Genomic DNA, 281,083 nt, shown 5'->3' with positions numbered 1-281,083 from the left:
AAAGGTGTAAAAGAACGACAACATGAGCTTTTTGAAATTTCTAGGACTGAACTACCAGCTGCTATATTCTTGTTCAGTACCAAATTCCGCTCTCATCTGTGTAGAAGAACCATGCCCGCCTCTATGCTCGTGAACGATGTACAATTAGGATTTGCACTAATTCGTGCCTACTCTCGAGGGTCAGTCACAACATCGCAGCGAGATCTATTACGAACTCTTTCACACATTTTGCCAAACGCTGAATTTAGAATGAGCTTATAAATTTCCTTCACCACCTTTGAATTTGCCTTAGAGCGTTTATCGACACAGGTGTCGATAAACGTTTTCAAGTAGGGTCGCTGATTGAACTGCAGGAACCTGTGTATTTTAGTTATCTTTAAACCGTTGCTCACCATCCACTGCAAAAGCATAAGGTGAAGAACGAGAGTCTCCTGAGGGTCAAAATCAGCAATCAGTTTATTAGGAGAGAGCGCCCAATACATCTACATATTCTCACCCAATGAACAAGTGTTGGAGTTCAGCGATCCCCAGATCCCTGGTAGATTGATACAGGGAAAAACAATATCTTTGACTGAGTCGTGAAGCGCTAGCGGAATGTGACCGTCAACTTCAAAGAACCATACTTGTGGCCGATTCTCCTCGACGATGGTAATGTCGGGGAATTCACAAGGATTCTCAAGCCATTGATAGTTCCCACACGGCAAAGAGTAGTGTGACATTGCCGAGGGATACAACGAGTTCATGTGCAAGAACACTGCATTTGACTTTGCACCGGTGCTTTATCCGCTCGGATCGGTTGATAAGACGCGGTCCCCATGAAAAACATACCCTCCCCTCATTGAACGCTCTACAAAATGGTGCTGATCTATGTCGGTGATTAGGCCTATTTCCTCCCTGCTAATTTTTAAAATTAAATCCATTACTAAATGGGGTGTAGAAAATAGTAGCCTATATCTAACCCGAACTCTGAATAGATCTGGTCTGTGTTCTTACAGACTATATCTAACAGAGTTAGAACGTCACTGGCCAAGTACAGTCTACAATAATCCCACCCATTTTTACAATCCCCCTTGGACCACACCTTCTTGGCAAACTCGAACTCCTCGGCTGTGCATTCACTGTTGGTCAGTGAATTGTAAAAAGCTTCAATTGGAGGTAGTTTCTCCTCACTTAAGCGTGCACCAGAACAGTAATAGTTGTATGCGTATATACCTTTGCAGGTCAACAGATCAAACATTTCACTGTCTGGAAAGTGCTGTTTAAGCAAGGGAAAGCTATCAAAATTGTCGCTTTTTTGCACTTGAATCAATTGACTCAATGCCTTGGGAACAAAACTAAAGGAATCTAAAAACCTGATTTTATTCCAGCACGTATGCCCATTATACAATACCTGCCATTTAAGCTCGATAAGCAATAACGTCTCAGTTGACTTGGGAATAATCTTGTAGGTAAATGACCTATATACCCATGGACCATATACTTCCCCTCCATCCCTGTGCCTACGTTCCCGTGCTGTTCCAATAAATTTTAAATAATAATTTGAATTATGAATAAAACAGTGATAAGAAACTGCTGGCTAACAGTTAAATGACACGATTGATGAGCAACCCCTCTAAAATTAATACCCCCCGAGGATATTTCCTGCCACAAATGGTCATGATCTCTGACTGTCCCCCGCCCCCCTCGTTTCCCGTTAGTCCCCTTATCCATCTCTGCAAACTCCCCCTGCCAAACCCCACATATTTTTTGATTTTTAATCGCGAGACGATCCTCTGCAGACAACACCATTGGATAATGCGTATTTCTCAAACGAGAAATAGCACCATTAGCCGTGCCAATCAGTTTAGTCAATGCCTTGTCCAGGCACTCCCCCTCATCCAATGTTTCAACTATTTCTAACAACCGCATGGTGTTAGAACTATCTCTTTGCGCGTGGGCGTAGGACACTGCAATAGCCTGGTGTTCTTTGACTCGGTTTGGAAATTGGGGGTCATTCCCCTCCACCAGCTGAGCCTCACAGTCCAAAGATATTTTGTTGCACTGGAGAAGGGTATTTTGAAAATTTTTAAAACGTAGAATGGCCCTATCCCCTGAAACCGTTTCCACTGTCTGGTAGCCGTGGTGGCTGCCATGCCTCATATGATTTCGCAGCTTTAATTCAGTCCAAAATCTAGAGAGGCGAGTGGGACAGTAGAAACGAATATCCTTTGGCAGACTCTCCCCAAGAACTCTGCTAATGTCAGTGATTGGGTTAAAATGTCCGAGTGTATTCGGTTGACTAGGCGGCGTGTCTTATACCCAAACACTAAGTCTAACCACATCAATTGACGGACCCCTTACTGGGAAGACCACCCCCTTCTTTTTAGAACGAACCCCATCTTCAAATTCTGTTTCATATTGTACCACAGTAACGCCAATATTTAAGTGGGCATTAGCCCTTTCAAACATGTCAATAGATCGAAGCGTTACTGGGTATTTCCCCTCTAAACAAGAAAAATCTACAACTGGGAAAACGGACCCTTCCTTTCCATGTACAGCCCAGTGATCTAAATTCGTCTTAGTAGCGTCATCTGCTAGAGGCTGAAAGGCTGATATGAGGAAAGCATATCTGAAACACTTTTGATCTGTTTCAAAACAAATCTTCTGGACACCACGACAACCTACTAGATCTGGATTATATTTTAAAACTATGCCCTTATCCCTATGCCCCCCTCTTAAAATAAAATCTTTCTTAAATTTACATATATTAACGCTTAAATTTTCAACAAAAAGAACTAGAGAGCCACTACTGTTTTCATTAAAGTTCTTGAGATGCGTTATAATTTGATCCACCCAATCTATGAAAGCTCCCTCAAAATTTTCTAAATTTGAATAAACCAAACGCATCTTGGAATGTATAAAATGATAGTAAACTTCACTTTTCCCCTCATTCAAATAAAAAACCTTTAAAACAATGGAAACCTTAAGTGAATACCTACCTACCCACAACTGAATTTGATTCTCAATAAGTGCACGAATTTTGTCTACATAGTTGTGTACAATTTCTATAGGATCATAAACAAAATTACCACACAAAAGCGAATTAAAAGGGTCACCGAACATTGCAGTGAAAACAACTATATTATTTAAAATTCTGTTGGACAGCTGAAAGTCTGGGAATGGCGTACCCCCCTCCCCCTCTTGTATATTACCCCCTCCCCCAAGCTGTTCAACAATATCTGGCGAATGCTCCACTTCAGTTGTTTGAAGTGGAGTCGTTAGGGTCTAGGAGGTTGGAGGGTTACCTGTAAAATTAACTAAAAATTTTAAATTAGTCGGACTCAATTATACCAGTGCAACAGTGCGACGATATACTTAAAAAAAATAATCAAAAAACTAATAAATATTAAAAGGTACTTCAATGCTATCGTCCCATGTTAAATTGTTGGTGGGCTCCACGTGTGCCTCTTCTTCGTCCCCTTCTTCCCTAGACAGCGAATATGGGACCAATGATCATCCGATCTATAAATGAGAAAATAGCTTATTTTCAAAGTGTTCAAATCACCCCCTACTGCTTTTAAAATTTGGATTATTTTTGAAAGTCAAAGTCAGCGCTTAGTAGTAGTAGTAGTAGTAGCAGTATGCACATAGTAGCATTTTGTTAATTCAACTGAAAGAAAATCCAACTTAATATATGATATTTACAATCTAAAATGCCGCTTTACATGGAAGGCTGCAATTTGATTTTGTTAAAAAAAAAATAGCTTATTTTCAAAGTGTTAAATTTTTTTTTTTTTTTCGGCGCGCCCCCCCGCGCCCCCCCCTAACCATGCCCCACATCGCTTCCCGGACCACCCGTGGCGCTTTTCGGTGCCACAGCGCATCCCTGTGGCGCTTCTCGGGCCCCCGCATCGCTTCCCGCGATGCTTCTCGGGCCCGTGGCGCATCCCTGTGGCGCTTCCCTGGCCCGTGGCACTTCCCCCAACGCTTCCCTGACTCGTGGCGCACCCCTGTGGCACTTCCCTGACCCGTGGCACTTCCCCCAACGCTTCCCTGACTCGTGGCGCATCCCTGATCCGTGGCGCTTTTCGGAGCCACAGCGCATCCCTGTGGCGCTTCTTGGACCCGCAGTGATTCCCACAACGCTTCCCCGGCTCACCGGCTCCACGGGTCCCGGGCATTTACATAATGTCTCAAACAAGTTGAAATATTTCTAAGTCTGTTCTACAGGTCCGGTGAACACAAGTGTTGTAAATTATGAAGGTTAGATGAACGAGTTTGAACTTCAACATTTTGAGAATTGTTAATTCACTTTCCCCATACACTTCTTAGGCATTAAACCGCTATGTTTTGACATAAAGCACCCTGTGCGAGGTTATAAATAATTTTGGCATCTCCTTTTCCTGTTTTACATTAGCGGTTTTTAGTCAATCATGGTTTCAATGTCCTTTGCTTAATTCTGTGTTTTCTGAAATAGCGGAGAACAAATTGTCTGCAGAATTAATATTTTAGGACATTGGAGTTCTTTTATTCTATGTAAGATCGAAACAAGGCACAATAGAAATATTCAGTGTAAATTAGAACGACAATATGTGTCAGATGGGATAATCTCTCTCAAAATTATATGAAAAAGAGCATTCACGGAGTATCAAAGGTCCCTAAAAATATATGTGATAGCAATAGAGAAAACAGTAAAGATTAGAAAAAATCGCATTTTGAGTTTCAAAGGCAGTGATTAATAATAGAAATTACCTAAAAATATTCACTTATGAGATATCTAAGCGATAGCAAAGATTAGAAAAAGAGCGGTTTCTCATCATAAAAAATTACATTTAGATATGTCCAAGGTGTTAATATCTCATAGAGATATGTTTATATTGGGATTGAAAAGGAAAAAATAGTGGAAGAAATAGACAGGTAGGAAAAAATGCTCACATTTGCATAATCCCTCTGAGCTTGGGTGCCGGATGGTCCAGGTAACGTGTGTTGGAGGGTGGACGGGGTGGCGTCGCTATTTTATTTCGCGACGGGGCCGGGTCAAGGTAACGTGTGTTGTAGGGTGGACGGGGTGGCGTCGCTAATTTCTTGCGCGACTGGGCCGGCTATTTAACGATCGTTCATAGCTTCGGCAGGGTTCACCATATTATAAGAAGCCGTCCACTCTCTCTTTAACTTAAACCCAGGCTGCATTGGGGCTGGCACTGATGGGGCTGTCTTGTCATCTCTGGTTTTCTTAGCGGGCGGCGGTGCCATACATTCTTCATAATTGGCCTTAAAAAGAAGGGAAAAAGTTAGTATTGAAATAATTTGCCCCTTTTTTACAGAAAGAAAGCTATTAACTATAATTTTGTCTAGAAAAGGCATTTATCACTAAGAAAGCACATCGTAAAAAATTTCGTGAAACATACTAATTGCATCCTTTTTTGAATCTGAGAATTACGACTCATTGAGCCATTCAAAAGCCGGCCTAGTTTGTATATTTATCACACCCCCAGAAAAAAAAAACAGTCCACGGAAAATAACCCCCACGGAAAATAACCCCTGAGAACAGACATGGAAAAGTACCACATCCCCCCATCGAAAGATATCGCGTCCTTTTGAATCTGAGAATTACGACTCACTGAGCCGTTCAAAAAGCCGGCCTAGTTTGTATATTTATCACACCTCCAGAAAAAAAACACCCCGAGGAAAATAACCCTCACGGAAAATATCCCTGAGAAAAGACATGGAAAAATATCCCCCCTCCACCGCAAGAGATTGTAAAAATGCTATTCAATTTTTTCATCATAAAGCAATGCATCTTTTTCTTAAACTCACCCCCCTCACTTTTCACGCGAAAAATCAGTTTGTTTTCACCCCACATTGTTTGAGATGGACTTGAAGCATGGTCCCCTCCCCCTTTCGCCAATGTCCTAAATATATTGTTAGATCTTAATTTGAAAATAACGAGATTTCATCGGTGCGAACAAAAAGAGATTGTATATGCCTGCGCTTAATAAATTGCAATTGTCTGCATGAGACCGTTTTAATTTGACAGGAGAAACAGTTCCTTTTGACTTTGGCTGCTGCGTTCGTAAACACACCGGAAAGGGGTGACAGCTAATTATAGGCCTCGCACCAGAGAGCCTTGTGTCAAATCAGAGCGAGCTAATAACAACAGAGCGATGGATGTCTCAGAGAAATGATTACAATTGAGAAAATTGCATAAATTTAACGAAGGAATAATTATTTCTTTTTGCGAGAGTTTGGTTGTAAAACGGTGAGGGGGGGGGTTAGGTTTGGAGGGGAAACGAAAATATTTTATGTATTTAATTTTGACGGAGAAATAGTTCCGTTGACCGCGTTTGTAAGCCGGAAAGGGTGATAGCTAATTTTAACCACGCACTGGAGTCTTGTGTCAAATCAGAACGGCATTTACATTAAAAATTGACAGAAGTCAGTAGACACTAAATCACAATAGAGAAAAGTCAAACTTTAACGAAAAGAAAATTATTTCTTTTTGCGAGAATTTTGGTTGTAAAACAAAGGGGGATGGGGTTAGGTTTTGAGGGTAAAAGAATATATTTTATGTTTTCCATTGATTATAATGATGTTTGTATGGTTTGGGGGGGGATTTGGGGTAAAGGAATATATTTACGTTTTAGCTGAATATACTGGAGGATGTCCAAGGAAAATTCGTTTGAAAATAAAAAATGTACTTCCATGGTAAATTGAAGTTGCCACGGCTTCTAATTCATCAATATTATTCATTGTTGTTTACACAGCGTCAAAATACTTTCTGATAATTTAATCACATTGCATGCCCGTTATATACGAAATCTCAAGGGCGAATTGTTATGTAACGGGGAAATCATATGTAAGCAGGCCTCTGATTGGCTGAGAAGGGGAATGTAACCGGCTCACTGATTGGCTGAGAAGGAAACTTGTGAACCAAATGTTTCCGGGACAGTCATAACATTTGGCTCGATAGCACCAACAACAAATACTATTTCTAGACACCATGACATTCGCCTCGAGCATTTACATGACAAAAACAACAAAAAATACTATTTCTGGATCATAACATTCGCTGAGAGTGTGCACTTACAACAACAACAAATTCTATTTCTGGACACCATGACATTCGCGATCGATTACGCAAATCAAGTTCTCGGAAATTCACTTCCCCCTCGAGTCCTAGATCAATAATATTGTTCCCGTTAGAATTCAATGCGCAGGTGCAACCTTCGCCCCGGAGTTATTACACATAGAAACAACAAATAAATCGACCTTGGAAAAAAGAGGTCATTGACCCCATTAACCACATGTTCTCCCTAGGGAGGCTATACCCTTATATGGACTCCCCGTGGGACCTTTACCCCCTCCTCTACTAGAGTTGAGGCATTTTAATCACATGATTTCACAGGCATTTAATCATCATTTTAATCACACTGTTTACCATGTTCAGGCACGTGATTCGTGTTTTCCAGCACGAATGTTTGCCGAAAGCTATAAGCTATACTCAGCTACTATGTAGAATAATTTTATAGCAAGGATACAAGGTACTGCTGAGGCAAGGTGTCTTCACTCTGCAAGCAGTGCAGTAATTCAAGTTCTGTCTCTTGATTTCCAAGATCTGTACCAAGAACAAGGTGCCGACACCAGGCCCTCTCAAGGGTTGTCACCACTTTTAGTGTATTTAGTTGAGAACCATCATCGGTTTTGTATAACAAAGTAGGGTTCTTTTTAGAAGAGGCTTTATGCACTGCGCAAAAAAACTATCCACACAGCTGAAATTTGTCAAGTTATAAAGAAAAACGGCTGAAACTAGAAGCATACCAGAGTTATTGCTACCACGTAGAGACACACTATTAAAACACAATCCCTTTAAGGCCTGCTTATTAATCTTTTAAAAGAGGCTTCAACTGCTTACCATCTTACGTCGATTAGAACTCGGATTTGCTAGAGCTTAGTAGATCATTGAATAAAAAACATAGATTTTTTCAAAAGAAAGTACGGAGCAACATTACAACTCAAAACGAACAGAAATTTTACATGTATGAGGGGGATCGCTTTCTCGTCAATACATCGTTCTTTACTCTTAAGTTCAAATTTTGTCCCAGCTATTTAAGAATGACTCCTGAATCACAAAGGCCGTTTAATTAGAATAAATAACTCTTTTTTAAAAGTGGTAAAGGAAAACTTTACCTTAAATAGCGAGGTATTGACGAGGGGAGACCCCCATCATATAAGTAATAATCACTGTTTGTTTTAAGTTTTAATGTTGCTCCTTACTTTCATTTGAAAATTTTTTTTTTATTTCTGATCTTTTTAAATAATGCTAAGAAATCCGGCTCCCCCTCCACGGAAAATTTTCTTCCCCCATTCCCACGTACGCCCTAATTCCCCCGACCTCTCCCTCCCACCAGAATAATCTCCCTGAAAACGTCTGTATACTTCCAAATAACCAGTACCATATGTAAACAATGGGCAAAGTTCAGAACTTGCAGCCTTTCCTCCGGGGACAGTGGGGGCTTAAGTCATTCTCAAAGACATAGTTATTAGATTTTTAGACTATGCTGAACAAAATGGCTATATCAAAATTTTGATTTGGTGATTAGTGGAAAAAATGAGCGTGGGAGAGGGTCTAGCTGACCTCCAATATATTTGGTCGTATTAAAAAGGCACTGTAGCTTTTCATTTCCGATCAATTGAGCCCTCTCCTGATCTTCTACGATCACTGGTTCGATATAACCACCCCAGGGAAAAAAGGAACAAAAAACAACTACAAATAAACACGCATCCGTGATCCTTCTTCTGGCAAAAATGCAAAATTCACTTAATTTTTTTGGGGAGTTTCTCCTTTTTCCACTAAACTTTTTCCACTACCACTAAATTCGATGAACTTAAATATTTTGTATAAGCATCAGAATTCGATTCTTTTGATGTATTTATTGTTATCAAGACTCTGTTTCTTAGAGTTTCGGTTACTACTGAGCCGCATCGATCCTTACTGACAATTCGTTACCACGAACTGTTTGAAAAAAGTACTTATTAATCGTCAAAGTCATCCGGTATTAATATTAATTTCTAGATTTAAGTTGAGAAAATTGCCAAAAATTCAATCTAGAACTACAAAGGTTTCTTAAGACTTTATGACCTAAGTTGGGTCAAAAGTTGTCAGTGTTGAATAAAAGTCACCAAAGATGCCGATGACCGACCACCGAAAGAAAGAAAATGGCACGTCGTGTCAGATCATATGTCATTTGATTGACAAATTTGTTGGCAGTATTCCGTCGGCGAAAAGTCCCACAACTTAGAACCCGCCGTTCGTCTCTAATACTGGCGGTGAAATATGTCATTGATAATCACTGAAGTGAACCGCCAGGAAATAAGATGCATTTGTTTTGTCAGCCGCAGTGTAGGAATTCTACCCGTCACCTTTCGCGAAGATACATTGACTTTTTCTTGCATTCGAGGTATTTTATGCCTAAAATTTGATAAAAATTTCTAATTTTCAAGGGCAATGAGCGAGTTTCCATTGAAGTTAGTTTTTCAATGTCTTACCGCCAAATCACTTTTGTAAGCACTGTGTTGTCGAACAAAAAGCTATTTTTTTGAGTCCACTTTGTCTTGGCTCAAAGACTAAAGCTGTTTCTTCATTAGTCCGTCTTAGGCAAAGCTTAACAAGGGCCTCAGGGCAAATGATAAATTAATAAACACTCTGATAAGGTGCAGCCAAGGCCGCTCTAATCGGGCTCCATTTGATTGTCTACCCTTTTTGACATAACAATGCATACTTCTGGTTTAAATGGGCCCAGAAAAAGGACAGAGACAGGGAAGAATAGAATGGACTAAAGAAAGTTGTCTGCATTGAAGCATATAAATTTACTGAAAAACCTCTTGGACATTTCCTGCTTAATTATTGGTACACCTTCTTTTTATTTTTTCCACTTGCACCCTATAAGTCGTTAAGAAACGTAAAAAGTCTATAATACTAATTGCCAGGGATCAGAGATGTATTCATTATTTTAGTTCAGGGGGGGATTACAAAAAATATTCCCGTGGACTTGGTCTGAGGGTCAGCTTTGGAGACCGTCAATCCACCCCTTGCAAACGAGGACTGGTCCACTAGGCATACTGTTCTATCTTTAAGGGATATTTTTTTCTTTACAGTATCTTATTAGCAAACCAAGTATTTAAATATTTATATAAATAATATATTTATAGAGGCGACCAAGAGTTTTAGTCAAGTAAACTAAGTGCCAACAATACGAAATCTAAACGACGATTTTTCTTCCCTAAAAAAACGCCTATGACGTTTTCGTGGCAGACATCAAGTTCTCTATGCATGACGAGCAAGGATAAACCACCCCGTCTTTGTGGTCCTGTTGATTTTCTTAGCAAGGTCTTTAGCCTTCTAAGTTTAGAGAAAGGCAGTACTGGCAGGCAGTGTTGCAAGGCTAGCCAAGGGAAGAGAAATATTTGGAAAAAGGGTGGAGTCGCATTTGTGAAGAGACTATACAGCACGAGGAGGTCTTTTTGTGATGAACACTTTTTCCCATTTGCTGCGTCCAATCTCAATCTCTTGCTTCAAGCAGTGTGGCTCGGGAAGGGTATCGCCATATGACTTAAGTGAAGAATCCAACTTCATGGTTTTTATATCAACAGATGCAATATTCGAAGGGACAAGATGCTGAAATGAGACAACAGATTCTGGTGGAGTTCAAATACTGTTTCAGCTCCAAAGTGATATTGTCTAGAAAATGAATAAGCAGAGTGGTTCTATAGTGAGTAAGAAGATCAGGATCGTAAAGATGAGAATTCCTTCCACCCCTTGTTCTTGGGCGAGTCATTAAAAGCCCTAAACTAGTTGCAAAAGACTGAGCTTTGTCGACAACAGGATCAAAGGTAGCGGCAACATCTTGTCGCACTGTCATTGTTCTAGAAAGAAAGAAAGTGTCTACAAGCGGCAGCCAAGTCACAGTCAACTGACTGAAGAGTCTTGCACAAAGGCAACGTCAGGCAGAAAAGTGCCTTAAGACATTGAGACATACAACGAACTGTCGCTGGTTCATAATGTCGAGCATTCTTGAAGCTTTCGCAGACGTTTTTGCGTTGTTGCTGCCCTGAGGAGCTTTGAGAGGATGCAAAACTGGCTGATAGAGCTCAAGAAAACGCAAGAATTAATCATGGTGCCCAACCCATCTTATTTCGATCAGTTCGGTCAGGTTCTGTTTTTGCGAGTCCGGCAAGAGTTCGTTGATCTTTTCTTTCAGATTTTGGGTTCTGCGCGGCGAAGCATCGTAGAAATTTGCAGATTTTCGATATGGCTCCGAAGAAATGCTTAAAATCTGGAATAGATCCGACAGACGAAATGACAAGGTTGAGACTACATGCACTAAAATGGACGTAGTGCCTTTGGATTTTGTTGACGTATAACACCCTGAACATCCCACTCATCGCTGCCAGGACATCGTTGCCCTGGCCAACCATCTTGTTTAGGTTAAGCCTAAGGCTTTCCAAAATTTCAGAATTACCGAAGCGAGACCTTGTCCAGATAGATTTGTAACTGGGTAAAAACCAAGAAAATTCCCATGAAGATTTCCAGCAGAGGTGTGCGCAAACTCATAGCTGCTTTATATTGGAAACGTCCGCCGTTTCACCAGAAAGCACCGACAAGTGAAGAATTGCGTTAAATTTTTCGACGAAGGACTGTTGAACAATTTCTACTGAACCTGCGCTGGTCTTTCAATGCCTATCGGGTTGATGATATTGACCTGCCTTTTCTTCGCAACAGAAATGAAGTTGTCTGCGGTTAAACTATACTTTATTTTTTTTATAAAACTGTGTATGTTGGCGACTTTTAAAGCATACAACTGTATCCTTTTAATTCCTGAAGGGTTTGCTGACAAGGTTACCTAAGTGCTGGGGGCTGCTTTTGCCAGCTGTTTCTGACGAAAAAAGAAGACAGAATCGACAAAAAGCACCGTCGTCATATGGTGAATAGGACAACCAGCTAAAGCAAATCAGCCAACTCAGCTGAAACATCATTTTTTTTTTACAGATATTAGAAAATTGTATGCGATATCTGGAGTCCAAGCGCTCTTTAGGAGGTTTGAACGCTGTGTTGAGTGATGATGATTTGTGGATAAACCGTACGATGTTGTTTGGAACAAAAAAGATTGGGTAATAGTGTATTGTAAAGTGACTGCATAGAGTGGACTGAAACATGAGTCAAGTTTAGCGTTCCTCAAGTTCAACCTGAGCATCAGCAACCGCTTCCGTGTTATTTAAGCCCGCAGGGGGAGATAAACAATCAGAACCATTATGAATATGCACCATCTGCACCATTAGAAATAACTAACATTGTTCCCTTGGGTGAAAAAAAACAACGTTATATAACATTTGCTTTTCATTTGTCAAAGTACTCTTAACTTAATAAAGTCGGAAACTGAACTATCTAAACAAACAGTCTTGTAACCCCTTTATGTTTCCTGTTCCCTGTTCCACAATCACAAGCTCCGCAACGCATGACCCATTGACTGCACTTGATTAACGATTATAAGGGTTTCTGTGGGCAAAATTTATTTACTTGCATTTTGTTTCTTTTCTACAAGTTGGACAAAAATTTCGTGGGAGGGGGGGGGGGCTCGAACGGAGTATCCTGTGCGTGGAAGGAATTTGCTTCCCACGAAAAGAATTCTCTATCGCAGGGCTTCAACTTGAAGTTGTATTTTCCGCACATCAAGAAAATGTTTTACAATGAATTCAGTCACTTAACCTTTGGAGCTCAATAAATAAATAAATCGTCGGATCTTCAATAAACAAGCTGTTTTAAGCCGTTTATTGTCTTGAACCGTGGTCAAAGAGTGAATCGCGGCCTTAGAAACCAAAATTCTAAAATAAAACGAAAGTCTGATACTAATGAATAAATAAAAAAAAATTAAGACTGGTAGTAAATATGTACAATTCGTTAATTTTTAATTTGTCCCTTGTGAGTTATAAGTAAAAGGACACTTGCATAATTCTGGAAAAAGTTGGAAGGATCCTCCCCATGTCAGGCGTAATCTTGATTAAAATTACATAGTCAAATCCCAAACTTCTGAGAGCCCTTGAGCAGGAGTTTAAAACACTAACTTCTGAGAGCCCTTAAGCAGGAGTTTAAAACCCCTTTCTGTAAGAATATAAAACTTCATATTCTTCAATGAGCTGGTGGTACGAACTGTGAGTCAGAAGTGACTGACGTTAATCAGAAGAACTGGCTGTCCCTGGTGACTCAAATGTATAAAATTCATTCATTTCGAAGTAAAGGACAAAATCTGTTTAAATAAAAAAATCAATTCAACTTAGGAAAATATGGAAGATACCGTCAAGATGGGACATTCTTAGAGAACTGCAGAGTTAAATTAGGATACCTGAGGAACATATACAAAATGCTTCACTTCTAGAAAAATAGGAATTTTTTTTTTCGCTGAAACAAATTTCGCTGCTTTTTTATTGTTTTTATTGTGTTGTCAATAGTTGCCCCCCCCCCGTGATCGTTGAATGATGGATCTGGTCGAAAAGTTTTAAATCGCAATGAAAAAAGAACTTTGAATCTCTTTTTTATGTATCGAAAAGGATTTGTAATAGAAAAGTGACAATATGTGTAATTTTGTGCCACAGATCACCAAGAAAAGAAGGGGGCTGCAGCCGCAATGTGTTTATGGCCACCCTGAATTTCATGTAAAAAACAACAGAAAACAAATAAAAAAAAATCCGGTAGAAAGCATTGCATTTGACACAAGAGTGTCATTTGCATTTGAAACGAACAGAAACAGTCGTGTCTGTGATGAAACTGCGACTTCCCTCCGTTCTGAACGCAAAATTCAGTTTTTTCTCTCAATGCTGCGTAAATAGATTGCTCTGGCATAAGAGTAGCAAGGGCATAGACATTACTACGGTCAACCCTTATTGCTGCAATCTATTCCACTGTAGTCTTAATGGCTATCACGATCGCCCCTATCTAATACCTCAATATTTACTAGCAAACTAGTAGGGGGTACTTTTCTCATTAAACTGGTCTTACTATCGCCTCACTTCTGAAGCAATTGTTAGTGGCAGGTGTTTTTGTCGATTTAATTTCCTTTTGTCGGTGGATATCCTTTGTTCATCAAGAGGACACTTTCTGGGGTTGTTAAAGGGATAAGGAATTTTAAATCTCTTGTTACAACTCAATTGATAAGGCCTTGACAAGAGTATAGTTTTTATTAGCAAACGTACTCTATTAGGGGATTAAACCCCCACCGAAATATTTTTCTGACCCGCAAAAACATAACCAAAACGGATATAAACAAATTTTTATGCATTTTTTAAGTTTTTTTGTGGAAACTTCTCCCCCCCCCGAAAAAATTCTTATCTAAACCCACCCCCCCCCAATTAATCCTGAATTAAGGCTCTGTCTCCATGGCTCATGGATTTGCGTAGTCTGTGGCATATATAGTTACGTGAGTCATCACGATTAGTGGCTCATAATGGCCCGTGACTCATCATAGCTCATGGGACTTGGTGATCTGCGGCACCCCATCTCCTGTGACTAATCATGCCCGTGGCAATCCATAGGCCAATTTTCCTCGCCCCCTCCAAAAAAAAACTTATTAACAATATTTAAATTCAAACCTAAAAGGAACTGACCCTGATCATTCATAGCCCCATGATCAACACCCATTCCCCTCCCCCTCTAAATGAAGAAGATTTTGTGGAAATTAGGTTTCAGTCTTGAGAAATGAGGTATCTTCATAACTAAATTGACATCTTTAAGCTAAAATTGTATATCGAGTAACTGGTGAAAAATGAACGTTTAAGAGGTATATCATCAAAACATGTTCAATGTTATCACTATTGTTAGATCGCTTTAAGAAACTTAGCCTTCAGTTTTGAGAAACAAGATTCCTTCATATCTTAAGTGTCATCTTATCGCTAAGTAACATATCTCACGTAACTCTGGGTTGATGATCATTTGAAATGCATGCGCCTGAAATATTTTTGCTGTACTACAATTGTTAGATTGTTTTAAAAAACATATATTTCATCTCGAGAAATCAACTACTTAAATGTCTCAAGTGGCAACTTATAGCTGAAAAGTATATTTTGAGTAACTTGTGGAACGAGAGCATTTCAGGTGCATACTCTTAAAATAAGTATGATTTTTTACTACTGTCAGATCGTTTTAAGAAAATTAGCTTTCATTCTTGAGAATTGAAGTACTTTCATTGCTCAACTGACATCCTATTGCTAAAAAGAATATTTCTAGTAACTTTTGGATTGTGGGCATTTCAAATACATGCAGTTCAAACATATTTGATTTTATTAATATTGCTAGATCGCTTTGACAAACTTAGGTCTGGGTCTTGAGAAATAAGATACCTTCTCCCTCAGCCGACGTCATATACCCTAAAAGTATATCTTGAGAAACATTTGGGCTATGGGTATTTCAAACGATTGAACCACCGACATCAATTGTTAACCAGGTATTTAAGTTAAAAGAAATGTTTTTCCTTGGGGGCTTTTTTGTGTGTCTGCTCACCGAAATGTATTTTGAGAATAAGTAGTTTTGATTGTTGGCAATGCTTCCATCACTAATACAATTACTGAAATCGTTCTCAAAGCACTTCACTGGTAAAACTGTTATTTATATTGAAGTAACCTTGTAGGGTATTTATCTTTCTTTGAATCATTAGAGTAAAAATGTTTACAATGATGAGCATTTTCAAAAGGCCAGAAATACACTTTCAATTTTTTTCAAAATGCAAGAAACAGGTGAATCAAATTTTCATAAGAGTCAAAAAACTTGAAAAATTCAGAAATATCCGAAAATAATTCTCAAAAATTCAAAACACCCTTGTAAACTTTTCAAAAATCAGAAACTCGTGAAAAGAAAAGCTCAGGAAAGTCATTAGAATTCCTAAAAGTCAAAAGGCCACGAATTTTTTTTCAAAAAGTCCCATTATGAATACAAAATTCTTCAAAAGTCAGAAACTCATGAAGAAAATTATCATAACTCAGATAACCGCGAAATGAATATTTAAAATGTCAGAAACACACGAACAGAAAGTTGAAAAAGTTAGAAACACACGAAGAGATTTTTTCAAAAAAAGTCAAAACACACAAAACTTTCAAAAATTCAGAAAAATATGTTAAAATAATTTTTATGAAAGTCACACTTGAAGAAAAAAAGAAAATTGAGAAACATAAGAACAGAGCTTTAAAAAGGTCAAAAATAAGTAAGAATATAAATAAATAATAATGACAGGATTAGTGGACGCGTCCTCGTTCGCAAGAGGTGGACTGACGGTCTCCAACGTTGACCGTCAGACCAAGACCACGTGAATATTTTTGTACGCCCCTCCCCCACGTAATGAAAATTCTGGATATAGCCCTGATCCCTAGCAATTAGTTTTATAGACTTGTTACGTTTTCTTAATGATTTATGGGGTAACAACGGGAGAAAAAATGTGCCAATAATTAAACAGGAAAATGTCAAATAAGTTTTTCAGTAGGTGTATGTGCTTGAATACAGAGAACGCTCTTTAGTGAATGCTATTCTTCCCTGTGTTTTTCCTTTTCTGGGGCCATTTGGGCCAGAAGTATGTCCTGCCATTTAGAAAAGGGTAGGCAATCAATTTGAGCTCGATTTGAGCAGTCTCGGCTCCACTTCATTAGGGTGATTATTAATTTATCGTTGGCACTGAGGCCCTTGTTCAACTTTGCCTAAGACAGAAAAATGAAGCAACTTTGGTTGTTTTGGAAAAAGTGAACTCTAAAAAATGACTTATTATTTGACAGTAAAACGTGCACGGTAATTTGTTACTTTTTCGTGCTTTTATTGCTTTCATTTATAGTAAACGTCGTTGTGATTTGTCAGAGTAGAAAAATTACAAAGATTCTTTGGTGGTAATAAGTATAAAAACCAACTTCAATGGAAACACGGTCATTGCCCTTGAAAATCAGAAAAAAATAATGAATAGAATTTTCGAAAAGTCAAAAGATACTTGCAAAAATGTTCAAAAATTTAGAAGTACCAACTTTCCAAAAAGTCGAAACATCCGAACGGAACAACGAAAAGCTCAGAAACATAAGAACAGATTTTTCAAAGTTAAAAAGATGCATACAGAATTTACAAGAGAGTCAAAGACTTGAACAGAAACTTCAAAATTCACATGAAAGAAGTTAGAAATTTGGGAACAGAACTTTCAGAAAGTAAAAAACAAGCATGCAGAATTTTTAAAAAGTCAGATTCATACGAATAGAAATTTGAAAAACTCAAGAACATACGAAGAGGATTTAGAAAAAGTCAGATTAGCCTAAGTTAGTCGTTATTTATTTTAAACTAGGTTAAATAGCCAATATTAAATGAAACTAAGAGAGGAAAGGAAATAATAAATGAAAAATAAAACAAAAAGGTGAGAAAACGGGGATTTTTTCAGCGGGTCGCAAAATATGAAGCCGAAGAACAAGCAAATATCTGGACAAGGACCTCCGCCAAGTCGTCCTCAATGTAAGAAAATCTAGCCTTTAGAAGTGCGCTTGACAAAGAGGGAACAGATACTGAATAAAACTCAGCTGGGAATCAATGAAAAAGGATTTACCAAAACGATTAAGCAAAAATTTTTTACTTTGCAGTAGTTTTAGCTTATTTGCAATTTCGGTCTTTATTACATATGTGGATAGGTTCTCTTAAAATTAGACTGGGCGAAGATATTGATTGAATCTTTTAATATTCAATTGTTATAAATTTTGCTTAATGAAATATCTTCGGTGTCTCTATTTATAGCCAAATTTCTGTTTATATATTTTTGATCTCAATTACCTCTTTAAAAGAATGCGGTAGGCCATTTACAGTAGATATTAAAGTTGTCTTCTCAAAAGGGACCAAATATGTCACATTTTCAAAGATATGCAGGGCCAAGGTGGAATCAAAGTTGTCATTTTTGTTGTCGAATCTCAGGGACTCATCCATTCAAATCTTATGTTCATGCAAACGTTCACCAAGTTGTTGATGGGTCCTACCAATGTAAAATATCCCACATGAACACGGGACTATGTAGACACCACTACCAAGTATAGGGTCAGTTTTATCTTTTCCCGAGATGAAAAAATGTTCAACCTTTTGTTCAGTTTTGACAGAAACAGAGAGATTATGTTTGTTTAAAATTTTTCCAAGTTTATCGTTAAGTTTTGAGATGTTTGGTAAAGTGGTGAAAACTTTCTTTTCAATTGCCAAAATAACTGAGTCAAGGGGGACGGGCTCCTCATTTGCTTTTTTAATCTTTTTTTTCGTCTATCCATGATATGTTTAATAAGTTTTAATGGGTAGCCATTGCAGAATAGAATGTCTTTGATAGAATTTAATTCGGAATTTACATGATTACTTGAACAGATTTTTCAAATTCTGTCGACTAAAGAGATTATTACTCCTCTTTTCATAGAAGGGGGCTGATTTGACGAGAAATGTAGAAACCTATCATTATGGGTCTGCTTTCTGTATAGAGAAAATTCAAGGCTAGGAGTATATTTTTATAATCTAAACATCCAAGAAAGGCATCTTTTCTGAATCTTCCAGTTCCACTGTGAATTGGAGATTCAAATCAAAAGGATTCAAATGAGCCCAAAAATCTCTTAGAGAGTCCTATCCATGTTCCCAAACAGAAGGGATATCATTAACGAAACGAAACCAGAAATATTGTTTAAGTGGAAACTATTCAAAACAGATTTTTATATGAAATCCATTTAAAAATTTCCCAAGCAGGGAGATAAAACAGTGCCCATGGACAGGCCAATGATCCCAAACAGAAGGGATATCATTAACGAAACGAAACCAGAAATATTGTTTAAGTGGAAACTATTCAAAACAGATTTTTATATGAAATCCATTTAAAAATTTCCCAAGTAGGGAGACAAAACAGTGCCCATGGACAGGCCAATGATTTTTTCTCGGAACTAAAAATACGAAGAGAATTTGTTGCAAAGACGAACAAGCGTCATTATTATGTCAATGTACATGGAAACTGCATCAAAACTAGATAAAATAGTTTTTTCTGTTGTACTTTTATTTTTTAACTCCTCAACAAGACCTATGGAATTTCTTATATAAGAATTTTCTGTGTGCTTCAAAGAGGCTTAAAAATAGTGTCTAAGAGCTTTCCTACACCTGTGGCTGGAGAACTATAACATGCTACAATAGGACGTGCGAATAGAACCATCCGATTAGAAACGTAAAAAACTGAAAACATATGAACAAAATTTTCAAAAAGTCAGAATAGCCTAAGTTACTTGTTAATTATTTATTTACCAGCGTTAGATTTTGAGACATATAAATAGAGTTTTCAAAAAGCAAGCAAAACACATGAGCACAGTCAAATAGTTAAGAGAATTTTATAAAGTCAAAATACACTTAATAAATTTTCAGAAGGTCAGAAACTTGCTAGCCAAATTTTCAAAGCCAGAAGAATGTGAACAAAAATTGGAAGAAGTGAGAAACACAAGAAAAGACCCTAAAAATTCCCAACAAAAGAAAAGAATTTTCAAAATATCAAAACACACTCAGAAAATTTTCAGCAATTCAGAAACACACGAATATAATATTCAAGTCAGAAACATTTGAACTAAATTCTTCAAATTTCAGTAGCACGTGAAAGGAAACTAGCAGAAACTCAAATGATTTCGATAATTTCTTTTTCATATGTAGAGACCGGGGTTTAAAGCAAAATTTTCGTACAACTCTTGAAATTAAGAAAATTTTATTCAAGAATGTGGCTTTAAATAGAGACACGGCTGAATTTGGTTTGAAATTAATTCATGATATTTTTTTTAAAATCAGTTCTATGCACCCATAGCGGTTAACTTCTGTCTAAGTATTAGTTCATTCAACGCTAACGAACCAGATCCAAGAAGGTCAAAGAGACTCGCTTCCGTTTTTGCTTTGGAAAGAATAAGCTTATTAAACAATATGTAGTTTATTCAATTTTGTATACAAATGATTGTTTTTATTTTTTAGTTTAGTATTACTACTGATGACGATCACCGCATATGTGACCAAAATATCTAGTATTTTTGTGAAATTGATCACTGTCTATTAGAAGAATTTATTCCCTATTTGAGCTTTTATTTATCATCAGAAACTCACAGAACAGAATTTTCTAAGTATTCAATCACCAGAAACTTATGAACAGAGTTTTCTAAGAAGTCAAACACATGAACAGAAACTTGAAAAAAGCAGATATCACGCGAAGGGAACTTTCAAAAAGTAAGAGCCAAGTGAAAATAGGTAGCAGAAAGTAACAAAATGTGGACAGAAACTTTTAAAAGCTAAAAACAATTGAAGAGAATTTTCAAAAAGTCAGAAATATGTGACTAGAAGCTTGAAAAACTCAAAATATACCAACAGAATTTCTACAAAGCCAAACAACCAACGTTAGCTCCTGACTTTTTTAATCTAGGTATACTATACCTCCCCAATGTTATCTTTTGAGAAATACGAACAGAGTTTTTAAAAAAAAGTCAGAAAAGAACGCGAACATAGACAAACAGTGAAGATAATCTTTAAAAAGTCGAGACACGCTTACAAATTTTCACAGTCAGAAAAACGTGAAAAATATCTTCAAAACATCAGAAACAGGTGAACAGAACCTTAAGAAAGTCAGAAACACATGAAGAGAATTTTCCAAGTTTTAGTAAAGGAACCGAACTCTCAAGAAGTCAGAAATGCGTGAGCAGAAACTTTGAATAAGTTCAAAGGATACAAACAGAATTTTCATGAAACTTCAAACAAGTGAACATAAATTTAAAAAAATCATACACGGGAACAGAACTTATAAAAAGTATGACAGAAGTGAACAAAATTTTTAAAAATTAAGAATATTCGAATACAAACCAGAAAAGCTAAAAAATAAACGAACGGAATTTTCAAACAGTCAGACTAACCTAGTTTAACTTTTAAATTTTAACCTAGGTTACATATTCCTATTTTAGCTTTTGAAACGTACAAATGGAATTTTCAAAGAGTCGGTAAAACAAATAAACATACTTAAACAGTAAAGAAAATTTTCAAAAAGTCAGAACACCCTTACAAAATTTAAAAAAAGTCGAAAACACACAAACTGATTTTCCAATAGGTTCGAAGCATGTGAACAGAAACTTGAAAAATTTGTAAATACACAAAGTAAATCAAAACAAGAATCAAAACATCAAAACAAGCTTACAAAATATTCAACGAGTGAGATGCACACGAATTGAAAATTTTAAAAGTCAGAAATACTCCAACTGAATTTTAAAATGTCAGAAATACTCGAAATGAATTTTAAAATGTCAGAAAAATGTCAACCAAATTTCCAAAAAGTTGAACATATAAACAGAAAGTTCAGAAAGTTGGAAATACAGGAAAAAACTCTCAAACAGTGAAAAGTAATTTAATCGAATTTTCAAAAATTCAGAAACACATGAACAGAAACTTGAAAACGTCAAAAACACGCAAACAGAATTTTTAAAAGCGTCAGAAAATACAGATAACCTTTTGAAAAAGTCAAAAACAAATGAAAAAATTTGCAATCGTCAGATAGACCTGAGTTAGCCGCTTACTATATTAACCTAGGCTATATTTCACCATGTTAACTTTTGAAACACATGGACAGTTTTTAAAAAGTTATTAAAAACTACGAACTTAATAAAAAGGCTGATGTAGGGTTCCATCAACCTAGATTAGATCAACCTAAGTTAGTAGTTAACTCTTTTAACCTAAAATACATTTCCTCTAAGTGAGCATGTAGCCCTTTTACTTTAGGAAAGTTAAGGTTATCTTGATGGTTTTAAAATATTGTTATTAGTTTTTTTACTTTTTTAAGGTGCAATTCACATGTATCTTACTTTGTTTTAAAATTATGTTCGTATGTGTTCGACGTTTTCATATTTTTGTTAATCTGTTTCTTACGTTCGAAAATTTCGGTTACTTGTTTCTTACTTTTTCAGAACTTTGTTCCTGTCTTTCTGACTCTTTCAAGTTTCTATTCACGGGTTTGACTTTTTTAAAATTTGTCTCACATATATCTGACAACTAAAAATTACGTTCGTGGGTTCCTGAATTTTTGAAGTTTCCTGTTTTCTAAGTTTTTAAAAATTTCGTTCACTTGTCTCTTACTTTTGAGAGTCCTGTTCCATCGTTTTTAACTTTTTAAGGATTTTGTTCATATGTTTGACTTTTTTGAATATTCTTATTGCATATTCCCTTAGAATTTTGAAGATTCTATTCGTGTGTTTCTGACTTGTTTAAAATTTTTAAGCATTGATTTTGCTATTTTGAAATTTTTTTAGTGGGTCCTATCATTCTTCAAAATCTTATTAGTTCTTTTGGTGACTTTTTGAAGTTTTTTTTCACATGTTTTGATCTTTGATAATTTGTTCACGTGTTTTTGACTTTTAGAAAATTCTCCTCGCTGTTTGAATATGTTCATGCGTTTTCCTGACTTTTTGAAACTCTATTTGCATGTTTTAAAAGCAAACCTGGGTAAATTTAAACTGGGTTAAAGAAATAAATAGTTAACTCAAGTTATTCTGACTCCTAGAATATTTTGTTCGTGTGTTTTGAATTTTTCAGGCTTTTTTTGCATGTTTTGACTTTTTGAAAACTGCGTTTGCTTGTTTTTTACTTTTAGAAAGTTTTGTTCCCGTTTTACTGGCCTTTTAAAGTTTTTTTTTAACATGTTTTGAATTCTTTGATGTTCTGTTTGTGTGTTTTTGATTATTTTCAAGTCTTTTTTTAACTTTTGGAAAAATCCTTTCATGCAAATCTAACTTTTTTATAAATCCGTTTGTGTTTGTGACTTTTTGAAAAAAAAATTAGCACGTTTTGACTTTTTCAAAGTTCTCTCAGTGTTTTTCTGACTATTTTAAGTTTCTGTTTACATGTTTCTGACATATTTTAAAAACTGATCTGCGAGTATCTGAAACTCTGAAAATTAATATAAGCATGTTTTGACTTTTTGGAAATTCTTGTAACCTTTTGATTATGTTTATGGTTTTTTTTACTTTTGGAAAAAATCGGTTCGTGTATTGCTGATTTTCTTAGGTTTTTTTAACGTTTGACCTTTCTGGAAATTTTTTGTATGTTTCTGACTTTTTGAAAAGAAAAATTGAGTGTTTATTTTAAAGTTCTCTGTGTATTTCTGACTTATTCGGAGTTTTGTCCATTTGTTTCTGATAATTTGAAAATCTGGTTCGTATGTTGCTGGCTTTTACAAAACTCTGTTCATTTGTTTCTTACCCTCTGAAAATTTTGCAAGCTTGTTTAGAGTTTTTGAAAAAAATTGTGTCTGTTTGATTTTTAAAAATTCTATTTATGAGTTTCCAACTTTTTGTATATTTTGTATAAATTTGTGAAAATTCCTGTCATGTGTTTCTTACTTTTAAAGTTTCTATTCATTTGTTTCTGAATCTTATGAAAATTCCTTTAGTGTGTTTCTCACTTAAATAAAATGTTGTGCTTGCCGACTTTTTGAACGTTCTTTTTGTTATAAACAGTTTTTCGTTAGGAGTTTAATGACAGAAAAAATGGCCAGGCCCTAAAGGTTTACTATAGATCATCCTTTCACCAGTGAAGCTCTTTGAGAAAGATTTCATTAAGTGCATTAATAATGACATTATTACCGATTAATAATAGCTTCTTATGCTTCAAAACATATTCAAAGAGTGGACATACAAATATGTCCTCAAGGAAAAATATTCTTTTAAATTGAATACCTGCTTAACAATTAATGTTGGTGCTGAAATTTTCTGAAATGTCCATAGTTGACAAGTTACTCAAGATATAATTTTTAGGAATATGATGATAGTTGAGGTAAGAAATTATCTTAACTGTCAGGACTGAAACATAAGTCTAAGAAACCTAAAAATAGTAGTGAAATCAGGTATATTTTAAATGGAAGGACTAAAAATAACCATGATCCAAAAGTTACCCAAAGCATACTCTTTAGCCAGAGGATTTCACATTAAACATGAAGGTACTTTACTTCCCAAGGCTGAAATGCAAATTTCCTAGAATAATACAAAAAATAGTAAAAACACATACATTTTAAGTGTATGTGTATGAAATGTCCTTAGTCAACAATTAATCCGATATTTTTAGCCATTAGATACCACTTGAGACATGAAGGTGTCTTATATCTCCAGATTAAAACCGAAGATGCTTAAAGTAATCTAACAATAGCAATAAAATCATATATATTAAAAGCATATGGGTCTGAAAAGTCCCTGGTCCACAATTTACCTGAGATGAATTTATTAGCCGTAAGATATTACTTGAGACATGAAAATATCTTATTTTTCAAGATTGAAAACTAAGTTTCCTAAAATAATCTTACAATAGTGATAAAATCCGATATATAATCAAATAAAATCAGATATATTTGAAATGACCATGACAATCAAACAAAAATTAAATAAAACATTTTTATTCAATATTTTTAATCTAATTTTGAATACCAAAAACCAATATATTCGACGCCTTTATGCTTAATAACTGTAAAAAATTAATCTTTTTCAAAGTGACAACTAGGTAAATACAATCACTCCTGAAAAAAAACGATTATAAAAAAAAGAAAAGTATCCGTTCAGGGGGAAACTACAAAAATTTCCAGCATTCCGTTAAGGGGAAATATTTTTGATTATAGTGGCTTCATATATCAGCTCATTGCAATACAAGCAAAAGTTGACGGCAGATTTTTACCGAAATTACCCCTTATTTTTACCGAAATTACTTCCTTGTGTTCTAAAAACTGCACTAATTACTAACAAACAAATACATATTTAGGATCACCATAAAAAGCTGATTCTTTTATTGAATATTATCAATATTTGTGCTCTTACACTTTCGTTATTGACAAGGATCATTATTTACTTACCATTCATTACTATAAAGAATTTGATTTTTTTTTTGTAATACTCCAACCCAATCATATAGTAAAAATGTTTGTGTAAGACTGGAAAGGGGTCACTCAATCACAAATTATAACTTAAATATTCCTTATTAAGGGTCAAAATGTGTTGGCAGGCAGCCAACAATGGGAAAACACACAAGTAACTTATGGATCATGGAACATGATCCATAAGTTACTTGAGATATTATTTTTCCCATAACATGCCGCCTGAGACATGAAGGTATAAGTTACTTGAGATATTATTTTTCCCATAACATGCCGCCTGAGACATGAAGGTATCTTATTTCTTAAGAGTGAAACCTAAGTTTCTTAAACCAATCTAACAATAGTAATAAAACCAGATACAATTTAAGTGTATGCGTCTGCAATGTCCATAGTCCACAAGTTACTCTAGATACACATTTTAGCCATTAGATCCCACTTGAAACAGGAAGGTATCTGATTCCTCAAGATTGAAGCCGAAGTTTTTTTAAACAATCTAAAATTAGTCATAAAACCAAATATATTTTAAGCGCATGCATTTGAAATGTCATGATCCACAGGTTATTCGAGACATTCTTCTTAGCCATAAGATGCCACTTGAGACATGAAGGTACTGTATTTCTCAAAACAGAAACCTAAGTTTTTAAAAACCCTCTAGAAATATTAATAAAATCAAATATATTTTAAGCGCATGCATTTAAAATGCCAAGATTCATATGTTCTTTGAGTTAGCTTTTTAGCCATACGATGATAATTAGATATGAAAGTACCTTATTTAATACTCAAGACTGAAACCTAAGATTTTTAAAACAATCTAATAATTACAATAAAAACATATATATTTTAAGAGTATGGATTTGAAATCCCCATGATCCAAAGCTACTCGAGATATATTTTTTAGCCATAGGATGCCGCTGCAGGAATGAAGGTATTTTATCTCTCAAGACTCAAACCTAAGTTTTTTAAACCATCTAACAATAGTAACAAAATCAGAAATATTTTAAGCTTATGTCTCTGATATTCTCATGGTCCATAAGTTACTCGAGACATACTTTTTAGCCATAAGATACCAGTTGATATATAAAAGAACTTTATCTCTCAAGACTGAAACCTAAGTTTCTCAAAATGATCTTTTTAGATGAGAAAGAGGGGGATGGGTTTTTGTCACAGGCTACGAATGACCAGGGTTAAGTTCCAATTAGTTTCGGAATCAAATGCTGCTAAAAAGTTTGTTGTCTTTTTTTGCGTGTAGGGGGATAACACACGCCAGTAGAAAGGCCTCAGGCGGTCCAGGGCTAACCACGTGGTTAATGGGGTCAATGACCTCTTTTTCCAAGGTCGATTTATTTGTTGTTTCGGCCAAGTGCACGCTCGAGGTGAATGTCAAGGTGTGCAGAAATAGGAAACAGCATTTGTTGTTGTTGTTTTGGGCAAGTGCATGCTCGAGGCGAATGTTATTAGTTTCCAGGAATAGGAAACAGTTAGATCACGTGTTTCCTTCTCAGCCAATCAGCGAGTTGGATATATCCCCCTTCTCAGCCAATCAGAGGGCTGGTTACACATAGTTTTCCCCATTACATAACAATTTGCCATTGAGATTTCGTATAAAACGGGCACGTATTGTGATTAAATTATCAGAAACTATTGTGACACAATGGATAGAACAATTGACATAATTCATGAGCTTGAAGCATTGGCAACCTCTACTTACCATGTAAGTTCTGTTTTAGTACATTTTCAAAAAAAAATTATTTTCCTTGATCACCCGGCAGTATATCTAAGTCCCCCCTCCCCACCACAATACAAAACACCTCCATGCTATCTTTATACTCGATAGAAAACATAAAATATGTTCTTTTTACCTTCAAAAACCTAACCCCTCCCCATTGTTTTACAATGATAATTCTTTTTTCGTTAAATTTATACAATTTTAAGCATTCTATATCCTAGCTAAAAGCGACCACTGACTTCCGTCAATTCTTAAAGCATTATGCCGTTCTGTTTTGATATTAGGCTCTTCCAGCGCGAGGTTAAAATTAGCTGTCACCCTTTTCCTCTGTGTGTACAATAGCCGCGGCCAAGTCAAAGGAACTGTTTCTCCGTCAAAATTGAAACACTTTCAGACAATTGCAATAATTTAGCGCAGGCCTATACAATCTCTATTTGGAGAACCGGTGAAATCCCGTTATTTTCAAGCTTTCTTTCGATAAAGTTTCTTTTATATTCCCAGGAGGGGGGCATGAAAACTATGTTTTTTAACTTTGATATGCAAGGCTAGAAAGAAAAGTCTTTAGGAGTTGCACGATGCTTATATTATGTGTAAATTGAATTGTATTTTACCTATGTTTGTAAAACTTAGACCTATAGGATGCTGGGTTAACGATTTTTTTTTTTCTAATTTAAAGTCTATAGACTGGAACATTTAATTTTTTTCTAAATGATAAAAATAGGGGCATTTCTTGAAAATTTTACCTATTGCTTTGCTTTTGGCGTAGGGGGCTTTCTTAGTGATAAATGCTTTTCCAGACAAAATTCTGGTTAGGAGCTGGGAGTACTAATTTTTCTTCTTAAAAAAAGAGGAAAATTATTTTCCATACTAACTTTTTTCTCTTCTTTTTTAAGGCCAATTATGAAGAATGTATGCCCCCTCCATCTAAGAGAGCAAGAGAGGGTGAGTCAACCTCATCAGTGCCAGTCCCTGTGCAGTCTGAGCATAAACCAAAAAGAGAATGGGCCATAAGGATGGAGAGCCCTGATGTCTCATCTGTGCAAGCCCGTGACATCGCTGGCTCGACTGCACAAGTCCGTACCGTCACTGGTCCTACTGCACAATCCGTAGCCCCACCAACACAAGGTCCACCGATGGTACGGCATGCTTCGCCTGGGCCTTCGGGCATTCAAATACACCCGGAATTTGCGAATGTGAGCATTTTTTTCCTACCTATATTATAGAAATATCTAAAAACAAAACTATTTTTCAACCTAATATAAACTTGTCTCAGAGATATTAAAATATTAACCCCTCGCCTCCTCCCACCCCCCAACCATTGTTTTAAATTTCTCTGCTCCCCCCTCAGAGATATCTAAACATAATGTAATTTTTTTGCAAAGAAACCGCTCTTTTTCTAATCTTTGCTATTTTCTCTGTAGACATCTTCGCTATCTCATAATAATATTTTTAGGTAATTTCTAGTTTACTTCTATCTCTATCCACTATGAAACTCAAAATGCTATTTTTCACAATTGAATATTATAGTTTTATGGGGAAAGGACAGAGATTATCCCATTTATCTCTTTGCACAGATGGATTCTAATTTGCGCAATATTTTTGACAGCTTACAACTTGCCAAGAATTTAGGGCTTAGCATTGGCAATAAGAGTTAACGGTTTCCCATTTATTTGAAGTGTTTCCCTGAGAATATGCATGGAACAGAACATACGCGACGGCTTACAATAATTAAGCTAATGAGTTCACAACCTGTACGTGATCTTTGAAACGACTTATGGTCTAACAATATTTTTTTTGGACATTATGTAAACGGCTGGGAGCCGCCACAGCTCCCGGGAACCGCCGGTGGGCCCGAGAAGCGCCGGGGGAAGCGCCGGGGAAGCGCTGCGGAAAGCGCTGCGGGAAAGCGCCGCGATGCCCGGCTCGGAGGGGGGAGCATTAAATAGTGGAAATTGGGAAAGGGGTTGTTTGAACAAAATCAAATTGTCAATTCTATGTAAAGCGGGGTTTTAGATTTTCGTTAAGTTGGATTTTCTTTCTGTTGAATTAACCAAATGCTACTATGTGCATACTGCTACTACTACTACTAAGCGCGTTTTAAATAATAATCCAAATTTTAAAAACAGTAGGGGTGATTTGAACACTTTGAAAATAAGCTATTTTTTCATTTATAGATTGGAGCATTGGTACCACATTCATTGTCACCATCGTCATCAGTTGGTGAAGGAGAGGACGCATCGGTGGACTTCCACAGCAATTCACCATGGAGTGGTATCGTTAATGAGCAAATACCGTCGTTTAATATTGATGATTTTTTAAATGATTTTCTTTTTAATGTAGATAATAGCGCAGTTGGGCAGGGAGACTTGAGTCAAAATGCACTACAGCTTTTGGACGATTTTACAAACGAATTAACCGGGAACCCTCCCCCCAATGATTACATTTCCCCACTTCAAACAACTGAAGTGGAACATTCGCATACCCCAAATATTGTTGAACAACTTGGGGGAGGGAGTGTTGATGATATACAATAGGGGGAGGGGGGTAATGACCAATTCACAACATTTCCCGATTTTCAATTGTCCAACACAATATTAAATGCATTAGTTGTTTACACTGCGACTTTTGGGGACCCATTTAATTCACTTATGGGGGGAAATTTTGTGTTTGATCCCGTAGAAATTGTGCATGTCTATGTAGATAAAATTCGTGCACTGCTGGAGAACCAAATTCAATTGTGGGGGAGGGATTCAATTAAGGTTTCTATTGTTTTAAAGGTATTTTATTTAAATGAGGGGAAAAGTGAAGTTTATTATCATTATGTACATTCCGAGATGCGTTTGATTTATCCGAATTTAGAAAATTTTGAGGGTGTTTTTTCGGATTGGGTAGGTCAAATTATAGCGCATCTTGAGAACTTTAACGAAAACGGTAGTGGGTCTGTAGTTTTATTTATTGAAAATTTAAGTGTGAATATTTGTAAATTTAAGAAAGATTTTATTTTAAGAGGGGGTGGGGCGGGGGAAAGGTCAATAGTTTTAAAATATAATCCCGATCTAGAAGGATGTAAAGGTGTCCAGCGGATCTGTTTTGAAACAGATCAAAAATGTTTCAGGTATGCTTTCCTCATGTCAGCTTTCCGACCATTGAAAGATGAAGCCACCAAGACGAATTTAGACGATTGGGCTGTACATGGGAAGGAAGGGTCCAATTTCCCCATTGTAGATTTTTCTGGTTTAGAGGGAAAATACCCAGTGACGCTACGATCTATTGACCTTTTTGCAAGGGCTAATGCCTACTTAAATATTGGCGTTACTGTGGTTCAGTATGAAACTGAATTTGAAGATGGGGTTCGTTAAAAAAAGAAGGGGGTGGTCTTCCCTGTAAGGGGCCCGTCAATTAATTTGGTCAGACACTGGGTTTGGTTGTTGTATACACCCCCATCTAGTGCCCTTGCCAATTCAATTGGCCATTTGAATCCGATCACAGACATCAGTAGAGTTCTGGGGAGGGTAAGAATAAGGGGGTATGTTTCTACTGTCCGACATGCCTCTCTCGATTTTGGACTGAAATAAAGTTGCAAAATCATATGAGGCATTGTAGACGGCATGGCTACCAGACAGTGGAAACGGTTTCAGGGGATAGGGCCATTTTACGCTTTAAAAATTTCCAAAACACCCTCCTCCAGTGCAACAAAATATCTTTAGACTGTGAAGCTAAGCTTGTGGAGGTGAAAGATCCCCCATTTCCAAATCGAATCAAAGAACATCAAGCTATTGCGGTGTCCTATGCTCATGCGCAAAGAGATAATTCTAACACCATGCGATTGATAGAAATAGCAGAAACGTTGGATGAGGGGGAGTGTATGGACAAGGCACTGACTAAACTAATTGGCACAGCTAATGGTGCTATTTCTTGTTTGAGAAATACCCATTACCCAATGGTTTTGTCTGCAGAGGATCGTCTCGTGATTAAAAATCAAAAAATATGTTGGGTTTGTAAGGAGGAGTTTGTAGAGGGGGAGGATAAGCGCACTAAAGGGAACACAGGTGGTGCTGGTGGGAGGGCGAAATTCTGAGATCATAATTACTTTTGGCAGGAAATATCCTCGGGGGGTAGTAAGTTTAGAGGGGTTGTGCATCAATCGTGTAACTTAAATGTTAGCCAACAGTTTTTTATTCCTTTTTTATCCACAACTCAAATTACGACTTAAAGTTTATTTTACTGGCACTGGCACGTATGCACAGGGAGGGAGGGGGAGTAGACAGTCCATGGGTAAACAATTCATTTACCTATAACATTATTCCCAAATCGGCCGAGAAGTTGTTGCTTCTCGAGCTGAAATGGCAGGCAGTGGATAATGGGCATACGTGTTGGAATAAAATCAGGCTTTTAGATTCTTTTAGTTTTTTTCCCAAGGCATTGAGTCAATTGATTCAAGTGCAGAAAAGCGACAATTTTGATAGCTTTCCCTTGCTTAAACAGCACTTTCCAGACAGTGAAATGTATGATCTGTTGACCTGCAAAGGTGTATACGCATACGATTATTACTGTTCTGGCGTTCGCTTAAGCGAGGTGAAACTACCTCCAATTGAAGCTTTTTACAATTCACTGACCAGCAGTGAATGCACAGCCGAGGAATATGAGTTTGCCAAGAAGGTGTGGGCTAAGGGGGATTGTAAAAATGGGAGGGATTATTGTAAACTGTACTTGGCCAGTGACGTTTTAACTCTGTTGGATATAGTCTGCAAGAACACAGACCAAATCTATTCAGAGTTTGGGTTAGATATAGGCTAATATTTTTCCAAACCACATTTGGTGATGGATTTGATTTTAAAAATTAGCAGGGAGGAAATAGGCCTAATCACCGACGTAGATCAGCTCCTTTTTGTAGAGCGTTCAATGAGGGGAGGGTATGTTTTTCATGGGGACCGCGTCTTGTCAACCGATCCGAGCGGACAAAACAGCACCGGTGCAAAGTCAAATGCAGTGTTCTTGGACATGAACTCATTGTACCCTCGGCAATGTCACACTACTCTTTGCCGTGTGGGAACTATCAATGGCTTGAGAATCCTTGTGAGTTCCCCGACATTACCACCGTCGAGGACAATGGGCCACAAGGATGGTTCTTTGAAATTGACGGTCACATTCCATTGCCGCTTCATGATTCAGTCAAAGATTTTGTTTTCCCCTGTATCAATCGGCCCGTGAGCAGGGACTCATTGAGCCCCTACAATCGATCATTGGTTGAGGATATGGGGACGCACTGGACTCCCTCTAAGCAAAAACTGATTGCTGATTTGGACCCTAAGGAGAATATCGTTGTTCACCATGTACTTTTGCCCTGGAGGGTGAACAATGGTTTCAAGATAACGAAAATACACAGGGTCCTGCAGTTCAATCAGCGACCATATTTAAAGACGTTTATCGACACCTTTGTTGATAAAAGCTCCAAGGAAAACTCAACGGTGGAGAAGAAAATGTACAAACTTATTCTAAATTCAGCGTTTGGTAAAATGTGTGAAAGCGTACGTTATAGATCTCGCTGCGACGTTGTGACTGACCCTCTAGAGTGTGCACGAATTATTGCCGATCCCAATTTTACATCGTTCACGAGCATAGAGACAAGCATGGTTCTTCTACACAGGCGAAAGCGAAATGTGGTACTGAACAAGAATATAGCGGGCGGTAGTTCAGTACTGGAAATTTCCAAAAAGCTCATGTTGTCGTTTTTTTACAATGTGTTCAAGGTGCACTTGCCACCGGAGGGGGAGGTTCAAGTTTAATATGGGGATAAAGATTATCTGCTGTTAAAGGTAAATTGGACCGAAGATTTAATGGGTGATCTAAAAAAGGGGGAACACATCAGCTCGCGGATGGATTTCACCAACTGGAATCCATCACTCTACCCCAATTTGGTGAAAGGTCAAGCCCCCAACCAACTATTAATGTTAAAATCAGAGACGGGGAGTGATTTGATATCCATGGGGGTTTTCCTGGGCCTTAAAGTTTATTGCGTTGAAATACATAGTGGGGATGAAAAGAAGGCGTATAAAGGGGTGCCTACACATCTTGTAAAGAGCACTTTCAACATGAGTGTGTACAGAGACTGTGTAGAAAGTAGCCTAGTGCCGAGAGCACAAGTGCTTACAATTCGCTCTCTACAGTATAGAAATTATACTGTGAGAGTGGAGAAGAATGCAATGTCATGTATATCTGACAAATTTTATGTGCTCTAGAATGGTGTGAATGTTCTACCCCATGGACAATACCGTATTTTAGACCGAGTTGAATGCATAGACTATTGCAATCAACTTGGTCTGGATAAATTAACCTAATCTGACTAACCAACTAACCACCACCACCAACCCATTCATAAATTAACTAACCACCACCACCAACCCGTTCATAAATTAGCTAACCTCGAACTAACCCAACCTCAACTAACCTGTAGCAGCAGCAGAAGTGACGACAACTATTGTACTGTTTTTCCACCGCGGCTCCCGGGGGGTGGGGGACCCTTCCCGCGGCCGGCTCCCGGGGGGTGGGGGTTCCGCCCGCAGCTCCCAGGGGGGGGGGGGGTCCCGTCCACAGCTCCCGGGGGGGGGTCCCGTGTGCAGCCAGCCTTTGGCCCTGCGGTCCCCGGGGGGTGGGGGGACCCCACTTTTAAATTCATAATGTTCAACTGTGCTAGTTCATGTTCCAAGTGTTTTTTTTTTCAAGTGTTGTTTTCAAGTGCTCTTGTTGTATAGAAAAGTGTTTAAAGGCAATAAGTGTTGTACAGAAAAGTGTTGATGGACAAAAAGTGTTTTTAAAGACAATAAGTGTTGCTCTTCATGGACAAAAAAAAAGTGTTATTTATTTATGTTGTACATAAAGTGTCATTTTTATCGTTGTCAATTGCAGTTCATGTTGATCAAATAGAGTTATCATGTTGTCGAAATAAATGCTGCCATGAAATATTGTCAGGTTCTTGTTGAACAAGTGTTATTCATATCGTTGTCAATTGTTCACGTTGAACAAATAGAGTTTTCATGTTACCAAAATAAATTCTACCATGAAATATTGTTTTTTTTTGTTGTTGTTAACGTACTAGATAGATCTATGGGAAAATTATTGCTACTACTTATTCATTGGACAAGTATGATTTACAGTTAGTTGTAATCTGACTGTTGTCAACAGCAGCAGTATGTATCAATTTAAAAAACCCTTCATATCGTTTTTGTGTGGTCCATCAATGTCTGGGAAAACGACAATTTTAGCTAAAATATTTCAAAATTGTAATAAAATATTTTTGGAAAAACCAAAGAAAATTTATTATTGCTAAAGCATTTGGCAGGAATCCTACGATCAAATAAAAGCTATTGCCACATCTATACCAATACAATTCATACGGGGACTTGATGTTTTCAATAGTATTGAACTAAACTCGTGGCTGATTATTGATGATTTGGCTGAATCCATTGAACAGTTCTCACAGGAAATGCTACAGCTGTTTACCGTTCGCTCTCATCATGAACACATTTCCATAACCCTACACAATATGTTTGCCGTTCGCTCTCATCATGAACACATTTCCATAACCCTACACAATATCTTCTACACAATATGTTTCATCAGAGCAAATGTATGAGAACCCTTGCTTTGAATTGCACCATCTATATTATCTACCGAGTTGTTTGTGATTATAGCTCGCTAATAACTCTCAATAAGCAAATATACCCCGGAGCTCCCAAATTTCTGGTGTCAGCGTACACTCAGGCGACAAATAAACCCTACGGCTACATTTTGCTAGGTCTTAATCAGAGCACACCCGAGGATCTACGTGTAGTCACAGATATTTTCGACAAAGAAATTACTGTATATCTTCCGGTGAACAGTAGAAAAAGCTATTAGTTGCCATTATGACACTGAAGAAACTACACGAACAACGGCATTGATTTCCGTTTTAAGCACTTCAAAACCCCTATTCAGGAAGGCTATCCTCAAACATTGCGTTGATAAAGGATTTATTAATCTAATATCTGGACTTCGCTTAAATTTAACTGAGGGACAGTGTACACTTGCCAGAAGGTGTTAGATAACAGATAAAGCAATATCATTCTACTGTACGTGCCATGGCTTGCAAAAACATGGGAAAAAATTTTAAAAAAAAACGGCTCCTTCAAGCGGGCGGTAGCTTTCTTACACTTTTACTACCAATCATTCCAGGAATTCTAAACAGTTTTTTCTATAGAATGGCTAAACCCTATAAATTGACACCATTTGAACATGTCCTCTCACCCGTCGAACGTTTTGAAGACAATCTCAGTAAATTAATTAATTATGAATATACTGCTCTTGATAGACAGCTACTTCTACTTCAAGATGCATGGCGAAGCGAGAACAAACATAGACCTTACCGTGAGAGACCCGCCGTCACCGTCACAGAGCCCTCTAAACAGGAAACATCTCTGCAAGATTCAGCAGTGTAATCAAAGGAAAAGGAAGTGAATTCCATAGTGACATCAATTGGAAACCTATTGCCAGTGAACTATCGAGAACATAGTAAAAGAGTATTATTATATCTCATGTTGGAAACTGCTGATGAACATCAAGTTCAAGTTGACAGCACAGGGAAACGAATTATAATTCAGGAGAAAAGTTATAATCTAGTTGATTTAATTTGTGATATGGTGACGAATCGTAAAGGACTTTTATAATTTGAAAATAATCTATACACCTTTCTAAATGCATCAAACTTCCCCAAAAGTCTTATTGGCAATAAGCAAATTCTAAAGAAATTAAGAGAATATAGTCCTCTAACAACACCACCACCATTTAAAAAAGAAGAGGATTCAATATTGGAACATACTAGCAGAAGCAGCAATGATTTTACAACACCTGTGGATGCTAGTCAAAAGCGAAGACGAATTGATTCACCCTCCAGTGTGCAAAAGGGGAGTGGACATTACACTACGTGCTTGCGTTCAAAATGGATGAAGTTCTGAAAGGTGTCTATGAAAATAATGGTGAAGCGGGAAGTTTAAGTTCTCCCAAAACGTTCTCTAAAGTTGTCTCCGGCACCACATTGAAAAAAGCAAAAGAGTATCTTAAGAATGAATAGTGTTACAAACTGCATCGGAATCACAGGCTTCGTGGCAAACAATATCGACATACTAAACCGTTTTCTCCACTCCATGGAATGCAAACGGATCTTTCAACCTTAGACACAGTTCAATGGCGTAACAATGCAGCCTACAAATATATTCTGGTGGCAATCAGTGTCTTTAGTCGCTATGTCCATGCCATTTCACTGCGATCAAAGAGAGGTGTTGAAATTGCTCAGGCCATTGAAAGTATTCTTGAACAGGATTCATATAGAAAAATTCAACCGGATCGTGGCAGTGAATTTGTTAATCCCCATGTGCAAAAGGTTCTTTTGAAATATAATACAACACTTTATCATAGTCGCAGCCCAATAAAGGCTGCATTAGCTGAACGATTAATAAGAACGATTCTTCTATTAATTTCAAGATATTGTAGCCTGAAAAATACACCGGCTTTTATTCATGATTTAGATAAAATCATGCGGATATAAAACCATCGACCCCATCGATCTCTGTCCAACTCAATCCCTCGGGATGTTCACTACAATGAAAATAAATTTGATGCTTTTCTAAAGCAATATTCCAATGGTCGAAAAGAAACAAAAATGTGAAGAAGAAATTCAATGTTGGTGACACTGTTCGAATTAATAGAACCACCAATATTTTTGAAAAGGGGAATTATTTATGGAGCACTGAACTTTTTAGAGTGTCCAAAATCCTAGACACCGAGCCCACGACATATCGACTGCGAGACATCAAAGATGATGAGATTCTCGGCGGTTTTTATGAATATGAACTGCAAAAAGTTAGAAACACTATTGAAATTTATCAAATTGAAAAGATATTAAAGAGTCGTACTCGTAGGGGCAAGAGACAGTTGCTTGTTCGCTGGCTAGGATACAACTCAGATTTTGATTCTTGGGTCAGTGCTGAAGATATTGACAATGTCCCAATGATTTCTATGTGACTTTCATGTCCAATGTTTCCGATCCTCTCTACAATGACTTGAATAGAACAAGTGATTTTTGGACAAAACTCTCCCCCACCATCAAATTCTACGACGAAAAGCATGAAGTGGCTCTTGTCGACTGTATTCTCAAAAATACCTACGACATCCTGAGAAAGGATCGTAAATATGATATAAAAATTAGACCCTATGATTGGCCGCCACCACCATCTTCAAGTGATCAAGAACAAATTCGAAAAATCAATTGAATGGATTATCCATATGTTGAATTACCCTACGAGGAACTCACCTGTATGAATGATTTATGTTGTTCTATTAATAAAAGAATTTCCGCTCGTAAAAAAGGAGCTTTTCATTTCAACTATTCAAAAGAGGAGGGTAAGATCTACATTAGTTCACCTATTGCCAACGAAAAGGTTATTCTCAACGATAACCTAAAGGATGTTCTTAGCTTTAAGCTCAATATAATCAATGGTAAAAGTGCCGGAAACACTAATTTCATTTTTGCTGACTTCCCGCCTGCATTCTCCACAGACACTTGTATGTTTCTCTACGCTTCATTTGTTGAAACATCTCGGGTTGGTAATTCAAATGTTCCCCTCCTACGAGTTCTTGAACAAAAAACCAATCAAGAACATATTCACCACTACAATATAAAGCATCTTCAATATATTCTCGTAAACACTTCCTATTTGGAACTCTGTCAGTTAACACTAAGAACTAAATTAGGTGATCCCATAGCAATTTCAAAGGATTTGGCTGTGACTACATGCCATTTCCATCCCATCGTTCAAATTCAACAAGATATTTAATAAAAAAGTGGTATTCACTTGTCCTGATATTGACTGCTATTTTAATACTCTTGGCCCAAGACAACAGGGCAATGGAATGGACTATTACAAAGGTCGCTCATCAATGTCTAGCTATGGTCTTGGCAGTTGGTTTGCTAAGCTCTCTCGCTCTTCACTACCACTGGCTAGAAAATAACTTGTACCGGCTGCGACATATTTTACATTCTCTACACTATATGATTTAGGCTCTGGTAAAGATATAAAGTACAATGCAACGGAAAATTTTAGATATATTGCGCAAACCCTTAATGAGCAACTAAAACAAAATGGCAAAGGCTTAAAAATGTTTAGAAGCAATGCATCTCTCATCAGTCTCCACTCAGGTTGGAAACGAAAGACATCCCTGTCAAAGAAAAGAAGGAAAAAGCCGACACATAGTGTAAACAGAAGAAGAAGAAGCCCCAGGAAGAGAATTGTTAGATCGAAACAAGATTTCTTCTCTTAAGATGTCCTACCTGCCGCATAAGGATTCTCAATCTTCAATCACCACCTCATTGAATCTATTCAATGCTGAAAATGTTGATATGAGTGTCAAGCATGTATACTATGAACAATTTTATCCTCATCAACCCCACTCCGATAATATACACTTTCAAATTTATTCCAATGAAGACTAACTTATGGACATTTCTTCAACATTTATATATTTACAAATGAAAGTCCGGAAATCCGATAATACAATGCCAATTCGGGCCGATGGAATATCCTATGAAAATTGTATAGTACATAATCTATTTCGTCAAATCAGTGTCTACATCAATGGCACGCTGGTGAGCACAAGCAACAATCTCTCAAATTATACAAGCTATAAGCAATTCATGCTGATGAAACCCAAGTCATACAAGGAATTGAGAGGCACCTCTAATGGATATGAATATATGACTAATACTGATAGTACTGATGCACTTAAAAATGCTACAACTAGTGAATTACATCTAGTTGGAAAAATATATCATGAAATATTTAATATACCCCAATAGTTGCCACCCAATGTTAAAGTAAATATAAAACTGACGCTTGCACCATTCGATTTCAGATTGAGAAAAAAACTTGCTGTCAATTCTGATGCAAGTCTCTCCTTCATTTCAGTCATACTTCATGTACGGAAACAGCAGCTTATGAGTTACGTTTCTTTGGCAGTGGAAAAATTGAGAGCCAATGGAAATAATATTAAACTACTTGTTCCTTATACAGTCAACAATCACCGTCATATTGACATAGGCTCACGAACCTTTACCAATTCATCCTTTATCAATGGCAAAGTTCTATCAACACTTGCTTTAGCATTTGTAAACAGCACTAATGCAATAGAATCATGGACTGATTGCCCACTTAAATTCGAGATTTTTGGACTTTCATCTCTTGTGTGCAAAGTAAACGGCATCCCAATCTACAATCTATCTTTTGATAAATCCTATAGAACATTGTATGAGTTGACCATGCAAACCGTAGATCATCATTAGCAACTATTTGAAAACAGTATAACTGAAGAAACGTTTGCTAAAACCCATGGTGCCCTTGAACTGGATTTGTCTGGCGCACAGGATATGAGTTTAGTACGTACGGGGAGTGTGCGTTTAGAGTGTACATTTGCCGACCCATTGGCTGAGAGTATTGCACTAATCGCACTAAATCAATATGAAACCTATTGGGAAATCACTCCCGAAGGCAGTGTTCTACTAGACTTGGTGCCATGAACACCAGTCAAATAATCAATGTATTTAATATGGACCCCTACATGTCCCAGTACAAATCCTATTGTCTACCCTCGGACTTTCTTGGAAAAATTCAAAGTGTCAACAATACCTTGATTATTGTTAATAGCAGTCCGTCGACTGTGCTGACGGGTCATTGGCTGTGCATCTTTTAAACAATGAAGGCGATTGAATTTTTTGATCCTCTTGGTCTACCCTATACATTCTACACACCCCACATCAGCAACCATATTGAGAGCAGTGGGAAAACTATTATTCAAAATCGGAAGAGGGTGCAGGATCTAACGACTAAAAGCTATGGCTTCCATGCATTACTATATTTTGTGTTCCGATGTCGCGGTTATACTTACAAGCAGTTTCTCGACATTTATAGTGAGAATCCACGTCTAAACAATTGTCTAGCGGAAAATATCCTCTCAGACCTATACAGTAATGATTTCAGTATCCTAAAAGAAAAGTACTTAAAAAATGCTTGTGAATTCGTTTATTAATAAAATGCATATATATATACAACAATGTCTTTAAATCTTCACTTTAGATTTCTTCTTCTTCTATGTATAGGCAACTGTCGTGAACCACTAATGCCGGTAAATCATTTGGATTCACTGTATATTGATCTTGATTGACTGCAAAGTCAGGGTCACATTTTCTACAGTACAATGTAACTTCACTCTTGTCACATCTCTTTGTATAGTCAATGATACTATTTGCATTCATAGTATGAAATTCACGAGTTTCAATCTGTCTATTTGAAGCAATATCACATACAGTGTTGTCAAATGGTGAATCACATTCGGTAACTGCCAAATAAAAATCACTTGGTTTATAGTCATAGTAGGCAGTGTCGTCACAACGATGACGTAGAAACCAAATTGTCCTGTTACCCCAACAGTTGAATCGTAGATCAGATTCCTCATCCCAGAATAATTTAAATCCACGACGATACCAATCTCGTAGAAATAAACTAAAATCACGTATGGGATTCTTTCCAATCATAGCGGTGTAAGTATTCTCCCACTGATCATATTTATCATTATGGCAATTGGAGCACAGGTGTCCTCTAGGGTGAGGGTCACACACCTCCTCAAGACATAAACTACATCCTTTAATTTGTAACGCATTGCCTATATGTAATTTGCATGGATTGAATAATTTGCATTTTTCATTATATTCATCAATAATTGTACAATTCTCACATTGAATCCAACTGCCAAGAGTGTACATGCACAATGGACATGTATAGAACATTTTTTTTGGTTTTCCAATGTCACTTGACTCTCTCACAGCTAAAACGAAACTGATCGTCCCTGCCGACGGATAAATTCAGGGTGGAGGACTGTGGAGAGGAGTAGCTGTGAAGTCACCTCTTTCGAATGACGGGGGAGCCATCTATACTGAATCCATTGGCAATGTTTTCAAAAGTATATCCACGATATGATTCTGCTTTGTTCCAATTAATATATCAATAAAATGACTATAACCATTTGAATCACATTTTAAAAGTTTCATAAAATAGTCCACTGGGGGAAAATCACTCCTCATTATATCGTCAAGTGTTCCTTGACGAGAGAACATCCTGCGTTGAAGAGATAACTCGAAAAAATCATCATTCAAAATCAAATGGTTTTCTATAAACACTGGATTTGCTCTAAGTCTCTCTTTCTCAAATTTATTCATTTTTCAATCCTTTCACTCTGACTGCTGACTCTAGACTGACCCTGATTCGTTAGCCCTAACCAGAAAAGAAAGAGAACATTTTCGATTTCGAACCAATTTTATTGAATAATTACAACAACAATAATACTAAGCATGTACAATTAGCGATACAGTTAATTGTCTTCGATATGTTTCACTAATGCACTTAAAGCACATTGAAGTCTATTCACAGGTGCTATATCAACTTTAGCAGTGAAACATAATTGATCCTCCATTTTAAATTTGCTCAAGGATATCACATATCTTTCATATACTTCATCCCATTCCAGACAAAGCCATGATCCTCTCGTGATTTCCACCGCAATGTTTTCTGCTCTTGCATTATTAACCTCAACTCCACTATCAACTTCTAATAGGGTAAACATTCCACTCATCATCAGCACAAATATATACCCAAATGAGTAAAGTCAAACTGTTCTTCTTCTCACTCCTTTGAATTCTATTCACAGACTAATAAAAACTATAGCAAAAATCCTTTCCTCATACCCTCCGCCGCTAATATGTAAACCGACTCGCTGATTGGCTGAGAAGGGGGATGTATCCGACTCGCTGATTGGCTGAGAAGGAAACACGTGATCTAACTGTTTCCTATTCCTGGAAACTCTTAACATTCGCCTCGAGCATGCACTTACAACAACAACAACAAATGCTGTTTCCTATTTCTGGACACCTTGACATTCGCCTCGAGCATGCACTTGGCCAAAACAACAACAACAAATACTGTTTCCGCCGCTAATATGTAAACCAACTCGCTGATTGGCTGAGAAGGGGGATGTATCCGACTCGCTGATTGGCCGAGAAGGAAACACGTGATCTAACTGTTTCCTATTCCTGGAAACTCTTAACATTCGCCTCGAGCATGCACTTACAACAACAACGACAACAAATGCTGTTTCCTATTTCTGGACACCTTGACATTCACCTCGAGCGTGCACTTGGCCAAAACAACAAATAAATCGACCTTGGAAAAAGAGGTCATTGACCCCATTAACCACGTGGTTCGTCCTGGACCACCTGAGGCCTTTCTACTCACGCCAAAGAGGACCAGGGGTCTTGGAGAAACTAGCTAGTAGTTGTTTTTTGGGATGGGGTCAAGGGGACATGGAATTCCAAGAGTAGATGGGGAATCAAGGTGCTTATTCTGGTTTTCGGGAGGGGTTCGAGGGGCATGGCCCATGGAGTTTCACGGGTCATGATTTGTCACGGGATATTAAGTGCCACGGATAAATGAGCGCAATAGGTTATTATGAGCTACAAGTCATGATGAACCACAGGACTTTGTGTAACACGGGTCACAAAGAGCAACAGCCTATGGAAAGCAATAATCCATGGAGGTGTCATGGAGTATGGAGTACAAAGGGTCAGAGAGATGCCATGGGGGACATTGGAAGATCTATGGTTCATGGGAAGGACCACGAGGGAATGGAGGGACCAAGGACAATGAAGGGGACCATGGGATATGGAATTTTTATTGGGAGGAGGAGGTATCTAGAAGGAGGGGCCACAAAGCGCTTTTGATTTTCTTGTATCTTCTCGAAATTTCATCATTTGCTGCAAAAGGACAGTTCTACAGAAATTTTTCATTATGTTCTTACAATCGTAATAAATTAAAATGGCGAATTAAATGGTCTTGCTTTGTCATCAGTGTTAAAAAATAATTGATGACATATTTGCGAACAATCGAAGAATATTTCCAAAAACTAAGCCCTTTTCAAGGGCTTAGTTCTGCCCTAGGATGGATGATAGACCATCATCAAGAATTGAAATTTATCATTTTTGCAAAACTGTTTAAAATTTATGCCACCTTTGTCTCTTGTAGAGACTATCTATCTTGGTTTGACTTTAATTAGCCATGATTCTCAAGTCTGTCGTCACTTCCAGCAAGTTGATAGTTTAAAGGATTTAAATTCCATCACAAACCGGTTGTAAGAATGTGGCTGTCCAAAGACTTAACCGTGAATATCACTTTTTAACATTTTCAGTTATATATCTTTCCATTGGTGCAGTTTAAATTCTATCTTGGCTCCTTCTATAAATCAGTTTTTTAAATCATGGCAAAACAATGAATATATTGTCTACAACTTGCAGCAAAACCGTGAATGTGGCCATAGAACCCATGTGAAACACCGTGAATGTATTTTCACCAATCAGGAAGCCTCTAAAAATTACGTATTCGTGCATTCACGGTTATTTCATGTGGTATTCGCAACTTTTATCTAGTGATAGCCATGTTGTCCAGAGAAAAGGCATTGTTTGTCTTCCCTAAGAAAAAAATGAGTGAAAAGGTAAGAATGAGACATTTCTAATCGTAAACTTCTAACTTCTATGTAGATTATGTCTTCAATAACACAAGTTTGATTATGCGTACAGTTGCACAGAACTGAAGTAATTCGTCTCCTTAATTTTTGTGACGAAAATTCCCATGTTTTGTTAATTTATCACCAAAACATCACAGCGTACCAACAGTTATTCTATATTTATTCACTGCACCGGCGAAAAGCTGCTGGTGTCATGCTATGTCCAACAGCTGATAACATTGTAATCTTTAGTTTACATTATATAATTAACAGAGGAGAAAATAAAGACAAGATAAATAATGTTCAAGATTAACAGATAAACTCAGCAAGTGCACAGAATAACAACAAGAGCAAAAGAACACAAACATAAATAAAATTAAAATATGCTTGTGGAGCAGATTCTTAGTCAACAAACAGGTCATTTATTAATATTTTTTTTTGTTTTGCTAGGTCTCACTAGTTCTCATATTTCTGTCACTTCTTCCTAGTTCTCATGTTTGCTTTCATGGTAATTGAAGGTTTTGCTCTTTTTTGGCGATTTTTCTTTGGCTTTGTGCTATAAAATGTCATTTCAAAATAGGTGTATCTCTTCCTATGGTTTTATTCAAAAATTGTGCATTAAAATTTCAAGAAGTGGAGCGTCTCTCAATTTCTTATGCTAATTCTAGGTTTTAATAATACTCTTTCCATTACTTTGAAAAGTATTTTTGACAAACAGTTTTTTTTTTATTAATTTAAAATATGTCATGCACAGGCTTTTAGTTAGGTGTTGTGTATTGAAATTTTAAGCAGTAAAACCGAGTCAGGATTTAAATGAGGACAAGGATGTTTTTTTAGGAAGGTGCAAAGAAAAGTATTTCTGAAATGCAATTGGGAAGGGGGTCTCTGTTTGTGTATTTTTCAAAGAAAAATTCCAAAAAGGCTTTTTTAAATTCTAGGGAGACAATTAGACCCCTGGCACTGATAGCCGCCCCCTTATAAGTCAAGAGATTCTTCTTCTTAAAATATTTTGCACTTACTTATCTTCTGCATTGTAATACTGGCTTAGCCGAGAAGTAAAAACAAAAACACTCTCTAGATTGACGGTAAATTACTTCAGCAAGTTCATTTTTATTTCTAAATCATTGTTTATTTACAGAAAGAGAGAGAATACAAGGTAGAACAAATGTAGAGACATATAGAAACGAAATGCTCTGAAGAAGACGACATTCCTTGCAGGAAGTAGGTTAGGATGGAGCTGGGCAATCATTATTCGGTTGGCGAGCTGATGTCTTGCGCTTCAGATAAAAGTTTAAATAGTTCAAGCTTTAACGTTGAACAATCTATTTTACTCCAATTTACTTTTGTAACAACTGTAGAACCATCACGAGCACTCACAACAACTGTAGAACCATCAGCAGCACTTGAGATCGACGAATATGAGCTAAGTCCTGTCTTCACGAATTTGGAGCCTCTGGAATCGTGTCCAGCAAGGCCGTATCCAGGGGGGGGGTTCCCGGTTTGAACCCCCCCCCCCCGAAATTTTTGACCGACTCGAAAATAAGTCAAAAATTAGTAAAGCCTAGGTAAAAATCAGTAAAATTTTTCGGAAACTGAGTCAAAAATTAGTAACCCCCCCCCCCCAAAAAAAGTCAAAAATTAGTAAAAACCCCCCTGAACAAAAATCCTGGATACGGCCCTGGTGTCCAGAATACTCTGCTGAGACTAAAACTTATCCCATTAATGATGTAAGTGTTTTTATTCTAGATTTGGACCCCAATTTGCCCCAATCACTGGAAACATCTATCAACTCAGTTGGAGGCCACTTTCTCGACAGAACATCCGACTCAAATGCTGAAACAGTAAATTTTAACACGTCGATATTGGATCTCCACACCTCTGAAATTGAGCCTCAGTCAATGTTAGCTGTAGAAGCTGAAACTAGCGTTGTAGTTTCAGCTAATTAGAAACAGAGGAGAAAAGAGCTGTTTCTTCTTATGGAATTCATCTATGAAATACCGAATAGAAGGTAAACTGGTGACACACACGTGGAAGAAGCAGATCAAAGGAAAAAAATAAAATAAATTACTTTTTAAAGTCTCTGAAAGTTGACTTTTCAAGAGAAATTGTATGCCAAAAAATGTTCCTGGGTATGCTTGGGTACGAAAATTACTCAGTGGTGCACGAGCTGCATAAGGCTATAGAGAAAGCTGAAAAAGAAGACAGGTTTCTGACTGAGTAACGTGGTGGGAACCACTACATCAATATAAAAGAAGAAATTAAACATCAAATAAGCAGTTTTCACCCAACCCCGTGTCACTACAGAAGATACAGTCCACCGAATAGGCTTTATCTTGATCGCTTTCTTGCAGTCAATACTATGTACAGAGATTTCCGCAAGAAATTTCCCCTTGTAAAAACCTCAGTTGAAGCATATCAGAAGGTAATTTTGTCAATGAACATATCTTTGAAAAAGCCAACATCTGATATTTGTGACATCCTCTTGAACCATGACAACAAAGCTTTGAATGGTGACATTATAGATATTGAAACCTTGATGTGGGAAAGGCATAAATCAAAATCAAGAGCGGCTAAAGTTCTCTATAGTGAAGGAAAATATTTTTTGCATCTACACACAAAAGTTTTTGCTCCTGCCAATTATTCTACAGATAAAGGAGTGCTGTTTCACAAGTCGAATCGTTGTCTTCAACGTTAGGTTTTGCCCTGTGAATCCAAAACTGAATGAAAACTCTGTTTGCGTGCAAGAAGACGTTCAGAAACTTGGCCGTTCTTTGGCAAGAAGACTTTCAGAAACTTGACGCCGCCAAGGTAGCAAGAGCATTCGTCAAGCTCATTGAAAACTTCCTGGGCGTTAAATTTTTTTAGTTCTGGGCTGACAACTGCTCAGCTCAGATTAGAAAGTGGAGTATTTTCACATCTCTTGCTTTACTTGTGAATGATTATAGCCACCTGGATCTGAAGGAAACTTGTTTCATGTTTCTTACTAAAGGCCATCACCAGGCTGCTAATGGTCTTCACGGCAATATTGCAAAGAAAATCTCTGGGGTTAGGCAGATATATGATTTGGAATGTCTTTGCACGGTTATCATAGAGTCACAAAGCAAGCCGGTAGAGGTATTGCCAACGCAAATTGAAGATTTCTAAATGTGGAAAAGTGAAAAAAAACGGGTAAGCTCACGTTCAAAATAACTGATGCAGTGGAAGTTAAATTGGTCAGAGGGTATGTTTTGCTTTTTTACAAACTAGATTTCGGCGAAGACTCTTACACCAAGTGTGTTTTCTTAAAGAAAAGTGCCAAGAAAAAAGAGCCTTTATCTGAATGTAGAAGCACAAACAGAGGCATTACAGAGGCGAAAAGAAGAAAATCGTGGAAACTCTTTTGCCGTATACTCCACTTGAAAAGGGACATTTCTTGGATTTCCTTCTGGTTAGTGTTGGCGTCCGGGATTTAGCACACGAAGACAGTTATGACGATGGACTGGACTCAGCGATATACCAGTGAAAGCTTGGCGTACCATTTAATTTGTGTACTTTCTTAACCATTTTACTTTAAGTAAATTTTACATTATAATCTTCATTTTCAAATCAACTAGTTCTTAACTTCTATGCTAAAATAATAAAACATTCACGGTTTTGTCATAGCTTCCCAAGGCAAAACCGGGAATGTTACGTTTCCTCTGCTACATTTATGGTTTTACACCGTCTTTCTCTGAAATTCCAAGACCAAACCGTTAATATGATTCTATTTTTTCTCAGTAACTCAGTGTATGAGTAAATTATCAAAGTAAAAATAAAATAGAGAAATCAGGCTTAAAATTACCAACCTCGTGGTATAGTTTTTTCCTACAAATCAACTTAGAAGAAAACATGGAGCGATTCTTATTTTTTGAAACTTCAAAACCATTTTTGAAAAGTACGAAAAAGCCACATTCACGGCTGTTTCTTAGGACAGCTGAATGGTTTTACTGCGTCATCTGTGTTAATAGAAATCAGTGACACATTTGCAAACAATCAAAGGGCATGTGCAAAAACACTATGTCCTTGTCAAGGTCTTAATTAATTCAGTTGTAACAAAGGATTTAATCTCTTTATCCCTTTAAAAACTTCAGAAGGCAAAGTATTTAAAGAATAAAAATTAAAAAACACGAAAGAATCCAAAATCAAAAGCGAATAGAAAGAAATAGTCAAACCGATGTAAACAATGACTTATACATGTAAAAGCCATCTGCAAAACAAAGCAAAAAATCTAAAAAAAAAATAACGGAATTGTACAGTAGCCACTTAGTGTATAAGCCTGTAATTTTGTACTTTCTTTTGGTTTTAGATTTATTCTTTTTTTTTTAAATAGTACCGATTTCAACCCGTGTACCCGTAAATTGAATCATCTGTGTAAAAAAAAAAAACAGAAAAACAAGAGTGACGGCTTGCCGAATGCATTTATAGTTTGGACCATATATTTGTATATTAGAGGGGTTGGGGGTAAGGTACAGCGAGACTGGTGGCAATAATGGTTCTGCATATTATGAATTACGAATTGTTTTCTTAATATGTTTGCTTCTCAAGGACAACTAATTTGGCTTATACCACTTTTTCTTACAGCTTCTTACGAAGAACTGAAAGGTCTAAAATTGGCACTCCTTCCCATCGATGACGAGTTTGACAACAAACCAGGTCTCATATCTGCTCGTCAATTCCATAATATTTTTTACGATGGCTTCTATGCACCATATATGACAAATCAGGACTACCTACTTATAATCGACTGTCGCGATGAAACCACATTTCTGGATCAGCATGTACTCACTGCTAGATGGCATGGGCTTATATCTGCAGATGAAATAACTACTGCCCTTACAAGACATATGCATATTGTTCTGTATGATGAAGATGGCTCAGGCATAGATGAGGATCAATCACCCATTAACAAGCTTTTTGACAAACTGCAGGTAACTGTTCCTTAAAATACACAAGCAGAGGCTTCTGTTAAGGCAGGGACAGGGGGCAACCGGGCCTTATTTTTTGAAAACTACTTTTTAATATTAAAAAAATTCACCCTCTTTGGCTTTAAAAATACTTTTTTTCTAAATTTACACTATGAAACAAAAATATCTCCCCTACCCTAAAGGGGGTGGTGTATCATTTGCTTAATGATATTTTTTCGTTGCATCTTCGGGAAAATAGTTCCTCCCTCCCCCCTCCATATTTTGGAAATTGGCAGTACTGTACAAATAGTTTGACTTTCGAACGATTTAAAATTAAAAATTTGTTTCAAATGAAAGCAAAGAGCGACATTAAAACCTAGTAAAAAAAAAAAAATCAAAAATCATTTTGTATATAAGGAGGGCTGTCCCTCCCTTTTCAGTTACCAACCCTTTGCAATAAAGTTGAAGCAGTGATTTGCCGTCATCCTTTTATGAATACAACACATTATAGCTGGTATCTAATAAAAAATTACTGATTAGCTGAGTATCTCTAGCGAAATTCGAGCTAAAATTACATTAACTTAAACAATTTCCAATACTTGTGAAAATGTGAATATTCTCGATGCATTTTGATAGAAGCAATTACACTTTTTGTCACATTGCTCTTGTGTTAGACAATTTGTTTATGAAGTAGCCTATGGGGAAAGGACTTTGTCTTAAAATTAAAATACATGCAGCAATAGCTATAGGCCTCTATCCATATAAATGAAAATTTCTTTTATTTGTAATGTTACTTATATTTTAACTCATTTTTTCATATGTCCAATTTCTGTCCACTTCAATGCATATTTGGGATTAAATTAAATATAAGTTTAATGGGGCTGCAACCTTTTGTTCTTTAATCTATATTTTAAGCGTCGCTAAGTAATACTTCTAGCAAAAGAGACCATGTCGGTGTATTTGTTGTCAAAATGGAATGTAATTTTCCTTTGGGACGGGTAATTAGTACACAACACAGAAAATTGGTAAATATGGATGAAAAAATTAGAATTCTTAAATTTGGACTGTAATAGATGACCCATACACTTTAAGATATGCCAATTTTAAAGATTTTCATTCATAGAGGGACTTTTATACAAGTCAGAATCTTGTTTTGATATATTATGAAAATAGTGTAGTCAGAGTTTTTCCATTTCTTGCAGTTTTTACACAGCATGAATATTTATAAAAAAAAAATATTTCTATCTGATTTTAGGTGACCTCATTTGTCTTAAAGCTTAATAAACCTATTATCTAATGACTCAGGGGGCGTCATTGAAGCCTCTTCACTTATCCTGAAGGTTGCTGTAGCTTCAACCTTTTCCCAATCTAGTGCTACTGAAGTTTCAGCTGTCCTATGATCTTGGTAATAAGCAGGCCATAAGGTTTTTTTTCCAGATGGTCTCGTCTTTTTCAGCTATCTTATATCTGGTCATACGGCGGCTTTGGTGTATATGATTGACGTGTCCCAAATATGTCCACCTTTTATTGCATTAATTGCCACCAGTAAGTCCTTTTTTTTCGTAGAAATTTTCTATCACTCATATTCACTGTGCCATGACGGTTTTAAAAAGTAACATTCCTAGAGCACAAGAAAATTTAGTTTCTACAAACTCTTTTATGCAACTCTAGTAAGTGGCTTTGTGATTACTAAACTTAGAACTGTGTTAGCTCTATTAAATAGAGTCAATTAATAAAGATTTAGGGACGTGGGACCAGAAACGTGTTTTTCATAATCTAGGGACCTTGTTTTTTATATTGTCAATGAAGATTCAAATATGTTCATTTTCAATGAAAACATCAAAAAATATAATATCTAAGATTTACAAGGAAGGAGGGGGTGCAAAAATTTTGCTGAGCATCCACTCTCTGACTGATCCCCTTAAGTATCAGCTTAGGGCTTAAGCTGATGCCCTTGTGTCACTTCACTACCACTGGCTGCAGCATTTTCATCAATTCAAAAAGTTAAATGTGACAGTTCGACTTTGCAACTTGGTCGAGTCTCATGATTTTTGCAATAATTCGCTGTTATTTTGCGTAAATCAACTATTTTAACTGCAATATCTCTTTTACTCCCCAGAAAACTAATAAAAGTTTTTGGCGGAGTTGCTTCTTATCCCTCATGGACAAACTCTCCTTCTTCGATTCATTCTTTCACATAAGTGAATGAAAAAGAGTCTGTTAAAGTATTACTTCATAAAAGACAGGTGACTAAGATTGAAAAATATATAAAAAGGAAATGAAGGACGTGATATATGGGCGTATGGAAGGGGGGCTACTGCCCCCCACCCTAGAACTTCAAATTTACACTAGATATGGCTGAAAAAGCAGATGGTTGAAAAAGCAGAAGGTTGAAAAAGCAGTTGAAAAAAGGTAGATTGCTAAATAAGCAGTTGATAAAAGGTAGATGGTTGAAAAAGTTGGAAATAAACAGCCAAAATGACTTGATAACTTCAATTCAAGAAGGAATAAAATTCAAACAAGAAGCAATTATCCATAACGTATTGGAAAGATTTAGCTCTAATCTAAGAAGATTAATGCTAAAGCTTATTGATGATTTTGGTGATTACTTATTAATAAAGATTTCATAGGCATGATAGAACCTGCTGGCAATGTAAGGTTTATTGAACTGACAATATAACCTCAGCTTCCACCCCCCCACCCTTCATCACAGAATCGGCTGCCCCCCCTAGACAATATGCTACGTACGCCCATGATGTGATATTGATCTATCCTACAAACAACTACTTCAAAATCATCCAAGATTATGGTTCTTATCTCTTTTCGATAAATTTGAAATCTATAAAAAAGCTTACTTTATTGAATACACAATTCATTTATCTCCTCTTCTGTTGCGCCAACGGAGACTTGTCTAGAGTTATATACTAATGGGATGGTAATAAAAAAAAATAGAGTTTAGAAAATTTATCTAATAAAATCATTGCCTAACAAATAGAGAAACTTTTAAGAGAAATCAAAATCGAAAATAAATACAATTGAACCGTTAAAAAGGAAGACTTGGATCTAGGAATTGAATACGAAATTAAAGTAATGAAATGTGAAAAAATTAAATATGGAAATAAACTCGTTATTGCTATTAACTTTAAAGGTGAAGGGATTGATATCTTTGGACCAAAACGATTTTATTCTACAGTAGCTGATTTTGAAAAGAAACTTAAAAAATTAGATAAAGGTATGATTTCGAATTTTATTGAAAGAAAAGGGATAGATAATAATAGTTATCTAAATATTGATATCGAACTATACATTAAATATTAAATCATATTAAATTATAGTATTTTATCAGTAGTATGCATAAAGTATTGAATATAAGTAATGTATACACCAATTTCTTACTTCGCAAGACCTGTTTTGATCTTAAAGCTCATGATGGAAAATTGTAAAAATGTCGGAAATATTCATTTAAAAAAGGTGTGAATTAAATTGAAAATGGGCTAAATTGGATTGATTGGGCTAAATTGGGCTAAATTGATGTTGCCTAGAGCCCGTGTTTTCTATACTACTAACTTGGTATATTAGAAGGTAGAAGTTAGAAGCAGTTAGTGGAGAGAAGCACCTAGGATATATAATTAATAATGATCTGAACTTTCATTCCTGCACGCAAGCAATGGTAGATAAAGCTAATAAAGCTCTTGGGCTTATTAATAGTACATTCAAAATACACCTAGATCTTGAACAAATCGTAACAAAGGGATTTTGATACCATTGGCTATAGAAAAAAGAAGATATTAACATATCGAGAATCACCAGAGCCACCCTGAGGTGAAATGGGTGAAATTTGTCCTTAAAGTCAGGGGAGGGGGCAAAAGGCTAAAAAGTTTATTTCGTGATAATACATAAAAAGGAATGTTCTCTAAGGGGTGAATAAGGTCGTAGAAAGCAAAAATGATGGTAAAAATGGTCCATCACCAGTACTACAGGGATATTTTTGTAAATTCCCCCTTAGAGTTTGAAGTGGGAGGGGTTAAGTCCAAAAATCAATGAAATATCCTGTTTTAGTGAACAAGGAGTCCTTTCTACGGTTTTCTTGATCGTAGAAAACGAAAAAGGAAAAGAAAAATACTTATAGCGTGCAAAACACCCACAATTACAATATTACAAAATATAATTTACAAGGACTTCTGTAGAAACGACAACCTTTTGCTGATACCTTAAGTGGAGAAAAGTCTCTTTTAAGATTAAATTGACGGAACTTAAGCGATTTCACGATTTCAAGAATTTCTTTCAGGCCAGATCCTTGCATTACGTGGCCTATTTATCCAAGAAATCTGATGAGAAGATGCAATCCTCATAGTTTCAAGACAGTCTTTTTCAGTGTACTTTCTGGTTTTTACTTTCTGGCTCATCCCTCAGAGTTCTTTCAAGCTCATATCTCAGGGATTCTTGCAGCTTTTTTCACATACCTTGTGCTATATGGTTCAAACCCATGTTTCATTTTAGCAAATAGGTCACTGATAGCTAGTTGCTCTTCGTCATTTTCCTGGAAGCATTCCAACACCTTACACCTTACACGCACACTTGCCGCAAATCATTGCCTTGATTCTAAAATAGGACTTAGAATCAAGAATATTCAAGGTTTTAGCCAAGGCTTGATCGACAGAATTTTAATGTGTGTACATCTCTTTTAGATCACATCGTGCGAAATTATTCAGGAGGCTAGTAAATAGACATCAGCAGTAATGGCTGGTGTAATTTAAAAGGTGAAGGACTAATTACTGAGTTCAGTTGAGACATCGAGCTGGTGATACATATTAAATTTATTCGAGGGTATTTTCATGTTCTATTTCCATTCTTCTTATGATACCAATAGTTTCTGGTTTTTTCGTTTTTTTCAGTCACTCATTAGCATAAGTGTCAGTTCTTACAGGTTCCAAGTCCTTTTTCCCTTGTTTGTCATCTACGACCAAGAAATCCCTATAAAATACACCCTACTTGCTAAAATAGGACTTGTCATTACTGTTTGGAGATAAAACCTCCTACTTCAAACACTAAAGAGGAATTTCCCAAAATGTTCCTTTTATACTGGTGATGGACCATTTTTACATTCATTTCCTTAATCTACGACGCCGTAGGTCGTAGGTTAAGGGTGTATTTGATCCATTTCGCCTAGGAGTAGGGATGCCAATTTTGGATAGTAAATGAGTTTTTTCTATCGAATGGTATAAAAATAACTCTTTTGGCAATTTGTTCAAAGTCTATCCCATTTTGTCGTATCTTCATCGTACTATAAGGGCATATTTATCACAAAAAAACCGTGCGCGGTAAATAAACTGTATAAAGTCTTTGTCCATCTTCGTCTTGAGTTTGGAATGGCAGTAGCACTCCCGCAATTCAAAATAGATGCTAGAGCTGTAGAGAGTTACAGAGAGGTGCAATATGAGTTTTCACCACCCTTTCTGCCAAAGCAAAAAACTCTGTCTGCCCTGGTCTCGAAGAAGAGGATGACAAAGCTTTTTTGGTGTCGGCATTGTGACTCGGTAGAAAAGACGATCCAGGCAGCCACTCTAGACTCATTCAAACTAGAATCAAACATCAGCTCAAGTTGACACACCACCATTAGCAAGACATCTATAGGCGGGCATCATCACTTTCTTAGAAACAATTTTGACTAAAGGTAAGATAAAAGCACAAGAACATTTGTTTGTAAAACCTTGGGATATCCAATACCTAAAGCTTTCCAGCAGTTTAAAGGGTTTTAACTAAACAACCACATTTCTTTTTAATCACTCATGTCTCACATGTGTAAGTTTGTTAGATTTTGGTATCATAATGATGGTTAACATGATGATGATGATGGTGTTAGAATCTGTGCTGATGACGGTGATCATGGTGGAACAAATTCTGGTAAAACTAGTGATAAAACTGATGGCTTTGGTGGTCAAGATGATATTCTTGGTAATGACAATAATTATCACGCTGATAAAGATGATGCCCGATGATGATATATTTAGTTGATGTTTCAGATGGGGGTAGGTTTTATTATATTACAGGTCATTCAGTATTGAATTGTTTGAATCATTTTATCTGATAAAATTAAGCTTACAAATCTAAATTTTCTTATTAGATCCTTAAATTAGACCCTGTTTGTCTCATCGGTGGAATAGCTGATATTGCAAGAAGAGCCCCTCATATGTTAACTGGTCAATCAATCATTTTACAGGTATGATCCAATATTTTACATTAAACCTTCTTCTTCCCAGTTGCAGCTAACTGTTTAATATTTATACTTTTTTCACAAACGAACTGCCATCCATCTCCACTTTTGTGAGTTATCTTTATCCCAATATTGTTGCACTATCAAGCTTTTGATGGTGTGGGGTTATTATGGAGATTCAATTATTACTTGCTGAATGGAGGGCTATTTCTTTGACCAACAAAATCATCAGGATTTAGACCATTTACCACTATCGTTCTATGTGTCTATGGACTTTCAGTCAGACGTATCTTCAGAATCTAGCATATATAAGTGGTATATATATATATATATATATATATATATATATATATATATATAGTGTGTGTGTGTGTGTGTGTGATGTGATGTGATGATGTGTGTGTGTGTGTGTGTGTGTGTGTGTGTGTGTGTGTGTGTGTGTGTGTGTGTGTGTGTGTGTGTGTGTGTGTGTGTGTGTGTGTGTGTGTGTGTGTGTGTGTGTGTGTGTGTGTGTGTGTGTGTGTGTGTGTGTGTGTGTGTGTGTGTGTGTGTGTGTGTGTGTGTGTGTGTGTGTGTGTGTGTGTGTGTGTGTGTGTGTGTGTGTGTGTGTATATACATACTTGTGTATGTATGTATGCATGTATTTTTTTCGAAAAAGGCTCCATATTTTTCGAAAAAATTGGCAGCTTGGGATATTTTGGCCTAAGAAAGATCTAGATAGGTAAGAAGTTTGGGAAAATTCGTTAAGAGTCTTAATTAAATAAAAATATATGTGAGTGACGTCATTTTTATATACATAGGCATGGCAAGGACATTGTCACGCTTGTCACACTTATGTGGAAAAATTTTCATGTATGGAGAAGCTTATATTAAATTGCTTAAAAAGCGAAAAACTGGTAATTGCAAAATATGTTTAATGGTAATTGCAAAAATAGTAATTGCAAAAAAAATTAAAAGGGACTACAACAATTCAAAAAAAGAAAACAAAAAGTTTAAATCTTAATAGAAATCGAAATCAGACTTGCGGTAATAATCAAATATTTTTAAATAGAATTTAGTATGAAAAGACATTAAATTGCGTAAAGAGCAAAAAACTGGTAATGGCAAAAATATGTGCATATACTTTAACAAGGGATCAAAACAATTCAATAAGATTAAAAAGAAAACCAAAAGTTTGAAGCTTAGTAGAAATCGTTCTTAAAAAAAACATCATTACCGAATTTCTTTTCTTACAAGTATAAGCAATGTCTTTTTAAGACATGAAAAAAGTTGAAAAGTTTTTTAGTTCAGTTCAGAATCACTAAAATTATTATATAAACTGCAAAAATATTTACGGTGCCTGAGCAATAATCTTAATATTTGAATTCTAACCAGAAAAATACCTAAAAATTTTAAAATTAGTTTGTTTTTTTGTTAGATAGAATCCACTTGCTACATGATTAATCTTACAGGTTGGAACGCAACCAGTTATATAATGTCAGTAGGAAGGCCCAAAATAAAAAATTTCAATTATTACTAATGACGATTGAATATATTGACAAGGTATTACAACAATTGAATAACCGTAAAAAAGAAAACCAAAAGTTTCAAGCTTAGTACATATCGTTGTTATAAATTGGACTAGCTTCAATAGTCAAATATATTTGTAAAGACTGCAGTACGAAAAGGCATTGAATTGCAAAAAGAGCAAGAAATAGTAATTGCTAAAATATTTGTATATATTTTAACAAGGGATTTCAACAATTAAAAAACCTTAAAACAGGAATACCAAAAGTTTGAAGCTTAGTACATAACGTTGTTAGAAATCGGACTAGCTTCAATAATCAAATATATTTTAGGAGACGCAGTATGAAAAGACATTAAATTGCTTAAAGAGCAAAAGACTGGTAATTGCAAAAATATTTCTATATATTTTAACAAATTAAAACAATTATAACAATTCAAAAACCTAAAAGAAGAAAACCAAAAGTTGGAAACTTAGTAGAAAATGTTGTTATAAATTGGACTTGCTTTTATAATCAAATATCTTAGAAAAGATACAGTATGAAAAGACATTAAGTTCCGTAAAGAGCAAAAAACTGGTGGTTACAAAAATATTTTTATATATTTTAACAAGGGATTACAACAATTCTTAAACCTTAAAACAAGAATACCAAAAGTTTGAAGCTTAGTTTAGTACATATCGTTGTTAGAAATCAGAATAGCTTCAATAATCAAATATATTTTAAGAGACGCTGTATTAAAAGACATTAAATTGCTTAAAGAGCAAAAAACTGGTAATTGCAAAAATATTTCTATATATTTTAACAAGGGATTAAAGCAATTCAAAAACCTTAAAAAAGAAAACCAAAAGTTTGAAGCTTAGTAGAAAACGTTGTTAAAAATTGGATTTGCTTTTATAATCAAATATATTTGAAAAAACACAGTATGAAAAAGTTCCGTAAAGAGCAAAAAACTGATAGTTGCAAAAATATTTGTATATATTTTAACAAGGGATTACAACAATTCAGAAACCTTAAAAAAGAAAACCAAAAGCTTGAAGCTTAGTAGATATCGTTGTTAGATATCCGACTAGGAGACCCCTTTCCTCAAACCCATCCGATAAGAACTTTAAGATAGCCATTTTCTTAAAAATAGTTCAAAGACCACATAACGAATATTCCAGGGTGGACACAGCCCTCCAGGGCCCGAGGGAAGGTCTTTTAAGTTGTGCCCCTGGGGAATATATGGTTCTTATGGAAGGGATGCTCGTAAAAACTTCATAGAAGGCTCATTTGATTGGAAATTGAAAGTTTTAGTTCAGTTTTTGACAGTCAAAAGAGATTGTACGGAAAATAGCCCCCCCCCACACCCTTTTTCCCCAAATGCATCCGATAAAGATTTTGAGATAGCCATTAAGTTAAAAATTGTTCAAAAGTCAGATAACAAAAACTCATGTGTCGACACAACCCCCCTGGGCCCAGGGGCGGGCGTTGTAAGTAATGTCCTGGGGAATATATGGTTCTTATGAAAGGAATGCTCATATAAACTTTAGAGAGGGCTTATTTGATTGGAAATTGAAAGTTGTAGTTCACTTTTTGAGAGTCAAAAGAGATCTGAGGGCAACTAGCCTCCCACCACACACCCTTTTTTCCCCTAACCCATCCGATACAAATTTTGAGATAGCCATTTTTTTTAAATAGTTCAAAGAGCAAATAACAAAAACTTCGGCGTCGACAAAACCCCCCAGGGCCCGGGGGCAGGCATTGAAAGCTATGTCTTGGGGCCGTATATGGTCCTTATGAAAGAGATGCTCATGTAAACTTTAGAGAGGTCTCATTTGAATGGAAATTAAAAGTTCTAGTTCATTTTCTCAGAGTAAAAGAAGAACAGAAGGCAACTAACCCCTCCCACCCTCCACGCCTTTGGGTTTATCGGATGATAAACCCATCCGATAAAAATATGAGTTGACCATTTTGCTAAAAATAGTTCAAACATCAGATATTAAAACTCCAGGGCCGACACAACCCCCCAGGGCCCAGGGACAGGGGTTGTAAGTTATACTTTGAGAGTATAAATGGTTATTATAGAAGGGATGCTCGTATAAACTTCAGAGAGGGCTCATTTGGTTGAAAATAGTAAGTTCTAGTTGACTTTTAAAGAGTCAAAAGATACCGAACAGCAATTATCCCCCCCACCCTTTTTTCCTCAAACCCATCCGATAGAAATTTTGTTATAGCCATTTTGTTAAAAATAGCTCTAACATCAGATAATAAAAACTCCGAGGCTGACACAAACCCATTTGTTCACTTTGATATTGTTACTTTGATACCAGTTTTGATACTTTGATGAACATTTGTTTTTTCTTTAAAGTTAGATTTTGAAATAAGGAATTTTTAAAAACTGGAAACTTTTTGCAATCAAAAACGAACAAATTTTAATTAAAAAAAACTTTCAGAAAAATAAGTTTTTCTAAGAAAAGTAAAGGCCATTTTAAGCTTAAGCTCAGCAGATACAAATACTTGTTGAAATTCAAACTCAAAACGACCAGAAATTACTATTAAAGAATAAATGAAACCCAAAACAATCAGAAATTAAATAAACAATCATAGCAAAAACATACAACAAGTAATATATAAATGAATAAATAGATCTTGAAGCGAATAATGCTTTGATTGAATGTGAATATCAAGCTTAAAACGAAAAAAAATATTTTGATATTGAAGTGTAAACGAAACTCAAAACAAACAGAATTTAAATAAACAATCAACGCAAATAAACACACAATAGATCTTAATGTAAATGAATAAATATATCTTAAAACGATTGAAATTTAAATTGGATATGCAAATCAATCTTGCAACGTTATTCATCTTTAAGACATGCCACTGCACAAAAACAGAGTCTAGCTCCCTTATTTATTGAAATCATTTTAATAGGAGCAACTTGCTGCTTTAAATTGGTTTCCTTCCATTATTGATGACGGCCTCTGGCAAGGAAGAATCGAACAGGGAGCAAATTCACTGGTGCTCCATAAACTTGGAATAACACATCTCTTAACAATAGGAGACACCCGACCAGTGCTGGCTCTTCCTGGAATGACGTGTTTGACAATCAAATGGAACGAAAAGACGATTGATGAGGAAGTCCTGAAGACCATTAAGGTTTGATAGCTCTTGTTCTAATAATCAATTTAATTTTCAACATTGACAAGTGCTCATTAAAAAGCAGTATTCATTATTTAGCGTTTTTTTATGCGTCCCTTTTTTTGTGTGTCGTGTTTTTATTTAATTTTACTTTTCTTACATTCCACAACCGAGCTATATCTATCAAAAGAATTTGTAATATTAATATCCAATTTTTTTTTCTTTCACAGCTCTTTAAGCAGTTTCAATTTTGTTTATACTCCTCCAGCGAGTTCCAATATGTCATTTTATGGCATCTCGCAATGATGTTCTAAGCATTAGATCTGCATAATTCGGCAGCTTTTGACTATGCTGTAGTCAAAACACGTAGAGAAGTGGTCAAACATTCAAACATCTAGAATCTTCTTCCCATATTGATGGGGCTTAAAAGAACTTCTAAAAGACGCAGAAGTGTGTGTCGCTAGGGATTCATATAGCTAGTGTAGGTATCCCTGCCAGAGATTTTAAATCACAATCCACGGGATTCATGACGCTAATGTCGATAAACTAGGCCCTTCCTGGGTAATTTCCTATGTAACACCAGACGAATATTGATTCAGTTTCAAAAAAGTCTGCTGTGTGTTAACAAGGCTGAACATATTGAGTTATAAATATATTTTTATTGCGACTGACACAAAAAACACAGAAAATATATATATATATATATATATATATATATATATATATATATATATATATATATATATATATATATATATATATATATATATATATATATATATATATATATATATATATATATATATATATATATATATATATATATATATATATATATATATATATATATATATATATATGTATATGTATATGTATATATATATATATATATATATATATATATATATATATATATATATATATAAATATATATATATATATATATATATATATATATATATATATATATATATATATATATATATATATATATATATATATATATATATATATATATATATATATATATATATATATATATATATATTTATTTATTTGTTTATTTATTTATTACCCGTCAAAAAAAGGTACAAAAGACGGAGTATCACTAAAAAAGAAAAAACACACACACAAAATAAATTACAACACATTACACATAATCGAACAAATAACAAAGACGAGAAACAAAAACTCAATTATACACTGCACTGCAGGTACGTAAAAAATTTTACTTTTTAAACTCCCAAGTACTGAAGAAACATAAGCAATATGATTAATAACTTCAATTCAACTAACCTAACCTACAGCAAAATACTTGATAACTTCAATTCATTATCAACGGACTCAAACAACTAGTCTAAATATGATACGAGACGGTAGAAAGACTAAATATGACAAGAGATGTGCAAATAAAATTAAATGGACAGGGATTTACTGCCTTAGCAAACGGTACCAAGGGTGGGAAGAGACTTTCTCGTTGTACCGTTTAATTTGTTCAATTATAGCTACCGTTGGGTCCGCAATTTTAAAATTTTTAACAAGGCGCGAATTTCTTGTCCACGACAGGAGCCGCAACAAGAGCTTTGTATACTTAAAAAACGTGGATCTGAGCTTTCTTTTCTCTGGCTCGGGAAAAATTCTCCAAAACGGGCTTATATACAGGAAATGGGGAAGGGACACTGCGTTATAAAGTCGAGCCAGAATTAAATGGTTGAAACCAATTTTAGATGAGACTACTCTACTGTAAGCAAATGTCAGACGTCTACGGAGATGACCAATGAGAAGGGAGCGGGTAGTTTTTAGATCCTTTCCAATTGGTAAACCAAGGTAAATAATTTTCGAGACAGGGGCTACAGACAGTTCTCCCAGCCTCAGAGACGAGACATCTTCTTGGCGCCAGTTGAACAGAAGAAAATCCGACTTCTGTGGGTTAAATTCAAGACCAATGCGACTGTAATTTGATTGTAGTGTGGAGAAGGTGGTCTCTGTACCTGCGACTGTGCGGCTGGGGCTCAGAATCTCATCGGCGTAAGCTATCATTGTAACGTCTATGCCACGAGCTATGCATGTTGTCTCGATAGTAGACTGTGGTTCAATAATACAATTATTAAAGGCACAAGGAGATGTGACTGATCCTTGTCGAGCACCTTGTCGAGCACTCAATGCCAGCCGACTTCTTATTTTTCAACCGTCGGACCGCGGACGCAACCTGTGATTGGGTAACTATGAAATCTGTATCTGGAATTGATGAGAGGACGAATGAAAGCTTTTCTTGAACAGAAATGTTAAGATCCTGTTTTGGGGCTGAAAACTCATCAAGGTAATAGTTTATCCATGTTAAAGATGGGATATCTGACTCGGTACCCGCTGACTCCTTCTTATCAAACATTTTCCATAACAGATTTGGATTTTTAATTACTTTTTCAGAAAGCTCAGATGTCAATTGTACGCGGTGACAAGCAATTTCCTTCCCAAACCTACGCTTAGATACAACTCTAATCTCTTTACCTACTCCTGAGTGTGGTCTACCACATTCTTTCCATATCCCATACCAGAAGGTAGCTCGGTCGCATGCTAATTGTAACAAAGGGTTAGAAGACTATCCTTTTTCTTAAGTTTTTTATCTGACACGAGACTTGAACATTTCTTGGGATTCGGCAAACAGAAGAGCATGATTCAGTTTGGCGTAATAAATATTGAGACTTAGACACTCGTCTCTTTAATCACGATGAGAGAATTTCATAAGTAGGTCAAACGGTACGCTAATTTTTGACAGAACAAGATCACAAGAACCTTGAAACTTTTCTTTATCAATTTTACGCCAAACCGGAACGTTATGCCACCTCTGAGTGAATATTGACTAATTATTCACAGCGGAAAACGAGGCAGGCCTACTGATAATACACAGAATTGGGAAATGATCCGAAGTGAAACTGTTCGGAAGGACAAGAGCCTCAAGTACTGGCAAAGAACTAGAACTAACAATATGGTCTAAATTGGACGTAGAGCCGGATTGGTGGATATACGAAAAGTCCTGGTTTTTCCGGTAAATAGTAAAGCGGTTCTCAAGTATCCCTATTAGAATGCAACAACGACTGTTTTGGGCACTAATATCAACTTCTAAATTAGAGTTAAAGTCACCCACTATTATGCACCCAAGGGACTCGCGCTCGGCTTTCTTAAGGCACCGGGCTAGTTTGGCATCACTTATAGCAAAAGCACTATCAGATTTGTCGTCTCGGTAATCAGTTGGAAGTTACACATTTATAACTAGCAGGTTATTTAGTCTAGTTGCAAGAAAATTGTCTCTGTTCTCGTTTGCTTTGCACGCGAGACGATTGCTAACCAACGTGGCAATACCGCTAGACGGACGGCCCCGCGGAGATGAACGTTTTGCAGGGACGGAAAACACAGAGTAGGACGGCCAGAGATATAGTAGGTTTATGCCAGCTTCTGTGATGAAATGTTCTTGCAGGCATATCATATTATATTTATTCACAAACTGGTCAACCACAAGAGACCGCTCGGAAAAATTTCCGTTTATATTCCAAGAAATTAGTGAAATTTTAGAGATTTCGTTATTCATCATGTTAATGAGTTGCCTTTCGCTGGTTTTTCGGACACTTTACGCTATAGCAGGTATGACCCGCTTTCTTGCAGGAAACGCAAAACATAGCACGAGTACACTTTTTTGCATCGTTCCTTTTGGAGACGTGATCAGACACGCCACATCTGGAGCAGACCGGGCTATTGGAGCACTCGGCAGCTAGGTGACCTTGGTTGTGGCATGAGTAGCAACGACGGGGTAAGAAAAGAAATTCTTCAGTGGGCAGTTTTTCCTAATAGATCTTCACAGAGTCCTTAAGAAATTTATCCAAATCCGATCGACCGCTGAAAAATACATTGAACATAAGGGAAATGCGAAGCAGTTAAGACTGTCTAGTTCTGGGGATCAGCAAAGTTAGCTTATCTGCCGATGCGTCAGAAGGGACTCGTTTCAATACACTAATATAGTTAGGGCTCTTTAACCAAGAAGATATCTGCGTTTGGTTGGGCTTGATTGACTGAACAATGGTTTAAGCTGTGTTTTTCGAGCGAAACACTAGTTTTCAGTCTGATTTGACTCTCCGTAATTCAGATATGTCACTAGTATCTGCACATACCGAATCTATGAATCTCTTTCTAGTACTCGGGGTATCAAGCGAATTGGGCGGATTTTTCAGTACGAGTACATAAAGAAGTTTATCAGGCTGGTTTGAAGTGCTTGGCTATTCAATAGGTATGTTGGCATTAATAGCACAATGCTTTTTATTAACCCGAGACAATTCATTCTACTTAATAGCAACGGCTACTGAAGCAGCTGCACTAGTAGTTGGGACTGAGCAGGGAGTTTACAAGCAGAAATTGACATGAATAGGGCTGCCAACCCCTATTTCTCTCAAGACCAGAACATAATTTACTCTTTACTTTAAAAAAATAAACGAATGTGGATTGAAAGTTTAATATTCGTATACTGAAATTTATTCCTTAAAGTCTTAATAATTTTGTTTTTATAAGTGGAATGGGATGGTGCTGTGAGTACTATGAAATAGCTGACCCTCGTCATATCAGTTTAGCTTGTTTTGTGCTGATTTTTACGAGTTTCCTGTAGTGATGGTGTAAAGCAACCAAAGGCTTAGTGTTCCTGACCTTGCTTAGTACTATTATCAAGCAAATTAGATATGGGAAAATCACACCATTTGAACTTTATTCACCTCTAAAAAATCTACAAAATGAACTTTATTCACCTCTACAAAATCTGCAAAATGTAGATGGCGCCACTGCGCCATCTACATTTTGTAGATTCTACAATTTGGACTTCTAAAAGCCCCACCAGATGGCTCTATCATAGCGAAGACATCTATCAAACGCTATCATCGGGGGAAACGTGGAGGTAGACTCAAAAAGGGGATGGAGATACCAGTGTTAATTACAACAAGAGCCAAGACTAAAGTCTTTTCGCGTAGACCAAGTTGCCTAGTACCAATAAATTGCTTTCCTGGTCATGAAACGCCGCCTGCGCTCACTCCTTAGTATAGTGAACTGGTTGTGATTAGCAATTTTTACAAAACACTACCTGCTCCTAAGCTTTTTTCAGCTAAACAAAAGCTGCCAAATATACTCATGTGTAACGCGTGTTTCTTGAAGAATAAAATTGACGGACTCGAAGCTATAATCAAGCAGAACAACACCTCAGTCACAATGATAAGTGAATACTGGGACATTATTTCTGATTCAGTGTGCATTAAAGGCTACACTGGCTACTTTAAGGCTCGTCGCGATCATGGGCTAAATCGTCGTGGAGGCGGCGTAAGACTTTACTTTCGAGATGATCTACCGTCAAAGCTGTTAAGCGATCCAATTGAATCCGACCATGAAATATTGCAGACGGAATGTAAACCAACACATTTATCAAGAAGATTCTCGTGCTTGACAGTCGCTTCGGTCTAATACCCTGAGAGTGCCAGAAACAGGAAAGAACTTATTGAGCGCATACAGTTTTTTGTAGACAAAATGCAACAAAAGCATTCCTCTCCTGCCTTTTCGACTGCTAGTGACATTAACCCAACAAAAAAACAGTTGGTTTCCAGTGTCTTGGATTTACAGGCAAGTTGTCGCAGCACCAACCCATCAGAGTGACAAGATACTTGACCTGATCTTAGCGAACCTTACAGACTTTTATGATGCACAGCGGTCCCTAGGATCCCTGCAGTATTCCGAATATTTCACCATATTCTAGGGAGCAAATTCAACAATCGCCAAAACCAAAGGAGTCAGAACTCCTCAGCGACCACTAACAAGAGATTCGATTTCTATATTCGGTCGCTAGATTGGCAACTACGAATTGAATGACATTTGCTCCGAGCTGGAAATCAATGTCAAAGTCAGTAGGCTAAATAGCCTACTTCAGGAAAGGTTCCATGCTTTTTTCCCGACTAAAGTCATTACTGTTACAAATACTGATAAATCATGGATCACAAGTGACCTCAAGGACCTAATTAAGACTCGGTGCCACCTTCACAGTAATAGCGATTCAGTTGTTTCGGCCAAATTATGGAACAATATTGTCAAACCGAACAGGTGAGTGAAGAGACAATATGTGAAGGACAAGATTATGCCGTTACTTAGGACAGAGCCACACAAATGGCATTCATCAGTAAAACACTTGCTGGTAAAACGACACCCCGTGACTTAACGGTATTGACAGAAGATGGTACCTTGATATTGGTTACGGAAGTAAACTTCTCTTTTTGGCACCTGTACCGCCTTTCCGTCGATCACTAGTTCAGAAATCGAGTCTCTCATTACTAAAGCAAAGATTGATAATGTAGATGAAATCTCCGAGTTTGCTGTTTACAAGGAACTTCAGAAGCTGAATAGGAACTGTGCGTCCTACCATGGCAAGCTTCTTTTAAAGTTGTTACGTGAATTTGCTATTTTCCTTGCCAAGCAATGCTCCTCCATTATTAATCAGTGTTTCCAAGAGCAAATTTTCCCTAGGGCTTGGAAGAGAGCGTACGTTCACGTCATACCCAAAGTGAAGGGTCCCAAATCTTGCAACCAGCTCCGACCTATCTCAATAGCCCTGAACCTGTCTAAGGTGGCAGAAACGTTTATATACTGCGAGCTGCTGTCACAGATTTCTAGTTTTTTTTACCCATATCAGTACGGATGCTTGTAAAGAAGCAGTACAACTGTTTACTTAGGGAGAATGAATCACACTATTGTCGAGTGGCTTGACCGAGGAAGTGAAATTGTCGATCTTCTCCTAGTGTATTACCGAAAAGCCTTTGACGTTATTTGCCATTTCATAGCTGTGACAAGTCTACGCGCAATAGGTGCAAGCAAGCATATTCTCTTTTTAGTGACCAAGTTTTTGCAAGACCGTTTCCAGTGCATTTTCCCTAAGGACACCAACTCCAAACGGGTTAAGCTCAAGTGTGGTGCTCTACAAGGCACGAAACTTGTAGCGCTGTTGTTTTTAGATGTTATAACTTTGTCCTGTCTGTGTCAGAGCACAGATTAAAGCACGCAAATGACTCTTCAGTTCTTCTGAAATATCTCATTGAAAACTCCGTTTCAGTTTCCGAATTCAGTTATTTAATAATGAGCAACTTCAAAGACCAATGTACTATCAACAGCCTTCAAATCAACAAAGAAAAAACCAAAATTCTTTGCTTTATTCCTCTTACGAGGGACTTTGTCAGTTCTCCTCCTTCGTTCCTTCCTTCTTTCGTTCGTTCGTTCCTTTTTACATGACAGTGTTTAATAAGTTATAGTCTTGTGTTTGTTTTTGTTTTTTTGCTTTTTTCTTGTTTTGTTTGTAACTACTTGCGCCATTTATTTCGATTTTTTATTGTAAACTATGATTGCTTGTACAAATAAAACTATTCTATTTATTAAAGTCAAAACGTGAAACAATTAAAGTGTATTTTTTTTTCAATAAACCGCATGTTATGCTCTGTTTTTGAGGATACATGGGGGTTGTCAGCCCTACTCATGTTAATTTCTACTCGTTTTGAGTTCGGCTCGGCTATTTATTGTAACTTCTGTTTGTTTTGGGTTTCATTTATTTATTGATGGTGATTTGTGGTGGTTTTACGCTTGGAAAATGATTCGACTTTATTTCTGCTCATTTTTTGTTTAATGAAGCTCTTTACTTTTCTTTCAGAAGTCAGTTAGTGGAAAAATCTTTTTAAATTATTCAAAAATTGATGGTGCTGCTAATGTCAAATTTGTACATAGTGAGTCGTAACTTTTACTTTTAAAGCAAGAAAACAACAGGCCTGTTGAAGTCATATGATTTAAAGCAACTTTGAGAAGGTGTGAAAGTAACGTCGACTAATTTGCCTCAACAAAATATAAATTTTTAAGTTTTAAAATCTAATAACGCTTCTAACATGTTATTTATGCTTAGAAAGCCATAGCTTGCATTTCTAATACAAAGAAAGAAGACTGTCTTTTAACGTATTTTCAGTTCATAATGTTAAAATAACGATAAAAAAAATTTATTGTTACTTTTTGGTTTGCCCCACACAGAACTACAAAATCTAACAATGGTTCTAACGATCGCATTTGTTATTTTTTCTTAGGGAGCTGTAGCCTTCATTTCTAAAGCAAGGAAACAAGACGGTCAAGTTTTGGTACTAGGAGATCAAGGAGTAAATCGAAGTGCTGCACTTATTATGGCTTACCTAATGGTGTCAAAACAGGTCAGTTATTCTATGACTTAATTTTAAAATAAAATTCTAGAAAAATTCATTAAGTATTACAAGATATTTTATTTTAACACGCCTTTATGAGATATTAATTATAAAATAAAAATCCAAAAAAGAAGTTTTTCAAAGAAAAGTAAAGGCCATATTAAACTTGAGATCAGAAGAAATAAAAACTACAATAACTAAAACTCAAAACGACCAGAAATTATAATTAAAGATTAGATGAAACCCAAAACAAACAGAAATTAAATAAACTATCATAGCAAACAAAAATACATTAGAGTAGGTACTAATATAAAAGTAAACTATACTAATAAAAGCGGTGGGCCTGACCTCCCTTTCCCCTTTTGCTTGTCCCCGGGTCACTGCATTTACCTTTTTTGTCATAAAGTGGAAGAAATCTTCCGATTTTTCTGACGTCTCCCGAATCTCTTTTTTGAGGGTATTCCATCTTTATTGGCAACTTCTGTTGAGACGTGAGCCATCGCACTTTTACGATTTACTCTGTAATAACGTAGCACCGCAACTTTACTTACATGGTTCCTTATTCATTATGTAATTCTGCAAATGCCTAGAATTTCTTATTTCTGGGGCTTTTAATCCACGCTGTTCTCTTATTTGTGTGATATCCCCTCATAAACAACAAAAGTACGAAGAACAAAAGGGAAATCTTTTTGTAAGACAGGCATTGTAAAGATTTCCCTTTTGTTCTTCGTACTTTTGTTGTTTGTGATGGAAAGGCAGTGTGGTCTTCGTCGCTATATCCCCTCATTATCTCAAGATCGATTGTTATAATAGTGAATGTGTTTTGGATTTTCATATTTTTCCTTTGGGCCTATTGGCCCTTGTTTTGTAGTTACTTTCCTAATATTTATTCGTGTTTCGGCATTCCGCGGCTTAATATCCATTTTCCTTACAGTTAAAAGAGGTGACTTCATAGCATATTTGTTTCTGGCTAGAATTCTTAAAATCCTCACATGGACAATTCGGTGCATAGTGTACAACGGAGTTGTAATGGTAGCATGTTGTTTCCGTTTGCCTTTGTTGGCCCCATCTACTATTATCTACTTTTAGGTTCCTTATCTGGACAATTCGGTGCATAGTGTCCAACGGAGTTGTAATGGTGGCATGTTGTTTCCGTTTGCCTTTGTTGGCCCCATCTACTTTGATCTACTTTTAAATTCCTTATTTGGACAATTCGGTGCATAGTGTTCAACGGAGTTGTAATGGTAGCATGTTGTTTCCGTTTGCCTTTGTTGGCCCCATCTACTTTGATCTACTTTTAAATTCCTTATCTGGACAATTCGGTGCATAGTGTCCAACGGAGTTGTAATGGTAGCATGTTGTTTCCGTTTGCCTTTGTTGGCCCCATCTACTTTGATCTACTTTTAAATTCCTTATCTGGACAATTTGGTGCATAGTTTTCAATGGAGTTGTAATGGTAGCATGTTGTTTCCGTTTGCCTTTGTTGACCCCATCTACTTTTATCTTCTTTTAAACTCCATATCTGGACAATTCGGTGCATAGTGTCCAACGGAGTTGTAATGGTAGCATGTCGTTTCCGTTATTCTTTATTGACCCCATCTACTTTTATCATTTGCGGACGGGTATCTGTTCCTATTACTTACTAGCTGTATCTTAATTGCACCTTATGCTTCATTTTTTGTTCTAAAATAATGGTCTGCTATTTCTTTCTAGTTTCCAGTCGTTGTTGTTTTATGTTTAATTTAAGCCCCCTTATCGTGTTTTCTAATAACAGTTAAATTGTAATTTTTTTGAGAGTTTTCCTGTTTCTTTCTTTAATTACTCGACATCTTCAATAATTGTGTATTCATCTAATTCTAGCCATTTTTGTTGTAAACCTGTCAGTCTGTACTCAAATTCTCTCCATGCTTCTGAATTTCCTTTTGTTTCGTTACTGATTTTTTAGCAGAAGTGGTCTGGAGATAGTTCCAATAGCCTAAAAATTCTTTTGAAAGTATTTTACGTAATGTAGCGGAAAAGCCACACAAGCAGTGTGTCATATGTTTTAACTTGGGCTGTATCATATACACCCATTATTCCTCCCGCCACCCGTCCAATACCATACCTTTTTCCAAAATCCTAGATATTCAAGTATAAATATTTGTTTTCTCTCAGCGGTTGGAGGTTTGTAGCCCACATTAGGTCGTAGGCAATCGTAGGCAATTGTTGTTGCGCCTGGGAAATTCTGCCTGCAATTAATTCCATTAATAGCCTCGTATCCACTTTTTCATTTTTTCCTGGCTATTCTTTCTTTCTGTTTTCTTTTCTATCTTCCTCCTCTTTTGGTATCCTGGCTAATCTATCAGCCTCTTCCTTTTGTTTTTTGGCTATTCCATGAGTCTTCTCTTTCTGTTTCCTAGATTCCTCTTTTAGTTTATTTTTCTGCCTCTTTTGGACTATGTAATTCACGATCTTCGTAAAATCTACGTAATTACATTTTTGGGACTCCCAAAAATCCTAAAATTATATTTTCTGGATTTTGTGTATCTTCATAAAATATTTTTTTCTCCACAGATTACAGACTCTGTATCCAACTGGTACTCTTTTATACTACCTGATGTGCTCTTTCGCAAATATATTCTGCCTATACCCCTCTCTGTTTACTTATCCTAGCATCCTGTTTGTAGAAATAATTCTTTTTGATACCAGGTATTAGCTACATTGCGGCTTTCAAGTGCCTCAATTGGGGATCCTACCGTCTTTGTGGAAGATACAAATGCAGAAACGGGGTCAGGATGTGCCATTTTACCAAGTGACAAAAATTGTGTTTCCATTAATGGCAAATTCTCTGGAAGAGTCCTAGCGGGAGTTCCATATAAATTAAGATCTGAAGATTATTTCCTTTGTTTTGCAGCGATAATTTTTGTTGAGTTTACAACTAACTTAATTAAGTCTTCTCCTTGTCTGAGAGACATTGACTTTTTTTTTCTTTTTGATCCGTCTGACTTAAATTCAAAATTCAGCTAACAAAAATGATTTCAATTCATATCAAAGCAATTCCTCAAATGGTCAAAAATACAAGCTAATATATTTTTCTTTTTCCCACTCTTATGAAAAATGTCTCTGCCTATAAAAAAATGTCAACGTTTCTCAAGCTCTTTAGTCTTTTACTTTGTGTTCTTTTACCTAAAAGGTTTTTTAAACTAGGCGTAGCCCCAGTAAATTTCCCTAGCGTATAAGTATCTTTTGTCGGATTGGTATGCTCAAAAATTTTTTTTCTAAATTTGCGGATATCTTTATAATTTATAAATGTAGCCTATTTTTATAGGCGAAGAGCTTGACCCAAACCCCTAGAAAACGTGAGTTTAGCTCTCTACTAGGGTTTAGATAGTGCTATTTGTCTTAATGCCACCAGTGTAACGACTCTAGCGGTGCCGGTGTATGTGGCACCAGCACTACATGTGCCACTAATGGCCTCTAATAGAGTATGGTAGGTAGCATGTTCGAACAATCCCACTGGTTTTACGAGCTCTTTCCACATTGCTATTGAGACCAGTTTGGATAAGACAAGTGTACTATTTACGGGGAGAGTAAGTACAATACTATTTGGCCTAAGATGCCACGAGGAAGACGGGCCCTCAGGTCGATATTACAACGATTTTTAGAGTAATTTTCAATACTCCCTTCCTAACTCCACGAGGGTTTGAGGAAGAGAGTCTAAGAGAGCCGAAGCAAAATAACTCACTTATATTACCAATGGCAATTCCAATAGAAGGGAATTTAACTCGAAAAGAGTATGTCACAAAAAGGTAAGATAAAATACGTGATAAGTCCAAAGAATTTATTACAACTCCAAATTCAACTTGCTTCACACATAAATTGTTTTTCAATGGCAAGACTTAGCTAGATAAAAAATGGAAATTCAAACAAATTTCTTCCCTGTTGTGAAATTTGTACAATGAGACCCTGCTATCCTCTCCGAGATTTTAATTTTTAAATTACAGTTATATTGTACGTAAATCTATGTAAGAACGAAAAGAGACATTTATCAGATAAAAAAGGGGCACGTGCCCCAACATTCAGGAATCAGTAAAATTTCATGGGTAGTAATAACTATTCTCCCACTTGTACCTACTGAGTTACCTTCTCAGCAGGAGCCTCCCCCAGGCCACTCAGTGCGTCCCCAGGTGGTGGATAGGGGAACTTCCTACAGATATGTAGGATTTCTGCATGGAGATGGGAGGCATGGACTAAGGGGGGACCCAGTTTCTGGGGGTCTTCAAATATAACTGAAACACCCTCACCTGGGGGATATAAATACAGGTGGTGGAGGAGGATGGCCCCTCTGATGTGCACTAGGCAGATCTCTCCGGCATGTGGAAACGTCCCGCCAGTCATAATCCACTCCCCCAGCAATGGGTAAACTATTGCTGATGCAGGATGCCATAAGGGTGCATTATCCGTAGCAGATATAGTCGGCCCCAGCTAGGGACAGAGAGGAGTGGCTTACCGCTGTCCTGACGTCAACCATGAATCCCCTTCTTTCACTTTTATGATGATTATGAGCAAACAAATGAATGTAAGACCAGTGCTACCGCGTCCGGGGTAACCAAAGATGGCCATGCGTTTAGATCTACTGCGTCCAAGGCAGCCGACGATACGACGGCCGCACATCGCGCGAATACCTCAACTTTGACAACACCACCCTTGGAGGCCATTATATCACCTAAATCGACTTTAGCAATTGGTACAGTCAACATCAGAATGCTTTCAAAACAAGAAAAAAAGGAACTCCTCCTGAGACTCATAAATTGTTACAACTGAGACGTAGTCGGCCTATCCGAAACCCACCTCCCAGTCACTGGCGAAGAAAAACTAGATGACGCTACTCTTATGCTTTCAGGATGTAGTGATGGGAAGCACCAGCTGGAAGTAGGCTTCTCACTCTCCAGTAAGGCTAAGAGATCACTAATCGCAGCAACACCCATCTCAGAACGTTTGATCATGATCCTGCTTAAAGGCACACCAGCGATTCACACAATCATCAATGTATATCCACCCGACTCTAGCAGAGATGATGAAGAATCTGAAAACTTCTATCTCCAGTTTCAGTGTCTAGTGGAATCCGTACCAAAAAAGATATAGCGTTTGTCATCGGGGACTTCAACACCATTGTCGGTGACGACCCATCTGACAACGAGGTCATGATGGGTAAATTTGGCCATGGCCAGCTGAACAAAAGAGGCGAGTGCCTAATCAGATTTTGCCAAGATAGTGAATTTTTTTTATCACTAATACATTCAAAGACAGAACCCGACATAATACAGCCTGGACCTCTCCAGATGGAAGGACTCAGAATATAATAGATTATATCTTCGTATCTAGACGCTGGAAATCTTCCGTCACAAACACAGTTACTTTGACTGGCGGCGACTTCAATAGTGACGACTCACTTGTTATGACTTTATTTAAACTACGTCTAAAAGCGGCCACGAAAATCTCCAAAAAGTCCCCCAGATTCTGAATAGACCTTTTGAAAAACTAAACTATCCGACAAACATACACCGCTACACTTTTCAAAATAATTTCTGAACTCCTCTCTACATCCCCACTAACTCTATCAAAGGATGACATCGATAATCTTGTGAAGAGTAGCTCACAGGTTATATGTGATGTCGCCCAATCGACCCTAGGAGTCCCAAAATTAGACCTAAAAATTGTCCCAAAGTTGGCCACTAACAAACTAGATAGAGAGAGTCGGGTTATGTACAAACGACTGAGACGTGTGGCAGAGAAATTCACTCGCCGTGCTCACCACTCCTACATAAGGGAACAATATGTACAAGGTGAAATGGAATTCAAGAAAGGTGATATTCACTTCATGTACATGTGACTGCAGGAACTAACCAAAAAATGGACTGAAAGCCTGTGCCCTCCTCGATAAAGATGATAACCAGATCCAAACTACAGACCGGATCCAAACCAGATGGAAAGAACACTTTGAGAGCAAATTAAACTCAACGATCCTCCCAGACCCAGTGGTGCTTAGTAGCCTCCCCGTAATCGTCGCAAACCCAAGCCCACCTCCTCTTTGTTCTGAGGTAAAATTGGCTATCAAGGGTTTAAAGACAAACAAATCTGCAGGCCCATATGGAATCCAAAAGTAAAACTACTAAATTTACTAAAAGTAAATTGCAATACCCTTGTTGACCTATACTCAAAATTGCTACTGCTGCTTTGGAAGAAGGTCACTTCCCCCCCCTCCTGGTGTGAAGCCACGATAGCTCCACTCCATAAGAAAGGCTCAAAAGCAATCTGTGAATAACTACCGGCCTATAAGCCTTACGAGCCACGCCATTAAAATACTCACTAGAGTAATGCTGGAGCGTATAAGAGCTATATATTCAAATGTTATTTCAGAATATCAGGCCGGTTTCCGCCCAAACAGGTAAATGATTGATCAGATATTTACATCAGATTATGGAAAAATATCTTGAACTTGGACGTAGTATTTTCCACCTTTTCATTGATTTTAAGGAGGCTTTCGACCTCGTATGGAGGGAAGGTCTATGGCAAATTCTTCTCCACTTTGGTATACCACAGAACTTAGTATCATTGATTAAAGATATGTGCTCAGAGTTCAGAGGCTGCATCATGACGGGACAGGGGCTTTCCGGTAGCTTTGAAACATCGACTGGTGTGCTGCAGGGTGGCTTGCTTTCACTGGAATTGTTTAACCTGTTCCTTGTCGTTGTCCTATCACTCCATGACAACTTGTCAGATGTCCTCATCGGGGGAATATTGATTGACAAACTAGCTTATGCAGATGACAAAGACCAAGTAAATGTGAACCTTAGGGATCTTCAGTCCCAGGCTGAAAACATCAAGTCAACCATTAGCCGGTTTGGAATGAATATCAATTCCTCAAAGACGAAAGCCATGCTCTGCTCATAAAAACTGGAAAACCAAAAAGGCTTAAGCCTCCAGCTCATTGGTGATAATATAGAATTGATCGAAGATTTCACCTACCTTGGTAGCCTTATAACATCCGATAACAACCACTCGAAAGATTTTAATAGGCGCCTGGCGCTTGCCAGCTCTAGCTTTAAAGCCTTGATGCCGATCTGGAGGACCAATAATTTTTTCAACACTGCTGAAAACAAGACTCTTAAGCAGTGATTACCCCTATTGCCATCTACGGTTGTGAATCGTGGAACCTCAAAACAGATGACCGAGGTCACCTAGCCCCATTCAAAACAAAGTCACTTTGCTGAATTATGGGTATTACGTAACTGGACAAGATCTTTAATATTAGGCTGTTTGGATGGCTCAAAATAAAACCCACCATACTTGAAAAAACAAAACTGCAACAACCGGTGGCTAGGCCACATCCAGCGTATGGAAAATTCTCGTCTTCCGAAAATAGTTTTCCATGGTCGCGTGCATAGTTCTTGCCCCATAGGTCGGCCCCCGAAAAGATGGGAAGACAACTTCTCTACACTCAACCTGCCACAACTTCTACGCCTGACTAAAGATAGGTGCTCATACAGACGCCACATCAATAACATAGTGAATGAAGAAGCCCCAAAACAGCCTTCGAGGACGGATGGGACTTAAGTCAGTAAGTCAATAACTATTCTCCCACTTGTGGTCGTTCATGATCCTGAGCCGACACTACTTGTGTGGATAAAGAGGAAGAAAGTAAGTTCTTATAAACAGAACATGTAACTTAAGTGATTGTGAGATCTTGATGTAAGCTTGGTGGAAAGTGAGAACTATACTCTACTCTGTGGCTTTTTTTTTAGGTCTGAATACAAATTGACCTCTGAAGGAAGAAGATCCTTGATTTTGTTTTACATCAGGGCACCTGTCAGAAAAAACTACCAAGTATGAACAGTGTTTCATACACTGCAACATAGATGTAGTTTATTTCCGTTTTGTTTTTGGGTTACGATATCTAAATTCGATTCATCATGGTATATAGCAAATAAATTAGTGGATCTCAACTTAACCTGGTCAGAAATAACAATTAACTTCCTAGTTATGTATTTTAGAGACAAGAGCGAATTAAATCTCTGTAGGGAGTTGAGTGGAGATAGGTCTATGCTCTTTTCCTCACTATATCCACCAGACGGAAGCTTTATTTTATTTTTATTTTTTATATGGAATACATAGGATCTGATCTCTTTGGGAAGAGACGGGCCTGATTATTGTGTCTTTCCGTCAAGCAGAACTCAGTGAATAAAACGTACTCAACAGCCCGCCGTGCAAAAAGTGGGGTAGCAAAGTAGCAATGCTACTTGACAGTTTTCAAATTTGTCGGCAGATTTTGTCTGAAAATACTATTTTTATATATAAAAATAATTTTTGCTCAAAGAAAAGCTGTCGAAACACAAGTTGTGCTCCACCTTGCAAAAATTGGGGTAGTATAGTAGCAATCCTACTTGACTATTTTCATGACATTGTTGGCAGATTCTGTCTGAAAATATCAGTGGTTCCACTATCTCCAAATTTTGGGGATTTCTCCAAAAATCTGTTTTCTCGAAAAAAATCGGTTCCCCAAGAAATCTCCTTTCATTCAGGGTTACCATCTCGAGTGATTTATAACTAGCGACAATCCACTCCTAGTAACTCCCTCTTTCACTTAACTTTGCATACTTTTTTCACTACGTTTCAGACATTTTGCCTCAATTATTTACTACACATTAAAAACCAGACATAGACCATTGAATGACTGACATTTCTTCCTAGGCTGTTAAAAGCATAATGTTTATAAGACTATACCATTTCATCAAAGATTCTCTTGTGACTCATGGTACAGAATTTCATTTGAAAACGTTTTCACTCAGTGTAATTCTGAGCATCGGTTCAAAGAGAGTTAAATTAGACAGCTGGATTGTGAGTTTAAATTTGGTTTTCTTTTGTATTCTGTTTAATTTTTAAAGGTCTGAAAATATAAGAGAGATAGATTTAAAACTTATTCCAAAATGAAAAAAGGAAAGCCTGGTACCTATGCAAAGAGGGGGGAGGGGATTTCGTAATAAATTCGGAGATATTTTTATTATCGAGCTATAAATTAGATGAACATAACACTCATGATTTTGCTATGCTCTTTCAAAATATAACCGTCGTTTTACTCTGAAATTATTTGGCCCCTCAAAGATGATACCCTTTTCTCTTATTTTCTGCAATTTAGTTTGAGTCTTACTTTCTTTTACTCTAGGCTTTGGGCATAATATATTAACCTTAAATATATAATAATTGAATGCGTGATAGATTAAAAAGGTAGTTATGTATTATACCGCCACCACTCAAGTTTACGCTTTGTAAAACTTGAGAACGAACCGGTTTTTATCATTCTGTATTAAGAAACAATTAGCTTACGCTCAGTAAAAAACAAGTGGCGGGTGACAGAAAACATTGAATTATACAAACGGAATTGGGTCAAAAATCCAGAATTATATGATCATATATAATTATATATAATAACAGAATTATATAATTTAGGCTATGTATTTGCACATTAATTTGGGGGAGGTTATGCTAGTTTAGGTCAGGTTACCCCCTCCCCTAATTTGCAAATATATAGCAGAAATTACTTTCTAAAGTATTATATTTTCATCATGTTTTGGTATTTTTCATTAGGATTAACCTAACTTCACTTATTGAGTGTTGGCGGTATAATACATAAGTATCGATTAAAGGAATTTATCTTTTTCCGGGAATCTTCACCATTTACAGTTTTGTTGAATTTTTCTTCATTTGGTATGTAAAAATTAAGTATTTTTCTTTTTTCCTTGAGAATTTTATTTTATATATAATCTTTTATCTTCAAATGGATTCCCCTCATCCTCCTCCTCCTGTCACCATTGCTATTCTGCTGCCCTACCCGCTGCAATATTTTTGGTAGGCGTCCATGCTTGATTCAGTGGTTCATCTGCGGTCTAAGATCTTTTTGCGATCTAGCAAAGTTGTTAAGTAAGTGAATGAAATTTTACGGAATAGATATTCTGCTCGAATTAGGGCATTAGATTTTTTTTTCTAAATACCTAGACCTAACTCCACAACTTCTTATGCCTGAACAATTATAAACCCTGTATGAAGGCTAATCCTGAGATAAGAACAATAGAATATAAAAAATGTGGTAGAATTGGATTTGCCATTCAAAGCTTTTCCTAAATATAATCTTCTTACCATAAAAATTGCAGCCCCTCCTCTCTGTCCCTCTTAATGAGACGAAATTACGCTATATATTATATTCAAATACGGGGAATAGTCGATTAAAACAGAAGCGACCCCAAACATGATTCATAAAAAATTGTATATTATAGCCGGAAGTAAAAATTCGATTATTATTTTCAGATTGTTTTCTTGTAAAGTTTTATATTATTTCCAAACTTTACTTTTACAAATGGTTGGTCTTATTTCCTGCTCTGCTATCTGATATCTGTGTTAGAAGACTGATCAAACAATTTGTGATAATAAACTGTAAATAACTCAACCCAACAGGAACCAAAACTCTAAAAATGAGCAAATAAACGTATATGTTCTGAAATATCTCTTCTCACGAGATGTATGTATCTCATCTCTTCTACAAGAAGAGATGTATATCTTCTCACGCTGCTGCTTTTTAAAACTTTTTCAAACTATAAGCTCATTGAGTTTCAATGTTGCTATGTGAAAATTTACTTTTAAGTCGTTGTTATTTTAACACCGACTTAACTTACTTTTTACTTACTCCGCTTCTTTTCAACCGAATGTGAGTATTTGTCCAAATATTGCACAAATAGCCAAATCCTCTCAAAACTATTTTTCGTCATTTGAAAGAATCTTAAAAGGGCTGGTAGCTATCAAGGTGTACACAAAGGTAAAGCAGGTAACGGGAAAGCTGGAACGAGGAAGACTAGTAGTCTAAAACAGCCACACTACAATGTAGCAGCAATTCTCTGTTTATTTTAGAGATTAGATTAGGGTAAAACTAATGTCACAGCTTCATAATACATGTGACTGCCTGGCTACCAGTCAATATTGTTCTCCCCGAAAATCAAATGGTGCTTTTATAGTTGTAGTATAGTGATCAATGAGTATTAAGCATGCAGTTGGGTATGCATAATTTTATACAGCAACAGCATTGGAGTGTACAAAATCCATCCATAAGGTAACAACAGTAAGCTATATACAGTATACTTCAGACTTTGAACACTGTACCTCCACTAGCAGTATTAAAGTAAATATGAGTCAGTACTTTCTATAAAATGGTACATATAAAATTATGGAATATAATATTTAAGGCTAGTATATGGCTTGCTACTGAATTAGATAACATTGTTAATTGTGATTCAGAAAACTATTGATATTTCTAACTGCAAGCTATACTAAGATACAATTGTTGCTCTTCTGCAATTTTACGTATAAAAATACCTTTTGCTCAAAGCAAAGCTGTCAAAACACAAGTTGTGCTGCTAAAGTGTCAGCAGCTTTCGGAAATCTGCTACTGGCAGCTTTGGAGCTTGTTGCAAACCTGTCAACAGCTATCTTGGGTTTACGTGCTTGATCCATCTCACAAGGGGAAGAGCTACATTATTATCATCTGCATCATTAAAAAAAACCCAATGAGTCTCAACCAATTCCGAAAGAAATTAACTCTAGAACTTTAGCGGCACTTTTGTATTGTTTTAGTTCATTCTTATAATCATAATCGACTGTGCCACTGAGATTCAAGGGTCTCAATATCTACAACACTTTACGGGGTTTTGCACCAGAGTTCTAGCAGTTCTCTATTACTGGGCCCTGGATCCATTTTAGGTCTTTTCACGGATGGAAACAAGGACTTTTTAAGATTTTTTTTTTGTGGCCGTTTCAAAATGTCAAATATTTAAGGCACCACTACATTTCCATCAGTGCTGCCCTGTTAAACATAAGGAAACAAAATTAAATAACCAAGTTATACAACAAGATTTGCCTGTCAGAACTCAAGAATCATCAATCCGTTAATTCTCAAAGATAGATCAACCTTCGAAGGAAAGCACTTAACTTGTTTAGGACTATATACTTTTAGCTTGTTTTTTTCTGGAATTTTGACCCATGTTTATTTTTTTTAAGTTTGATTCCCCTTACCGCCAAAAACAGCATACTGCATACGAAGGCCTTTTTATTGTAAATTCAATTTAAAATATCTTCTATTTTTTTAAAACGTAGGTGATTGTGCTAAATTCCAACTTAAACACTTCAAATAATCAGGCTTAATTTTACCTGATTTTGAAACTTCAAAGATACTTGCTGTTTTATTGAAGTCGTATATTATACTCGATTAATATACACACACAAACACACACATATATATACATATATATATATATATATATATATATATATATATATATATATATATATATATATATATATATATATATATATATACATATATATATATATATGTGCGTGTGTGTGTGTGTATTTAAATTCATCCCCTAACTTATGAATTTTTATTATTCTTTCTAGGCTTGTCTTGAAGATGTTTTTTATTATGTACGGGGACTAAAGCCATCAGCAGAGCCAAGTTCTGCAAGCCTTAATATTCTGACTAAATTTGAACAAGACATGTTCGGGAAGAACATAACGCATGCAGAAGACCTGTGGTAGAGGCTGGGCACGGAGCATACCAGAAACTTTAATCACAGTGAATTAAACTTCTATCAAACAAATCAGAATCGTGAAATTCAGCGTATTGAAATGATATTCAGCAAATGACAATTAAAGTGTTCTGAATTACAACCCTATTCTGAAAGGCATATTAGTGCCTCAATTAGGTTTGTAAAACTCCACAATTACCAGAAAGCTCATAAGCTATTTATTTATAAATTGAAAACCTGTCATAATAGAAAGCGATAGAGTATCGACAGAAAAAGCAAAGAGATTGAAAGTAGAACTAGAAACAATAATAGCGAATGTAATGCAAACGCCAATGCATAGACAGTACTAGCATAGGTTCTTTTATTGTATAGTAAACACTAAAATATCAAGCTCTTACAGTAAACACGAATGAAAACAAAAAACAATAGAAGAATACTGAATATATATATATATATATATATATATATATATATATATATATATATATATATATATATATATATATATAAATCACAGCTTAAATATATGTAAATCACTTTAATTATTGAACGTATAAAGAAAAACTGCATCAGAAGTTGACCTAATTCGTGACCGGCTACTTTTTTGTGATGTTCTGCAATGTCTTGAGAGATCGCTACAATTTGGTCTCTAATTTTTTTTTTTTTTAACAAAAAAAAATAAAAAAAAATGTAATTCTGAACAATTTCATATTTTAAAGTTTTATCGTAAAGTTTGTTTCGTGATATTTTGAATTTTATTTAAGAACTTTATGGTGCTCAATTTATAGTATCAACTCATAAAATCTCACTCTGTTCCGGATTGCCTTTTTACTGAACTTTATCTCAATCTTTCATCTTGATTTCATACCAAAAATCCGAAAATTTATGTCAAAATAAAATTTCTAAAATTAAGATTTGTGATTTTAAATCAATATATTTAGTTTGGAAAATAATATTCCGAATTGAGGAAACAATAAATGATTTGACAGTTGAATTTCTATAAATTTGAAAAAAAGGAAACATGCTGAATATGAGAGTAGAGAAGCTAAAGTCCTTGTTGAGGGATAAGTATGATAATTCCTGAAAGTTTCAACAATTCTCGATTTTTCAATGTCATAATTATAAAAGAGAAACTGTTCAAAATACATTTTATTTCAGTAAAGCGTAAATGCCATCCATGCTTTTTAAAAGTATAGGATGAAGGATTGGTGTCCATGGTGTTATTTTTGGTAATTTCAGTTCTTTTTGTACTTGATTTATTATTTATCTATTAATTTTTTTTTGAAAAAAAAAATCTTTTTCTGGGATCCTCTGTTTTGCGTATGTTTGACGTAATTGTTCCCAATTATTTTAATATATTTTACAGTTATTTCTAATGGCGGAAATAATGACAGCAATAATAACAGCAATAATGACTGTAATTATGACACCAATAATGACAGTAATAATGACAATAGCCTACAGGTACCCAATTCAACAAGTATACAGTCATCAAGTTTTATAAAGAGATGAATTGATGGATAGTTTTCTGTTGGAAACCAACAATACAAATAATCCAAATTTCTTTGCAGACATATCAGTTACGTTAAAAACCTCTTGGAGTTCTTGTTCTTCATATCTACAGTTTACTTAAAATCCAAAGATTTGTCACGCAAATATAGACGGTACATTTGATCACTCTCTATTTTAATTCGTTCAACTCCTTGTAGTCGCACGTATTGTAACCGCACATTTCTTTGCTCTTCACTTTTGCTTTTGACTCGTTTTAATTGCCGATGCTTTATCCTTGAAGCAGATGTTTCTCTATTCTTCACTTTTGTTTTGTTTCGTTTTAATTGTCGTTGACGCAAGCATTCTGCCTGTACATTTCTTTGTTCTTCATTTTCGTTTATCATTACTTTAGATATTTTTTCAATGCCCTTTACCTTAGCTGCTCGGATTGGTCTTCACACACTTAATGGTACAGGTTGTTCATTTGTCCTCTAGGCATTATGAAACTGCTTAAAACGCCTTTGTAAATAGACTAATTACACTTAGTATTTTATACTTGGCTATGTTCCTTTTGTAATATTGAGTGTGTCATAGATACAAAAATGGTACATTCAATCCTGTTGGGGGGGGGGGGGAATGACATTATTTATTCTCTTCAATTGCGCTCATACATATGAAGTCAAGCACATGATTTTTCTTGTCAATCACATGTTTCTTGTGTAATTTTGTCTGAATCACAGACACTAAAAACGATACCCCATTACTGAGGTAAATATGACTTGTGTATTTTCTTGAAATATGCTCAAAAATATGACGTCACTCACCTGATTTTTTTCCAAATTACGCTCTTAACGAATTTCCTCAAACTCCTTACCTGCATAGATTGTTTTTTAGGCCAGAAAATCCCAGGATGCCAATTTGCCATAAAAAATATAGAGCTGTTTCTAAAGAAAAAGTACATAAATAAATGCATAAATAAATACATAAATAAATTAAGTCTCTCGGATCTCCAATATGAATGCGGGCTTTGTGCAATCCTGGGCTCATCTTGGTCAAAACATGGTTTTCCACACTTGGCGGTACTCTTCCATCAATAAGAATTGAATTTTTGCACAAGCAATCTCAAGCCCATTACCTTCAACTCATTGTATATTCATACTTAGAAATACAGTTCTTCTACAGGGAATAAAAGGAAACCCATAATAGATAAGTTAGCTAGGAAGAGGTTTTTCAGCCACACAAAATTCCACCAAAATAGACTAAACCCAGAAGAATATCAATTTCAGGAACGGTTTAAAGTATTAAGCCTATAGCGTACGTTGAGGAAGATACAGAACTAATCAAAAGACACCATGTGTACAAGGCCGTACCCAGGATTTTTTTTTTGGAGGGGGTTTTACTCAGATTTTTTTTCAGGGGGGGGGGGGGATTACACAAAAAAAACTCAAAAAAAGCATACAAATTTTTTTTATATACATTTTTGTTACGTTTTTACGAGTCAGACAAACATTTCGGGGGGGGGGGGTCAACCCCCCCCTCTCTGGGTACGGCCTTACATGTGTATACTACTACTCCTGCTATTTGTATTATTACTACTGTCGCTGCTACTATTATAATTACTACTACCACTGCTGCTACTACTACTACTACTATTACAGCTAATACTGTAATTGCAACTACTACCACTGCTACTACCATGGGCGTAGGCAGCATCTTGTGTAGAGGGGGGCAGCTGCTTCTTGATGGCAGGGGGAAGGGTCTTACTAATACTTCCCGAGGTCCTTTGAATATAGGTCTTTAGAAACTAGTCATTCTATATTTCACTAAAACTCGGCCTTTAACATTTTCCATGTTCTACTTTTCCTGCAACAGCACAATATAAGAGACCTACTATCCAACTTCCAATTTTCAGAAAACATAAACACCACAAAAGCGATTTGACTCAAATCACATTACGGTTAGATAACAGCTTCTTCTAAGAATTCAATTCAAAATTTTACAGTTGGGCAAAATTAAATATCAAAATTGGTATAGGGGAGACCGGCCCACGTTTAGCCAAAGCAAACAGTTTCAATATAAGAACCTATGGGACTTCTGGTTGATTTTAAAAGCTCTGACAGATGGCAGTGTATGTTTTTAAAGTGTCTGACCTTAATTAATACTTTTACCAAAAATATCAGATTGGATCAGGTTTTATGGTGATTAACTCTGGAATGTTGTTCAATTTTGTCTGAAAGCCTACGCCTAATTACGAATACTAGAAAACTCGCATTGTATTCTCTTTTTATTTGCCTGTTTTTGGCAGCTTCCGAGACGTGCCATCTTCACCAGTTTGCTGTTAGTATTTTTTCATCCTGCGGGATAGCGAACTCCCATGTTCGGCCACAATACCTGGGGTAAGTTCAGCATGCCGTACCAAGGTGTCCAAAAGTAGGCTATGCTTGTAAAAGCGGTGTAAACAGCATATTTAAAGGTTGAAGGCAAGGTTAAAACCCAAAACTGTGTTAATTCTGGCGTTATTTAATCTTGTCAGAACAGTAGGTGAACTGAAGTTCCATTTTTTCCTGCTAAATTTCATTCAAGATAAAATGCTTAAAAGTAAAACAGAAGAGAAAAGAAAGAAAGGTGGCTGTGATCCAGAAGAAAATAAAACAGCAATTTTTTTTGTCTTATTCTACAAGAAGTCCGTTGGATTCTCTAGAAGTACCATGGGTGTCCCTAGAGGAACGCTGCAAGACTACATAAAAAAAGTTGAGAAGCTGAATATCCCTCTAAAAAGTCTGGACCTGAGTTTCCTTAGACCCTGTTACAACAAATGATAAATATATACAGAGGAACAAGAAAAGAACTAAAAACTTACTTGAAAACGATAGCTGATATGCTTTCGACTGTATTTCCCTAGAAGCGTGTAAATTTACATACACTTATGCCATTATTAAGAGCACAAAAGTACCGGATAACGGAACTGCAAAGGCAGTGGAGACAGTGGAGGAATTACAGGTGAAGATTGGTACCGTGGTTTTATGGATTGTCTTACAACTCTATCAGTAAGAACGCCAAAAAGTACAAGCCTATGACGGACAGCTGCTTTCAACTGTCACAGTGTAGGAGCTTTCTTTAACCACCTGGAGCGAGGCCTATATAAACACATGTTCAGACCACAAGACATTTGAAATTTTGATGAATCAGGTCGGAAAACATCTACAAGCCTGGTAAAATCATTGTATAGCGAGGCCAGAAGTAAGTAGGGAAGGTCACGTCAGCAGAAAGAGGTCAGTTGACCACGATTTGTGCTGGTGTTAATGCATTCGGAACACAGTCCTTCCTACACTTATTTCCCCACAGAAACAGTGTCCGGAAATGTTACTCAGGGGAGCCTTACCAGGAACCATCACGATCAGCTCAGAAAATACTTCTGGCTGGATGACTGCCTCTCATTCTTTGCTTTACTTGCAGCGTTTTATCATTCAAGTCAAACACTCCAAACAGCCACATGTACCTCTAACATTAGAACACTAGGTCAGCGGATACACCATTAAATTGCTTGATGTAGCTAAGAAACTAATAGTGTTGTCCTTTTAACTGTCCTTCCCTATACTCGTCACAAACTACAACCTCTAGAAATGATAGTCATGGGGCGCCTTAAGGACTACTACAACCAGGAAGCCGCAAGTTTTATGACTGCCCACAAATGTAAAACTATATCAGTGAATAACATTGCTGAGCTGCTGGAAAAAGCATATCCAAAGGCTTTCACTCCTGAGAATATAATCAGTGGAATCAGAGCAAGTGGTGTCTACCCCGCAATTAGAGATGTTTTCAAGGACCATCAGTTTTTTTTTTGTCGTATGTATCAGACAGAATGCCGACCACATCTAGTGAAGCACTTGCCAGAGAAGTTTCTATGCTCAGTGCAAGTCCTGTGCGACATTTAGACTCCTTTAACATAAACCCTGAAACAGATGCAGCACAGGTTCTGTCTCTAAATGAGAAGCAAAGGTCAACAGGTAATTCTTTAAAGAGATCGTCCATGCAAACCCCTTTCCAAAAGGCTAAATACGAAAAATCAACAGGAAAAAAATATGAAAAAGTCAGAAGTGCTCACTGAAACCCCCATGAAAGAATGCATTACTGCTAGGATAAAAGCTGTATCTGCCAAAAAGTCCTAGTCCTGGAACGGAAGAAAGTCGGACAAGTGAAAAGACTAAAAAGAAAAAGGCACGTCTCTGGCTACAACAGTTAGAGATAGTGACGATTCTGACATCGGTAATAATGTATACAACAACTCTTCAGACCCCAGCATAGACATCGAAGACGAGCCCCCAACCAGCAACTTCAAATTTGACACTGAGAAATTCAAGGCTGGTGATTACATTCTGATTGAGCTGAAGAGCAAGAAAGGGAATTCTGTTCACAATATTATCATTATCAAAAAGTAGCAACTGAAGAGCTTAAGGTCCACTTTTGGAAGGAGACGGGAGCAAGAGACTTTGCGCTAACTGAGGAGATGAAAAAATGGCGGAATATTCCTAATTGTCTTTTTCAAGGATGGTATTGAATGAGTTACTTTTGCTTTGGCATGCTCAGCAACTTCTTATCGTTCAACTGAATCAATTCATGGATAATTAAACAAATGAACATTAGCAAATCGTTGGTAAATCTCCCATATTTATATCGTACAAAAAACCAATCTTGAAGATTGAAATGTATATGTTGATATTGTAAACGATGTTGGGAAATTTTTGTTTGTTTCCAGCTTTTTTAACCATCTACCAGGTAACATCCAGAAAAAAATTCCAGTATATTAAAAGTTCTCGTTAATATCTAGCGTAAATTTGAAGTTCTCGGGGGGGGGCAGCTGCCCTCCCCTGCGCCCATGGCTACTACTACTATAACTATATTTTATTTTAATTGTATTGACGACGCTTCTTGACTACTAATCCTTGCCTCGGCCCTACAATATGTTGCTAAAGCCGGGGAAAAAAATACCGGAAGGTAAATCATTACTACAGTGACACGAACTTCAGCCTTCCTTCTCAGGAGGAATATACTGACGTCATCATAGCTTAAGTCATAATTTACGTCATAAATACTTCTAATACGAATATAACGACATTCATTGTCTAGTGTATTAAAATGTAGTTTTTGTAAAAATAATGATTTTAGCTTAAATATAACTTTTTTTAAGAACAAAAGGCACTAGATGTGACGATTTCCTTTAAAATGAACCATTAAACAGCTCTCTACAGTTTTCTAGTACCCAGCCATCTGGGAGAAGGAAAAGAAAAAAGATGTTATCGATGCGAAATATGATGATAATGGGCAATTACCTTGTTTTTCAAGTCAATGGATTTTCCTTATTGTTTAAGTCAAGGGGTTGTAAGTTTCTTTCATAAAGGTCTTAGACAAGGCGGTTCTAATGGTGTACTTTGTAGTTCGATCTGATACTTTTCTTAGATGTTATGGGCTCTTGTATTTCTTAGAGTGGGTTGTGATCATCTCTTACCAGGTTGCTACTACCAATGTGACCATGATATGTCAGTTTCAGTATATATGAGAACCCTATTGTAGAGGCTTCAAGATTCTAGCTATGAAAATATAGAATATTGCATTTTCGCCAGAATTACGAACGCTTATTTATAGGTTTTTTTTTTGCTTTTTTCATTTCCTTTTCCTCGGGGTGTGATTATTTCAAACCAGTGGTCCTATGAGATCGGGAAAGATCTCAGTCGAGCACAAATCAAAGTTCTAATGCTATTTATAAGTAAACGAAAAGATTGAAGGGCAACTAATTGGACCCCATCAGTTAAATCGATACCCCATCAATGTCGATTTCTTAGCATTAGGCCTTGATAGGAACTTGGGACAGAGTACGTTAAGCTATTGCACTTAAAAGATAAAAACTAAATAAACAATTCCTTTCTATGTTGACGACACTGGTTCTAGCTTCTATACCTCTATAAATCACTTTTTATTTTAAAGAGTCAAAAATACCACAAGTTGACACGATACATAATTAGATTATTTTGGGAAGTTCTAATGTTTTGATAATAATAACCAAATTATTGCTATAACTTATTACTTCGCTGTTACGAACTGTTGCCATACAGAACAAACTAGTGAATTTTTTTTGCCAATTATTGACTGTCAATAACAGTTTGATCAGCGAAATAGATAAATTCAAACATTTTCATGAAAAATATTCATTATCAGAGGCCTTGAAAATATTCTACTAGAAAGAGATAAAAACTAAATAAACAATTCTTTTCTATGTTGACGACATTGGTTCTAGCTTCTACACCTCTATAAATCACTTTTTATTTTTAAGAGTCAAAAATACAACAGGTTGACACGATACACAATTAGATTATTTTGGGAAGTTCTAATGTTTTGATAATAATAACAAAATTATTGCTATAACTTATTACTTTGCTGTTACGAATTGTTGCCATACAGAACAAACTAGTGAAATTTTTTGCCAATTATTGACTATCAATAACAGTTTGATAAGCGAAATAGATACATTCAAAAATTTTCATGAAAAATATTCATTATCAGAGGCCTTGAAAATATTCTACTAGAAAGAGATAAAAACTAAATAAACAATTCCTTTCTATGTTGACAACATTGGTTCTAGCTTCTATACCTCTATAAATCACTTTTTATTTTTAAGAGTCAAAAATACCACAGGTTGACGCGATACACAATTAGATTATTTTGGGAAGTTCTAATGTTTTGATAATAATAACAAAATTATTGCTATAACTTATTACTTTGCTGTTACGAATTGTTGCCATACAGAACAAACTAGTGAAATTTTTTGCCAATTATTGACTATCAATAACAGTTTGATAAGCGAAATAGATACATTCAAACATTTTCATGAAAAATATTCATTATCAGAGGCCTTGAAAATATTTTACTAGAAAGATCGATCGTTTTTGGACTTCAAGATCGGTCGTTACCATAGACTGTGTGGAACTCAAATCCTTAAGAACCGAAGGAAACGCCTTACTCCACTGTGCTGCAGCAGCTTGTAATTTAAATATACAATTCAGTTTATGAAATGTATCATTTCAGTTTATTCAGTTCATTTCGAACACTAAATCACTTTACCAAATCAATAGCCCGTTTTGGGTTGCTTTTCCCTTTTTTGAAAAATGCTTCTATTCTCTCAGGCTCATAACTTTTGATGGAAAACTTTAAACTTAACGAGGCTTATAAATCATAAGAATCCATTCTTTTGGTGTATAAGTTCATTTTCACCAACTATGTAATATAAACACAAAAAAAAAAATAAAACCAAAAATTCTTCTATTTAAACGGCTATTGAAAACTAACTTCCTGGTATCATATCCCTCTCTTGGTAAATTTCAAAACAGTGTTCATGAAGTATTCCCCCTCCGCTTCTCCACCTTGTGTACCAGTCCAGATATGTTTTTGTTTTTTTGTATAAAAGAAAACATTTTATTCAATAGGAAGAAAGCTATTATTCCGCAGAACTTATTTCTGCTTAGATCATTTCAATTTATTTCGGGGTCATTTCAGTTTATGAAATGTAGAAAAGGAAGGAGCGATTAATGTGGATGAAGTATCTTCTAGCCATGTGTCATACTCTGAAATTCTGTCTAATCTGGTGATGCCAGCCAATCCCGTTTCTGATTTAACTGTTCCAACTGTATTCGTTGAGTCTCTTCCGGTGTCTCAAACATCTATTGCTGCACTAGATCTAGATTCAACAGAAGCCACTATAGATTCTAAAAAAGCCGCAGATAAAAGAGCACAAACGCTCGTTGAGGAAATCAAAAAGACAAAAGAAAATGTAAAAGAAGTGAAAAAAGAGACGGTTGTTATAGAGGCTATAGCTGCAAGAAACCTTGCCGTCAAAATGACGGAAACAGGCAAACAGGAAAAGGCCATAAAATTATTCCAGCAGGCTTTAAGTTTGGTACCTGAAATCCAAGCTAGGAAGATCCGTCAGGTTGAATATGCTGCTTCAAAAGGCTTACCTCCTCCTCGAAATGAAGGTCAGAATACTGCGAGTACAGAAAAATATACTTCATTTGAATTGCAATTAAAGTAAAAAACACCACGAATTGTGGTTTCAGCAATTGACTGCCTCCAGAAGCAGATTGCATATGGTCAACTGACTGGAAATGAAATAGACCCTGGAAACAAGTCCCGAAGACTTATCGATCGCTTGGTTGAAACTACCTGTAATTGTTTTACCGGTAAGCAAACAGATGACGGAGTGCAAATGCAAATTATTAAGGCTTTTGAGTATAATGATATCCCAGAATTTTGAAGTCCATATGAAAACTGTGCTAATATCACTAAAAACTGTCTATAACATCTATTTGACAAGTCGGAATGATATCAACCAGCAAGCAGCAAAAGCTACCCTCAAACAGATACCGAGTGTCATCTTTAAAAGGATGGAAAAACAAGCAGTTGAAGAAGCAGTGTTGCAATAATGTACAGCAAAGAGATACAAATTTAGTATTCCGTTCCCTGTGAATGGTCAATGAATCAAGATATTTTTACTTTGGAAATACTGTTAGAAAGTATTCAGGAGGCTTCCAATGTATTTAGATCTGATCCTGCTTTTGTAGCTACTATCCGCCCGTATTTATTTGTGGCTTTAAGCAAAAACGGCACCTCCCATGTTCCAAGGTTTTTCAATTATCACCGGAAACTTTTCTGTCTCTATTAGCTAGCTGTAGCCAACATCTAAAACCCCAAATCGAAGTGTTTTTTGACGAAATATTTCTTCAAATGCCTGGTGATGAATACCGTAGCACAAACGTGTGCTGATGCTCAGTGTGTTGCTGATACCATTGTTAACTATGACTGTGATTTGGCTGCTGCTAATATTTATGAAAGAATTGTGAATACGCTGTCAGAGATCACTTAAGGTCGGAAATCAGTTAACATTGGTGCTAATACCAATCAAGGAAAAATATTACGAAGTAAAAGTTTGGATGGCATAGTTTCAATTGTCAACTGTATGGCAGAAGGAGTTGAAAATAAGAAGGATATTTCTGAGAATTCGGACTCTGGGAAACAATTTGAGGTTTTAAAACAACAAAAGAATATTTTAGAAAAAGGTATTCATGAGTTTAACAAAGAACCTCAAGAAGGTATAACATACTTGCAAGAAATACTTGACAATATGGTCGAAGACATAGCATCTTTTCTTCTTAAAGACAAACGGCTAGATATATTCAGAATTGGATATTTCTTAGGAGATCATGGTAATTCAAATGTTGAAATAATGCACGCCTATGTTGATATGATGAATTTTCATGGCAAAGATATTATATCTGCCTTGAGATATTTTTTAGAAGGCTGTCGTCTGCCAAGAGAAACTCAAATGACACAGAGAATAATTGAAAAATTCGCAAGTAGATATCAGTACAATAACAGTAACTTTAAAAAAACACTGATACTGTTTTTATGCTTGCTTGTTCAATAATATTTCTAAATAATGATCTTTATAGTCCTGAGGTTAAAAAAAAGATGACAGAGGATGAATATATTATAAACCTTAGAAATAATAACTATACCAAAGATCTACCCGCTGAGGTCTTGTCTGACATCTATGATCAAATCACCAGAAACGAAAGCCAAGTCGTACTAGAAATAGTAAAGTAAGCAAATTAGACATGGGAATGGAAATAACTAATGAGAAAAAGATTCTGCCTTGTAGAGCTCAACAGTTGATGGAATCAGCTATTCACGTACAGGCCGTATTTATTACTGCTAAGTATCTTCAACACATTTTTCCAGTGTTTAAAACGGCACACACCCCATTTTTAGCTGCGTTCAGTAATGGGCTACATGCTTATGATGACCCAGTAATTGCAACTCTTTGCCGAGATGGTATCAGATATTCAGTACGAATAGCTTGCATATTTCACTTGGAGTCGGAACGAGAGGTAGATGTAAAAACTTTAGCAGGCTTTAGATTATCAACTGCCGATTCAGCAATATCCGAGCTCAAGACAAAAGATATTGAAACCATTAAAATGCTTATTACTATTTCCAATACAGATGGTAATTGTCTGGGAAAGTTGTGGCTTAATATTTTTAAATATATATATCAACTAGAATTGGACCAGCTTATCGGAACTTCTTTACACCACAATATATTAGCGCTTCTTCGCCATTTGTAGGATGTTGCTTTGATAGATTGGATGTAGCCGTTGATAGATTATTTACTAGTGCAACCCAATTAGACGGAGATGCATTCGTATAATTTATTAAAGCATTATGTCAGGTGTATTTTGATGAGCTTAACCAACCAACGGATCCCTGCATTTTTAGTCCTCAGAAACTAGTAGAAGTTTTGTCCGACAACATGGACAGAATGAGCAGCATACAATGGTCTCAAATATTGGATATCTTGAATGATTATTTCAATAAAGTAGGCTGTTCCCCGATTGAGGACATTGCAATCTTATCCGTATATTCACAGCGTCAACTGGTGATGAACTTAATTGAAAAGGCAAAATTGTCGAATTCTAGATTTCAAAAAGATTTCAAAAAAGATTTCAAAAAGATTTTCTGCGACCCTTAGAGCACACAATAAAAAGAAACAAGTCTCCGGTAGTGCGAAACATAGTAGTCCTTAGTAGTGCTCAAATAGTCGAATCCCAAGCCAAGAATAGAAAATCAGGATGAAAAAGCATCTTTTCTGTGTTTCATATCCCCGCATCCGATCAAGACGAAGCAATTATTGAACAAGCGTTCTCAACTACTTGCAAAATAACGGATCAGCTGTATGAGCAGTCTGATGTAACAATTAATAGCATTCAGGAACTAATAACTTGTATGAATCAAAAAACAATGTAACAACCCGTAATGTGTCAGCCACAAGGAGAGGAAAACAGGAATAGACCCAAGTTTTTTTTTTGGGGGGGGGGACGCAAATATCCACGAAGACCACACAACCTTTCCATCGAAAACATACGAATTTTTTTATAAGACGGTGAAATGCAACTATAGATGAATATTTCAATGAAACATCCAGGGGCCACATTCTACTGTCTTAGAAAAAAAAAATCTTTATTTTTCTTCTTGTTATTTATAGGGGAGTGGACTGAATAAAGTGGCCTCTTGGTTGATTGTTTCATTGGGCAAGATTTAAATTGCAATTTTGTTGATATAAATAAATGTTATCCATGCTGCTTTTCTGTTATTCATGAAATGTCAGGTTTTATTGTGAGTTTACTCTAGTAATATCAGAAAAAAATAAGCATTTGTTTTTTATTTCTTTACTTTTTTGGTCAATAGATGCACTGAGGCTTGATGTTGAATCAAATAGCCAGTTTGAGAATAACTTAATCATTTTTAGACAAATTCAGTTCTATTCTACTTCAGTAACCCAACATGTATAAGATAGCATTACTTTCTGTAGGTCAAATCATTCAAAATAAGAATAGTAGGTAACAATAATGTTTTAGTTCCTGAAAATTGACAGAATCATATCATAAGAAAATAAGCATTTTTTTATTTTTACAATATTTTCTTTTCTTTTGCACACATAGATGGCACTGAGGTTTGATAACTGCTGTCAGCTAGAAAACATGTAGGGCACTACTGAGTACATTTAAATCCGAAAGAAAGGGAAAATAAGATCGAGATATGATACTTTCCATCGAAGTGATCCTTGACTGATGAGTAGGGGCAGTGCAAAAGAAGAGCCAGAATAAGCAAGAAATTTATTACAGGAGAAGGACAAAAAAAAAAGAAGTTTCAAAATATAAAGGAGTTTTATCAATTTGACGAGGGGAAAAGAGCAGAGAAAAGGCATGGATCTATGTCCGAAATTTCTAGGATTCTATATTTACTTAGGGGATGAGAGATGTCCAAGACGCCAGGCAATTTATTCAATTCTAGACATTTTTTGTTTGCATCAAAAGGCTTAGGAATGGACTTAAATTGTTGTTCAACTCATTAAAATACTAAAGACACGTTTAATAAATACAAGTTTAGTAAAATGGATACGACCTTGTAAAGAAGTTAGCAGAATGAAAACCCTCTTTATATATGAAAAACATGTACAACAAGACGAATGTTTCATATGTTCTTTATGACATGTGTTCGATATGTCGGAGAAAATAATTCGGCTGAGCATAAATTACACGACAAACCTATTTCTGGTATTAAATGTAATTCCTAGCAGTGAAAATTTTATAATGAAAACGTCATATTATTGAATAATCGCTTTGGGCATTGTAATGCTAGACTAAATAATTATTATTTGGGCATTGTCAACAAAAAAATCATAACTGGATAATAATAACAAATAACAATAAATTATTGATATTTATTCATGTAGAATTATATTAGTGAATAAATTTTTCATATACTATAGAAAACAAAATAATTATGAATATTTATTTAAAATAACAGAACCCTTTCCGCAAAGTTTTTATTGGTCAAATCACTAAAATGCACAGAAATCAAATCACACTTTAAAGTATCTTTCTACGATTTAAAAATTCTACGTAAGCACTTAAAAGATCAATTTTATCATCCTCAAATGTAAATATGAAACTAAAAAAGACTAGCAATCAATATCAGGATCCAACCCAAATATACAATCACACAAATCACGTCCAGGACACAAATCAGGTTCACAATGTAAGACCAAAAATCCAGGATTAATGACAAAAATGTCTTGGTCCATGTGAGTGTTATCTGATGCCATTATAATATACATAGTGAGAAATTCAGGTACTTTATTTTTCTTAAGACTTACATAGTCATATCCGAACCGACAGTAGTAGTCCTTTATTCGATTCCAGTTTGCTCTTTGAACTTCTTTGTAACGTAAGCCAAGAGGCCATCGACTTTTGTTGGAGTTTTCAATCAGAGTCTTAACCATCTCCAAAGGACATCCAGAAGAGGATAGCCTTCTTTTGGCATGCTTTAAAAAGAAAAATCAGTTAAGAATATCAGAACAATATTTAATAAAATAAAACTCGTTTGAAGCAAATCCTGCTATTTCCAAAAAGCTCAGTCTAAAAAAATTTATAAAGAATAAATACAGTACTAGGAAACTGAGCGTCGCTCGGTCCCTGGTACTTGGCTGGCTTAAGATTAATGAGAACTTCTTTTTCAGTTTTTCCCAAGTGATTATTTGTGCTTTGATTATATTGTTGCATAATTCGTTAACATTTAGTAAAAATAAAACATCCGACAAATAGCGCTATTTACAATGAATACTTAAAAAAAGTCCGTGCTAAAAAAAAGTCCCAGAGTTTGTTATAAAATCATATGTATAAAAAACGTCCGTGAAAAGCAATGTTGATAACGGAAAATTCAAACCCATCTTCAAAAAGTTGTATATTTCATTAAAGGCAAGTTAAGAAATAAAAGTCTTGCAATAACAATATAATTAAAAGCAATTTCTACAATAAACAGGCTCCTTAATTATAAATAGGCGTTCTAATTATAAATAGAAAGGACCAGAGACATAGTAAAGTCATATGCCGGCAACAAATCGCTCCTTAGAGCAATTTGTGGAAAAAACCTCCTTTGAGATTTTGGTTAGAAGAGCAATCTTAGGGATTATGATCTTCGAAATTGCATTTATTGGCATGAATTGCAATTAATGTGTGAGTTTTGCATGTGGGATTTCTGAGGAGGAAATGATTGAGAATTTAGAAAGATGGCTGACATATTCAAGGAACAAAATTACCTACCAAAAGCATCAATCGACAAGGTCTTAACACAAGTTCAGGTCTTGACATTGGGTTCAGAATTTCAATCGTGGCACTGGATTCAGCTCCAAGGCTCCACCTGTAATGAGCTCCAAGGCTCCAAGGCTCCAGCTCCATCTGTAAATACTGTATCCTGGAAACATAAAAATATTCCTTAGCTGCTTATTCAGTAATATTCGTTCACGAGTGTTCACAACTTATTTAATTTTTTTTTTTTGAATGAGTGAATCTTCTTAGCAAGAACTTAACTTCAGCAAATTTTATATATATATATATATATATATATATATATATATATATATATATATATATATATATATATATATATATATATATATATATATATATATATATATATATATATGATTATATAATGTTTATTTTATGATTACATATATGATTTGAACCTCGGCCCTCCGTTTTTGAAAGAATTTTTTCCATTACTCCATAATAAAAAGATACAATGCTTTTGCATAAATTGGAAGAAAACATTTATAAATCAATTGTGAAAAATATTCATTTCTATATCCCCAATCTTACCTTCTATCTCACCTTAATTCCTACATACTTTATCAGTTCTCTCTAACTACAATTAATCAAATGAAAATAGTTTGGATAACCTGCTGTCATTTGAAATAGTAAATAATACTAAAATTGTTAACACTTTTAACATATGTCCTTGATAGAAGCTTTTTGCCCATATGAAGGTAATTATAAAAATAATAAGGGTACGTACAATAAAAAGTGATTATTTGGATGAAGTGTTAAATTCATCTATGTTCGAGGGCGTCTACAAGACAGTGTTAGAATTACTTCAGCCAATAGAATTTTGTGATTACAAATCCTCCTCAATTTTTACGATGTCTTTTGATTCTGTTCAACATCTATGTAAAAAATTATACCTTTGTATTCTAAATAGCAATAATAACCTTGTAATTTATTGGAAAAAACTAAAAGTGATCAAACATTATGACATAATTTTCATTTTTTCAAAAGCTAAAGGATGAAAAATCTAAAAATTATTGCTACAGTTGAACAATAAAACAAAGGAAGGCAATTAAAAACCGCAGGATTTTAACAGAATTTTCATTATGGATTAACATTATGACAGAATTTTCATTTTTTTTCGAAAGCTAAAGGGATGAAAAATCTAAAAATTATAGCCACAGTTAAACAATAAAAAAAAGGCAATTAAGAACCAAAAGGATTTTATTTCCATAATACATTTTCCAAAAGAGTTCTCCAGAGAAAACTAAGGGCCATATTAAAGTCTATAAATTGCAGACATAAAGCCATACAACAACTCAAAGATAAAAGGATTAGAAATGGCTATAAATAAAAAATAAAGCTTAAAATGGACAGAACGTAAAATGGATAAACACATACAACTGAATAAATTTTAAAAATTTGATTTTGAATTGAAGTTATCAAGTATTTTGCAATAGGTTGCATAGGTTGCATCAAGACACTGGGTAATTGTAGACAAAGAAAAGCCAAGACAAATAGTCCAAGTAATTGAGAGGCAAATGTTTAAATGGCTGGGGCACAGGTAAATGGCAGGAGTATGCAGATTAGAAAAGATTAAGAGAAAAACAAAGGATATCTTATTCGAATTTTGAACAAACTGAAATTACTACAAATAAAAGTATTTTCATTGCCGTTTTAACTTCTTTGAATGACAGATTGGAACTATTTGGAGCCATTGTTTTACAGCTGTTTCAAATTTTTGTTCTGAAAATAATGCAAGATTCAGCAACCTTAGTACATACTTAATAATAGTACAATGATTGGAAACTAACTATTATTTTACTTTCCAAAAAAAAGGACGTAAAAAGGATAAACACATACAACTGAATATATTTTAAAAATATATTAAAGAAAATATTAAGAGAAAAACAAAGGATATCTTATCCGAATTTGGAACAAAGTGAAATTACTACAAATAAAAGTATTTTCATTGCCGTTTTAACTTCTTTGAATGACAGATTGGAACTATTTGGAGCCATTGTTTTACAACTGTTTCAAATTTTTGTTCTGAAAATAATGCAAGATTCAACAACCTTAGTACATACTTAATAATAGTACAATGATTGGAAACTAACTATTATTTTACTTTCCAAAAAAAGGACGTAAAAAGGATAAACATATACAACTGAATATATTTTAAAAATATATTAAAGAAAAGATTAAGAGAAAAACAAAGGATATCTTATCCGAATTTTGAACAAAGTGAAATTACTACAAATAAAAGTATTTTCATTGCCGTTTTAACTTCTTTGAATGACAGATTGGAACTATTTGGAGCCATTGTTTTACAACTGTTTCAAATTTTTATTCTGAAAATAATGCAAGATTCAGCAACCTTAGTACATACTTAATAATAGTACAATGATTGGAAACTAACTATTATTTTACTTTCCAAAAAAAGGACGTAAAAAGGATAAACATATACAACTGAATATATTTTAAAAATATATTAAAGAAAAGATTAAGAGAAAAACAAAGGATATCTTATCCGAATTTTGAACAAAGTGAAATTACTACAAATCAAAGTATTTTCATTGCCGTTTTAACTTCTTTGAATGACAGATTGGAACTATTTGGAGCCATTGTTTTACAGCTGTTTCAAATTTTTGTTCTGAAAATAATGCAAGATTCAACAACCTTAGTACATGCTTAATAATAATACAATGATTGGAAACTAACTATTATTTTACTTTCCAAAAAAAGGACGTAAAAAGGATAAACATATACAACTGAATATATTTTAAAAATATATTAAAGAAAAGATTAAGAGAAAAACAAAGGATATCTTATCCGAATTTTGAACAAAGTGAAATTACTACAAATAAAAGTATTTTCATTGCCGTTTTAACTTCTTTGAATGACAGATTGGAACTATTTGGAGCCATTGTTTTACAACTGTTTCAAATTTTTATTCTGAAAATAATGCAAGATTCAACAACCTTAGTACATGCTTAATAATAATACAATGATTGGAAACTAACTATTATTTTACTTTCCAAAAAAAGGACGTAAAAAGGATAAACATATACAACTGAATATATTTTAAAAATATATTAAAGAAAAGATTAAGAGAAAAACAAAGGATATCTTATCCGAATTTTGAACAAAGTGAAATTACTACAAATCAAAGTATTTTCATTGCCGTTTTAACTTCTTTGAATGACAGATTGGAACTATTTGGAGCCATTGTTTTACAACTGTTTCAAATTTTTGTTCTGAAAATAATGCAAGATTCAGTAACCTTAGTACATACTTAATAATAGTACAATGATTGGAAACTAACTATTATTTTACTTTCCAAAAAAAGGACGTAAAAAGGATAAACACATACAACTGAATATATTTTAAAAATATATTAAAGAAAAAATTAAGAGAAAAACAAAGGATATCTTATCCGAATTTTGAACAAAGTGAAATTACTACAAATAAAAGTATTTTCATTGCCGTTTTAACTTCTTTGAATGACAGATTGGAACTATTTGGAGCCATTGTTTTACAGCTGTTTCAAATTTTTGTTCTGAAAATAATGCAAGATTCAACAACCTTAGTACATACTTAATAACAGTACAATGATTGGAAACTAACTATTATTTTACTTTCCAAAAAAAGGACGTAAAAAGGATAAACACATACAACTGAATATATTTTAAAAATATATTAAAGAAAAAATTAAGAGAAAAACAAAGGATATCTTATCCGAATTTTGAACAAAGTGAAATTACTACAAATAAAAGTATTTTCATTGCCGTTTTAACTTCTTTGAATGACAGATTGGAACTATTTGGAGCCATTGTTTTACAACTGTTTCAAATTTTTGTTCTGAAAATAATGCAAGATTCAACAACCTTAGTACATACTTAATAACAGTACAATGATTGGAAACTAACTATTATTTTACTTTCCAAAAAAAAAGAAACACTTTTGTTTTTATTGCTCCTTTAAATCTATCATAACCAAGAAAACGCCTTTGCTGGTTCCCAAATCGATTAGAACAAAATTAAACAGAGCCTAAATGCACACAAAAAGATTTAAAATTGCTGTCAAACAACATTAGGAGTAAAACTTAAACCAGCAGCACCTCCATGGTTCTGATCAGGTGATGCCCTTGTATGGTTCTGAGTCGACTAGGTGATGCCCTTGTATGTACCCTATCAAAACGCCTTGACTCTGCACTCTTTCCTAATATGTCGTACATTTTGCGTGTTATATTCAATATTAGCTACGTTTGTTATATTTATATTTGGTAGAAGCATATTATATTTGGTGCAATATTGAACAGCACCACATCGAAAAAAGCAAAGAAGAACTTGATTCAATATGACACATTTAGACAGATGAACAAACTATAAAAAATTTTCAGATTTTTTTTTTAGCTATCAATATTCTCCTTTTTCCATCAAATAAAACTAAGTCACATTCTGTGATAGGTTTTCTAACTCGGCGTGTGATTTTTCATCCAAACGCTGGTTCTCCATCAAGAGCGCCAAGAGTATTCCCGGAGATCTTTAACAAAAATTTTCTTATATTTTCATTTTTTTTTCGAAAACCCTTCTGTCCCTTTAGGCCCAGTGTCCACTCTTACGAACTTTAAAATCAGTCATTGCATCGATATGTAAAGTATATTTCCGAGATCCACTTAATTACTTATAATTTATTGCTCTTCTTCTTGTACTGAATTTATATCAACTGTATTGCAATCCCAACATAAGTTTTGTTTGATAATGGCGCGGTTGTTCCCTCTACTAAACCAGAAATTCGTAGATTCTTGTTTCATTACCATACTAGCAAATTTCATCTATTAGACAAAACATTGAAAACACCTGAGAGGTCGAAGGATTCACTTCCAGTTTAACTTACACCAGGTCATCCTCTCCACTTCCCCGTTACTCTTAGTCATAGCCTATAAACAACATTTTGCAGGTTAAATTTTCAGTTTTAGATCTAAGTTTTGTTTTTGCTCATCTATCTTTACAAGAAATCCTTCTTTAACCCTTTTACGACTAACCCCTTTTTTCTATAAAATTGGACAAAAAAATAAAATAAATATAATTCCTGACCGTTTAATAACGCTGACTCCGAATTGTTCTAAAAGAAACATCCTAAGTGAGCAGTCGCTTTTGTATGGTCTAAATAAGAACTAACTATAAAATAATATCATATGGTAAAGAGGGAGAGAGAAACATAGAGGGAATATGCAATCAGTGAGGTCAGTCAATACAAAACGGGGACGTAGGAAATCAAAATCAGACACAAGAAAACATTTCCAAGATAAATGTTGCTTTAGAAATTGCATCTGTTTTTACACACTGACAATGACTTTTGTAGTTATACTCTAACCTTACCATGCTGTAACTTGCTTTAGCCAGTAATAATACACGAATCTGTTCCACCTATGCATTTTGTTGTTGTTATATTTCTCATAATAACTATGGAAAAGATTACTCAGGTGAAAAAAAAAAAAATGGCCCCCCCCCCCCGATTAAAAAAAAAAACAGGTTTTAACTTCCCTCCAAATTTCTGTAAATTCACACCACTGAGCATTAAAAATTCACCTGATTTACTACCTTACTTTGTCCAGCTGTTGGTAACAGTTTTGAATCTCAACTTGTTGAATGCTTCTCTGTGTTTCCTTTTTTTAATGCATTGATTTCTGCTTTAAGCAAGTCCAGTTCTGACTGCATTTTGGATATTTTTTCTTCATTCTCTTTTTGAGCTATTGCTTGTAAATCCAATTCGGACTGCATCTCGGATATTTTTTCTTCGTTTGATGCTATTTCCAATTTCAAACTTTGAAAGCAATTATGCTTTTGTAGTTCCTCAAAGAGGATAGAAGCTCCACATCCTGATTGGCAAGTAACAAGTCTCTTTGGGTTGAAATGGCATTCTAGTATATGTGCTGAGAGTCTTTCCAATGTCAATAAGGCAGGACATCCATGTGCCTGGTTGCTACAGCTCAAAGTTAATCTACATAAAAAGAAATATCTGTTGAAAATTTAAATGATATTACACAAGATAGCCAAGTTTAACTAGCTTAGAGCAATAATGACATTTTCTAACTTTGAAAGCCATTTATGACGGTTCTGACAATCGTAAAATCTTCCCTCAATGTTCTGGCTTTGCATGCCCTATTTATTTACTAGAGCATGTTTGCAGCAATAGCTTCAATCTATAAAGAGTGAACTACTATTACACAAAGCCAGAAGTTCAAAATCGTATTTTGAAAATAACTGCCAAATAAGAATTTGTTTGGTTTAAAAGTTATAAAGGAATGCAAAGTATTATACATGTTCACTCAAACATAAAGTTCATTGCAGAAACAAATTTTCAGAAATTTTTAAAAGAGCTCAAATCTCTTCAAACCGGTGGCAGATCAAAATCAAAAGAACACTATTGGAATCCCAAATGTCAAAAACTCTGTTTTGGAACTGAATCATGAAAAGACAGAACATTCTTCTTTTTTTGCAGTGATGGGTTTGTTTTTTCTTCTTTTCTTTCCGCCAGGGCAAGCACGCTACCACAAACTCATAGAGAGATGTTGAATTGCCCACTTAAAGCCATTGATCATATCTGCGTGCTTTTTTTGTAAGTTCTTCTTAATAATACTATTGCAAAGCACCATAAATCACTAAAAATGAACTTTTTGGTTCCATTTCTGGAGTTGAAAGACTGGTAAGCGCAACAAGGGTACCATCACAAAACTGTGACTAAAAACACGTTGTCTGAAGGTCTACAATACCTATCTTGTAAGCCTCCCCTCCGAACCCCCTTAGTAGGCAAAAACTATAAAAAAAGGTTTTGAAGAAATCTGCTAAATAAGAAAAAATCACTAAAATTCGATCAAGGAATAAGAAACTTTAGTTATGTTTTGGTTAACAGGAAAAAAAGGACTTGCAATACTGAACTTTTTTCTCTTTTTTTACAGCAACCTGTAAATTTCAGCATGTAAAGAACAAACCACAGTCTCTTGTTGATAATTTTATGTGTGTGCTAATAGTTATCAACATCATGAATGTTCAAGGATGGTGAGAGACAACAAATTGGTTTTGTCTTTTTGAAAGATAATTTAAGACTTTTCTGCTTCTAAGAGAAAATTCATCTTTTTTCTATTTAAAGAAAGATTGCCACAATTTTACAATTGAAGCTTGGACACACACAATTATCATCTTGATTTCAGATCATATATTCATTATCTATATATATATGTTTGATAATATTGAAAAGCACAACAATGCACAAGCAGGTAAACATCCACTACAAATCAAACAAGAATGATGGAATCAATCAGTTTATATAGACAGACTTAAGCAATTTTGTTTAAATTGCTTTTGTATCAATTGAGTATCTGCACCCTCTCTCAGTGTTGAGTTAAGGGTGGCTTGTTATGTAACTTTTTGAACTGAATCAATTGGTATACATAAAGTATATATTGGTATGTTGCTGCATCTCCTATGGTTTCAAATATTGGCAGTTCAATCTTACAGCTTATCTACTGTTTCACATGACTTACAAATCCAAAACAATGTATCTGATGAACCAATCAAAAGGCTCCAAATCAATCACTAGCCCAAAAAGTGTATCTGAAAACCCAATCAAAGGCTCCAAATAAGTGTACTTGAAGGACAATAGACAAGATTGCATTTTCAATTAAAGTTACTGAAGTTAAATTAAAGTTCCCCCAGAATAAGTGTTCTATGTACAGGGAGTATCACCATAAATAGGGCCCAATGACAACTATGCACTGATCAATGCTCTTGAATTTTTTGTGAACAATAGAACTAAAGATCTTCAGTTAGTGACACTTTACTATTTGATTAAAGGACATACACACATGATTGCTGACAGAGTCCAAGGACTCTGTCAAGAACGCCTCCATGCTGGTAGATTTCACTGAGGGAATTCCACAACCTGATAACTCTATTTGAAAAGAATTTGTTCCTTAGTCTGGTATTTACATGTTTCCAGAAAAGCTTATGAGGATGACCATGAGTTCTCTTTAAATTGTCCAGTTGGAAAAGGTCAGGATTTGTATCCTCAGCATTTAGAAGCTTGTATGCTGGTATCACATCACCTTGTTTGCATCTATATGTTAGAGATATTATTCTGAGCTTGTGGAGACAGGAAGGATATGGAACATCACAGAGGCCTTTAATACATTTTGTTGCCCTCTTCTGGACTGATTCCATAGCTGCTTGGTCAGTCTTGCTGATTGGGTATGCAACACACATTCCAAATTCTAGCCTTGGTTGAACTACTCTTATACAGCTTAGTAATAACATTTGGAGATCTGCTAGTAAACGTTCTTTTGATTAAGCCAAGTGTCTGATTAGCCTTTGCAATAGTTGCTTGTGAATGAACATGGCAATTCAACTCGTTATCTACCAGAACAGCAAGATCTCTCTCTGCATGGCTGCTGGAAATAGCTTTGCAAGATCCATCACTACAATTCATATGGTACTGAGTGTGTGTGGGTTAAGACTGACTTGACAATCCCAATATAGACTGTGACTTCTCTTGAAACGGAAATTCAGATTGATTACCCCCTTGCCACCTAGAAAAATCAGTGCTATAGGCATAAGCTCTGATAAGAAATCTAACATTGTCAAAACCTGATTTCTGTAATATCCCCAAGTAGAAGGCAATTTTAGCTAGAAATACCTGAGTGTCACTGGTTTCAGACCTTGTTAAAGCAGTTTATGTTCCATTCTATTGATTTATTGAATATAATTAATATCCGCAGATAAATTGAGTGGTCAAAGTTTCCTATTACATTTTTTATAGTGCAAAACAGTATATCTGCACAAAAACTTCCTAAAGCACATTTTAGAAATAGTGTATATAGAGAAAAAGCCTATTTTCACAGGAACCTGGTTAAGCTTTTACAAAACAAGTTGATCTAAACAAATCAGCACCAAAAACTGATTGGGAAGTACTAATCATTTACACTTCTTAAAGCATGTTTGCAAGGAAGAAACAATTAATTTTATATAAACTTTAATAAACTAAATAAAGGTAAAAAATAAAATTCACAAAACCCATCCTGTCTGAGGTCTTTTAAAAATCAGTTTGTACATATTAGCAATATATTGAAATAAATAAATACCTAGAAAGAAAATTCCTCAGGATCCTTGGAGCAGGCTTCAGAGCATCAATAGTTAAATTGGTTCTGTCTAAAAGGTTTGCCATCAATGGCTGCTTTGGGGAAGCTATTAGTCCATTAAGAGTGAGCTGAGAAAAAGGTGTGGCAGATTAAGTGACTCCAGGGGCACCATCGAATCTCTTTGTCCATCATTGTCAAGAAGACTTGAACACTGTAGCCTTGAAATCATTCAGTAGTCTTCTTCAGGAAGTCTGTAAAGTGAAGTGCTTTTAGAAATAATATAGGCCAATGTATAAGTATTTTTCAAAGTTGTTTTTCGGATTTTATAATGTTTTTGATAGGCTATTTTTATTGAAAAAACAAAGAAAATAAACTCCCATCCTGGGGAATTAAAATTTTGTAATGGGTGTTCCGCTAAATTGATTTTGTGATAAATTTGTCCAGCTATTTTGAAGCTAAAAACACTACGATTGTTTTTGGTTCCATCATCTCTAACGTTGAATGAAGATAAAGCAAAATATGAGTTCCGGCCTTGTAGTTGTTTGTGGAACTCCTTAGAGAGCAAGTGATGTCCTATAACAGGCCAAACGCATTCATTTGGAAATTGATTGATGAAGGAATGCAATTCGACCAAGCAGGCAGAAGCCCCAAAGTACAACATTTTTATTGGCTACTTTTCCTGTGGGATAATGGAGGACTCCACAGGGAATACATACAGAGTTAAAGGGTCCCATTGGCTTGTAAATAGTACTTACGTACTACTAGTTTATGGCATCTTTATAGGTTTTAACTGGGTTTTATGCCACGATTTGTTGGCATCGAAGATTGTGATGATGGTGTTCTTCTAACATAATATTTTTTTCAGTACTTGTGTACACAATGATACACACTTGAGAAGTGGATTTAGGTCAGTCCTAATGAAATATACCAAAATACAATGAAAATATAATACTTTATAAACAAATTTGGGCTATATTTTTGCACATTAGAGGGGTGGGGGAGGGGGGGGGTCAAGGAAATGAGCCATTGAACAACTCTCTACGATGTTCCAGTGCCAAGCTATCTATGGAATATAAAGCTTAAATACAACTTTACCACGAACTGTTTGATTGCTTCATAATTCAAATATCTTTGAAAAGACAGCAGTATGAAAAGACATCAAAAATACAGTTTTTAGTGGAAAAATTTATCCTGTTTTAAAAATAATTTGTTTTAGTTACAAAAGGTTTTTAACCCAATTAATTTCCTTTAAAATGAGGCATTGAACAACTCTCTATGATGTTCCAGTGCCAAGCTATCTGTAGAAAAGAAGAAAGAAAAAAAGATGCCGTTTGTGGAGAATATCGTAGTTAAAGTCAATTTTCTTGATTTTCAAGCCAATATATTTTCTTTGTTATTCAAGCCAAGGGACGGTAAGTTTGCTACATAGAAGTTTTGGACAAGGCGGTTCCAATAGTGTACTTCTTGTTTTGATCTGAATCTTTTTTCAGGAGTTATGGGTTTTTATAATTCTTAACATTGGACGTGATAGTCTCTTACTAGGTTGCTAGCTACTGCTGCAACCCGGATGATTTGTTCTTTTCTAGATGTTTCGTAAAAAACAGATTTATTTCAAAATCGTTTTTTGCTAATTTCAAAAGGCACTATATGTTTCAGTTTCCCCAAGAAATGAGCAATTAAACAGTTCTCTATGATGGTCCAGTGCCCCGCTAAGCAGCTTTTTAAAAGATGCTTGTATTACATGATAATACTACTACTAAAGCTAAGGCTACAACTATTAATCATCAATCATAAATCAGTGTTTTTCAGAAAAATCGTTCCCAAAATTATGGGAAGCGGCCTATGTGCGGGTCATTCCGAAAGTAAAGGCACCCCAGTCCTGCGATCAGCTGAAACCTATATCCATAACTCCCAACTTGGCTAAAGTGGCCGAAGGTTTTATCCACCGGGCCGTATTACAGTAGATTGCACCCTCAATAGACACTTACCAATGTATAGACACTTACCAATGTGGCTGTATACGAGGCAGTAACACGGCAATATACCTAGTGCGGATGTACCATTTCATAGTTGAGTGGCTGGACAGCCGGAACAGTGTTGTCGATTTACTTTTGGCAGACTACAGGAAAGCATTCTACCTTATAGAGCACCTCATTGCATTACAAATCTAAAAGAGATGGGAGCTGGAAAAAACTTGATGCTATTAGTGAGAGCTACGAGGGCGACGGCAATCGGTATATCCGTTATTTGCCGATGATATCCGCTCTGAGTGGACCGAACGTACTTGTGGCTGTCACCAAGAAACGAAACTAGCTGCCCTTTTATTCCTTGCAGTCATCAATAAAATCCTTGCAGAATTTGAGGAGCGTTTCAAGTTTGTTGACAACTTGTCTTCACTTCTCAAATACATAGTAGAAAATGCAGTAGCAAAACAGCAGTTTGAACCAACACTTTTTTTGGACTTTGTTAACCAGCGTAAATCCAAAGCCTACAACTGAAAGAACCGAAATCGAAAGTTCTACGGTTCAACCCGCTCAAACGAGATGTTACAATACCAGATGTTCGCTTTCCAACTGTTTCGTCCGCGACAATACTGGGCGTGACTTTTACAAGCGATTGCTCATTTAAACTGCACGTAGACAATATCGTACGCAAAGGACACTACTCAATCCAAAGTTTAAGGAATATGCGAAGGCTGGGTTTCTCAGATCGTCAGCTCTTATTGGCTAAAAAAAATACATCAGGCCAATCCTTGAATATTGTTGTCCTGTCTGGGGTCCCCAAGCACAAAACACTGCCTACATGTCAGAGGAACAAAAAGACGTTCAAAAACATGCTACTAAAATAATTCTTGGACCCAGGTATGAGAGTTACAAGCATGCCCTTGTGGTTATGAGCTTGTCCCATTCTATTGATTTATTGAATATAATTAGTATTAGAATAAAATTAAGCAGTCAAAATTTTCTATAATATTTCTTATGGTTGAATACAGTGTATCTGCACAAAACTTCCTAAAGCACATTTTAGAAACAGTGTATATACAGGAAAAGCCTATTTTCACAGGAATCCGGTCAAACTTTTGCAAAACAAGTTGATCTACACAAATCAGCATGAAAAACTTATCTGGAAGAACCATTCCTTAACACTTTTTAAAGCAAGGTCGGAAGCATGAAAAAATAAACTTTATATAAACTTTAATAAACAAAATAAAGGTAAAAAAAAACTTCACAAAACCCATCCTGTCTGAGGTCTTTTAAAAATCATTTGGTACATTATTTTCAATATATTGAAATAAATAAATACCTAGAAAGAAAATTCCTCAGGATCCTTGGAGCCGGCTTCAGAGCAGTAATAGTTAAATTGGTTCTGTCTATAGGACAAGTCTGGTTTGATGTTTGCCACTCAGTAATGCAGGTATTACAAAACGCATGTTCACATGTTGGAGCCTTGAACATAAAAATATTAATCATACAGAGACCTGTGAAGAAACATTAAGAATTGAAGTAAAGTTAATGAAATCTCTCAGTAACAAAATAAAGCTATATTCAAGTACACACTGAAACACAGTGAGGTACATTTGCCTGGTGAAACCCCAATTTGTTTTTATAACCAACAAAGTAAAAAAAAGCAGACATTGATTATTAAGTTTTTGATGGGATGTTGCAGTGAAGGGATCAGTGTGACCTGTTTCATTTGTAGGAAGCTAAGAGTTTCACTTCCAGTGATTGCAAATTTCTTATAGAAAGTTTCAATACTTGCCAAGAAAGTAGTAATTATCCAAAAAATACAACCCGCATTCAAGCAAAAGGCTGGTCTAAAAAACTTGTCATTTTTTATCTCCCATAGTAGACAAGCTTCAACCCCTAAGGGTTGATCCTTGTGCGCTTAATTTTTGGCTGGTAAACTGTAAGATTTCTATGAAGAATATTCAACTTAGGGATCAGTCAATGCAAAAGATTTTCCTGATTCTGGATATTTTTCTGAAAATCATGGGGGAGCAAAAGGTCAATTTGTCCTCTCCCAATTCAAACTCCTGTCTATTCTTTTGTTATAAAAAGGCATTTGATTCAATCTACAAAAACTATTTAGTGGAAACTGAAATGTAAGCACTTCAGAAGACAGAGAAGATTTCCTTGACCTGTTTGATATGCCATATTCCAAACAACATGCTGTATGAAAGATATATTGTTCCATCCTACTTCCAAAGAGAAAGGATGAGACCAGAACATTTTTTTCTGAATTAAGGATGACTAACTGCTAAAACTCTTAATTTTTGGCCATTCATCTAGGCTCAGAAAAAAAGTAGGTCATTTAGAAAATAACATGGGGAAAGGTAATAAGGAAGGATTTAAAGAACACTGGGAGTTTTTGGTATGGGTAGATGGAGCGTTTGAATAGATTGGGATAGAGGACGAGCCTGCAAAGCTGTGTTGGCCTAGGGAAGTCTGATGTTACAATGATTCATTAGAAGTACAATAATGTTTTAGCATGGCATTATAATTTAAGTGTTCTCAAGTATTTTCAAAAATCATAATTTAAGCAAATTCTTGTCCTTTGATCCAATTAATAATCTATTCTTCTCATTTACTAAATTAAGTTACATAGCCTTATTTCCATATGTAACCTTTGACATTGCTGCTTGTACTATTAAGATATTAGAATTTAATCAGCATGGTGAGCTTGTTTGAGGATCCTTTATATGTAAGAACTAAGAAGGCTCAATATGCAAAGTTATTGGCCTGGGTTGGAGAAAGGAACAGAAACTTATTTCAGCCAAAATTTCCTGTTCAGCAAGGAGTAAAATTCCCCAATAGTGGCATTTAAAGACAAGTGCTGACAGCTTCAAGCATTCCAGTCTCCAGTTATTACTCCTTTTATTACACTAGTATACTTCTCAAAAGAAGGCAGTAGGTCCTTTTCCAAAATCCAAAACAGACCTAACAATTAGCCTTAGAAAGGACTTTGGATGAGCAATGCAATTTATGGTCCATTTGAGGAGACTAAAACTTGAATTTACTCTTGACAGTGAATTGAGATTAGACATGGTGTACTGTTGATGAGGATTGTTGCTAAGAAAGTGAAGGACACAGCACTTCAATATCAATACCCTTTCAAAATATAATATTCTTGTCTCTGCCAAAGAACCCCCTCCCTGATGGCGGGGGATATTTTTAGAGAAGCAAATACTATTTTTGAGACAGCTTCAATTGGGGAATGGAATGGAACTCTTTTGTCTATTACCTTAATTTGCACTTTGGAGCAAAATAAGGTCAAATTTTGGATATATTAGTGCTTTCTTCAGGACATTTTTGAAAAAAGGTGGGAATTAGCCCCCAAAAGACAAGCAATCTTAATGAAAATCCCATCACTAGATCCAGCATTTCACAGGACTCTACTATAGAGGTTTCCAACACCTATTTGCAAAAAAGCAGATTTTTTTTTTAAAAGAAGAAAGATCACAGATGTAGATTTACTTGTTGTTTTTACTTTTCTTTGGGTACAAAGCCAATGGACCTAGATGATTGAGAAACAGTTTATTTGAATGATAACAAAGTTTCAGTGCCTTTTTTATCTGACCAAAAAGATTAGAGGGCAACCACTACAACACTTTTTCCCCAAAGGTGTCCAATCTGAATTTTGACACAATTTTGATTCTGCATAGTTAAAAAGTCCAATAGCTGTATCTTTAGGGATAGTGAACACTCCCTGAAGAAAAGGCTGTAAGTTATACAATTTCCCTATTGTTAACTTATAGTATTTGTTATTGGGAAATTGAAGAATGATCTTTGTGGATCAATGTAACTATAGATTTTTCAGTTTCAGTAATTATAGGCCAAGGTTCACTCTTTATTAGGTTTAAAAATCACTCAACAGGCAATTAAGATATTCTAAAATAAAACAAACATGTTTACTAATTACTATACTTTTTGGATTAGCTATGAAAAAATCTACTAAAAATATACTTTTAGAAATAAGAATAAACTACAAGCTCAAAGAGAGAGAGAGAAAAAAACAAACAAAGATATTATTCAAAAATATATCAATGGGGAGGGTAGAATTTCATGTGCTGCTTTATACAAATTATGAGAGATAATAGGTGGTTTTGATTTGTGTTTCTTATGCAAAACTTTTTTTTAAGTTTTCCAAATTAAAAGTAATCATCTTAAAATCATCTGATTCAAATCTAGAAAAAAGACAAACTTTGCAAATGTAAAAAAAGGTCTAAAACTTTTTCAGGTTAGACCTTTGCTAGGTTAAGAAAAATACATAGACTAAAGTAAAAAGAATTAACTACAAACTCAAACATAAGTTGAAATTGAACGGGTCATTTTAAAACACAAATAATTACTCAAACTTAAAAAAGGGAAAAAAAGGAGAAAAAAAAATTGTGGCAGAGCCATAGCATAGTCAACAGTTTCCAGCTGGTTTTCCATTTAGATATAAGAAAAAAGCAACTGTGTCAATAAATAGGTGTGTTTAGACCAGAAAACCACCACTGTGCACTGTCAGATTAAAGAAAAGATGATTTTTAATGTTAAAAATAAAACATTTTAAAAATAAATTAGGCTATCTCTCATAACTAAACAAAATTTCATCTAGTTAGTTATAAAATTGCATACCTTTCAGAAAATTCAAAATCCATGAAAAATTTTTTGATTGGAAAAAGTTATGTGGGGTGTTGCAACTATTTCTGGATAAAACTAAACAAATAGCACTACCATACTTTAAGCATTGTGAAGGAAAGGAAAGGGAAATCAGTGAGGTTGAAGTTGTTTTCTCAATTTCTTTAGGGGGTGTTTCTTTTGAAAAAAATTGAGCAGTTCACAAAAATGACCAACAAATATAGTGAATATAACACTTAATGCCTTTATTGAAGCTCCTTCTGAATATATTATAATGGCAAGCAGATGACCTGCTTTCCATTTAGCCCAAGACAATTGGCCAAAAGGAATATTCTTCAGCAATCTGTCACCCTTCATCTGCAGTAAGTTCCCTAACATTCTCAACCTTTCTCTCATCTTCATCTGTTTTAGGAGCAATAATGCTTCAGAACCTTACTTGACCAATATCATCACTGTAACTTCAAATATTATAATCTTTGTTTGCAAACTTATGTTCCTATTCTTCCAAACTTTTTTCAACTGTGAAAAAACACCCTGAGCCTTGGCTACTTAATATCTTCACTGCTCCCACCATCTTCACTAATAATACTACCAGAGTAAGTGAGCTCTCCACCTGATTAATCTTTTGGTTACCTAATATTGACTTGTCACCTGGATTTCTCAAATAAAGAAGAAATCTTCAAAGGATTTCTATTTCTCAAAGGAAAAATCCATATCAATGGATTTCTTCTAAATTTTGGAAATGTATTTTGAAGATCTTTGAAACATAACAAATAAATTGGGATTAAGCAAAGTTGTGAAGCTGGAAATACTTTTACTGTACTTTATTTAAGTAGAATATCTATTTATCAAGGTTTCACTTTTATAACAATTTTTTTTTTAAGCTCAACTAAGGTCAGAGTCCTCTAGAGGGAGGAGTGGAAGTAGGTTCAAAATACATACCCCAAGGACATAATTTAGTTTTCAGATCCATCCTTGAAAGTCTCATCTTCTTAACCTAACGCCTTTCCAAAATAGCAAAAAGTAGCTTATCTAGAATTTTAACCTCAATTCAATTTACACGGAATCCAGTTTAAACAAGAGTGATGCTAACAAAGGTATACAACCCATATCTAAAATAAGAGAAAAGGGTATCATTTTTGAGGGTCCATATGGGGCATAAAATTGAATCTGTGACAAAAACAATTGGATATAGCATAAATACACAGTAAAATTCTAGTTTAGCTACTTTTTGCTATTTTGGAAAGGGGTTAGGTTAAGAAAATGAAACTTTCAGCAATGATTCCAAGGTCTAAAAAATGCTCTGGGAAGGTATTGTCAAGCTTCTATGTTAACCCTCTTCTGATTTCTAAGTCTTACAAATTTGCCTACTGGACAGGTCTATACTGATTGCAATTTTAACAAAGCAGCATTTTACCTTAATTTTTATTTATCAGGTTCTTTTTCTCTTGCTTTAGTTCAGAAAATGCAATTCCTGTTATTTGAGTAGAATTTTAAGCTATATCAATGTTTTTTTCCCCTCTAAATTTAGGAAATGTATTTGCAGATCTTTAAATTTTTTTAATATTGGGATTGAGCAGAATTTTGAAACTAAAAACAGTTTTGTTGTACTTTATTTAAGCAGAAGATTTATTTTGCAAAGTTTCACTTTGGTAAGCTAGTAGTTGGCTATATAATTTAGCTAGGATGAAAGTGAAAATGTCATTTGATGCCTTTTTTTATGCTCTTCCATAATTCAGTAATTGCTTCTGGGGCTAATTGCATCTTGAGCCCTTAAAAGGACCCCAAAGGTAGGGTAAAAGACAAGTATCCGATTGAGCAAAATTATATAAAACTAAAACCCTCACATCTTGTTACCAAAGAGGAATTGAGAAGAATTGTACATAGCCTATCAATGAATAGCTAAGAATCTAAGCTATGCATCAATATAGTTATTACTAAAATTTTTCTAGATTAAACGCTTGAAATTATTAGTTTATTGACTTTTCTCCAAGAACCTCTTTCCGGAAATACCAATTATCCTATTTTAATGTATATATCCTTTCAGTGTTTCAGGTTTTTTTTTACATACTAACAGAAAGCTGATTGTCTGCTGATTCTAAAAATATAACATTTATTTCTTTATATTGGTTCTATAAATCACAAATATTAAATATAATGTTTCCTTTTCAATTGCTTGTCAAAGCTGAGACCACAATTCAAATTAATGATGACAAATTACTCCCACTGGAATGAACCAAGAGGGTGGTTGTATATGTCCACCCCCTGAGCGGGTGACTGGCTGAGACCGCCCTAAAGACAAATAAGAATTGTTCTTCATGTGTTCTGTAACTGTAATTAGTACAGGACATGTTTCTCAAGATGATAGTTGAACTGAACCTATTAGCAATAATTAAGAGAATGGCAGAACAATGTATTTATCAATACTCAAGGGGAGTAGGGCAATCTTTTTGTTTTCCAATAATTTTTAAAAATGCATTCTTTAATAAAAAAATTTTATAAGAGGATGAAAAAAAAAATAGCATAACCACAGGCAGCCCTTTAGGGGAAGAATAGGGGTACCCCATCCAGAAATCAAAAAAACTTTTTAGAATATTTTAATTGAAAATACAAATTATCCCACTGAAAATAAAAACAACAACAAATTAGCTTTCCAACAGATATATAAAAAATGACCCCCCACTTCTTTTTTTTATATTTTAGTAAAGTGGAAAATGAGCCATATAGTACCATAAAGGTAAAAGTTAGTGTTGGGTGATATTTTGATTAACGATACATCGATAGTTTTACATTTGATTTCGATATTTCTGATAAGTTTTTGCTCAGATTAACTTTAGGGTTTGACAAAATTCAATTACGAAATTTGCAATTAAGGAGTATTTTGCAACTTTTTTTTCCAAATTTTAAACAAAATAAAAAGACTTTCATTACGAGAATGAACATTAGCCTACATAAATCCTGATTTGGAATTACTCGGGCTCAGGATAAAGAAAAATAAGCTACTGTCTATTTTTTACTATTCAAATCAGCAATATGTCAATATTTTCTCCTGAGAATTGGTTCAGCCTTTCAGTGATAAAACTTTAAAAAAAACATAAACTTCACCATATATAAGGGGAAAACCCCTCCTCAATACCTCGCTCTTCACGTCAAAGTTTTTTTTTGTATTTTGAAAAATCTCCTGACTAATTAAAGGGCTCTTTTGTTTCAGGAGTTGTTTTCAAATAATTGGTACAAAAAGTTAAAATTATCGTAAGAGTGAGGTATTGAGGAGGGGATCCACCCTCGTATACGGGATAATTTCTGTTTGTTTTAATGCTGCTCATTACTTTGCGTTGAAAAAATTTGTTTTTTTATTTATTTTCTGATGGTTTTTCAAATAACGCCAGAAAATACACCTTTTCTCTCCATGGACAATCTCTCCCCCCCCCCCCCAAGAGAATTCCTCATTGGAAAGTTTCTCCCGCGTAAGATCCTTCTTGCCCCAGGCAATTCTATCCCTGCTAAAAAAATTCTCCATAAAAAAACTTGCAGACAATTCCAACAGGAAAATTATTTTTAGCCTATTTTCGTTTGAAAAAAAAAACTTGTTTTTCTTTTAATTTCTAATCGTTTTCAAATCATACCGGAAATCTTCCTTCTGTGGAAAGTTTTTGTCTCAACGGAAGGTTTCTCCCACGTGAAGTTCTCCCATGGGAAATCTCTCCAGTGGAAAATCAACCCACCCCAACACGGTAATATCTACCTGACAACTTCCACCCCTTTGAAAATTTTACCTTGGCTATTTCCCCGGAATATCTTCAAATGTTGAATTGGCAAAATAAAGTGGGTAAAATAAAATGAATTTCGTATCAGAATTCCGATAAATTCCCCCAAATATAGTTTCCCTTTGAAAGTTCATCCCTGTAAACTTCCCTCCCCACGATAAATTCTCCTGTTGGGAACACCCCCCCCCCTGCAGAAAATTTTCCTTACAGAAAAATCATCCTCCCCAAAGAATGTCTACTTTCCAATAATAAATACTATATGTAAACACAGGACAAATTTCAAAACTTACTACACTTTTCCGAGGGACTTGCAGGGTCGTTTCATCCCCAGAGGCATGAATGATCGACCTTTCAACTATACTGATCAAAATGGCTCTCTCAAATTTTTGATCAGATGAGTTTGGGAAAAAGTAACGTAGGAGTTTTTTAAGTACTTTTAAAAAAGCGTCTTATTGTTCTAATTAATTAAAAAAAAACTTTTCCACAAACTTAAGTTTTTCAAAGAAAAGTAAAGAACTCCATTAAACAAAAAATGAGCAAAAATAAAATAAAATAATCTACCAAGCGTGAAACTACCACAAATCTGCATCGATAAATAAATGAAACCCAAAACGAACAGAAATTACAATAAATAACCGAGTCAAACTAAAAACGAGCAGAAATTAACATAAGTTGGGCTCAAAATCCCGATGCCTTCTCAAGGCCAGAACAAAATTCACACTTTACTGAAAAAAATATAAATATTTTTGCTCTTATAACTTTAATAAAAGTAGTAACCTATCTAGTACTTTCACCAGTGATTTCAGGGGTGTTATACTCCATATGCACCATATACACTACAGTTTCACGTACACAAGCCTGAGGCATGGATATGCGTGTGTACTTTAAACGAATTGGGGTTACCAGGGTCATTAGCAAAGAGGTATCATTTCTATAGTAATTTGAAAAATCATATGGAATTTGCTTGATGGTATATACTTTGCGTACGTGCCCGTACCAAACAGGTTTTTCTGGTAGTCCTATTCTACAGGTCATTACACCTTTTGCCAAGAAGAACGAGTATAGCTTGATTGGTGATTATTATTTTAATAAAATTAATATTTTTCTTTAAAATTAATATTAGTAAGATACTTTAATTCAAATATAATATTTTATTTGCAAGGATATTAGTGAAAAAAAAAAAATTATTGGTACATTTACACTATTGAAGATTAATTATGTAACCGACAGCAGCAGCAGCAGCGATATACGAGTACCTAATGTAGCTGTGGAAATAACCGCTGGGTGTAGACTATGTCTTGAATGGGACATTATGTACGCGAGATATGTGATATCATTAAGCAAATTTAAGCAGGAGGAACAACTGTGTTTTGCTGGAAAAGTAAATATTCTCCATATAAATAAACTTCGGTCAGCATTAGATGTCCTATCGAAATATATTGATGAGAACAAAATGCACCAGTGAATATTATTATTGTAATTTTTTTCAATAAAAATGTTTATAAATCAATGGTATTTTTTTTTCTTTCTATAGTAGACATGCGTATATTTAATAGATTATAAAAAATAAATTATGATTAGTCGGAAGTTGGTTTTGAGATATTTAGGAATAAAAAAAAAAAAAAATGGATAGATTCGAGAAAGAGCTAAAAATGAGGAATCTAGTTCCTATGGACAAACGTTTGATTCTATATGATGATTTTCTAGAGTTGTCTATTCAAAGGAAGATATTTTCTCGGGGAATGCTTTTCGATATAATGAAAACTGATTCCACATCATTAGACTATTGTATGAAGCTTCTATATTGTTGTAAAAATTCATTTAAACAATTTATTGATTGATTTATAACGAAACGGAACAATTACTTTATCGATATAATTTTAAACTCTAGTTTTTAGAAATATATGACCTTTTTTCATAGTAATTTTGGTGCTCTAGTATTACTGACTCCTCTCTCTCTCTCAGACATTTTTTTTTTGTTGCTAGATATGTTTAATTGTTATAGCGAGAGTGACAAAACTCTAAAAAATTTTTAATAAATATTATTTATGTATTTATACACAAGGCAGTTAGTCATCATGTGAGAATTACACAATGACTGTGGAGTATGATGAAAAGTGTAGATTATGCAACCCGTGTAAATTGCACAGAGGATATGTTATACAAATTAAAGGATGCAAGTTCTGTCTTGAAGAGGTATGCGAATCTCATCCTAGAGGCCACCTATGCTCCAATTGTCATTATGATAAATGTAAGCAGCGGGAAAATACATATCCCGGTATGATTGGAAAGAATCCTAACCGGGATTTTAGTTTATTTCTACGAGATTGGTATCGTCGTGGTTTTAGATTGTTCTGGGAGGAGGAACCGGGTCAACGATTAAACTGTTGGAACAACAAAAGAATATGGTTTCTACGTCATCGTTGTGAAGACAATGGGTGTTATGTTTATAAGCCCACTGATTTTTATTTGGCTGTGAAAGAATATGATTCGACACTTGAGGACACTGTTTGTGATATTACTTCAAATACGCAAATTGAAACATGTGAATTCTATAGAATGAATGAGAATAGTATCATTGACTATACAAAGAGATATGACAAGAGTGAAGTCACACTCTACTGTAGAAAATGTGACCTTGACATTGCACTACATCAGAATCAGTATACTGTGAATTCAGATAATCTACCTGCACTAGTTGTTGTCGACAAATACCTAGTAGTGGATGAAACCTAAAGAGTAGAAAAGTCGTTTTTTTATCATGTATATATTTTTTTTTTATTAATAAAAAATTTAACAAACATATTTAGAACATTTTATTATTAGGGCACAAAAATAAATATTAAATAAACTTGTAAGTATATTCTCCACTAGAAAGTCGTTCAATTGAGGTAAGTCAACGTAGATGTTGAGAAACTGCTTGTAGGTGGAGCCACGACATCTGAACAAGAAAAAGAGTAGAGCATGAAAGCCGCATGTCCTAGTCGTTAAATACTGTACTTTTCGAAGATTTTGAATAATAGCTTTACTACTGCTATCAATATATCTTATAATGTATGGTACGTAAAATTTATATGATAGGCCTAGATGATCAAAAAATTCAGCGGTCTTTGATTTTTGAAAGTGTCATCACTACTGGCCTGTCTGCATAGTCAGATGGACTGCTATTAACAATGATCAGGATATTGTTAACACTTGGAATTTTTTCAATGAAGTCCGAGGGTATGCACTAGGAATTGTCCTGGGACATGTACGGATCCATACTAAATACGTTAATTATCTGGTTTGTGTTCATTGTGCAAGATCTAGCAGAACACTGCCGTCGGGTGTGATTTCCCAAAAGGTTTCAAATTGACTCAGTGATATTAGCGTAATACTCTCCGTCAGAGCATTGGCAAATGTACACTCTAAACGTACATTCCCTGTTCGTACTATAGTCATATCCTGAGTCCCAGACAAGTCCAAAATAATTACTCCATGATTTTTTGAAAACGTTACATCGGCTATTTCATTTTGAAATAGTTTAAATTCCTGATTCAGCGATTGCATGGCCAACCGGTACAAAGTTTTATGGTATTTTTTGTCAAACGATAGACTGTGCAGTGGAATACCATTTACTTTGCACACGAGGCTAGATAGACCGAAAAAATTAAAATCATGGGGAGATTCAGTCCAGGATCCAACGGCACTCCCACTCTTCACAAAGGCCAAAGCCAATTTTGATGGGATTTCTCCATTGATAAATGATGAATCGCTATAGCTACGAGAGCCGGTGGCGATGTGACGTTGATTGGTGATTGTATGGGGGACAAGAAGTTTAATGTTGTTGCCATTGGCTCTTAGCTTTTCCACTGCCAATGCAACCGAGCTCATAACCTGTTGTTTTCGGACGTGGAGAATTGCCGACGTGATAATTACATTTGCATCGGGTGCTGCAGGAAGTGTTTTTCTCAAAATAAAATTCGATGGTGCCATCTGTAGCTTTATGTCAATCTTGACATTGGGGGGTAGCCATTGGGATATATTGAATATCTCATGATTTAATTTTCCAACTAGATGATACTCCTGGGTCACTGCAGTAGTCAACTCACCATCAGTATCAACACCTGTTCGATATTCATAGCCCAGTGATTGTCCTCTCATCTCCTTGTACGCCTTTGGCGTCATAATCATAAATTGTATGTAGCTTGCAGAGTTGGATAAATTATTTCTTATGATAACCAATGTTCCATTAATAAATAAATTAATTTGTTTGAATAGTTTGTTTAGAATACAATTTTCATAGGAGAGAACATCGCCGGCATTTTGAGTTTTATTATCTAACTTTTTCTTCACCACAACATTTAAATCAATAAATGTTGATGACAAATCAATGAAATAGTCTTCATTGGAAAATATTTGAAAGTGTATATTTTCCGAGAGGTGTTGTTGAGGGTGAAATTGTTCATAGTAGCCATACTTGACACTGACATCAACATTTTCAGCATTGAATAGATTCAATGAGGACCTGATTGATGGATATGACTCCTTGTGGGGGAGATAAGTCATCTTAAGAGAAGAAATCCTTCTTTGATCTAACAATCTTTTTCTTTTTCTTCTTCTTCTGTTGCTTATTGGACTTCGTTGTTTTATTTATCAACGTCCTTGTTGATGTCCTATGCTTCCTGCCTGGCTGGAGACTGATGAGTGAATGAAGTGAACGCATCCTTTTCAATCCCTCCCCATTTTGTCGAGATTTTAATTGTTCACCAACGGCTCTTGCTGAAGATCTAATATTTTCCTTAACACTCTCCTTGAAATTCTTGCCCGACCCCCAGTCCTGTAGTGTGGAGGCAGCAAAATTTGATGCAGCAGGTACAAGATATTTTCTGGCAAAGGGTAGTGCAGAACGAAATAGCCTAGCAAACCAGCTACCAAGACCATAGCCAGACATTGTAGTACGCCCCGTGTAGTAGTCCAATCCATTGCCTATTTGACGTGGACTCAAAGCACCAACATAACAGTCAATATCGGGACAAACAAATGGAGTTCTTCTATTGTTCATTTCTTAGGTTATTGTACCGTCGTTGTCGTTGACAATGGGTCGAAAATGACATGTAATCACTGCTAAGCCTTTTGAAATTGCTATTTGATAACCAAATTAAGTTCTTAGTGTTAACTGACAGAGTTACAAATAGGAAGTGTTTACGGGACTATACTGAAGATGCTTTATATTGTAGTGGTGAACATGTTCTTGATTGGTTTTTCGTTCAAGAACTCGTAGGAGGGGAACATTTGAATTACCATCCCGAGATGTTTCCACAAATGAAGCGTAGAGAAATATACAAGTGTCCGTGGAGAAGCTGGGTGAATAGTCTGCATAGATAACATGGTCACTACCACTGAAATTTTCTGTCTTAATAATACGTTTTTTAAAACCAAGAACCTCACGTAAATTTTCATTGAGGAACATTCTTTCATTCTCATATGGATTGGTAATATAAATTCTCCTTTGTTCAGTCGAGTAATTGAAAGTGAAACCGCCCTTTTTTCGACTTGCAATTTTTTTTTTGATAACTCGACACAGTTCATTCATGTTATTGTATTCCCTGTAGGGGATGTTAGCAATAGGGTACTGATTAGAGTCAAAAGTTGACATTGCACCTTCATCACCGAATTCAAACGGTCGTATTTTTATTTCATATTTACGATCCTTTCTCAGGATGTCATAGGTATTTTTAAAAATACAGTCGACGAGAGCAACTTCATACGCACCGTCAAATTTGACGGCGGGGGAGAGTTTTGTCCAAAAATCACTTGTCGTATTCAAGTCATTGTAAAGAGGATCACAAAAGTTGGACATGAATGTTACATAGAAATCATGGGGCATTGTCAACATCTTCAACACCAATCCAAGAATCAAACTTAGAGTTGTATCCTAGCCATCGAACAAGTAACTGTTTCTTACCCCCACGAGTACGTCTCTTTAATATCTTTTCAATTTGATAGATTTCACTGGAATTTTTAACTTTTTGCAATTCATAGTCATAAAAGCCACCGAGAATCTCTTCATCTTTGGTATCACGCAAACGATAAGTTATGGGTGTAGGGTCTAGGATTTTTGCCACCTTAAAAAGTTCTGTGGACCATAAGTAATTCCCCTTTTCAAAAACATTAGTTGTTCTATTAATTCGAACCGTATCACCGACCCTGAATTTATTTTTCTTCTTCTTCACAGCCGACGATTCATTGGAATACTGTTTAAGAAAGGTGTCAATTGTATCATCATCAGACTGATGAATTTCCATTGGTGTAGAGTGGGACATCGATCGATGAGGTCTCTGATTATAGATCAATATTATTTTACCCAGATCACGAATAAAACCCTGTGTATTTTTCAGTATACAAAATCTTAAAGTTAAAATTCAAATCGTTCTTATCAATCGTTAGGCTATTGCAGCCTTTATAAGACTGTGCCTATGATACAGCAGTTTACTATACTTCTCTAGTTGCCTTGCAACATGTTGATTAAAAACGTCACTGCCACGATCAGATTGAGATTTGCTAAAAGACTCATCTTGGAGACTACTTTTAATTGCCCGATAAACTTAAACTCCTCTCGGCTATCTCACTTAAATTGCTTATTCATAGCGACTATAAACACTGAGTGATAGTAGAATGTAATTGTATGGTGTATTTTGACGTCTTTGAAGCTCATCTAGAGTGAGGAGATCTGCTTGCATTATATGCAATGGGTAAAATGATTTAGTTTTTCGATATTGATTGGCACGAAATCTATGATTTCTATGCAGAGTGTAACTTAATTCATTTTGTAGATAGTGTTGTACATTTTTAGTGCGAATACCAGTGACTTTGGAAAGAGTTGTGAGGGACCTTAAACTCCCCACCTCACCAATATTTTCATAAACACCTTTCAGAAATTCAACCATTTTGAACGTAAACACGTTGTGTAACGTCCGCTACCCTGCTGTATACTGGCCGTTGGTGGTGGTGGTGGTGATGATGACTTGATACGTCTTCGCTTTTGTCTAGCTATCAGCGGTGTGCTAGTATTTTCCAAAATTGATTTAAAATCTTCTTCTTCAAGTTCATTTTTTTTTAATGGTGTCAATGTTGTTGTTGATGATGATGATGACGATGATGCATGTTCATTTAATTTTTTTAGAATTTGTCTATTGCCAATAATACTTTTGGGGAAGTTTAATGTATTTAGAAAGTTTTATAGATGAGTGTCAAATGATAATAGTCCTTTACGATTTGTAACCATATCATAGATTAAATCAAGTAGATTATAGCTCTTGCCCCGAATTATAATCCCTTCCCCTTTGCTCTCAACTTGAATATGATCACGTTCCAAGAGATAGGGTAGGAGTCGTGTTAATTTTTCAAGCTATTTTTAGGGGCGTATATTTACAAATTTAAATAAAATAGAATACAAATATTCCTTCTTCAATTGTGTTACAGCAGCACCAGCAGAATGCTGAGGAGATGATTCTTTCTTGGGGTCAGCAGCAGCAGCAGTAGGCTTTAAGCGATAGGACTTGTGTTTGTCCACTCGACGAAGTGCATCTTGAAGTAAAAGCAGTGTTTTATCATCCTCAATATTCTCATTGTCAAGGACTTTACTCAGATTGTTCTCAAAGTGTTCGACGGTCGAGAGAGCAAGTTTTATTGGAGTCAATTTATAGGGCTTTTCCATTCTCTCTCTCTTTAGAGAAAACTGTCTACAAGACCTGCACTTATTGGCAGTAAAAGTGTGAAAAAGCTACCACCCGCCTGAAGAAGTCGTTTTCTCTTGAAATTCTTTACTTTCTTTTTAGAGGCCACTGTACGTACAATGGAACGATGTTGCTTTACCTGTTGCTTAACTACTTCTGGCACTTGAACATTACCCTCGATCAAATTTAAACAAAGTTCGGATATTAGATTAATGAAATCGTTTTCAATACTGTGTTTGAGTATTGCTTTCCTGAGTAGAGGTTTTGAAGTGCTTAGATCTGAAAACAAATGTCTATTTTCATGTAGTTTCTTAAGTGTCATGATAGAAAATAATATGTCTTGTTAGTGGTATTGGTGGGATATCCTGTAATGACAGCGTCGAGAATATCTTTGTCTGCGAGAAGATACATGGTGATAGTTTTATTAGTATACTATAGGTTGAAGCCAGAGGTTCTTGAATGGTAATTAGTGTATTATGATATAAGGCAGGTGGGGGCTCATGGGTCTATTTTCTTATTGGGCTCGGCACAAGATAAAATTACAAACAGCTCTACATAGGGCAGAGTAAATACAATTCAAAGAATCTGTTCGAAAGCACTTGCTATGGTAAAGGCGATTGTGTTTAACATGAACAATGAAAGTCCTTTTGTGATGAAAGCGAACAGTAAACAGCTGTACCATTTAATGGGACCATTATTCAATAGATTCAGCTAGATCGTTAATAATCAACCAGGAGTTTTGTTCAATAATGCTGAAAACATCAAGTCCCTGTATGAATTGTATCTGCACCAACCCTATCGTGGCAGCAATTGCTTTTATTTTATCATATGACTCCTGCCAAATACTAGAGCAATAGTAGACTTTTTTCGTATTTTCCACAAACATTTCATCTAAATTTTTAATTATTTTAGTTAAGAGTGTTGTTTTGCCTGACATTGATTGCCTATACATAAATGATCTGAATGCTTTTTTAAATTTATACATGTCCACTTAACTAGTTCATCTAGACAGCTACCCGTAGACTATGGCTGTCTAATGACTAAATAATGTCACGCTTACTACTACTCAGCAAAAGAATAATAATAACGAGAAGAAGAAGAAGAATAAAGAAGAACATTTGCATTTATTTTATAAATAAAAAAGGTGACAATACTTTAAATAAAAAAATACTAAATTGGAAAAAGTACATTAAACATGAATAAAAAAAAAATACACTTGTTTTTTAATTTATTTATAATAAAAAAAAAAAATACAACATTTACATAACCACTAGAAAAAAAAAAACAAACACTTAAATAAATACACTTTTTTTTTCTGTTTATTTATTTATAAAAAAATACAACATTTATTGGACTAATGCGCGCTTGAAATATCATAAACTTTTTCTTACACAAATTTAAAGTTTGGGGGCCCCCCTCCCCCGGGGGGCGGGCGCTGCGACGGCCGGGGCGCGGGAAGCTCCGGGCGCCGGGGGCCCGCTGGGGTGGGGTCGGGCCGGGGCCGTCCTTAAATACTTTAAAGTTATAGGACGTGCAAACACACACCCACACCCCCCACCATTTCAAAATTAGTTGTATAGAGAAAAAAACAATAAAAAAAAAAAAACCTAATTACCCAAAAAAACCTAACATCCCAGTTATACTTTTTTTAGTGAGTTTAAGTTAATTTTTTTAGACCCAGTTGTTTTCTTTAATATTTACATTAAACTCGGTGTGAAATTAAATAATGAACCTGTGGTAGTAACTTCACACCAACCTCAAGTACATAGACTTTGTCTGATATGGCAGACATGGCGTTTTTTTCAAATATAACTGTATAGTTTTTAAATTGTAAATAGCGAATCGCCAATAAGTTCGCTCTTGGCACTAGACAACGTTCCACACAGTTTCTATACACCCTCATGTCGAAATTATTTTTTACAAAGTGTGTAGGTACCCCCTTGCGAACTTGTTTGATATTCTTGCTGTGCGTTTCCACACAATATACCTTTGGACCAGGAAACACAGCACTAGATATCAGATCACTACGCGTTTCAGATTTTCGTATTAACAAGTGATTTGGGGCCTGGTGTTTCACTAGCTCCGGGTAGAGAGATTCATCCAAGTTGGTGTAGTCCCTTCTTGTGCTAATGTACTCGCCACTTTCCGAATAATTCAAAATTTTTTTAGTTTTTACTTTGAACTGGAGTGAATCAGTGTCCCCGTAAAACACTTGTAGTTATCCCTCAATAGGCCACTTGAACCTACACAAATCATAATAAAATGAAAACAAGAGTTTCTTGGATATTTCAGTTATTGCGCTCTCCCCTGAAATATTTTTATTTAATACAATGTTTCTTTTCTTGCGATGTAGAAGCACCATATTAGAGTCTATGATTATGAACGATGTGAAGTTTGGATCCGCAATGATTCGAGCACAATCTTTGGGATTGTTTACAATGTCACTTCGACTTCTGTTTCGTACGCTCTCGAAAATTTTACCGAAAGCTGAGTTCAAAATGAGTTATTAGACTTCTTTTTCAACTTTCGTTTTTGCTTGTGAACGCTTACTGACAAAGGTGTCAATAAACGTTTTCATGTATGGCTTTTGATCAAATTGGAGGGCTCTATGAATCTTTGTGACCTTGAAACCATTGGACACCATCCATTTCAATAGCACATGATGAACAACGATATTCTGTTTCGGGTTGAGGTCGGCAATTAGTTTTTGTTTTGAAGGTACCCCGTGCATACTCCCATCCTCTACTAAAGATAATTGTATGGGCTCAGAGAGTCCCTACCCACCGGTCTATTTATGCACGGAAAAAAAAGTCTTGTACCGCGTCACGAATATTCTTTTTTATTAATGTAAGTTTAAAAAAACAATCCTTGCACTATGGTCCCCTTAACACAGGCACTGTTGGAAAAATTAGAGGCAAAGGGATTGTTAAGCACGTTAAAATTGCAAAATGTTAAACAGTAGTGAGACACTGCGGATGAATAAAGGGAGTTCATATCCAAAAAAACTGCGTCTGACTTTTCATCGGTGTGCTGTCCAGTCGGATCAGTTTTCATGATACGATCTCCATGAAAAACCTGCCCCACCCTCAATTTACTATATAAAAAACGATTCTTTAACAAAAACGTCCAACGAATTAATTCTTATTTTCTGTTTTTTATTATAAAGTATCACAATCCCATAGAAGTGTCAAAATACGTAATAAAATACCAACCGAACAAATTCCCCATTAATTTTATCCGCATTTTTGCATACAATATCTATTAGAGTGAGTCCATCACAAGCATCATCAATTTTGAAGTACATCCACCTATTTTTACGCTCGAAGTGTGCTAACGCACTCTTAGAACATTCGTAGTCGCTAGTGGCGCACTCACTCTCATTCCGAGAATTGTAAAAAGCTTCAATGGGCGTTAATGACACCTCATCTAGCCTCGAGCCAGAGTTGTAATAATCATATGGATATATACCCTTATACGTTAGTAAATCATACATTTCATCATCGGGAAAGCGCTGTTTGAGGAGGGGGAAGCTATCAAAATTGTCACTTCTCTGTACCTGAATCAATTGACTTAAAGACTTGGGGAAGAAGCTCAAAGAGTCTAAAAAACGGATTTTATTCAGGCACGTGTTACCCTTGTCAACTGTTTTCCACCTGAATTCTAGCAAAAGTAGCTTCTCCAATGATTTGGTTATGATATTATATGAAACAGAGGCATCTCTCCATGTGCCCTCTACAATTCCCCCCTTGGCGATGTAATCAAACACTAGTAGAATAAAATTCAATTCAGAATTAGACCTTTGTCTAAAAATAGGCCTTAAGGATTGGTGTCTCAACTTTCAGTTACATGGCTGATTTGCTACCCCTCTAAAGTTACTCCCACCCGATGTAATTTCCTGCCACAAATGATCATGGTCGATCACCTTCCTCCTCCCCCCAGTCCCAACACCATCATCAAATTCCCCCTAGCAAACCCAACACAGGTTACGATTTTTAATGGCCACTATGTCATCTGGTGATAGGACCATAGGGTATTTTGTATAACGAAGGCGCGAAATTGCAGCGTTCGCTGTTTTGACTAGACTGACCAATGCCGAGCGCATGCAGTCTTCACCGTCACTCAACATCTCAACTACATCCAACACTTGCATGGTATTATTGGAATCTCGTTGCGCATGAGCGTAAGAGACCCCTATGGCTTCATGTATTTTAACATGATTTGAATTTGACGGATCGCACACGTCTGTCAGCTTAGCCTCGCAGTCCAAAGCGATCTTATTGCTCTGGAGGAGCGTGTTTTGAAAATTTTCGAAGCGTAATATCGCTCTATCTCCGCTTACCGTCTCCACAGCCTCGTATCCATGACGTTTACAGTGTTTCATGTGATTCTTTAAATTTAAATCTGAGTTAAATCTGGAGATGCTTGTTGGACAGTAAAAAGAAATTCCACCCCGCTTTTTGCCTTCATATAAAGCCCTAATAATATCCGTAATCGGATCGAAAAGACCAATTTAATTGGAGTCTCTTGGTGGGGTGTATAGAAGCCATACCCAATATTCTACTGATTCAATTGAAGGAGCCCGCACTGGAAATAATACACCCTTCTTATCGGAACGCTGACCCTCTTCAAATTCTGTTTCATACTGTAACACCGTGACACCAATCTTTAAATGTGTATTAGCCCGCTCAAAATATCTATTCCTTTTAGTGTCACGGGATATTGACCATTTAAACAATTAAAATTTACTTTGGGGACCTTTGAACCCTCCCTACCATTAACTGCCATTTTGTCCAACTTTTTCTTAGATGCATCTTTTTGAAGTGGTCTGTATGCCGCAATTAAAAACGCATACTTGAAACACTGCAGCCTCGTATCGAAACAGATTCGTTGTATCCCCCTACCCCCCTCTAAATCTGAATGATATTTTAATTCAATATTCCCCGCGCCCCCTCTTACAATAAAATCCTGTTTAAAACTACAAATGTTAACATTTAAAATTTCTATAAATAAAACCACAGATCCACTACCCCCCTCGTTATAATTTTCCCACTTACTTTGAATACTATTGGCCCAATTTAGAAAAACCTCCCCATAATTTGATAAATTTGGGTGTATTGCCAACATCTCTGTATGCAAGTATTTCGAATAAATCTCACCCGCACATTCATTTAAAAAAAATATTTTTAGTGCTCTTGATGCTTTTAAACTGACCCCCACTCCCCACACCCCCATTTGTTGTTCAAGAATGGCTCGAATCTTATCAGTATATGAATGTGTAATGGCCAGGGGATCTGTTATTATATCCCCCGACATTAGAGAGTTGAAAGGGTCACCGAATTTGGCGCTGTAGACTAATGTGTGATGCAAGGCAGAGTTGGAGAGAAAAAATCCGGAAGAGGGGATACTGTTGCTGTTGTATTACTACTACTTCTATCTATATAATTAAGTGGAGTGGTGGCGGGTGACATAGAATTGTCGATAACACCACTCCCAGTCTGTTCAATCATATTGGGGGGATGTGGCATGAGGTCCCCTAGCACATATTCTAAGGTGTTTGGGGACAATTGATCAAGCCAGCCGGTATTGTCCTCTGATGGAATTTCGTTATGAGGACCCGGTTCAGATTTACTTGTAACATCATCATCTAAATATTCTCGCATGAAACGATCTGTCCACACCGGATCCTCAGACATGTCAATATCACAGCTTAAGTCATCCAGGCTGGCCATTTCCCCAAAAACATCGTTAAGGAAGCCATTTTCCCACTCCATATTCTCTAGGACCAGTGTAGCTTCATCCCTGAACTCTGCTGGTGGTGACAGAATTGGTCCTGTAAATATAGTTGCTTCATCACTCAATGGTGTCGCTGGTGGTGGTGCTATATTTTTAATCTTTAGAAAAAAAAAGTTTTATTTTTTATTTAAAATAATCATTTTTTTTTTTATAGTTAATAAACTTTGTCAATTTCTCATAGCCATTGTCCCACTACCATCACCACCTGAACAATTAAAATAAGAAGAAAAAAAAGTTAAGTGCCCCTTATATCAAAAGTTTAAACACTACTATACTAATCACCATATTAATTTAGCTTTGTCTTTTTTCATTTTTTATTTTATCATTTTAATCGGCCAAAAAAAAGGTATTTTTTTTATTTTTTAATAGTTGTAAATTGCTAATTATTAAAACCTGTGCCCCGATCAGCTAAAACTATAATGCTTCCGATCTCTAAAAAAATTTTTAATATTCAAATTCTAGTTAATAATTTTAAAACAATGTAATTTTTTAAATAATAGGGGACAATTGACCAGTATATCTCAATAGTCACCACTACTATCCTAAGCTCCTGCTGAATATAGCATCGAATATTTAACTTTGTATTTTTTAAAATTATAATTGACAAAATAGGTATTTTTTTTTTTTTTTTTTAAATAGGGGGCACGTTCCCCTTATATATAACTTTTCCCCACTAATATACTAAGCTCCGGCTTACGATATATTAAAATATCGAAATTTTTATATTTAAAAAGTATAATTTAAACAAAAAGTTATTTTTTTCAAAAATAGGGGGGCAATTGCCCCCACTACTATCCTAAGCTCCTGCTGAAGATAGGTTCGAATATTGAACTTTGTATTTTCCCCTCCCCCTCTCCCGGGGAGGACCCTTGGGAACCGGGAGCTTCCTTCGATGTAGGAGGATCGATACCCTTTCGAGTTAGGGGGATGGGGTTTTGTACTTCACAACACTGTTCAAATAGAAAAACCTCAAATTCTTTTTCGTAAACACCTAAGTGTTTCAATGAAATGATCAAAAACGGTTTCACCCAAATAATGTTTCTTAACATTACCGCGAAGACATATTTGGAAATTATCAAAAAACCTTTTTCCCTGTGTAAATTGCTTATTGAAGATATACATCTCGCTATTTAAACTCCAATTTGCATACGACCCTACTTAGAATTCATATCGGATTGAAAGGCGATGGTAGATCTGATAAGTATAGCGGATGTATTCAAATGCATTAGGAACTAAAATACCAGTATAAAAGTGCGCTTTACCTGTATTGGAGAACTTTTTTTCACTTTCGTTTTTTTTTAAAAAATTTAGTTTTTTTTGTCTAAAATGAAAAATTCATTATAAATCATAGTATTTATAAGTTAAGAGGTAAGGTTTTTTTTTTGTTATATAAATGAATGATAAGCACTACTTTTATATATATATCTATAATTTTTATAATGAAATAAAATTAAATATATTAAAAAAAAATTTTAGGTTTTTAAAAAGGTATGACACTGAGAAAATTTAACTTATTTTTTTGAAAATATGTATATAAACAAAAAAAATATGTATATAATTAAAAATTCCGATTGGACTTCTATATCTGAACTCCTTTGTAATACTTGAGGGGGGTTAAGGTCACAATCTTCAGTAGGTTGAGCTGAGGCATTATATAAGGCAGTCCACTCCCTTTTCAAGTTCCATCCAGCTGATATGGAGCTAACTCGGGGGTCAGAGGTCCCTGTCAGTACCAGATACACAGTCAGGGGCGTATAGTTTTGTTGTAGTGGATATATATTTTTGCAGGCATTTATTTGATCGTTAATGAATATGACTTAGCTATTTATGTAAAAAATAAAATAAGGGGGGGGTATTTATTTATTAAAATTAAAAGAAAAAAAAATGCATTTTATTTATTGTAAAATAATTAAGTTTATTTTAGTCATTTAAATTATTGCAAAACATTTTTTTTTTAAATATAGCTAAGCACTTTTTTAAAAAACATACATAAAAAGTTTAAGAGATCATTATAAAAATCACACAATAAATTCATAGTGGCTTTTATGTATTTAAAAAAAAAAAAAAAAAAAAAAAACGCCGCCGTAAGCTTCAACCTATAGGAGAATTATTTAGAGGTTTCAGCTCCAAAAAACAATAGACTTCTAAGTATATAAGTACCCTTAGTTCTAGTGTAAGGAAATAATTTCCTCCTTAACTTAATGACAATTTCTTTTTAATAATGAGAAAATTTTTACTCACCAGAAATTGATTTGAATTATCCATTTTTTATATGTAATTAAAAAAAATGTGAGTTGTTTTATGTTAAATAAAATATGCCAAACTTTTGAGGTATCTAATTTGAAAACTTAATATATAAAAAAAATAATTATCTTCTAAAAAAGATACACAGTTTTTTCAAACACGGATTTAACCTAAAAAAAAACTTGTTTATAATTAAATATAAATTAATTTAATTGTACCAGAAAAAACTTGAAGCAGAACGGATTATAACCAACCTGTTTGGTATGGGCGCGTACGCAAAGTATATAGCTTCAAGCAAATTCCATATGATATTTTAAATTACTATAGCTTCTATAGAAACGGTACCTCTTTGCAAATGACCCTGGTAACCCCAATTCATTTAAAGTACATACATATCCATGCCTCAGGCTTGTGTACGTGAAACTGTAGTGTATATGGTGCATATGGAGTATAACACCCCTGAAATCACTGGTGAAAGTACTAGATAGGTTACTACTAATAAATCAAATATTAACATTTTGATTACTAAATATCATTATTTGTATATTAAACTGCCAATGCACATTCATTTATATTTTTTTCAGTAAAGCACAAATTTTGTACTTAAACGGACCTTGTGTTCCAGGAGTCATTATTAAATAATTGGGACAAAATTAAAACTTTAGCGTAAAGAGCACTGTGCTGAGGAGGGGGCAACCCCCTGTATATACATAATAGTTACTGTTCGTTCTAAGTTTTAATGCTGCTCCTTACTTTCAGTTGAAAAACTTGTTTTTAATCTAATTTCTGATCGTTTTTAAAATAATTCCAGGAAATCTGGCCCTACCTCCACGGAGAAACCCCCCCCCACACGGAAATATTCTCTACAATTCAATCCCGGTGAAAATTTACCTTGGACAATTAATCTTAACCACTCCGCGTGTAAAATTGAGACGGAAAAGAGAAAGCAAGACATAAATAGAATTTTGTATAATAATTCTGGCAAGAATTTTTACGATTTTGGGAAAAAGGGTTGGGGGAGGGGGCCTAGTAGTTGCCCTCCAATTTTTTTGGTCACTTATAAAGGGCACTAGAACTTTTAATTTCCGTTCAATGAGCCCTCTCGCGATATTCTAGGACCGCTGGGTTGATACGATCACCCCTGGAAAGTAGAAAAACAACAACAAATAAACACGCATCCGTGATCTTTCTTCTGGCAAAAAATACAAAATTCCACATTTTTGCAGATAGGAGCTTGAAACCTGTAAAGTAGAATTCTCTGATCCGCTGAATCTGACTTTGTGATTTTCATTGAGATCACTTGACTTTTAGGGGCTTATTCCCCCTTTTCGAAAATCAGGAAAATTTTCTCATGCTCGTAGCCTTTGATGGGTAACATTAAACCTAATAAAATTTATAAAGCCTACTTGAAATCATAGGCAGCGCGCTAGCGCTGCCTAAGTAAAGAACGATGTAGGCACAATATGTTGTTTTTTTTTCTCCATGCCCGGGCACTTCGTATCGAAGGAGTTGTCACAGAAACTTCGAAAATGGTTCAATCGATTGAAAATTGGAGTGGCTAGTGCCCTTTTTAATAGTAGAAAGTGATTGGAGGGTATCTACGCCCCCCACGCCCATCATTCCCCCAAAAACGTCCAATCAAAATTTTGAGATAGCCATTTTGTTCAGCGTAGTTGATTTCCAGATAGAAAATATGTTTTTGAGGACACTCCCCCACAACCCTCAGGGCAACGGTTTTAAGTTATTCCCTGGGAGCATATAAGGTTTTCACAGTAGGCGTTGTCGTAGAAACTTCAAAACCGGCTCATTCTATTGGAAATTCAAAGGGCTAGTACCCTTTTTATTAGTCGAAAGTGATTCGAGGGCAACTAGCCCCCCCTATGCCCATCAGTCCCCCAAATACATCCAATCAAAATTTTGAGATAGCCATTTTGTTCAGCGTAGTTAATTTCCAGATAGAAAATATTTTTTGAGGAGGACACTCCCCCAAAACCATCAGAGCAAGGGTTTTAAGATATGCCCTTGGGGCATATAAGGTTTCTATAGAAGGCGTTGTCATAGAAACTTCAAAACCGGCTCATTCAATTGGAAATTCAAAGGACTAGTACCCTTTTTAATAGTCGAAAGCGATTGGAGGGCAGCTAGCTCCCCCACGCCCTTCATTCCCCCAAACACATCCGATCAAAATTTTGAGATAGCCATTTTGTTCAGCGTAGTTGATTTCCGGATAGAAAATGTTTTTGAGGAGGACACTCCCCCACATCCATCAGGGCAAGCGTTTTAAGTTATGCCCTGGGGGAATATAAGGTTTTTATAGAAAGTGTTGTTGTAGAAACTTCAAAACAGGATCATTCGATTGGAAATTTAAAGGGCTAGTGCCCTTTTTAATAGTAGAAAGTGATTGGAGGGTAACTAGCTCCTCCACGCCCTTCATTCCCCCAAACACATCCAATCAAAATTTTGAGATAGCCATTTTGTTCAGCATAGTTGATTTCCACATAGAATATGTGTTTTTAAGAAGGACACTCCGCCACATCCCTCGGGGCAAGGGTTTTAAGTTATGCCCTGGGGGCATGTAAGGTTTTTATAGAAAGCGTTATCGTAGAAACTTCAAAACAGGCTCATTCGATTGGAAATTCAAAGGGCTAGTGTCCTTTTTAATAGTCGAAAGTGATTGGAGGGAAACTAGCCCCCCCCCCCCCCCGTGCCCATCATTCCCCCAAACACATCCAATCAAAATTTTGAGATAACCATTTTGTTCAGCGTAGGCTAGTTGATTTCCAGATAGAAAATATATTTTTGAGGAGGACAATCCCCCAAAACCCTCAGGGCAAGGGTTTTAAGTTATGCCCTGGGGGCATATAAGGTTTTTATAGAAGGTGTTGTCGTAGAAACTTAAAAAGGGGCTCATTCGATTTGAAATTCAAAGGGCTAGTGCCCTTTTTAATAGTTGAAAGTGATTGGAGGGCAACTAGCCCCCGCCCCCCCCCCCCTGTGCCCATCATTCCCCCAAACACATACAATCAAAATTTTGAGATAGCCATTTTGTTCAGCGTAGTTCATTCCCAGATAGAAAATATGTTTAAAAGGAGGACACTACCCCACAGCCTTTAGGGCAAGGGTATTAAGTTATGCCCTGGGTGCATATAAGGTTTTTATAGAAGGCATTGTTGTAGAAACTTCAAAAAAGGCTCATTCGATTGAAAATTCAAAGGGCTAGTGCCCTTTTTAATAGTCGAAAGTAATTGGAGGGCAACTAGCCCCCCCCACCCCGAGCCCATCAATCCCCCAAACACATCCAATCAAAATTTTGATACAGCCATTTTTTTCAGCGTGGTTGATAGAAATTATGTTTTGAGAAGGACACTTCCCCACAGCCCACAGGGCACGGGTTTCAAGTTATGCCCTGGGGGCATATAAGGTTTTTATAGAAAGCTTTGTCGCAGAAACTTCAAACAACGGCTCATTCGATTTGAAATTCAAAGGGCTAGTGTCCTTTTTAATAGTCGAAAGTGATTAGTTATATTTTTTGTTGTTGTTGTTGTCTAGACCGAGGCACTTTGTATCGATGGAGTTGTCGTGGGAGCTTCGAAAGGGGCTCTTTCGATTGAAAATAGAAAGGGCTGATGCCCTTTTTAATAGTCGAAAGTGATTTGAGGGCAACTAATCCCCCTTCCACACCCACCCTCCTATTTGCCCATTATGTTTAAAACTAAATTTTAGCTTAAGTTTAAATCAAAATACACTGTGTTAATGGTAATTCCCAGTAAGGCATCTCAGCAATATCCCAAGAACAACTGGGAGTATTATGTTCAAACTTTTGGGACTACTTCTGCTCTTAAAATTTAACCAAATCCAAATAGCGTAAGTGTATCCAAGCTATCAAAGAAAGTAAACAGATTTTTTTGCGAATGGTATCAAGTTTTCCATTACTGGTCAACTTACTGGTCAAGATTAAATCAAAATGCACTGTGATAATGCTAATTCCCAATAAGGCATCTCAGCAGTATCCCAAAAACGACTGAGTGCATTATGTTCAAACTTTTGGGGCTACTGCTGCTCTTAAAATTTAACCCAATCAAAATAGCAAAAGTTTATCCAAGCTATCAAAGAAAGTAAACAGATTTTTTTTGCAAATGGTATCAAGTTTTCCATTTCAGGTTAACTAGAGGAGGTACGAAACTAAATTAAACAGTACTATTTGTTGCAAGGTTTTTAAAAGGGTGTATGTTGTTAAAAATTGCTGAAAATTTTTCTCCAGCATACAAATAGCAGGCAAAACTATAAAGTCTTAAAAAACGAAAAGATTTAAAGTGTTATTTTTTTCCCTGAAAAGACTATGTCAGTATAAAACGAACGGAAATTAATTTAAAAAAAACTTTTTCCACAAAATAAGATTTTCAAAAAAAAGTAAAGAACTCCATTAAACAAAAAATGAGCAAAAATAAAATAAAACAATCTACCAAGCGTGAAACTAACACAAATCAGCATTGATAAATAAATAAAACCCAAAACGAACAGAAATTACAATAAATAACCGAGTCAAACTCAAAAAGACCAGAAATTAACATAAGTTGGGCGCAAAACCCCTATGCCTTCCCAAGACCAGAACAAAATTTGTACTTTACTGAAAAAATACAAATGAATGTGCATTGTCAGTTAAATATAGATATACTGATATTTAGTAATCAAAATGTTAATATTATTTGATTTATTTAAGTTATAAAAGTAAAAACATTAAATTTTTTCAGTGAAGTGCAAATTTTGTTCTGGCCTTGGGAAGGCATAGGGGTTTTGTGCCCAACTTATGTTAATTTCTGCTCTTTTTGAGTTTGACTTGGTTATTTATTGTAATTTCTGTTCTTTTTGGGTTTTATTTATTTATCAATGTTGATTTGTGGTAGTTTCACGCTAGGTAGATTATTTGATTTGATTTTTGCTCATTTTTTGCTTAATGGAGTTCTTTACTTTTCTTTGAAAAACTTATTTTGCGGAAAAAGTTTTTTTAATCAATCAGCATAAAAAACCGATTCTTTTGATATATCTATTGATATCAAAATTAAGTTTTTTAGAGTTTCGGCTACTATTGATCCGGGTCGCTCCTTACTTACAGTTTGTTACCAAGAACTGTTTGATATTTAAGTTTTGATATTGATATTTGGTCCAATATATCGATATCTAATATCGCCAAACACTAGTAAAAGTTACCTCCCCGCCCTGCCCCATAGCAAATTAAACCCGTGTTTTCTACAGGAAATTTTAGGCTGGGGGAATTTGCCAGAATTCCTATACAAAATTCTTTTTATTTGTCTTTACGGTACTTGTCTGTTATATAATACACACTCGAGAAGTGAAGTTTGGTGAATGCTAAGGAAATAAAAAAAAATATGGTGAAAATATAATAGTTTAGAAACAGATTTGGGCTATATATTTGCATATTAGGGGGGGGGGTCGCATAGCATATATTAAATACCTACCCAAAATACCGAATAAATACTTAAATAAAATATAGCTACAATTTATTTTCCAACCAAGCCAAAACTAATTGTTTGGTATAAAGAAGTTGCTTCACCAGTTTCTTATCTCAAGTTTGCGTCATTCACGATCGAAGTTCTCGAGTGTGTATTATATAACCGAAAAGTGCCAACTTTGTGTACTAAATTTAATTTGGGCAATTGTTCCAGGAAAAGTTTCCAACACGGTTAGAATTGTCTTGAGTTTTTTTCCATGAGGGGAGGGTGGAGGGATTCTCAGAAATTTTACAGATGGAATTGTTCACAAAAGTATTTCCTGGGCGGTTTTCAGCAATGATAGAATTGCCTGGGAGGAATTTCAGAACTTAAATCTTAGAAATTTTCTGTGAGTGAGGGAAATTTTTCATGGAGGGGAGATGGATTTCCCGTCATCAATTGAAAAACAATATTAAAATAGTAAAAAAAAAACAAGTTTTCTTTTCAGCTGAAAGTAAAGTGCAAAATAAAAACTTAAAACAAACACAAACTATTCTGTATATGAGTGGGGTTGATTCCTCCTCAATACTTTGCTCTTTACGCTAAAGTAAAGCTCTGTGTCCCAATTCCTCAAGAACAGCTCACGAAACTCCAAAGTCATTTAATTAGAATAAGAATTATATTTTGTAAGTTCTGAAGTACGTTAGCGTCAAGAGCAAGGTAATGAGGAGGGGGCAACCCCGCTAAAATATGTGATAATTTATGTTGCAGTTATTGTAGGTTGCCTTGGACCTTGGTTGCAGCTATTGCTGCTACTATGATTAGCCTAATTTTTCTTTGATATGTGAGACTAATAATAACTTGGCACAGGCTTAGTAATGGTTTTGCTTTATGTACAGACAGTATTTTATTGTATGCTGCGTAAATATATAGAAGGCATTGTCGTAGAAACTTCAAAACAGGCTCATTTGATTGGAAATATTAAGAGGTAGTACTCTTTTTAATAGTCAAAAGTGATTGGAGGGCAACTAGCATCCCCATGCCCATTATTCCCCCAAACACATCCAATAAAAATTTTGTGATAGCCATTTTGTGCAGCATATTTGATTTCCAGATAGAAAATATGTTTTCGAGGACACTCCCCTACAACCCTCAGGGCAAAGGTTGTAAGTTATGCCCTGGGGGCATATAAGGTTTTTTATAGAAGGTGTTGTTGTAGAAACTTCAAAAAAGGCTCATTCGAGTGGAAATTCAAAGGGATTGTGCCCTTTTTAAGTCAAAAGTGATTGGAGGGCAACTAAGCCCCCCCCCCACAACCCTCATTTCCCCAAACATATCCAATCAAAATTTTGAGATAGCCATTTTGTTCAGCATAGTTGATTTCCAGATAGAAATGATGTTTTTGAGGAGGACACTCCCCCACAACCCTTGGGGCAAGGGTTTTAAGTTATGCCCTAAGGGTATATAAGAACAATGTTGGCACAATGTACTATGTATTATTTTTTTCCTATAGAGAAGGGCACTTCATATGGAAGGGGTCATCGCAGAAACTTCAAAAGGGGCTCATTCAATTGGAAATTGAGAGTTCTAGTGCCCTTTATAATAGTCAAAAGTGATTGGATGGCAACTAGCGCCCCCCCCCCCACGCACATCATTCCCCCAAACACATCCAATCAAAATTTTCAGATAGCTATTTTGTTCAGCATAGTTTATTTCCAAATAGAAAATATGTTTTCGAGAAGGACACTCCCCACAACCCTCAGGGCAAGGGTTTTAAGTTATGCCCAGGGGGCATATAAGGTTTTTATAGAAGGCATTGTCATAGAAACTTCAAAACAGGCTCATTTGATTGTAAATTCAAAGGGCTAATACCATTTTTAATAATAAAGTGATTGGAGGGCAACTAGCCCCCCCCCCCCATCCATTATTCCTCCAAACACATCCAATCAAAATTTTGAGATAGCCATTTTGTTCAGCGTAGTTGATTTCCAGATAGAAAATATGTTTTTGAAGAGGACACTCCCCCATGGCCCTCAGGGCAAGGATTTTAAGTTATGCCCTAGGGGCATATAAGGTTTTTAAAGGAGGTGTTGTCATAGAAACTTCAAAAAATGCTCATTTGATTGGAAATTCAAAGGGCTAGTGCCCTTTTTAATAGTCTAAAGTGATTGGAGGGCAACTACCCCCCCCCCCCCCCATGCCCATCATTCCCCCCAACACATCAAATCAAAATATTGAGATAGCCATTTTGTTCAGCTCAGTTGATTTCCAGACAGAAAATATATTTTTGAGGAGGAAACTCCCCCACAACCCTCAGGGCAAGGATTATAAAATTATACCCTGGAGGCATATAAGGTATTTATTGATATCATTGTTGTAGAAACTTGAAAAACGGCTCATTCGATTTGAAATTCAAAGGGTAGTACCCTTTTTAATAGTCAAAAGTGATTGGAGGGCAACTAACCCCCTCTCACACCCACCTTTTCCCCAAACACATTTTGTTCAGCGTAGTTGATTTCCAGATAGAAAATATGTTTTTGAGGAGGACACTCCCCCACAACCCTCAGGGCAAGGATAATAAGTTATGCCCAGGAGGCATATAAGGTTTTTATTGAAATCTTTGTTGTAGAAACTTGAAAAAGGGGTCATTCAATTTGAAATTCAAAGGGATAGTACCCTTTTTAATAGTCAAAAGTAATTTGAGGGCAACTAACCCCCCTCTCACACCCACCTTTTCCCCAAACACATCCAATCCAAACTATTAGATAGCCATTTTACTCAACATAGTTGAAAGTTTTGGAAATTAGGTCTTTAAGGATGACAACCCCTCCCCCCAGCCCTCAGGGCAAGGGTTGTAAGTTATGCCCTGGGTCATATAAAGTTTTTATTGAAAGCGTTTTCATAGAAACTTCAAAAGGCTCATTCAATTGGAAATTGAAAGGGCTAGTACCTTTTTTAATAGTTGAAAGTGATTGGATAGCGACTAATACCCCTCTAACACCCACCATTTTCCAAAACACATCCAATCAAAATTTTGCAGGCCAAACTACAAAGTCTTAAAAAACAAAAAGATTTAAAGTATTATTTTCTTTTTCCCTGAAAAGACTATGTAGTATAAAACAAACAGAAATTAATTTAAAAACTTTTTCCACAAAATAAGTTCTTCAAAGAAAAGTAAAGAACTCTATTTAACAAAAACTTAGCAAAAATAAAATCAAATAATCTACCAAGTGTGAAGCTACCACAAATCAGCATCAATAAATAAATGAAACCCAATACAAACAGAAATTACAATAATTAACTGAGTCAAACTCAAAACAAACAAAAATTAACATAAATTGGGTGCAAAATCCCTATGCCTTCCCAAGGCCAAAACATAATTTGCACTTTACTGAAAAAATACAAATGGATGCGCATTGTCAGTTTAATATACATATACTGATATTTAGTAATGAAATGTTTATATTATTTGATTTATTAAAGTGATAAAAGCAAAAACATTTAAATTTTTTCAGTAAAGTGCAAATTTTGTTCTGGCCTTGGGAAGGGATAGGGATTTTGCACCCAAACTTATGTTAATTTCTGTTTGTTTTGGGTTTCATTTATTTATTGATGCTGATTTGTGGTAGTTTCATGCTTGGTAGATTATTTGATTTTATTTTTGCTAATTTTTGTTTAATGGAGTTATTTACTTTTCTTCAAAAAACTTATTTTGTGGAAGAAGTTTAATAAAATAGTTCAAATATAAACTGTTTTCACTCAGCAGCAACTTTATAAGAAATTTAAAATAAATTTTCTTGTGAATTATTATTGCTTCTAATCAGCAGTTGTACCAAACCAATCCTGCTCAACTCATCCTCAGGGCTATACTGTGGTGTTTCTCCTCCCCATAGTATAGTGCAGACGGTTTGATGTCATTCTATTTTCCCTTCTTGTTTTATTTTTTTTTTTTTTTTTTTAAAGCTTTTTCCAATAGGCAATGTTTAGAAGTCCTCCAAAAAAAAAATCCCCCCAGATCCCACCTCAAATGCCAGTGAAAGTGCCATAGTGAAAGATACCCATCTTGGCTGGTCAAGCACACTATCTCGAAGTTCAAATGATAGCTCCAATTCAGAGAATAGGACAATGATAAGTGTAGGGGCTAATGTAACCATAAATGATGATAATGGGTTTCAAGAGGTCCTCTCTAGAAGCTCTAAAAAAAGGAAAAAAATCTCCCCAATCAGTAGAGGAGGGGGTACATGCGCGACGAGAACACCCTGCTGCCACCTACAACTTTTTTTAACACCATATATTGGCGTAGAACCACGTGGTTTATGGTTTTTGTCAATGAGAATTTGAAAAACAGGAATTTTGTCACATTTATGTATGTTTTCTTGGATGGTTATGTGTGTTGGTCGATTTATTTGATGTTTTTCATGGATGTTTAATGGTTTTTGTCAGTGAGAATTTGAAAAACAGGAACTTTGTCACATTTATGGATGTCAACAGCAATTCATGGATGTTTAATTGTTTTTGTGAGTGAGAATTTTAAAAACATGGATTTTCTTACATTTATGTATGTTTTCATGGGGGTTTATGTGTATTGGTCGATCTATTTGATGTGTTTCTTGTCTGCTATATGTATGATTCAGAAATAGTATTTGATATTGTTGTTCAAGTCAAATGTTGTGAGTTTCCCGGAAACATTTAGATCACGTGTTTCCTTCTCAGCCAATCAGCGAGTCAGATACATCCTCCTTCTCAGCCAATCAGAGGGCTGGTTACATATTAGCGGCGATGGGACTATAAGGAACGGGTTTTTTGCTATAGTTTTATTAGTCTGTGATTAGAATTCAAAGGAGTGAGAAGAAGAACAGTTTTGACTTTACTCATTTGGATATATATTTGTGATGGCGATGAGTGGAATGTTTACACTATTAGAAGTTGATAGTGGTGTTGATGATAATAATACAAGAGCACCAAACATTGCGGTGGAAATTACGAAAGGATCGCGGCTTTGTCTGGAATGGAATGCAGTATATGCAAGATATGTGATATCCTTGAGCAAATTTAAAATGGAGGATCAATTATATTTCGTCGCTAAAGTTGATATAGCACAAGTGAATAGACTTCAATGTGCTTTAAGTGAATTAGTGAAACATATCGAAGACAATAAACTGTATCGTTAATTGTAAATGCTCTATATTATTGATGTTGTTGTTGTAATTATTCAATAAAATGGTTTCGAAATAAAAAATATTCCCTTTCTTTTCTGGTTAGGGGTAACGAATCAGGATCAGTCTAGAGTCAGCAGTCAGAGTGAAAGGATTGAAAAATGAATAAATTTGAGAAAGAGAGAATTAGATCAAATCTAGTGTTTATGGAAAAACATTTGATTTTGGATGATGATTTTCTTGAGTTATCTCTTAAACGCAGGATATTCTCTTGTCAGGGAACACTTGAAAATATAATGAGGAGTGATTCTCCCCCATTGGACTATTGTATGAAACTTTTAAAATGTGATTCAAATGCTTATACTCAATTTATTGATATATTAATTGGAACAAGGTAGAATCATATTGTGGATATACTTTTGAAAACACTGCCAATGCATTTATTGTAGATGGCTCCCCCCATCATTCAACAGAGGTAACGTTTCAGAGTTAGTCCTCTCTCCCACATTTACCACTCGAGGAATTTATCGAGTAGGGGCGATCAGTTTAGTGTTATCTGCGAAGTATCCGACATCGAAAAAAGAAAACAGTTATGTATATTCCCCGTTTGCATGTACACTCGTTGTAGTTGGAATCAATGTGAGACTTGTACAATTATTGATGACTATAGTGAAAAGTGTAAATTATGTAATCCTTGTAAATTACATAGAGGCTATGCAGTACAAATTAAAGGATGTAATTCATGTCTTGAGGAGGTGTGTGAGTCTCATCCTAGAGGGCACCTGTGCTCCAATTGTCACTATGATAAATGTGATCAGTGGGAGAATACTTACCCCGCTATGATTGGAAAGAATCCCAAACGTGATTTTAGTTTATTTCTACGAGATTGGTATCGTCGTGGATTTAAATTATTCTGGGAAGAGGAATCTGGTCTACGATTCAACTGTTGGGGTAACAAGACAATTTGGTTTCTACGTCATCGCTGTGATGACACTGCCTACTATGATCATAAACCAAGTGATTTTTATTTGGCAGGTACCGAATGTGATTCACCATTTGAAAACACTGTATGTGATATTGCTTCAAATAGACATATTGAAACTCGTGAATTTCATAATATGAATGCAAATAATATCATTGACTATACAAAGAGATATGACAAGAGTGAAGTTACATTATACTGTAGAAAATGTGACCCTGACTTTGCAGTCAATCAAGATCAATATACAGTGAATCCAAATGATTTACCAGCATTAGTGGTTCACGATAGTTGCCTATACATCGAAGATGAAGAAATCTAAAGTGAAGATTGAAAGACATTGTTGTATATATATATGCATTTTAACAATAAACAAATTCACAAACAATCTATGTTCAAATATTTATTCCTTTGTAATATCCATATTTATCACTGTTTCAATGTATACTATCTCAGGAGGTTCTATTATTTGAACCTCATCCTCCTCCACTGATATAATATTTATGAGAGAGGGTATCTCCTCAGCAAATAAATCCTCGGGCCCACTCCTCAACAGATCCCCCTCCACGGACACAATATTTTTGAGAGAGGGTATCTCCTCCGCAAATAAATCTTCACGCACTCGAAGTCTCGGGTTATGTATTCGATCCGAAGGCCCACTCCTCAAGAGATCCACCGCTCTACATGTACAGAGAAGTTCTTCCTCCTCCTCAGGTGTAATCTCGATACTCTCGTTCTCTGCACATGTAGCTAGAAGATTCTCCTCCTCCTCGATAGTGAGCCCCCACTCGATCCATACATCCTAAAAAGGTCAAGAACACTATGGTCAAAAGCTCTGTGGAAAGGTATAGTCTTCATGAATATACTGAGGGGTGTTCTATAAATGTAATAAACAGGGTTACTTATTATTTTTCATTTTATCTATAATTTTGTATGTCTAAAATTCATCAATTAGCCAGATGTGGTTTTTTTATTATTTTTTACATACGGAGCAAGATTTAATGTCATTGATAGAAGCCTGTATGAGATTTAATGTGTGTGATAAAACCAGGAAAAAAACCTTTCCAAGAACTATGTTTTTCAAAGAAAAGTAAAGAGCTACGACATTAAATCAAAGAGAGCAGAAATAAAGTTGAATAATTGCTTAAACGTGAATTTTCTGTAAACATACTTCTAATTAATCACTCCTAAAAAGGTAAGTATAGACCGCTCATCCTCTATGGTGGGGGGAGCATGCACAGCTGTGTCCTTCTTGGTCGACTAGGTGCTGTAGTGAGTTGTTTTTAATAGGAGTACATTATTTTTGAAGATTTAAATGAATCAGATTAGTTAAACAAAGCTTATAAAAAAAAATTCTATTAACAGTTAATTCTGTACCGACTACATAAATATTTAAGACCAAGTGCACCACGATGCACCATTGTGGTCTGAGAAATTCAAAAACTCAGAAACTCAATACATAGTTTTCGATAATTTCAAGTCGATTACTATCTAAGAATTTTATTTCTACAACACTTAGACCTTCCTTAGGTTGAAGTGCTGTTTTACACCACAATATGGTAGAAAATCCCGCTTTACTTGAGTACAATATACGTTATGCCTCTTACAATTTGTCCCCATTAGCTTGATATGTTATCTCGTGAGAAAAAACTATCAAATAAACACGCAGACTAAACTTGATGAAACTTATATATTTGAAATCAGCATTTATAGCTGATTCTTTGATGTATCTATTGCTATCAAAATTCCGTTTTCTAGAGTTTCGGATACCATTGAGCTGGCTCGCTCATTACTTACACTTCGTTACCACGAAATGTTTTATTAATTAAAAAACTTTCCACAGAATAAGTTTTTCAAAGAAAAGTAAAGAGCTACTACATTAAATCAAAGATGAGCAGAAATAAAGTTAAATAATTGTTCAAACGTAAACTTATGTCCAATGACATACTATTTAAAGTGACAAAAACTCTTTCCCACAAGAGGACACTTTTCAACTAAAAGTAAAGAGCTACTAAATCAAAGATATGATGAAATAATAACGAATAATTTTTCAAACTTAAATTTTATGTATTACGGGAATAGTTTATTTTCGAACCATTATATCTACCAAAGGTTCAATACCTGAGTTAAACTAAGAGGTTTGAATTTCAGGAAAAAATTACATTTTGACAACATTTGACAATTTACCAAATTTAAAGTTTTGTTTAGTTTCAAAATATTTTCTGTCACTCATCATCTTTTAATCATTCACAAACAATACTAAAGAAAACCACTTCCCATGGTGGGTCCCCTCTTCACCAAATCATCTGATGTATACGATAGTCCAGATGATGTATAAGGAACTTCTACCACGTCGCTATCATTATCTGAACTAAAAATCTCAGATTTACACAAAAGAAGCTCCTCACTTTCTGTGAGCTCCCACTCGGTCCATACATCCTAAAAAGGTCGAGAACACTATGGTCAAAAGCTCTGTGGAAAGGTATAGTCTTCATGAATATACTGATGAGTGTTCTATAAATGTAATAAACAGGGTTACTTATTATTTTTCATTTTATCTATAATTTTGTATGTCTAAAATTTATCAATTAGCCAGATGTGGGTTTTTTTATTATTTTTTACATACGGAGCGAGATTTAATGTCATTGATAGAAGCCTGTATGAGATTTAATGTCTGTGATAAAACCAGGAAAAAAAACCTTTCCAAGAACTAGGTTTTTCAATGAAAAGTAAAGAGCTACGACATTAAATCAAAGAGAGCAGAAATAAAGTTGAATAATTGCTTAAAGGTAAATTTCCTGTAAACATACTTATAATTAATCACTTATAAAATGGTAAGTATAGACCGCTCATCCTCTAGGGTGAGGGACGCATGCACAGCTGTTTCCTTCTCGGTCGACTAGATGCTGTAGTGAGTTGTTCTTAATAGGAGTACATTATTTTTAAAGATTTAAATGAATCAGATTAGTTAAACAAAGCTTATAAATAAAAATTCTATTAACAGTTAATTCTCTACCGACTACATAAATATTTAAGACCAAGTGCACCACGATGCACCATTGTGGTCTGAGAAATTCAAAAACTCAGAAACTCAATACATAGTTTTCGATAATTTCAAGTCGATTACTATCTAAGAATTTTATTTCTACAACACTTAGACCTTCCTTATGTTGAAGTGTTGTTTTACATCATAAAATGGTAGAAAATCCCGCTTTACTTGAGTACATTATGCGTTATGCCTCTTATAATTTGTCCCCATTAGCTTGATATGTTATCTCGTGAGAAAAAACTATCAAATAAACACGCAGACTAAACTTGATGAAATTTATATATTTGAAATCAGCATTTAAAGATGATTCTTTGATGTATCTATTGCTATCAAAATTCCGTTTTCTAGAGTTTCGGATACCATTGAGCTGGCTCGCTCCTTACTTACACTTCGTTACCACGAAATGTTTTAATAATTAAAAAACTTTCCACAAAATAAGTTTTTCAAAGAAAAGTAAAGAGCTACTACATTTAATCAAAGATGAGCAGAAATAAAGTTAAATAATTGTTCAAACGTAAACTTATGTCCAATGCCATACTAGTTAAAGTGACAAAAACTCTTTCCCACAAGAGGACACTTCAACTAAAAGTAAAGAGCTACTAAATCAAAGATATGATGAAATAATAACGAATAATTGTTCAAACGTAAACTTATTAGAGTGATAAAAAACTTTTTCACACAAGAGGACACTTTTCGAGTAAAAGTAAAGAGCTACCAGACTAAACCAAAGATATGATGAAATAATAGCGAATAATTGTTCAAACTTAAATATTCTGTATTACGGGAATAGTTTATTTTCGAACCATTATATCTACCAAAGGTTCAATACCTGAAAAACTCTTTCCCACAAGAGGACACTTTTCAACTAAAAGTAAAGAGCTACTAAATCAAAGATATGATGAAATAATAAAAAATAATTGTTCAAACGTAAACTTATGTTTATCAATAAACTTATTAGAGTGATAAAAAACTTTTTCCCACAAGAGGACACTTTTCGCGTAAAAGTAAAGAGCTACCAGACTAAATCAAAGATATGATAAAATAATAGCGAATAATTGTTCAAACTTAAATTTTATGTATTACGGAAATAGTTTATTTTGGAACCATTATATCTACCAAAGCTTCAATACCTGAAAAACTCTTTCCCACAAGAGGACACTTTTCAACTAAAAGTAAAGAGCTACTAAATCAAAGATATGATGAAATAATAACGAATATTTGTTCAAACGTAAACTTATGTTTAGCAATAAACTTATTAGAGTGATAAGAAACTTTTTCCAACAAGAGGACACTTTTCGCGTAAAAGTAAAGAGCTACCAGACTAAACCAAAGATATGATGAAATAATAGCGAATAATTGTTCAAACTTAAATTTTCTGTATTACGGGAATAGTTTATTTTCGAACCATTATATCTACCAAAGGTTCAATACCTGAGTTAAACTAAGAGGTTTCAATTTCAGGAAAAAATTACATTTAGACAACATTTGACAATTTACCAAATTTAAAGTTTTGTTAGAACCTTGGGAATGCATTTTCATCATATTTTGCTTATTTTCGTTGGAAAACACACTGAAAAGACATATTATTTGACTCATATCAAACATTGCCGGGCTTGCATTTGAAGAACCTTCCATTACTTTCTATCTTGTCCTCTATTTCAACATATACTGACTTTTAAAGCTTTTCAAAGCTTCTTAGGTTCGGTTAAGTGGCCGGCCACTTAACCGAACCTAACCTAACCTGCTAACCCTAGTTAGGTTAGGTAACCTAACCTAACCTGGGTTAGGTTAAGACCACTTAACCTAACCTAACCTATCCTGGGGGTGGATACCCCGACTGTGCCGCCTTCGGCCTGTGGCCCCTGGGGTGGGGATCGGCCACTTAACCTAATCTAACCTAACCTAACCTGCTATTCCTAACCTAACCTAACCTCACAAATATAGCTCTTAATATGCGCTTAAAGCACATTGAAGTCTATTCACATGTGCTATATCAACTTTTGCGGCGAAACATAATTGATCTTCCATTTTAAATTTGCTCAAGGATATCACATATCTTGCATATACTGCATCCCATTCCAGACAAAGCCGCGATCCTTTCGTAATTTCCACCGCAATGTTTGGTGCTCTTGTAATATTATCAGCAACCCCACTATCAACTTCTAATAGTGTAAACATTCCACTCATCGCCATCACAAATATATATCCAAATGAGTAAAGTCAAAACTGTTCTTCTTCTCACTCCTTTGAATTCTATTCACAGACTAATAAAACTATAGCAAAAAACCCGTTCCTTATATTCCCTCCGCCGCTAATATGTAAGCAGGCCTCTGATTGGCTGAGAAGGAGGATGTATCCGACTCGCTGATTGGCTGAGAAGGAAACACGTGATCTAACTGTTTCCGGGAAACTCATAACATTTGGCTTGAACAACAACATCAAATACTATTTGTGGATCATCCATAAAACAGACATGAAAAACATCAAATAAATCGAACAACATACATAACCATCCATGAAAACAGACATAAATGTGAGAAAGTTCATGTTTTTTCAAATTCTCACTGACAAAATCCATAAAACCATCCATAAATGTGACAAAGTTCCTGTTTTTCAAATTCTCACTGACAAAAACCATTAAACATCCATGAAAAACATCAAATAAATCGACCAACACACATAACCATCCAAGAAAACATCCATAAAGGTGACAAAGTTCCTGTTTTTCAAATTCTCATTGACAAAAACCATAAACCACGTGGTTCTATGCCAATATATGGTGTTAAAAAAAAGTTGTAGGTGGCAGCAGGGTGTTCTCGTCGCGCTGGTACCCCCTCCTCTACCCCAATCAAAAGCATTTCCCCTCTTTCTGCCCTAGATCCTCCCTCCAAAAACTTAGGAATTTACCTTAAAATCACTCCTACTACCCCCTTTGAAATAAAAATGATAACTTCAATAAGAGCTGCAATTTATAAATTGATAAAATCAATGTTCTCTCTTAATATTAACCGTGATGGATCTCTGCTAATAGCTGTAGAAGATCAGAAATCAGCAGACACAATAATTAACCTAAAATCCCTTCTGCATACCCCAATTATTGCATCTAATTGGAACCCAAAACAATCAGCAACAAAAATAGTAGTTTATAATGTTTCCCCAGAGATATCTACTCAGGAGTTAAAAGAAGGGCTCTCAGATAGGGCTGGATACACAATCGCAGTTGATGATGTTACCCAACTTGGCAAACCTAACTTTAATGGTCCAAAAACCAGAAGATCTTTCTTCTTCACACTTAAGGAAAAAATTAATATCACGAAAAAATTCTTCCTATTTGGGCAAATCAAACCACACAAGGAGTACAAACCAAAGCCTTTCCAGTGTCAGAAGTGTCTCAAACTGGGACACACAACAAATAAATGCAATGAAATTCTCCGAGAGTGTAGTAATTGTAAAGCTTTCCATCCTAAAGAGTTGACAACTTACAACAACACTCAGTCTACATGCATCAATTGCAAAGGACCACATGAATCTACAAATAAATCACTATGCCCTGCATACAAGAAAAGAGCTCTAACACTCCAAATATCAACAGAGAAGGCCATCCCATACCCCTTTGCAGCAATGGAAGCAAATGCTGCCCAACAATACCAAATAAAGCCTGTAATGTAACCAACTAAAACCCCCAAGTCAAACGCCCCCAATGCATCCAGTACCCCGTATAAAACACCATCTTCTAAGCCCCCTAGCTCACATACCTATCAGAAGGAATCACCAAGTCAACAAGCCTCCTTGTCCTGTGAGATGAGGTCCGCCTGCCCCCCCCTCCCAAGAAGAAACAAACCAGATATTAATCCCTTAACCGACAAACAGGATGCACAACCAAAAATGCAATCCCCAAATATATGCTTATTCATTCTAAACTGTAATGCAGTTCATGCCATGAACATACATCAACTACAGAAAACAAAAATCATTGCAGAATTGGCAAAAATCTACATCCCAGATGATATGCTCATTCAAGCCAAAAAAGATCTTGCTTTACTTTTAACAAAGCTGAACATTGATACACAGTCATATGAAGAATAAATCAACAACACAACATATATCAATACTCCAACGGAATGTAAGATCACTCACAGAAAATAAGTTAAATGAACTAATATCTTTTATGAATAATAATTCCATAAATAATGCTTGTCTCCAGGAAATTCATTTAAACCAAAATCAACACATTAAGTCTCTGGAATATACTATCCTGAGAAAGGATAGATCATCAGAGAGAAAAGGAGGCGGGGTAGCTTTATTAGTTAAAAATAATATAAAATTCTGTGGCATCAATTTTCCAGATTTTGCAAATGATGTTGATGCAATTGGTATCAGTGTTTGGCTGGATAATTTAAAAACCTACATAATAAGCTTTTATAACCCTAATGGCCAAACTACAGATGCCATGGATTTCTTTAATTATATAAATAATTCTAATATGTTAAAAAATATCAATATTTGTGGAGATTTCAATGCCCACAGCCTATTGTGGGGGAATAAACCAGCAAATAAAGCTGGTAAATTCATTGAGCATATGACTTCAAATAATAATGAATTAGCTGTTGCTACCCCTCCAAACCTGAATACATATTTCAACCCCAAAAGTGGCAGACTCTCCACAATTGACCTACAAATTGTGTCATTAAATTTGTTGAATAAAATTTACATAAATAAAATTGATAGTCTATGTACTAACCACTTTGCTATAGTTTGCTCCCTAAATGAACCTGCTGAACCTCTATCTCATACCTCCAAATATATCATCACTAAAGCAAATTGGTCTATGTTCCAAAATAAGCTAAATGATGAAATTACAAGTTTTACCCAAAATTCATGTATTTCAAACACAACAGTTGACACACTGGCTGAAGCCTTCACATCTTTACTAATAAATACAGTTAATCATGATATCCCCAGGACAACACCTAAGAAAATATTCCCTAAACAAATTCCTAAAGCATGGTGGACAAATGAGTGCCTAAATAAATGGAGAATAAAAAAGGCAGCTAGGACAGAATTCATAAAAAAACCATCACCCACTACATATTTAAAAAAAATTACAATCAGAATCTAACTTAAAAAGGACTATAATAGATTCTAAATATAATTACTGTAATAATTTTGCCAATAATCTCTCCAGAGAAAAACATGAGCAAATTATACATAAAGTCATAAGCAACATCTGTTGGAAAAAGACTTACCCCAACACACTCCTGTATGAGCTTATACATAATAATACCCATTATGACAATGATAATGAAAAAGCTAACCTATTTGGAACTCTTTTTGTTAATAAGCTAACATCAAATAAACAAAGCAAACTGTCCCCAATTCCTATGAATCCAAGTTACCAACCACGCCCAGGATCTGAGTACATAACTAATCCATTTTCAATCCAGGAATTGAATAATGCAATACATCATATTAGGACCAAAACTAGCGGCAGTTATGACAATATACACCCTACATGGATAAAGAATCTCACACCTTCATACAAACAAGAACTGCTAAATTGTTATAATTACGCTTGGGCATCTTCTATGTTCCCCAATATATGGAAACGTTCGTCCCTCCTACCAATCCTAAAGAAAAATAAACCCAAAGATAACCCCGAGTCCTATAGACCCATAATGATTACTCCTGTGATGGGGAAAATAATGGAGAAAATGATATATCACAGACTCCTCTGGTTTGTTGAAAAAAAATAATATAATCCCTCAGACTCAAACTGGATTCAGGAAACACCACTCTCCAATAGATGCCTTGATTGTGCTTACTAGTGCAATCAGTGAACCTTTCTCAAAAAATAATGTCGTAGTCTTTGTTTTCCTAAATTTTGAAAAGAACTATAACAATTTGAATCACCAAACCCTTTTAAACAAACTTGCGAACCAAGCAGAATCTCATAAGCTATTATCCTTAATTAAATCCTTCATAGAAGTGCAATGTTTCATTGTTTGTGTTGGTTCAGCCTCTTAACCCCAAAAGACAATAACCAAAGGCCTACCTTAGGGAGCAGTCCTCAGTTGCCTCCTTTTTGCCCTATATCTCTGGGACATGAATCTACCCCACACGAATCTACAATATGCTGATGATCTGGTGCTATGGTCATCTGGCAACACCTTTCAAATAGCACAGTAAAATCTGCAAAAGTCACTTTTCCAGTTTGAAAAATTCTATCAACATTCAAATTTACCCATTGCACCCACCAAGTCAAAAATAATCCAATTTCACCAGAAGCAAAACCATGTTAATGCAAAACTAACTCTAAATAAAACAACTATTCCAGAAGATAATCATATTAATTACCTAGGTCTCATGCTGGACCAAAAACTTAATTTCCACCTCCACATTTCAAACACAATAAAAAAATGCTATAGAAAAACAAATATACTAAAAATACTTCTTTCCACACCCTGGGGCTGAAAGGAGAAAACCTTACTCCAGTTTTATAAATCACATATAAGACCCCATATTGACTATGGGCTCATCGTCTATGGTACATGTGCAAGGACCCAGATGCAAAGAATTGAAACAACACCAAATGATATAATACGTCTGATATCTGGTCTTAGGAAACCCACAAGCACCAAGTTTCTGCTCATTGAGAGTGGATTAACAACAATAAGGGAGAGACGTAGATTTCTTTTGATAAAATATCTTACAAAAATTGAATCAAATAGCTCACACACCCTACATAATTTGTTATGAAATCCAGCCATGTATAAAGGCATTACAGATAAGTATGCCAATATTCAGAAGAAGTTCCTCATACCAGCACAGTCTATTGCACCCACTTTCCCCCAATCCCCCCCCCATGGAATTGGTCAAGTCCCATATTAAATAATGAGTTCTCAAAGTGGAATAAAGATTTAACCCCCATTGCTTTTGTTCAGAAAAAATTTGTAGAACTTAATACAATTAGCTATGAAAATCACTTCCAAATATTTGTTGATGGGTCAAAAATGAATGAGAAGGTTGCAAGTGGTGTTTTCCTTCCTCACCTGAAAATTGCAATGGGCGAGAGATTATATAATAATTTGTCTTTAATGTCTGCTGAGTTAAATGCCATAATCATGGCATTAGAAAACCTTAAGGAAAACCAACCTTTGATTGCAAATTCAAATAATATTATCATATATTCCAACTCTCTATCAAGCCTTGAGTTGCTGGCATCAGCTCCCCGATATAAGTTGGACATTGACACTTATCAATGTCTCAGTATTATAGATAATCTTGCTTCAAGTGGCATAAAAACTTATTTTCAGTACATTCCTAGCCACTCTGGCATAAGTGGTAATCATCAGGTTGATGAAATAGCAAAAAATGCTATAAATATTGACCAACCAAGTGGGAGACCAATCCCAATTAGAGATATTTACCAATGGAGGCTATCAGATATTAATTTTAATAAGATTAATCCTATCCTTTCCCCCTTTCCCAATAAGTATCTTTCTAAAATTTATCATAGAATTCGTTCTGGAACAAATGGACTAAATTTCCTTGGTTCAATTCCCCTGTCCCCTCTTTGCAGGCATTGTAATATGAATAATGAAACAATTGACCATTGCCTATTTGAATGTAATATGCTGACGTCTGCACAACATACCTTGCTTTGTAAACTTGTTAAAATGCTTCAAACACCAGAAAATCTCACTATCAGCAAAGAGCCTAGCCAACTATACCTGCACACAGAGCATAGAAATCGACATCTATCATCTCATAATTGAACTCCTTGAGTCAAAAGATCTACTGAAGGATATCTGAGAATATCTAATAAATAAGAGACAACCAAGCCAGTAGCTCTGTAGCCCACAGAGTGAAGCAAAAAGAAAAGGGCTAAATAGTACCAACTGAATAGCCCGCCTGCTGTGATTTAGAAGAAGAAGAAGTTTTCCTACTGTTTCAATTTAACAGTTATTTAAAAAAATTACAAGCAGAATCTAATCTAAAAAGGACTATAATAGATGCTAAATATAAATACTGGAATAATTTTGCAAATAATCTCTCCAGAGAAACAAATGAGCCAATTATACATAAAGTCATAAGCCACATATGTGGAAAAAAGACTTCTCCCAACCCACTCCTGTATGAGCTTATACATAATAATACCCATTATGACAATGATAATGAAAAGGCTAACCTATTTGCAACTCTTTTTGTTAATAAGCTAACATCAAATAATCAAAGCAAACTGTCCACAATTCCTATGAACCCTAGTTACCAACCACGCCCAGGATCCGAGTACATACTAATCCATTTTCAATCCAGGAATTGAATAATGCAATACATCATATTAGGTCCAAAACTAGCAGTAGCTACGACAATATACACCATACATGGATAAAGAATCTCACACCTTCATATAAACAAGAACTGCTAAATTGTTATAATCACGCTTGGGCATCTTCTAGGTTCCCCAATATATGGAAATGTTCGTCCCTCCTACCAATCCTAAAGAAAAATAAACCAAAAGATAACCCTGAGTCTTATAGGCCCATAATGATTACACCTGTGATGGAGAAAATAATGGAGAAAATGATTTATCACAGACTCCTCTGGTTTGTTGAGAAAAATAATATGATCCCACACACTCAAACTGGATTAAGGAAATACCACTCTTCAACAGATGCTTTCATTTTGCTAACAAATGCAATAAATGAATCTTTCTCAAAAAATAATATCCTAGCGGCAGCTTTCCTAGATTTTGAAGGAGCTTATGACAATGTGAACCACCAAATCCTTTTAAATAAACTTGCAAACCCTGGAGTACCTCCTAAGCTAGTATCCTTTATTAAATCCTTCATAGAAGTGCAAAGTTTCATTGTTTGTGTTGGTTCAGCCGCTTCACCCCAAAAGACAATATCCAAAGGCCTCCCTCAGGGAGCAGTCCTCAGTTGCCTCCTATTTGCCCTATATCTGTCGGACATGAACCTACCCCACACGAATCTAGAATATGCTGATGATCTGGTGCTATGGTCATCTGGCAACACCTTTCAGATAGCACAGTCAAATCTGCAAAAGTCACTTTTCCAGTTTGAAAAATTCTCTCAACACTCAGATTTACCCATTGCAACCACCAAGTCAAAAATAATCCAATTTCACCGGAAGCGAAACCATGTTAATGCAAAACTAACTCTAAATAAAACAACTATTCCAGAAGATAATAATATTAATTACCTAGGTCTCATGCTTGACCAAAAACTTAATTTACAACTCCACATGTCAAACACACTAAAAAAATGCTATAGAAAGGCAAATATACTAAAAAGACTTCTTTCCACACACTGGGGTTGTAAGGAGAAAACCTTACTCCAGTTATATAAATCACATATAAGACCCCATATTGACTTTGGGCTCATTGTCAATGGTACATGTGCAGAGAACCATGTGCAAAAAATTGAAAAAATACAAAATGATATAATACATCTCATATTTGGTCTTAGGAAACCCACAAGCACCAAGTTTCTGCTTATGGAGAGTGGAATAACAACAATCCGGGAGAGACGTAGGTTTCTCTTGACAAAACATCTGACAAAAATTGAATCAAATAGCTCACACACATTACATAATTGGTTAAGAAATCCAGCCATGTATAGAGGTATTGCAGATGAGTATGCCAATATTCAAAAGAAGTTCCCTGTACCAGCAAAGTCTATTGCACCTACTTTCCCCCAATCCCCCCATGGAATTGGTCATTTCCCATAATAAATACTGAATTTTCAAAATGGAATAAAGATTTAACCCCCATTGCTTTTGTTCAGAAAAAATTTGCAGAACTTAATACAATTACCTATAAAAATCACTTCCAAATATTTGTTGATGGGTCAAAAATGAATGAGAAGGTTGCAAGTGGTGTTTTCCTTCCTCACCTGAAAATTGCAATGGGCGAGAGATTATTTAATAATTTATCTATAGTGTCTGCTGAGTAAAATGCCATAAACATGGTATTAGAACACCTTAAGAAAAACTAACCTTTGATTGAAAATTCGAATAATATTATCATCTATTCTGACTGGTTATCAAGCCTAGAGTTGCTGGCCTCATCTCCTCAATATAAGTTGGACATTGACACTTATCATTGTCACAGTATTATTGATAATCTTGCTTCAAGTGGCATAAAAACTTACTTTCAGTACATTCCTAGCCACTCTGGCATAAGTGGTAATCATCAGGTTGATGAAATAGCAAAAAATGCTATAAATATTGACCAGCCAAGTGGGAGACCAATCCCAATTAGAGATATTTACCGATTGAGGATATCAGATATTTATTTTAATTAGATTAATCCTATCCTTTCCCCCTTTCCCAATAAGTATCTTTCTAAAATTTATCATAGAATTCGTTCTGGAACAAATGGACTAAATTTCCTTGCATTCTCATATAAGCTTTCTAATTCAAGTGGTTCAATTCCCCTGCCCCCTCTTTGCAGGCATTGTAATATGAATAATGAAACAATTGACCATTGCCTATTTGAATGTAATATGCTGACGTCTGCACAACATACCTTGCTTTGTAAACTGTTAAAATACTTCAAACATAACAAGATCTCACTATCAGCCAAGAGCCTAGGCAACTATACCTGCACACAGAGCATAGAAATCGACATCTATCATCTTATATTTGAACTCCTAGAGTCAAAAGATCTGCTGAAAGATATCTGAATATATATAATAAATATGAGGCAATCAAGCCAGTAGCTCTGTAGCCCACAGAGTGAAGCAAAAGGAAAAGGGCTAAATAGTTTTACTGAAAAGCCCGCCTGCTGTTAAATAGAAGAAGAAGAAGAACAGTTTTTCAATTGCTGTCAACACCAATCCCAATTAGACCAATCCCAATTAGAGATATTTACCAATGGAGGCTATCAGATATTAATTTTAATAAGATTAATCCTATCCTTTCCCCCTTTCCCAATAAGCATCTTTCTAAAATTTATCATATAATTCGTTCTGGAACAAATGGACTAAATTTCCTTGCATTCTCATATAAGCTTTCTAATTCAAGTGGCTCAATTCCCCTGTCCCCTCTTTGCAGGCATTGTAACATGAATAATGAAACAATTGACCATTGCCTATTTGAATGTAATATGCTGACGTCTGCACAACATACCTTCCTTTGTAAACTGTTAAAATACTTCAAACACCACAAAATCCCACTATCAGCCAAGAGCCTAGCCAACTATACCTGCACACAGAGCATAGAAATCGACATCTATCATCTTATATTTGAACTCCTAGAGTCACAAGATCTGCTGAAAGATATCTGAATATATCTAATAAATATGAGGCAATCAAGCCAGTAGCTCTGTAGCCCACAGAGTGAAGCAAAAGGAAAAGGGCTAAATAGTTTTACTGAAAAGCCCGCCTGCTGTTAAATAGAAGAAGAAGAACAAAAATAGCACTTCATTGTGTGATACAAAACTTTGCTGTCAACAATTTAGGGTATATATTTGCACATTAGGGGGGTGGAATGGGGTAAAGTTTATGGTAAATTTGAAGTGGGACTTATAATGTAGCTAGGATGAAAGTGAAAACATCAATTGATGCTTTTTGATAATTCGTATAAAATACTCTTGGGCCCCTTTAAAGGTTCCAGATGCAAATAGCCCCAGAATCAATTATTGAATTATGAAAGAGCATAAAAAAGGCATCAAATGTTTTCACTTTCATTCTAGCTAAATTATATAGCCAACTACAAATTTACCTTCACTTGTGTAACACAGATTTTTAATGGTCATCAAAGGTCAGGGTTCTCTAGAGGGAGAAAAGGTAGAGGTAGGTACTTCAAAAAAGCCCACCTTCCCATGACATAATTTAGTCTGTAGACATATCCCTGAAAGTTTTATGTTCCTAACCTAACCCATTTCCAAGATACCAAAAAGTAGCTAAACTAGAATTTCACCACCTACTGAAATAATATCAAGAAATAGTCTAGGAATAAACTATTAGGGCTATGTTTGTCACTATTAAAGGGAAAAAAATATTGTCAGAAAAACAATAAAGATATCTGGATAAATAAAAATTGACTTATGTGAAATCAAAAATCTAATAAGAGCCTAATACACCTATTTCAAGGTATAAGTTTAGAATTGTGGCCCCTGATAAGGAGACATGTTAAGAAAACAATTCTTACTTTAAAATATGTATAATGATCCTAGTTACCATATTATCTAAGGGGAGAACCTTTATCACCAAGTCTTTCCTCTATAAATCCTTCTTTTTCCAGCTTAAAAGAAAAAAATTACAGTATTCTCCATTCTAAAACAGAATGCATAATTCTTTTGAAATTGCTGCTATGAGTTGTCAAATAAGTTATTCTATAGATAGCATTCTTATTCTGTTTTTTTTAATGAACAGTGGCAAAAATACCGTTTTTTTTTTTAATGAGCAGTGGCAAAAATACAAAATATGAGCCTGTAACAGCCGGGATAGCACTATCTATAAAAAAAATTTGTTCAGCAATTTCAAAAGACTTAAGCATTGAATCTCAGCATGGTGGTTTATTTTAATCTTTTTCTTTTGAGCTAGAAAAAGAAAGATTTTTAGAGGATAGACTTGATGATAAAAGTTCTCCCCTTGGATAATAGCCTATGTTAACTAGTATCATTATACATATTTAAAAGTAAGAATTGTTTTCTTAACATGTCTTTTTATCAGGGGCCACAATTCTAAATTTTTACCCTATACCCATTGAAATTTTGACAAAACAACAATAGCCTAAACATTAATTTTCAGTTATCAGTTTCTCTTTCTCTGGCTTAAGCTCTGAAAATGCAATTCCTGTTATTTGAGTATAATTTTAAGCCAAATCAATGCTTTTTTTCAAAATTTAGGATATATAGCCTAGGCTATTTGCATATCTTTAAAACCTTATAGGCATAAATTGGGATTGAGCAAAGTTGTGAAGCCGAAAACAATTTTGTTGTACTTTATTTAAGCAGAAGATCTATTTTGCAAGGTTTCACTTTTAAAACACACACATTTTTAAAGGTCATCAAAGATCAGGACCCTCTAGAGGGAGAAGGAGGTGAGGTAGGTACTTCAAATAGGCCTACCTTCCCAGGACATACTTTAGCCTTTAGACCCATCCCTAAAAGTTTCATTTTCTTAACCTAACCCCTTTCCAAGATAGCCAAAAGCAGCTAAAGTATAATTTTACCTCAAATTCCTTAGCATGTTTCCTTTATAAGTGGCTAACTACTCAGCAAAGTTCCAATTCCTACAAAAGAAAAAGCAAAAACTGAAAATTCGAGTTCTATTAATTCCTGGGCCCTATTTCACAAAACAAGTGATTTGAGGCAGCCATTGCTACATAAGTAGCCTGTAAGTTAGTTGTGTATATAAGCTACATACCCAGACAGGATCTTCCAAAACAAATGAGCATATAGGGCAAAGGAGATCTCCATCAATGTCTCCAGAAAATCGTGCTGTATCTATTCCCATTTCAAATGCTACCTTGTAGGGATTAATTCAGATAAATTTAAATTGTATAAGCTTCACATCCAAGATCCAACAAATTCTGGGTGTGTTCCAGCTTCGACAAAAAGTTACTAAAAGTTACTAAAAAGTTACTAAAAGTAACTTTTTCCGTTCCAGCTGACGTTAAATAGCTTGAAAGACAAAAAAGTTACTTCAAAGTTACTTTTTCAGTTACTTCTACTAAAGATAGTTACCGAGCATCTTTGGTCAGTAACTTAACATCATTATCATCATACACCAAATTCTATAGGCCAAATGGATAAGACAAATTATACAGATTTTGACCCTTTGTGTAGGGAAGACAATGGAACTGTGATTTTTCAAAGAAGCAGTGATGGTAAATAATCCCATTTTGACATTAAAATAATTTGTGGTAAAAAAATGATTAGCCTATTAAATTTCAAGAATTAAGTCTAGTGTTTTCTGCTAGGCCTTCCTACAAAAGCTTGATTGTTCAAATTTCTTGAGGGGTTAGGTCATCAGGTTTTCTTCTAGGGAGCTTCTAAGTAAATTTGTGCAACTATTCAGCTGTGGCTATTCAAGGATTGTGGCTGGCTAGCCTAATTTGGTGAATTGTTGGTAAATATTAGGCAGTTCATATTAGGCCTGTTTTTTCACTCATCAATGTGCTAAGATCTCACATCTTTTGTCAAAAAACACTTAAAGTGAAATCTTTGAACAAAGATCTTACATCTTTGGTCGTTTTTGTGCAAATGTTGTTCATCATTCTGCTCTGATCAGTGGTCTGAGAACAATGATGAGTAGACCATCAAAGTTCTCTCATCATTGTTCTATATGGCAGAACAGTGACAGTCTTCACACTTTTTGCTAACATCAGTGAGCTGTAAGATCTTAGAACAAAGATGAGTTAAAAAACGATAATCTTTGCAGAAAGATGTAAGATCTTAGTGCTAAAAAACAGGCCTATTACTGACCTACAAATAAAGTCAATATACTGCTAGATGCCATTTGTTATGCTCCTTCTGAGCACAATAATTGATTTTCTTGTAAATTCTGTTTTAAGCCTTTTTTGAAACCCTCAAAATGATAATTGATTTCTGTGATTTTTTTGTTTAAAAAGAATTAAAACATTGGCTTCAAACTTACTTTTCAGTATAAATTCATTTTGTTAAATTTATACAATTGGCAAGCAATGATTTCTTCATTTCAATCTGCCATGTTTCTTCTGACAGGTTTGATATTTTTTGACATATTGATGCAACAGCATTTTTTAATTGGCCTAACAGAACAAGAAAAAACATGGCAGATTTGTTTTGATTTTTTTTTTATTCAACTTAATCCTTACAAATCAATGTTTTTGAATTATACTACTTTAAAAAAATGGATTTGTAATGAAACAGTAAGTTTGAAAAAAATATTATAAACCATTTTTATTTCCAAGAAACATAGAATGAAATTATTTTTTTCAAGGGTCCTAAAAGAGCTCAAAGTTGAATTTTGCAAGAAAATCAGTTATTGTATTCAGAAAGAGTATAAAAATGTATCCTAATGTGGCAGAGACAACCTTGCAAATGAACACAGATGACAATAAGCATCACAAGCAATATATTTTGCAGCAGGACTTATCATTAGAAAAAAAAACACTGCACTTTAATTGCGTCAAAAGCTCATTGAAAAATTTTAATTAGTTATTTTAGTTTTTTCTTAATGAATATAAAGAATAAATGAACTTAAATAGATTAACCTTTTTAATCTTTTCTGAACAGGGAATAGTAAACAATCACAGCATAGGAATTTTATTTGAGTTTATTTTTTATTACATACCCAGGACAGCAAAACTAAAATCTTACTGTTGCTGCTAAAGTAAAAAAGGAGATCAAAAACAAAATTGTAATGTTACTGTTAAAGTAACAAGGAAAGTGAGAACAAAATCTCACTGTTACTGTACTATTACTGAAATGTACTGCTACTATTAAAGTACCAAGGAAATCAAAATCAAAATCTTACTGTTAATGATAGTGTGCTGTTACTGTTAAAGTAACAAGGACAGTGAGAACAAAATCTTACTGCTACTGTTAGAGTACTGTTTAAGTAACAAGGACAATGAAAACAAAATCTCACTGTTGCTGTACTGTTACTATCAAAGTACTAAGGACAGCAAAAACAAACCCATATCTTGTTCCCAGAGTGAGAAACCAATTGTTTATACAGCATCTCATATAAGTACCAGGTAATGCCTATCTGATCTTTGCACTACAGTTCTTGCTTGGGTTTTCTGGATTCTAAACAAGTATCAGTTATCTTAATATTCCACTTAATGGTCAGTATAATTGTTTTAAAAATTTCTTCTGTTTTAAGACATTTTAGTGAAATTCTAAGCCAACCATGGACATATTGCTGTCACAAATGGTTTTGCTCAGATGGGCTGGTGGAAAACATATAAATTTTCTTTTTTATTATTTCAAGACTAGAATATCACAAAGCTAAACATTCACAGTGTTTGATTGTATCTTAAGTAAATACAATCCCTGATGGAGTTTTGTTGATACCTGTCTTAAAATTAATTTATCTAAATAAAATAAATTGTTTATGGGACAGTAGTGAAAATGGCAGCAACTGTGATCTGATTTATTATTTTCTCAATGTTTTCTTTTTTCAAATAATTGTTTTTATCTGGTCACATTGGTGGTCCTGGCAAAGTGGTTGACACTCTGGGTTAGGAATCCTTTGTCCAAGGGGCACATGTTTAATTCCTGACACTGCTAATTTATTTGGTTTTGGATAGGAATCAGTGATGTGACTCTGTAAGCTCAGCCAGAGTTGGCCCAGATTTAAATGGGTACACAGAGAAATCTGGAGAAGATAAGCAAAAAGGGCATGCTAAAGCATGGGATGTCTGTCTTCTTGCTTCCTGTTTCACTTCCTGGCTAAAGGAGCACAAAATGGAGATCAGTACTGCCAGGTTGGACCTTGAAAGTCTAGTGTCACTATATTAACATATTGGACTTCAGTTTGCACACATCATTGTATCTTCAGTGATTTTTAAAAGCATTTATACAATTAGCCAACCAGGTCTCAAAGCATGATTAGTATTAAGTAATTTTTCATGCCATTCTGACTTTGCATTTAAAACAAATGTATTTTGCTGTGTTTAGAGAAGAGATTTTAAAGCTATGAAGTATTGAGAAGCACTTTCTCTTGTTTTGCCAACTTTTTTGGCAAGAAAAATTTTTAATCACCATAAAATATTTTTTGGGATCTTTACCAGTGGTTGTCCTTTCTAATACACTTAACAATGATAGAAATATATTGTGATCCCTAAAAATTCTGAAAATCTTACCTATTTTACCAGCACAATATTGTTTCAAAAGGTGTAAGAAAATATTGTAGGCCTACTGACTTAGCTACTAAAACCTGCTTTTAAATCCAATAAATGAAAGCAGAATTGAAGAAATACAAGTAAGATGGTCCTTCCTATTGCCTGAATTGTTGATATATGGACATGAATGTGGGTCATGAAAGATGGTGAATGTAATGAGGGATGAATGTTTTGCAAGGTTTAAAAATTTAGGACAATTGCTCAGGTTGGCAACTGAGCACCGAAGTAAAATTTTGTGATTTGTTTTTCTTCGTTTCTGTTATGCTTAAGTTAAGTCAAGTATTTTAAAGTTAATATATGTTTTCTTTTTTTTTGAATTAACATGACCCCAGGGCTTTAATTCAATAAGACCTAAATATGTACATTCATTTTCATAGGCAGCGCGCCCGTGCTGTCTAAGTAAAGAATGATGTGGGTACATTATGTTTATCTGGTTTTTTTTGGTTCTCCATATCCCGGCACTTTGTACCAAAGGAGTTGTTGTAGAAACTTCGAAAAGGGTTCATTTGATTGGAAATTGGAGTGGCTAGTACCCTTTGTAATAGTCAAAAGTGACTGGAGGGCAACTAGCCCCCCCTCCTCCCCACACCCATCAGTCCCCCAAACACATCCAATCAAAATTTTGAGATATCCATTTTTTTCAGGGTAGTTGATTTCCAGATATAAAATATGTTTTGAGGAGGATACAGCCCTCCAGGCAAGGGTTTTAAGTGATGCCCTGGGCATATAAGGTTTTTAAAGAAGGGGTTGTTATAGAAATTTAAAAAAAAGCTCATTCAATTGGAAATTCAAGGGGCTAGTGCCCTTTTTAATAGTAAAAAGTGATGGCAACTAGCCCCCCCCCCGCCCACACCCATCATTCCCCCAAACACATCCAATAAAAATTTTGAGATAGCCATTTTGTTCAGCATAGTTGATTTTCAGATAGAAAACATTTTGAGGAGGACACTCCCCCAGTGTTTTATTAAAATCTTTGTCATAGAAACTTGAAAAAGGGCTCATTTTAATTGAAATTCAAAGGGCTAGTACACTTTTAAATATTCGAAAGTGATTTGAGAGCTACTAACCCTCCTAACCTAACATAAACCAGAGACAATACACGCACAGAGAGGACACACAAACAGAGACAACACACACAAAGATGACAAACACACATACAGACAACAAACACACAGAGACAACAGACACACAGAGACAAAACACACACAGAGACAACACACACACAAAGACAACACACACACAAAGACAACACACACACAGAGACAACACAAACACTCAAAGATAATACACATAGAGATAAGTCTTTTACTGAAATCTTGGTCATAGAAACTTGAAAGGGGCTCATTTCATTTGAAATTCAAAGGGCTAGTACCCTTTTTAATAGTCAAAAGTGATTTGAGGGCAACTACCCTTCCCCTTTCACGGCCACCTTTTCCCCAAACACATCCAGTCAAAATTTTTGGATAACCATTTTATTCAATGTAGTTGAAAAATTTGGAAATTAAGTCTTTAAGGATGACAAACCCTCCCTCCACAGCCCTCAGGGCAAAGGACGTAAGTTATATCCTGGGGACATATAAAGTTTTTATTGAAAGTGTTGTCATAGAAACTTCAAAAGGGCTCATTCAATTGGAAATTGAAAGGGCTAGTGCCTTTTTTAATAGTTGAAAGTGATTGGATAGCAACTAACAACCCTCTCATGCCCACCATTTTCCCAAACGCATCCAATCAAAATTTTGAGATATCCATGTGGTTCAACCTAGTTGAAAGTTCTGGAAATTAGGTCTTTTAGGATGATAATTTCCTCAGAACCCTCAGTGCAAGGGCTGTCAGTTATGCCGTGGGACATTAAAGTTTATATCAAAATTTGTTATAGAAATTTCAAAAAGGGCTCATTTTTTTGGAAATTGAAATTCCCCTTTTTAATAGTCAAAATTGAGTGGAGATTATTTAACCCCCCTCTTACGCCCACCATTTCCCTAAAAACATTCAATAATAGTTTAGAGATAGCCATTTTGTTCAACATAGTTGAAAGTTCTGGAAATTATGTATAGAAGGATGACAAACCCCCAAGAGCAAAGCTTGTAGTTTATGATCTGGCATATAAGATTTTATAGATAGAGTTGTCATAAAACTTCAAAAGCAGCTCATTCAATTCGAAACTGAGAGGGCTAGTGCCCTTTGTAATAGTCAAAAGTGATTGGAGTGTAACTAACCTCCCTCTCACACCCACCATTCCTCTAAACACATCCAATCAAAATTTTCAGATAGTCATTTTGTTCAATGTAGTAGAAAATTCTGGAAATTAGGTCTTTGGAAATGACCTTAGGGTAAGGGTTGTAATTTATGCCCTGGGGGCATATAAGGTGTTTATAGAAAGCGTTGTGGTTTCCAAAAGTGCTCACTCGATTGGAAATCAAAAGGCCTAGTGCCCTTTTTAACAGTCAAAAGTGATTGGAAGGCTTGACATTTTTATATTATAGATCAATGTGGGTATAATGTATTATTTTTTGTTGTTGTTGTTTAGACCAGGGCACTTCGTATCGAAGGAGTTGTTGTGGGAACTTCGAAAAGGGCTCATTCAATTGAAAATAGAAAGGGTTGATGCCCTTTTTAATAGTCAAAAGTAATTGGAGGGCAACTAGTCCCCCTTCCATCCAACCCTCCCCTTTGGCCGTTATGTTTAAAACCTAAATGTTGCCTTAAGATTAAATCAAAATGCACTGTGATAATGCTAATTCCCAATAAGTCATCTCAACAGTATCCCAAGAACAACTGAGGGTATTATGTTCAAACTTATGGGGCTACTTCTGGTCTTAAAATTTAACCAAATCAAAATAGCATAAGTGTATCCAAGCTATCAAAGAAAGTAAACAGATTTTTTTGTAAATGGTATCAAGTTTTCCATTTCAGGTTAACTTGAGGAGGTATGAAACTAAATTAAACAGTACTATTTGTGTCCAGTTTTATAGATTACTCAGGTCCTCAGTTTTATAGATTACGAGCAAGCGTTCGATTCTGTTGATAGAAGAGCTTTAGTAAAGGTTTTTTCCTTGTATGGTATACCAGACAAATACATTAAAGTGATTGGTGCTATGTACGAGAATAATACTGCTGCGGTTAAGGTAGAAAATGAGGTTAGCAGCTGCTTTTGTATTAAATCAGGAGTTAAGCAGGGCTGTGTTCTATCTTCCTTTATATGAATTATTTTGATGGACTTTGTTTTAAAGAGCACAGGAAAGGCAATGGGAGACCACAAAATCCAATGAGGAGGAAAAGTCTCATGGACTTGGATTATGCTGATGATTTAAGCATCCTAGATGAAAGTGTGAGCAAAATGAATGAAGTTTTAGAGGTTTTACGAGTTCAGGGTGCTAGAATTGGTTTGAAAATTAATGTTAGGAAGACTAAATCGCTAAGGCTAGGAATAAGTGAAGATGAAAAGGTGACGTTGGGTAATGAAAAGATTAATCAGGTGGGCAGCTTCACTTACCTTGGTAGTATTATTAGTAAAGATGGTGGGAGCAGTGAAGATGTTAAAAATAGAATAGCCAAGGCTCAGGGTGTTTTTTCACAGCTAAAAAAAGTCTGGAAGAATAGGAAGATAAGTCTGCAGATCAAGATTAGAATATTAAAAGCTACAGTGATGACAGTGGTCAAGTATGGCTCTGAAGCATGGACGCTCCAAAAAGCGGATGAAGATTTGCTAGATGTTTTTGCTTAAGGATTGTTCTGGGTACCCAGCTGACTAACCGTATTTCAAACAGTAGGCTATACGAAAAATGTGGTTCAATACCGCTCTCTAGGGCTATAATGAAAGACAGGTTGAGGTGGTTAGGGCACATTGTGCGGATGAAGGATTACAGATTGCCAAAGATTGTTCTTTTCAGCCAACCATCTAGGGCTAAACGGAAAACAGGTCGTCCCCGTCTGGGGTGGGAGGACGTCATAAAGAAAGATTTAAAGGAAATGGGAACTTCGTGGGCGGGTGTAAGGAGGGAGGCTTTGAATATTGGGGTGGAGGAGGATCCTGCGTAGCTGTGTTGGCCTTAGGTGGCTTGGTGCTGTGGTGAGTTGTTAGTAGTAGTAATAGTATTTGTGTCCAGATTTTTAAAAGGGTGTAAGTTGTTAAAACTTGCTGAAAAATTTTCTCCAGCATACAAATAGTAGGCCAAACTATAAAGTTTTAAAAAACAAAAAGATTTTAAGGATTATTTTCTTTTTCATTGAAAAGACTGTCAATATAAAATGAACAGAAATTAATTTAAAAAACTTTTTCTACAAAATAAGTTTTTCAAAGAAAAGTAAAGAACTCCATTAAACAAAAAAAGAGCAAAAATAGAATCAAATAATCTACCAAGCGTGAAACTACCACAAATCAGTATTGATAAATAAATGAAACCCAAATTAACAGAAATTACAATAAATAACCCAGTCAAACTCAAAACGAGCAGAAATTAAGTTGAGGTGCAAAACCCCTATGCCTTCGCAAGGCCAGAACAAAATTTGCACTTTACTGAAAAGTGTTTTTACTTTTGTAACTTTAATAAATCAAATAATATTAACATTTTGATTACTACATATCAGTATATGTATATTAAACTGACAATGTACATTCATTTATATTTTTTCAGTAAAGTGCAAATTTTGTTCTGGCCTTGGGAAGACATAGGGGTTTTGCACCCAACTTATGTTATTCTCTGCTCTTTTTGAGTTTAACTGGATTATTTATTGTAATTTCTGTTTGTTTTGGGTTTCATTTATTTATTGATGCTGATTTGTGGTTATATGATGCTGATTGATGCTGATAGTTTCATGCTTGGTAGATTATTTGATTTTATTTTTTCTCTTTTTTTGTTTAATGGAATTCTTTACTTTTCTTTGAAAAAACTTATTTCGTAGAAAAAGTTTCTTTTAATTAATCTTTAGAAAAACAGGAGTTTCATGTTTCCTTGCTTCAATAAATTTAAATGTTATTTTGAGACCAGGGATTCCAAAGCAGGTCTAAAACTTGCAAATGGACCTCTAGTATGAATAAGTAATTTGTAAGAAATGTATATCAATTTAAAGATTAAAAAAAACTTGTAGAAAACAAACAAGACAAATAAAAAATTAAAGTACACTTTCACATCAATTTAATGAACTGTCACAAATATAGGTCACCCTTTAGATTGAAATGTACAAAGCTACAGTTATGTATCCGTTTTCTTTCAACAGACTGAAGGAGCAAACCTCCGAGCTTTGACAAATTCAATCTCACCTTTTAAACTGACAATGTACATTCATTTGTATTTTTTCAGTAAAGTGCAAATTTTGTTCTGGCCTTGGGAAGACATAGGGGTTTTGCACCCAACCTATGTTATTTTCTGCTCTTTTTTAGTTTAACTGGGTTATTTATTGTAATTTCTGTTTGTTTTGGGTTTCATTTATTTATTGATGCTGATTTGTGGTTATATGATGCTGATAGTTTCATGCTTGGTAGATTATTTTATTTTATTTTTTCTCTTTTTTTGTTTAATGAAATTCTTTATTTTTCTTTGAAAAAACGTATTTTCTAGAAAAGGTTTTTTTTAATTGATCTTTAGAAAAACAGGAGTTTTATGTTTCCTTGCTTCAATAAATTTAAATGTTATTTTGAGACCACGGATTCCGAAGTAGGTCAAAAACTTGCAAATGAACCTCTAGTATGAATAAGTAATTTGTATAAAATGTATATCAATTTAAAGATTAAAAAAACTTGCAGAAAACAAACAAGACAAATGAATAAATAAATGTACACTTTTATATCCATTTAATGAAGTGTCACAAATATAGGTCACCCTTTAGACTGAAATGTGCAAAGCTACAGTTATGTATCCATTTTCTTTCAACAGACTGAAGGAGCAAACCTCCAAGCCTTAACAAATTAAATCTCACCTTTGGACTCTTTGATTTTCAAATGGGACTTTTGTTTGATTTTTTTCCATCCAACTAAAAATAGTAGGGACAGCATCAGGTACAAGTGTAAACTTCTGATAAAGAGAATTTGGGTCGGATTGTTGACCATTGAGTTTATTCCAGATAGGAAATATTATTGCTTTATTCTAAGAAGTGGGGTTGTTGATTTGTTGATAATTTACAATGTTTGTATTTTAGATAGTGGGGTTATTTGGGTTCAAGTGACCTTGGGAAGGATTATACATATGAATTTCTGAAGCGCTTAGGTAGTCCATCTTTTGCCTTCGTTGTAGCAAGTTGTTCTTGTGCAGTGAAGTGCTAAAATATCCTGTTTCCAACTACATTTGTTAGTGTGGTTTGTTTATACTATGTAAGTGTTTACTTATGCAAGTATTTTATAGTGTTTATATTATGTAATTATTTACTAGTTTATGCTGAAGAATGTTAGTAGGTGAGAAGTGAATAATATGGGAAGGGTATTGAATGTTTTGAATTCAATTAAAATTTGAAGGTTTAATGAGAAGGGGATAAGCCAAATTTGTGAAATATAACTTCAAAAAGGGGGGGGGGGAGAAATCGCTAAAATAAGGAGAAAAAGAATTTTGGTTGGATTGTTGAACCTTGAGTTTATTAAAGCTAGGAAAAAGTAGTGCTTTATTCTAAGAAGTGGGGTGGGGGATTGGTTGATAATTTACAACGTTTGTATTTTAGATAGTGGGGTTATTTGGGTTCAAGTGAATTGGGAAGGATTATACATATGAATTTCTGAAGCGCTTAGGTAGTCCATCTTTTGCCTTTGTCATAGCAATTTGTTCTTGTGCTATCGTATTTTTTCTGTGTGTATTCTCACGTTATTCAATAAATACCTTATACCAACGTTTACTGACTATCTTCGAATTTATGTAAACCATTACATCCGCCAATTATAAAAGGGCATATAGAAAGAACGCTAAACACAGAGGTTTACACAAGTGACCTTCCACTGAGCCTAAATACCCAGGGGAAAATCAGGCAGCTCTCTACTATAATTTACACCTAACTATTTATTAACTGAGAGGGAGGCAAAGGGGGGATTATATATAAAATAAAATGTGATCATACTGGTGCTATTATCTACATTTAATTTACTGAAAGTTCAGTAGCTACTCATATACAGGGAATGGTAACCCTTTGTTGATTGAGAGGGAGGTAGGGAGGAGTGCTCATATATAAATAAAACATAATTATAGAGTAAAATTCTACTTTAGCTACTTTTGGCTATCTTGGAAAGGGGTTAGATTAGAAAATTGAAACTTTCAGGGACGGTCTACAGGCTAAAGTATGTCCCAGGAAAACAAATATATTTTAGCTTCACAAATTTGGTCAATCTCAATTAATAAGTTTTTAAAGATGTGCAAATACATTTACTAAATTTTGGAAAAAGCAATGATAATGCTTAAAATTCTACTCAAATGACAGCAACTGCATTTTTCAGAACTAAATCCGGAGAAAAAGAAACAGAAAATTAAGGTAAAATGATGTTTTGTCGAAATTTCAATAGCCTAAGTACAGACCTTTCATGTAGGAAAATTTCAGAACCCTCTAGAGGGAGGAGTGGAGCTAGGTACTTCAAAAAAACCTTTGCAGGACATACTTTAGCCTATAGACCAATCCCTGAAAGTTTCATTTTCTTAACCTAACCCCTTTCCAGCATAGCCAAAAGTAGCCAAGCTAAAGTAGGATTTTACCAAATCTTTGTCTTGAAGGAATATAATAATAATCTGTGTTTAAAAGTCTTCTAAAACCATATACAACTACTAAAGAAAAATTACACTCCATTTGACATCCTTCCCTTCAATAGCCTACAAAATTTCCTAATGCCACAATATAAAGGGGATACCTAACCTCATTAACCCACAAAGCAGCCTATCAAGTTTAGCAGTAGAATTCTACTTTAGCTACTTTTAGCTATCTTGGAAAGGGGTTAGGTTAGGGAAATGAAACTTTCAGGGATGTGTCTACAGGGTAAAGTATGTCCTGGGAAGGTATTTGGAAGTACCTATATCTACTCCTCCCTGTAGGCCTAGAGGGTCCTGACCTTTAAAATCTGTCTGCTACAAAAGTGAAACCTAGCAAAATAGATTTTCTGCTTAAATGAAGCACAACAAAATTGGTTTCAGCTTCACAACTTTGCTGAATCCCAATTTTTAATGTTTTAAATAATTGCAAATAAATTTCCTAAATTAAAAAAAAATCATTGGTATGGCCTAAAGTTCTACTTGAATAACAAAAATGGTCAATATAGGCCAATACCAAATCATATTATTGAGTTAGGACTAAAGTGAATACACCATTCGATGCCTTTTTTATGCTGATTACAAATATAATAAGCATTTCTATTGGAAATGAATTTCAGCCCCCCCCCCTATATATACCAATTCAGGGTTAGATTAGGTTATGTATAGCCTATATAGGGGGGGGGGCTGAAATTCATTTCCAATAGAAATGCTTATTATATTTGTAATCAGCATAAAAAAAGGCATCAAATGGTGTATTCACTTTATTTGAAACTCAATAATATGATTTGGTATATATTAACCACAAAAAGTGCATTTTCAGAACTAAAGCCATGTAAAAAGAAACCAATAACTTAAAATTAAGGTAAAATATTGTTTTGTTAAAATTTCAACAGGTAGCCTATAGACCTGTCATGTAGTCAAATTTCAGGACCCTCTGGAGGGAGAAGGAGTGGAGGTAGGTACTTCAAAATACCTTTTTGGGACACACTTTAGCCTATAGACCCATCCCTGAAAGTTTCATTTTCCTAACCCCTTTCCAAGATAGCCAAAAGTAGATAAAGTAGAATTTTACCAGTTTGGCCTATATTCAAACCATAAAACTATACCCAACCCAAAAAACCTGCTGATGTAGGCTAACTAAAATATCCTTTGGGGATAAGTTGTGTCAAAAGTTTGTGACTACATCATCAATTCCAAATATTTCCTCTACTGGTCAGTGGCTTTGACTAAAATATTTACTGGAACTTATACACAGAAAGTTATTCTGAATGCAATAAATGAGTCTCAAGCTAAAATTTTTCAAATTCTTGGTCCTAATTTTTTCTATCTCAATAAGAACTTAGTTACTTCAAAATCGTTCCAGGTGAATGTAAAATTTAAGTAACTTCTGTAGTAACTTTAAAGTTACTTGATTTTTCAGCTGGAACACCCCCTCTGTTTATACTTGATCCTTTCTTTTGTTAGCCGAATAAGACAGGGTTTTTACTCTCGACTTTTAAATTCCACAACAAGTCTTCAAGAATTCGGTGATTTCTGGGGAATTCCAGGCGAAAATGAATTCCGATAAGTACGCGAAAGTTCAAGATTTTGTGGCTCTTATCCAGAACCATCAGTTTTTATCAACAGAAGAAATTCTTTGTAAAACATTAACACGAAATAGGAAGATACTTTTCAAAAAAATTAATTTGGCTTAGAGACTTGGTACGTACAAGCAAAGGCGAAGCTAGGGTTAAGAGTTTGGAGAGAGATATAGGCCAAAAATACGCCAAAAAAAAATCTAATTACCTTAAAAGGCTCACTGAGCTGATAGTCCTTTGTTTTGCCCTTTGGATGAAGCCAAATTAGTTTTCTTTCCCCTCTTGGAAGAATAAAAATCAATGCTATGGAGGAGCATTAGCCTAATTTCGAAGTCACAAGGACCCCGAAGGATCAACTCCAAGTGCTTTTTGCCGAAGAAGAAGAAGCCTATCTGAATTATCTTCACTGTATGGGAGACCAATCCCGATTAGAGATATTTACCAATGGAGACTGTTAGATATTAATTTTAATAAGAATAATCCTATCCTTTCCCCCTTTCCCAATAAGTATTTCTCTAAAATTTACCATAGAATCCGTGCTGGAACAAATGGACTAAACTTTCTTGCATTATCGTATAAGTTTTCTAATTCAAGTGGTTCAATTCCTCTGTCCCCTCTTTGTAGGCATTGTAATATAAATAATGAAACAATTGACCATTGCCTATTTTAATGTAATGTTCTGACGTCTTCATAACATCCCTTGCTTTGCAAAGTGTTAAAATTCTTCAAACACCACAAAATCTCACTATCAGCCAAGAGCTTAGCCAATCACACTTACAGAAAGAGCACAGAAATCGACATCTATCTTCTCATAATTAAACTCCTAGAGCCAAAAGATCTACTGAAAGATACATTAATATATCCAATAAATATGAGGCAATCAAGCAAGTAACTCTGTAGCCCACAAAGCGAAGCAAAAGGAAAAGGGCTATATAGTACTACTGAAAAGCCCGCCTGATGTTAAATAGAAGAAGAAGTATGTCAGCAGCAATCATACAGCAGCAATATTTTAAGAAATTTAAAATAAATTTCTTGTGAATTATTATCTCGATTTATCAGTAGTTGTACCGAACCAATCCGAACCAATCGTGCTCAAAATCCTCCTCAGAGCCACACTGTGGTGTTTCTTTTGTGGATGGTGAAGTTTTCCCCACAGTAGAGCGCAGACGGTCTGCTATAATTGTAATATCCTTTCTTGTTTTAGTTTCAAGCTTTTTCCAATAGGCAATGCATAGAACTCCTCCAAAAAAAAGTCCCCCCAAATCCTACCCCAAATCCCAGTGAAGCTGATACCCATCTTGGCTGGACAAGCTCATTATATCAAAGTTCAAATGATAGCTCCAATACTGAGAATAGGACAATGATCAGTGTAGGGGCTAATGTCACTATAAATGATGATAATGGGTTTCAAGAGGTCCTTTCTAGAAGCTCTAAAAAAAGGAAAAAATCTCCCGAATCAAAAGCATTTCCCCTCTCCCTGCCCAAGATCCTCCCTCCCGAAACTTAGGAATTTACCTTAAAATTTCTCCAAATACCCCCTTTGAAATAAAAAAGATTACTGCAATAAGAGTTGCAATTTTCAAATTACTAAAATCAATGTTCTCTCTTAATATTCACCGTGATGGATCTCTGCTAATAACTGTCCAAGATCAGAAATCAGCAGACACAATATATAATCTAAAATCCCTTCTGAATACCCCAATTAATGCATCTAAATGGAACCCAAAACAATCTCCAACAAAAATAGTAGTTTATAATGTTCCCCCAGAAATACCCATTCAGGAGTTAAAAGAACGGCTCTCAGATAGGGCTGGAAACACAATCCCAGTTGAAGATGTTACCCAACTTGGTAAACCTAACTCTAAGACCTAAAAACAAGTAGATCCTTCTTATTTACACTGAAGAAAAAAATTAATGTCCCAGAAAAGTTATTCCTATTTGGGAAAATCAAACCGCACAAAGAATACAAACGAAAGCCTATCCAGTGTCAGAAGTGTCTCAAAGTGGGACACACAACATACAAATGTAATGAAATTCTCCTAGCGAGTAGTAATTGTGAAGCATCCCATCCTAAAGAGTTGACAACTTGCAACAACACTCAGCCTACATGTATCAATTGCAAAGGCCCACATGAATCTACCAATAAATCACTATACCCTGCATAGAAGAAAAGAACACTAACACTCCAAATAGCAACAGAGAAGTCCATCCCATACCTCTTTGCAGCACTGGAAGCAAATGCTGCCCAACAATACCAAATAAAGCCCATAATGAAACCAACCAAAACCCTCAAGTCAAATGCCCCCAATGCATCAAGTACCCCTTATAAAACACCATCCTCTAAGCCCACTAGCTCAAATCCCTATCAGAAAGAATCCCCAGTCAACAAGCCTCCTTGTCAAGTGAAATGAGGTCAGCCTGCCCCCCCCCCCCTCCCAAGAAGAAACAAACCAGGAACACTACCAGGAATTAATCCCTTAACTGAAAAAAAGGATGCACAACAAAACATGCAATCCCCAAATATATGCTTATTCATTTTAAACTGTAATGCAGTCGAGGTCATGAATATACATCAACTACAGAAAACAAAAATCATTGCAGAATCGGCAGAAATCTACATCCCTGATGATATGCTCATTCAAGCAAAAAAAGATCTTGCTTTACTATTAACAAAGCTGAACATTGATACACAGTCATATGAAAAATAAATCAACAACACAACGCATATCAATACTTCAGTGGAACGTAAGATTACTCACAGAAAATAAGCTAAATGAACTAATATTTTTACGAATAATAAATCCATCAATATTGCTTGCCTCCAGGAAAGTCATTTAACCCAAAATCAACAAATTAAGTCTCTGGGATATACTATCCAGAGAAAGGATAGATCATCAGAGAGAAAAGGAGGTGGAGTAGCTTTAATAGTTAATAATAATATAAAATTCTGTGACATCAACTTTCCAGATTTTGTAAATGATGTTGATGCAATTGGTATCAGTGTTTGGCTGAAAAATACAAAAACTTACATAATAAGCTTTTATAACCCTAATGGCCAAACTACAGATGCCATGGATTTCTTCAACTATATAAATAATTCTAATATGTTAAAAAATATCATTATTTGTGGAGACTTCAATGCCCACAGCCTCTTATTGGGGAATAAACCAGCAAATAAAGCTGGTAAGTTCATTGAGCGTATGACTTCAAATTATATTGAATTAGCTGTTGCTACCCCTCCAAACCTGAATACATATTTCAACCCCAAAAGTGGCAGCTTCTCTACAATTGACCTAAAAATTGTTACATTAAATATTTTGAATAAAATTTATATAAATAAAATTGATAGTCTATGTACTGACCACTTTGCTATCGTTTGCTCCCTAAATGAACCTGCTGAAACCTTATCACATACCTCTAGATATGTCAACACTAAAGCAAATTGGCCTATGTTCCAAAATAAGCTAAATGATGAAGTTACATGTTTCACCCAAAATTCATGCATTTCAAACACAACAGTTGACACACATGCCGAAGTTCTGGCATCTTTACTAATAAATACAGCTAATCATGCTATCCCAAGGACAACACCCAAGAAAACCTTCCCTAAACACATTCCCAAAGCATGGTGGACAAATGAGCGTCAAAATAAATAGAGAACAAAAAAGGCAGCTAGGAGAACATTCATAAAAAAACCATCACCTACTACATATTTAAAAAAATTTCACGCAGAATTTAATCTAAAAAGGACTATAATAAATACTAAATATAACTACTGGAATAATTTTGCAAATAATCTCTCCAGAGAAACACATGAGCCAATTATACATAAAGTCATAAGCCACATCTGTGGGGAAAAGACTTCCCCCAACCCACTTCTGTATGAGCTTATACATAATAATACCCATTATGACAATGATAATGAAAAAGCTAAGCTATTTGCTACTCTTTTTGTTAATAAGCTAACATCAAATAATTGCAGCAAAATATCCCCAATCCCTATGAACCCAATTTACCAACCACGCCCAGGATCCGAGTATATAACCAGCTCATTTTCAATCCAGGAAATGAATAATGCAATACATCATATTAGGACCAAGACTAGCGGCAGCTATGACAATATACACCCTACATGGATAAAGAATCTCACCCCCTCATACAAACAGGAACTTCTAAACTGTTATAATCATGCTTTGGCATCTTCTATGTTCCCCAATAAATGGAAATGTTCGTCCCTCCTACCAATCCTAAAGAAAAATAAACCCAAAAATAACCCTGAGTCTTATAGGCCCATAATGATTACTCCTGTGATGGGGAAAATAATGGAGAAAATGATATATTACCGAGTCTTCTGGTTTTTTTGAAAAAAATAATATGATCCCTCACCCTCAGACTGGTTTCAGGAAACACCACTCCTCAACAGATGCTTTCATATTGCTAACAAATGCAATAAATGAATCATTCTCAAAAAATAATGTCCTAGTTGCAGCTTTCCTAGATTTTGAAGGGGCATATGACAATGTGAACCACCAAATCCTTTTAAAAAAAAACTTGCAAACCTTGGACTACCCCTAAACTAGTATCTTTCATAAAATCTTTCATAGAATTGCGAAGTTTTATTGTTTGTGTAGGTTCAGCCTCTTCATCCCAAAAGACAGTAACCAAAGGCCTTCCTCAGGGAGCAGTCCTCAGCTGCATCCTCTTTGCCCTATATCTCTGGGACATGAACCTCCCCCACACGAATCTACAATATGCTGACGATCTGGTGCTATGGTCATCTGGCAACACCTTTGAGATATCACAGTCAAAGCTGCAAAAGTCACTTTTTCAATTTGAAAAATTCTCTCAACATTCAGATTTACCCATTGCACCTACCAAGTCAAAAATAATCCAATTTCACCGAAAGCGAAATCATGTTAATGCAAGACTAACTCTAAATGGAACAACTATTCCAGAAGATAATCATATTAATTACCTAGGTCTCATGCTTGACCAAAAACTTAATTTCCACCTCCACATTTCAAACACAATAAAAAAATGCTATAAAAAAACAAATATACTAAAAAGACTTCTTTCCACACCCTGGGGATGCAAGGAGAAACCCTTACCCCAGTTTTATAAATCACATATAAGACCCCATATTGACTATGGGCTCATCGTCTACGGTACATGTGCAAAGACCCAGATGCAAAAATTGAAACAATACAAAATGATATAATACGTTTCATATTTGGTCTTAAGAAACCCACAAGCACCAAGTTTCTGCCTATGGAGAATGCATTATCAACAATAAGGGAGAGACATAGCTTTCTCTTGACAAAACATCTTACAAAAATTGAATCAAATAGCTCAAGCACCCTACATAATTGGTTACGAAATCCAGCCATGTATAGAGGCATTGCAGATGAGTATGCCAATATTCAGAAGAAGTACCCTGTACCGGCAAAGTCTATAGCACCTACTTTCCCCCAATCCCCTCCATGGAATTGGTCAATTCCCATAATAAATACTGATTTCTCAAAGTGGAATAAAGATTTAACCCCCATTGCTTTTGTCAAGAAAAAAATTTGCTGAACTTAATACAATTACTTATAAAAACTACTTCCAAATATTTGTTGATGGGTCAAAAATGAATGAGAAGGTAGCAAGTGGTGCTTTCCTTCCTAACCTGAAAATTGCAATGGGTGAGAGATTATATAATAATGTATCTATAATGTCTGCTGAATTAAATGCCATAATCATGGCATTAGAACACCTTATGCAAACCAACCTTTGATTGCTAATTCAAATAATATTATAGTATATTCCGACTCTTTATCAAGCCTTGAGTTGCTGGCCTCAGCTCCTCAGTATAAGTTGGACATTGACACTTATCATTGTCTTAGTATTATAGATAATCTTGCTTCAAGTGGAATAAGAACTTATCTTCAGTATATTCCTAGCCACTCTGGTATAAGTGGTAACCATCAGGTTGATGAAATAGCAAAAAATGCTATAAATATTGACCAGCCAAGAAGGAGACCAATCGCCATTAGAGATATTTACCGATGAAGACTATCAGATACTAATTTTAATAAAAATAATCCTAGCCTTTCCCCCTTTCCCAATAAGTATTTTTTTAAAATTTATCATAGAATTCATTCTGGAACCAATGGACTAAATTTTCTTGCATTCTCGTATAAGTTTCTTAATTCAAGTGGTTCAGTTCCCCTGTCCCCTCTTTGCAGGTATTGTAATATGAATAATGAAACAATTGACCATTGCCTATTTGAATGTAATGTGCTGACGTCTGTACAACATACCTTGCTTTGTAAACTGTTAAAATGCTTCAAACACCACAAAATATCACTATCAGCCAAGAGCCTAGCCAACTATACTTGCACACAGAGCATAGAAATCAACATCTATCATCTTATATTTGAACTCCTAGAGTCAAAAGATATACTGAAAGATATACTGAAAGATATCTGAAAATATCTAATAAATAAGAGGCAATCAAGCCAGTAGCTCTGTAGCCCACAGAGTGAAGTAAAAGGAAAAGGGCTAAATAGTATTACTGAAAGGCCCGCCTGCTGTTAAATAGAAGAAGTATGCCCGCCTGCGTGAAATAGAAGAAGAAGTATGCCTATCAACCTTAAATGGGCCCACAGAGTGAAGCAAAAGGAAAAGGGCTAAATAGTGTTACTGAAAAGCCCGCCTGCTGTTAAATAGAAGAAGTATGCCCGCCTGCGTGAAATAGAAGAAGAAGAAGTATGCCTATCAACCTTAAATGGGCCCACAGAGTGAAGCAAAAGGAAAAGGGCTAAATAGTAACTACTGAAAAGCCCGCCTGCTGTGAAATAGAAGAAGAAGAAGAAAGGCCCTTGGATGATAAACTATTATCAACAGGGGGAAAATAATCATTTTATACAACTCTAAAAAAGTAAGGCCAGTTTTACTTCTCACAGAGACTACTTGTCTTGGCTTTATTCCACTTAGCCCCGAATCTCAATTCTTTCATCATAACTTGACCAAGTTGTCGTCGTACTGCTTGGTTTTCCTATATGTCAGAACTAAGCGGCTAATAAACTCGCTTCAGTTTTGTTTTCAGGCTAAGCGGGCTTTACTACGGTATGGATTCATATATTGAGTCAAATGTTTTTACAAAGTAGATTCTGGATCGAAAGCATAGGATTTCGAACTTTTAGCTGTAGATAGATTGTACTCATTTTGCGACAAAAATTTCAAAAGATTTTTAAAGTAAAAATATGGCTGAAATATACTTGATGCTATATTTCTTTGGATTGCATATACATTATCTTTGTTACTTTGTTCCTTTAGACGGAAAACGAGGCTTTTATTTGCTTCTCTTTAGAAAGAGGCAAAAAAAAGCATTTAAAGGTGATATTAATTTTCCAGATTGTTTACATGATGTTGATACAATTGGAATGAATATATGGGTAATTAACCCCAAAACTTACATAATAAGCTTCTATAACCTGAATGGCAAAACTACAGATGCTATGGACCTCTTCAGTTATTTAAGTATTTCTAATCTGCTAAAAAATGTAATTACTTGTGGACATTTTAATGCCCACAGCCTTTTGTGGGGGGACAAGCGTACAAATGAAGATGGTGAGTTTATTGAGCGTTTGATCTCAGATAATGCTGAATTAGCAATTGCTACTCCTCCAAATCTAAATACGTATTTTGACCCTAAAAGTGGTAAATCTTCCACAGTTGACCTAAAAATTGTGTCAATAAATATTTTTAATCATATTTATATTAAGAACATTCATGATCTTTGCACCAACCACTTTGCCGTAGTCTCTTCAATAAAAGAACCAGCTAGCATTCAGCCACACCCACCCAAATATATAAACTCTAAAGTAAACTTGACTATGTTCACAAGCTTAATTATGAAATTCTAGGCCACACCCAGTGGTGATATATTTCAACTAGAACAGCTGACACACATGCTAAAGTGTTGGCATCTATACTAACAAATACAGCTAACTTTTGCTATTCCCAAGACAACACCTAAGAAAACAATTCCTGAACATACAATTAAAGCATGGTGGTCAGATGAGTGCAAAAATAAATGGAGAACAAAAAAGCAGCAAGGAGAGCATATCTAAAAAAAACTCTCCTGCTACCTATTTAAATAAATTACAAGCTGTTACTTATCTCAAGAAGGCTATAATAAATTCTAAATACAATTACTGGAAAATTTTTACAAATAGGTCTATCCATAGAAAGACGTGAACCAATCATACATAAGCTCATAAGCCACATTTGTGGGGGAAAAAATCTCTCAACCCACTCCAGTATTGGCTATGAAATAATGTATTACAGGTAATTACTTGGTAAAAAACAAAATAAATACAAAATAAATAAAAAAAATCTGTCTTCCTAATTTAGTAAGTGAGATAAATGAGCGCTATAACAAGGTCTAGACCTTACACATCCATCCAATTACCTAGGACAAAACAGTATATCCAACCCGATAATCCAAAAATCAAGTCCAACATAGAGCAAAATTAGCATTAATAAATATAAGTCATTGTCCCAAAACCAAGCCATAGCACCTTAAATCTAAATAAGTTTTTCTAAATTAGTAAATCTAAATTAGTATCATAAATTAGTTTAATTTTTGAATTACATGGTGTATTATTATTTATATTCCAAAATAATTTTATTAAAGTATTTTTTGATAACTTATTTACTCGCCATACCATTAGACACAAATAGCTGGCACAAATCCTAGAAATAGATATCTAAATCTATATTCTCTTTTCTTTTATTTTTCCTATGCCCTCTTGATCGATTTTTACGTTTAATGCAATGCTATAGGATTGCCTCCGACTTAAACAGGTGAGAAGAACTTTCAACTTCCCTTCTAATGAAAATCCAGAATTATCCAGAGGGAATATGGAGGAGGGGTATTCGGATAGATACTTCCGGAGGGAGATGGGGGTAAACACCAGCTCCCAATTTTTTATTTTCCTTGTTCTTAGTACCTAAAAAAAAAAAAAATCAACACAGATTTTATCAGCAATAAACATAACAATGAAATATATATGAAAATGAAATACGGCTTAAACTATAAATAGCAACGAACAAAAGGACATAATTAAGATTCAGATGCTTTTGGCCAACCTTTTATTATTGAAGGCCTGGTTGAATACTAATATATTCGAGAGGTCGGTTTTTCTTTTCTTTGAGAATTTTTTTTAATTTGCAAGTTGTTATATTTTTTATATTAGATTAATTGAAAACAAGTCTGAATGACATACGGAATTGTGAGATCTTAATTGTTTAAAGTTTTTAATTTGGTTAATACACGCTATAATAGTTTAAGTTAATATCTACACTTCAGTGCATTTGGAGAATTCATAATTTCTACAACTGTACAGGAATATGCCTATTCTTCTGCAGCTATTCAATATTTTAGTTTTCGGAAATAATAAATAGCATTAAATAAGCATTAAAAACCGTATGATTTGATTTGAATTGAATTTATTGAAAAAAGACAAAACAAGAAATATATCACTGAATACCAAAATCAACGGTAAATTACACATGAAAATAAAAAATACTTCAACATATTTCTCGACATCAACTCATCGGAGAAACGGGAAAAATTAATTATTTGCAAGAAAATCTCTAACATACTTTTTGAAGATACCAAACGAGTAGGAGCCGCACGCAGACTCCAGGAGAGTGTTCCAAATCATGTTACAGGCTATCAGAGGGTTAAAGTCAGACCGTATTGATGGAGTATAAGGTATTTGTAAATTTTTGGAAGTGCGAAAAAAATGAGTCGATTGCACGGAAATAAAAGATATATTATTACATAGGGCAGCAGGAAGCTGGCCATATAACCTCAAAAAATTAAAAGAAGCACAAGACAGAAAATAAAGAGATCTCAAGTCAAGCAAGGGTTTAAGTAGGGAAAAGTTAGTATCCTGTATAAGAGCACTTGCTTTATCATACAGTTTTTAAAGTGGCTTCAGTGATGAAGGAGAAGTTGACATCTAAATAATATAACAGCATGAAACATAAGGCTGAACTAGGCAGTAGAATAAGAGTCTGAGAATTTACACTAGACAAATATTTTTTAATTTTTAAGGATCCCGCGGCTTCTGGAGACTTACATTTTAACTAGGTCCATATGAGGCTTGAAGAAGAGAGTTTCATCAAGCAAGATGCCTAGGAATCGAACGTAACGATCCTTAGGCCTATTAAGGGAACTCCTCGATACATGTATTTTATTTAAACCAGAATAAGCCCTTGAAAATCTTGAGAAAATAAGAAAACATGACTTTCCAACATTTAAGGCAAGGTAATCAAACCATTGAATCACTCTTTTAAGAAGGGCAACCATCTTTAAACGAAGATCAGACTCGGTTTTACCGGCTCTGCCAAAAGTACTGTCATCTGCAAAAGCTATAAGTGTATCAGAGAAGGACAAATTCTTGTCACAATTGGTGACAGTTGCAGGTAGACAAAGACAACAGCAAGTGGAGGTTTTATAGCTTTAACCGTATTTATAAGGTCATTAACATAAATTAAAAAGAGTATCAGCCCAATCACAGATCCTTGTCGAACACCAAACTCTATTTCAGACGGGTTGGAAAAGAGAGGATCAGCCGACATAACTCGACGAGATAAATATGATAGAAACCAAGAATAGGTACTCCCTCGTAAAATCTAAATAGTATTGCTACAGTTAAAAAATAAATAAATAAAATCATTAAAAACCAAAAGATTTGATTTCCAAACTATATTTTCCGAAAATTCCTCTTAAGAAAAATTTTAGGGCAATATAAGAACCTCTAACTAGCAGAAAAAAAGCCATACAATAAGTCAAAGTTAAAAGGAAAAGAAATTACTATAAGTAATAAAACAAAACTTAAAACAAACAGAAAATGAAATGGTAAAACAAATACAGATTATTGAACACTGAAAAATATATGAAACGTAAGATTAAGAGAAAAAAGATTAATAATTGATCCAAATTTACAACAAATAGAAATTGCCACAAATAAGAGTATGTTCATTGCTCCTTTTAGCCTTTTCTTTCCTCCAAACCTGTTTTTGCTCCTTTTTTTGTGTTTAATCGTTTTTGAATGACAGATTGGGACTACCCTGGGGCTATTCTCTTATTGTTGTTTCAAAGTTTTATTGTGAAAATACTTTAACCATCAATACCCTTAGCACAGACTTAATAATAGTACAATGGCTGGGAACAAACTACTATTTTACCTTTCTTAGAAAAAAACCTTTTTATTATTGCTCTTTTAAATCTAATATGACGGAGTTATAAAGACTTTTCTGGTTCTCAAACTTATGAGATTGGGATTAAACATTGCTTAACTGCGCCCAAGAACAAAACGAGCCAGAGGTACGTCAATGGTTCCGATCAGGCAAGTCAGCTAGGTGAGGCCTTTGGATCTACCCTATCTTAACACCTCGACCACACTTTTTCCAGTTACATCTTGTTCCATGTAAATCATTCTCCCCCCCCCCCCTCCAAAAAAAAGCTGATTAAAGATCGACGCAGAGAATCTCGGATACCTCCTTAAATGTAATAAAATAATTTTTATCAACTAATTTTGTCTCATTTTATTTACATTATTTTGCTTTATCTTTTCTGAAAAAAGGTTCCAATATTGCTTGATAATGCACAAAAATTAGCACAAAAACTCAATAGCAGCATATCGAAACCAGCAGAAAAACTTCGATTCAAAAAGCTGTTTTTATGCATAAATATTAATCTTAAAAAGGGCAAACTATAAAACTATTTTTAGTTTTGTCAAATTTTCAACTGATATCCTTCTAATAAAACTAACTTACATTCAGTAGTGGATTTTCTAACTCGGCATGATGATTTTCCATTTAAAAGCTAGTTTTGCATCAAGAGCACCAGGAAAGTTTCCCGAAATATATAACAGAAAATATTTTAAATTTTCAAAACATTAGGATTTTTTTTTCGATATCCCTTTTGTCCCCTGTAGCCCACAGTCCACCCCTACGGAACCATTGTCAACCCTTGCTTTTCAAAGAGAGTCTACGCCGAAGAGACATTAGCTTTCAGTTTAACTGCCCTCAAGCCCCCCCCCCTTCTCCTTTAATCCTTGGACATAGCCATATGCTAAATACAATATTTTTCGTTTTTTCCTTTTGCTTATCCGTTTTTACAGCAAATATTCCTTACAAACGCATTTAATATCATTGCATTAAGTGTTTTCAGCATCAAAGTAGCTGGACAATTTCATCACAAAATAAATTTAGCAGCACGTCGATGAGAAACTCCTGAAGGTAAATTTGAACCACCTTATTAAGACAAAATATACTTTTAGACCCCCCTGAAGTGGTTGAAGAAAGCCTTGCACATTCTTTAAGTTATGGGACCTCTCGTAACCTAATGGATATATTGGAAGAAATATTACAGAAACAAACAACTATCCCGAAGGTAACATAAAAATACAAGAATTGGAAGATGACGTAAATCAACCTGCCTATTTACTGAGACAAAACCTTTGGCTAGAAGACAAGCAACAATAAGAATCAATACAAAAAAGACCTCTAGAAAAAATAAAGCAGGAAAACTAATGTTCGAAAACTATACTACTTAAGGGGTATATATTCAATGAATGGACAGTTCCGACGTCAACGGAATTTGTTGTTTTTGTCAATAATAATAATACTGATTTGTTTCGTCTAGGTATTACCTTTTTTCAATTTCTTACAACAATCATAGAAAACAGATTACTTCAAAGGTTTTCGTGGAAAATAATATCATTAACAGAATTTTAATGACACAAGACAGAAAAAAGGTATTTTTGAAAATCAACGGAATATGTTCCAGCATACGTGTCCAATGCAATGACACTTTTATTTCGTTTAATTGATCATACTTATGTAATTACTTCACGTTGAAGTAGTTTTGAAATGAAACTGGTAAGCCTTAAGCTGCAGAAAGTAACATCGATCGATCCCAGGTAAAGTTAGCCCAATTGCAGCTTTGTCTAAATTATTGTAAAGATTTACATTCACCGCTTAAGCGACTCAGTGCCAGTGAATGGGGCGAATAAACAACAGCTAAAAGCCCAACTCAATTCGTATTGTGGCCAAGAGCATCCATGTGGGGGGGGCTCCAGCCCCCTCCTCCTTGCTGAATGACGCTGCCTTATATTTTGTTTTGAGATTTCCATTATACAGCATTGAAAGTGCCGATTAGACCAGGTAAGCCCCTCTCTAAATTCAGCTTATGGGCGCCCATGATTGTGGCTAGTCTCATTTGAAAAATAACGGTGCTAATGATCCTTCATTTTCGGGTATCAACATTAATAATCATCACTAACACAGCTCAAATTGAACACTGTTTTATTTTTTTTTTACTCAACTAGATTGCAGCAATTGCGACAAAATTTGTATCTAGGATTTGAAGCGATTCGGGTTTACAGGTGTTATTTTTTCCAATTGTCTTGTAAGGAAAGGGGAGACAATAAAGGAGGGTAAAATAATGAATAGAGATAAAAAATTCAATGAAGAGGCGGGTATGACAATGGACTTTTAAAATCATTTTATGCATCCGTAATTTCCATAATTTGTGTACCAACTTTTTAAGACTCTTTTTGCACCATTTATGGAAATGCTCAACATGACTCTTAGATTAGTGCATTGAAATTAAGATAAAAGTTTAAGACAAATTGATACATTGGTAGAATTATTAACATAAATTAACACATTTAGAAATATATGCCCGGCCCGTTTTCCTAACTACTGGGGACGTATATGCATGCTTTGACTTGGGGGGGGGGCTGTGGCAGGGGAAATGCCCATTCTGAGTAGTAAGGCAAAAGACACCGTGGCGGGGACAAGGCCTGAGGCATGGATATGTGTGTGCAGTTTCAGGGGATATTGCGTAATAGGCCTTACCACGGTAATTCATCTATTACTATGACCGGTATATGCCTTAGCAGACAGGTTTCTGAAGGAACACCTATTTTCTGGGCCAATCAGAGATGGATAAGGAATTACAAAAGAATATTTGTACAGTTTCACGGGTTCATGCTTTACCATGGGTAGGTATCTATATATTTCACAACTATATACCTTGTCAGACATGTTTTTCTAGGTTCAATAGCCAAAACTCGACTTCGTCATATCCCGTATTCAAAGGTTTAATACACTTTTCTGTAAAAGATACTGGTTTCAGTCGTAGGGTAGGATAATCATGTTTTTTCGTATAAATAATGTTTCTACTAAAGATTCAGCCAAGCCGAGCATGTATCTGAGACAAAAATTGTCAAAGACTAATAACCTATAGGCTGAAGGTACCTTGCATCATGTCCAGAATTGATAGCATATGGTGTTAGATATAAAAAAAATTTACCATTTGCGTAAAAATAACTCTATTTGCGAAAAATATATTATACTGGCATAACTCTGCAATGAATGATCTTAATTGGTGATTGAATTATAGGGGAGAAACAGAGGTACATTTTGAATTGGAGAGCATGAAGGTGGTAAAAAAAATACTGGTTTCAGTCGTAGGGTAAGATAATCATGTTTTTTTCGTATAAATAATGTTTTTACTAAGGATACAGCCAAGCCGAGCTTGTTTCTGAGTCAAAATTTTCAAACCCTAATAACCTTTACCCTGAAGGTACCTTGCGTCTTGTCCAGAATTGATAGCATATGGTGTTAGATATAAAAAAAATTGTTGGTTTGCTTAGGAACGTATCATTGCTAATTGAAGAATCGAATGCTACAGTCAGATTTATTTTAAGTTGAAAGTTTTATCATTGCGTAGACTAACTCAATTTGCAAAAAGGTATCTAATAATGATAAAAAGTTGTATAATTGCGTAAACTAACTCAATTTACGAAAAAAGGTATAGCATTTGCGAATTGGATTGCAAGAAGATGGTAAAAAGGGGTTAAACTGCCCTACCAGTTAAGGTAAGCCCGAAGGGGCTGCTAATTCATAGGCAATTTCTTATAAATTTGGAATAAACTCCTAGGTATCAATCTACGGAAACGATTAACAATGACAAGATGACCTTGTGACTTGGCCTAGCTTAGCTTCTCGGATGTGTTCTGTATAATACACAAGTACCATTTGAACAGTGTTGTCAATATAAAACATGCTCTAACATTATAGTATACAAAGAAGCTGATATTAATAGAGATGTAGGTGCCAAGAAAAGAATTTTAATAAAAAAAATTCAAAACAATCCTTGGAAGTCCTTGGAAATCAAGTAGTGACACGATTATGAGTAAGAGCCATCAAGGATCGTAAGCACCAATGACCCTAACCCCCAAGGACCTCAACCTCCAAAGTTCCTCTATCCCCAACCTCCAAGGGGCCCCCTCCCTTCATATTTTTTCCCTACCCCCATTTTTTTACTTTTTTTGTTTTTTTTTTTAAGTTTTTTGTATTATTATTTTTTCAACATGGTACTTTTTCAACTTTTTTTTACATGTCTTCGAATGTTGTAAAACATACTTAAAACATAAGAAATTCACATTTAATATTTTCCAAATTCAAAATGAGAATGATATAGATATTTTAGTCATGACTATTACTATTAGAAAAATAATGTTTGTAGTAGCGCTTTTTTTTTACTGAATATTTATGCACCTGGAAATTATTACACTTTTTTTACGTATCTAACAATGACATGATACATACAGGCGACTCTAGAAATCGTACTCTACACTTGCTCATTTACATAACGCGACTTTCCCTGTGGTGATCTGTGGCGGTTTATTGACACTACCTAGTTTATTGCATGAATTTAATCAGTATTTTTTGCAGTGGAAGGATAAACACATAATTCATATCTTTTAAAAAGTGGAGATGAAGCATTTTAAGAGAATGTGTTAACATGATAGTGTTATTGTAGCATTGAAGGCTGACATGGAGAAGTAGTTGAACTATGAAACAAGTACAAGTGGTAGCACTATCGGAAACGTATGTGGGCATTGTTATAACAGTAAGGAATAAAATTCCTTTGGAGTACCAAAAAAATTCAACTCTTATATTGGTGGATATGCAAGATTGAGATCTCCGGAGATGATTGCACTCAAAGAGAATGCCAACATAAAAATAATCGTTGATGATAGAGTAAAACTCCTTGCTACTTATGCAGGTAACACATTACCTACTGATGCATCAGATCGTCAGCTTTCGGGTATTAGCATTCAACGGAAGGTCAAAAGAAGAATGGCCTACTCTTCTACTAATATCATAAGCCATATCTTGTCCACGTGCCGGAACTGTTACCTGTGTAAAAATTATGGTGCAATAGACAGTGAAATTGCCGGAAAAATAAAAAGGGCATTGGTAGAAAATATCACTAAGGAATATAAAGATGAATCGATGAAAAACGAAGTGCCAGCAAACGTTACTACCATCATTGATCAAACACTCAATGAACCAAACAATACCTAAGACGAAACGCATATTGAACCTGTCGGTGACACGCCAGTAAAAATTGTGTATGACATAAAATGGAATAATGATTATTCTACTGATTACGAACTAAGAGAAGACAATAGCTATAATATCAAGAGAGAAAATGGTGAACTATTTTATGAAACAGATTCAAAATGTCCAAAGTTGTTCATCGATATTAATAATGTATAATAATATATTTGTTGCATTAATATCCTACATGACATAATTTCATTAAAAAAAATATGATACATTACATTGTTATGTGTTCATTATTTTTAGAGTATGCTAGCATATCAAACGTTTAAAATGTCTATTGAAACATCGGAGATGTAAGAAAAGTAATTTGCATACATCATATGCCGGATAGATAGGTTAATATGGAGAAAATCTAAGTATCAGAGTGAATAAATTCTTTATCAACACCTCTTGTCGGTTAGGTCAGGATAAAATTGATAAAAGTCTAAGTATCAGAGTGAATAGATTCTTTATCAACATGTGTCAATAGATTCTTTGCCTGATATATCGGTTAACATTATAAAAACCTAAGTTTCAGAGTGATGAAATTCTGTATCAACATCTACTGTGAGATACATGGGGTAACATTGACAAAATCTAAGTGTCAGAGTGAATAAATTCTTTATCAACTTCTTTTGTTGGATACATCGGATAACATTCACAAAATCTAAGTATCAGAGCCAATAAATTCATTAACATTTTTTTTGATCGACACCATCTGTCGGATACGTCAGATAACATTGACAAAATCTATGTATTAGAATGAATTAATTCTTTTTCAACATCTTTTGTTGGATACGTCGGAGAAAATTGACAAAATCTAAGTATCAGATTAAATAAATTCTTTATCAACATCTTTTGTCAGATATGTCGGATAACATTGTCAAAATCTAAGTATCAGAGTGAATAAATTCTTTATCAACTTCTATTCTTGGATACATCGGATAACATTCACAAAATCTAAGTATCAGGGCCAATAAATTCATTATCATCTTCATTTCTCAGATACATTGGATAAAATTGACAAAGTCTAAGTGCCTGAGTGAATAAATTTTTTTTATCAACATCTTTTGTCAGATATATCGGACAAAATTGACAAAATCTAAGCATCAGAACGAATAGATTCTTTATCAACATCCTTTGCCGGATATGTCGGTTAACATTATCAAAACCTAAGTATCAGAGTAATCAAATTCTGTATCTACATCTTTTGTCAGATACATGGGATAATATTGACAAAATCTAAGTATCAGAGTGAATAATTTTTTTATCAGCATCTTTATCGGATACTCCGGATAAAATTGAGAAAATCTTAGCATCAGAGTGATGACACTGAAGTTTGATAACACTGACCAAATCTACGTATCATTGTGAATAAATTCTTTATCAACTTCTTTTGTCGGATACATCAGATAACAATCACAAAATCTAAGTATCAGAGTGAATAAATTATTTATCATTAGAGACATCCAAAAAGTTAGGTTAATTTAGGTTCACTTAGAGTGGCCCACCACTCTAAGTGAACCTAAATTAACTTACCTTTTTGCATGTCTCTCTCACTATGACTGTGTGTCTGAGCGGGTGTGCTGCCATCTATAATCACTCTAACCTAAATTCAACACCCATTTTTTTTCATAGTTTCTTGAATGAAAATTCTGTATTGTGTATCCAAGAGGCGAATTCAAGAAATAGTTTGATACTTACTTACAATCTTTCATAATTTCTTGAATGTAATTTCTGTATTGTGTATCCCGGAGGTGAATTCAAGAAAGAGTGTGTTACCTACTTAAAATTTTTTCATAATTTCTTGAATGAAATTTCCGTATTTTTTATCCAAGAGGTGAATTCAAGAAAGAGTTTGTTACATATTTACAATTTTTTTATAATTTTTTGAAAGAAATTTCTGCATTTTGGTTCTTACTTACAGTTTTTCATTATTTCTTGAATGAAATGTCTGTATAATACAGACTGTATTGTGTATCCAAGAGGTGAATTCAAGAAAGAGTTTGGTACTTACTTACAATTTTTTCATAATTTCATGAATGAAATGTCTTTCATTCTTGGTCATCCTTTGTCAGATATGCATGATGAAATTGAGAAAAGCTAAGTATCAGAATGAATAAATTTCTTATCAATGTCTTTTGACAGATTTGTTTGACAAAACTGACATAATTTAACTATCAAAATGAACAAATTCTTTATTAACATTGTTTATCGATATCTTTTGTCAGATACGTAGGATAACATTGACAAAATCTGTGTATTAGAATTAATAAATTCTTTATCATTATCCATTGTCGGATATTTCACTATGAAAAAATTGTAAGTAAGGAGCGAACTCTTATTGAATCCACCTCTTGCATACACAATACGGAAATTTCATACAAAAAATTATGAAAAAATTGTAAAGAAGTAACAAACTCTTTCTTAAATTCACCTCCTGAATACACAATACAGAAATTATGAGAAAATTGTAAGTAAGTAAGAAACTCTTTCTTGAATTCACCTCTTGGATACACAATACGGAACAAATTATACAGAACACATCCGAGAAGTTAAGCTAGGTCAAGCCACAAGGTCAGCTTGTCATCGTTAATCGTTTCCGTAGATTGATGCCTAGGATGTTATTACAAATTTATAATAAATTACCTATGAGTTAGCAACCCCTTAGGGCTTACCTTAACCGCTGGGCATTTAAACCCTTTTTTACCATCTTCATACAATCCAATTCGCAAATGCTATACCTTTTTTCGTAAATTGAGCTAGTTTACGCAATGATACAACTTTTTATCATTATTAGATACCTTTTTCGCAAATTGAGTTAGTTTATGCAAAGATACAACTTTCAACTTAAAATAAATCTGACTGTAGCATTCCATTCTTTAATTAGCAGCGACAAATTCCTAAGCAATCCAACAATTTTTTATATCTAACACCATATGCTATCAGTAGAAAGGGGTCAGGAGGTCCCACGAGTACACCATATATGGGCATAGAGTCCCTAGGGAGAACACCTGTGCTGTCAGTCCGACGGGGCACCATATATGGGCATGGAATCCCCAGGGAGAACACGTTTCCGTGGATTGTCTCCGGGCGAAGTTTATTAATGTCTTTGATGTATTTCCGTGGAGAATTGTTTCCGGGCGAATGTTTTGATTTTAGAGATGAAGAGATTAACACGGGAAAGGGTTTCCTAGTAATTTGAAATGTGACAGCGCAGGGATGTCAAAAACAAAACAAGCAGAAATTACTTTTAGGGGTTATTTGAGCGAAACCGTTTTAGACATTTTAGGGAATTATTTCGGTGAAACAGTTAGAGACATTTTAAAAGATGATTTTAGAAGATGTTTTAGAAGAAGATTTGAGGGTGAAACTCTGTGGTCGTTATAATACACAAGTTCCATTTGAACACTATCGTGAGGTCCCCTACCCCAACCCCAAAGGGCTCCGATCCCCCTACCCCAACCCCGAAGGTCCCCCCGGTCCCCAAAGGTCCCTGAACCCCCATTTTTTAATATTTTTGAATTTGCGCATTTTGGGACACAAAAGGGCCCCACCCCCCAACTTTTGACTCCCCCTCACAACATTAGTATTTTGTTATGGTTTACCATATCACAGTTACGTTCTCTTGATTTTTCAAACTTCATTTTGGATTTCTTTCGTTGAAATGTTAGAGTTGTCATGGTTTACCTTGTCACAGTTACATTCTCTTGATTTTCAAAGTTCATTTTGAATTTCTTTCATTGAAATGCAAGAGTTGGTTTATTTCAGTAGTGTTTTGTCATGGTTTACCTTGTCACAGTTACATTCTCTAGATTTTAAACGTTCATTGCGGATTTCTTTCATTGAAATGCAAGAGTTTGAATATTTGAGTAGTGTTTTGTTGTGATTTATCGTATCACAATTACATTCTCTTGATTTTTCAAAGTTCGTTTTGATTTTTTTTCATTGAAATGCAAGAGTTAGATTATTTCAGTAGTGTTTTATCATGGTTTACCTTGTCACAGTTACATTCTCTTGATTTTTCAAAGTTCATTTTGGATTTCTTTCGTTGAAATGCAAGAGTTAGAATAATTCAGTAGTGTTTTGTCGTGGTTTACCCTGTCACACTTTCATTCTCGTGATTTTTCAAAGTTCATTTTGAATTTCTTTCGTTGAAAAGCAAGAGTTGCAATGTTTTAGCAGTGTTTTGTAGCGGTTTATCGTGTCATAGTTACATTCTCTTGATTTTTCAAAGTTCATTTTGATTTTTTTCCTTGAAATGCAAGAGTTGGATTATTTCAGTAGTGTTTTATCGTGGTTTACCTTGTCACAGCTACATTCTCTTGATTTTGGAATATTTCAGTAGTGTTTAAGTTTATTTTGAATTTCTTTCATTGAAATGCAAGAGTTGGAATATTTCAGTAGTGTTTTGTCATGGTTTACCTTGTCACAGTTACATTCTCTTAATTTTCAAAGATCATTTTGGTTTTCTTTTGTTGAAATGCAAGAGTTGGAATATTTCAGTAGTGTTTTGTTTTGGTTTACCTTATCACAGTTACACTTTCTTGATTTTTCAAAGTTCATTTTGAATTTCTTTCGTTGAAATGCAAAACTTGGAATATTTCAGTAGTGTTTTGTTGTGGTTTACCTTGTCACACTTACATTCTCTTGATTTTTCAAAGTTCATTTTGAATTTCTTTCATTGAAATGCAAGAGTTGGAATATTTCAGTAGTGTTTTGTCATGGTATACCTTGTCACAGTTACATTCTCTTAATTTTTCAAAGATCATTTTGGTTTTCTTTCGTTGAAATGCAAGAGTTGGAATATTTCAGTAGTGTTTTGTTGTGGTTTACCGTGTCACAGTTACACTTTCTTGATTTTTCAAAGTTCATTTCGAATTTCTTTCATTGAAATGCAAGAGTTGGAATATTTCAGTAATGTTTTGTTGTGGTTTACCTTGTCACAGATACATTCTCTTGATTTTACAATGTTCATTTGAATTTCTTTAATTGAAATGCAAGAGTTGGATTATTTCAGTAGTGTTTTGTTGTGGTTATCCTTGTCACAATTATATTCTCTAATTTTTCAAGGTTTCATTTGAATTTCTTTCGTTGAAATGTAAGAATTGGAATATGTCAGTAGCGTTTTTTCATGGTTTACCTTGTCAGAGTTACATTCACTTTATTTTTCGAATTTCATTTTTTATTTATTTCTTTGAAATGAAAGAGCTTGAATATTTCAGTAGTGTTTCGTCGTGGTTTTCCATGTCACAGTTAACTTATCTTAATTTTTCAAAGTTCATTTTGAATTTCTTTCGTTGAAATGCAAGAGTTAGAATATTTCAGTAGTGTTTTGTCATGGTTTACCTTGTCACAGTTACATTCTATTAATTTTTCAAAGTTCATTTTGAATTTCTTTCGTTGAAATGCAAGAGTTGGAATTTTTCAGTAGTGTTTTGTCGTGGTTTACCTTGTCACAGTTACATTCTCTTAATTTTTCAAAGTTCATTTGGAATTTCTTTCTTTGAAATGCAAGAGTTGGAATATTTCAGTAGTGTTTTGTCATGGATTAACTTGTCACAGATACATTCTCTTGATATTTCAAAGTTCATTTGAATTTCTTTCATTGAAATTCAGGAGTTGGATTGTTTCAGTAGCGTTTTGTTGTTATTTACCTTGTCACAGTTACATTCTCTTAATTTTCCAAAGTTCATTTTTAACTTCCTTCGTTGAAATGAGAGAGTTGGAATATTTCAGTAGTGTTTTGTCACGGTTTACCTTCTCACAGTTACATTCTCTTGATTTTCAAAGTTCATTGTGGATTTCTTTCATTGAAATGCAAGAGTTGGAATATTTCAGTAGTGTTTTGTTGTGGTTTACCTTAACACAGTTACATTCTCGTAATTTTTCAAAGTTCATTTTGAATTTATTTCGTTGAAATGCAAGAGTTGGAATATTTAAGTAGTGTTTTGTTGTGGTTTACCTTGTCACAGTTACATTTTTTTGATTTTTCAAAGTTCATATTGAATTTCTTTCGTTGAAATTCAAGAGTTGGAATATTTCAGTAGTGTTTTGATATGGTTTACCTTGTCACACTTACATTCTCTTAATTTTTCAAAGTTCATTTTGAATTTCTATCATTGAAATGCAAGAGTTGGAATATTTCAGTAGTGTTTTGCCTTGCTTTACCTTGTCACAGTTACATTCTCTTAATTTTTCAAAGTTCATTTTGGATTTCTTTCGTTGAAATGCAAGAGTTGGAATATTTCAGTAGTGTTCTGTTGTGGTTCACCTTATTACAGTTACATTTTCTTGATTTTTCAAATTTCATTTTGGTTTTCTTTCGTTGAAATGCAAGAGTTGGAATATTTCAGTAGTGTTTTGTCATGGCTTACCTTGTCACAGTTACATTCTCTTGATTTTTCAAAGTTCATTTTGAATTTCTTTCATTGAAATGCAAGAGTTGAAATATTTTAGTAGTGTTTTGTTGAGGTTTACCTTGTTACAGTTACATTCTGGTATTTTTCAAAGTTTATTTTTGATGTCGGTTGCTGTTTCGCTTGTGTTGAAACATGCCAGATTTGATTCTGCATTTCTTACCTTTCTCCTGGCGCGGTCACTAGAAGTCTCAATTGACAAATATAATTTCTGTTCTGTTTCAATAAACATGTTGAAATGTGAATTAGGTTTGAGTATGGTAATTACTTGTAAAAGTTGCAGACTATTAATTTTTCAATGCTCCTAGCGAATTACATTTTTTGAAATGTAAGAGTTTGATTATTTCAGTAGTGTTTTGTCGAGAATTACCATGTCACAGTTACATTCTCTTGATTTTTCAAAGTTCATTTTGGATTTCTTTCGTTGAAATGCAAGAGTTGGAATATTTCAGTAGTGTTTTGTCGTGCTTTACCTTGTCACAGTTACATTCTCTTGATTTTCAACGTTCATTGCGGATTTCTTTCATTGAAATGCAAGAGTTGGAATATTTAAGTAGTGTTTTGTTGTAATTTATCGTGTCACAATTACATTCTCTTGATTTTTAAAAGTTCGTTTTGATATTTTTCATTGAAATGCAAGAGTTAGATTATTTCAGTAGTGTTTTAACAAGATTTAAACTGTCACAACTACATTCTCTTTATTTTTTAAAGTTCATTTTGGACTTATTTCGTTGAAATGAAAGAGTTGGATTATTTCAGCAGTGTTTTCTCGAGGTTTACCCTGTCACACTTTCATTATCGTGATTTTTCAAAGTTCATTTTGTATTTCTTTCTTTGAAAAGCAAGAGTTGCAATGTTTTAGTAGTGTTTTGTAGTGGTTTATCGTATCACAGTTAAATTATCTTGATTTTTCAAAGTTCTTTTTGATTTATTTCATTGAAATGCAAGAGTTGGATTATTTCAGTAGTGTTTTATCGTGGTTTACCTTGTCACAGCTACATCCTCTTGATTTTTCAAAGTTAATTTTGGACTTCTTTCTTTGTAATGCAAAAGTTGGAATAATTTTGTAATGCTTTTGTAGTGGTTTACCCTGTCACACTTTCATTCTCTTGATTTTTCAAAGTTAATTTGAATTTCCTTCATTGAAGTGCAAGAGTTGGAATATTTCAGTAGTGTTTTGTCGTGGTTTACCTTGTCACAGTTACATTTTCTTGAGTTTTCAAAGTTCATTTTGAATTTCTTTCATTGAAATGCAAGAGTTGGAATATTTCAGTAGTGTTTTGTCATGGTTTACCTTGTCACAGTTACATTCTCTTAGTTTTTCAAAGATCATTTTGGTTTTCTTTCGTTGAAATGCAAGAGTTGGAATATTTCAGTAGTGTTTTGTTGTGGTTTACCTTGTTACAGTTACACTTTCTTGATTTTTCAAAGTTTATTTTGAATTTCTTGCGTTGAAATGAATGAGCTGGAATATTTCAATAGTGTTTTGTCGTTGTTGAACTTGTAACACATAAAATCGCATGATTTTTCAAAGTTAATTTCGAATTTCTCTAATTGAAATGAAAGAGTTGGAATATTTCTGTAGTGTTTTGTTGTGTTTTACCTTGTCACAGCTACACTTTCTTGATTTTTCAAAGTTCATTTTGAATTTCTTTCGTTGAAATGCAAGAGTTGGAATATTTCAGTAGTGTTCTGTCGTGGTTTACCTTGACAAAACACTAATGTTGTGAGGGGGAGTCAAAAGTTGGGGGGTGGGGCCCTTGTGTGTCCCAAAATGCGCAAATTAAAAAATATTAAAAAATGGGGGCTCAGGGACCTTTGGGGACCGGGAGCTTCCTTCGGGGTGGGGGTAGGGGGATCGGAGCCCTTTTGGGTTGGGGTAGGGGACCTCACGACACTGTTCAAATGGAACTTGTGTATTATAACGACCACAGAGTTTCACCCTCAAATCCTCTTCTAAAACATCTTGTAAAATCATCTTTTAAAATGTCTCTAACTGTTGCGCCGAAATAATTCCCTAAAATGTCTAAAACGGTCTCGCTCAAATAACCCCTAAACGTAATTTCTGCGTGTTCCTTTTGTTTTTGACATCCCTGCGCTGTCATATTTCAAATTACTAGGAAACCCTTTCCCGCGTTAATCTCTTCATCTCTAAGATCAAAACATACGCCCGGAAACAATTCTCCTGGAAGAACTCCAAAGACATTAATAAACATTCGCCCGGAAACAATTCTCCTTGGAAATACATCAAAGACATTAATAAACTTCGCCCGGAGACAATCCTCGGAAACGTGTTCTCCCTGGGGATTCCATGCCCATATATGGTGCCCCGTCAGACTGACAGCACAGGTGTTCTCCCTAGGGACTCTATGCCCATATATGGTGTACTCGTGGGACCTTCTGACCCCTTTCTACTGCTATCAATTCTGAACAAGACGCAAGGTACCTTCAGGGCAGAGGTTATTAGTGTTTTACAATTTTTTACTTAGAAACATGCTCGGCTTGGCTGTATCTTTAGTAAAAACATTATTTATACGAAAAATATGATTATCCTACCCTACGATTGAAACCAGTAATTGTTTACAGAAAAGTGTATTAAACCTTTGAATACGCGATATGACGAAGCCATTTTTTGGCTATTCAACCTAGGAAAACATGTCTGACAAGGCTTATAGTCATGAAATATATAGATACCTACCCATGGTAAGGGATGAACCCGTTTAACTGCACACATATTCTTATTTAATTCCTTATACATCTCTAATTGGCCCAGAAAGTAGGTGTTGCCTCAGAAACCTCTCTGTTAAGGCATATACCGGTCGTAGTAATAGATGAATGACCTTGGTAAGGCCTACTACGCAATATCCCCTGAAACTACACACATATCCATGCCCCAGGCCTTGTCCCTGTCGTGGTGCCTATTTCCTTACTACTATTCTGATCCAATTTTTGCTTTGATATGGCTTTTATTTTTTTATATTTTAGTGGGGAGGGGGGGGGCTTTAAATAATTTTACCCCTGCCACTACTAACCCTATTAATGACTCTCCTTGGGAGGTAAGCATAAGGTGAATTTACAAAATTGGAAAAAGTAACATGTTTTACCTTTATTATCTGATAAGAGTCCAAAGTGGAGAGAGTGCTAGTATATGGTGTACTAGCAGGTCACATACTAAGAAAGTAAGCGTCAACTTAACGTCATATCCAATAGGTAGCCCTATACTATAGATTAATTAAAAAAAACTTTTTCCACAAAATAAGTTTTTCAATGAAAAGCAAAGAACTCCATTAATCCAAAAATGAGCAAAAATAAGTCAAATAATCTACCAAGCGTGAAACTACCACAAATCAGCATCAATAAATAAATAAAACCCAAAACAAACAGAAATCACAATAAATAACCAAAACCCCTATGCCTTCCCAAGGCCAGAAAATAATTTGCACTTTAACAAAAAAAAAAAATGAATGTGCATTGTCAGTTTAATATACATATACTGATATTTAGTAGTCAAAATATTAATATTGTTTGATTCCAAATTACGGAATCAAATTACAAACCAAATTACAAAAGAGTACACAAATTACGGAAAACAAGTCCCAACTTGTCTTAATTCATGCATAAAATGATGTGAAAAGTCTATTGTCATACCCGCCTCTTCCTTGAAATTTATTATCTCTCTCTTCATTATTTTTCCCTCCTTTATAATTGCCTCCCCTTTCCTTACAAGACAATAAGAAAAAATAACACCTGTAAAACCGAATCGCTTCATATACTAGATAAAAATTTTGTCGCAATTGCTGCAATCTAGTAGAGTAAGAAAAATAAAACAGTGTTGTATTTGAGCTGTGTTAGTGATGTTCATTTTATTAATGTTAGTAGTATGCTTATATTGAATTTGCATAAAGCTATAGGAATCTCTATGTTATTTGCGTACGCCTCTACACCTTTTCAAAGAGATTCAGAACTCCCTCACATGGCATTATACTTCTGGTCCATCTTGTGCTATTTGGGAATTGTGTAATATGTTATGAAGGACAAGTTTCTGACATAATTTATGTAGACTAGATTTCTACTTCATGATAAATATGGTATACACGCCTTTTAGGGTAAATCCGTGTCAGAAAACTAGTGTATCTTGTTTAGTTGTTAATATAGTGAGTTATTTTTTTTAGTATAAAATCAAGTTTCAAATTATAATTTCATACAGTTTTAATACTTCATTCGTTCTATCGATATCTATATGTTACGATCATTTACATTGATAGAGATATGGAATCTTCTAAGCGACTTCTGGTGAGTAAAATTTTCTTATATTATAATAAAAAAAGAAATCTGTTTTTGTCTCGCCATTAAGTTAAGGAAGAATTTCCTTTACATTCCTTACTTACGCTTTTTTTTTCACCGTGCTGTTAGCTCTTTTAAAAAGCTTCCTATGTTAATTAAACAGTCCATGTGTTTCAATTTTAGTAAATATTCAAAAAAAAAAAAGAGAGGCAGGTTCACTTCGATTTTGGCTCATTGTATATGAAAAATTATAATAGAATTTGCAATAGAATAGAATAAAATAGAATAGAATTGGGATAATGAGATACAGGAGCCTTCTGGGTGTTACAGTTTTATAGGCCTGTCAGCTTCATCTATGCTTGAGTTTTCTTTGAAAAAGATATTTAGTAAAAAAAGTCTTTTTAATCAATTCGGTACAAACGACGTCTGAAACCCAAGGATGGTTCAATTAGAACAATAAGTAACTTTTTTTGAATATTTGTTAGGTATTCAACGGATTTTTAAAGTTTAAATTTTTAATTTAACTTAATAGCTCCTATTTCAAAAGTTCGACGCGGCACTAGTGACAAAACGGGATATAGGATACTTGTCTGTTATAAGGAAAACATTCAAAGGAGTGAAGATGTATTAATACTAATGAAATATATCAGAACATAATGATATTATTGTAGAAAAAAAAATGGAAAGCAGGCTACGTAGAACAAATTAAGTTAAATACCCAACCCCATAGCCATCTCTATATATCCAATAAACAATTAATATTTACATGCATCGTAGTATTTCTCACCCAGAACAAGAAAATTATCACTGAACCCACAAAGGGAAATCAGTTTCTGTCAGATCGTACAGAGTGTAATTCTAAAGTGTGTTCCGGGTAATGTTTGAAGAACTTCATAATTTTTGAAACAATCAAAAGAAATATAACAGTGAAGGCTACTTTAATAATAAAAGTTGGTACAAAATTCGTCATTGGGGGGGGGGGGTCTATTTACCTAAGCTTTAATTCTTAAATCGTTTGTAAATTTTTAAAAGCTTTTCCTCTCAAAAGAAAAATTTGGTCCTGTGGAACTTGTAAAACCACTCTCAATAGGTTTCAATCACGAAGAAACAAAAACATCGCTGACTATCAAAAGCAAGCTGATATTCATTAATCTAAATTTTTGTCAGGAGTTATGCGTTAACAACCAGAAATTCAATCTTCATGAATTTAGTAAAAACGATTGTTATGATTAGTTAAGCACAAATTGCACTAATTATTTTCATTATTATCTTATTCGGTTAATAATCATAGTTGTTGCAAGAGTCGCCATCAGGGTTCTCAGGGCCTATTTTATGGCAGTATTATGTGTGTAATCACGAGCAAAATCAAAATTTATTACTTTCTTGTTCGTGCAGGTAGAAATTGAAATGGAGGCGTTACGCAAAGACGCTTTAATTCCGTGGGGGGGGGGCTTTGGGGGGGGCACTTTAATTGTTGATATGGAAGGAGAAAAAAGTTCTTCTCTTACAATGATTTATTTAGTCCAGGTTTACTGCTACCAGCACTTCAATCAAATCCGTCGCCAAGCGACATAGGAAAATTCGAAGTGTCAAGAAAGGGGAGAAAATTACACCAGCACCGGAAATCAATGTGTGGGATGCATGCCCATTAACCGAGGCTGAAGAGCAATGCTTCATAGAACATACTGCCTCGGTTGAACGATGGTCGGGTTTTATTGAGAATTACAATGAAGAGGGACAGGCACTAGATTTGAATCCCTATTTTGCATTTTCATTACTAAAATTATATTATTTTATTTGGATAAAACACGAAGTTTTGAGTAGAAGGCTTTTGGTAAAACTTCACCTCAAGGAATAAGGCTTCAATGTAATGAAAAAACAAAATATATTTTTAAAAAGTTAGGTTTTCAATGACTATTACAAAGTAACTTTGGTTCCTTCTAATGGTTCAAATGGTGGGACATTGACTATGAAAAATTGAAATAGTTTATTAACTCTATAAAAATAATGGTTATTTCACATAAAAAAATAAGCCCCTTTTTTTATAGATTAACGAAATAACACCGCCATTGGGTGATGAAACATCAGCATTTACTGAACCAATTCTAGCACCACCAGTGGAGTTCAGAGACGAACCTTCATTAGTTCTAGACAATATGGAATGGCATAGAGGTTTTCTTAATGATGTTTTTGGGGATATGGCTAGCGTACATGATTTAACTTGTGACTTTGATATGATAGAGGATCCAGAATGGGTAGATAGATTTATGCGCGAGCATTAAGGTGATGTTAGTAGTGCAACTGAACCGGGTCCTCATATAGCAATTACGTCACAGGACAATAATCTGGCTCGATCAATTGTCCCCAAACAAACTGAAAGACATGCTAACTAGCCTAGGGGACTTTATGCCATCTCCATATAACTTAATTGAACAGACGGGGGATGGTGTTATTGACAATTCTATGTCACCCCCCACCATTCCGCTTAATGATACACTTAGTGCTAGTAATAGTAGTAGCAGTAAAACAACAATGCAAAGTGTTGGACCTAATTCTTCCGGGGACATTTTTAACAATTGTTTTATAATTAGTGACTTGGATCCTGTGAAAATAGGTGCAGGACATGAAAATAGTGTCATGTCCTCAGAACTGCGTGAATTTTTTTTGTTAGAGTCTGCTCTAGGTCACTTACAAATATATAGGGTAGATTTTAATCCCCCCGAAGAAAACGTGCTTGATGGGAGCATTATTTTAACAGACCCTGTGAATGTTCTCCATAGCTACATCGACAGAATTCGAGCACAAATTTAGATTCAGATTCAGAATTGGGGGGGGGGGGGTCAAGGGGGAGTTAAAGCCTCAGTGACTCAAAAAGTCTATTTACAAACGGAAACATCTGGTGATATTTTTTATTTTCATTTTTCAACCGGCAACCAGACTTTTTAACCTGGTCTTATTGAATTCGAGGACAACTTTTTTAATTTGGTAACGAAATTACTATCAACTTTGGACAAATTTAACGAAAGGGGGAGTGGGTCCACAATTTTATAAATTGAACGCATGGATATGAATCTCAGTAGATTAAAAAAAAAACTTTATTTTAAGGGGGGTGGGTAGTAGTCGACGAATAAAATGTCACCCAGATTTGTCGGCTACAGGAGGAGTTCAAGGTTTCAATTTTGAAACGGGGCTGCAATGCTTTAAATATGCATTTTTTGCAGCATCCCATAAAACATTAAACACAGAGTCAACAATAAAAAATCTCGACAGACTTGCACGTAACGGCGGTAAAGTAAAGTTTGATTGTTTAGAGGGGAAGTTCCCGGTCTCCTTGAAAGAGACAGCCATAGTTGAAAAAGTAAACGACCCTCTTAGGTTGGGGTGGTTGTTCATCACGTTGACACAGCAGTTGCTGATGGGGGAAAGAAACTACATAAAAAAGGAGTTTAACATGCAATGACAACACCATTGTGATAAAATAATAAAAATTGTGTCTGGGTTATTTCGTGCCTCCCAAAGATGTAAATTCCTACGGTCATTTTTTCCCCGTTACAGCAATAAGTCGACTCTTATCCCAAAGCAAGAACAAAGGAGAATGTCTCTATTGCCCCATGTGCCTTTCCTCATTTCGATCTGAGTGAACATTCTCAGATCACATGAGCCATTGCAAAATTCATGGGAATCAACGAATTGAAATGCCGGCAGAAGGCAAAGATACTTTACAATTTAAAAACTTCTAAAGTTCCCTGCTACAAGTTGATAAAGTGTCTTCGGTCTGTGAATCAAGACTAGTGGATGTAGCAGACCCATCAAGGCCAAATATAGTCAAGGAACACAAACTAGTTGCGTGTTCTTTCGTACACGCTCTGTGTAATTACATCAATAAATGCAGCTGGATGAGTTTTTTTTGGCTTTGGATGAGGAGAATAGCATGGAAAAGGTAGTGGTATCTGTAATAAAAACAGCAAACAGCGCAATTTCACGATTGCGTCACACCAACTATCCAATGACATTATCAGATAAAGAGCAGCTGGCACTAGAAAAGGGGACAATTTGTTGGGTTTGTAGGGGTGCTCTTGCCCCAAAAGACGCGGTCAAGGATCATAATCATCTTATTGATCCCAATTCAACGGGGAAAAGTATTTTCCGGGGGTGGGCTGACAATTCATGTAATTTAAAAATTAAACAGCAACTCTTTATTCCGGTTTTTATACATAACTCTAACTACGATCTAAAGTATGTGCTACCTGCAATGGCACATCTTCAAAGAAATGGAACAGTGGATGATACATGGGTGATAGACAGCTTTTCCTACAAAATCATTTCTAAATCATCGGAAAAGTTGCTTGTTTTGGAATTTATGTTGAAATTCGTTGAAGACGACGTTGAGTAAACGAATAAAATTCGCTTTTTAGATTCCTCGAGTTTTGTAACCAAATCATTGAGAGAAATAATCAAAATATAGAAAATTGATGATGACGGCAACACTTTTCCCCTTCTCAAAATACACTTTTAAAATGATTTATATTGATTTTTGATGGCCAAGTGCATACATCCTTATGATTATTATTGTTCCTTGTCGAGATTTGCCGAGGAAACTATTCCTTGTATTGAATCGTTTTACGACAGTCTACATGATCGTAGGTGCACCCCCGATGAATACAGTTTTGCAAAAAAAAAGTGTGGGCAGAGGGAGGGTGTAAAAATGAGTTTGACTACTGCAAGCTGTATTTTTCGAGTGATGTGCTAACTCTTTTAGACATTATGTGTAAAAATACTGACAAAATCTATGGGGATTTTTATCTTGATTTGGGCTTTTATTTTCCATCTCCTTATCTAGTGATGAACCTCATCCTAAGAATTAGCGGGGAAAAAATCGGGCTAATCACACACATTGATCAGCACATCTTCATCGAAAGGTCAATGAGGGGTGGTTTTGTTTTTCATGGGGATCGTATTTTTGAAACTGATCCAACAGGAGAAGAAGACGGGGACAATATCAGATGCAGTTTTCCTTGATATGAATTCTCTCTACCCCTCGGCCATGTCCCATTATGCGCTACCTTGCGGTGACTATAAATGGCTCAATGACCCTCAAGCTCTCCATTTCCCCAACATTGGCGACAGTGTTGAGGAGAATGGGCCGGTTGGATGGTTTTTTGAAATTGATGGGGAGATACCAGTCGAGCTTCACGATTCAGTAAAAGATTTTGTTTTCCCGTGCATCAATAAACCTGTGACTAAGGAATCTTTGAGCCCTCACAATAGGCGTTTAGTCGAGGTGGACAGATTGCATTTGTCACCTTCAAAACAAAAACTTATTGCAGACCTTCTGCCAAAAAAAATATAGTTTTACATCATGTGACATTAAAATGGATGTGCAACAACGGTTTCAACAGCAAAAAAGTTCTTAGAGAGCTCTAGTTTAGTCAAAAGGCCTATATGAAGGCGCTTGTTTATGCTTTTATCAACAAATTCTGTGCCGTACAGAGGAAAACTGAAAAAAAAATTTAAAAGCTCATTTTTATTCTAGTTATCGGCAAATTGTGTGAGAGTGTTTGCAATAGGACCCATTGTAACGTTGTGAATAATCCCGAGCAAAGTGCTCGAATTATTGCCGACCCAAATAACATTTCCTTCACAATCATTGGCCCAGACATGGTACTATTGAATAAAAAAAAACGCATTGTATTGAATAAAAATATTGCTGCAGGCAGTGCGATCTTGGAGATCTCTAAAAGGCTTATGTTGGAATTCTACTACAATGTGGCTAGGGTAAAGTGGCCGGAAAAGGGGCAAGTAGAGGTCTGCTACGGGGACACAGATTCTCTACTGTTGAAAGTAAAAACCCCAAATCAAATTGATGATTTGGCGCACGGTGAAATTATCAGCTCACGCATGGACTACTCCAATTGGAGTGGGCTTTACCCAGAGCTAGTAAAACATCGGGCACACAATCTGATTTTTTTTATTAAATCATAAACGGGAAGTAACATGATTTCCCGTGGTAAGTTTGTAGGTCTAAAGGTGTACTTTATACAAACATACGACAAGGAAATCAAGAAATGTTGCAAAGGAGTGCCCATGCGCTAGGTAGATAATAATTTTGACATGGACATCTATAGGAATTGTATTGTTCAAAATACAATTCCACGACCCAAATTGCTGGCAATTCGTTCTCACAACTACATGAACTTTACTGTAAATGTAGAAAAAATAGCCACGAGTACCATTTCCAACAAGGTCTATGTTTGTCAAGATGGTGTGACTACCCTCCCCCTTGGGCACTATTTAACTTCAGACCGGGCCAAATGTGTTATCCATAGGGAAAGTCTCGGTTAGAATAAAGTCCAGTAAATTTTTTCCTAAGACCTTTGGGGGGGCCTCGCGGCCTTTGGGGGGGGGGGGGGCTCGCGGCCCGGAGGGGGGGGGGCGGCCGCCAGCGGGGGGTGCACCGCCACTATTAAAGTTATCTTTTTTTTACTTTTAGCAGATTTTTTTTTGTAAATATACATGTTTCATTCAAAAAAAAAAGTGATATTATTTCAAGTGCTTTATTCTAATTGTTGTATTTTTTCTATAAATAAACAAAAAAAAGTGTATTTATTTAAATGTTTTTTCTCCGTGTCTATGTAAATGCTGTATTTTTTATTATAAATAAATTTAAAAAAAAAGTGTATTTTTTTTCATGTTTAATGTGATTTTTTTTCAATGTAGTATTTTTTAAGTATTGTTACTTTTTTATGCATATAATAAAAGAAAATATGATTCTTTATTCTTCTTCTTATTATTATTATTCTTGAACGGAGTAGGGAAATTATTTAGTCATTAGACAACTATGGTCTACAGTTAGTTGTCCAGGTGAACTGTTGAAAGGAACATGCATCAATTTAAAACACCATTCAGATCGTTTCTGTGTGGGCCGTCAATGTCAGGCAAAACAACACTCTTAACTAAAATAATTAAAAATTGCGATAAAATATTTGTGGAAAAGCTGAAAAAATCTACTATTATTACAGTATTTGTCAGGAGTCATACGATAAAATAAAAGCAATTGCTGCCACCACGGGTTTGGTGCAGATACAATTCATACAGGGACTTGATGTTTTCAACATTATTGAACCAAAATCTTGGCTGACCATTAACGATCTGGCTGAATTTATTGAACAATGGTCCCAGGAAATGCTGCAATTGTTCACTGTTCACTCTCATCATGATCATATTTCCGTTACTCTGGCTCTAAACAATCTCTTTCATCAAAGCAAATGTATGCGAACACTTGCATTGAACTGCACCTACTATATCATCTATAGAGTTGTTCGTGATTCTAGCTCGCTAATAGCCCTCAATAAACAAATCTATCCAGGAGCCCCTAAATTTCTGCTCTCAGCATACAATCAGGCAACTAATAAACTCTACGGCTATATCCTATTGGATCTTAATCAAAATACACCCGTGGATCTGCGTGTAGTCACAGATATTTTCGACAATGAAATTACAGTATATCTCCCCGTGAACGCTAAAGAGAGCTATTAGTCGCTATCATGACACTGAAGAAACTACATAAAAATAGACATTTGTTTTCAGTTCTAAGCACTTCAAAACCTCCGCTTAGGAAAGCCATACTCAAACATGGTGTTGACAATGATTTAATTAATCTAATATCTGAACTTTGTTTAAATTTGACCGAGGGTAATGTTCAACTGCCAGAAGTAGTTAAGCAACAGGCAAAGCAACATCGTTCCATTGTACGTACATTGGCCTATAAAAAAAAAGGAAACAATTTTAAAAGGAAACGACTTCTTCAGGCGGGCGGTAGCTTTTTCACACTTTTACTGCCAATAATTGGTGGACTTGTAAACAGTTTTCTCTAGATGGCGAAACAGAATAAATTGACTCCAATTTAACTCGCTTTCTCACCAGTGGAACACTTTGAGAACAATCCGAGTTAATTCCTTGACAATGAAAATATTGAGGATGATAAAAAACTGCTTTTACGTCAAGATGCACTTCGGCGAGTGGACAAACATAGGTCTTGTCGATCGAAGGCCACTGCTGCTGCTGCTGGTACTGATCACGGGGAGTAGATATCTCCTCAAGAGTCTGCTGCTGCTGGCGTACAATAAACGAAAGAAAAATCTGATTAGTTTACATCGAAATTCGGATAACATAGGCACCGCGCAGATAGAGAACTAAGAAAAGGGCCCAAAGCTCATCACAGGGAAAGTTTCTAGTGTCTAGTTAAAGTGGATAATAACGTGGATGAGGTTATAATTCAGGATAAGAGGTACACTCTACTCGATTAAATCTATGACATGGTTACGACTCGCAAAGGGCTATTATCATTTGACGCTCATCTATACAACTTTATAAATAAATTAAACTTCCACAAAATCATTATTATCAACTGTAGAATTATAAAAAAATTAAATGAACCGGCATCATCATCATCATTAACAACATTGACACCATTAAAATATGAACATGAAGAAGAAGAAGAAGAAGAAGAAGAAGATTTTAAATAAATCTTGGAAAATAATAGCAAACCTAGTGAAAAAAACTTGTCCTAGTGGAAAAAGCGAAAACGTTTCATTTCACCATCGTCAACTAGTATACAAAAGGGTAGCGGACGTTACACAACGTGTTTACGTTCAAAATGGTTGAAGTTCTGAAAGGTGTTTATGAAAATATTGGTGAGGCGGGGAGTTTAAGTTCCCCCATCACTCTTTCCAAAGTCACTTTTGTTCACACTAAAAGTGTACAAGACTATCTACAAAATTTATCAAGTTACACTCTGCATAGAAATCATAGACTTCGTGCGTTTTTATTTTGTGTGGTCAAACTATTTTGGATTATGTTGGCGGCCTTGGTATAACTCGTAGAACTTAGATAATAGATTTAAATAAACGAGAGAGAACTAAAAGCCGACATCGAATTTCCCAGATATCTTAAGAAAACCATTTAATTTCTTTCAATTAGGGTCTGATACAGAGATATTAACTTTTGATAAGACTTACATCATCAGAAAGTATGAATTCTGTTTTTTCTATTAATTGAACCAGAATGGTCTAGTTTAAGTACAGGAAAGTCCCTACAAATATTTTAGTCCACCTGCTCGAAAAATAATTTGTTTCGGACGACTTTTTTTTTTTACCGATTCTGAAAAAACCTGCGAAGATAAAAATTGTCAAAAATTCTCGTAGGTGTGGAATTTCGGAACACACATTGAGGTGCTTGAAGCGCCTAGATATATCTGCTAGTTAAAGATATTTTTGAGAAATAAAAAAATCGTCCGGGTCAACCCCGACCTCCCCTACTATCCCTTTTAATTTCAAATCGAATGAGCCCTTTTTCAAGTTTCTACGACAAAGATTTCAATAAAAACCTTACATGCCTCCCTGGCATAACTTATAATCCTTGCCCTGGAGGTTGTGGGGGGAGTGTCCTCCTCAAAAATATATTTTCTATCTGGAAATCAACTACGCTGAACAAAATGGCTATCTCAAAATTTTGATTGGATGTGTTTGGGGAAAAGGTGGGCAAGAGAGGGGGGTTAGTTGCCTTCCAATCACTTTCGATTATTAAAAAGGGCTCTAGCCCTTTGAATTTCCAATCGAACGAGCCCTTTTTCAAGTTTCTATGACAAAGATTTCAATAAAACCTTATATGCCTCCAAGACATAACTTATAATCCTTGCCCTGAGAGTTGTGGGGGAGTGTCCTCCTCAAAAATATATTTTCTATCTGTAAATCAACTACGCTGAACAAAATGGCTATCTCAAAATTTTTATTGGATGGGTGGGGGGGAATGAGGGGGGCCGGGGGGGGGCGCTAGTTACCCTCTAACCACTTTTGACTATTGAAAAGGGCCCTAGCCCTTTGAATTTTCAATTGAATGATTATTTTTAGAAGTTTATACAACAACGCCCTCTATAAAAACTTTATATGCCCCCGGGGCATAGCTCAAAACCCTTGCCCTGACGGCTCTGGGGGAGTGTCCTCCTCAAAAACATATTTTCTATCTGAAAATCAACTATGCTCAGCAAAATGGCTATTTAAAAAATTTTGATTCGATGTGTTTGGAGAAATGATGGGCATGGGGGGGTGGCTAGTTGCCCTCTAATCACTTTCGACTATTAAAAAGGGCACTAGCTCTTTGAATTTCCAATCGAATGAGCATTTTTGGAAATTTCTACGACAACGTCTTCTATAAGAACCTTAATATGCCCCCAGGGCATAACTTAAAACCCTTGCCCTGAGGGTTGTGGGGGAGTGTCCTCCTCAAAAACATATTTTCTAGGAAAAAAACAAAAAAAAACACATTATGCCCACATCGCTCTTTACTTAGGCAGCGCTAGCGCGCTGTCTATGATAATAATACTGATTTGTTTCGTCTAGGTATTACCCTTTTTTCAATTTCTTACAACAATCATAGAAAACAGATTACTTCAAAGGTTTTCGTGGAAAATAATATCATTAACAGAATTTTAATGACACAAGACAGAAAAAAGGTATTTTTGAAAATCAACGGAATATGTTCCAGCATACGTGTCCAATGCAATGTCACTTTTATTTAGTTTAAATGGTCATACTTATGTAATTACTCTACGTTGAAGCAGTTTTGAAATGAAAGTGGTAAGCTTTAAGCTGCAGAAAGTAACATCAATCATTCCCAGGTAAAAGCCCAATTGCAGCTTTGTCTAAATTGTTGTAAAGATTTACATTCACCGCTTAAGCGACTCAGTGCCAGTGAATGAGGCGAATAAAAGTTTTTCTAACAGCTAATAGCTCAACTCAATTCGGATTGTGGCAATGAGCAGGGGGGCTCCAGCCCCCTTCCCCTTGCTGAATGACACTGCCTAATATTTTGTTTTGACATTTCCATTATACAGCATTGGAAGTGCCGATTAGACCCGGTAAGCCCCCCCCCCCCCATAAAACTCAGCTTATGAGCGCCCATGATTTTGGCTAGTCTCATTTGACAAATAACGGTAACAACTTTTTAAGACTCTTTTTGCTCCATTTATGGCCATGCTCAACATGACTCTTAGATTAGTGCATTGAAATTAAGATAAAAGTTTAAGACAAATTGATACATTGGTAGAATTATTAACATAAATTAACACATTTAGAAATATATGCCCGTGCCCGTTTTCCTAACTACTGGGGGTGTATGTACATACTGTGACTTGGGAGGGGGGGGAGACTGTGGCAGGGGAAATGCCCATTCTGATACAATTTTTACTTTGATATGGCTTTTATTTATTTATATTTGAGTATATATACCACATATACTAAGTATATGTGGTGCTAGCAGGTCATATACTAAGAAAGTACGCGTTAACTTAACATCATAACCAATAGGTAGCCCTATACTTTAGATTCCCTTTCCTAGATAAATTTTTTTTACTGTCTTGTTACCTAGTTTTACATCTGGGCCGAAATTACTTCCTATACGATTGAAAACAAGAAACTCATTTCTAGTTACATTGAATCAAAGCAGATGGAATGAACCATTTCACTGAATGAAAAACGAATTCTCCTACAAATTCTTCAGTGCACAAGAAACCTGTTCAAAACAGGTTACACTCACAACATAATCAGCATAAGTCAGTAAAGACTAATCTAGACTATGATAGAGAAAAGTAGGCCTAACCAGCTGATGAGATTAAAATACACTATTGCTTCATCAAGCTGGTTCTTAGATAGATCTTTGGTAGATTTTTTTTTCTACTGAGAAAACTGGATTTTTTTTTCCACAACGAGTTTGTTGTTTTCACTAATTTTTAATATAAGTAAAGAAAGTGTACTTTACTCCATAACTTCCTAGAATATTATTTTTCAGTTTTTTAGCCAGTAATTAACAGCCGACGATTTGTGACACGTGTTTCTTAACTGTTAACAGTTATCTCCTTGGTGAAAAAATTTGACCTTGCCGTTAGGCTGGATTTCCCAGCATTATTCAAAAAAAGATCAGAAATTAAATAAAAAAAGCAAGTTTTTCAACTGAAAGTAAGGAAGAACATCAAAACTTAAAACGAACAAAAAATCATTATGCTCCATTGACTCTGCCTCCTCAATAAATAAAGCATAGAAAAAAAAGGTTACAAAAATAACTTGTTGACCAAGAAAGGTTTTGGAACAAAATATACTTTGGAAAGCAAATGTCTCAGTACAAAAAGCCTTTCACAAAAATACATACATACAAAAATTTTCCTGCTTTTTGAAAAAGGAGGAAAACCCCCAAAAATCAAGCGATCTCAATGAAAACCACACCACCAAATTCAACATGTCAGAGGACTCTACTGTAGAGGTTTCAAAAAAACCTGCGAACAGTTTTTTTTCCACAATTTTTCCCCATTATTACACGAATTGTTCTTCGAGTATCGGCAATATCTTGTATTAATAAAAATATTGCATATAACGCATAATGTGTCAGCCACATGGAAAGGCACAACCGGGTTAGACCATGAGCTAGATTTTTTTTTTTTTTTGGGGGGGGGCGTAAAGACCCACAAAAACCCCACTGCCGTTCTATAAAAAAAAAAAATTAAAACAATGGGATTTTTTTTTTTTTAAGACAGTGAAATACAACTTTAGACGAATACTTCAATGCTACGTCCAAGGGTCTCATTCTACTGCTTTATAAAAAAGAATTCCCTATTTTTCTGCTTCTTGTTTACGGGGAGTGGGCTGAAAGTGGAATGATTGAATATAATGGCATCTTGCTTGACCGTTTCGTTGGGTAAGATTTAAATTGTAATTTTGTTGATATAAATAAATGTTATCGATGCTGATTTCTGCTACTCATGAAATTTCAGGTTTTATTGTGATTTTAATTACTCTAGTAATATCAGAACAAACTATGCACTTGTTTTCTATTTCTTAAGGTTTTCTGTCTTTTTTGGTCAATAGATGCACTGAGTATTGATGTTGGATCAAATAGCCAGTTTTAAAATAACTTAGCCATTTTTAAACATATTCAGTTCTATTCCAATTCAGTAACCCTACTTGAATCAAATAGCATTAATTTCCTTTGGTCAAATCATTAGAAGTAAGAATAGTAGGTAACAACAGTGTTTTAGTTCCTGAAAATTGATAGAATAATATAATAAGAAACTAATAATTTTGTAAATGTTTATATGATTTTCCTGTCTTTTGCATACATTGATGGCACTGAGGTTTGAAAACTGCTCACAACTAGATTATAAGCAGGACACTACTAAGTACTTTTAAATCTGGAAGATAGGGAAAATAAGATAGAAATATGATGCTTTCCATTAGTGATCCTTGACTGATGAGTAGGGTCAATGCAAAAGAAGAGCCAGCATAAGCAAGAAATTTATTACATGAAAAGAAGGACAAAAAAAAAGAAGTCATTCAAAATATTAAGGAGTTTTAACGACGGGAAAAGGGCAGAGAAAGAGGCATGGAGCCATTTCAGAATTTCTAGGATTTTATAGTTATCTTAGGGGAAGAGAAATTTTCGAGAAGCCAGGCAATCCCTTCAATTCTAGACATTTTTTGTTTGCATCAAAAGGCTTATGAAAGGACTTAAAATGTTGTTCATATCATTAAGAATACTAAAGACTATCATTTTAAGTTTAGCAAAGTTGGCTTTTCATAAAAAAATATTCCTTTTTTTTCATTAAAATTATTTATGAAGGTTTAATAAAATGGATACAACCTTGTAAAGAAGTTAGCCGAATGAAAACCCTCTTTATAAAGAGAAACATATACAACAAGACGAATGTTGCATATGTTCATTATCACATATGTTCTATATGTCAGAGAGAAGAATTTGGCTGAGCATAAATTACATGACAAACTTATTTCTGGTATTAAATGTCATTCCTAGCAGTGAAAATTTTATACTGAAAACAGCATATTATTGAATAATCGTTTTGGGCTTTGTAATGCTAAACTAAATAATTATTATTTGGGCATTGTCAACTAAAAAATTATAATTAGATAATGAAAATGAATAAATAATAAACTGTTGATATTTATTCACATACAATTTTATTAGTGAACAAATTTTTCATATACTATAGAAAACAAAACAATTATAAATATTTATTGAAACTAATAGGAAAAAAGGCAAAAACCTTTGCGCAGTTTTTATTATTGGTCCAGACACTAAAATGCACAGAAATCAAAACACACTTTAAAGTCTGTTTCTACAATTTAAAAATCAGAGGTAAGCACTTAACATATCAATTTTATTATCCTCAAATGTAAATATGAAACTAAAAAAGACTAGCAATCAGGTTCAGGAATAAAAAAAAAAGACCGAAAAAAAAATATAAAAAAATCCAGGATTAATGACAAAACTGTCTAGGTCCATGTGAACGTTATCTGATGCCATTATAAAACACATATAACATTCACTAACATATATATGTCTCTCCCGAAAGCAATAGTCCTTTATTCGATCTCCGTTTGCTACTCCAAGTTTGAGCTTTTGAGTTTTTGTTTAGAAGAGCAATCTTAAGGATTAAAATCGTCAAAATTGCGTTTATTGGCATGATTTGCAATTCACTGGTGTGAATTATGCATGTGGGATTTCTGAGGAAGAAATGGCTGAGAATTTAGAAAGATGGCTGACATATTTAAGGAATAAAATTACCTCTAACATCAAATGATTAGGTCTTAACACAAGTCTATAACCTGAATCCTGAAACAAGAAACCACTTTCACCAATATTAAATTTTGTGAGCCATCTGCTATCTGTAAGTAATGTACCCTGGAAACATAAAAATATCCATTAGCTGCTTATTCAGTAATACTCGTTCACGAGTATTCACAAATTATTTATTTTTTTTTTTTTTTTTTTGAATGAGTGAATATTCTTAGCAAGAACTTAACTTTAGCATTTATATATATATATATATATATATATATATATATATATATATATATATATATATATATACAATCTTGATTATATTATGTTTATTTTGTGATTATATATATGATTTGAACCTCGGTCCATCGTTTTGAAAGATTTTTTTTCCCATTACTCCGCAACTAAAAAAAAATGCTATGCTTTTGCATAACTTGGGAGAAAACATTTATAAATCTATTGTGAAAAATGTTCGTTTCCATATCCACAATCTTACCTTCTATCTCACCTTAATTCCTACATACTTCACTCTGAAATATCCCCCTTCAGTCTGGAAACCGTTTTGATTTATGTTCCATTACCCCATAGCAAAAAAAGATTCTATGCTTTTGCATAGAAGGTAAGATTGTTAAGATAGAAACAATGATTTTTTCGCACGAGATTTATAACTTTTCTTTGCAGGCATATGACTTTTTACTATCTCTCTGATCCTTGCTATTTATAATTTAAGGCGCCTGTTTGTTGCTGTATATGTTCCGCTATTTTCGATTTTTTTTTTCTTTCTTAATGATAACATCTATTTTCCATCTTAATTTTTTCTTTTCTGTCACATAGGACAGTGAAAATAAAAAAAATGATTGGACCAAATAGCTCAAGAAGGCGTAACTGTGCTTTGAAGTATAGATTTGTTAGGAACTGTTTTATTTAATTCACTTGAAGCTGCAAAAAAATACTAACCCCCAATGGAGAGGAGAGCCTGGAAATTTGGATATATTAATAGAATTCAATAGAAGCATAAATGAAAAAATCACCACTCATAATTGCTAGAGAATCGAGAGACTGTTAATATTTGAGTTTTTATTGGATGTAAACCGTTGTTTAGTTTAAACGATTAGTTCTACCTAAATTCATGGCCTAATATGGTAAGATCAACAAAACTGTGGCACTCTACAGAAATGTTTGTAATTTTCGCTAACTTGAAAGAAAAATTGTTGCAAATAGTAGTTTTCAGGTCTGAATATACCTAAGGAAGGGTGTATAAAATATTTTTTATTTTGATGTCTTACGTAGTTTAGGGCTCGTCTTTAATTGCTCAAATTTTGAATACTGGAGTGTGCCAAAAATCCTAGGTAGTTAAGTGTACAAGATACTAGGTAGCTAGTATCTTTAAGTATTAAACCTTTTTTTTTAGCATTCATTGCAAATAGCATGATTTGTTGGATGTTTTTTTTACTGAATGTTAACGAATTATGCAATAATATAATCAAAGCACAATCAATTACTTGGGAAAAACTGAAAAAGAAGTTCTCATTAATCTTAAGCCAGCCGCTTGCCAAGTACCAGGGAACGAGCGACGCTCGGTTTCCCTGTACTATATTTATTCCTTATCAATATTTGTTAGACTGAGCTTTTTGCAAATAGAAGGATTTGATTCAAACGAGATTTATTTTATTAAATATTATTCTTAGAATCTCAACGGATTTTTCTTTTCAAAGGAAGCCAAAAAGTCTCTATCCGATTTCGGATGTCCGTTGGAGATTCCTAAGACTCTGATTGAAAACTCAAGCGAAAGTCAATGGCCTCCTGGTCTATGTTCCAGAAAACTTCGAGTAGCAAACGGGGATCGAATAAAGGACTATTGCTCCAATCTCTTCTGACTCTTAAAAAGGGAACTAGAACTTTCAATTTCCAATCAAATGAGCCCTTTTTGAAGTTAATTCGAGCATCCCTTCCATAAGACCCATATATGCCCCCAGGACTTTCAATTTCCAATCAAACTTACAACGCCTGTCCCGGGCACAGGGTGGGGGGGGGGTATTGACACCGGAATTTTGTTATATGATCTTAGAACTATTTTTAACAAAGTAGCTATCTAAAATTTTTTATCGGATGCATTTGGGAAAGAGGGTTTGAGGGGAAGTGGGTAACCCTCCGATCTCTTTTGACGCTTAAAAATGGAACTGGAACTCTTGAATTATAATAAAATGAGCCCTCTCTGAATTTTATACAAGCAATCCTTTCACAAGAACCATATATGCCCCCAGAGCGTAACTTATAACCCTTGCCCTGAAGACTGTGGGGGGAGTGTCCTGCTCAAACATATCATTTCCAGAACTTTCAACTACGTTGAACAAAATAGCTATCTCAAAATTTTGATTGGATGTGATTGGGAAAATGGTGGGCGTGGAAGGGGTGTTAGTTGCCTTCCAATCACTTTCGATTATTAAAAGGGAACTATCCATTTAAACTTCCAATCGAATGAGCTTTTTCTGAAATTTCTATGACAATGCTTTCTATAAAAACCTTATATGCCCCCAGGGCATAACTTACAACCCTTGCCCTGAGGACCGAGGGGGGGGGAAGGTTGTTATCTTCAAAGACCTAATTTCCTGAATTTTCAACTACGTTGAACAAAATGGCTATCCCAAAATTCGGATCGGATACTATTTGTGAAATACTGGGCTTGGAAAGGTTGCTAATTTCCCTCCAATAACTCTCGACTACTAGAAAGAGAACTAGCCCTTTGAATTTCCAATCGAATGAGTCCTTTTTGAAGTTTCTATGACACAGCTTTCTATAAAAACCTTATATGCCCCCAGGGCATAACTTACAACCTTTGCCCTGAGGGCTGTGTCCTCCTCAAAACAGAATTTCTATCTGGAAATCAACTCCCCTTCCATATGAAGTGCCTGTGGAAAAAAAAAATAACAAAATAACAAAACATTGGAGCCGTATGGCCTTTACTATAGGCAACGCTATAGACACCTAACGACTCTTTTTACACCATTTATCGCAATGCTCAACATGACTTTTAGATTTGTACATTGAAATTAAGATAAAAAGTTTAAGACAAATTGATGCATTCGGGGGTACTGTGGGGTACTGTGGCAGAGGAAATGCCCATTCTGATACAATTTTACTTTGATATGGCTTTTTTTTTATTTATATTTGAATTGGGGGGGGGGGGCTTTAATTGATTTTACCCCTGCCACTACCATTCCTAATAATGACTCTGCTAGGGAGGTAAGCATAAGGTGAATTTAGAAAATCGGAAAAAGCAACATATTTTACCTTTATTATCTGATAAGAGTCCAAAGTGGAGAGAGTGCTAGTATATGGTGTAACAACCACATATTCTAAGTATTTGTGGTGCTAGCAAGTCATCTACTAACAAAGTTCGCATCAACATAACGTCATAACAAATAGGTAGCCCTATACTATACATTCACTATGCTAGATGAAGTTTTTACTGTCTTGTTATCTAATTTTACACCTGGGCCGAGATTACTTCCTTTACGATTGAAAACAAGAAACTATGTTCTAGTTACATTGAATCGAAGCCGACTGAATGAAGAATGAAAAACGAATTTTCATATAAATTCTTCAGCGCACAAGAAACCTGTTCAAAACAGGTTACATTCAAAATATAATCAGCATAATTAAGTACAGACTCATCTAGACTATGATAGAGAAAAGTAGGCTTAACCAGCTGCTGAGCTTCAAACACACCGGTGTGGTATAAAGGTATTTCAGAGATATATCGTTGGGAGATTTTTTTTCGACTGGGAAGACTGGAGATTTCTAAGATAAGTAAAGACAGTGTACTTAACTCTATAACCTCCTAGAATATTATTTTTCAGTTTTTGAGCCAGTAATTAACAGCCAACGATTTTTGACACGCGTTTCTTAACTGTTAAGAGTTATCTCCTTGGTGAAAAAATACGACCTTACCGTTTTGCCTTATCACAAGCCCTTGAAGAGCTGTTGGAAGTATATGATTTAGTCTGTTTGTAAAAAGATGAATTATGAGATTCACCATTTTAAAATTTTTCGGGAACTAAAAGCATCATTACTGTGGTATGCATCAGAAATAAAATCGTGTAGTCACTTCACCATAACATCCTAATTCGATCCAGCAGTTGGTTAAATTTTGAATTGTAGAAAAAAAGAAGGAAAGAATTGGGTCTGTGGCCGTCCCTTTCTTTCAGTCAATTGTTAAATAGAAACCCATTTTAAATGTCAGTGCTGAAGGCACAAAATAGTCATGTGGCCATTCCAGCAATATTTGTTTCTTTCATTAGGAGACTCCTGAAAGTGTATACCCGTGTCGGATTTTCCCCATTCGTAAAATACTGTTTCTTCGTTTCGTGTAAAAAAATTGTATTAATTAAACTATTTCGTAAAGAACCCATAATGTGGCAGCCGCTAGGACAGGACCTCCAGGGATAGACCATGAGCTGGTTTTTTTTGGAGGGGAGGGGACGTAAGTAGTGACGAAGACCACATTGCCCTACCATCAAAAATAATAAGTAGAACAATAGGGATGTTTTTTTTACGGTGAAATACAACTTTAGATGAATATTTCATCCCTATATTTACGGGCCCCATTCTACTGTCTTATCAAAAAATTCCCTATTTTCTACTTGCTGTTTATAGGGGAAGGGAATGAATAAAGCTGCCTCTCGCTTGACTGTTTCGTTGGCTAAAACTTAAATTGTAGTTTTGTTGATATAAATAATTGTTATCCATGCTGTTTTTCTGCTATTCATGAAATGTCACGTTTTATTGTGAGTTTAATTACTCTAGTAATATAAGAAAAAACTAAGGATTTGTTTTTTTTTCTTAAGGTTTTCTGCTTTTTTGGTGAATAGATGGCACTGAGGCTTGATATTCAGTCAAATCGCTAGTTTCAGGATAACTATGCCTTTCAAGACAAATTCGGTTCTATTCTTCTTCAGCAACCAAACACAAATAAGATAGCATTACTTTCTGTAGATTAAGTTATTAAAAATAAGAATATTAGGTAACAATAATGTTTTAGTTCCTAAAAATTGACAGCATATCATAAAAAACTAAGCATTTTTTACTTTTAACAGGATTTTCTTAGCGCATAGATGGCACTGAGCTCTGACAACTGCTCACAGCTAGAATACAAGTAGGACATTACTGAGTATTCTAAAATCTGAAAGATAAAAAAATAAGATCGAGATATGATTTCCATTAGTGATCCTTGACTCATGAGTAGGGGCAGTGCAAAAGAGTAGCTTGCATAAGCAATGAATTTATTACATGAGGGGAAAAAAAATAATTGGTTCAAAATATAAAGGTGTTTTATCAATTTGACGATGGGAAAAGAGCAGAGAAAAGGCATGGAGTCATATCCGAAATTTCTAGGATTCTATATTTACTTATGGGATGAGAAATGTCCGATAAGCCAGGCCATCTCTTCAATGTTAGATATTTTTGTGTGCATCTAAATGGTCTGCATCCCAGGGTTCTTATCAACGATGTATCTGACCACTTTGGAGTTTCAGCTAGCTTTAGAACTGTCACGAAGGTGGTTAAAGGCAAAAAATCAAGGATTCCAGTGATCAGTAAAAATGCGATGGTAAAACTCAAAAATGATATAGACAAGGTGAATTGGTACGATGTTCTAGGCGAAGTTCAGGACGTAAATTCAAAGTTTGTTTTATTTTATGAAAAGTTGCAGTTTGATAAGTCAAATGGTCATGTTGAAACTATTTAATTAAAAACCCACAAGTAAAAAAACTTGGATTGGTCCTGTGCTTTTGAACCAAATAAATGTAAGATATGAATTGCTTACCGCGCATATAAATAACCTGACTCAATAAAGCAATCAGTTATATAAAATTTATTGAAATAGGTTGAACACAATCTTAAGAAATGAAAAAAAGAAATATTTTGAGAAAAAGTTTAAGGAGGTCGAAGGATGCCCTAAGACAACCTGGGGACTAATAAAAGATGTGATTGGATTAAAAATAAATAGTGCACCTGATGAATTAGTTAGTGTAATGGGAAAGACTTTGAATTCTGAAAAGGACATATGCAATGAATTTCAGAGTTATTTTTCGAATATTGGTCTGAATTTAGCTATGTCAGAATCTACTAATAGATACTAAATAGATATAAAAGGAAAAAACCTTGGATTAGTCCTGTGCTTTTGAAGCAAATAAATGTAAGAGATAAATTGTTTAGAGCTCAAATAATTAACCCCACACAAGAAAACAATCAATTATATAAAATTTATCAAAATAGGTTGAACACAATCTTAAGAAATGAAAAAAAGAAATATTTTGAGAAAAAGTTTAAGGAGGTTGAAGGATACCCTAAGAAAACTTGGGGACTAATAAAAGAAGTAATTGGATTAAAAATAGATAGTGTACATGATGAATTAATTAGTTCAATGGGAGAAACTTTGAATTTTGAAAAGGACATATGCAATGAATTTCAGAGTTATTTTTGGAATATTGGTCTGAATTTAACTATGTCAGTTGTACCTGATAGTGGTGATCCAACGTCCGAGTCCTTACTGAGGGACCCGATTGATGTATCTCTTCACTTTAGACTTCTAACAGTTGATGAAATTAAAAAAATTATTTATGGGTTGCGTAGTAATTTATCTGGTAGCGATCATTTTACTCTAAAAACATTTAAATGTATTTTTCCTTTTATAGCTGAAGTTTATGTGGGTTAATTAATGAGTGTTTTCGCCAAGGAAAATTCCCAGACTGTTTCAAAGTTGCCCATATAACCCCAATTCATAAGGGTGGTATTCAATATGACCCAGGAAAATATAGACCAATATCTGTTTTACCCATCATTTCCCGTGTTTTAGTATTTTTAGGAGTTTTTTGGAGGATCATAAGTTACTGACAGAGACACAATTTGGGTTCCGTAGAAAAAGGACAACGGAAAAGGCGATGATTTATTTGACAACTATTATTAATGAGGTATTAGATAAAGGTTTTAAAATAGGTGCTATATTTTTAGATTTGATGAAAGCTGTCGACACTCTGGATCATGAAATTCTACTTAAGAAGTGTGAGGTGTATGGTTTGCGGGGTAAATCATTAAATTTTTTAAGCAGTTTTTTAAATAATTGTTATCAGTATGTCCAACTAAATGATTCTTCTTCCGAAAAAAAGCGTATTGAAGTAGGTGTTCCGCCAAGGATCAGTTCTCGGTCCTATATTATTCTTGATATTTATTAATGATTTACCAAATTGTCTGAATAATTTTTGCTACAGAATAAATGAACTAACGGTAAACCCGACTAATGAAACAGTTTCACTTTTTGCTGATGACACAACAGGCATTAGCACAGCTAAGACAGCGGAGCTGCTGCAGATTTCCATGAAGGAATCAGTTAATAGAATTATAAAATGGCTGAGGGTATATAAATTAAGGATTAACATGGCTATTTGACTTGACTTAATGCTCCTGCTGGTGGTCCAGCGCAGAGAGACACGTGATTCTTCGCCTCCATTCGGAACGGTCTTGTGCAAGCGTGACTGCTTCTTGTATATCAGTGCCGATCATTGAGAGGTACTGGGTGAGGCTATCCCTCCATCTGAACCGGGGCCTACCGCGGGGCGCTTCCAGCCATGCGCAGGGGGATCAAAATTGAAGAGAGTGCTGGCGGGTGTTTCTGCTGGCGTGCGGGCCAAATGACCCAACCACCGTAGGGTTCGTGTAGCGACCTGCCGAGAGTTAGGGGTCTGATCTGTTAGTGCCAGCAATTGGATGTTCGAGACGAATTCGTCCCATCTTATCCCTTCAATACGTCTCAAGAACTTTGTTTGGGCCACGTCTATGGCATCACGAGCTGAAGCAGTAGCCGGCCAGGTCTCAGCACCGTAGAGAAGGACTTGGGTTACGGTGGTGTTGTAGATCCGCATTTTTGTTTTTCGGCTGATGTTGGGCTTTGACCACACTGAACGGTATAGTCGTGCCATAATTGATGCGGCTTTTCCGATGCCCGACTGAACTTCAGTTTCGACTGAGCCGTTTTCCGTGATGACAGATGCAAGGTAGGTGAAAGACTTGACAACCTCGACGGTGTGCCCTGATACGTTGAATGCTGGTGATTTGGCGGTGTTACCTGCGGAGTCAACGATCATTATTTTTGTTTTCTGCCAGCTAATATGTAGTCCCACCTTCAGGGCTTCTTCCGACAGTGTGTTGAGGGCTTCTTCGAGTTCAGCTGCAGAAATGCATATCAGAGCAATATCATCAGCGAAGTCGCAATCGGCTAAAACTCCGTCGCCATACCTTAGTCCGAAGGGGAGCCGGTTCGTGGTTCGATCCATGACATAATCAATCACCGCGTTGAACAGTTTAGGAGCAGCAGCACAACCTTGCCGTACACCGGTATTTATTTCGAACAGTGAGCTTCGACGACCATTAACCAGGACGTCTTTTTGTACCAGTGTAGAGCGCCTTGAACAGGCGACAGCATTTGTCCGGGAGACCTGTTCGTTCTAGTATCAGCCAGAGAGACTCACGGTCGACCGAGTTGAAGGCTGCTTTAAATTCAACAAAGGCGAGGTATGCTGTACGCTGGAACTCACGAGCTTTCTCGATGACCTGGTGTACGGTGAAGATCTGCTCGGTCGTGGAACTGTTCGGCATGAAACCTGCTTGCTGAATCCGGCGGCACTTACGGATGAGCTGGGTACTTTTATCTACCTAAGCCATGGCAAATAATTGGCTGAAAATCAACAGGGGGGGGAGTCCTCTGTAGTTCGAGCAATCACCTTGACTACCTTTACACTTCAATAGGGGAAGGATTATCCTTTCCTTTGATTTTTGTGAAATCAGTTCTGTTGTCCAAATGAAGGAAAACAGCATGTGCAGCCATAGTAGCATCGGCGGTCCTGCGAATTTTAGCAGCTCTACGGTGATCCCGCATGTTCCTGGTGCGTTGTTGTTTTTCATCCTCCTCAGAGCATTCTGTATCTCTTCTACAGAGAAAGGCTCAGTCTCTATGAGATTTTCGCTTGTTGTTTGCTCAGCGGATGCGACTAGGTCGGGATCGACGTCAACTCTGTGGGCGTTCAGCAGCTTTGTGAAATGCTCCTTCCATCGATCAAGCTGCGCGGTTTCATCTTCGAGCATTACGCCGGAGGTGGATTTAACTGCTCCTATCTTGGGAGGTTTCTCCTCGCTGAGGTCTCTGACATGCTTTAAAAGCGACATGGTGTCACCTTTTCATGCTGCATCTTCTAGCTCATCAGCTTTTTTATCAACAAATTATTGCTTGTCTCGGTGGATAAGTTTGTTCGAGTATTTGGCTCTCTACTTTTTCTTCTATCCTAAAACCAATAAGCGTTCTACAAAATCATGCCATAAGAATTTTAGCCGGTATATCTCCACATATTTCTGTTCGAGAAATTTACCCAACTTTAAATATTTTGCCGACTGCAGGCCTTCGTGAGTTCTATGTATTGAGGTTTATTTTTGGACTGCAGCAGGATGTTCAGCCTCGTTGTTTTGATGATTTACTGTCCATTAGGTTTACTGTTCATTCTCATGATACAAGGGGTAGCGCGGACTTCTGTGTACCTAGAGGTATATCTTCCCGTTATGTTTTTCTGTTTTTTATAGAGGTACAGGGAAATGGAATAGTTTGAATAGTGATATTAAGACTATTGGTGACCCCAATATTTTTAGAAAAATCATTAAGGAACTGCTTTTTGCTTGATTGATTGAGTTTTGATTGATATATTGATTGTGGGGGTTTTGTTGATATGATGTTCCCAGAGGAAGTATAATATATGATATTATTTTGTATTTATTGTTTAGCGTGATGGTATTAGTGGTATTGGTGGCCAAGTGTTCTTTGGTTTAAGGATCTTGTTTTCTCTACCTCCCCCACGGACAAGCTTTGCTTTTTAGGGGAGGGAGTAATAGTTTTCTGTTGATATGTTTTTTTTAAAATAAATCTTTCTTTCTTCAAAAAAAAAAGCTTATGAAAAGGACTTCAAGTCATTAAGAATACTAAAGACTATCATTTAGTTACATCAACGTTGAACTCCCTAAATCCATTGTAATGTTAATTTTCCTATGCTATGAAAAGAGATCTAGCTCTCTGACCCGGCATGTCAGCAAAATAAATTTTTCCACAAGGGATCTTTGGAAAAGGATCTAAAATTTGGCCGTTTTGCTTTTTCTGATTTAATTCCCAGGAAATAGAAAAAAAAAATCTAAAGTGAAACTTGGTAGCTTTTTTTGAAAAAGGTCTGGAGAGTAAAAACTGAAAAAAAAATGAAAATACCATAAATAAAAAAAAAATTAAATTAATTGGTTCATTTGAACATTCTATTTTTTTAAATTTATTCCTCCACGATTGTTTTTACGTTTTCACAATTTAGACTCTTGTAGGAAATGTATAAAAGCAACGAAGTCGAAATCAACTTCAAACTGTATCTTTTTTTTAATTTAGTGTATTCCAAGCTATTCAGCTTTTTAATCCGAGTCGTTAATTTTATATCTATTTATGAAACAAATTAAATTTTTACTTTATTTCTTCTGTTCTACATAACCCCACTTTACACCCCTTTGGCTGGAAACATATCCGAGGCTAAGACGGGCCAGAAACATTTTTAATTTGAGTTTGACTGCTGAGAGAATCGCATAAAAATGACTAAGAGAAAAAAGATCAACAAAGGATGTCTTAATCTAAAACATGTGCGGTTATTACATAAATTATACGTAATTTATTGTTTGGATTAACAATTTGGTTTTGTATTTGATAAGTAGCGGTTTTAGGCCTCGTAATCATGGGGGAGGTACACCATAATAGCGTAAAAATACAGAATACATGTACTGCCCCCCTCCTATCAAGGCCTAAAACCGACAATAGATTTGATCAAAACAATAAGGTCAAACATTAAATAAAAATAAATAAATTAAAATTAAGTCAATAAAAAAAAAAAAAAAAAAAAAAAAAAAAAAAAAAAAAACTACATGATCCTGTACGAAAATGAGGTAAACTACTTGTCTATTATATAGAACACACTCGAGAAGTGAAGTTTGGTGACAATTAAATATAATGAAAATAGAATAGGCTAATTTATTAGCAAAATTGTGAAGGTCATTTGTGAATTATTAAATTGGGAGCTTAGGCATTGGCTGACCGTCTCAAAGACAAAGAGAATTTCATTATTAATGTGATTCTTCACCTAATTCATTTTAATTCACTATTAACGCGATTCTTGAGGACACTGGTTTGTTTGCTTTGACTAGGGATAGAATATAGTGTCTCAACATAGATGTTCAAGAATCATTTCAGATTGTTGGAAGGGCTACACAACTGAGCAGGAACAAACAGGTTTCACTCATTTGAAAGCGAACCACAAAAATAGTTTTGTCGACCCAGAAACCGGCACCTCTACCCAAAAAGTAAAGAGAATATGGGGTTCCGGAGAGACAAACTGCACCAAGGTACATCCTGCCATCATTTACATTCACTCAGTAGAGAACATGTGGCGGGCGGCAGCAAAGGCAGAAGGCCGAGTTCATTTTAACGCGATTCTTGAGGACATTTTAGAGTTCTGGGAGCATATTTCCAAGTTGTAGTTTTACCAATCTTGTTAATAAAGTGTTCTATATTCATCATTTTTTTTCATTAAATTAAATAGGTTTGGTTAGGTTAAAATAGGCTTGTTTAGATTATGCATTTGATATATGCTATGCTTTACCCCCCCCCCTCCCCCAAAGCGCAAATATATAGCCCAAATTTGTTTCTAAACCATTATATTTTCATCATAATTTTGTTTTACTTCATTATCATTCTATAGAATTTTTTTTGGTTGCATTAAAAGGCTTATAAAAGGACTTTAATTGTTGTTCAACTTATTAAGAATACTAAAGACTATCATTTATTTACATTAAGTTTACCACACTTGACTATAAATGGATATTGTACAGTAATTGCTTTGGGCTTTGTAATGCTAGACTAAAAAATTATTTTTTGGGCATTGTAAACTAAAAAATTAAAATTAGATAATGAAATAAAGTAAGTTATTGATATTTATTCATATGCAATTATACTACTGAAAATTTTTTTCATATACTATAGAAAACAAAATAATTATGAATGTTTATTGAAACTGATAGGAAAAACGCAAAACCTCTGCTCAAAGTTTTATTATTGATCCAGACACTAAAACGCACAGAAACCAACACACTTTAAAGTCAGTTTCTACAATTTAAAAATCAGAGGTAAGGACTTAACAGATAAATTTTCAATTACACACTTCAATCACTTAACAGATCATAAGAGAAGACCAAAAATCCAGGATTAATAATAAAATTGTCCAGGTCCATGTGAGAATTATCTGATGCCATTATAATAAACGCAAATAGGCCAAGACTTTTCTCAGGCCAGATTTCACCAACAGACCTACAACAATAATTATTTATTCGATCCTGGTTTGCTCTTCGAACTTCTTCGGAACGTAGGGCAGGAGACCATCGACTTTCGTTCGAGCTTTCAATTAGAGTCCCAACCATATCCAACGGACATCCAAAATCGGATAACAACTTTTTGGCTTCCTTTAAAAAGAAAAATTAGTTAACATAAAGAAAGAAGAGCGAGCAAAAATGGTGTTTTTAAAGGCAAATTGCAAATACTGAAAAAACACAACAAAGCGAATATTTCGAGGGGACAAAAACCTCTCTTCTTCATCGCGAAACGAAAAAATATAATCAATGCGAGTCTTTCCCAAGTGATTGTTAGCGCTTTGATTAATGTTACATAATTCGTTAACATTCAGTAAAATAAACATCCGACAAATCGTGCTATTTGCAAGAGAAAAACCAGTAAAGATTCTTAGAACACTATTTAATAAAAAAAAACTCGTTAAGCAGATCATGCTATTGCAAAATGCTCAGTCTAAAAAAACTGGAATAGAATAAATGCAGCCAAAGGAAACCGAGCGTCACCCGGCCTTTGGTACTTGGCACGCGGCTGGCTTAAGATTAATGAGAACCTCTTTTTCAGGTTTTCCCAAGTGATCGTTTGCGCTTTGATTATATTGTTGCATACTTCGTTAACATTCAGTAAAAAAACATCCAATAAATTGTGCTATTTGCAATTTCTTTATGCTTCCGTGGCACATGCTATTACAAATCTTAGTCGCATCTAATACTGCGACACAAATTACAACCATTAATTCCCCCTGTTGTGCGCAGAAACATTTACAACATTAATATATAGATAATTAATATATAGAAACATTACAGCCCTATATTTACTTATTTGCTGCTCATAAGGAATGATTTATCAAATATCAATGTCTAAGAGAACAAAAAGCTAGAACTAATCGTTTAAATTAAACAACGGTTTACATCCAATAAAAATTTAAATATTAACAGTCTCTCAATTCCTTAACAATTATGAGTGATGATGTTTTCATTTATGCTTTCTATTGAATTCTATTAATATATCCAACTTTCCTAGTTCTGCTCTCCGTCGGGGGTTAGTATTATATTAATATATCCAAAATGTGTCTATTTGCAACAATTTTTCTTTCAAGTTATCAAAAATTACAAATATTTCAGGAGAGTGCCACAGTTTTGTTGATGTTACCACATTATGCCATGAAAACAAATAGGTAGAGCTAATCGTTTAAATTAAAAAACGGTTTACATCCAATAAAAATTTAAATATTAACAGTCTCTCAATTGCTTAACAATTATGAGTGATGATGTTTTCATTTATGCTTTCTATTGAATTCTATTAATATATCCAACTTTCCTAGTTCTGCTCTCCGTCGGGGGTTAGTATTATATTAATATATAGCCGAAATTTGTCTATTTGCAACAATTTTTCTTCCAATTTATCAAAAATTACTAAGATTTTAGGAGACTGCCACAGTTTTATTGGTGTTACCACATTATGCCGTGAAAACAAATAGGCAGAACTAATCATTTAAATTCAACAACGGTTTACATCCAATAAAAATTTAAATATTAACAGTCTCTCAATTGCTTAACAATTAAGAGTGATGATCTTTTCATTTATGCTTTCTATTAAATTCTATTAAAATATCCAAATTTCCAGGTTCTCCTCTCCATGGGGGGTTAGTATTTTTTTGCAGCTCAAAGTGAATTAAATAAAACAGTTCCTAACAAATCTATACTTCAAAGCAAAGTTAAGCCTTCTTGAGCTATTTGGTCCAATTATTTTTTATTTTCACTTTCCTTGGCGAAAGAAAAGAAATTAGAATTGAAAATGAATGTTATCAATAACAAAAAAAAGAAAATAGGGGAACATATACAACTAGACCCCGGCGCCACGCCAATGAGGGAAGACCGCCGGGGCCAAAACAGCAGCGCTGGCATGCCGTCGGCACACCACTGGTAAGATGTCAACGGCGCACCACCAGTAAGATATTAGCGGCGCGATCAATGCTGACCGCAAACATTAATGTTTTCATCAGTCTTTCTCAAATCACAGCCTAAATTTACTGTCTCTACTCATTAACAGTATACTTTCATAGGATACTTCACCTAGCAGCTACTGGTAACAACCAAACTGTCATATTCTTGTAAGTCTCTCACTTCCCTTCACATTCCCTTTTGTATATTTTTAAAGCAGCCATATAATGTTTTATAAGATCCATCTCTGCTTTTAATTTAAAAAAATAATTAACTTTTTGGCATCCCTGCTTTCAATAAAAAATTAAAGATATTATCATTTAAATATAATAATTCCCTACCCCCCCTCTGGATACCACCTTGTTAGGATACCGTCTCTGCTTTAAATTAAAAAAATAATTTCCTTTTGGCATCCCTGCTTTAAAAAATAAATAAATTAGAGATATTATCATTTAAATATAATACCTCCTTAACACCTGGATACCACCTTGATAGAATACCGTCTCTACTTTAAGTATAAAAAAAAAAAAAAAAAAAAAAAAAAAAAAAAAAAAAAAAAAAAAAAAGCTTTTTGGCATCTCTGCTTTCAATAAAAAAATTTCAAGGTACCATCACTTAAATATAACAACGCCCTATGCCCCTCCCCCCTCTGGACGCCATCTTGATAAGGATATCGTCTCTGCTTTAAATACAAAAAACTTATCGGCATCCCTGCTTCCAAAAAATAGTCATCTAAATATGATAGCTCTCTACCCCCCCCCCGCCTCTGGATACCACCAAGATAGGATACCGTCTCAGCTTTAAATTAAAAAACTAATTAACTTTTTGACATCCCTGCTTTCAATAAAAAAATCGATATATTATCATTTAAATCTATTGCCTCCCCTCCCCTCTGGTTACCATCTTGATAGGATACCGTCTCAGCTTTACATAAAAAAATACTTAATAATTAACTAGGTATATGGTTGAAATAAACACACGAAATAACGTTAAACAGACTAGTGTTCCTTGAAAAAAAATTTGAGGGTGTGAGTAAAGGGGTACAATGATGACGACAACAAAAATGTCGAAATTGTACAGATGTACCTCAAATTATTGAAAAACTGTATCATAGTTTCGCCGTGGCATTCAATAAAATCCAAAGAATGCAATGAAAAGGGAGCACACACAAAAGCCAAATTAGGCCAGTAGCCTCTGGGAAATTCCAAAATACCCAAGACAATGAACAAGTCCCAGTGGGGGGCTCTGGGTCGATCAAAATATTTCAGTGGTTTCCCAGGGAATTTGATATCATTTTTTTCGACTCAACTTTAAATGGAAAAAAAAATATTTTTTTTTGGCGTCCCTGCTTTCAATTAAAAAAACAACAGCGGTATTATCATTTAAAAATGATAGCCCCCTATCCCCCTCCCCCCTATAGAGGATAATTTACACTTTTTATGAATCATATTTTTGGGGTAACTTCCGTTTCAATCTTCAATTCCTCAACCTTGCACGTAGCTTGCTCTATAGCTAAATTACGACTCAATAGAAGGTTCTTTTTTTGGGGTGGCGGGGGCGGGGAGGGTGGTAAAAGTTTTCCAGAAAGAAGATTGTATTTTCTTTAAACTATCAGACGTTCAAAAATTGTGTATTAAAAATTACGAAAATCTTATCTAAAAACAGCAGAAAAAAAAAAAAAAAAAAAACTGCAAACTTACGATTCAGTTTGCAGATTACACAATCAGTCGACTATCAATTTCAAAATCAAACTGAATCTGATTAATAGTGAATTCTTTCTACTCAACTTAAAAATAAAATTCTTGACTACAAATGATAAGCAATTGGGAAAGTGCATTTGAAATGATTTAATCTCATTTCATAAAGACGATATTTTTTTCAACATATGAAGAACTGTGTATATTGCAACTGCATCTGTCTGGCTTTTAAGCAAAGTAACAAAAAGACGAAAATTAACAAACAAGAGAGTGGTGAAGAATTATAGTATGCAAAGTATTATTTGGCAGGGAAAGTCACTGGTGATAAATCGCTAGGGGTGGCACCGTGATTGGGTGATTTTCGGGGATTCTGGAACCAAATTTTTTTTCGGGGGGACACATAAGATTTTCGGGGAAAAACCCGAAAATTCAGGGATAGTGCAAGCCCTGCTTGATTTATAATCAGGAAAATCGAAATACTAAATCACACGAGAAAGAAAAGCTCCGACTTTGCGGTTGACACAATAAAGAATTTCCACAAAATTAATTTAAAGTGAGCCGAAAATCGCCGCCGGCAGAAGTGGCGGCGGCGTGCCTGTGGCGTAGCGACATTTTGGCGGCGGTCAACCGGGCCTGGCGGCGCTTTGGTCGATCGGCCGGCGCGGCACCGGGGTCTATATACAAAATAAACAGGGGCCTTACAAAATAGTAGTCTTATGCCGGCAGCAAATTGCTCTTCAGAGCAATTTGAAGAAGATTATAATCTTCTAAATTGCGTTTATTGGCATGAATTACAATTCACATGTTTGAGTTTTGGATGTGGGATTTCTGAGGGAGAAATGATTAAGAATTTAGAACATGACTGACATTTCAAGGAATAAAATTACCTCTAACATAAACGCAAAAGGGTTTAACACAAGTTTATAACAAGAGCCCGGAGACAAGCAGTAAGTGTCATCAATATCAAGTTTTGTGAACCATCTGCTACCTGTATGTACTGTACCCTGGAAACATAAAAATATTCATTAGCTCCTTATTCAGTAATATTCGTTCACGAGTTTAAACAACTTATTTAATTATTTTTTTTTTTTTAAATGAGTGTATTTTAGCAGAATTATGCTAATTTTTGCTATAAAAATTTACTATAGAATATAAAATTTGCTATAAAATTAGCAAAATTAATCTTAACTTCAGCAAAATTATGTCTGGAATCATTTTTCATTTTTGTTCCATTACCCCATAGCAAAAAAAGATAATATGCTTTAATAAAATAATAAAATAAAATATAAAAAAAAAAATAATATACAAAAATAATAATAATAATAATAAAAAAAATAACTAAAATAAAATTTATAAATCTCGTGCGACAAAATCCTTATTTCTATCTTAACAATCTTACCTTCTATCTCACCTTAATTCCTACATACTTTATCAATTCTCTTAAAATACAATTAATCAAATAAAAATTATTTGGATATGCTGCTGTCATATGGAATAATTAATAATGTTAAAATTGTTAACACTTTTAACATATGTTAAAAGTTAATTAACATATGTCCTTGATATGAGCCTTTTCCCCATTTGTATGTATGTATGAATGTATGTATTTCCAAAAAAAGCCATCGGGCCATAGGAAAAAAGAGAACATAAACATAACAAAACCAACCAAAAACACAAATAAATTAAAAAGAAAAACATTTTTATACAAGGATCTTCACGAAAATATTTATAGAGATACGTCTTTCACGATGTATCAGCCTTTCATCAGCATACTTAGACAAATTCCTTAATGTCATTTTAACTCGTGATCCTGCAATCCCTTCTACCCACCTTCTATCTGCCAATACTAACGAAAAACACTCATTTCTCAAATCCGCCAATTCCCCCAAAACTGAAAAATATCCTCATCATCTTCCCCTCACATCGGACAAGGGACTGGGTTAACACTATTATATGAAGGTAATTATAGAAATAACAAGGGTACGTACAAAGAAAGTGATTATTTAGATGAAGTGTCAAGAAAGCCTGATGGTGATAGCCGAATCGTTAAACCCTCCCCCATGGGCATACGGAGGGGAGGGCAGGTTCCTCCCCCTAGAACTTCACATTTACACTAGATATGGCTGAAAAATCAGAGGTTGAAAAAGGTAGATGGCTAAAAAGCAGTTGATAAAAGGTAGATGGTTGAAAAAGCTGAAAATAAACAGCTGGAATGACAGAATAAAAGTTTAGCAATAAGCAATTATCCATAATATCTTGCAATTTTTTTTTAGCTTTTATCCAAGAAGATTAATGCTGAAGCTTAATTATTTTTGGTGATTACTTATTAATAAACATTTCATAGGCATGATAGAACTTGCTCACAATGTAAGGTTTTGTGAACAGCCAATATAACTTCAGCCTCCCCACCCTTCCGCACAGAATCGGCTGCCCCCCCCCGTGGACGTGAAGCTACTGACGCGCATGCCCTCCCCTATGAATAGGACCATGAAAGGACCTGTATCTTTTGAACTGTAAGCGTGATTCAAGTTTAATTCTCAGATCTATCTGGTTTACCTTTAATTTAATGCAAAATTAAGATAGGTATGGCTGCATATTAGTGTTAGCTCATAGAAATAAATTTTGGATGTATTTATGTATGGCAACCAAAACCAGACCTTAAATTTGGCAATAATTATTTTGAAAAAAAAACATCATTTTATCAATAATTGATAAATGAAATTTGGCAACGAATTTTGTTTTCAAACAGTTCGTGGTAACAAACTGTAAGTAAGGAGCAGCCCGGCTCAATAGTATCCGAAACTCTGAAAACGGAATTTTGATGCCAATAGATGTATCAAAAGAATCAGATTTTTATGCTGGTTTCAAATTTATAAAAATATATAAAAATATGTTTAGTCTTACCCACCAAAAGTTACGCGCCTGAGAAAATTTGCCCTTTTTTCGAAATAAAGGGGGAAACACCCCCTAAAAGTTACAGAACTTTAATGAAAATCACAAATTAAAAATTCTAGTTCTAGAATTTTAAAGTTCTAGTGCCCCTTTAAGTGGCTTAAAAAAATTGGAGCGCAACTTGGCCCCTTCTCACGTTTATTTTTTTCCATAAGTCACCCCATTAAAATTTTAAGATAGCCATTTTATTCAGCGTAGTGGAAAATCTAATAAATTTGTCTTTGAAGATGACTTAATCCCCCACAGTTCCCAAGGGAACGGCTGCAAGTTATGAGCTTTGCCCATTGTTTACATATGCTATTGGATATTGGGAAGTATACAGATGTTTTCAAGAAGGATTTTTTTCTGGTGGTGGTGGTGTGGGGGGAGGGTTGGAGTAGGGGGTTACGCGGGAGAATCTTTCCGTTGAGGATGTTTCCATGGGGTAAGGGACATTTCTATGAAGGAGGCGCCGGATTTTTCAGCATTATTTAAAAAACGACCAGAAATTAAATTAACTGAATTACGGAATTACTGACAGTAAGAAGCAACATTAGAACTTAAAACGAAGAGAAATTATAACGTATATGAGGAGGTTCGCCCCCCCCCCAAGGCAATACCTCGCTCTTTACGCTCGTTTTTTTAGTACTTTCAAAGGAGCCGTCTATTCTTATCAAACGGCCTTTGTGATTCAAACAAAATTTGAACTTTAGCGTCATCACGTAAGTTAATTCGTAAATTACGTCAGAACAAAATTTCGAGAAAGTCATTTAGCCCAAGAAAAAGTAAAATTAATATGCAAATTTGTTTTAATTATTCATGTACGGTGAATCAAAATAAAAGCTGCATTAACTCAAAAACATTCAGAAATTAAAAAAAAAAACTCTTTACGCTGAAGTTTTTATTGTTTAAAAAAATAAAGTTGTGAGATAGAGTCAAACTTTAGCGTAAAGAGAGAGGCATCGAGGAGAGGACAGCCCCTTTCATATACAGAATAATTTCTGTTCGTTTTAAGTTCTAAAGTTGCTCCTTACTTCCAGTTAAGAAAAACTTTATTATTTTATTAAATCTCTAAGAGGCTTGACAACCTGGCTGAAGACAGAAAGAAAAACAATAATACTATCAAACTATAATAATTGAATACAAATCTGGCATTCATTTATTTTTTGAAGAAAACAAAACACGTTTTTATAATTAACTGGCCATGCAATTACTTAAACAAACTATTACCAAAGGGAAATTAAAATAATCTTTTTAAAAAGAATTATAAAAGGTGGACCAAATTCATGTATGTTCAAGGGCGTCTACAAGGGTGTTAGAATTACTTCAGCCAATAGAATTTTGTGATTAAAAATCCTCCTCAACGTTGACGGTGTTTTTTTTATTCTGTTCAACATTAATGTAAACATTATGCCTTTATATCAAATAGCACCAATAACCTTGTAATTTATTGGACAAAACTAAAGATGATCGAACATTGTGACAGGATATTCGTTTTTTCCAAAAACTAAAGGGATGAAAAATCTAAGAATTATTGCTACAGTTGAACAATAAAATACAAAAAGGCAATTAAAAACCGAAGGATTTTATTTCCAAAACCTGTCTTATTACAAAAAAGAAATGACAGAGCACTATACAAAAAAAGAAAAAAAAGAAGCAAAATATCACTATGCAACTATTACAATGTAACGACAAATATGTGTTCTTGTAGCATTGTTAAATAGTATTTTTTAAATCTGGCACATATTTTGAGCAAAATTTTGAACAATCTGCTCCTTACACCAATAAAAATTGTATGTGGCATTACAGAAAAAAAGTATATATTATAAGACTCAAATTGTTTCCAAATTATTGGAAAAAATGTTCTCCAGAGAAAATTAAGGGCCATAGTAAAGCCTATAAATAGCAGACATAAAGCCAAAAAAAAATGTCAAAATTAAAGGATTAGAAATGACTGTAAATAAAAAATAAAGCTTAGAACGAACAGAAAGTGTTTGAACATATGTGACTTTAGTGTACTTGTTTTTCTATAGCATTTTCTTATTGTGTTTGAAATGTGGAGGTGGAAGTTAAGTTTTTGGTCAAGTATTAGACCTAGGTAGTTAATATGATTATCTTCAGAAATAGTTGTTCCATTTAGTTAGTCCTGCATTAACATAATTTCGCTTGTGGTGAAATTGGATTTTCGACTTGGTGGGTGCAATGAGTAAATCTGAATTTAAAAAAAAATTCAAATTGGAAGTGACTTTTGCAACTTTGACAGCCCAATCTCAAAGGTGTTGCCAGTTGACCATAGTACCAGATTATCAGCATACTGTAGATTCGTGTGGGGGAGTTTCATACCTCAGAGAAGGGGGTAACGAGGAGGCAGCTCAGGATTGAACCCCGTGGAAGGCCTTTTGTTTTTGTTTTTGGGGTGAAGAGACTGAACCTACACAAACAATGAAACTTCGATTTCCTATGAAAGATTTTACAAAAGATACTAGCTTGGAGGGGTATTCCAAGGTTTGCAAGTTTAGTAAAAAGGATTTGGTGGTTCACATCATCATATGCCCCTTCAAAATCTAGGAAAGCTGCAACTAGGACATGTGTGGGGGAGTTTCATACCTCAGAGAAGGGGGTAACGAGGAGGCAGCTCAGGATTGAACCCCGTGGAAGGCCTTTTGTTATTGTTTTTGGGGTGAAGAGACTGAACCTACACAAACAATGAAACTTCGATTTCCTATGAAAGATTTTATAAAAGATACTAGCTTGGAGGGGTATTCCAAGGTTTGCAAGTTTAGTAAAAAGGATTTGGTGGTTCACATCATCATATGCCCCTTCAAAATCTAGGAAAGCTGCAACTAGGACATTATTTTTTTAGAATGATTCATTTAGTGTATTTGTTAACAATATGAAAGCATCTGTTGAGGAGTGGTGTTTCCTAAAACCAGTTTAAGTGGGAGGTATCATATTTTTTTTTTTTTCAACAAACCAGGAGTCGATGATAGATCATTTTCTCCATTATTTTTCCCTTCACAGGAGTAATCATTATAGGCCTAGAAGACTCGGGGTTATATTTGGGTTTATTTTTCTTTAAAATTGGTAGGAAGGACGAACATTTCAAGATATTGTGGAATGTAGTAGATGAAGCCCAAGCATGATTATAACAATTTAGGAGATGCTGTTTATATGAAGGGGTGAGATTCTTTATCCATGTAGGGTGTATATTTTCATAGGGTAGCCTTGGCCTTAATACGATGTATTGCATTATTCATTCCTGGATTGAAAATGGACTGGTTATGTGCTCGGATCCTGGGCGAGGTTGGTAAATTGGATTTATAACAATTTGGGAAGTGTTGCTGCAAATATTTGATGTTAGCTTATCAACAAAGAGTTGCAAATAGCTTTGCCTTTTCATTATCATACCGAGTATTATTTTGTATTGTTATTATTATGTATTAGCTGGAGTGGGTTGGAGGAAGTTTTTTTTTTCTCACAGATGTGGGTTATGAGTTTATGTATAATTGCCTCATGTGTTTCTCTGGAGACATTATCTACAAAATTATTCCGGTAATTGTATCTAGGATGTATTAGTCTTTCGATTAGATTCTGCTTGTAATTTCCTTAACTATGTAGCAAGAGATGATTTTTTTTAAGGAATATTCTCCTAGCTGCCTTTTTTGTTCACCGGCTATTTTGGCACTCATTCATCCACCAAGCTTTGGGAGTGTTTAGGGACTGCTTTCCTAGGTGTTGTCCTGGGGATAGCATGATTAGCTGTATTTATTAGTACGGATGCCAAAACTTCAGCACGTGTGTCAGCTATTGCATTTGAGATGCATGATTTTTGGGTGAAACTTGTAATTTCATCGTTAAGCTAATTTTGGAACATAGACCAATATGCTTTAGTGTTAATATATTTGGAGGTATGTGACAGAATTTCAGCAGGTTCATTTAGAGAACAAACTATGGCAAAGTGGTCGGTACATAGCTTATCAATTTTATTTATATACATTTTATTCAAAATATTTAATGACACAATTTATAGATGAATTGTAGAGAAACAGCCACTTTTGGGGTTGAAATATGTATTCAGATTTGAAGGGGTAGTACAGCTAATACATTATTATTTGAAATCAAACACTCAATAAACTTACCAGCTTTGTTCGCTGGTTTATTCCCCCATAAAAGACGGTGGGCATTAAGATCCCCACAAATAATGATATTTTTGTACATATTAGAATTACTTATATAACTGAAGAAATCCTTGGCATTTGTAGTTTGGCCATTAGAATTATAAATGCTTATTATGCAAGTTTTACGATTATTCAGCCAAACACTGATGCCAATTGTATCAACATCATTTACAAAATCTGGAAAGTTGATGCCACAAAATATTATATTATTATTAATTACTTAAGCTACTCCATCTCCTTTTCTATATAGTAAAGCAAGTAAAGCAATAGTAAAGCAAGATCTTTTTTTGCTTGAATGAGCATATGGTTAGGTATGTAGATATTTGCCAATTCAGTTATGATTTTTGTTTTCTTTAATTGATGTATATTCATGGGCTGAACTGCATTACAGTTTAGAATGAATAGGCATATATTTGGAGTTGGCATGTTTGGTTGTACATCCGGCTTGTCAGTTAAGGGATTAATTCATCATAGTGTCTCTTGTTTTTTTTTCTTTTTGGGAGGGGGGGGGGGGTGATGTAGGCAGACCACATCTCAGTGGATGAGGAGGCTTGCTGGCTTGGTGATTCTTTCTGATAGGGATGTGAGCTAGGGGGCTTACATGATGGAGTTTTGTGAGGGGTGCTTGTTGCATTGGGAGTTTTGGTTGATTTCTTTACGCGTTTTATTTTATGTGGTTGGGGAGCATTTGCTTCTATAGCTGCAAAAGGGTATGGAATGGCCTTCTCTGTTGCTATTTGGAATGTTAGTGCTCTTTTTCTATATGCAGAGCATAGTGATTTATTGGTAGAGTCATGTGGGTCTTTGCAATTTATACATGTAGACTGGGTGTTGTTACAAGTTGTCAATTCTGTAGGATGGGAGCCTTTACAATTACTACAGGCTTGAAGAATTTCGCTGCATTTGCTTATTTTTTTTTTGTCCCAGTTTCAGACACTTCTGGCACTAGATAGACTTTGGGCTTTACGCCGTGTTTCGTTTGATTTGCCCGAAAAGGAATAAATTTTCTGGGATATTAATTTTTTCTTTCAGTGTAAATAAGAAAGATTTACTTGTTTTGAGGCCATTAGAGTTGATTTTAAAAAGTTTGGTTTCATCTTCAATAGGAATTGTTGCCAGCTCTATATGAGAGCCCTTCTTTTAAATCCTGAATAGGTATTTCTGAGGGGATATTGTACACTACTATATTTGTTAGTGATTGGTATAGGTTCCATGTAGATGAGTTAATTGGGATATTCAGCAGAGATTTTTAGTTGATTATTATATCTGCTGATTTCTGATCTTGGACTGCTATTAGCAAAGATCCATCATGGTTAATGTTAAGAGAACATTGATTTTAACAATTTGAAAATTGCAACCCTTATACTAGTAATCTTAGTTATCTTAATAGGGGATAATAGGTAAAATTTTGAGGTAAATTCCTTGGTTTTGAGAAGAAGCTTGGGCAGGAGGAGGGGAAATACTTTTGATTGGGGAGATTTTTTTCCCTTTTTTTGAAGCTCCTAGAAAGGAACTCTTGAAATCTATTTTCATCGATAGTGACATTAGCCCCAACACTAATCATTGTCCTGTTCTCTGAATTTGAACTATCATGTGAGCTTTGAGATAGTGAGCTTGACCGGCCAAGATGGGGCTGAAATGGAACATTATCGTTAGTATTTGGGGTGGGGTCCGGGAGGACTTTTTAAGGGGGAGTTCTTTGCATTGCCTATTTGAATAAGCTTTAAACTAAACAAAAAAAGGAGAATACTATGTTATCAGACCGTCTGGACTCTACTGTGGGGAGAACTTCACCATGCACAAAAGAAAACACCACAGTATGATCCAGGAGGGCTTTGAGCACGATTGGTTAGGTAGACTGCCGATATATTGAGAAAAATATAATACAAGACATTTTATTGTTAATTTCTTAGTGTTGCTGTTGTTGTTCAGTGTTGCTTATTTACTTATAATTTATTGCTCTTCTTCTTGTACTGAATGTATATTAATTTTATTGCAATCCCAACATAGGTTTTGTTTGATAATGGAGCGGTTGTTCCCTCTACTAAACCAGAAATTCGTAGATTCTTGTTTCATTACATACAAGCAATTTTTATCCATTAGACAAAAATTGAAAACACCTGAAAGTGCAAGAGATTCACTTCCAGTTTAAGTCACTCCAAATCACCCTCTCCCCTTCCCCGTTATTCTTCGTCATAGCCATAGGCTATAAACAACGATTTGCAGATTTAGTTTTCAGTTTTTTTCTTTTTGATTATCCTACTTTACAAGAAATCCTTCTTAAACTCTTTTATCACCAAACCCTTTTTTTCTACCAAATTTGAAAAAAAAAAAAAAAAATACCATTCCTAACCAGAAAGACGCGCTGATTCCGAATATTCTAAAGGAAAATCCTAAAGTATGCAGAAAAAAAGTCGCTGTTGTGAGGTCTAAAAAATGTGCGGAGGTCAGTCAATACAAAACAGGCTGGTTTTGGAAATCGTCGGAAATGTAGCTTTAGAAGTTGCATCTCTTTGCCAATTTTCCAGTGTCATTTTACCAACTTCGTCAAGGGGAACTTTACTGTTTCCACCACTCAAGGTCATTACTCACTGGGACTGCCAGATCCCAAAAATACAGTCCATCACAGTGGGTGGCCGAATAGCTTCATCACATTTTTGTTTTTATCAGAATGTTTTATTACACATTGACGATGACTTCTGTAGTTAACTCTGACCTTACCATGCTGCAACTTGCTTTATTCAGTAATAATGCACAAATTTATTCCACTCATGCATTTTGTAAAAGGCTGGGCAAACGTAACTGATTTCGGGAACTGATTTCCAAATCAGCGCCGATTTTTAAAAGAAATCAGCGTCGATTTGAGCTTGAAAAATTTTCTAGTTTTCGGCGCCGATTTACAAACCATCGCCGATTTTCATCATGATCATCACAAAAAAAAAGGGATACAAATAAACAGTCAGCCAGAGATGTCTGTGGTGAAAGGCCCCGCAACTGAGCTGAGAACTAAACAGAGAATTAAGATGAGATTAATTATGCAACTATTAATAAACTCCAGTTGACTATTTGTGTCCATGATTTTTTGTTTTGAAAATCTCACGTAATAAATTTTTCTTTTAACCAATTTTTCTTACCGCTATCGTTTGTCCACTGATACTGAATCGGTTCCCAAAATCAGCTACGTGTGCCTAGCCCTTAATTGTTACACTTCTCACAATGACTATGGAAAAGATTACTCAGGTGAAAAAAAGAACAAAAAAATTGCCCCCCACCCCTTTAGATTTTGAAAAAACACATTTTGTCTCTCCTCCAAATTTCTATGAATTTAAACCACTAAGCAATAAAGATTCACCGGATTGACTGCCTGACTTGGTCCAGCTGTTGGTAACAGTTGTGGATCTGAACTTGTTGACTGCGTCTCTGCGTTTGAAGTTCCACATTCTGTTTGGCAAGTGACAAGTCTCCTGGGGTTGAAACGGCATTCTAGAGTATGCGCTTCAAGTCTTTCAAATGCCAATATGGCAGGACATCCGTGTATCTGGTTACTACAGCTCAAGGTTAATCTGCATAAAAAGAAAATTCTGTCGAAAATTTAAATGATATTACAGAGGATATCCACGTTTAACTAGCTTAGAGCAATAATAACATTTTCTAACTTTGAAAGCCATCTATGACGGTTCTGATAATCGTAAAATCTTCCCTTAATGTTCTGGCTTTGCATGCCCTATTTATTTACTAGAGCATGTTTGCAGCAATAGCTTCAATCTATAAAGAGTGAACTACTATTACACAAAGCCAGAAGTTCAAAATCGTATTTTGAAAATAACTGTTAAATAAGAATTTGTTTGGTTTAAAAGTTATAAAGGAATGCAAAGTATTATACATGTTCACTCAAACCGTAAAAGTTCATTGCAGAAACAGATTTGTAGAAAATTTTAAAAGATCTCAAATCCCTTCAAACTGGTGGCAGATCAAAATCAAAAGAACACTATTGGAATCCCAATTGTCAAAACCCCTAATTCTGGTTTTGGAACTGAGTCATGAAAAGACAGAAAATTCTTCTTTTTTTTTGCAGTGATGGGTTCGTTCTTTCTTCTTTTCTTTTCTCTGTGGTAGCAAGCATGCTATCACAATCTCATAGGGAGATGCTGAATGGCTCACTTAAAGCCAATGATCATATCTACGTGCTTTTTTTTGTAAGTTCTTAATAATACCATTGCAAAGCGCCATGCGTCAATAAAAATGAACTTTTTGGTTCCATTTCTGGAGTTGAAAGACTGGAAAATGCAACAATGGTACCATCATAAAACTGTGACTGAAAACAGGTTGTCTGGAGGTCTACAATACCCCACTTCTAAACCTGCCCTCCAAACGCCCTTAGTAGGCAAAAACTACAAAAAATGTTGATAATTTTGAAGACCACACTGCCTTTCCACGACGATAAAATAAAAGTTCAAAATAGGGATAAAATCCTTTTTAATAGACAGTGTAGGCTATAGAAATGCACAAAAAATACCAGATATTTCGGTCACATATACAGTGACCATCATCAGAAGTAAAACTAAACTAAAACAATTTAAAATAAAAGTTTATATACGAAATCAAATAAAACTACACACTGTTTAAATCTCTAATTCTTTTCAAAGCAAAGGCGGAAGCTAGCCTCTTCGACCTTCTTGGATTCGGTTCATTAGCGTTCAATGATATAACATTTGGACAAAGGTCAACTACATTGGATCAATTGAACTTTACTCTGAAAGATTTTAATAAATTATCATAGATAGGAGGAATTAAAAGGATTTTTGGAACATTTTAATTTTTTTTCGGGGGGGGGGGGATTTAAAGTTACTGTTGAATTAGAAGAGAATGGGAAACTTCCTTTTCTTGATGTTCTTCTTTTGAAAAATCAAAATAGTTTGGATTCTAAAATTTACAGAAACCGACAAATAACAATAGATTGTTGTCTTATAGTTCCGGTCACACTTGCCAAGTAAAAATTGGTTTGATCATTTCTTTAACTGACCAGATATTTAGTATTTGCTCTCCAAAATCTTTTGAGGAGGAGTTTTCTTTTCTAAGAAAAATACTAATAAGCAACATGTATCCAGAGTGGTTAATTAACCAGACTTTTTCAAAAAGAAGAAAAAGGTTTCAAGAGATTTCGAGGAAGGTTTCTAGAAAAAGGCTTCTAGAGATAAGGAAGTCTTGGAGACAACTCGGGAGAAGGATATTTTTTTGTTCCTTTCCATATGTACCCAGGTTAAGTGAGCAATGGTCTTAACAGAGCAATGGTCTAAGGGTAGCTTTAAAGAGTAATAATACTTTGGCCAGTTTTCTAAATTCTGGGAAGGATCTAACTTCATTGGGGCAACAAAGTGGGGTCTATCAGATCCCACGTACTTGCTGAAGCTCATATATGGGGCGCATTAACCAGAGTTTGGAAATGAGATTATTACAGCATAAAGATTCCAATTCTTCGGCTTTAAAGCAAGATTCTAAGTCTGAAGATTTTACTTCAGCCCTTTCAGAATACATTTTCAATTTTCCAGACCATTTTATTTTGTTCGAGAATGTCTCTTTGATTTCTAGGGATCGGGTTTTAAAGCAAAATTTTCGTGACACTCTTGAAATAAAGAAAATCTTATTCAAGAATATTGCTTTAAATCGGGATACAGGTGAATTTGGGCTGAACTCTATCTATGATAATTTATTAAAATCTGATAGAGTGAAGTTCAATTCCCCCAATGTAGTTGACCTTTGTCCAAACGCTATATCATTGAACGCTAATGAACCGAATCCAAGAAGGTCAAAGAGGCTAGCTTCCGCCTTTGCTTTGAAAAGAATTAGAGATTTAAACAATAGGTAGTTTTATTTGATTTCGTATATTAACTTTCGTTTTAAATTGTTTTAGTTTAGTTTTACTACTGATGACGGTCACTGTATATGTGACCGAAATATCTGGTGTTTTTTGTGAATTTCTATACACTGTCTATTAAAAAGGATTTTATCCCTATTTTGAACTTTTATTTTATCAACAAAAAAAGTTTTCAAGAAATCTGCCAAGTAGAAAAATATCACTAAAATTTGATTCAAGAATGAACACTTCACTTATATTTTGGTAAACAGCAGAAAAAGGACTTGCAATGCTGAACCTTTTTTTTTCTTTTTTACAGCAACATGTAAATTACAGCACGTATAAAAAAAAACACAGTCTCTTGTTGATAATTTTATGTGTATTCTAATAGTTATCAACATCATGAATTTTCAAGGACGGTGAGAGACTACAAATTGGTCTCATCTTTTTGAAAGCTACTATAAGACTTTTCTGCATCTAAGAGAAAATGCAACTTTTTTTTATTTCAAGAAAGATTGCCACAATTTCACAATGAAGCTTGGATACACAATTATCGTCTTGATTTCAGATCAGATATTAATTATCTATATATATATTTGATAATATTGAAAAGCACAACAATGCACAAGCAGGTAAACATCCACTACAAATCAAACAAGAATGATGGAATCAATCAGTTTATATAGACAGACTTAAACAATTTGCTTGTGTATCAATTCAGCTCTCCAATCCAAGAACAGTGTGTATCTGCACCCTCTCTCAATTTTGAGTTAAGGGTGGCTTGTTATGTAACTTTTTGTGCTGAATCAATTGGTATACATGAAGTATATATTGGTATATTGTTGTATCTCCTGTGGTTTCAAGATTGCCATTTCAATCTTACAGTTTATGTACTGTTTTACAAAACTTACAAATCCAAAACAATGTATCAGATGGGCCAATCAAAAGGCTCCAAAACAATCACTAGCACAAAATAGTCTATCTGACAGACCAATCAAAGGCTCCAAACAAGTATATTTGAAGGACCAATGACAAGACTGCATTTTTAAGTAAAGTTAATGAAGTTAAATGAAAGTTCAATCACTTTAATTAAAGTTTCCCCAGAATAGGTGTTTTATGTAGATGTATCACCATAAATAGGGCCCAATGACAACTATGCACTGATCAATGGTCTTGAATTTGTTGGGAACAATAGGACTAAAGATTTTCAGTTAGTGACACTGCTATTTGATTAAAGGACATATACACATGATTGCTGACAGAATCCAAGGAAACATTGAGAGTAAAATGAATGATACCAAGATGGCATTTATGACTTAGAGGAATTTGAGTCAGTTGTGGCTCCCTTTAGATCAAACTTAACTTGCAGAGAAATGGCACACAAATATTTCAGAGATTGGAAGAATGTGTTCCTTAGTCTGCTATTTGCTTGTTTACAGAAAAACTTAAGAGGGTGACGATGAGTTCTTTTTAAATTGTCCATTTGGAAAAGGTCAGGAATGGTATCCTCAGCATTTAGAAGCTTTAATGCTGTTATCACATCACCTTGTTTGCATCTGAGCTAGCAGAAACGGGATGGATATGGAACATCACAGAGGTCTTTAATACATTTTGTTGCCCTCTTCTGGACTGATTCCATAGCTGCCTGGTCAGTCTTGCTGATTGGGTATGCAAAACACATTCAAAATTCTAGCCTTGGTTGAACTAGACTCTTGTACAGCTTAGTAATAACATTTGAAGATCTGCTAGTGAACGTTCTTTTGATTAAGATGAGTGTCTGATTAGCCTTTGCAATAGTTGCTTGTGCATGAATTTCCTAGAAATATAGAATTCAGAAATTCAGAAAAACATAGAAATTCAGCTCGTCATCTGCCAGAACACCAATATCTCTCTGCATGGCTGCTGGAAATAGCTTTGCAATCCCGTTTAGACTGTGACTTCTCTTGAACTGAAAATTCAGATTGATTACCCCCTTGCCACCTAGAAAAATCAGTGCTATAGACATAAGCTCTGATAAGAAATCCAACATTGTCAAAAAGCTGATTTCTGTAATATCCCCAAGTAGAATGCTGTTTTAGCTAGAAATACCTGAGTGAGACATGGTTTCAGACCTTGTTAAAGCAGTTGATGTCCCATTCTATTGATTTATTGAATATAAATAGTATCAGAATAAAATTGAGCAGTCAAAGTTTCCAATCATATTTCTTATGTTGTAAAACAGTGTATCTGCACAAAACTTCCCAAAGTACATTTTAGAAACAGTGTATATACAGGAAAAGCCTATTTTCACAGGAATCCAGTCAAGATTTTGCAAAACAAGTTGATCTACACAAATCAGCATGAAAAACTGATTGGGAAGTACTATTCATTAACACTTTTTAAAGCATGGTTGCAAGGAAGAAAAATAAACTTCACAAAACCCATCCTGTTTGAGGTCTTTTAAAAATCAGTATGTACATTCTTTTCAATATATTGAAATAATTAAATACCTAGCAAGAAAATTCCTCAGGATCCTTGGAGCAGGTTTCAGAGCATTAATGGATAAACTTCTTCTGTCTAAAGGACAAGTCTGGTTTGATGTTAGCCACTCAGTAATACAGACATAACAAAACACATGTTCACATGTTGGAGCCTTGAATATAAAGATATTAATTATACAGAGACCTGTGAATAAAATATTAAGAATTGAAGTAAAGTTAATGGAATCTTCCAGTAACAAAACAAAAACTATATTCAAGTACACACTGAAACACAGTGAGGTACATTTGTCTGGTGAGACCCCAATTTGTTTTTGTAACCAATAAAGTAAAAAAAAAAAAAACAGACAAATTGATAATTAAGTTTCTGATGGGATGTTGCAGTGAAGGGATCAGTGTGACCTGTTTCATTTGTAGGAAGCTAAGAGTTTCACTTCCAGTGATTGCAAATTTCTTATAGAAAGTTTCAATACTTGCCAAGAAAGTAGTAATTATCCAAAAAATACAACCCGCATTCAAGCAAAAGGCTGGTCTCAAAAACTTCTCATTTTTTGTCTCCCATAGTAGACAAGGATCAACCCCTAAGGGTTGATCCTTGTGCATTTAATTTTTGGCAGATAAACTGTAAATTTCTATGAAGAATATTCAACTTAGGGATCAGACAATGCTTACGATTTTCCTGATTCTGGATATTTTTCTGAAAACCATGGGGGAGCACAAGGTCAATTTGCCCTCTCCTAATTCAAAACCCTGAGGAGGATTTCCTTGACCTGTTTGGCTAGCCATATTCGAAACAACAAGCTGTATGAAAGATTTATTGTTCCATCCTACTGCCTAGGGCTACACAAAGAGAAAGGATGAGACCAGGACATTTTTTCTAAATAAAGGATGACTAATTGCTAACTCTTCCTTTTTGGCCATTCATCTAGGCTCCGAACGGAGGACAAGCCTGCAAAGCTCACGGAGGACAAGCCTGCAAAGCTGTGTCGGCCTAGGGAATTCTGATGTTACAATGATTTATTAGAAGTGAAATGATCTTTTAGCACGGCATTATAATTTAAGTGTTATCAAGTATTTTCAAACATCATAATTTAAGCATATTCTTGTCCTCTGGCAAAATTAATAATCTATTCTTCTCATTTACTAAATTAAGTTACATAGCCTTACTTCCACATGTAACCTTTGACATTGCTGCTTGTACTATTGAGATATTAGAATTTAATCAGCATGGTGAGCTTGTTTGAAAATCCCCTATCTGTAAGAACTTAGAAGGCTTAATACACAGTTATTAGCCTGGGTTGGAGAAAGAAACAGAAACTCATTTTAGCCAAAATTTCCTGTTCAGCAAGGAGTAAAATTCTCCAATAGTGGCATTTAAAGACAAGTGTTGGCAGCTTCAAGCATTCTAGTCTCCAGTTACATGAAAGATCATGTAGGCCAGCTATAGACTTCATCAGTATGCCTCTTAACTCCTTTGATTACACTAGTATCCTTCTCAAAAGAAGGTGGTAAGTCATATTAAAAAATCCAAAACAGACCTAAAATTAGCCTTAGAAAGACTTTCGATGAGCAATGTAAGTTATGGTCCATTTGAGGAGACCAGAGCTTGAATTTGCTCTAAACAATTGACTGTTTCTAGTGGCCATAGAACTTTGGTTGTTTAATCAATTGGTACTCTTAGATCTCTTTATGTAGGATTTGTTGTAAGTACTGAGTTTGACAGTGAATTGAGATTTAGACATGGTGTACTGTTGATGAGGATTGTTGCTAAGAAAGTGAAGGACACGGCACTTCAATATCAATACCCTTTCCAAATATAATATTCTTGTCTCTGCCAAAGAACCCCCTCCCTGATGGCGGGGGATATTTTTAGAGAAGCAAATACTATTTTTGAGACAGCTTCAATTGGGGAATGGAATGAAACTTTTGTCTATTACCTTAATTTGCACTTTGGAGCAAAATACATAATTTGCACTTTACTGAAAAAAATACATATGTTTTTTTTACCTGCACTTTACTGAAAAAAATATATATGTTTTTACTTTTTTAACTTTAATAAATCAAATAATATTAACATTTTGATTACTAAATATCAGTATATGTATGTTAAGCTGACAATGCACATTAATTTATTTTTTTTCAGTAAAGTGCAAATTTTGTTCTAGCCTTGAAAAGGCATAGGGGTTTTGAGCCCAACTTATGTTAATTTCGGCTTGTTTTGAGATTGACTCGGTTATTTATTGTAATTTCTATTCGTTTTGGGTTTCATTTATTTATCGATGCTGATTAAAAAATGGCAGATTATTTGATTTTATTTTTGCTCATTTTTTGTTTAATGGAGTTCTTTACTTTCCTTTGAAAAACTTATTTTGTGGAAAGTTTTTTTTAATTAATTTCTGTTTGTTTTATATTGACATAGTCTTTTCAGGGAAAAAGAAAATAATACTTATACCATTTGCAAAAAAATCTGTTTACTTTCTTTGATAGCTTGGATACACTTACGCTATTTTGATTTGGTTAAATTTTAAGAGCAGAAGCAGCCCCAAAAGTTTGAATATAATACCCTCAGTCGTTCTTGGGATACTGCTGAGATGCCTTATTGGGAATTAGCATTAATACAGTGCATTTTGATTTAATCTTATGGCAACATTTAGTTTTTAAACATAAAGGCAAATGGGAGGGTGGCCGTGCGAGGGGGGTTAGTTTCCCTCCAATTACTTTCGACTATTAAAAAGGGTATCAGCCCTTTTTATTTTCAATCGAATGAGCCCTTTTCAAAGTTCCTACGACAATTCCTTCAATATAAAGTGCCCTGGTCTAAACAACAAAAACAACAGCAAAAAAAATAATACATTATACCCACATTGATCCTTACTATAAAAATGTCTAGCCTTCCATCAATGTCGACTATTAAAAAGGGCACTAGGCCTTTCGATTCCCATTCGAATGAGCCCTTTTGAGTTTCTATAACAACACTTTCTATAAACACCTTATACGCCCCTAGGGCATAAATTACAACCCTTACCCTAAGGGCTGTGAGGGTGGTTGTCATCCTCTAAGACCTAATTTCCAGAACTTTCAACTATGTTAATCAAAGTGGCTATCTCAAAATTTTGATTAGATGTGTTTGGGGAAATGGTGGACGTGAGAGGGATCAACCCTTGCCCTGAGGGCTGGGAGGGGGGTTGTCATCCTCAAAGACCTATCTCTCAGAACTTTCTGCAATATTGAACAAAATGGCTATCTGAAAATTTTGATTGGATGTGTTTGGGGGAATGGTGTGAGTGAGAGGGGGGCTAGTTACCCTCCAATCACTTTTAACTGTTCAAAAGGGCAATAGCCCTCTCAATTTCCAAATGAATGAGCCCCTTTTGAAGTTTTTACAACAACTCTATCTATAAAAACCTTTTATATCCCCAGGGCATAATTTACATCCTTTGCCCTGGGGGGTTTGTCATCCTTACATACATAATTTCCAGAACTTTCAATGACGTTGAACATAATGGCTATCTCTAAACTTTAATTGAATGTGTTTGGGGAAATGGAGGGCATAAGAGGGGGGTTATTACTCTCCCCTCACTTTTGATGAAATAGGGTAATTTCAATTTCCAATCAAATGAGCCCCTTTTGAAATTTCTACAACAACTTTCTATATAAACCTTATATGCCCCCAGGGCATAAATTACAACCCGTGCACTAAGGGCTCTGATGGGGTTATCATCCTAAAAGACCTAATTTCCAGAACTTTCAACTATGTTGAACAAAGTGGATATCTCAAAATTTTGATTGGATGTGTTTCGAGAAATTGTGGGCGTGACAAGGGGGTTAGTTGCCTGTCAATCACTTTCGACTATTAAATTACAACCCTCGCCCTGAGGGCTGTGGGGGTGGAGGGGTTGCCATCTTAAAGACCTAATTTCCAAAACTTTCAACTACGTTGAATAAAATGGCTATCTAAAAATTTTGATTGGATGTGTTTGGGGAAAAGGTGGGCGTGAGAGGGGGGTTAGTTGCCCTCAAATCACTTTCGAGACTATTAAAAAGGACAGTAGTCCTTTGAATTTCCAATTAAATGCCCCCAGGGAATAACTTATAGCCCTTGCCCTGAAGACTGTGGGGGGAGTGATCTAATCAAAGGTACAATTTCCTGAGCTTTCAACTGTGTAGAACAAAATGGCTATTTCAAAATTTTGATTGTATGTTTTTTGGGGAAATTGAAGGCATGTAAGGAGTGTTAGTTGCCTTTCCATCACTTTCAACTATTAAAAAGGGCACTAGCCATTTTAATTTCCAATTGAATGAGCCATTTTCGAAGTTTCTACGACAACGCGTTCTATAAAAACTTTATATGCCCCAAGGGCATAACTTACAACCCTTGTCCTGAGAGCTCTGGGGGGGGGGGGGGGTTTTCATCCTAAAATACATAATTTCAAGAACTTTCAACTAAGTTGAACAAAATGGCTATCTTAAAATTTTGATTGAATGTGTTTGGGGAAAAAGTGGGTCTGAGAGGAGGGTTAGTTGCCCTCCAATCACTTTTGACTACTAAAAAGGGCACTAGCCCTTCGAATTTCCAATTGAATGATCCTTTTTTGAAGTTTATACAACAAAGCTTTCTATAAAAACCTTATATGCCCCAGGGCATAACTTACAACCCTTGCCCTGAGGGCTGTGGGGGAGTGTTCCCTCAAAAACATGATTTCTATCTGGAAATCAACTACACTGAACAAAATTGCTATCTAAAAATTTGATTGGACGTGTTTGCGGAAAAGGTGGGCGTGAGAGGTGGATTAGTTTCCCTCAAATCACTGTCGACTATAAAAAAGGGCACTAGACCTTTGAATTTCCAATCGAATGAGCTCTTTTTCAAGTTTCTACAACAAAGACTTCAATAAAATTTATATGACCCCAGGGGATAACTTATAACCCTTGCCCTGCTCAAAGGTATAATTTCCTGAACTTTAAACTCCACAGAACAAAAAGGCTATCTCAAAATTTTGATTGGATGAGTTTGGGGAAATTGTGGGCGTGGAAGGGGTGTTAAGTTGCCTTCCAATCACTTTCGACTATTAAAAAGGGTACTAGCCATTTCAATTTCCAACCAAATGAGCCCTTTTTCAAGTTTCCATGAGAAAGTGTTCTATAAAAACCTTATATGCCCCAAGGGCATAAATTACAACCCTTGCCCTGAGGACTGTGTGTGGGGTGGGGGGGGGTTGTCATCCTCAAAGACCTAATTTCCAGAACTTTCAAATCCGTTCAACAAAATGGCTATCTTAAAATTTTGATTGGGTGTGTTTGGGGAAAAGGTGGACGTGAGAGGTAGGTTAGTAGCCCTCCAATCACTTTCCACTATTAAAAAGGGTACTAGCCCTTTGAATTTCCAATCGAATGAGCTTTTATTGAAGTTTCTACGACAATTCTTTCTATAAAAACCTTATATACCCCCAGAGCATAACTTTTAACCCTTGCCCTGAGAGCTGTGGGGGAGTGTTCTCCTCAAAAACATAATTTCTTTCTGGAAATCAACTACACTGAACAAAATGGCTATCTCAAAATTTTGATTGGATGTGTTTCGGGAAATGGTGGGCGTGGAAGGGGTGATAGTTGCCTTCCAATCACTTTTGACTATTAAAAAGGGTACTAGCCATTTCAATTTCTATCCAAATGAGCCCTTTTTCCTATTTCTACGAGAGCGGGTTTTATGAAAACCTTATATGCCCCCAGGGCATAACTTACAGCCCTTGCCCTGAGGGCTGTGAGGGGGTTGTCATCCTCAAAAACCTAATTTACAGAACTTAATACTATGTTGAATAAAATGGTTATCTAAAAATTTTGATTGGATGTGTTTGGGGAAAAGATGGGGTTATTTGCCCTCCAATCACTTTCAACTATTAAAAAGGGCACTAGTCCTTTGACTTTTCAATCGAATTATCCTCTTTTGAAGTTTTTACGACAGCGCTTTCTATAAAACCTTACATTCACCGAGGGCAAATCTTACAACCCTTACCCTGAAGGCTGTGGGGGAGTGTCCTCCTCAGAAACATAATTTTTATCTGGAAATCAACTACGCTGAACAAAATGGCTATCTCAGGGACCGATTGAACCCCTTTCCAAGATAGCAAAAAGCAGCTTACCTAAAATTTTAACCTTCATTGAATTTACAGGGAAACCAATTTAAACAAGAGTGATGCTAACTAAGGTATATAACCCTTATCTAAAATAAGAGAAAATGGCATCATCTTTGAGGGTCCATTTGGAGCATAAAATTTAATTTGTGACAAAAACAATTGGATAGAGCATAAATTGCTGGTAAAATTCTAATTAGCTACTTTTTCCTATCTTGGAAAGGGGTTAGGATAGGAAAATTAAACTTTCAGTAATGAATCCAGGACCAAAGACAAACTATGATAAGATATTGCCAAGCTTCTATGTTCACTCTCTTCTGATTTCTAAGTCTTACAAATTTGCCTACAGGACAGGTCTATACATATTGAAATTTTGACAAAACAACATTTTACCTTAATTTTTAGTTATCAGTTTCTTTTGTTTCAATCTGAAAATGCAATTCCTGTTATATCAATAGAATTTTAAGCCATAACAATGTTTTCTTTTTTAATTTAGGAAATGTATTTGCACATCCCTAAATTCCTGTAATTTGGGATTGAAGTTGTGAAACTGAAAACAGTTTTTCTATATTTCATTTAAGCAAAAGATTTATTTTGCAAAGTTTCACTTTGGTAAATTTGTAGTTGGCTATATAATTTAGCTAGGATGAAAGTAAAATGTCATTTGATGCGTTTTTTTATGTTCTTTCATAATTCAATGATTGCTTATGGGGCTAATTGTATCTTGAGACCTTAAAAGGACCCCAACGGTATTTCATTTTTGTAACCACACAAAGAGGTTATCAACATTAGTAAAGGTATTGAAAAGTAGTTAAAAACGTATCACTTATGACATTATTATTTCTAAATTATTTCTAAAACTTATTTCTAAATAAGTTATTCTCCAAAAAAAAAAATACACACATCTACCAAACTTGTGCCAAAGCCCAAGACACTCCCACACATGTACCCCTCAGATATGTCGAGAACAAAACCAAAAAAGGCAGTACTGGAACAAGTACCACAAAATCGGGAAATATAATCACTGTGAGCAGTTTGCAAAGGGTCAAAATAAACTATAAAATCTCACTAAACAACTTTATTCAAACTTTTAGTCAAAGCTTGTGGATGATAGCAAGAGAAACCCCAAAAGATTCTGGAACTACATATCTAGTAAAGATCATAGTATATGTTCAATAAAGAAGCTGAAGAAATCCAATGACACGGAAGACCTGCCAGAAATTGCTGAGTTACTCAAGAGGCAATTTGCATCAGTGTTTACCAATGAACCTGATGGTCCTCTCCCCAACAGTCCAGAGTACAGGATACCAAACCTTATGCCACCTATCAAGATCTATCCAGGGTTCATTGCAAAGTCACTTGAAGTGCTAGACGTAAACAAGTCAGCAGGGCTGGATAACATCCACCCAAGGCTCCTAAAAGAACTGGCTAATGAGATCTCAAACTCCACTGTTGACTCAAAGAGTGTGCCTTTGGATTGGAAGAGCTTTCACATTAAACCAATGTTCAAGAAAGGTGACCGGACAAACGCAGAGGATTATTGGCCAATTAGCTTAACCTCAGCTGTAGCAAAAACCCTGGAATGGATTATGAATGCCAAAATCCTGACACATCTTCTGTCCAACAGTATACTCCCACCAGACCAGCACAGCTTCCTTCCAGGAAAGTCAGTGGAAACCAACTTACATGAAACTTACAATATAATCACTGACCTTCTGGAGAGGGGAGTACCAGTTGACCTTATTTTGCTTGAACATTCCAAAGCATTCAACAAGGTGCCACACAGACACCTAAGTGCCAGATTATTGGCAGTTGGCATCCACACTGATGTAGTAGAATGGGTGATGAATTTCCTGACAGACCAAGAACAACAGGTCCAACCAGTAAATGGCTACTTGAGTTCAACATTAATAAATGCAGTGTCCTCCATTTTGGCAATGACAATCCTCACCACCAGTATACCAGATATGACCAGAAGTTGCAGTCTGATATTCAGCTACAAACCAGTCATGAAGAACAAGACTTGGGCAAAATTCATTACACTTTCCTGGATCAGCAGCATCATTGTAAGAAATTTAGAATTAAATTTCCTGTGAATCATTTCTCTCAATTAATCAGCAGTGAACCAAACCAATCGTGCTCAGAACCCTCCTCAGGGCCATATGGTGGTGTTTTCCTTGTGGATGGTCAAGTTTTCACCACAAGTTTTCCTTCTGTAATGTCAAGACATTACACAGGTGATCTCACAAGCTATATCAAACCTCCAGGCAAGTCTCTCAAACATGATTATGCAATCTGAGACTACTCTTAGAGGAGAACTCAGTTCTATTAGGGACAAAGTGAACAGAGTTGAGGCAGCTTTATCATCCAAGTGTAGCACTGCCAAAACCAAACAGATTGTTTGGGCAGAGCTAAAACCTCCAGCAACCCCTTGAAACAGAAGTACATGAAATAATCTGTGCCGAAAAAGATCAAGACCTGCATAAGAACAACATAGTTGCCTACAGAATTCCAATATCTAGCACAAAAGATGATGCAAGTAATTCCTTTTGAACAAGTATGGCATCGCATGTGGTCCCTTAAGTAATGTTTGACGCTTAAATGGGCAGAGTGACAGAGGCACCTAACGCTTCTCTACCGTTGTTTTCCACTGTGTTCTCCTTCCAAATCAAAAAGCAAATTATGATAGTATCATTTACTAAAAAGGAGGATATCCAGTTCTGCCATGACCACTAGAATCAGGACCATGAAAAGTATAAGCAGCTCATTGAAAAATTCAAAGAGCATACCACTGCAGGCAAACAAAACCTTGGCATACCCAATTTCAAAATCATGATGAGACAATCTGTCTACATATGCCCTGATGCAGACGTAGAACCCCAAAAATTGGAATTTCATAGACGACATAGTTGCCTACGGAATTCCAATATGTAGCACAAAAGATGATACAAGTACTGTCTGAAACTTCCTTTTGAGCAAGTATGGCATCACATGTGATCCCTTAAGTAATGTTTGATGCTTAAATGGGCAGAGTGACAGAACCATGGCACCTAAAACTCCTCTGCTGCTGTTGTTCACTGTGTCCTCCTTCTAAATCAAGAAGCCAATTATGAAACTATCATTTACTACAAAGGACGATATCCAATTCCGCCATGACTGCTTGAAGCAGGACCACGAAAAGTATAAGCAGCTCAATGAAATATTCAAAGAACACACCCATGCAGGCAAACAAAACCTTGGCATACACAATTTCAAAATCATGAAAACAAAATCTGTCTACATATGCCCTGATGCAGATGTAGAACCCCCAAAATTGGACAGTGTACATAGTGTAAATACTAGTGTTATATCTACTGAAAGACAAACAACTGTTTCTATTGCTGATTTATCCAAATATGAAACTTGAACTGCAAATTCATCCATGGCTGCAACTGCCTCACTAGACAACTACATGGAAAAGCCGAATTGCCAGATCAACCACCAAAGTAAGAAACACCTACAAAGAGTAAGTCTAACTTTTTTTTGCTCTTATTGCTAATGTTGACCAGCTTACTAACAAACTGAATGAGCTGAAAATTGTTGTTTACTCAAAAAATAATGATCTGGTTCTTCTCATCAAAGTTTGCCCTAAGTCTAGTAAATGGGGAAAGATTATCACTATGAAAAGTTTGCAAAGGCTCAAAATAAACTATAAAATCTCAAAAAACAAATATATTCAAACTTTGAGTCCAAGCTTGGAGATGATAGCAAGAGAAACCCCAAAATGTTCTGGAACTACAAATCGAGCAAAGATCATTGTAGATATTCAATAAAAAAAACCAAAAAATTTGATGGCACAGAAACTATTGACCTACAAGAAATTTCTGAATTACTAAACAAGCGATTTGTATCAGTATTTACTAATGAACCTGACAGTCCTCTCCCCAACAGTCCAGCAGACAGTAGGGACCTAACCTTATGCCACCTATCATGATTACTCTGGGGTCTGTCATGAAGCAACTTCAAGTGCTAGATGTTAAGAAGGTAGCAGGACCAGAAAACATTCAACCAAGGCTCCTAAAAGAACTGGCTAATAGGATATTAACTTCACTATGTCAAGTATTTCAGAAGTCTCTCAACTCAAAGACCATGCCTTTAGATTGGAAGAGCTCTTACATTACACCAATATTCAAGAAAGGTGACAAATACAGAGAATTATTGGCAAATCAGCTTAACCTCAGCTGTAGCAAAAACCCTGGAATGCATTTTGAGCACCAAAATTCTAACACATTTTCAGTCCAACAGAATACTGTCACCAGACCAGCATGGCTTCCTTCCCAGAAGGTCAGTCAAGACCATCTTACTTGAAACCTACAGTATCATCACTGACCTTCTGGAGAGGGGATTACCCATTGACCTTATTTTACTTTACCTCACCAAAGCATTTGACAAGGTGCCCCACAGACGCCTTAGGGCCAAATTATCAGCAGTTGGCATCCACAATGATGTAGTAGAATGGGTGATGAATTTCCTGACAGACCAAGAGCAGCATGTTTGACTTTTCGCCAATAACAGGAATAAAGTATTCTCTGAACCATGTGATGTCAGTGGAGTTCCTCAGGGTACCATTCTAGGTACCACCCTCTTCCTTCTTTACATAAATGATATGACAAAGGAAGCCACAAATAATATCACACTTTACTCTGATAACTCCAAGCTTTTTGTACCAGCCATTCAACAAATCTTGCAATCAGTCCTCCAGAGAGACAAACAGATTGTTTGGGCAGAGGTCCCAGCTCAGAGTAAAACCTCCAGCAGTCCCTTGAAACAGAAGTACATGAAATAATCTGTGCCGAAAAAGATCAAGACCTGCATAAGAACAACATAGTTGCCTACAGAATTCCAATATCTAGCACAAAAGATGATGCAAGTAATTCCTTTTGAGCAAGTATGGCATCACATGTGGTCCCTTAAGTAATGTTTGATGCTTAAATGGGCAGAGTGACAGAACCATGGCACCTAACACTCCTCTACTGTTGTTTTTCACTGTGTCCTTCTTCCAAATCAAGAAGCAAATTATAAAAGTATCATTTACTAAAAAGGAGGATATCCAGTTCTACCATGACCGCTAGAAGCAGGACCATGAAAAGTATAAGCAGCTCATTGAAAAATTCAAAGAGCATACCACTGCAGGCAAACAAAACCTTGGCATACCCAATTTCAAAATCATGATGAGACAATCTGTCTACATATGCCCTGATGCAGACGTAGAACCCCAAAAATTGGAATTTCATAGACAACATAGTTCCCTACGGAATTCCAATATGTAGCACAAAAGATGATACAAGTACTGTCTGAAACTTCCTTTTGAGCAAGTATGGCAGCGCATGTGGTCCCTTAAGTAATGTTTGACGCTTAAATGGGCAGTGACAGAACCATGGCACCTAAAACTCCTCTGCCGCTGTTGTCCACTGTGTCCTCCATCTAAATCAAAAAGCAAGTTATGAAACAATCTTTTACTAAAAATGAGGATTTCTAGTTCCGCAATGACTGCTCGAAGCAGGACCGCGAAAAATATAAGCAGCTCAATGAAATATTCAAAGAACACACCACTGCAGGCAAACAAAACCTTGGCATACACAATTTCAAAATCATGAAAACAAAATCTGTCTACATATGCCCTGATGCAGACATAGAACCCAAAAAATTGGACAGTGTACATAGTGTAAATACTAGTGTTATATCTACTGAAAGACAAACAACTGTTTATATTGCTGATTTATCCAAATATGAAACTTGAACTGCAAATTCATCCATGGCTGCAACTGCCTCACTAGACAACCACATGGAAAAGCCCAATTGCCAGACCAACCACCAAAGAAAGAAACACCTACAAAGAGTAAGTCTAACTTTTTTTTGCTCTTATTGCTAATGTTGACCAGCTTACTAACAAACTGAATGAGCTGAAAATTGTTGTTTACTCAAAAAATAATGATCTGGTTCTTCTGATCAAAGTTTGCCCTAAGTCTAGTAAATGGGGAAAGATTATCACTATGAAAAGTTTGAAAAGGCTCAAAATAAACTATAAAATCTCAAAAAACAGATATATTCAAACTTTGAGTCCAAGCTTGCAGATGATAGCAAGAGAAACCCCAAAAGGTTTTGGAACTACACATCCAGCAAAGATCTTATTAGATATTCAATAAAGAAACTAAAAAAATTTGATGGCACAGAAACTATTGACCTACAAGAAATTGCTGAATTACTCAACAAGCAATTTGCATCAGTATTTACTAATGAACCTGACAGTCCTCACCCCAACAGTCCAGCAGACAGTACAGACCTAACCTTATGCCACCTAGCATGATTACTCTGGGGTCTGTCATGAAACAACTTAAAGTGCTAGATGTTAAGAAGGCAGCAGGGCCAGAAAACATTCACCCAAGGCTCCTAAAAGAACTGGCTAATAGGATATTAACTCCATTATGTCATATATTTCAGAAGTCTCTCAACTCAAAGACTGTGCCTTTAGATTGGAAGAGTTCTTACATTACACCAATATTAAAGAAAGGTGACAAATGCAGAGAATTATTGGCCAATCAGCTTAACCTCAGCTGTAGCAAAGACCCTGGAATGCATTGTGAGCACCAAAATTCTAACACATCTTCAGTCCAACAGAATACTGTCACAAGACCAGTACGGCTTCTTTCCCAGAAAGTCAGTTAAGACCAACTTACTTTAAACCTACAGTATCATCACTGACCTTCTGGAGAGAGGATTACCTGTTGACCTTATTTTGCTTGGCCTCAGCAAAGTATTTGACAAGGTGCCCCACAGACAACTTAGGGCCAAATTATCAGCAGTTGGCATCCACAATGATGTAGTAGAATCGGTGATGAATTTACTGCCAGACCAAGAGCAGAATGTCAGACGTTTCACCAATAGCAATAAAGTATAACCTCCCCTCCTACAAGCATGACACAAGAATAACTGAAGGAGTATAAAGACATGCCACCAAATGCATCACAGGTCTGCAAAATATGCTGTATGATAAGAGATTGGAGCACATAAAACTACCAACACTGGTATTCAGACATCACAGATTCGATATGAAGCTGACCTACAAATATAATAGTGAAGCAACACAACACTCACAGAAGCTAGCAAAGCAAAGAGTGAAGACCAGAATATGCCAAAACTTTTTTACCAAACATATTTCTAATGACTGGAACAATCTACAAGACAAAACTATGACTGCACCCACTAGTGCCTCCTTCAAGTCAAAACTTGACAAAGAATGGAACAACAAACCATGGAAATATAAGTGGGATAGTCTATCCCTCTCAGCTGCCAACTAATGCAACATCACTCGGCCATTTCACACTGACATTCCAAATTAACAGCATTGATGCAGAGCAGAACAGATCCAGCATTGACATTATCTTGCTCCCAACTGCAAATTAAGGTAACACCCTCCTCACAATACAACATTAGAGGAAACTTATTTATAGGAATACTTATTTATAACAATTAAAACCTAATTTATTAGGCAACTCAAATATAAACTGTTTTCCTAATGTTTTCATTTTATGTTTTCTTTAATGCTGTTCACAGGAATAAAACTGAATTTTGCAATTTGAAACTTGGACGTCAACAATTCAGGGTAGCCTATATATTTGCAAATTAGGAGGGGGGGGGGGGTAGAGTTCATAGTAAATTTGCAGTTGGCCATTAAACTTAGCTAGGATGAAAGTGAAAACATCATTTAATGTTTTTTATGCTCTTTCAAAATTCATATAAAATACCATCAGGCCCCTTTAAGGGCTCAAGATGCAATTAGACCCAGAAGCAAATATTGAATTATGAAATAGCATAAAAAAGGCATCAAATGATGTTTTCACTTTCATCCAAGCTAATTTATTTAGCCTACTAAAAATTTAGGTATAAATCTACAAATGTGACTAATGTGGAGATATATTAAGAAAACAATTATTACTTTATGATATGTATAATGACCTTAGTTAACGTATTGTCCAGGGGAAGAACCTTTATCCTCAAATCTTTCCTCTTTTTTTATTCTTTTTCCATTTTAAAAGAAAAAATTAAAATTTTTCCCATGCTTTTGATGAAATGTTTATATGTTTTGAAATGTGTCCTATAAATTTTTTTTTAAGCTGGTATTCATACTGGTAATTGCTAGTTGTTTTTATTTTTAATGATTGAAAACACAGTGGCAAACATAGAAAATATTGCCATAAGCATACATATACATAGTTTTTCTAAGAAATTCATGAATTTCTTAAAACCTATTTATCAACCAAGTATATACCCTCATTACCTTAATTACCTTAAATCGCAGCTTGAAGCGAATTTAAGGATTTTCCATCCTTGTAATGCTCTGTAATGACATCTAATGGTTTTTTTTGTTTGTTTGTCATGATATGCTTGCTACATTCGGGTTGTAGACTCAGCAGCTTCCCAGTTGTAGAGGAACTCCTGCTGTTGCCAATCTTCATCAAGTCTTTGCTTGAAGGCAATCGTCGAGTCTGCAGACACCGTATCTTCAGAGAGCTGATTCCACAAGTTGGTTATTTGTTGGCTGAAGAAATGGCTTCTCTCTTGGATGGAAGAGTGCTTCTTGAAAATTTTCATTGAATGTCCTCTTGTCACAAGGCGTTCTGGGGGAGCAAGGAGACCAGGAAGAGTATTTTTTGAAATGACTTTGTGGGTTAGAATCATGTTGCCTTGCTTCCTCTGGTATGTGAGAGTAGGGAGCTTCAGATGATGCAAACGCTCTTTGTATGGCACTTGTTTGAGGCCATCAACCATCTTAGTTACTCTTCTCTGTACTTTTTCTAGTATTTCCCTGTCCTTCTTAAAATAGGGGGACGCCAGGGACATTCCAATCTCAAGGCATGGACAAACCAGTGCCTTCTAGAGCTTCATAAATACTTTAGGACGCCAGCTAGAGATCAACAAGTTTTGAGTCATCAGCATAAAGTGTGAGGAGGTTTGAGAGAAGGTTTGGTGCATCATTAATATAAAAATTGAAGAGACTTGGTCCAAGGATGGTCCCCTGGGGGACGCCACTTAACACAGTTATGGATGACGATAAATGAGGAACCCCTTGAGAATCATAGACCCTGACGGCTTGTGTTCTTTCTGATAGGAATCTCTGTATCCACTGCGCAGTAACACCATCAACAGCTGCTGCCTTAGTTTGGCGATCAGAAATTCATGACATACCCTGTCGAAAGCTTTTGAGAGGTCCAGGAGCACCATATCAACAGGAAATCCTCAATCCAGTAGTGATGTTACATACTCGTATGTCTGTATTAGGTTAGTGTCCACAGATCTACCAGATCTGAAGCCATGTTCAGAAGGAGTTAGTATGTTGTTAGTTTCAAAGTGCTGAATGAGAGCTCTATTTACAAATCTCTCGAGCACCTTTACAACCGCAGAAGTGATGCTGATGGGACGGTAATTTTCAGCACAATCCTTGGGGCCTTTTTTTGTGGATTGGCGTGACATTTGATGTTTTCCAACATGTAGGTAGCTGTCAATTTCTTGCGGACTGCCGGAAGAGTCAGCACAGAGGAGAAGTAAGTACATTTCTACAATCTTGAAAAAGCCTTGAGCGTAACCCGTCAGGTCCTTTGGACTTGTTAACATTAAGTTTATCGAGGCTAGATAAGACCATTTCTTCAGTAATTAACAGGCTAGGCATTGGGGTGGATACAGAATGTGATGGTGCTGCAGGGATGGTTGGACAAGACTGGGTGGTGAAAGTGGAGGCAAACTGGACATTTAGTAAATTAGCTTTATCTATTGGCGACGAGTGCGTTACCCTGCTATGTTTGAGGTCAGGAATGGTGTGATGGTTAGGACTTTTAGCAGAAACATACCTCCAGAAGGATTTGGGGTTTGCCTTGATATCAGTGGCAAGCTTCTCCTCATATTCAGACTTCAGTTTCCTAACTGAGTCTTTTTTTCTTTTTGTACCTTTTCCAAGCTCTGGTTTTCCTATTGATAGTCCTCTTTGTATCCTTTGTGAGAAATGGAAGTGTTTTTGGTTGTCTTTGATAAATAACACGGGAGTGCTTCTTTTCTGTTGACAGGAGAGTTTCCTTGACATTCAACCATGACATGTTGATATCAGAGGTAATGAGCTCTGACCAATTATTTGATACCAATTCCCGCTGTATTTCATGATAGTCAATAAAAGTTTGAGGGCCCAAGTTAGTTTGAAGACGACTATTCATAGACAGCACAGAGAGGATAACTGAGTAGTCGCTGTTAACAACTGGAGGAAGAAATTCATTTCTGATGAGAGAGTCTAGGTCACTCAGAATTACAAGATCCAACAAGGAAGGGTTCTGGTCACCACGGTGCCTTGTGGGTTTTTCTACCGTTTGGTGAAGGAAATTGTCAGATAAACAAGACACAAATGGTGAATCCCCACTGCCAGATGCTGGATGACCAAGTCCATCCACCCACTCAACTGAGGGGAAATTAAAATCGCCAATTATTATCAAATCAGATGCAACCGTTTGTGATACCAAGGAAGCCATTCCATCAATAATTTTTTTAAGTGATGATTCACATTCTTCAAGACTGGGTGCACTAAGGCTTCTGTATATACACCCAATACAGACTTTTTTGTCATGAAGATTAATATCAAGCCATACACTTTCAACCCAAGGTACATTAAAAATAGGAAGGTTGATAACACTAACCTGGAAGCCTTCTCTGATGTAGACACCAACTCCTCTTCTGCAGTTTGGCTGTCCTAGATTAGTGAAGCACTGAAATCCAGATATCTGCAGTGAACTCTCAGTAGAAGGAACTGCAGTATACTTTGGCAGAATCTCCACCAAACCAGCAATATCTGCTGCCTCTTCTTTTAAGAGCACTTGGGTTTCCAGAAGCTTGTTTGTAAGAGTCAACATTGCTCAAGATGACATGTAGGGTGTTATTTTTCCAAGACTTTTGTGACATGCCATCTAGCGGCAGGGGTCCAGGAGCTGCAACTGCGATAGACACAGGTGGCATGGAAGTAAGTTCAGAAACGGCACTTACAAAACTCGAATTACTCGAGCTATCACATGACAAGAAAAGTTCACTACATAATTGACTAAGTTCATTTTCTGTAGAGGATATGCTTATATCAATACTTGAAGTATTATGAAACAAAGAAGATAACTGCAAGAAAACAGGGCTATTTACAGGTGAGGGACAAACTGTTAGATTTCCATTGCGGACTGGTTTGAGGCTGGCTTTGGAGTTTTCCAACTGCGATGAACAGCTACGTTTTTGACACTATTTGTCCTTTGAAGATGATGAGATCTGTTTTGCTATTGTTTTTTCGCCTCTTTAGCTCATCTACAAGACCTTTACGTTTGTTACGCTCTGCCTTTGAAGCATCACCACAAAACTGAATGTCTTCATGGAGTTCACAAGAATGGTTGATGATTGTCCTTTTGATGTCAAAACTTGGTACAGAGAAGAGGATAGGAGGCAGGCGTGCACTTGCAGACTGTGAGTTTGCAGGGGTGGGTAGTCTTCTCACATTTGTAATATGTATGTCCTGAAGTTTATACTTCTGGCTGAGGTACAACTGGATGGAGAGCTATTTGTCTGGTTGTGATGGGATACCATATGCAACTATATTAAGAGCTCTGCACTACCTATCCCGCTCTTCAGCAAAAAGGCACTGGACCTCACTGTCAAGATGTTGAGAAAAATCATTTTTTATGCTAGCAGTCTCTTGCTTAACAAGGGTGTGAATCTCAGCACGCACATCAGAGATTGAGCATTTATCGGCGACCTGATGTTCAAGAGCGGACACCTGTGCTTTAATATCACTGGTTGGACTTTGAAATTTCAGATTTCAATGTAGTTTCAAGGTTTCTTACTGAGAACTGCACGATATCTTGTATAACAGCCTGGGACTGGATTTTGTCAATGATGTTGCTCTTCATATTGTTTATTGTAGCTTCAACAATACTCTTGATGCTAGGGTTCTGACTAGAACTGCTTGAAGTTGTACCGGAGTGTTTACAGATTGGACATTTTATGCAAACTTCAACCCGTCGAGAGATTTTTGTGATCAATACATATTCGGGCTCAGGCATATCCATACAGTCAATACATATCCACTTTTCACATCCATCTCAGAGAATTGCAGAAGAGTCATCATCAAGATCCGTCTCACATGCCAAACAATTATCACATCCTTTTTTGGGGCTGATATGAATTCTTTTTGAACCCCCTCTAAGTGTCGCATCCGTATTATGAGTTGGTTGTTTTGGCAGCATTATTTGGTCAGTATTAATTTATCCTTTTTTTCACTGATTTTTTCTGAACAGACTGGTCACTTTTCACAGTGTTTAAAAGTTCTGCCTGCAGAATTTGTTAAATTTATTCAATTGCACTTAATTTTCAACCACATTGTAATCACTGACTGACGAAGCATCACATATAAGAATCACATATAAGACCCCATATTGACTATGGGCTCATCGTCTATGGTGCATGTGCAAAGACCCAGATGCAAAAAATTGAAACAACACAAAATGATATAATACGTCTCATTTTTGGTCTTAGGAAACCCACAAGCACCAAGTTTCTGCTTATGGAGAGTGGATTAACAACAATAAGGGAGAGACGTAGGTTTCTCTTGACAGAACATCTTACAAAAATTGAATCAAATAGCTCACACACACTACATAATTGTTTAAGAAATCCAGCCATGTATAGAGGCATTGCAGATGAGTATGCCAATATTCAGAAGAAGTTCCCCATACCAGCAAAGTCTATTGCACCTAATTTCCCCCAATTCCCCCCCGGGACTTGGTAAAGTCCCATAATAAATCATGACTTTTCCAAGGGGACTAAAGATTTATCCGCCATTGCTTTTGTGGAGAAAAAATTTGCAGAACTTAATACAATTACTTATAAAAATTACTTCCAAATATTTGTTTATGGGTCAAAAATGAATCAGAAGGTTGCAAGTGGTGTTTTCCTTCCTCACCAGAAAACTACACTGGGCAAAAGATTATATAATAATTTATCTGTATTGACTGTTGAGTTAAATGCCATAATCATGGCATTAGAACACCTTAATGAAAACCAACCTTTGGATGTATGTTTAAATAAAATCATCATATACTATAACTCTCTATTAAGGCTTGAGTTGCTAACGTCAGTTCCTTAGTATAAGTTGGACATCGAAACTTATCATTGTCTTAGTATTATTGATAATCTTGCTTCAAGTGGCATAAAAACTTATTTTCAGTGCATTCCTAGCCACTCTGGCATAAGTGGTAATCATCAGGTTGATGAAATAGCAAAAAATCTTATAAATATTGACCAGCCAAGTGGGAGACCAATCCCAATTAGAGATATTTACCGATGGAGGCTATCAGATATTAATTTTAATAAGATTAATCCTATCCTTTCCCCCTTTCCCAATAAGTATCTTTCTAAAATTTATCATAGAATTCGTTCTGGAACAAATGGACTAAATTTCCTTGCATTCTCATATAAGTTTTCTAATTCAAGTGGTTCAACTCCCCTGTCCTCTCTTTGCAGGCATTGTAATATGAGTAATGAAACAATTGACCATTGCCTATTTGAATGTAATATGCTGACGTCTGCACAACATACCTTGCTTTGTAAACTGTTAAAATGCTTAAACACCACAAAATCTCACTATCAGCCAAGAGCCTAGCCAACTATATCTGCACACAGAAATCGATATCTATCATCTTATATTTGAACTCCTTGAGTCAAAAGATCTACTGAAAGATATCTGAGAATATCTAATAAATAAGAGATAACCAAGACGGTAGCTCTGTAGCCCACAGAGTGAAGCAAAAAGAAGAGGGCTAAATAGTATCAACTGAATAGCCTGCCTGCTGTGAATTAGAAGAAGAAGAAAAAAATTAACTCACTTTAAAGTCCAAAAGCAACTCAAGCAACTTCAAACACCACAAAATCCCACTATCAGTCAAGAGCCTAGCCAACTATACCTGCACACAGAGCATAGAAATCGACATCTATCATCTTATATTTGAACTCCTAGAGTCGAAAGATCTGCTGAAAGATATCTGAATATATCTAATAAATATGAGGCAATCAAGCTAGTAGCTCTGTAGCCCACAGAGTGAAGCAGAAGGAAAAGGGCTAAATAGTTTTACTGAAAAGCCCGCCTGCTGTTAAATAGAAGAAGAAGAAGCAACTTGGTCCAACTTGATCTCTTGGTCCAAGCAACAACAGCAACCTTATAAGAAAATTAAAATATATTTTCTTGTGAATTATTATCGCTTCTAATCAGCAGTGGTACCAAACCAATCCTGTTCAACTCATCCTCAGGGCTATACTGTGGTGTTTCTCCTCCCCATAGTATAGTGCAGACGGTTTGATATAATTCTTTTTCCCTTCTTGTTTTAGTTTTTTTGTTTGTTTTTTTGTTTAAAGCTTTTTTCATTAGGCAATGTTTAGAAGTCCTCCAAAAAAAGTCCCACCAGATCCCAAATCAAGTTACACTGAAAGTGCCATAGTGAAAAATGCTCATCTTTGCTGGTCAAGCACACTATCTCAAAGTTCAAATGATAGCTCCGATTTGGAGAATAGGACAATGATAAGTGTAGGGGCTAATGTAACTATAAATGATGATAAGGGGTTGCAAGAGGTCCTCTCTAGAAGCTCTCAAAAAAGGAAAAAAATCTCCCCAATCAAAAGCATTTCCCCTCTCCCTGCCCAAGATCTTCCCTCCAAAAACTTAGGAATTTACCTTAAAATTACTCCTACTACCCCCTTTGAAATAAAAATGATCACTGCAATAAGAGTTGCAATTTTTAAATTGCTAAAATCAATGTTCTCTCTTAATATTAACCGTGATGGATCTCTGCTAATAGCTGTAGAAGATCAGAAATCAGCAGATACAATAATTAACCTAAAATCTTTTCTGAATAACCCAATTATTGCATCTAATTGGAACTCAAAACAATCACCAAAAAAATAGTAGTTTATAATGTTCCCTCAGAGATATCCACTCAGGAGTTAAAAGAAGGCCTCTTAGATAGGGCTGGAAACACAATCCCAGTTGAGGATGTTACCCAACTTGGCAAACCTAACTCTAATCGCCTAAAAACTAGTAGATCCTTCTTATTCACACTGAAGGAAAAAATTAATATCCCAAAAATATTATTCATATTTGGGCAAATCAAACCAGACAAGGAATACAAACCTAAGCCTATCCAGTGTCAGAAGTGTCACAAACTGGGACACACAACAAACAAATGTAATGAAATTCTCAGAGAGTGTAGTAATTGTAAAGTTTTCTATCCTAAAGAGCTGACAACTTGCAACAACACCCAGCCTACATGCATCAAGTGCGAATGCCCACATTAATCTACAAATAAATCATTATGCCCTGCATACAAGAAAAGAGCTCTAACACTCCAAATATCAACAGAAAAGGCCATCCCATACCCCTTTTCAGCAATGTAAGCAAATGCTGCCCAACAATACCAAATAAAGCCTGTAATGAAACCAACCAAAACCCCCAAGTCAAACGACCCCAATGCGTCAAGCACCCCATATAAAACACCATCTTCTAAGCCCCCTAGCTCAAATTCCTATCAGAAGGAATCACCAAGCCAACAAGCCTCTTTGTACAGTGAGATGAGGTCAGCCTGGCCCCCCCTCCCAAGAAGAAACAAACCAGAAACACTAACAGGAATCAATCCCTTAACCGACACACAGGATGCAAAACCAAAAATGCAATCTCCAAATATATGCATATTCATTCTAAACTGTAATGAAGTTCAGGCCATGAACATACATCAACTACAAAAAACAAAAATCATTGTAGAATTGGCAAAAATCTACATCGCTGATAATAAGCTCATTCAAACAAAAAAACATCTTGATTTACTTCTAACATAGCTGAACATCAATAAAGAGCCATGTGAAGAATAAATCAACAACACAACATGTATCAATACTCCAATGGACTGTAAGATCAATCACAGAGAATAAGCTAAATGAACTAATATCTTTTATGAACAATAATTCCATTAATATTGCTTGCCTCCAGGAAAGTCATTTAACCCAAAATCAATAAATTAAGTCTCTGGGATATACTATCCTCAGAAAGGATAGATCTTCAGAGAGAAAAGGAGGTGGGATAGCTTTATTAGTTAAAAATAATATAAAATTTTGTGGCATCAATTTTCCAGATTTTGCAAATGATGTTGATGTAATTGGTATCAGTGTTTGGCTGAATAATTTAAAAACCTACCTAATAAGCTTTTATAACCCTAATGGCCAAACTACAGATGCTAAGGATTTCTTTAATTATATAAATAATTCTAATATGTTAAAAAATATCATTGTTTGTCGAGATTTCAATGCCCACAGCATTCTGTGGGGGAATGAACCAGCAAATAAAGCTGGTAAATTCATTGAGCATATGACTTCAAATAATAATGAAGTAGCTGTTGCTACCTCTCCAAACCTGAATACGTATTTCAACCCCAAAAGTGGCAGACTCTCCACAATTGACCTACAAATTGTGTCATTAAATATTTTGAATAAAATTTACATAAATAAAATTGATAGTCTATATACTGACCACTTTGCTATAGTTTGCTCCCTAAATGAACCTGCTGAAACTTTATCTCATACCTCCAAACAAATCAACACTAAAGCAAATTGGTCTATGTTCCAAAATAAGCTAAATGATGAAATTACAAGTTTCACCCAAAGTTCATGCATTTCTAACACAACAGGTGACACGCATGCTGAAGCCTTGACATCTTTACTAATAAATACAGCTAATCATGCTACCCCCAGGACAACACCTAAGAAAACATTCCCTAAACAAATTCCTAAAGCATGGTGAACAAATGAGTGCCTAAATAAATGGAGGATAAAAAAGGCAGCTAGGATGTAATTTATAAAAAAACCATCACCTACTACATATTTAAAAAAATTACAAGCAGAATCTAATCTAAAAAGGACTATCATAGATGCTAAATATAACTACTGGAATAATTTTGCAAATAAGCTCTCCAGAGAAACACATGAGCCAATTATACATAAAGTCGTAAGCCAAATCTGTGGGAAAAAGACTTCCCCCAACCCACTCCTGTATGAGCTTATACATAATAATACCCATTATAACAATGATAATAAAAAAGCTAAGCTATTTGCCACCCTTTTTGTTAATAAGTTAATATCAAGTAATCGAAGCAAACTGTCCACAATTCCTATGAACCCAAGTTACCAACCACGCCCAGGATCCGAGTACATAACTAATCCATTTTCAATCCATGAATTGAATAATGCAATACATCATATTAGGTCCAAAACTAGCTGCAGCTATGACAATATACACCCTACATGGATAAAGAATCTCACACCTTCATGCAAACAAGAGTTGCTAAATTGTTATAATCACGCTTGGGCATCTTTTAGGTTCCCCAATATATGGAAATGTTCGTCGCTCCTACCAATCATGCAGAAAAATAAACCAAAAGATAACCCTGAGTCTTATAGGCCCATAATGATTACTCCTGTGATGGGGAAAATAATGGAGAAAATGATCTATCACAGACTTCTCTGGTTTGTTGAAAAAATAATATGATCCCTCAGACTCAAACTGGATTCAGGAAACACCACTCCTCAACAGATGCTTTCATTTTGCCAACAAATGCAATAAATGAATCTCTCAAAAAATAATGTCCTAGTTGCAGCTTTCCTAGATTTTGAAGGGGCATTTGACAATGTGAACCACCAAATCTTTTTAAACAAACTTGCAAACCTTGGAGTACTCCCTAAGCTAGTATCTTTTGTTAAATCTTTCATAGAAGTACAAAGTTTCATTTTTTGTGTTTGTTCAGCCTCTTCACCCCAAAAGACAATAACCAATGGCCTACCTCAGGGAATAGTCCTCAGTTGCTTACTATTTGCCCTATATGTGTGGGACATGAGCCTACCCCACACAAATCTACAATAGGCTGATGATCTGGTGCTATGGTCATCTGGCAACACCTTTCAGATAGCACAGTCAAATCTGCAAAAGTCACTTTTCCAGTTTGAAAAATTCTCTCAACATTTAGATTTACCCATTGCACCCACCAAGTCAAAAATCATCCAATTTCACCGGAAGCAAAACCATGTTAATGCAAAACAAACTCTAAATAAAACAACTATTCCAGAAGATAATCATATTAATTACCTAGGTCTCATGCTTGACCAAAAACTTAATTTCCACCTCCACATTTCAAACACAATAAAAAAATGTTCATGTCCCAGAGATATAGGGCAAATAGGAGGCAACTGAGGACTGCTCCCTGAGGTAGGCCTTTGGTTATTGTCTTTTGGGGTGAAGAGGCTGAACCAACACAAACAATGAAACTTTGCACTTCTATGAAGGATTTAATAAGATACTAGCTTAGGGGGTACTCCAAGGTTTGCAAGTTTGTTTAAAAGGATTTGGTGTAAACAATGATGATTATGATGACACTATGAATCATCTGTTGAAGAAAAGAGCTGTCCACAGCGCTATCTATCCATTTAGAATAGTTAGAATAACTATCCAGTTAGAATAAAGTCTAGTTTAATAGATGGCAGGACACTATGGCGAATGAGGTACCCTATATCCGGGCAATGGATAAATATTTTATTTTCCAGTCAATTTCTTATGATAGATAAGACTTTTCTGAACACATTGATATAACTTTATATATTAATAGAATACTTGGTCACACCAAAAAAGCAGTGATTTTGTATTATTAAAAATTTAGCCTCTGGGCCAATACTTCATCACTATCATCACCCTAATTTGCAAATATATAACCAAAATTGCATTCTGAACCTAAATTTAACCAAATGAACTTTACCACAACCCCTAAATATATCCAAATCAGGATATATTTGTTCATCATGGGGGTGGGGTAAAATTCATTTGTGATGCAAATAAAGGTTATACTTAGAATCAGAATGAAATTTAGGGTGTATATTTGCACATTAGGTGGGTAAAGGTGTATATTTACACATTAGGGGGGTTAGGGTATATTAAAAAAATTGTAATGATTAAAAGTGCTGAATAAACCACCATTTACATGTTTGCTAAAAACTGAATTGAGAATAAATGAAATAGATATAAAAATTACCTTTTTGATTCTAGGATGATCTAGCAGTTTCACAATCAGAGGGAACTATACAGATGATCAATTTATAATGATTAAATCTTTAAATTATAATGTTATAAATCAAGACACTTGTGATAATAAATTTGATTTAATTTAGTTAATGGCTGATGCCTTGACTGGTCCCAGGTACACCTTGAACTGGATGATGAATATTAGATTTGTGTAACTTGGCAGCCTGTAGTAATAAAGTTTGGCCCCTTTATTGAGAAAAAATTTCTCCAATAAACAGGAGCATTCCAAGAATCATTTCATTGGGAGGGGGGGGGGAGGGTTTATCTCCATAAATTTTACCAAATTACTACCTGATTTATGCCAAATTTTCAGCAGAAATCAAGAATTTTGGCCAATTTTGCAAAATTTCTTCCAAAATGTTCACCTTCCAGTGAAAATTTTACCAAACACCAAAAAAGTTGGGAAGGAGGGGGGCATGGCACCCCTCCTTGGGATGTCCCTGCCAACAAAACTTGGCAACATAACCAGCCATGTGGGCATCCAATTGCCTGTACTTGGGGATTGCTTCACATAGGCTATAGAACACCATATTTATTCAATATTTTGTGTGTGAGCCCTAGTCACAGGGTCCACAAAAAATATAGAATGATTCAAAGTTAGGTGCTGAAAACCTGATGTGCCTAATCTATGAATCTACTCTTTTATAATGTTAAGTATTGTGCTTGCTGTCTGGTTAGGAAAAGGAACAATAAAAAAATTTCCAGTGTCCCACTCTATTCCTCCTAACACCCCCTTTCCTTCAATGTAATGTCCCCTATTATATTTTCTTTTTAGTACCTTTGCTTTTGTCAATTTCATCTATTTTTCTGGGACCACTCAATTTAACACTATGCGTATCAATCAAGTCAAGACATATTTCACAACAAAAACTTTGCAAATCAATGATGGTTCTTTATGAAATGCCAATCTTATCTATCATGAATTGCTGAATATAATCCTCTATTCATATTGGAAAAAACCAGCCTAATTTTGGTTATTTGCTGATAAGACAACTTTGAATTTTTGCACCAAGTGCAAAAATTTAAAGTTGCAGAAGTTCAAAGTAAAAAATTAGTCGAAGTATTATGACTTTGACTAAAATGACACATTTTTAATAACCTTATGTCCATGTTGCTCCATTCTAGTTTTTTGACAGTGGAATACACATCTTGTTTAATCAAAATAGCATTCTTTTTGACATTCAGGGCAAAATATTATGATTAAATCAAAAATTGATGTATGTCATTTTCAGTTTGATGGGACAGTCTAAACAACATAATTTTATTATCACATAAGATGAATAAATTTTTGATTATTTCAAGCACATGATAAAAAAAAAAATTTCAAGCACAATTCAGAATTTGTTTAGTTTCAATATGTCACTGCTTTTCTTTAAACATGTGCTATGACATTAACACATAATGAACAGGATGAATACCATCTTTAAAAAATTTATAGCCCAAATTTCAAAACATAAACATTTTGTCAAAAGCATTGGAAAAATGGTAATTTTTTTAAGTTGGAAAAAGAAGGGGAAAAGAGGAAAGATTTGAGGAGAAAGGTGTAAATTTTTACTAATCATATTATTGACTTATGAATAAAGTAAACATACTAGTTGATGCCTTTTTGTGTGCTCTTTCCAAATATAATAGTGATTTTTCTCAGAAATGAATTTTAGCCCCCACCCATATATATATATATATACCAATTCAGGGTATATATTAGGGTAGCCCATTAGGTGGGTGAGGGTAAATTATATTACTTATGTAAATGAGAGGTAAATTTAAACTCCCCCCCCCCCTAATGTGCATATATATATAGCCTACTGTGAATTGGTATATAGGCTATAGGGGTGGGGGTAAAATTCACTTCTGACAAAAATAATTATTATATTTGGAAAGAGGATTCACCCCAAAAGACAATAACCAAAGGCCTACCTCAGGGAGCAGTCCTCAGTTGCCTCCTATTTGCCCTATATCTCTGGGACATGAACATTTTTTTATTGTGTTTGAAATGTGGAGGTGGAAATTAAGCTTTTGGTCAAGCATGAGACCTAGGTAATTAATATGATTATCTTCTGGAATAGTTGTTTTATTTAGAGTTTGTTTTGCATTAACATGGTTTTGCTTCCGGTGAAATTGGATGATTTTTGACTTGGTGGGTGCAATGGGTAAATCTAAATGTTGAGAGAATTTTTCAAACTGGAAAAGTGACTTTTGCAGATTTGACTGTGCTATCTGAAAGGTGTTGCCAGATGACCATAGCACCAGATCATCAGCATATTGTAGATTTGTGTGGGGTAGGTTCATGTCCCAATATGTCAACAATATGAATAACAAAATTTACCAATAAAGGTTCTACCCTTGGATTATATGGTAGCCTAACTAGGATCATAGTAAATTTCTTGCAGTTCATATTATTGACTTACAAATAAAGTAATTTTAGACTTACAATTCATATTTAACAAAAATGTTTAGGCCATTATATTTGGAAAGAGCATAAAAAAGGCACCATCTGTTATATTTACTTTAATTGTAAGTTAATAACATGAAATAAAAAAAATTACCAAGATCATTATACATATTACAAAGCAAAAATTGTATTCTTAAAATTTATTTATTTATTAATACCAAGATATGGTAAGCTTTAACAAGCTTGTCGCACAAAACAATTATAGAAAGTCTATAACAATATCAATGACATAACAAAAACATACAGTAACTGAAAAACATTGGAAAAACAATATTACTGAAACATACAATAACATACCAACTTAACTGATACATATCTGTTAATAATTGAAACCTACGAAAAAGTAAGCTTACAAAATAACTGTCACACTGTCAATCAGGTAATACAAAAGTAAAAATAATCTCAAAATGGATTGTGATAAGACCTAGTATAGAAATCTATAGAGGCTAAACTACTTTTGAAAAACTGGACCATGGTACTTGCAACTATTACAGATGGAAGTGCATTCCCACTCTTTCACACTTGGCTAGATAAAGAGTTTTGGCCGAATTTTTTCTGTGAATATTGTGGGTAAATTTTGTGTTGGTGTTGACAGGTACTACTGTATTCTGTAAAAGTGAAAAAGTGAGTTGGGGTGATATTATCAATATTCCTAACAATGCAAAATGTATTTATTATGTCGGCTCTATCACGTCTGAACTGGAGAGAAGGCCACTGTAGTCTATGCATTCTCTGGTGGTAAGGTAGATGACTCAGGTATGGTATGAGTTTGATGGCCCTACGTTGAACTCTCTCAACCCTCTCTCTATCTCTCTTCTTAAGACGATACCATACTGATGAACAATGCTCAAGTATTGGATGTACAGTGGATACATAAAGTGAGATCAGTGAATGAAGATTAAACTTAGAAAAAGTACACCTTAGACATAATAATTGGTAATTAGCCTTATGGGTGATATCTGATACACGTTTATTAAATTTGAGACTTGAATCAAAACAAATCCCAAGGTCACAAACATATTCTACACTTGAAATTAACTTACCAACAACAAAGTAATGGTAATGTTGAGGGAGTCTACGCAAATAGTGCACAGCATTGCACTAGGTTTCATTAATGAACATAGAGTTTGCAGTACACCACTGGCCAAGAGCAACCAACTCCTCTTGAAGTAAAAAAATCTCATGTTCACTCATGACTGGCCTGTAGATTTTTACATCATCTACAAACATTTTTATGGTCAAATTCCTAACAACGCCTGGTAAATCATTGATAAAAAGGCACAAGAGTACTGGCCCAAGACAACTGCCTTGTGGAACTCCACTTATGACAGACATAGGTGATGACAAAGCATCACCTACTGCAACCTCTTGGGTTCTATTTGTAAGATAATCTGTTATCCATGCTTTAGTTTGTGGGTCTATACCATATAGTTGACATTTGTTTATCAGAAGTGGAATGGAAATTTTCTTGAATGCTTTGGAAAAGTCAATATAAATACAATCAAACAAAATATCATTATCAGCCATCAATTGAAAATCACAAATCACCTCAAGAAGTTGCGTGTTACAAGATCGTTGTTTACGGAAACTATGCTGAGCAGAATGCCACAAGTTGTTTTCCTCAAAATGTGGTTGGATTCTTCCCACCACAATTTTCTCCATTATATGGGAAAAGATTGATGTATTTGAAATTGGTCTGTAATTATTGAAATGGGATTTTGAACCATTCTTGTACAATTGCCTAATGATAGTTCTTTTCCAAGCTGAAGGACATTCACCAGATGAGAGACAAAGATTAAAGAGATATGTGGGTGGTCCAGCAAGAACTGATGCAAGTTCACATAACATCACATTAGAAAATCCATCAATATCTGGTACCTTTCCTGGATCTAGATTTCGGAGTGTCAGATAAACCTGTTGGACTGTAAACTCTGAATCAACAAATTCTTTTGTTAAATCTGGAGGAGTAAACTGAGTGTGTTTGAGTAAAAATTGAACCAAATACCTTATTGAAAAGTAGTGGTTTTACAAAATCCTTATCTATATGTAAAAAAGTTTTGGGATCTATAAAGGAAGTGGATGATGGGGATTGTGAAACTTGATTCCTTCTCACATATTTCCAAAATCTTTTTGGGCCCTTTGGACTGATGCTATAACATTTGTCTCCACCTCTTGATGATTTAAACAAAGGAATTTAGTTGCTCTATTTCTAGCTCTTTTATAATTTAACCAAGAATCTAAGGTTTTAAAGGTAAAATTCTACTTTAGCTACTTTTGACTATCTTGGAAATGGGTTAGGTTAACAAAATGAAACTTTCAGGGATGGGTCTACAGGCTAAAGTATGTCATGGGAAGATATTTTGAAGTACCCACCTCCACTTCATCTCCCTCTAGTGGGTCCTGATCTTTGATGACCTTTAAAAATCTATCAGTTATATAAGTGAAACCTTGCAAAATAGATCTTCTGCTTAAATAAAGTACAACAAAATGGTTTCCAGCTTCACAACATAGCTCAGTCCCAATTTATAAGGTTTTAAAGATATACAAATGCATTTCCTAAATTTTGAAAATAAACTATTTATATGGCTTAAAATTCTGCTCAAATAACAGGAATTGCATTTTCAGAACTAAAGCCAGAGAGAAAAAAACTAATAACTGAAAATTAAGGTAAAATTTTGTTTTGTCAAAATTTCAATAGGTATAGACCTGTCATGTAGGCAAATTTCAGGACCCTCTAGAGGGAGAAGGAGTGGAGGTAGGTACTTCAAAATACCTTCCTGGGACATACTTTAGCCTGTAGACCCATTCCTCAAAATTTTATTTTCCTAACCCAACCCATCTCCAAGATAGACAAAAGTAGCTAAAGTAGAATTTTACCGTTTTAAATCTTAAATGATCATGCCACCTATCACCTTTTTCTTTTAGCATTTGTACAATATAGGCTACCAAGGAAGGATATGTCTATTTTTGAGTTAGAAATAAAGTGAATACACCATTTGATGCCTTTTTTTATGTTGATAATGAATATAATAATCATTTCCATTGGAAAATAATTTCAGCCCCCCTCCCCTATATATACCTAACCTAACCCAATCTAACCTAACCCTGAATTGGCATATGTAGGGGGGGGGGGGCTGAAATTTATTTCCGATAGAAATAATTATTATATTTGTAATCAGCATAAAAAAAGGCATCAAATGCTGTATTCACTTTTGTCCTAACTCAATAATACAATTTGGTAGAACTTTACCCCAAAAAGTAGCCTAGCTAAACTATAATTTTATCACCTATTGAACTAATATCAAGAAATAGCAAAGGCCTACATAACAGCCTAAGGGCTATGTTTGACACCATCAAAGGGTAATAAGTTTTGTCAGAAAAACACTCAAGATATCTGGTTAAAAAAATGTGCTAATATGAAATCAAAAATTGAATGGGAGCCTAATACAATAACTTCAAATACTTTAACGTTTCCTTTATAAGTGAACAACTACTCAAAGTTCCAATTCCAAGTAAAGAAAAAGCAAAACTGAAAATTAAAGTTCTATTTTCAGCCCTATTGAACAAAAAAAGATATTTAAGGAAGCCTATAAGTTGGTTGAGTGTATAACATACAAACCTGGACAGGTTCTTCCAAAACAAATGTGCATATAGGGCAAAGGAGATCTTCATCAACATCTCCACAAAATCTTTCTGTATCTATTCCCATTTCAAATGCTACCTTGTATGGGTTAATTCAGATAACTTTAAATGTATAAGCTTCACATCCAACAGTTTCTGTGATACACTTAATCTTTTCTTTTGATAGGCGATTTAAACAGGGTTTTTACTTAAGATTTTCAAACTGAAAAAATACTGAACACTTTACTGAAAAAAATATAAATGTTTTTACTTTTATAAGTTTAACAAATGCAAATTTTGTTCTTGCGTTGGCAAGGCATAGGGGTGTTGCACCCAACTTATGTTAATTTCTGCTCGTTTTGAGTTTGACTCGGTTATTTATTGTAATTTCTGTTCGTTTTGGCTTTCATTTATTTATCAATGCTGATTTGTGGTAGTTTCACGCTTGGTAGATTATTTGATTTTATTTTTGCTCATTTTTTGTTTAATGGAATTCTTTACTTTTCTTTGATAAACTTATTTTGTGGACAAAGTTTTTTTTAATTAATTTCTGTTCGTTTTATATTGGCATAGTCTTTTAACAGAAAAAAATAATACTTTAAATCTTTTCATTTTTTTTAAGACTTTACAGTTTGGCTTGGTATTTGTATGCTGGACAAAATTTTTTTGGAATTTTTAAAAACATACACCCTTTTAAAAATCCAGACACAAATATTACTGTTTAATTTAGTTTCATACCTCCTCTAGTTGACCTGAAATGGTAAACTTGATACCATTCGCCAAAAAAATCTGTTTACATAGCTTAGATGCACTTACGCTACTTTGTTTTGGTTAAATTTTAAGAGCAGAAGCAGCTCCGACAGTCTGAACATAATACCCTCAGTCGTTCTTGGGATACTGCTGAGATGCCTCATTGGGAATTAGCAATAGCACAGTGCATTTTGATTTAACCTTAAGGCAACATTTAGTTTTCAAACATAGGTTGCGGTGGGAGGGTGTGAGTGGGAGGGATATTACTTGCCCTCCAATCACTTTTGACTATTAAAAAGGGCATCAGCCCTTTCTATTTTCAATGGAATGAGCCCTTCTCGGAGTTCCCAAGACAACTCCTTCGATACGAAGTGCCCTGGTCTAAACAACAACAAAAATAATACATTATACCCACATCGATGTTCACTATAAAAATGTCAAGCCTTCCAATCACTTTTGACTATTAAAATGGGCACTGGGCCTTTCGATATCCAATCAAATGAGCCCTTTTTGAAACGACAACGCTTTCTATAAACACCTTATATGTCCCCAGGGCATAATTTACAACCCTTACCCTAAGGTCTGTTAGGGTGGTTGTCATCCTCCAAGACCTAATTTCCAGAACTTTCAACTAAGTTAAACAAAATGGTTATCTCAAAATTTTGATTGGATGTGTTTGGGGAAATCGTGGGTGTGAGAGGGGTGGTAGTCACTCTCCAACAACTTTCAACTATTAAAAATGGCCCTAGCTCTTTCAACTTCCAATCGAATGGGCCCTTTTGAAGTTTCTACGATAAAACTTTCAATACAAATTTTATATACCCCACGGGCATAACTTACAACCCTTGCCCTGAGTGCCTGGGTGGGGTGTCATTCTCAAAGACCTAATTCCTAAAATTTTCTACCACGTTGAATAAACTGGCTATCTCAAAACTTAGATTGGATATGTTTGAAAGAATGATGGGCATGAGTGGGGGGTTTGTTGCCCTCCAATCACTTTCGACTATTAAAAAGGGCACTAGCCTTCTCAATTTCCAATTGAATGAGCCCTTTTTGAATTTTCAAGACAACTCTATCAATAAAAACCTTATATACCCCAGGGCAGAACTTACAGCCTTTGCCCTTGGGGCTCTGGAGGGTTTGTGATCCTTAAATACATAATTTCCAGAACTTCAACTTCGTTGAACAAAATGGCTATCTCTAAACTTTGATTGAATGTTTTGGGGAAATGGTGGGCGTAAGAGGGGGGTTAATTACTCTCCACTCACTTTGACTATTAAAAAGGGCAATTTCAATTTCCAATCAAATGAGCCCTTTTTGAAATTTCTACAACAACTTTCTATATAAACTTTATATGCCCCAAGGGCATAACCTACAAACCTTGCACTGAGAGCTCTGAGGGGGTTGTCATCCTAAAAAACCTAATTTCAAGAACTTTCAACTACGTTGAACAAAATAGATATCTCAAAATTTTGATTGGATGTGTTTGCGAAAATTTGGGCATGAGAAGGGCGTTAGTCGCTCTCCAATCACTTTGAACTATTAAAAGAGGCACTAGCCCTTGCCATTTCCAATTGAATGAGCCCTTTTGAAGTTTCTACGACAACACGTTCAATAAAAACCGTATATTCCCACAGGGCACAACTTACAACCCTTGCCCTGAAGGCTGTTGGGGGGGGGAGGGGTTGCCCTCCTTAAAGACCTAATTTCCAAAACTTTTACCTACGTTGAATAAAATGTTTGATCTTAAAATTTTTTATTGAATGGGTTTTGGGAAAAGATGAATGTGAGAGGGGGGTTAATTGCCCTCAAATCACTTTCGACTATTAAAAAGAGCACTAGCCCTTTGAATTTCCAATCAAACAAGCCCTTTTTCAAGTTTCTACGACAGAGATTTACATAAAAAAGCTTATATGCCCCCAGGGCATAAATTAAAACCCTTGGCCTGAGGGTTATGGGGGGGGGGTGTCCTCTTCAAAAACATATTTTCTATCTGGAAATCAACTACGCTGAACAAAATGGCTATCTAAAAATTTTGATTGGATGTGTTTGGGGGAATGAAGGGAGGGGGGGGGGGGGGGCTAGTTGCCCTCCAATCACTTTCGACTATTAAAAAGGGTACTAGCCCTTCGAATATCTTATCGATTGAGCCTGTTTTGAAGTTTCTACGACAACGCCTTCTATAAAAGCCTTATATGCCCCAGGGCATAACTGAAAACCCTTGTCCTGAAGGTTGTGGGGGAGTGTCCTCCTCAAAAACATATTTTCTATCTAGAAATCAACTACGCTGAACAAAATGGCTATCTCAAAATTTTGATTAGATGTGTTTGGAGAATGATGGGCGTGGAACGGGGGCTAGTTGTCCTCCAATCACTTTTGATGATTAAAAGAGCACTAGAACTCTCAATTTCCAATCGAATGAGCCCCTTTTGAAGTTTCTACGACGACCCCTTCCATATGAAGTGCCCTGCTCTAAAGGAAAAAATAATACATAGTACATTGTGCCAACATCGTCCTTATATACCCTCAGGGCATCACTTAAAACCCTTGCCCCGAGGGTTGTGTGTGGGGGGGGTGTTCTCCTCAAAAACATGTTTTCTAGCTGGAAATCAAATACGCTGAACAAAATGGCTATCTCAAAATTTGATTGGATGTGTTTGGGGAAATGATGGGCGTGGGGGCTAGTTGCCCTCCAAAAACTATCGACTATTAAAAAGGGCACTAGCCACTCCAATTTCCCATTGAATGAGCCCTTTTCGAAGTTTCTAAGACAACTCCTTCGATACAAAGTGCCTGACTGAAGAAGAAGAGGAAAAAAAAAACTTTGTGCCCACAGCGTTACACCCATTATGACAATGATAATGAAAAGGCTAACCTATTTGCAACTCTTTTTGTTAATAAGCTAACATTAAATAATCAAAGCAAGCTGTCCACAATTCCTATGAACCCTAGTTACCAACCACGCCCAGGATCCGAGTACATAACTAATCCATTTTCAATCCAGGAATTGAATAATGCAATACATCATATTAGGTCCAAAACTAGCAGTAGCTATGACAATATACACCCTACATGGATAAAGAATCTCACACCTTCATACAAACAAGAACTGCTAAATTGTTATAATCACGCTTGGGCATCTTCTAGGTTCCCCAATATATGGAAATGTTCGTCCCTCCTACCAATCCTAAAGAAAAATAAACCAAAAGATAACCCTGAGTCTTATAGGCCCATAATGATTACACCTGTGATGGGGAAAATAATGGAGAAAATGATTTATCACAGACTCCTCTGGTTTGTTGAGAATAATAACATGATCCCACACACTCAAACTGGATTCAGGAAATACCACTCCTCAACAGATGCTTTCATTTTGCTAACAAATGCAATAAATGAATCTTTCTCAAAAAATAATATCCTAGTGGCAGCTTTCCTAGATTTTGAAGGAGCTTATGACAATGTGAACCACCAAATCCTTTTAAATAAACTTGCAAACCTTGGAGTACCTCCTAAGCTAGTATCCTTTATTAAATCCTTCATAGAAGTGCGAAGTGTCATTGTTTGTGTTGGTTCAGCCTCTTCACCCCAAAAGACAATATCCAAAGGCCTATCTCAGGGAGCAGTCCTCAGTTGCCTCCAATTTGCCCTATATCTCTGGGACATGAACCCACCCCACACGAATCTACAATATGCTGATGATCTGGTGCTATAGTCATCTGGCAACACCTTTCAGATAGCACAGTCAAATCTGCAAAAGTCACTTTTCCAGTTTGAAAAATTCTCTCAACATTCAGATTTACCCATTGCACCCAGCAAGTCAAAAAAATCCAATTTCACCGGAAGCGAAACCATGTTAATGCAAAACTAACTCTAAATAAAACAACTATTCCAGAAGATAATAATATTAATTACCTAGGTCTCATGCTTGACCAAAAACTTAATTTCCACCTCCACATTTCAAACACAATAAAAAAAATGCTATAGAAAAACAAATATACTAAAAAGACTTCTTTCCACACCCTGGGGCTGTAAGGAGAAAACCTTACTCCAGTTTTATAAATCACATATAAGACCCCATATTGACTATGGGCTCATCGTCTATGGTGCATGTGCAAAGACCCAGATGCAAAAAATTGAAACAACACAAAATGATATAATACGTCTCATATTTGGTCTTAGGAAACACACAAGCACCAAGTTTCTGCTTATGGAGAGTGGATTAACAACAATAAGAGAGAGACGTAGCTTTCTCTGGATAAAAAATCTTACAAAAATTGAATCATATAGATCAGACACATTACATAATTGGTTAAGAAATCCAGCCATGTATAGAGGTATTGCAGATGAGTATGCCAATATTCAAAAGAAGTTCCCTGTACCAGCAAAGTCTATTGCACCTACTTTCCCCCAAT

The 281,083-nt window shown here is 35.4% G+C and overlaps 6 protein-coding genes and 1 pseudogene across 8 annotated transcripts; 2 read left to right on the top strand and 5 right to left on the bottom strand.

Annotated features, from left to right (window-relative positions):
- Nucleotides 1–45,631: 45,631 nt before the first annotated feature.
- Nucleotides 45,632–80,309, top strand: LOC148945492 (serine/threonine/tyrosine-interacting-like protein 1). The gene is made up of 6 exons (XM_089099061.1): nt 45,632–45,962; nt 47,872–48,218; nt 54,319–54,414; nt 58,827–59,051; nt 67,166–67,285; nt 79,757–80,309. The coding sequence occupies exons 1-6, from the start codon at nt 45,632–45,634 to the stop codon at nt 79,895–79,897; spliced, it is 1,260 nt and encodes a 419-aa protein (XP_088955187.1). The 3' UTR covers nt 79,898–80,309.
- Nucleotides 80,310–87,193: 6,884 nt separating this feature from the next.
- On the top strand, nt 87,194–92,670 carry LOC148945491 (brefeldin A-inhibited guanine nucleotide-exchange protein 1 pseudogene; annotated as a pseudogene).
- Nucleotides 92,671–93,845: 1,175 nt separating this feature from the next.
- LOC148945490 (E3 ubiquitin-protein ligase NRDP1-like) lies at nt 93,846–105,957 on the bottom strand. Of its 3 annotated transcripts, none has more exons than XM_089099646.1 (4): nt 104,236–105,957; nt 100,688–101,099; nt 95,091–95,241; nt 93,846–94,312 (listed from the first exon to the last, which is right to left on the bottom strand). In XM_089099646.1, exons 3-4 carry the CDS (start codon nt 95,223–95,225, stop codon nt 93,950–93,952), a joined length of 498 nt encoding a protein of 165 aa, XP_088955772.1. In that variant the 5' UTR covers nt 95,226–95,241; nt 100,688–101,099; nt 104,236–105,957; the 3' UTR covers nt 93,846–93,949. The 3 variants fall into 3 exon arrangements, with proteins under 3 accessions (XP_088955772.1, XP_088955771.1, XP_088955773.1); XM_089099645.1 differs by having other exon boundaries at nt 100,700–101,099; XM_089099647.1 differs by having other exon boundaries at nt 100,705–101,099.
- Nucleotides 98,398–158,571, bottom strand: LOC148945489 (E3 ubiquitin-protein ligase NRDP1-like). Its single transcript, XM_089099649.1, has 3 exons — nt 158,409–158,571; nt 107,536–107,678; nt 98,398–98,652 (listed from the first exon to the last, which is right to left on the bottom strand). Exons 1-3 carry the CDS (start codon nt 158,496–158,498, stop codon nt 98,640–98,642), a joined length of 246 nt encoding a protein of 81 aa, XP_088955775.1. The 5' UTR covers nt 158,499–158,571; the 3' UTR covers nt 98,398–98,639.
- Nucleotides 158,572–220,517: 61,946 nt separating this feature from the next.
- On the bottom strand, nt 220,518–221,291 carry LOC148945488 (uncharacterized). Its single transcript, XM_089099060.1, has one exon. It carries the CDS (start codon nt 221,289–221,291, stop codon nt 220,518–220,520), a length of 774 nt encoding a protein of 257 aa, XP_088955186.1.
- Nucleotides 221,292–221,670: 379 nt separating this feature from the next.
- LOC148945487 (uncharacterized) lies at nt 221,671–222,180 on the bottom strand. Its single transcript, XM_089099059.1, has one exon. It carries the CDS (start codon nt 222,178–222,180, stop codon nt 221,671–221,673), a length of 510 nt encoding a protein of 169 aa, XP_088955185.1.
- A 7,720-nt stretch (nt 222,181–229,900) lies between these two features.
- Nucleotides 229,901–276,097, bottom strand: LOC148945486 (E3 ubiquitin-protein ligase NRDP1-like). Its single transcript, XM_089099112.1, has 4 exons — nt 275,920–276,097; nt 244,517–244,659; nt 239,526–239,736; nt 229,901–230,068 (listed from the first exon to the last, which is right to left on the bottom strand). Exons 1-4 carry the CDS (start codon nt 276,007–276,009, stop codon nt 229,916–229,918), a joined length of 597 nt encoding a protein of 198 aa, XP_088955238.1. The 5' UTR covers nt 276,010–276,097; the 3' UTR covers nt 229,901–229,915.
- Between the last annotated feature and the right edge of the window lie 4,986 nt (nt 276,098–281,083).

This window comes from Artemia sp. Qi Xiang Cuo, chromosome 13 (genome assembly GCF_049724085.1).
Source record: "Artemia sp. Qi Xiang Cuo chromosome 13, ASM4972408v1, whole genome shotgun sequence".
Taxonomy (NCBI): domain Eukaryota; kingdom Metazoa; phylum Arthropoda; class Branchiopoda; order Anostraca; family Artemiidae; genus Artemia; species Artemia sp. Qi Xiang Cuo.
Note: the sequence above shows the minus strand (reverse complement) of the source record. Positions and strands in the feature narration are given on the sequence as shown.

Coding starts and splice junctions, on each gene's coding strand:
- LOC148945492 (XM_089099061.1), top strand. CDS start 45,632: ATGTACAGAGATTTCCGCAAGAAATTTCCCCTTGTAAAAACCTCAGTT. Junction 48,219..54,318: donor AGCTTTTTGACAAACTGCAG/GTAACTGTTCCT, acceptor TTTTCTTATTAG/ATCCTTAAATTAGACCCTGT. Junction 54,415..58,826: donor GTCAATCAATCATTTTACAG/GTATGATCCAAT, acceptor TCATTTTAATAG/GAGCAACTTGCTGCTTTAAA.
- LOC148945490 (XM_089099646.1), bottom strand. CDS start 95,225: ATGGAGCTGGAGCCTTGGAGCCTTGGAGCTCATTACAGGTGGAGCCTT. Junction 94,313..95,090: donor CTTGTCGATTGATGCTTTTG/GTAGGTAATTTT, acceptor TTCTTTTTAAAG/CATGCCAAAAGAAGGCTATC.
- LOC148945489 (XM_089099649.1), bottom strand. CDS start 158,498: ATGGGAATAGATACAGCACGATTTTCTGGAGACATTGATGGAGATCTC. Junction 107,679..158,408: donor TTTTGGAAGATCCTGTCTGG/GTATGTAGCTTA, acceptor TTTATGTTCAAG/GCTCCAACATGTGAACATGC.
- LOC148945488 (XM_089099060.1), bottom strand. CDS start 221,291: ATGGATCGAACCACGAACCGGCTCCCCTTCGGACTAAGGTATGGCGAC.
- LOC148945487 (XM_089099059.1), bottom strand. CDS start 222,180: ATGTCGCTTTTAAAGCATGTCAGAGACCTCAGCGAGGAGAAACCTCCC.
- LOC148945486 (XM_089099112.1), bottom strand. CDS start 276,009: ATGGGAATAGATACAGAAAGATTTTGTGGAGATGTTGATGAAGATCTC. Junction 244,660..275,919: donor TTTTGGAAGAACCTGTCCAG/GTTTGTATGTTA, acceptor TTTATATTCAAG/GCTCCAACATGTGAACATGT. Junction 239,737..244,516: donor CTGAGGAATTTTCTTGCTAG/GTATTTAATTAT, acceptor CTTTTTATGCAG/ATTAACCTTGAGCTGTAGTA.